Genomic DNA, 288,358 nt, shown 5'->3' with positions numbered 1-288,358 from the left:
TGGGTTGATTGAATAACCCAATTGACTTGGGTCAAAAATGAACTAACAACTTTCTGAGTTATTAAATCCCAAAAATGTTGGGTTACATTAAAATAATAACCCATTAAACAACCCAATTTTTTAGGTTGTTTTGTGGGTTATTCTTTTGACCAAATTTTGGGGGTTAATTGAATAACCTCCCAACATTTTTGAGATATTAAACCCAAAAATGTTGCGTCAAATTGAATTAATAATCGATTAAACAACCCGATTTCTTGGGTTGTTTTTTTGGGTTATTCTTTTGACCCAATTTCTTTGGGTTACTTAATAGCCCAATTAAATTGAGTCAAAAATGAACTTATACAGCTTTCAAAAAGTTGGTTAAAATCAAATTAATACCACAAAGCAACCCGATATTTAGGTTTTACTCAAATTTTTGGGTTAAATGAATAACCCAAAAAGTGTTCTTACACGCACCTTGAACAGTCTTTCAGGGAATATTTCTGTATAACAAAGCCATAAAAATGAAAATAAATTGCTGATATAAAATGGTTGTCCACAGCACTGCTACATAATAAATTGTACAGCAATGTTTGAAGACAGACTTCATTTATGAGTCTGCAACACCCATGGAGAATTCTCAATTTGAAATAGTCTGACCCTCATCAATGATTTGTAACTGCTCTGCAGGCTATCATTTTAACTTCACCCACTACTTTGTTTAGAGGCCTTGCTTTAGCATGCAGTAGCCGGAGGACTCTGACGGCAGGAGTCGTGGGTTACTGAGCAATGCGGGGAATTAATGAGACATCCATTGGTAATGTGATTACAAAGCAGAATAAAACCCAAGAAAGCAGCCAGGTGCACTTTGCCACAACATCACTTTCACTGAGACGAGCAGGAAGTTGCTGCACTTGTAATCCAGCAAAAATTCATGACAACACCAGCGTTGAATCTTTCGATGAAGAAATGACAGTATTGTGATTTTATTTTATGTTTGATTTAATTTCTTACACACTTAAAACTGCTGGGTGAAAAGTAACCCAATGTAACCCAGCGCTGGGTCAAAACGGAACAGATCGAATGTTGGGATTTGACCCATCACAGTGAGTCAAGATTTTCAGCCAACAAAAAGGTAAAAACTACCCATATTGATGAGTTAAAGCTACCAATAAATGAATTACCAGAGTTTCAGTATAGCAGTGGCTAAAAAATTATACTCTTTTTATTACCAACCTTTTCTAAGAACTATTTTTCCTCTGTCAGTTCCCATTAATATTTCTCATAATATAAAAATAAATTTACTTCAACTCCAGTACAAAAAACTTAAATATGGTGGCCAGCTCTAACTCGTCAGGCCACCCAAATCCAATCGACTACCCAAAATAATTAACCCAATTTGGGTAAAAGTAGCCCAATCTGCTCAAAATACACAGTTACCCATTGAGTGGCCTAGCTCTGTGGCATAGTGGTGGCGTGTCCGCCCAGAGACTGCGAGGTCATGGGTTCAATCTCAGGCCAGATCATACCAAAGACTATCAAAATGGGACCCATTTGCCTGCTTGACATTATTATGCAGGCATTAAGGGTTGGAATTGTGGGGGGGGGATGGATAACCAAATGATTCCCGAGCGCAACCCCTGCTGCTCACCACTCCCTCAGGGAATGGGTCAGATGCGGAGAACGGATTTCGTCCCAATTAGGTGGTGTGACAATCAGTGGTACTTTAGAGTGGGTAAGGAAAACAGGCCAGCATTTCATAGTGTGTTTTGTGGCATCAGGCTCGGCTCAAAAACACCAAACTCTCTGCTCGGGGTTTGCTTTGAAAAGTGTCTCAGCGCTAGCTGTGCAGATATTTATAAGTAAACATTTATTTAATCTCAAATGCATTATTGTCATGCAAAATTGTAGAGCATTGAACTGAGTGACATGCTTGTATGACAAATGACTGTGTTGAGACAACGGCCTTGACCTTTACATATTACAACATCAGTTCATTAATAATGCATTTGGTAGCACTTTGCTCAGTGCCATTAGGTTTCACATGGTGAGTGAAAAAAACAACAGCTCATTCTTTTGCCTTTGCTTGCCAGCTTTGCCTGTCAGCCAGACTTTAAGGGCTTGTTTAAAAATGTATGAGCAGTTCTTGGACTGTAAATAATTGCTGATAATGCACCCTGGGTTATTTGAAATGTAAAACCTTCTGTCATACTTTGATTATCTTGTGTTTCCGCCTTGAGAATGGGCCCGGGCACAGCTGTGCAGTGGTAGCCAACTTATTTAGTCAGAATTTTTACTGTTGTTTCTTGATTTAAGAAACCTATACAAAATTGTAATTAATTAAACTGAAAACCAACAATCGGTACTTGCAGTTATCTATCTTGTATTTATAATTACAAAAAAAATGCAGAGCAAGAGCAGGCAAGCCTCAGGGTTTTTCATCACTCCGTGTGCCTGTCCTCATTAGTTTTGTTCTGGCTGCTCCCTTGAACAAGCCAAAAATTGCATAGTTTGTGTCTAACTTTTCATACCGTGTGGCAGTTCAGTAAATAATTTATTCAGCTATAATTTGGATTCCAGTTGCACAAGTCACGTGGTCAGTCTGACTATATTGGACCAAGAGTCTATTTCCTGCCATATATCAATTTTTCATAGCCAGCCATTTGTCCTTTGATGGGTATCATCTCTACACAGGAGACTACATTTTGACATTTCCGGAACAATGAGTGACATCAGGAAAAAGATGGCGCATTATTACTTTGACTGTTGATTGACAAAAAATGCTTGTTTAAAACCTTTTTGTTAAATCCATTCCATCTATTCTGTAATATTTTACCTGGATCAAATTTGACAATTCAAGTCAAGTCATCTTTATTTATAACATTCAGACCAACATGAATAGAGTTCTGCGTCACCTAGTCTGGGATTTGCCTCCCACCCAAATGCAGTTTAGAAAAAGCTTGTGAAAGCGTGTTCCAGATGGTCCTGACTCATGCCCTTTAGAAGCGTCTCTCTTCCCAGTAACGGAGCGAGTCTCTTAGTCCCTTGGCTGAGTCCTGATATCAGTCCAAGCAGCTGCTGTTAATGAGCTACGGTGTTCCCTCCTCTGTCATCCTGGACTCCCTAGTTTGGCATATACCTTGCTTCTATTTCATCTGCCCATGTTTCATGCGATCAGATGATGGGCATTTAGAAGCAGGTTGTCCCAATGAAACATGCAGCATCAGTCCGCCCAACGCACGCTCACGTCACATGCAAGCAAACGAGTCTCTGAACTGCTCTGTTTCATTGTTGCATCACTCATTTGAGGAGCAGCCAAAATGGTCATTGTTTTAGCCTATATGCTCTTGCGGCAGCACAGAGAATGGGGTCACACCAAAAAAGTGACGGGCTTAAATCTTTCAGTTGGACTTCATCCAGATGGTCCATTTGGTGGCAATTTCAATTTAAAATGGTAATTCCCAGTTTAAAATGTCCACATGCACGGTTCCCTGTGAAATAATCAGATTACAGACTCATAGATTAGAATTTGTTCTTACTAGGGATGCTCATATCATTTTTTTTTTCAGACCGATACCAGTATGACTACTCAAATCTTGAGTAGTCACAGATACCGATACCAAGTACTGATAACACTAGACTTTTGAAACATTGAAAAAAAAAAAACAATAACAGACAAGCAATTTCCCCCCCCTAAAATTGCATGAAATTAATATAAACTTTCTATTCTTCTAATATCTCATTCCTGTTCGGAAAAAAACTGCAAAAGGAGGGTCGACAGGGCTGGCCTGAGGTAAGTGGACTTCAGTCCATAACATTTGACTCTGACTATCTTGTCGTACAAATGTAAAAGCAATGATTAAATCATTGGCCCTTCTATTAAATATGGCAATGGCAATTGCAATGGCTGCATACCATGAGTGTCACCAAGTTATAACAATCTAATGCCAAAAGTAGCAAAAATTAACACATGACTAGAAACACAATCACTGTACCGGTAATTAAAGGTACTACATATATCACGGTATTTTAAGCCCTTCCACAGTTAATTATAAACATATAATGATTACATCATACCTTTTACACCATAGTGATGTATTTTTTTTTAGGAAATAGTAGATATTTTGCTGCCTTTTTTAGTAACGTAAGTAAGCAAAACGCCCGGTTCAGTAAATCCCCGCGTGGTTGCTGCGCCCCTCTCATCCGAGCCGGCTGCTGCGCGCACCACCCACAAGCTCTGCAGCGCTACGTTCGAACACTCCTCCGATTGACCACGCAAGACCGGCCAGCCCTTGCAGTGCAACCGCGTCTTCTTTAAATAAGGAAATTGGATGGATGTTCAATTCTTCAATAAAAATGTGAAACAAAACAGCTCCTCGCTGCAAGAAATCGTAGTGGAGGAGGATGAGAGAAGAGGGGGGAAAAAACCCTGAGTGGGACGCAAACCCGGGACCTTCTGCTTACAGGGTGAGCGTTCTAACCATTACATCATTTGTTCAGTAGGTTCTACGGTGTCAGCCACAACCTAGGAATTTAAGACGGCCAATTATCATTGCACTTTGGCATTGCAAATGTGAAGGATAAGTGATTGCTTTGAATTCATTTGATCAGAATGTTTACTGATAACGGCTACTTTTATCACTGTCCTGCGAGCATGGAGGTCTCAGAGCAAGTGGGCGTGTGTTTAGTCCGCATAGGTGGTGCGGGGGTGGGTCCGCACCTGATGACGTCGTAGATTGAGCACCCGCTGGTTTTCTCGGGTTGGGAGGGGCAGGTGCTCAGAGAGCAGAATGACCTAAAATTTCTCATAGAGGGGCGAATTGTGGAAAACACCACTTTGGTGATGTTTTTTGGTGAGGAATTAGCATTTTAACATGGCTAAAAGCTCCAAAAAGCTGATATTTCACGTAACTGACCCTTTAAATTGCATCCTTCAGTACAAAAATAACACATTAAAGAGGCATAACACAGTCACAAGCGTTGGAAACAGAGCATGATAGGAAAGCCTCCCCCTAGGAAGAAGAACATATAATATGGAGCTGTCTTTCTGTGCATGATCCTGTGTCCGTAGGCAAGGCAGATTTGAAGATTCCGAGATTTTCATTGAGAGTGACGAGGATGGACAGGGTCAGGAACGAGCTCATTAGAGGGACAGCACAGACTGGAAAGTTTGAAGACAAAGATGGAGAGGTCATACTGAGATGGTTAAGACATGCAGAGGAGGGACAGTGGGTATATCGGAAGAAGGATGCTGGTAATGGAGATGCCAGGTCTGAGACAAAAAGGAAGTCCAAAGAAGAGATTTATTGGTGTGATGATGAAGGAAGATTTGTTGATAGCAGAGCAGAAAATGCAGAGGACAAGGAGAGACGGAAAAGGATGATTTGCTGTGGAAAATCCGGTTTAAACCCAAAGGGAAATAACATGTTTTTATTTGACTACTCTTATTTTTAATCTCCTTTGTTCTTGTAAGTTCTCATTTTGAAACAGCCTTAAGTGTTTCTTCATTAATAAATTTCCTGGCAGCTTTCATCTTCAGACAGCAGCAGTTTTGTCTTTTCATAATATGAACATTGCTTAATATGAAAAATATTTATGTTTAAGTTAACATGAAGTGTGAAGACAAATTGCTGCATTTCATAAGCAACCAAAGAAGACATTCCGTCCACCCGGTGTGTATTTATATTCCCTTGCCAGAGATTTCTCACTGACATTCCGGGGGTGGCAAGTCAGTGAAGAAACCACGGAAGCAACATCTTTGACTCGCCACCCCCGGCCTGGAAAGCTTTCCATTAAAAAGAAAAATCTATAAATTCACCTCCCAACAACTTGGAATCTGGGGCATCACAAGGGTCGGACGTGACAAAAGTAAACAGCATCTACACTTCATGTTGTACTTTGTGAAAAAAAAATAGAATAACTCTTCTCTCTTCTCTTGTAGAATGTTTGGTGGCTCAACACACATGGAGACACCTTTCCCCAATGAGAAAATTAGATGGATAAATAGATGTTGTTTCAACAAGCAAATACATTTTCACAGACTTAATAAGACCTGAGCAAGACTTGAGGTAAAAACAGAAGCTACAACAGACCCGAATAATTGGTCAATAAATAACTACAGTAGCCACAACTACGGTGGAATCACTGACATTTTTTTGTTGCCATATTAAAAATATGGAGGGCCAAAACTGTCAAAATTAAAAAATAAATAATTGAATAAATAAATGACTAAAAGCAAAAATAAAAACGCATATAATAATATAATTCAAAATTAAATACAATATATATATATATATTTATATATATATATATATATAGAGAGAGAGAGAGAGAGAGAGAGTTGTTGTTTTTTATTTCCATTTATATTTATTTTATTTATTTCATTTTTGAATTATATTTTTTTATATCCGTTTTATTTTCACTTTTGGTCATTTATTTATTTATTAATTAATGTATTTATTTTATATTTTTGGCAGTTTTAGTCCTTCATATAAAAACATGTATTAAAATTGCACCCATAAAACCAGATGATGTAAAAGAAAACACCAAAATTTAATTAAATAACATTTTTAAAATGTCAGCGAAGCCTATGCAGACCTTATTTCCTTGGATCATCTTGTGAATGGAGTCCACCTATGTTGTGATTTGGAAAGCTGCACACTTGTCTAAATCATTGCAGCAGATCATATACTACACAGCCAGTCTTGGGTGTCAATGATGTCACAAACAGGTCAAACAGATCCACGTTGAAAAGCATGGCTATAAAAAGGATTTCTGATTCTTGTCTGTCTTCTGAATTGTTTCTCACAGTGAGTAGGAGGAAATTTAGTGAGTCATTGGAGATATTCATTGCAAAGAAGACAGGCCTGTGAAGTATTGTGCACCTCATGGGTGATTTGGAACGCAAGTGTCTGATAATAGCACATCAAAGCATGTCAAATGGCATCTACAAAATCTTGCACAAACAAAGATAATATATTTTAATCGTTATGCAACATCTCCAACATTAGTATCTCCACCAAGGGTTATGTAATGTTTGAGCTCTTAGTGGTTGGGTATTCGCAGTTAGGATTATTATGCACTACTGCACACTACTACACACAAAGTACATCACTATTTTTCCAGAATGAACAATATCCTACTAGTTCTCAATGTAATGAATATCAATACAAACAAAAATGAAAATGCAACACTTTACTTTCAATGAATCTCTGCAAGTGTTTAGTAAGTTTAGCACTTCTTCCATATGCCTAGAAACACTCACTCTAAGGACACTCATTGGTCGTTGGGGGTTACACTACCTGGTGCTTGCGGACAACGTGTTGGTGACCTGTGAATCAGTAGGGTATTTTGAGAGCATTTTATTAAATTTCGGCTGGAATGTATGGGTCAAATGCGGAGAAAGAATTTCTCCCACACTTAGGTGGGTGGGACAATCAGTGGTACTTTAACTTTATAGCAAAATAATTGCCATTGTTTCACGAGCCTTTTTTTATGTTCTTGCTCTACTTCAAGATACACATGAATTGATTGTTTGTCATCGGAAACACTAAATGACAGACAATGACAAACTCTGTGTAATTGTCAGTTTATGTATATGTATTATGACAGGACTTTTCAACATTTGCCCAGGTTGTACAATATCAGGAAGTTGAAAACGTAACACTTGGTGTCCCACTGGATTATCGGTAATTACATGAAATGAATACCCTAATTAAGGAGATGCTTCTGATAAGTGCGTATTTGCCCTTGGTATAGTTTGTATTACTGGATCCCAAGCACATACTTCACAGATCATGAAACTGAAATCTACCCTTGCTGTTTCCTTTCTATTTCTGGGGGTGGATTTTCACAAGGGAGGCCTATATTGATAATGATGTTCATACTGCAGGGCGTACCATCCTCGGGGATTTGCCCTTACATGAATGGCCGCTTGAGTTATTATCTGTAATGATAATGACTTCTCTGCTTCTTTAGTTGAGGCCAAGGTCCCAGGAATGAGCCCAGCCTTACATATAGTGACTCTTTTATAATTCAAGGTGTTTTTCACAAAATTTAAAATAATGAATCAGTTATAAGTTTAAATGTATTTTTTTTTTTTATAACTATACGTCGCTCCAGAGTGCAAGTCGGACTGGTAAAAAAAAAGAAAGCATTATTATACGTATTTTACAAACACCAAGACCAAAATCTCCGTTCTCAAATTGTGTGTTTGGAAATACATCCGAGCGCTTCACTCCGACCGTTTGGAAACTCAGAGTGTTAATTTGTGTTAATGTGACATTCGGTTTTTCAGAGTTCCCCCAAAAGAAAAGGACAGCTTTTGCAAATGAATGGGCTTCTCTTCAGGTCAAAGTGAATTTTATAAACTTACCCCAGGATTACACCGCAGCGTCCGCTGCGTCTTGTCTCGGGTAATCGCGCGCGATAATGTGGCACTAAAAACAATGAAAAACACACACAAAGTGTGCTCAACAGAGAAACAGAAAGAGAGGTGGACTTTGAACTCACCGTCCACTCCCACAACTTCTACTATGATGTTCCTTGCAGCATCAATTAAATTTTTAGGTTATCCAAATAAAAAGGATGTGCCGTGTCATATATAATCCACCTCCATTATAAATATCTCCTCATTCATCTTCCCTGCGGTGAATTAAGCGTTAAGCATTAAGACGTTTTGCTGACATGATTGCAAAATAGGATCTGGCGGGTATTTTATTCTGAAAAGTAACCGGAATTATTATTATTTTTTAACTGCGCCGGTTTTCCTGTCTCGCTCGATGTGTCCTGTGCTAGTTTGCCATTTGACGGATGCCGACGGATGCGTCGTCCGGCAAAAATTGAAAATAGGTCTATCCGTGCGGCGGGCTCCAGCACGACGCAGCTGGTCCTCAGTCGATCCGCAGCGCACACGCCGGCGGAGCGGAGCAGAGACGCAACGCACACGCATGCAGTGTAATCCCGGGGTTACTTCATGTTGACAGCAGCAAACAATGTAGAACTTTCTGCTTCTAACTATGTTAAAGTTTTCAATTTTAGTGTGAAATGCCATACTTAAAATGTAATCCTGCGTCGTATTGTGGCCAAATGTGCATTCCTGGTCGGTTATCGCTTCTTCGCTGCTGTAAATAGTATTATACAGACTTTTGTTGTGGCTGCATGCTCGCGGCGCTAGCAAAATACAGCACAGGTTAGTTGCCATGACGACTATTTCTTCGTCTTCTAAGACGAAGAAGTTGTGGTTACAAAGTGACACATTATTGTAGTTTTATTTCCAGCGGGTGTGTGTCACTCTGCAGCTTGGTGAAAGCTTGAGTTTATGTCTTGACTGAGCAGACTGAGAAGGGCAAAAAATTGTATTATGTATTGACATTTTTCTTATTGACAAACATATTTATTGTATTCAGAAACAAACCCTGAAATCCCTTTAAAGGCTCTTTAATTATTTGTTGAGTTAAATTAAAAGAAAATCAATCTTCGGTTCTTCACACGCCATTCAAAATATTCCACTTGTTTGAGAAACAAACCTTTACAATTAAATCTCATCCTTTCTTAGCACTGTGACCAACTTCAGTAAATGACTTCTTTTGTTTGTGATTGCACATCTCTGATATACACAATATTTGATGAGATTAGTTTTCTGGTTGATTGGATTTCATTGTATTACTTCTATATTGTGCGTCATCCACAGTATATAAACAATTAACATAATGTCAGCAAATCCACACTTGCTCATGAAAAAAAAAATGCTCTATGGGGCAATTTAATTCAAATGTACCATATTCAGACATTGTACAATGACCACACTTCTCTGTGATTTAGTCCAGCGAAATGATGATTGATTGATTGATTTTCAAGTGGTGCCTTAGTTTCCGAGAAACTAATTTATATACAGTGTGTGCCGTGGTCACATAAAAATGATTATCATCCAGAGTACCGTTTAGAGAATTTATAAAAGTATTTGCTACAATCACATCTTCATCTCACCATGGCCATGATTGATATTCTATAAACCATAGCAACAATGTGGTGCATTACCAAATAATCTCAGAAGGAAATATCTTACAAAATATTCTTCAGGTTAGTGTTTTTGCACCAGAACAACACCTGAGCAAAGCTTTCCCCTTTTTGTGATGGGAAGCTTGAAGAACATCACTTCACTTCTATTTTTCTTTCATGGTCAAGAACTCAATGTTTTGCTTTCCTACTTTTTCCTATTTTTGCGGTCCTGCCATCACAAACGCGACGTTTCTTTTCTTCAACTGAAGGAATATTTTGATTACTATATTAAGTGTAATCTTTGCGTGTCCAAAATAATTGTATTCAAGATCTGATGAAGAAGGTTCCTTGCAAGGATTTATTTAGAAGCTTCTAAAGACACAGTTAGGACACCCACATCTGAATGCGATGTGTACCCCCCAAGTGTGTAACAGTCTACAGAACATCGACTCATTTATACTCAAAAGATAAAAGGTTCCTCCTCCCGGCTCTTGATTGAACAAAGGGCAGACATGTCATCTCCTAGATTGAACAAAGGTGTAATGTTGATGGTAAACAGACATCTTTATACAGTTCCCCTTCTTGATTGGGGGAACAGATGTAATCAAGATCTGACCCCAGACCTTCAGTCCCTAATGACAAGAGACTGACAACATCATGCACATTCCCCCTCCAACAGCATTGAGGGTACGAAGATCAAATAAAGTTCACAAAATCACCATCCCACTGTATTCTTTTAAACACTCATGATTATATCACATTGATATGCCTATAAGTAAATTCAAAAACAGTAAAACATCAAATTGAAAATGTTAAATGTCTTCACAACACACCTGAAGCTCATCAGCAAGCTCTACATGAGCTTGATAACGATCCTGTTCATTAGAACAGGTGCATTGGAGAAGGGAAACAACCAAAACCTGCAGGACAGAGTTTGGACACCACTGGTTTAGATCAACACTCCTTGTTGCGAATCACGTTGAAACGTTTGATTAGTGGAATTGATTGGGTGACAAACATTTGCTGGAGTTACTGTCCACTACTCCATGGCGACATTCCCGTATGCTCTGAGGTAGGATGGCTCGATCCCAAAACACAGCCGTTCTTACGCTTGCATTACTTTTGGTTTTTAATGGTTGCTATGTGCATTTATCATTTGTGAATTTGAGGCGAAGAATCTCGGGTTATTTTGAGATCAAGTTAGCTAGTTCCCCGGTCGCACTCTCGAAAAGCACTAGCGTGTTACTACAACATTGTTGACTCATCACTTATTTTCATACACTTTGGACTACAATTTCAACTTTTGGGCTGCTGGGAAAGGAAAATAGAGACCTTAAGAGGGTATTTGAAAAAATCTCAAAATCTAAACTTTTGACCACTTGATCTATTTTTAGCCAGACACACACATATACCACGATCACATTACGGTAAAATGTATTTTGACCATCTTACAATAACACTTACCCTAATCAAAATGGACAGAACACACTTTGGTAGACTTTGTCTGTTGGAAATCTTTTTGATTTATTCTTGCAATTCTCTGTGGATACTCCTTTGTTATTTCACATTCGACATTGCGTCCACCCATGAACGGCGCACAATGTGTGGCACATGACGTCATATAAATACTATCTATAGACAACTCTGAATTGCTTTCACGTCGAAGACCAGGAAAAGCTATCTTTGTATTTCATGCAATCTGCTATCACCATGTGTTGCTCTCAAGGCAGTGGAGTGAACAAAAATCCCCTAAGGGGCAAAAGAGATAACAGTGATGCAAGGAGTGGACTGTGTGGCTGAACACACAGAGGTCACTGTTGTCTTGTAAGGATCAGTTTTCTGATTATGTAGTACTGCTCCTTTCATGTTAGGGATTTGGAGGTCTTAATCATCTCTGCTTGTGTCCACCTATAACTATTATCAATTAATGATTTGTTACAAAAGAAAAGCAAAAAATAAAAAATAAAATACCAGAATGCAATTATGTACTTTGAACTTGCAATATTGTTTCATTTTTACATTTTGGTCTCGTGTAAAAATAAATCAATAAATTAATTAATTAATTGATAACACAGATATTATCGTGGCTAGTAGGATTTGGCACAATTGTGCACTTACTGGACATAATATTACTTTTAGGATGTTCTACATTCTAAATGAGGCTTTCCCAATCCTGTTCCTCAATGGCATGGAGTCCTGCAGGTTTTAGATGGTTCCGTACTACAACACACCTGATTCCTATAATCAGCTCATCAGCAAGCTCGGCAGAAGCCTGATAACGATCCTGATCTTTAAAATCAGGTGCGTTGGAGGACGGAAACATCTAAAACCTGCAGGACTCCGGCCCTTGAAGACCAGGATTGGGAAAGCCTGTTATAAACTGTCTGCACGTCGTGTCCAGGGTTGGGAGAGTTACTTTTACAGTTTTTCTCCATAGGTTTGGCACATTTCTTGAAACTGAGATGCCATTTTCAAAATACCATGGACAAATCCCTAAACTACCTTACAATTGGTCTCAACTGAATGGCATTTCTCATTGCTTTCATCAAATTGCCAATGTCTTAGAACATGTCTCAATTGCCTCAGTGGATCTGTGCACAGTTAACCTACAGATAGCACAATGTGCCCACATTTAGCACATTTTCCAAATGAATAGGGCTTGCTGATCAAGCTGGATTAGTTGGTTTTCAGTCTAATGGCTGTCCTCTCCAAAACATGTCAGCAGAATTTCAGAGTGTAAGTCATACTATGCTAAATCATCTGTCCAATTGTCAAAATTGATCAAGCATATAATATACAATCCCATATATGAATTTCCTTAAATATTTGATAAATTCATGACGGTAATTGATAGTCAGGTGAAAGTAGAACAAAATCAGTTCTTGCACTTTTTATTGGTTTGTGGCATCTTTGAATGATTATTTTTATGTATAGGAGCCATTTGCACTGCACATCGCATGTTTTGTTTGTTTCTTTCTTTCTTTCTTTCTTTTTATTGTTTAAGAGTGGATTATGCATTTGAGCATTCAAAATTAAAATATTGTGATGAACATTGGTTCAGTTTAAAAATAATAATAAAAAGAGACAGAGAGAATAATGTTTTTGTGTCTATAGCTACCTTGCTGGTTGCTAATATTACAAAGGAACCTGTGATATGCACACTTAACACAATGATGACAATGCTTGGCTCACAGAATCCTATGAACAATGCCTGTGCACTTTTTTAATACCATATACAACAGCGGGAAAACAAATGAATGTCATGAGCACAAGCAGGGGTTCCTTTTATTAAACCAGCATTTAATCCACAGAGTAGCAGAGGTGGCGAGCCCTGTCAGCCTGGAGCACCATTAATAAATACACTGCAACAGTAAATGGATTTGCAACGAACCAATCGTGAGATGAGCTGCTTACATTGGCAATAAACTGCTAGCTCAAGAGTAGTGTAGCTCTTCCTGCTCTTTAACATGTGAATTTGCATGGCAAATAGCCACCGTAGGCTAATCATCCATCACAAACACAGGACTTGTCTTTGTCATAGACATTTTTAGACAGTGCTCCTCACACGCTGTCATGTGGTCAAAGGCCTTTTTGTCCTCTGCTGGATGTCGCTCCCTCCAGCCTGACTGTTCATTTTGTCTCCTGTGGTATTGTCAGTCATCTGACCCCTTGACCTGCAATATTTCCCCCAGACTCATTCTGACAATACTGCACAGCTCGTCAAGACATCATATTTCCAAGACAACTTGTATCCTTACCACCGCGGAAAATAGCTCCTGACACCTGCGATTATTTCAGACCTTTAAATGATGTTTCTTAGTGCACTCACAGAGTGGTGATAGATTAAGCTTTATCTTCACCGCCACATGGCACATCCTTTTTTTCTTTGTAGTGAATTATTTATTTTTTGTTACAACAGCGTCTCCTAGGAGCATTTCATCAATATACCTTAAATTAAGATAGGGGCACCGTGAAAGCATCCTGCAATGTGTAATGGATTTCGACTGCTGTTAGGCTTCAATTTCGCTAGCAAGGGTGCGGTAGCGATTTCATTCTGAAGACTGCTCTTTTATTTTTATAAAACTGAAATACAAAAGCCATTCCCTCTCAACAGAGAACTTGTTCCATATAATTTTCATTGAATTTTATTGTGTTGGTTGTGTTCCACTTGTACTATTATACTTACATAAACTGCAACTAGATAGGGACATTTTAAACAATACAATATGTTTTTATTTGTGATGCCTCCAAAGGGATATATATATATATATCATTGTGAGGACATCCATTGATATTGAATGCATTTTCTAGCCACTTACCCTAACCTCAACCGTCACAATTGATTGCCCAACCCGAACCCTTACCTTAACCCTAAACAAAATCCAATTAAAACCTAAACTCTAAAACCAAGTCTCAAAAAGAGGTCTTGAGTTGTGATGACCGGTATTTTGTTAGATCAGCATACCTCGTCAGCTCAGTCAAATAATTTAAAATATAATAATATTTTATAATTCTAAAATTACTTGGTATCGGCAATACTGGCACCCAGGGATGTCCCGATCACACTTTTTTGGACCCGAGTCTGAGTCACCTCATTTTGAGATTGGCCGATTCAACACCTTTTATATGGCGAATGGACAGTGGTTAAACTAAGTAAAACATTCAAACCCTCTTTTTTTGGCGCATCTATGAGTTACTCAAAGGGCTATTATTAAGCAGTATATACATTTTTCACAAATGCTTTATTTTTGAGAACCTACTGTAGCCGTTTTAAAGCATGCTGCCTAACACAAATTGATGGGCTACTAACCTAATGTTGTTTTACTTTAGGAAGAAAAAAATACAGTATATATGTGCGTGAAACAAGCCAACTTCACAACAAACAAAAGGCTGCTTTTGAAGAACAAGTAAGCAAAATGTATTTATTCTTACCAGAGTAAAGACATTGGGTCTGGATTTGCTCCCTCCGAAGGGCGTCCAGAGTTGCAGGTGCCGCAGCTGGATCTGCGGGGAGGAAACAAATGAAGCGCGCCCGTAGCTGAATCCGCCGGGATGGCACGAAGCACATCCAGCGCCTAATGGCCATGCCGCACGCTAAGCTGTGTGGAAAACTGAAGTCTCACTTTGTGCCACCGCGTCAAAAGTAAAAAAACAAAAACAAAACTCAGATATTTATCTGGGTCCTGAACAGGAGACAACGTCAGATTCCGATTGAGTCAGCAACCACGTGATCAGGCCCGATTTCTGATCACGTGATCGGATCGCTACATCCCTACTGGCACCAGTGTTTACTTGGTATCGATCGATACCAAAATCTCAAGTATTGCACTAATTCACTAATAAATGCACAGAAATTTTCCCACTCTGCGCACAAGAGAGCATATTCTCCCGTTTGCACTTATGTCAATTTTTTATGTGTCTTTCTTGCACACTGTCATGGTGCCGTAGTTCTCCCAGCCAGACTTTTGACACACCCACTTAGTGAAAAATTACAAATATGTACAAAACTACCAACGAGGCGTGATTCTGTAAAGTCTAATCTCCGGATTGTGGACTTTTCATGAGATGTAAATTCCAAAGACATCCTTTGGAAAATATTGCATAAGCCTACTTTAACAATGAAATTAACTTGTGTAGTGGATCCGGTAGTTATAATGATCTTCACGGGTGACGTGTACACGGCTCATGTACAAGCTACTTTTAACAAGCCTGTGTTTATGCATTCACTTTTTAATAAATCTTTTTTTTTTTTTTTTTTTTTTAAATATGAGCAATTTAATCAGAACACCATGTTCATAGCTGAATGCTTAGGTGATGGCTGGTTTTGACCAGATTGAGAGTTGACCAGGTTGTCTGGGTATGTGTAAATGCTCCTCACAAGTGAAGTGAAAAGTGAGCTGCCACTGACCCTTTTTTCACCAAATAGTATGAAATAATGTCAATGTGATTCAATATTTTATGTCTATCCATCCATCTATCCATTTTCTTTACCACTTTTCCTCACAAGGGTCGCGGGGGGTGCTGGAGCCTATCCCAGCTGACTTTGGGTAGTAGGCAGGGTACACCCTGAACTGGATGCCAGCCAATCGCAGGGTACACAGAGACAAATAACCATCCACACTCACAATCATACCTATGGACAATTTGGAGTGTTCAATTAACCTGACATGCATGTTTTTGGAATGCGGGAGGAAACCGGAGTACCCGGAGAAAACCCACGCAAGCACGGGGAGAACATGCAAACTCCACCCAGGAAGGCCAAAGCCCGGACTCGATCTCACATCCTCTGCACTGGGAGGCGGACGTGCTAACCAGTCAGCCACCGTGCTGCCTATTTTACGTCTATATTTATTTAACCATTATAGTTGATTTTTATTATAAATCTTCTTATCATTGCCAAAAAATAAAGTCATCCAATTGTGTTTTGTCCACAATTGATTAATTTATAAAAAAAACAACAACACACAACTGTTTGTAATCATATTTGATATTTTCATTAGTCTTACAACATATTTGCATCAGTCATACACAAATCAAGTCTCACATCTTTTACGCCAGTAATACATGCATGATGTTGCTACATGATTTGATACAGACGTGACATGATCACCTTCCCCAGAGCCGCAGCGACAGGCAGATCAAACTCAATGTTATATTTTCGAGTTTAGCTAATTTGGGTTTTGCATAACAAGAGACAGTAGGAAGACTTGGATGCAGTATTCATTTATTGTGCCAGCGAGAGGAGCTGCATGCATTTATGGCTGTGGATGAGAAGAATATGAGAAGTCTCAATTAAAGTAGAGTTTCAAAGGTCTTTCAGCAAACAAGAAAAAGGCCCCACCAAAATTTTAATGGGCCTGCTACCTGTTAAAAATATGCAACTTGGCATTTGGAAAGATTTTTCTTGCCCTTACTTTGCATAAACACAAAACTATAATCGCTTCCACAGATTTGGAAATGACGGAATGCCCACCCAGCCCTCCAGATTGTAGTAGCAACAATCGTTGTTGTTGTTAAGTGTTACGTAAATGGTAGTTTTTTGTTTGTTTGTTTTTGCAGAAATTTCCTCTCATCTTTCATTTTTATTTTATTATTTTCATTATTATTTATTTATTTATTTTTAAAGATGAGGGTGATGCTTCATAATTTGGTGGATAATGGATGGCCTTTGGAGTACAAGGTCCAAAACAAATGTGGCCACTGTGCTGCTAGCAGACGAAGAGGAGAAGATTCATTTTCAGCATCACTTCACCCGAGATGATCTCATTACTCTGTGTGAGTGGACAATCGCAGCATTGAGCTGAGCATCTACCCTCAGAGGTGTGTCTCTGCTGCTTGCATATTGATTCTAGTTTCTAATATCAGGACAGGACATGCACCAATTTATTCATGGCGTTAACATTGAGTGAAAATGAACATTTGTTTTTTGGCAGTACTGTATTAGAGTGTTGGTGTTTTGAGTTTTTAGTTTGTGGTAGATTTAGGACTATAAGTAATGTGCTGCCTTAAATTTTATAGTCTAAATGTGATAATGCAATACTTTTAATAGCACTTCCCCTTACACTCAGTGGTAAAATAAAAAAATATAATAAAAAAATCAGCACCTTCTTAAAATGGACAGATTTCTATTTCACTGCTATGCGGGTGACAGTTGGATCTATGTAACCTTGCTCTGCAAGATGAATTCTCGCGGTATCTCACAAACTCCAGAGAAAACATTTTATACTAAGCCCGTTGATTTCCACCAGTGGTTCGGACCAATCACCGAGCGAGATTGTGTTTGGGGTGGGATATGCAGCTCTGGCAAAACCAGGAAGCGCTGACACAGTGGGAAACAAATAGGTGGTGTCGTCCAGAGTATACGCGGGTATACGACGTATACCCACTTCTTTTTCAGTCAGTTTTGCGTCTACCCACTGATCTGTACATATTACTGGATCGGCTCTGCAAAAGCCATCTTGTGTCTGGTTTTAATTTGGGAACTGGTTTTAACTTTGGCCACAGTCCCACTAAGTATTGGTAAAAAAAACAAAAACAAAGAAGCAATTGTCTCAATGGTAAATAAATAATTGTGCAATAATTATCAAGATAAATCCTCCTTTTGGATCATGGCACAGGTTGGTTTTCAAAACAAATAATTCAGTTCACTTTAAATAAAAGCAGAACTGAAAAAAATAAATAAACCAAGATGTTTTTTTTTGCATGCATGCTACTTTTTAAATATATTTTTTAATTCCATCTGCCCCCTAATGTGTACCCACAAGGGTACACGTACCCTGATTTGAGAACCACTGATGTAGGGAACCCCCGTAATTATTTTAGTAATTGTATAATTAACCCAGTTTGCAAAGACTGTTATTCCAGACTGCAATATTAGATGAATGAAACTGTAATAAATGCCAGGACCAGAGATAATCTCAATGTCTAAAAAGCCCCTCTTCCCCTTATTTTTATGTCTTAGTAACGTTAACCAAGTTATTGTATACTGTATACAGTAACTTAAAGTAATATAGCCCTATCTAACCTATATGATGTAGTATAATTTGATAGTAGATAACATATTATTCATGTTTACCTCACAATAAAAAAAATAAATTCATTACAAACTTCTCCTAATTCATTCATGATCATTTTGTTATTGTGCGTAATTACAAATGATGGCTTTTCCCTCAAATGTCACCGTTTCTAAAACAGGGTGTTTTTCTAGAAGCGAAAAAAAAAAGTCAGTAAAATTTAGAGTATACCCACTTCTCCAGGGACCACTACACCACTGAAACAAACGAATCTAACATTCTGTTCTTGGAGAAGTACTCACCGTTTCCTTGTTGGATGTCCTCCCCCCAACCCCCTCCCTAAAACGAGATCGAAGACGACATTTTCATCCGTTGACGTGATTGGTCAGACTCAAAACAAAGTGGAACAAGATGCCACATCATCCAATCAGCTCGAAGTATTGTACAGATTGTCCAACTTTCCCAAGCAAATCAGCATGACGCAGTCCCGGATTGATATTGTGGAGAACTCCCTTGAGTGAATCACAATATTAATCTGGCTATTGCCAGGTTAGGATCTATGTCCCGCTAAACGAAAAAGACACTTTCTCCTTAAGACCACTTTTGTCCTGTCCGGAGCAAATCAAACCTTGGATGGAACTGAACTTGCATTTCATTGAAAAGAAAACAGAAGTTATGATGTTATGTTCCAGTTGCCCTACATCCAACCCTGTTGCCACAACCCCCCACCCCCACCCACCTTCCGCCCACTGGCATCTTGTCTAAAGCCAACAGTCTTGAACTTTAAATTTAAAATGAACAATGATTTTAAATTGGAGTGGCCGGATAGCACTTAGAACTGGTATTACATGTCGACTGGATTACTGTAATTTTGGAATCAGCCAGTTCTTCCTCAAGCATCTCCAGTTGGTCCAAAATGCTGCTGCTCACCTCCTAACTAGTTTGTAGGAGGGAGCTCATAACTCAAATTTTGGCCTCCCTTCACTGGCTTCCTGTTCACTTTAGAGTTCATTATAAAATTCCTTTTTTTGTTTCTAAATCTTTAAATGGTCTTTCCCCACCTTATCTCTCTGAGCTCCTCCGCTACCTTGCACCTGCCCGGTTCCTCAGGTCAGCAGACAAGACGCTACTGGAGGTACCGAGGGCTAAGCAGAGGCTCAGAGGGGATTAAGCCTTTTCCGTTGCCGGTCCTTTTCAGTGTTAGGCAAGACCCCTTTGTGTACATTTTTAAAACTCATCTTGAAAATAATTTCTGACTCAGCAGTGTTTTAATGATTATATTCACTGCCTTTATGTTATTGTTTTGACGTTTTACTTCATGTACATCACTTCATATGCAAGCTATGGTTGTTTTTAAAGTGCTGTATAAATAAAGTTGTCTTGAGTTGAGAGTGAGTTTACAGTAGGTGTGGGAATTCTTACAATTGGATTTGATCCATTTTAGTTTTCTCGCTGACTTTTTTTAAATCAGTATATGTATGACCCATTTTTGTTACAATATTGTCAGATCACCAAGTAGCCACAAGGTGTTGAAGATATTATTGTCATGTTTGGGATTTTTTTTCTTGCGTGTCTCCCTTGGTCTTGTTAAGTGTGATCCTGCCCTTCCTTGTGTCAACCAATCAGTGCCCTCAGCCACTTGTGTCTTGCCCCAAGTGTGTCTTGTTGTGTCATTAGCGTGTGTGTATTTAGTCTCCTGTCTGTGTCGGTTCATTGTCATTTTCCTCCCGTCATGCTGCCAGTTTTTGCCTTGTTGTCCTCCCCACATTTTGTTTTCACTTGCCATTTGGAGTTTGCTTTTGTTTTGAATAATTAAATGTCTTTTTGTCCATCACCTCTGCCTTCTTGCCCTGCTTCCCTGCGATTGGGTCCTCCACCAAACTTTACCCCCCCCTGACAATTATCTCATAAAACTCAGTGATATGCCCAATGCCTCAGAACAGACGTCAAATGCCCTTGTCCCCATTGCTCTTGTTTTAGTACTGAACTCCCGTCCAGCTGGTTCGACCATTTTTGACCTGCTCCATTGTGGTGTGGGCTTAGACAATCACCAGACACATTCCCTCCTGAGCTCTCAGCAGCAGCAGACTGTGTGTGTGCGAGCTGTGATAGCAAAAGCAAATGAGCGGGAACCTATCAGAGGCAGACTGACTTTGGGAGCAAGATGTGATTTGTAAAAACTGGCCCAGCATTAGTCACATTCAAATCAGCATCCTACTCAATGTCTCTAGCGCTTTTCCTGATATGGACAGTAGAAGTCAGACAGTATTTCTTTCTATTGTTGTGATCATAATGTCATTGATCTTTATGCATAATGCCACTTGGTGATTACTTACAAAATGTTGTATATTGTATTGTATTCATGTTCACAATCCACATGTATTAAAAGTGTTTAGCTGTGGATGCTGTGTCTATTATTAAATAAATGTGCAACATTGTTATTAATCGATAACTAAACACATCATTTTACTTTCTGTGGTGTCATTTTATATGCAGTACTTAAAAAACGTCCTAATCAAAAGCTGTTTTCACAGATATTTTGCATGTACTGTAAAGCCACTCAGATATATTCATTCTAAAGAGAGCCTACTAAGATTTATGAATGTTAGGAAAGATAAGAATTTCATTAGGTTTTCAAGGACTATAAATGTCAAACTCTCTCTTCTGTGTGTGCTTTCTTTAATGATATTCACATCTTCTTGTTTGAACTGTTAATTCAAAGTATCACAAAAGAGTACCGGTTACTTAGAACACCCAGACCTTCAGTGCCTAGTGCATGGGAATCAATATTGCTGTTGTTTTTATTTTTTTATTATATATATATATATATATATATATATATATATATATATATATATATATATATATGTATATATATATATATATATATATAATTTTTCCCAGATTTATTTTTTATTTTCAGTACTGGACTGATACTATAGTAACATTTGTACTAAATTGTGATTTCTTTTGAAACTTGTGATTTTTTTCTACCAACATTGTTATTTCAAGTCGTTTGCTTGAGGTTGAATAACCTTTTGAAGGACTGCAGGCTAGATAACCTTTCAAAACATTTAAATATTCATGCAATGACCATTAACATTCAGGCACGTTAAATCCCCCCTTCGTTTGCTTACAGAAATTACTGAAAGAAAGAAAGATGTTCAGATTTTTTTCGTACAAAGTTCAAGAAGTAACATCTTTGACATAACCCAGTTTTAGACACTATATCGTGTGGCTATGTAATATATATACTTCAGCGATTCTAAGATCTTTCCATCAATCTGACAGAGGTCATCCACATACAGACAGCTCTTTACAAATAAGCAGTCGAACCTGTGAGAGGTTGTTATCTTACCTGTCATCTTACATTTTGACACTGAAAGGGGTCAAGGGTTACAGTATATCTAGTTTAAACAAGCTGACTCTCAGCAAAGGTCATGAGACTTCAAATGCTACCAAATCTAATTACAGTAGTTCACCATACACATCTGCTGGACAACCGTTTATTTGAAGATGTAAGCAGACATATAACAATACAACAAAAAACAAAAACTGTATTTTCCTAAAAAAAATTGTAACTTTAAATAAATATTATAAACAAATACACAAATAGTTGCAAAGAGTTATTGGATACAGGAATAATGACAAGTTTAATGTATATTGTATTTATATTAATGTGTAAAACAATATCTTCAATCACGACTTAGTTTTTGCACATTTTCAACGATTTTCTTTGAGCAAGTGAAATGCAGGGGGGTGTTAGCTCATTGTTAGCTCATTGTTAGCTCATTGTTAGCTCATTGTTAGCTGTGCGGTCTTTTCCTGCAGGTCATTCCCTCCCTCTATCTTTCGCTCTTCCCCATTTTCTGTCAGTTCATCAGCTGTCCTATCAATGAAAATGAATCAAAGAATAAAAAATACAATAAAAAAAAATGTCGGCATGCTTAAGGTAACTGTCTGAAATGTGCAATACGCACCCCCCCCCACCCCCTCCCCACACACACACACACCCCTCAAATGCTTACAATTCACTTAGATTCACAAAATACCTTTACACCTTTACAGTGTTGATCCAGGTTGTTTTTCCCCTCTTGGCAACTGATCGTCATGTTACTGCGAAGAGAAACCCCACCAGCTTTACGTAATTGAATTGCAAAAGACTGCTTCTCTCTTTGAGGTCACATCAATCTCTGTCCCGATTAGAGGGAATGAAGTTAATCTTATTGTCATTTCAATTGTCTTTTATTGAAAGCCTGCATCAAAAGTGAGCATGCTATATGTTACACTGTCTGCTCGTACTGTCTCCTGCTAAAAAGAAACCCTGAAATCAACAGACTATCAAAGGGTGATTGATGGTCACTGTGTGACTGTAACTCAGATAGCCTACAATTTTGTTCACGTTGCTAATGCATTTAACCATTGAAAGAGATTTTGTTTTTCTGAACTTGTACAGGGTGTCCACAAAGACATATGACATGCGCCGATTCCTATTCGTCGATGAGGGTGGGGGGGGGGGGGGAGCTTGTAAAGCGCTAGGGGGCACCATGGGACAGTAAGTCTAGTGCAGGGGTGTCAAACGTATGGCCCACGAGCCAATCAGGCCTGCAAAGGGGTTTAATCCGGCTCACGAGATGATCATGTAAAGTCGAGTAGTGTCGGACCAATGAATCGGACAGTCAAAATCAAAACATATAAATTCGTAATTTCACAAGCAATCCTCAGATGAGCAATGCGACTTGTACACGAAATTGATGATTATTTTACACACAACCTAAAGTTATGGTTTGCCAAAAAAAGAAAAAAAAGAAAAAAAGAAAATAAAAACAGACCAACATAAATCAAACAAACGTGCTGAATACAATACACATTCAACTACTGGTAGTGGTAACACAAACATATGGATTAAAGCCTATAACTTCATTAACTGCGCCACACAATGCGTTCTGGGAACAAAATATATGCAAAACAGGTAGATATAACGTGCCTGGAACTCAAAGGGGCAAAGCGTTGCCGTGTTCCATTTGCATTCATGTTGTTTTTTTGTAACAATATATTTACAATTGAGCCCCGCTATTTAGGGCTGGCCTGCAAATAGCAAAAATATGTCTGGCCCACTTGTTATAATATATTTTCCTCCATGTGGCCCCTGACCTAATACGAGTTTGACACCCCTGGTCGAGTGTAGAGTGGACTTATGGTATTTTATGCACGTAATTACACATGGAATAAAGTGTTTTACATTGATAATATCCCTGTTTTAATCGGTATTTAATTATGTGGGTCTATTTTTACTGCCAGAAACATGAATAGGCAGTTAGAACAACAGTTGACCTATTTTCTGGACATATCCCAGAATGGTATGCAAAGGCTTATTTCGGCCACATTGTTGTTGTTGTTGTTTTTATTTAAAATGTTCTCTATGGCATGTGTGATTTAGTTTAGATGTTTTTACTTACCATGTCGTTTTTTACACACATGGATCTTGCATTTATTTCCAGTCATTGATAAAAAGCGATCAGAGCAGTCAAATAAAAGATGAATGGCTTGACTCCATACAATCCGCAGTCAGAAGTCATCCCTGTTTTTAGCTATCACCCGTGGCAATTGTTCCATCAATTACATTGACAACACAATAGGCAGGTCCGTGGGAAGTCACGCTACAATCTGGAGGCAGTACGAGGAAAGTGACAACCATTCCTGGAATTGTTGGCAGTGACACACATTCCTTGTGTATGTTTCATGGCAATTATGAGCTAAGAATAACTTGTGGGGGCAAGAACATGGAATACATGGAGAGGTCACCCACAGTCATCAATGAGAAAAGAAGAAACAGTCATATATAGGTAATGATATCCAGCATGTGAAATTTAAAGACATGGCTTAAGACTATACAAACTACTCCCACCAGTGACATCTAATACACAGAAACCATATTCTCAACTGAACTGCAGCGGAAATGCCGCACCTTTACTTATGCACTTTCATGAATAGTGGATGGTAGATATGTTGCAAGACCATTGCCGATGATTTCTGCATGACAATCACAATGGAGTTAGCTTTCTGATAACTCTTAGCTGTCTTGAATCTGAATGATAAATAATATATAGCTGTCAAACACAACAGAACTCATATTGGCATGTTGAATCCATTAGGACACGTGTCTTATAAAGTTATACGGCAAATTGTGTTGTCTTGCATCACCTCTAAAAATCAACCATTTTACACTCTAAAAACAGTTGGGTCAAAAATAACCCAGCTATGGGTAAAAAAATGGACCGATCCTCTACTTGGGTCGATTTGACCCAACTTGGTTCTTTTAGTGTAAAACAACTCGTAAATATTGGTCAGATCCTTTACTTGGGTCAAAAAATGGGGTCATTCTGTATAAAACAACCCAGAAAGTTGGGTGAAATTGACCCATAAAGTGAATGGGTCCATAATTGGGTTACTTATGAGCCAAGTGTATTTTCAAGCTAATTCATGTACAGTATGAATCAAAGTTCATAGCACAATTCCAATTAAGTTGTAACCTTGTGTAACATACCTAAAAACAGAACACAATGATGTGCCAACACTTTTCAACCTTTTCAAACTACTTTTTATGTATTAGTTTATTACTATTAGACACTTTAAATTCATGCGAAATGTCTTCAAGCTGTATGTTTTGCATTCATTTATAGGTTTTGCAAATTTACTCCATAATACATAAAGTGTGGTTTAAAAAAAAAAAAAATATATATATATATATATATATATATATATATATATATATATATCTTTATTATATTATTATATTTTGGTCCCTGTCCCAGGTGAACAAAAACGATGAATTTGAGATTGTCAGGTCTTTTCTGACCCAACAGCGGTGTATGTGTAACCCAAAGTTGTTCATCAAACTCAAACCCAAAAGCCCTGCTATACCAACAGTTGGGTTATAAAATCATCACTTTGTGTTTTGTGCTGTGGGTGGGGAATCTCTTTCCCAACGGGTGGTTTCATCATTTAATCCAGTATTAGCTAGAATTGGCCCAACCTTTGACCCAATAGTGTTATCCCAACAGTTGAATTATAAAATTGACACCAAAAATTTAAACATGTCATCACTCAATGATGACAGTAGATCAGGGGAATATTCATACAATATAATCAAATACAGTAATAATAAGACATGAAACATATTTTAGGATGCATATTAATGTGCTGAACAATATAACAAAGTGTGCAAAGCTTTATGGTAATGGACCATTGGATGGCGTCGTAATGATAATGTCACATTAGAGTAATGTCTGTGTGGGATTGCTTGCAATGCTCAATGCCATGCTTGTCTTGATATTGTTGCTATGCCGTAACACACGAGAGCAGCAACAAATCTAAATTAACTCTCACAAGGCCGCCAGAGTTAATTTCTCATGTCACGTTTAACCAATTATTCAGATCCTAATGAAGCGGAACATTGCTCCCCGGAGTTCACAGGACACCTCCAACCCTTTTTTTTTTCCTGAGCTGGATTTTGCTATTCCAGTCTCAGGGAATCTGATTCTCATTAAAAAAAATGACAAATAATGTACATCAATACTCTTTATACAGGTGAACTCATCTTGAATTCTATGTTTTTGCTGCTATCTGCGTATCAGATTCTATTGGTAAGAGAGGATGTGTGGTGTTGCTGTAACGTAATATGAGGGTGTTATAGTATTAGGGATTATCCTGGGCAGAACGTTTTCCTTCAAGGCATCATTAGCTTGGCCTCGTCTCATTTGGTGTATCCAACACCTGCGACCACCATTTGCAGGGTAGAATAATTATTACCATTGTGTTTTTCTAGGCTACATAAATGAACCATGGGGATCACTAGCAACTACCGGTACTTAAAATTTCTGAACTGTAACTAGGAAAAACTGAAAATGTCCCCATGGATGCCAAGGGGCCACTAAATAATTAAAACAGAGTGGCGCTATGTGAAAGAGGAACAGTACGTTTTGTTTTTTTAACTTGATTGCTACATGAACATTCCGAGGGTTGGTCAGAGACTGTGCACAGGCCAGATGTTCCCGGTGCACCATACCTTGCCCAGGTCTGCCTTGTAGGATTATGGGACATTTCCACTATGCATTATAGGTAGACTTTGTGGCCACACGTAATCAGAGAGTTTGAGCAACATTTTGAATGTGCAAAAGACATTTTGTCTGTGTCTATGGGTAAAATTTAGTTGATGGCTGCCTACATTTGTCAGACAATCTCTGAAGTGGCTCTAATTACACTCAGTCCACTATGCTTGAGCAAACTGATATTGGCAAATATTGCACAAATCAAATACAGTACATAGGTATTAGCATAGATCAGATCTGGGCAAATTCTGACCCGCGGGTATTTTCCAGCCCGCCCAGAGTCTCTGACCGGAACCTCACAATAGACATCAAGTCAAAATTATGGTAAATTCAATTGAAACAGAAACAGTGTATGAAAATACATTTCTTGGAGTAGTTATTGATGAAAAATTATGATAGAAGTCACACAAAGATAATGGCAAAAGGAAAATGTTAAAAATCATAGGGATACTAAAACTAAGGATGTCCTGAATAACAAATCATTATGCACATTATACTGATTATTATTATTACCATATCTGACCTAGAAATCTGGGGAAATATATATAAAATAATTACTCATCCTGTTTTCAAACTACAAAAAAAGAGACATAAGAATTATTAATCGATAAAAATATACATAGCCAACAAATTCACTATTAATTAAATAAAATACAATGACATTTTATGACGTAGTTGAGTTTGAAATAGCACAAATAAGGTTCAAAGTACACAACAATCTACTCTGCCACAGTACTCAGAAGCTGTTTGAAACTAGAGAGAGTCCTTATGACGTAAGGGGTACAAGTGTCTACAAAAAAAACAGAACAAAAATTAAGCAAAGGTGTGTTTCTGTATAAGGTTTTAATTTGTGGAATAATTTCGGAAGTGACCTGAAAAGATGCGAGTCACTTGCTGAGCTTAAAAAAAATATTCAAAGAAATTACATAAATCAGACATGAGCTGGTAAAATTGCATAAATGTTGTAAATGTTCTAGATGTATCAGTATGAGACTGAGTGTAATGAAAATTGTATATGTGAGTATGAGGATATGATTCATAAATATATTATGGTGTATGCTTAAGAATTTCATGTACACATGTTGCTGGCAAATGTACGCACGTCAAAGTACGGTTGTACACATGAGCAGGTTTATACATTTTTGCTTTTATTGAAATATATTAACCTATTGTTGTATCAATAATTAAATAAGTCACAACATAAAAAGAATAAGGGGTAGGGCAAGATAAGTTTTCAACTTCTTCCCACTCCCTTTTGAACATGTAAACCGTGACTAATGATGATTGTATAAGGTTTTTTCTTCTTTTAAATCTTTATTTTTATTCTACTTGTTTATATGTTCAATAAACAAACAAAATAAAATGTAAAATATGTGCGGCTCTTATTTTGAAAGTAGGGTTTGTCTGTTTTTTATGTGGCTGTACAAGTCAAACAGTTAGACTTTTTAGTAACATTTTTTGCCATACAGTGGAACCATGATTTAAATGATCCGGAATCAATGGACAGATTTAACGTACTTAGAAGCAAAGATGATTTCGCCTCTCAAAAGTTAATTTAAGGTCATCACACATTCATTTATTCAGCGCACTTGACACAAAATGATTTGAAGTGGGGGTGGGGGATCCGACATCTCAAAAGAAAAAAACAATTAAGTGCTGTACTTATGCCACTGGACCGTGATTAAAATTAAGCAATGGGCATGGCCTTGCCTTGAAAGCAGCTCTTTCCTGCTTGTCCCTTTAATTACTCATCACTGGACATGTAACATATACATTCCAATGCACCAATTTATCTTGCAAACATTTAAGATGGGATATTAACCTTACTACTTTGAATACTTCTGTTCCTAATTTGTTAAAATTCTCAAGGTCACAAGATGCAGTTGCAGCTTTTAATTACGAAATCTGTGTCAACACAAGCTTTTATTTTTGTAAGATTGAAGTGCTTGCAAGGGCTACAAGAATATTCATTTGCACATTATCTATTACTTTACCTCGGGAATAAGGAGAGCACAAGACAGAACACTTTATTAGACAGAGAAAACATTTAGTCACAGATGGAAGCAGAAGGCAGGAATGTGGCTTGTATTGCAAGGAAGATAAAGTATCTTCAATGGATTTCTAGAACAACCAAATGTTTTGTCTCATAAGGAAAGCCATCAACTAATCCCATTATTGATCAGCCCCACCATATTTGATCGACTCATGACAAGACTCTGGGAAGGAGAGCAAACAAAATGGCTAAAGGTTAAAAAAGTGGAGACCAAATCAATAGTGATGACTGACAAGATAAAGCATAGGTGAACAGTCTCGTGACCTCATAGAATAAATAATGTTGAAGTGAATGAATATACTTCACTCCCCACACATTTGTTTTTATTTTCTTTCCATCATTGTTAGGTAATTGTTTTGTTCCATCTGCATGTTGCTACCAATTACATCATTTAAAAAAACATTTAAAAAATAATCACATTTTCAAATTAAACTCATTAGAATCTATAATTGTAGACAAATAAGTTTATATTGATTATATTGAACCAAAGAAGAGGCCATTCGTTAATTTTAACGGCAAGAAAGATGGCGGTCCACCACAGAAGAAGAAATAGTGTAAAAAAACAAACAAATTATATATAGCAAAAGATGATATTTTGCTTACCGGTACAATAGTCAAAAGGTTAAGAACTGTGACCCTAGTAAACATTTTGACCTGACACATAAATCCAACTAATTCTTTTACAAAAAAGAAAGAAAAAATAATAATTTAGATGATCCAGTAATGATAGCCATGGAAAAGGTCACATTTTCAGGAATACTTATATACTTATAATAGTCTGGAAAAACAAATACACAATAGAGCTGTTGGGTGGTTATTGTGGTTCTTTTACTTTCTTTTCTTTCTTAACTTTCTGTTAAGCCAAATATAAAACAAACAATCCTAGTATCGGCCACTAATTGAGCAAATTTCCTTATATTCCCAACAACTATCCCCGACTCCAGCAGGTTTGATGTAAATTCAGCTCCGGCATACTTATTTGGCCTGCTTTCTTATTGTCCCCAGAGTAAAACAGAAGGGGTTTTGCCAAGGAAATACCCTTCACTTGCTGGCAACTTGATGGGGAGGAGGAGACTCTTTGACCTTGGAAAATGAGGAAGCGGTTGCTATGGGAACTGTTAATCCTCCTGTCACTCAAAGACTGCCTGGCTGGTGAGGCGCCAACTCCTGTCACCTTTCATGGCACACCTGATATGCATATTTTTTCATACGGAGGGCAACTCAAACTAAAATTCTCATTCTCTGCATGGTACTATACGAGATGTTAAAAAAATAGAAGAAGCAATTTGCTGTAATCTAGTTACATTTGTAACTAGATTTAAACTTGCCAACAATGCAACATAGCCCACCACAGACATTTTGAGAGTCCATGGGAGTAATGCCTGCATTTTGTGCAACCTTTATTTTTCTACTGTCAATTATAAAAGAACAGGACAAGGCAGAAAGGAGAGAGGCTATTTTGTCATTTGGCAGATTCGGTTTATATATAATTATTGAACGTAATAACATGTAGGTATTAAAAATTAGATTAGTTCGATTAGTTAGAGCAGAAGCTGTACACACTACACAAGCTCCATGCCCGTCCCAATAGAAGAGAACGTTAGTTTTACCGGCGGATATTTTTGCCGTGGTGAAAGTGGATGGGAAGGATTGTGGTCTTTAAGGAACTGAAACATCTTGCCAACTGCGCGCAAATGTCAGTTGCTAGGCTCATTACAACTTGTGTCACATTTCAATTGAAGCTAGGCTAGCATGCAGTATGCTCTGTGATCATGTCTACAAGATCTATCAAATAAAGGCATTGTTTTTGCTTGAGTTTTCTGCATTCTATGACCTTAGCTTTTGTTTACTGTAAGTGAGACTATGTAAATACAAACGGAGTGACCAACTTACCGAGAGCAGGTGTAGTGGCAAGTCACCTGGCAAAATGGGACACGTAAGACATCAACCAAGGATAACGTAATAATAATAATTTGTTTTATGTAAATTGTGTTGCTGAATTTTTGTTTTGAACGGCAACAAAACTACTTTCACAAAAAAAAAAAAAATATATATATATATATATATATATATATATATATAAAATAAATAAATGGGCAAAGGGGCACTGTGTACCCATAGCACCCCCTCTGCACGTGCCTGTCCTGCAAGACTCTGGCCAATTGTTATCAGACTGCATTCGGGTTTTAATTTCCCGGCCTCTGTCTGTGGATGTGACGTCATGTACGCATTGTGTACGTGAAAAAGGGGGTTTGTAGATTCATTTTTTGTCAACATGTGGCAATAGAAATTCGAAATGGAATTTTCTGCGTTCAGTAGCTTTAAGTAGCGTTAAGTAGCACAAGCCTTATCAACCCGGTGAGGCCTAGTGGTGACATCATTTAAAAAATATATAAATAATAATTTTTGTGGTATACTGACATACATACATACATACAACCTGACACACGTCGTCTGGATATTGCGGCTTCCTGCTCCATTTAACTACAAAGCACGACCTAAAGTGGATAAGCACATTTCAAAATTTTAATTAGGCATTATAAGTATAGTTTTTTTATTTATTTATTCTTATATATATATATTAATATACTATACACGTGATTAGAGAAAAAGGGTATATTTATATATACTCTATATATGGCCTTTTATCTTGGGTATTGTAGTTCTCAGTTGACATTTGCTTACTCTGTGCTGCTGATTTCTTGATATTATTGACAATTTCAGACAGATGTGTCTCCATGCAGTTGATTATTTCTCACAGTAAAACTATCCACCCTTTTTGGAGTCCTTGGAGTGAGTGCTGGAGAGCGCTCCCAAGGGACAATTTTTACGTACATTTGTATTTAATTTTTTAATTATATTTTTTTATATCCGTTTTATTTTCACTTTTATTTTTTATATATTTTTATATTTTTTTATTTAGTCATTTATTTATTTAGAATTTTGGCAGTTTTGAGCCACACTGCCAGGACGAAATGTTATTCAAATGAGGGGGCGGTCCTAAGTGTGTCTTGGGTTAGAGTCTAACCGTTAGACTCAGCCATTGCCACAACTTGCGACTTGAGTTGCTCGACATCAAGTCGAGGTGACAATGGATAAGATAGTCGTCCATTGCTGGAGCTCTCCAATGCAAGCTGGCGAGACTTCCTTGTTTGCCGAGCCGCTCACTTGACCAATGAAAGGTAGTTTGCAACGGCGAAGTCTAACCCAAGGCATGCTTAGGACCGCCCCCTCATTTGAATAACATTTCGACCTGGCAGTATGGAACAAAACTGTCAAAATTCAAAATAAATAAATGACTAAATAAATAACCACAACTTGTAGTAATAATAATAATAATAATGATAATTATATATATATATATATATATATATATATATATATAATATATATATATATATATATATATATATATATAATACACACGGGCAGCACGGTGGCTGACTGGTTAGCACGTCCGCCTCCCAGTGCTGAGGACGTGAGATCGAGTCCGGGCTTCGGCCTTCCTGGGTGGAGTTTGCATGTTCTCCCCGTGCTTGCGTGGGTTTTCACCGGGTACTCCAGTTTCCTCCCACATCCCAAAGACATGCATGGCAGGTTAATTGAACACTCCAAATTGTCCATAGGTGTGATTGTGAGTATGGTTGTTTGTCTCTGTGTGCCCTGTGATTGGCTGGCAACCAGTTCAGGATGTACCCTGCCTACTGCCCGAAGCCAGCTGGGATAGGCTCCAGCACCCCCGCGACCCTTGTGAGGAAAAGCGGTCAAGAAAATGGATGGATGGATATAATACACACACACATCTAACAGTTTGGGCCATGCATGTCAATCGCTCAGTTGTCATAGCAATTCATACAAAAACCCATTAAAAAATTTGTCCTTTATTTATTTTGAATTTTGGCAGTATTTGGTCCTCCATAGTTCAATACTCATCTACAGTACAGCCCAAAGCAAATGTTTTGCAACAGGATGCATTTTACTGCCTAAGTCTACATAAGACTTTAATGCATAACAAGACAGATTAAGTCTCTTTAGATCCCTTTTTATATCCATCTTAGTTAGTGATGCTGTACTCTCGGGTAATTGAGGTATTTCCCTGGATGAATTGCATCTAGCAAAGATTTCAGATGGTACATGCTCTTTGCTAATCTGCGTAATCCAGGGAAAATCTGTAAAACTGTGTACAGCCACCTGTTTGACATTTATTTTTCTAGCTTTCCCTAAGTAGGGTCCTCATTGAGTTACCGTGAATACAGATTCTGGAAGGTTACTTGGGGGGTTTTTCTATTAATTTTGAGATGCAATGTCACTTGCAATGTGTTCCACACTGCCTTGGGAACTGCAGTAATTCTTGATATTTTCCCCCATACCACTTTAAATTAGCTCTTGTCGAATCAATACCTAAAGGTCCACCCACCAGTCGACTTGAGCAAAGGAGAGACCATGAGGGTCAGCAAATACACAGCTCTGCTCACTATCTTACAGGGCAGCTCAATCTATATGATCTCAGTTCAACCACAAAACAGCACTGGATTTGGTCGAATCCTCTTAAGTTTTAACATCACCATACACGAAGAAACCTCGTGAGCAATACACCAAACTAAACATGTTCTACAGTCAATATTTTTGCTGTGATTTCACCAAGTTATCATTGTTTATTATTTGTGGCTATTTGTTGGTCACCATGTTTGAGAATATATGCAGAATTCTACTACTTGAGTTATAGAACAACCAACAAAAACATTTAAATAGATCCCAGTTGTTTTTTTTCTATATCGCTTATTCAAAATAGGGCCACGGGTAAGGTGCGTCTTACTCCAGCTGACATGTCACCACGAGATGGTGTGATTTGTGAGACAAAAGTGGAATTCTGTACTTTCAATCTAGAACCATAAGTCATGCCCCCTGTTATGTATTTTTGAATGTGTATGGCATAGTATCACAATTTACAAAACAGGACAACCAGGCATCAAGCTTGTCCTCACAAGCCTGCAGACGTCAGAGCATTTGCAGGTCACAAATCTAAGAGCTACAGATGTAGACCTATAGTGAGTTTCCTTTTTTGTACCTACAGGCTTCTCTGGCGCCTATGTAAACCATAAAAGCTTTAAATCACCTTTCCTTTGAAGTTTAAATCAGTTCAGTGTCTTAAATAGTGCAAGCTAAGACTACAAATAATAGTCACTCACTTCATAGTTATAGAAAATGCATGAAATGATAAACCCGTGCCACCCCGGCAAAATGCATTGTGAATATCTCCAACTATCCTTGGGTCACCACACAGCCCCATTTACAGTTTGTACTAAGTACTTTATGACTTATAAGACCCGCTCTTTTATATCAACATGAGTGCCTTATGGTGCGTGAAGGACGAGCATGATGTAATAATAACAGGTGCTGTAATGTGCGATGTCAACACTAGATCAACTATATTTTCTTTCCCACACAGGTCTAAATTCAAAAGGTGAGTGTATCCAGACAGCTTCAGAATAAGATGTGGTGTTTCATACTTTGTTTCTTGTGATTTCCGCCATTAAATCGAGCATTCAGCATGCCTCATTTGAGGAATAAGCAAACAAGAGGAAGATTTTCTGTAAACAAAAGGCGGATGATGGGTTCATTCAGGCAAGCTTGCTGATGTCCACAAATCGTTCTCAACTGTTATTCACAGGCACTCAGATGCACATAACTTTGGTTAGCTCATGTTCAGGACAGTCAAATGCCTTATGGATTAGTTGTATGTTTTTGAAAAACATGCATGACCACCATGGTCATCATCTTATACTTAATTAACTTGCTTTATCTGTCAAATATGTGGATTTTGTTTCAGTGAAATACAACCCCACAAAGGCTTAATATTTGTTATGAAAACTATAATTTGGTTAGGTTTCATTTAATACTTATCAATCATACACAGACTGAAACATTTTCTGGACGATGTTCTCCTTTAGCCTGTGTGTTTATTTTTTTAATGTGTATAATTGTTTGAAATAGAGACATCATTTTTAGTTGCTTGATTTGAAGTATTATGAGGAACAAATGAACATGAGCTTTTTTTGTGTATTTGAACTACAGTATCATGGCCTAAAATATTACTAGATAATAAATTATTTGCAAGCAACGACGCTATATCACGGTATAAAATTAGATTATTTGTGCAAGCTATTTATTCAGAATTGCCTTTTCTATCATTGTCTTATCATTATCTTTCTAACATTCTATCAGTTGACGTCATCCTTGCTAGTCTTTAAATAGTGGCTTCTTACCAGAGTAGTTTCTGTTCGCTTGTGCTCATTCAGGCCTGCCCGGCTCATGCACGAGCATCATGGAGGCTGCATTAACACTTAAGTCCAGAGGTGGCTGTCGTGTGTATAAGTCAAAGTCCTTAAGGGAGATTTAAATCCTTATTTTGTTTTGTTAACAACATGTCCTAGTATCAGACTGTACTGTAGGATTTTGTCTCTTTTCAATTATGTTTAACATAGTACAGCACGTGTTTACAGATAAATGAAGTAAAAATATGTGAAAATTGACTTCTAAATGTATTGATTCAAAATTGCCACTGCCAAAAACTTTTCTAGATTATCAGTGACTGTGTTTTCCTTTCCATTTGAGTAAAGTCATAGCAACCGATACATTTTGACAACATTTCATCTCTCAATTTTGACGTTAGCACCCTTGTACCAATTGATGTCTGTTCCTACAAAACTGTGAAGATTATATGTGTTTAATAGACAAGCAGTGGAATTGAATGCATGATGATAGATCTGAAAGCTTGGGGGAACCCTGAATCAGTGTCAATACTTGGTTTTAAAAAGTTAGAAGCAGGTATGGTAGAGCTGCTTTAGAAGATGGTATTAAAAATAACAAGGTGAAATAATGCAACAGCAAGATCGATCTACGATTCATTTTAAATGTAGTTATGCCACAGAGAACACATATCCAGGGCTTTCACGTGCAAAAGGCAGAATATAAAGTTATGTGTAAGAAAATAAACTCCTCGAAATAATAAATTCCATCATGAAAACAGTCATGTAGCTCACATAGTTTGACATATGATGTGGTGGTGAAATGGCAAGCGTGTCAAGAATTTCAGAAACTTACATCACTATCCACCAAAAGCCAGTTTGACTGAAAAAAAAAAGTCTTCTTTGACTTTAAGCTGCTTGTTCTGCTAGTGCCGAATTTGGCTTTAAATATGTAAAGCGACTGGAAGAATCAGAGCTTGACTCACAGTTTGGAGCTAATCCTTTATTCATAGCAATCTCCTGAGAATGGCAGCAATGAGGGAGTTGCGACTTACCTTTGGTGGGCTGAGAGTGTTGCTTTGCTCTGCTCATCAACATGTGACACGTCATAGGGAACAATCCTTTGAAATTGCTTGCGTCAAACTTGCACGGTCATGATCTCGATCATGACACACAAACACAGCCAAATTACATTTTATTAGAAGCGAGTTTAGATTTGAGTGGTTTAACAATATTTTCTTTAATTTTATTTTATTTTTTTTTATTTTTTTTTTCACACTCACATGTAAGCACACACGGACATACACATACTTACCCACATACAAAATATAAATAAATACAAAAATAAAAAAAGAAAGCGCAATGATCATGACATGTCAAATCGGTAAAATTACCGAATGAACAATACTGAGCTCTCCAATACCAAAGGTTTGACAATATTTTCTGGTATTGTTAAGTTCAGCTGTTAGAATGATCAAAAAGTGGCAGTTTGTGAACCAGAGCTCATTCGTAAAGTTGGGATAAAATGGTATGATGGCGAGAATATTTTCTTGGAATAAAAAATACAAAAACATGAGCCAGCTCAAACCATCATGGGACAGCTGACAGACAGCCCGTAGAGTTCTGACACAAGGAAAATGCTCAGCATGAAAGAATACAATTGAAAGCTCAAATTAGAAAGTACTGTTTTGTATTTCTGTGTGATCTTTGTGCGCCATTATTTCCTAGTGCTGCTGCTGGTGATGATGACATTAAAAATAATGATCATAAATCAGAATATTCTGCAGGTGACACTTAAAAGAAGAAAGAAAGCAGATAATTACGTGGTTTAAAAAACAAACAAACAATTACTTACTTTTAAAATAAGTATAGCCACTAGTGTTTTAGTTCAGACCGCAACGGCCATTGACCAAGACAATATCGAGACTAGAGAACATTGATACAGAAACAAGATCAAGGCTTTTGGAGGTCCAGACCGAAACAAGACCGATCTTGATAAAAAAATCCCAAATCCACCATGTCCAACAGACTAAAAATGCATTTGATTCCCAGACGAGACAGAAAACCAGAACAAGCAGTGTAAAAACCAAGACCAATTTCAACAACTACAACACTAGTCGCCACTGTGGCTCGTGGTTAGCCACTCAGTATTTTCATTATCCGTGGCTGCAATTTTGTTGTTGGGTAGTAGGGATTATGCGTAACTGACTCCTGAGTTTGGTTCCAAGCCATTATGTCATCAGTCAGTAGTTATCACAGTACACAGGAAATCTGGTAACCTGTTTTCTAGTTTTTTTATGTGATGCACATAGGTTTTGCTAAAATATGATCCATTCCTACCTTTTAATCTTCACTCCAGAATAGATACATATTTTCTTTTCATATAGTATTGCCATAACATACACTTCAAAACATTGCGTTTTTAGTTTTTGAGCCCAAGTTCTGTCTGTCAGCATGAGATCAGCAGCTATTCAATGCAATGAAATTCCGAGGGCCTGTCAGAGCATTACTGTACAGCGCTGCATCTTGTCATATGTTATTTCAACTGAAATGCTTTACTCAGGGATCTTTTTATTGAAAGGTGTGTAACATTGATTAGCCCTAAAAGCAGTTCGGAAATAATTATTGAGTAATTGCTACTCTTCCACCTCAGTCCTCTTCAATTTGGTTGAGAATTGCATTCTGATTTTTGCATTTTACAAAGCTTTGTAGATCAATGATTTCAAAACTGTCCAAATGAGAAAAGCTAATGTTGACATACTGTATATGGTCTTGGTAAATCTTCATATATTATTTAAATATTCATGAATTATGCTGTGGTTGATTCAAGAAGGAAAAACACAGAATCATAGCCCTAACTAATCTTTGACTGGCAGGAGGGCCCAGTGAGTTGACTTGATTATGATAGATGAAACCTCATGGCTCGAGCATAAAGAAAGCTGACACTGAAAAATAGCCTACTTAAAAGAGTTTAAAAAATATATATATTTTACTGAATGGAACTAGATTAGTTTCGTCTCCCTCGTGAAAAGCTACCAATGCAGCTATAGTATGAGGAGAGAGCAGGAAGAACTGTGATACAATAGTTAAAACATCTATACAGGTATTTTAATTAACCCAAAAGGAAAAATCTCAAGCTAATACTGTATATAGAGGTATAGTGTAGAAAGAGTCAGTGCATTAATATTTTACAAACCACATCTCACAAGGCCATGTTGTTCATAGTTTGCTGGGATATAAACATATTCCTCTCACAGAGGTATTTGTACTACAACCACAACTGAAGCCAACTTTGTGAGTTACACTTGAAAGCTGCTCAGATTTGACTACGTACCTTCAGGCTGTGGGAGGGCAGCCATCTGTGTGAGTACTGAACACTACTGTGGCATCAGTGAGCAATTACTGTACGCAACAAACATTTTTCGGTCTTAAAGACGTCTAATAGACGAAAATGCTTGGTGGGCTAGTATTTAACACAAGAATCTTATAAATTTTTTTATTACACCGTCAATCACAGACCTCCACATAATCATGAAATAAGAACCCTGTGGGGCCCGACAGTAGTATGGATGAGACTGCGTCTATCGCATCCTGTGTCTAGAGGGGAGAGAAATACATTGCATAAATTACATATCTACTATCTAACTTACAACCCATACCATACCAGACCAACACTATGCTGAATTACTGTGTGCTTTCAGTATTCTGGTTGCGTTGCGGACACGAGGTGTGTCTTGCCGCCAATATTCACTGTCGAGGATATTGAAATTCATATTTTTACTCATAGCGTTACCATTGTGAACATTGTGATACTTAACAAATACAGTACCTTGTGTCCTGCCTGTCATGTTGACAGGTGCTGATGTGTGCGCGCCATTGATTACCTGCTGGGAGACAAAATCAAAATCATACTTGCAACATTAGTCACGTTTGATAGACAGTATGCTGTATAGGTGGTTTAGCTAATAACGTGTACTTTGTCCTCCTGCTGCACATGAGTGTTTTGTGGTGACCTAAGGTAGAATTTATCAATAATAACTTTGTATATGTACATATTATATGTAATATTTAGAAAGGCTGGGATTTACATGTGCATTAATGTATCACCAATTTGGCTAAAGGTTTGAAATCAGAGAATATATGAATTCATTATGTACAATATTTCTAAAAAAAAAGTAGCATCTTAAACAGCTGATGTCGAGCCATAATCATTACATACATTTAAAAAAAATTGTAGCAAGCATAAAATAAATAAAAAGCTAACTAACTCCCTAACCGCCTCCCTCTTTAACCTTAACGTCTGTGTCAGAAGGACTTCTCTCAAATTATTTAAAAAAGAAAATAACACCACCATGATTGATGGAAACTTAACAGCAAGCTAAGCTAGCAGATAAGGTATCTATGCAAACGGTCACGGATGAAAACAATTAGATGAAAAAACATTGCAGGACTAAACATTTCGATAACGTGGCCTCGAGCACTCACCTTCTCTGTTTCTTTGAAAAAGTGTTTTTTCGAAGCTATAGACGTCGACTGACAAGAAAGTTTACCCGTCCCCCAATAACTCTTGTTTGCATAGTTGCACTTCTTTTCTTCCAAGTTCCTTCATGCCGACCGGAAGCTTAAGCGCGTTGCTGCCTCCTAGTGGTGGGTAGGTGTAATAGACCTGCTGAAAGTACAGCACGCTCATCATATGGCTGCTTTTATTCATGAATCGTGCAGTCTGGCATTTTGTTTCAAACTGATGATCCTGTTGTGCAGTCATTTATTTACTTATTTTGTCAATACACATTATTCAATATATTCAATTCAATTGTCCGGATTTGGTCTACAGAGAGTTGAATGAAAACTTGATTTAGAAGTCCAAAACAAGTCTAAATATAAACTACACTGTACATTGATCAATGACTGTTTAAAATGTAGTAATCCAACATTTTGCCATAATTTATACAACCTACAGTTAATATTTTAATTTAATATTTACTTGATTAATTGTATCGTCTAATTTCGGTCTAAACTTAGTCGAGACATCTAATGGACGTCTATGGCTCAGTGGGAACGTTTTTGTTTTTTTAAATGAATAAGAATAAATCTGAGTTTCTCTGACAAACCAGCCACACAAACCTACAAAGTAGATGTAGATTTGTTCGCAAAACACATTAACACTTTGCATAGAAACATCTGTTTTACTCAGGAAGACATCAAAGAGACAACATTGCCATTTTGGACTGCAAAGTATGTGCAGGGAAAGATGGACGCCTCAATATTGAGGTTGAAAATTTCTTTGGGTTGTGAGTCAGCCGTTCATTTGCATCTCATAATGAAGGTGAATTCCTCCAAGGATACCAGTGTCCGAATTCTGGTTAGCAAGGACCTCTGGCTTGAAAGAGGCGTGAAAAAAGCATCTATGTCAAACTAGAAAGGTCCTCTCTCGACAGAGGGGGAGGTTTGCACAATCACTTATCATCTGCTGACAACAATGTTATGAACTCTGTCCCTCAAGATGATCTCATTCCTATAAGGAAGAGTGGCCACCCAGAAGCTAATTTGGTTAAAACTATTCATATTGTCTTCTAATTTAAATAAAGTCATTTGATTTTTCTTGTTTTAAGAAAACAAGGATTGCATTTACCTTTTTACAATCAATCGATTGATCATTCAATCAATCAATCAATCAATCAATCAGTTTATTTACAATGCAAAATCACCATGGAACATGATTCCAATACACTTTACAAAGACAATCACACACAATCAAACACTTCATAATAAAATCAGGTTTGAAAAAAATAGCCACAGACTTAACTGTGTACTGTGTAGTGTTGTGTTAACAAAGTAATTATTAAAAAAGGTATGTTATAGGACGGGATTTAAAAATCAAGGTAGCTTCTTTGACACCTAGTAGGAGACTATGGGCATGGTAGGAGAAGGCCCTACAACCAAGGGACTTCTTATTAGCTGAAGGTATGACAAGAATGTGTGAATTTGAAGAGCAAAGGGGGCATGGTGGAATGTATGTGAGTAATTCTGACAGATATGATGGAGCCAGACTATTTTGTGCCTAAAATGTTAGGAGTAGAACCTTAAAATAAGCTCTAGCCCGGATATGCAAGTTTCATTGTGGGGGGCAAGTGCAGAGGACGTGAGATTGAGTCCGGGCTTCAGCCTTTTTGGGTGTAGTTTGCGTGTTCTCCCCGTGCCTGTGTGGGTTTTGTCCGGGTTCTCCGGTTTCCTTCCACATTCCGAAAGACATGCATGGTAGATTAATTGAAGTTTCTAAATTTTCCTTAGGGGTGATTGTGTGTATGGATGTGTGCCCTGCGATTGGCTGGGAACCAGTTCAGGGTGTACCCTGCCTACTTCCCGAAGCCAGATCGGATGGGCTCCAGCACCCCCGCGATAGTTGCAGTGTTGGCTGTCGCCTTCTTCACAAGCTGGCAGCTGTGACGTGTCCTCCTCCAGTAACATCAGCTGATGAAAAAGGACACGTCACACCTGTCAACAATTAGGTAAATTATTCAAAAACTTTTCAACTATTGAAAATTTAAATGTCTTTGAGCAAACTTTCTGGAATTACTAAATGGTAAATGCCCAAATTGTATTTTATGTAGAAGTTCTTAAAGCGAAGAGTTCATAATAAAAAATAGGGATGTTTGATACCACTTTTTTCAGACCGATACAAATACTGATACTCAATTAATTAGTAGTCACTAATGCAACTAGTACATAAAATTACCGCTCCCAAAAATGACATAATTTTAAAGAAGGACCTATAAATCCCAATATAGTATTTTTCCTTAAAATTGCATGAAATTAATGGCAATTTTCTTTTCCTCTAATTTGTAGTTCCTTTTTTTTTTTTTTTTTTTTTTTTTTTTTTTTTTTTCTTGGGAGATCTCAGTATTGATCATTTGAAATGTCATCATCATTGTTCTCCCTTTTTTTTTTTTTTTTTGTATGTGTGTTTGTGCGTGTGTGCGTGCGTGTGTGTGTGCGTGCGTGCGTGCGTGCGAAAAAAAATAAAAATAAATAAGAATTCCCATACCGTTCACCTAAACCGAACACTTCAAAATCCAGCCAGAGTCGTGGGTAATTACTCAATTAATTAGTAGTCACTAATGCAACTAGTACATAAAATTACCGCTCCCAAAAATGACATAATTTTAAAGAAGGACCTATAAATCCCAATATAGTATTTTTCCTTAAAATTGCATGAAATTAATGGCAATTTTCTTTTCCTCTAATTTGTAGTTCCTGATTGTAAAACAACGACTCGAGGGCGGCCAAAACTGGTGTCAGCCACTGTCACGAGTACCAATACCAATATCGGCACAGATACCTGGTATCGGTACTCGCCCATCCCTAATAAAATTGTGTTAGCTGTTTTAATTCAAATCCATTGTTGTAAATTCAGAAAAAAAATGGTCATTGTCCAAATAACAATACATACAGTCAAAACGCTAGAGGTGGGCATTCTGTCAGTACTGGCAGACTGTCTGTCAGTCCACCACGGACAGACACCCGTTTTGCTGACAAATGGCAAGAATCTTGATGAGAAAAATTAACAGACTAAGCACTAACGGAAGTGGGATTTCGTTCGTCAATGTAACCATCACTAACTGGGTCGAGTACTGACGGACCTTGCAATCCGTCACTGATGGACACCCGCTTTGTTGACGAATGACGGATTAATGATTTGCCCACCTGTATCTGTTGTTCCTAAAATAGTGGTGACGGATTGATGACTACAGTTTGGTTCATCTCGAAAAACGACGGACTGACAATGAGTGCCCACGGTGCTGACGATTGATGGACCAGCAACATTTTATAGATTGGTTACTTCTGAAAAGCTTTTCCAGTAAGGCTCAAGTCTCCTGTTCTTCTCCTCATCTTAAAGTAACAGGGTAATAAGGTAATTCCTATGATTTTGTCAAGTTATAATGCCAGAGGACGAACAGATGCTGTGTATACTAGAAAGGCAAATAAGCAACCAAGTGCGAACAGTTGGTGGGGTGAAAATGACACACAGCAAGTTAGTGTTGTGTAAAATGAGGTGCTTCTTGCCGATGCCATTTATCAATGTCATTTATGGTCTTTGCCTGCTTTTAAGGTAATATCCCCAAGGATGAAAGAGGAATGCATAGGCCAAAGTGGTTACTCATATGAATACAGTGTATTCTGTAAACACATGAGCTGTCATCACTTTCATTAAAAATCCAGTATCAAACTTCAATCATTGACGCATGGCCATTCAGTGATTGACCTCTTAATCAAATTAGGCATCACGTTCTTTTCAAGCCTTGCAGCCTCCCTTGCAGAGTGCCTGTCTTTCCTAACTATTGACCTTTTGCATGTGACGTCACAGCCCTCATGGGAACGCCCCCTCCAGGACGCTGGACGGCAAAAGAGCCACTTGCCTGTATTGTAACCATTGAATTTCATACAGCGTCAAGTCCTTTATCTAATCTATTATCTTATAAAATGGTCATATCTTGCCGTGCGGTCGCTTGTACAGACAGAAAAAGGAGTAAACCAAATGTTGCTTTTTTATCACATACCTACTAATCAAGACGAATGACGTCGATTGAAAGCAACAATCAACAGAAAGGACTGGCAGCCCACAAAGTATTCACGGATTTGCAGCGATAATTTTTAGTAGATAAATGTTGTAATTAGTCGATAAGTGTTCATACATTTTACATTTTACTAGTAAACGTACACTCTAACAAAGATTGTAACAGAGGTGTCGAATTGCATGTTTCAAATCACATTAACAAGCCAGATCGTTAGCGTCCACTCCAACTGCACAAACACACAGCTTAGTTTTAAAATGCACCTTCTTCAAAACTATTAAGTGCATTTGACTGTTTAATAATGGGGGAGTTCGTTTTTGTGCTTGGAGTTTTTCACTCTGGAGCCGCAAGTAGTAAAATGTCCACATACAGTATTCAGGTTGCTTTATAAAATGCAAATGAGCTGCCACTGTTTTATATGGTTTATTAGATATTACATCAGAAACGCACAAACAAAAAAACAAGCTCAAGGAATCTTACCATTCTATCCAACTTTTTTTTTTCCTTTTGCATAATCACACAGCAAATTTGATTTGTAACTATTACAGCCTGCTGCACACCCACAACCGGGGAGTCAGCACGCTCATACAGAAAGTGTGAAGAAGAGGCAGGGGGTGATTTTTGCAACGTGGCTCTCCTAGAAAATCTACACGTCAAAACCTTTACATGAAACACCTCTAAGATTGTTGTATATTGAAATTGCTGAGAGCATGTTCTTCTTTGTCCAGCAATTAACATTAATTGTTGTGGTGAGCCGTTGTTGTACTATGCCATTGAGAAAGTCATGCAGGTTGGTGTTTGAATCTCTCAAGGCAATACTTAGTTGGATGGAGGCTTGGTATAGTGCCTGTTTGCATGAAAGAAGAGGCCAGTGAGGTTCATAAATAAAATTGAGAGCAGGCACCTCATTCAACCATGACATGACAGGCATGCTTAATGAGTGGTTCTTAGGAGTAGCTAGGGAAATATCTTGTTTTGAAATGCAGTTTTAAAAATGCAGTCATACATTTTCGATACACACATTTTCATTTGTGAATTTCATTAAAAAAACGCGTTATATCGTAATTTCAGCGGGTTTCGGCATGCAAATAGAGAATGATGTTTAACATTCTGATGTGATATTAACATTAAAGTGCAGCCCGGGGGAATGAAAGCTCTGCCCATTTCCCATCTGCGATAACAGACACTAGGATAATTCATAAAAAGACCTACATGCTTCCTCATCTCCAAGGATACTAGAGGTCAAAGTAGTCACTGCCCTTCAAAACTTTGTCTTACTGCCTTTGTTCCTATGAAATGGTTTGTACATAAATTCCCAACCCTATCAGTACAGTCCTAGTTAAGCAAACATGCTCCGAATATATATGCGGGTGGAAGAACTGTATATGCACGCACAACCTTTACTGAGCCCATTTTATACCCATTTAACATGGAAAAAAAAAATGACGCACGCCGCCAAACAAAATCTCTGAAAAAGTATGCTTGCTGTCTTGTCTAATGATGTGGGTCTGTTCAACTGAACACAAAGCGTTTATGCTCTCAGGAAGCCGAGAGCTATTTTCTTCTATGAATGGGAATAGTTGAATAGGCTATACAGGTTTATTGTACCTTCTGCCGTCTGATGAAAAATAGCATTTTATTGTTCTGCATGTCTGTCACTATACATCACTAGCATAGATACATCATCTCTTGTGGCACCAATGATGATCTCTCACGACACACTAGTGTGCCACATCACTTTGTTGGGAATAACAGTTGTATGTTGTGGTGGCACATACATGGTGGTATCAGATTTGATATGAAAGCTAATTACAGCCAACAGTTGTTGTTTTTTTCCCTCCCTTAGTGGACAAGGCAAATGGCGATTTATTAGGCCTACATATTGTGCGTCTCTTTGGGGAAAAAGATTCCCAAGATATATTACTGCCAGGTGTATTTGTCATCATCAGTTTTATCCAATTGCCAGAGAATATATGTCCGTGTGGCTATTGGTCACAGACCACACTCTTATCCACTCTGCTAAGTCTGCCCAGAAGAAGGCACTTTTCTGGGGTTCTTTCGCTATCTCTTTTCGTTATCTTACTTTTGTGACTCCTAACCTAAATGGCAGGGGCTCCCTTACAGTCAGGCAATCTATTGTTGAAGACATCATGATGGATCCCCTTTGCAATCCTGACAAGCCATCCATTATTAGCCTTCACACCATTTCTCCTGAGAAGAATTTGGACTTTGTGAAGTGACAATTTAATAGCTTAAAGTCTTTTTTTCCCAGGACAAAACACATTTATTTGGGTGCTTGGTGATTATAAACTCAAGAACTATATTGACTTTAAAACCAAGCCAAGTTTTAGGAATATATCGAAAACAAATGTGATGAATTGGACCACTGCATGGCTGATTGTAGATTGGGGTGTGACATGGATGAAGCTGCCCATGGTTAAAGTAATTGAATCTTTTCGCAAGTTGAAGAAGAAAAGTGTGACTACCCTCCACCCAAAAAGCCAATTTTTCAGTCTTGCTAGATGGTGGGGCCACATGATGAATAGCCCCTCTGTTTGAAGGGAAATTTACTTGACCATGCATGTGTTACAAAGGTATCCATTAAAAAAAAAATTAAATACATTCATTGCTAACTGTCTGAATTGTATTTGCCAAACATCTCACATGGTTCTCAGTCATTAAAAATATTTAAATTGGTCCTTGGTTGTAAACTGGATAAAACGCTGTATGTAAAAATTTTTTTTATAATAATCTGTGAATATTGACCTTTTGCACGTGATGTCACAGCCATCATGGGAACGCCCCCTCTGGGAAGCTGGAAGGCAAAATAATCGCTTGCCTGTATTTTAACCATTAAATCTCATACAGCGTAAAGTCGCTAATTGATGATCTTATCGATTATAAAATGGTTATATCTTGCTGTGCGGTTGATTGTACAGACATACAAGGGAGTAAACCAAATATATATAAAATATTGTCCCCCTGTGTGAGCGTAACATCTCGTCCCAGAGAGCCAGCTAGCAACAAGCTTTTAAATCAGCGGTAAGTAAGGAGGAGATACGGCATTAACTACTTAATGATATAGGTGAATTTCGGCAAAGTCGGTGATTTGATTAACTTGGTAAAAACAGCAGGCAACAAAAGATAAGGGAGTGTTTTCAAACTAGCGATTTCCAACTTAAATATCGCGTTCTATGAGTCCCGACTAAATGTGAAACTTCGACTGACAGGTGAACTTCGGTTGAAGTAGTTTCCATGGCCCGACGGGCAATAATAACTTTTAATTTGTAAAATAGCAGTCGCTAAGTCACTAAGTCGCTCCGGATCACGTCCACTTCCATTCAACAATAATTTCCTTCAGTCATGTGATCACGTGATGTCGGTGCAAATGGTCAATACAGCGTCAAACCGCAAGTATGGGGTATCAGTATGTTGCTCAAGGATACTTTGACAAAGTTACTCCGGCCTGGGATCAAACCCACGCTCCCAGGGTTGGGAGATGTCCATTCTACCACTGAGCCATGCTGCCCCAACAACAACAACAACACCAACTGGATGTATCGCTATTGGAATGCCGACAACAAGCTGGAAATTGGAAAGTTTATCCTTCACCGGAAATGAGGGTGTGGTCAAATTAACACTCAAGGTAGTGCTATTCAGATTACACCTAGATTCCGCTCCAATACTTGAGGAAATTTACTCCCACAGAGTATTTTTTTTCATTCTAACAGTGTCAGAATAACACATTTTACACCAGATTTCATAGAAAATTGAAAAATTTTCCCCATTTTTCCCTATTTTTCCCAACCCTGATTGGGCAAGCATGCAGAGCATTAATTGACTATATGGCCCAAGACAAATTCCTAATCTGTATTTTGAAGCATTGCCCTCTCAATTTGGAAATAGATAGATAATACTCTGAATACCGGTGTTCTGTCAGATCAGCATACCTCGTCAAATCAGCATACCCGTATAGCTGCCTCTATGTAATCTCTATCGCTAGCCTCATTGTAAACCCAACCCTAACACCCAAACTGTTCCTAGTGCACATGGCCCGTTCGTACTGCGCATGCACAGAAGTGCGAGGGATGCTACTCCAGCGGGTATGCTATTTTGTCGGGACACCGGCTTTGTAGGAACTTCTAACATTTGAGATTAAGTCTTTTCCATCAATTCTGGTCGTTTGGTTTTCTCCACACTAACCTAATCAAATTTACATCATTAAAGAAAACAAAACTAAAATCGACTACAAACACACGAAAATAACTTTCTGCAGCAATTGATTTATGCTTATTTTGGTCCCCAAGTTCAGTTCAAACACAATCAAAACGTTTCAACCTGCTGATTAAAATGCCACATTTATCACATGAATTCAGTAAAAATGTAATCAATTATCATGACGAATATACAGTATATTCAATAACATATGGCTAAAAAGTGTTTCAGTCCATACCAATTGTTTACAGTTTAGTATTAGTGTAAATTCCAACACTTTCCTAAATCCAGTAATAGTTACCAAAAAAATCCTTCCTGAATCATCAAATTTCTTTATTTAAATTATTTAAAGGCAAATGCAATTGATAATGTCACTAAAAGTACACTAAGACAGTTAACCATCAACATATTTTTTCCTTAGTAACATATAACTGATATTGCATTTGTCATCATGTTAATAAAACAGAATAAAATACTGTAAGGCATTAATTGGAGAGATTAAAAAAAAAGAAAAGTTATTAAGTACCAGAGGGAACAAAAAAAATGTTATATGCTTGGCAACTTTTGTGACCTGAAATTACAATTGCCACCTACACCCTGTTAATGTGACACAACAGTGTGGGTGGTGACAGAACCTAGGAGAAAATTGTATTTGGTGAATCTCCAATTAAGTGTTATTCTATCACCTTCTGAAAATTTTGCCATTGTGTCCCTCGAGGCAGCTCAAACCTTCTGTTCCCCTGGATGAAAATTTTTCTCCTCTTCTTTCTAAATCCACCTCTAGTGCGATGCCTGGCAACCTTGTAGACATCTAGTGAGCACTAGAGGCAGATTGACCAGCACAAAACCATGCTCCCCAGTTGGATCAGAGTTGTACTATGAATTGACATTCCTGACTTTAGGCTTATATTTGTTTTGTTGTTTTGGCACCTCCACAGCAATATTCAAGAATTCATTCTCCACTCTGAAAAATGCATTTTCAGAAAATCAAAGGCCCGGCTGGTTCAATAGGCGTTTGAGAGACGTATTTGAAAAATGCACAAATAAGTGCGAGGACACTGTCGCATATAAAAAAATTGCCCGCACTGGCTGCCTCAACTCTTTGTTTTCTGTTTCCTCCCTTGTTAAACCAATATTGACAATTATAGGGATGAATTATTTACATGAACAGAGTCTTCACGAAGATGAATACACATGATAAATTAATAATAAAATTTTTATTATTGGTCATTTGAGCAACCTGGTATCTCAGAAGTGTGTATAATACTGATAGCCATTTGTGTTAATATAATATATAATTCAAATAGGCGGGTGAGTCCTGCTTTATATGATATCCAAATGACTTCGAATAAAGAATGGTTCATAATAATGAGGTTATAGAATCTGCTTCTAATGAAATGAAGTTGAGAAAGAAATCAATGCAATACTTCTTCTACTTTATTATTATTATTATTATTATTAATAATAATAATAATAATAATGTCACATGTATTTATAAATTTATAATGCATATACCATTATCCTCTTCAAAGTCTTTAGTCCAACATATAAAGCACAGAAATCAATACACTTGAAGAGTGGCTGAAGGGCCTTTATTGTTTGTGGTGGCTGATTTGTGTGTGTAAATTATTAATCAGCAAAAAGTTATGGCCTTTGCTGGGGAGCTCTTTGGAAATGAGTTGCTTTCCCTTATCATGTTTAATCTTTCGGCAGTAATGCAGTTCCTAACATTTTGCTCTTAATTGGCAGCCTATTAGGTAACATTATTCAGTGTAAGACCATTAGCTCTGTATAGGGCTGAAATTCTAAAGAGCCTCTTTCTTCTTTTGACTGTAGAATCACAAAGTCACAGGAGGTGTGTGGACATTCTTAAGTTAAGCAAACCAAATGGAACTGTTTACAAACCACAACTTGTGACAATTCTGCCTTTCTCTTACACTTGGCTATTTGAATATTTTCTAAATGTGGATGTAAAATATTTGAGCTACAACAATTTCAATAATAGGTAGTTCAAGATTTAAAAAAAAACACTGGGAAGAATCAAGGGATTTTTTAAATAAAGAAAAGTTATATGCATTCATGTGTGCTCACAGCCACCTCGAACTTGATCTTGTTAAGCAGCCTCATACAACCATATTACAACATGTCCCCACTGTAAGGACTACCTACCCTCTATGTATCCTTGTTAACATGTCCTCTAGCACACACAAGAGAGCTCTTCAAATGCTGCACCTGGTAAGGCTTGATAAGACGAGAGGTGCCGCATTTGTGAATTGAAGATCAGTACACCACAAGTGAGTGATGGGCTGGCACTACTAAAAACACTACACGTCTCCCTCCCTCTGCTCACCTTATTCTTACTTTAATTACAGCTGAACTTTAAAAGTTTAGCGTCTTAAAGTTTTTGAAATGTGGAGGTCACCAAATCAGACACCCTCAAGGCCTCGGCTGCAACTCGACATTCTGTCCAAACAGGTTATGACGTTAATCAGTGACATAGAGTCCAGACCCTATCAGTAAGGAGTAAATATTGGACACCAACTACCAGCACGGCAACAATAACATGCTGGTCTTGCTGGATGACCGTGGCTCAGTTGGTTGACTGGGTTAATCAGTGATTGAAAGTTTGGCTTTCTAGTGTTAATTTTATCGGCCATTTACAAATTTTGTCTCAGTTAAATCCAGTCTCAATCACGCTTGTTAGTTTTTATTATAGTTAGTCAAGCTCATCCCGTTTTTATTTAGTCCATTTTAGTTGACTATAAACCTGGCATTTTAGTCTTTGTTTTAGTCCGAGAAAACATCAATTTAGTCGTCTAGTTTTAGTCAACCTAAAACTATTTATCATAAAATGTTCTCTCATCTTTTTGATGAAAAACAACACACACAATTACAGTAAATCAAAAAGTAGCTACTATGGCTCCATGTTACAAAATAGTAAATTAGCAAGCATTAGTTAGCAGTCGGATTAACATATTGTTGGAACGTTATAGCTGTTGGATTAATGATACGTTATTACTAAAATTTACTTTTTTTCCCCCTCCTGTCTGCGGTCAGTGTTTGTGCATGTTGCACTCGCTAACTGCAGATTTGAAAGTGGGTGTTTCACTGTGTGTCACATGACAGTGTCACAGGGACAGATTAGCAGAGCCAAGATTTTACAAAATCATACCATTTTCTCGTTTTTGTTCATAAACTAAATTGTCAATAGATTTTAGTCCAGTTTTTATGAAGTAAAGTACATTTTCGTCTCGTCTTCATTAGTTGACGAAAGTGCATACTGATTTTGTCCCAGTTATTGTTTATTTTTATAGGGTTTTAGTCCAGTGAAAAATGTGCATTGACTAAATTTTTTTTGTTTAGTTTTGGTTGACGAAATTAACACCAGTTGTGTCACAAGCTACCGGCAGGCGCAACAGCAAGAAAAGCCATGCTGGTTTGTTGTGTTTTCGTGCTGGTCTTGCTTGTGACCAGCAACACCAAACCTATGCTGTTCTGTGCTGTTTTTTGCTTTTCTACCAGGAGAGACTAACAACATGGTGTGGCAATAGGGAAAAGCAAAGAACAATTACTTGGCATTTTTCGTTTCTCCTGTGTCAAAGTACCCTGCTGTTGATAATTGGCAGCAGGTGCGATTCAGAAAACCCAGCACATCAAAACACTCCATGAAGACTGCAACAGAAAGAAAAGAGACAATGCAGCAAAACACGATTGTGTCAGATTAATTATTCATAAGTAATGAAAGTAATTATTCTGAAAATTGCTCTCTGATTTTTTTCTGTAGTTACGTTTGAATTGCGATGGACAAAAATACATGAAGAATCTCTTCTCGTCTTTACTGCTACAAGCCTCAGGCTCAGTTGGTGCAGTCGAGGGATTTGGAAAATTATTGGTTCAATTCCAAACTCCTCTTGGGATGTCCAAACCCTGAGCATGATATCAAACAGTTTGTGACATCTGACTACTGTTTTGTGGGCAGGTGGATAAAGAAAAATTACATGTACTCTTTCTTTCAGATGCTTTTGGAACCTAAGAAAATCATCCATAGCCGCGTTTCCACCGCAGGAACTTCGGGGTAAGTTTTATGGGGCCAGCCCCGTATGTGCGCGTCTCCACTGCAGTAGCCTTCCCAACCGGGCCACATTTACAGAAACTTACGGGGACGAGCGGAGGTCCTACTCGAGGGTAGGTACTCCGCCGGCCCGATAAACTCCCGATCGAGCTTTCGTGCTGATTGGCAAAAAAATATTTAGGATAAAAAATTATCTTACTTTTATCCACGACAATGATGCATTCTCGGCTTAAGTCTCTTCCACCAAAACAATTCTCTTAATAATCCTTTGCCTATTTTCGTTCCACTCTACTGTTAGCCTTTTCAAAATCTTCATCTAGACGCCGTCTCCTCTCACTCAAACCATCCATCCGTGCCAAGTACATAAAAAAAAGTAGAAAAAAACGGCAACCGCTGCAAGTTTCTCTCTCCTCGTTCTGATTTTTGCGGCGCCGTGCTTGGGTGACAGAAACCATCGCAAGGCGATTATGTGGAGATCGAAACTCGTGATTTGCGAGTTAGTCTTTTCAAATTCTTCCTTCTAAACGCCGCCTCCTCTCACTCAAACCATCTCTCCACGCCAAGTACATAAAACAGCATTAAACATTGTTTTCCGTTCACCTCAATCATTTATCTCCATATAAAATAATAAAAATAATAATAATGCATCAGATTTATATAGGGCTTTTCTAGACACTCAAAGATGCTTTACAATGGAATGGATATATTATTCATGCACTCACACATTCACGGTGGGAAACTACTTTTAGTAGGTAAAGTGTAAGAGCTCCCCTTGTGGATGATGTAGTCGGTCGCGCACGTGACATGTGCAATTGAAGACCGCCTTGCACCCACAACTGTGTGTCCATGTGTGAACTAGCCCCACCACCCCAGTTGTGCCTCGTGGTCAGGGTGGTGTTATTAAGATGACAGTGATTATAATTTGTTCAATGTATTGATTTCTACAATCAATCAAAGGGATTGTCCTACACTGTTATCATTGCATTTATTTGTACAGACGTAAGCGGTGCACCGCATCTATGTGTTCCTGAAGCCTCCATCAAATCCACCGATATCGCGTTACACCACCTGCACCTGTAGCTAGTCTTGGTTCTACCGGGTCTAAAATCTCGTCTAGTTTTTGGCACCAAATTGGAGATGCCAATAAATTGAATATTTGTTTGTAGCCTCAACTAGCTTTAACCTAAAGAATGTGTTTACATCGTAATAAATGAATTACATTATTGGTTTGGGAATTTGCCTTAATTCCACTGAGGCACAGCATGAAGTTGAAATTGCACAGAAATTGTCACGCTACAAATATTTAAGGAATTCTCTTTATGTTGATGTACTGTATTCATATGCATTCAATCAGCTATCTAATGTGTCTGAACGAAGTGTATTTATGATGCCAGTGTGTACAAATAACAGCAAACTATAACAAGTACTTTGCCAAATTAATTTAGTATACACGGGTGTCTGCAAATATGTCCCACCCATAGCCTTTGTCTTTGTTTAAGTGTTGGCCAAAAGGAAAGAAAACAATGCACAGTAATGGTCACAAGAGGGTATGTCACCCTATAAAACAAGTAAGTTGCTAATGACTTTTTCCAGGAACTCATTTTCTGCTTTGTGGCACATCCCATAAAACTAAGTTCTTCTGCTGCAACAGGGGATGGATAGAGATTTAACTGTCTTTTCTGTTTATAGTCTCACAGTGGCCTTTGCATATGCTACAGACTAAAGGGGTCTATGTTGAACTTGGCCCCCCTATATTTCTTTTTCTATTCAACCAGGATTGCTATGCTTATGTATTGTGTATGTATTTCTGTCTCAAATACTGAATGCCCTTGAGGTTAAACATGAATGCTTACTTTAAATCACCAAAGCACTTCACCTCCCTGCTCTCTGTGTGTTGCACTGTTGCATGTTGCTGTCTTGTTATTTTGCCCAAACTCAGCACGGCAGCGGTGAAAATAAAAGTGACAGTAATGCTGAAATGAGCTTTAAAATGCTGAAGCATGGTTCTTCCGCATGCTTGCTCTCTCATAATTTTGATCCAAACCCCAGGAGTTGGCAACATGATGACAGGTGCACTAGATTATTTCCAACCATGTAAGGTTAAGGTTGTGTTAAAAGCAGGTTGTCCAAAGCCATGCTACATTTGCACAAATATACACAAGCTTATTAGACATGCATATCATGAAACAGTCATTCAGTCCATAAAACACTATTCAAGAAAACTTTCTATTTGCCTATATGGAGCCTTTCTTTCAAACTACCCTTACTGATGAATGGCTGCAGAAGCATGACTTAATTATTACTGTACAGGAAATACAGTCCATCCCTTGTAATGATCCACACAGCCATCGATAAAAAGGCTTGATAAACGCAGACTTCCTGAGCCAGGATGGATAAATACAGCCTGAGTAATGAGAGCCGGCTTGGCTGAGATGATGTCTCTGCTCTATATCATATGCTACTCTGTGGTTGTGGGGTTGGGCTGAAGGACAGACTTTAAATCCCCAACATGAGCCATTCCATCTCCAACTGATTTTTGGGTCATAACCGTTGTGTTCTATGACAGAAAATAAACTAAGAGACCATAATGAGAAATCTCATATTCGGAAATTTGGGCAACTCCTGCGCTTTAACAATGTGAAAAAGCAATCACACTAAGCATACTGTCTACTGGGGTGCCATTCATATTGGTCTGAAACATAAATCAAACCATTTGATGTGTTATTTCCATTTGAATTCACCCACAATGCATCCAGCAATTGATTTATCTACTTGGTATTGTTCCTTTTCCTAGCTCTAACTATAGCAAGCTCAATAAATGGGCCATTTAAAACAATTCCACTCATTAAAAAGACAAAATAAAGTCCAGAAACCTAGTTCTGGACAAGGAACGCTGACATGAGCAGAACCAAGATCTACGTCAGAGGTGGGCAATCTCGGTCCTCGAGGGCCGGAGTCCTGCAGGTTTTGTAGGTTTCTCACTTCCAACACAAGCTGATTCCAATCAACAGGATCGTTATCAGGCTTATGCAGAGCTTGCTGATGAGCTGATCATATATCAGCTGTGTTGGAGAAGGGCAACACGCAAAACCTGCAGGACTGCGGCCCTCGATGCCCACCTCTGATCTAAGTGAACACTCACCTTAGACCATCCCATAATAAATAGACAGGCTCGCCCCTCCCTTTTTCACCAGAAAAATGTGTCCATGTAATGGCTCATGTATCCCATGGGATGGACTACATGCTATGATGAGGAATCATAGGGGATGAGAGAGGGACTGTGGAAGGAGATGATATAGAGCAAAGGTCCATAATCATATTTAAACATGTAATGCTGTCACTGCATTTCCATTTCAAGTTCCATGATGATTAGTTGGTTTCCGTCCTGTTATTCATTATAATTCAGGTAGGGCTCTACATTCATGCCCAGTGCTCATCTAGCGCAAAGTGTGGTCTAATTGTGCACATGGGTGGAGTTTCTTTGTTTCGGTATTTTCACAGATGCGCTCAGTTACAAATGGCCGTTTGCGCCAAAATTGCATTACACCACCTGGACCACAATTTTGACCTTCTTCCAGTCTATCTAAAGTTTAGTCTATTTTCAGCTACCAAATTTTCAGGTGTGATGGGGGCATGTCAGAAAGTGCTAAAAACACACATCTTGGCAAAGCACCATCTGCCAAATTCTCAAACACACTAAACGAGACTGAAATTGATTTCATCAAATGTGCAAGTGTACAAAACGAGTGTAAAGCTGGTGTTTTCATCATATGCATATGATTTTCATTTGACAAAAGTACTGTAATTTTTTTATATTTTTAATACAATGTAAAAGTTCAATGCTGTCACCTTATTCTGATAGAGGTGTTTGTATGTCCAATGACCTTAAGGTTGTCATGTGCTTTATGCCCCTAGCAAGGGTCACCCATGGCAAACAGGTCCTAGTTCAGGGACCAGACAAAGCCCGACTCAAAAACCATTTAATATGATCAACAATTGAGAGCCTTAAGTGACCGGGCCTGCAACCATTGAGCCCAGATGGGCATAACCTGAAACAACTAAACAGAGTAAACTTTATCCTCGGAAGAGAGTAAAATATTCACACACAAAAATCAGCAGTTGAAGAACAATCACAGAACCTTCCGGTTGGGAGACAGCCAACCTAACCACTGACCCATGCCACTCCTACTCAATATCAATGTCAATATGTTGCAGGTGTCAGGTGGAATCCTCGTATATCTCCATTTTTGGTCTCCTTTGGTACACTTCAGCAATATTTTAGCTAACAATAAGTCTAGCATAGCTCAAGTGGTAGAGTGGCTGTCTTCCATGTTGAAAGTTGTGGGATCATTCCTTAACCCTTGAGCCTTTTATTTGCTGTTGTTGTTGTTTTTGTTTCAAAGTATTGTAAGTTGTAAATGTTTACTCTGTTTAGAGTGGGACATAATATAGTTTTTTTTTTAAAGTAAAATTTACTCTACAAAATTTAATTTATCAGGCCATCAAAACTACTACAATAGTGAATAGGCTCCTAATTCTGGTTTTATTGTACTTGGAACATAAACATAAAATGATTGTGTGGTAGAAGTAATTCAACACATAATACAGGACAATTTCCAACCCACTACAACAGCCCAACACAATCTGTACAAGTCTGCTTACTAGTAGCTCCTGCTTCATTTGGTTCCTTTTCCTCCACCTCCTCCTTCAATGAGGCCAACACACCTTCCCCCTCCTCCTCCTCCTTCTCCTCCCAGAACGGCACCCAGAGTCACTCAGTCCTTCAATACTTCCTCCACTAGTGGTCTTAACAGCTGATGTTTCTGTTGCTAATGATAAATGTATATATAATCATAATAATGTTAACTATTGCATTCTTAATACACAAAGCAATCGATATAAGAAAAAAACACACACATAAATATCTCTCTCACACACACGACCCCCGCATACATGCTTATGTGAAAGTAATCCAGCTTGAAATAATATGGAAGCATTCCTTAACCGCTAACTGTGATGTAATCAAATAACAGATGTAGGTCTAGAGGATTTTTTGATGGTGAGCAATGCAACAAACAATCAATCAATGATGCTCCATAACGAAATCATTTGCATTAAATGTATGGACTACTTGGACTAATATTGAGCCATATTAAACGTGCTTTCCACCGGGCCTATTTGTCGACGTGCTGCTAGAACCTGCCTCAGCATCTTTGGGCCCCCTTCCTCCACTAAGAAGCTTCGGAATTGTTGCACATTTGGTTGCACTTTCATGAAGCATTTTCATTTTCTTCCATCGTATTTTTTCGGCATCGCACATTTCCTTCTCACCTGCCTTCTTTTTTCCCCAACATTTTTCTCTTTTTTCTCCCCCGCTATATCTTGCTAGAAGCAAGCTCCTTTAACTTAGGGGGCGGGGAGCTGGTGCGGCTCTTGCGCTCCTGATGCGCTCGTGCTCTAGTGTTTGTAGTTAATTGGCTGCTGCAGCGCTGCTTATTATTGGTCACAAAGCGACATTGTAACGAAGCATCAACGGTCAGTCGGGCACGCATTGCTCTGAGTTTGTGTTTGAAGCTGACTTGGGCGAGTCACTCCGCCAGGCGCCAGCCGTGTGTGTTTTCACAAGTGGCGGCCGGTGAGCGCGGCTGCGGGGCCGTTGTGGGTTTTGTTGTGGCTTTCTTGACAGCATCTTGACTAGTCTGCTGTATTTATAAATTAGTGGGCTATAATTCATTAAAAGATTCATATGTGTATTGTAAAACATCCATCCATTTTCTTAACCGCTTGTCCTCACAAGGGTCACGGGGTTGCTGGAGCCTATCCCAGCTGGCTTCGGGCAGTAGGCAGGGTACACCCTGAACTGGTTGCCAGCCAATCGCAGGGCACATAGAGACAAACAACCATTCACACTCACAATCACACCTATGGACAATTTGGAGTGTCCAATCAACCTGCCATGCATGTCTTTGGAATGTGGAAGGAAACCGGAGCACCAGGAGAAAACCCACGCAAGCACAGGGGAGAACATGCAAACTCCACCCAGGAAGGCCGAAGTCCAGACTCGATCTCACGTCCTCTGGACTGGGAGGCGGACGCGCTAACCAGTCAGCCACCGTGCCGCCTATTGTAAAACATGTTGGCCGCAAAAAAAAAAAAATAATAATGATAATAAACGCCGGTCCAAATTGGCCTTGGATGGATCGCATTGGTAAGGATTTTTTCTGAAATCCCCAATGGTCAGTTTGCCCCTCCTCACGCCACTAGTGCCGATCTATGCGTTTTTCCTATTTCGTTTTTGTTTTTTTATTTTTTCGGTGGCTCTGCTCACCAGCCCTGGCTCCGGACCAGCGCCCCCCCCCCCCCCCCCCCCCTGGGAAATCCCCAATACTCCTGTGGGTAAATCCGCCCCTGAGTACAGTTATGTGGTACTACTTCATTTTTTTGCTGCCGTGTTAAAATAAACCCAGACACTAAGAGACAATGGTGCATAGGCTTATACCCGGTACCTAATTGGTTTGTGCCTCACCTTTTTTCCCTCTATATACACACCACCGACAATGCATCCAGAAATTGGTCCATGACCAACTCGCGCCTGCATCCCAGCATCAACAGGGGGAGGCGGCGAGTAGAGGGAGGCGTGTGAGAGGAGGGGAGGGAGTCTGTTCCGCTTGGATGGCAGGCACATTGAGAGGCTGGTCCGGGGAGACTCAACAAAACAGGGCTCTCTCTTCCCCGAGCCCACCGGCCGCCATCGTGCGACCCGCTCCGCTCCCGCACACTAGGAGGGAGGTCGAGCCCTCGGCGCATTGAGCAGTGAGGACAACTGAGACTTCACTTTTCCAGGAGAACACTGGGAGATACTGACGGAGAGGGGAGGCTGCGGGATGGAGACACACAGTAGTGCTGTCGCACAGAGCCGCACAGCCTGTCCAATGTAAGCGCACACGCAGAAGAAAGAGGATCAGCGCACAAGTCACGGATCATTGTGGCGCACGGCAGCGAATACGGATTAAATACATGCTGTTAATTCCCGCGCGAAATTAGCACAAAACAGGTTGGTGAAATATTTTCTTTTGTAGTCATCATAGTCGTGTGTCGTCATCAACTTCATTCAGATAAGCATGGTGTCATTTGAAGTTAAAAAACATATGTTAAATAAGAGAGCCAGAACTCTTCGGGGGAGGTTGCAGATATGATTCCCTTGTCTGAATTTCACTTGCTTCTGATCTGATAGCTATGCCCATCCACTTTATTCAGAAACTATCATGTTAGAAGTTAAGGCTGGGGAAGTAATCTGCGTCCAGTGCAGATGTTTAGTAATCCCTCACTGTAGACCCTCCCTATTATAATCCCTGCAGATTTTCAGATTGTATTCCTGCCGCTGTTGACTACCTTACTGCAACCAGTCTGGTCCAGGATAGAGTGGGATTACACAGGAGTGAATTTGAGCCCTAATATCAATCGTGTGTGTGGTCTATAGTCCAGATGCCATCAATGATCCATCCCTGCAAAGAAGAGGGTTTACCCACCCTCGTTTTTTTTACATTGCTTGTATTCGAACACACAGTTTGGGGGAATAGTTGAAGACAGTTCAGTGTTTCAAAGATAGTCATTCTGGAACCTTAACATTTGTATTTCACAAAGTGTTTCAGACCCAGGAAAACATTTGAACTGAAGTCTAGAAATTCAGTGTAAAATTCTCATTGACATAAAAACAAAAACAATTGAATGAGCTTCATGCAACTAAATCTCCAGTTTTGTGGACGATACATTTGTGAGCCCGCACAGTACACACCAGTAAAGTATTTTGATAATGAGCCTATTGTGTTCATTCAAGGTGATCTGTGGAAGTCATGGCTAACAGATGAACTGCAGTAACAGTGCAATCTGTTGCATACATGCACTCACTGAATTAGAATGGAAACAAATACTATTGTCTTATAAGATTTGGATAACACTACATTTTGAGCATAGCAATAAACATTATAGTGTAAAGTCAGATCATGAAATGGAAGTTGTTGATGATGTTTCCAAAGCTAAACGACATAGGGCTGTGTCTCTAAGCATTTGACTAATGTTTCTTCAATTTAATTGATTGATTGTGAATTTTATTGATTTATTTATTGATTGATTTATTTTTATTTAACTATGTGCTCTGCGATTGGCTAGCAACCAGTCCAGTGTGTACCACACCTTAAAGTCAGCTGGGTTGGGCTCCAGCTCTCCTATACAACCATAACAAGGATAAACAGTATAGAGAAAAGGGAGGTAATGGATGAGTTAATTATATTAGTTTGTAAAGTTAGTTTTTTTTTATTTATGTGAATGGGAGATCTTAGAACATCGATTTTAAAAGTAATTTATATTTTTTACTGATTACTTGGTTTTAAAAGTAAGTTAGATTTCAGAATATATATTTCAGAATATATATATATATATATATATATATATATATATATATAAACAAAACTGATATAGTAGTCTTTCTTGTTTTCACTTAACATAAATACTGTAAATAGGCTACTTATTTTTTCAAAAATAATGATATGTGTAGTCTTTATGGAATTCACTTGACATAAATACTTTGTGTTTGTAAAATATAAGACAGACAGTGCTTTTATTTTGTTAAATTCATGATGCGCATTGTAAAATGATGCAACTTTACTGCAAACGAACCAGAAAAGATTATTGTGTTCTTTTCATATTAAGAGCTATCTAATTTTTAACGTGAAGTAACTTGCAAACTTCTACACATTTAAAATTTGTAAAATACAACTTGACGCCAGTCCTCACAAATATATGAATTATCTATTATTTAATTATCTACTGCTAAATTGTGTTATAGTGACTCCTTTGTACATCATTTTTATTTGTTTAATTTCTTGGATGTGCATTTTAGAGTGACGCCGCTTTACTGCAAGCGAACCAGAAAGAACACATCAATGCGTTACACTTTAACCCTTACGAGCTATTTCTGGAGTTGCTGAAAAAGATATGCCTCACATCTAAAGATCAAGTTGGCTTGGGGTCACTCCAACTGACAAGATGGCTTCCATTCGGCTCTTGGCTCTCACAGGGGTTTGAAAGTGCCTTCTTGGAGAGCTGTAGCAACCTAGCTCGGTCCTAACAGCTAACCTAGTGCGTTCTTTCAAAGCGGGGAACCGATGATAGTGCTAGACAGTCCAAAGGGCTCCTCCACTCGAACATTCGGCCATTGTGTTTTTTAGCTCCAGTGCAGTACACTGCATTTCTATTGCGTGATTTTGACGTGGACGTTTCTGCTGCGTGGCGACTGGAATTCCCTTCAGTAGAGGCTTTCCAAACAAGAGGCGGTTGTTAATCAAGAGTTAAAAAAATAGTGCAGTTAAAGAACTTTAAATTAACGCAATATTAACGCGCTAATTTTGACACCCCTAGTCCAAATATACAATGTGAAAGAGGAGCGTGGGGGAGTTGCAAGTAAAGGGTGTGGTGGGGCTTGTTTCTGTTGTTTCTGTTCACTCACGATTGTCTCTTCTCCAGAGTCGAGTAACAGTGTTGAGCATACCTGATCGGAATGTAATGCCACTTACAGAAACAATAAGCCAATCAAATACAAAATAGCGAAACGAGATTAGCGCCTATCCTTCCTCCATTGTTTATAGCGCTGGCTGAAAACACGAATTGGTGCATATACGGCATCTTTCCCTCAGATGAAAGCGGAAATTAAATATAACTATATAACTTTTACTAAGGAAAATGATAAAAATAAGAGCGCAGAGTACCATATACGACTGAGTGGCGAACGTTTGCATGTGTTTCCAGGGTTGCAGTTCAAGGTGCAAACAGTTGTTAATATATTTTGCAACTGTTTGCAAGCTTTGAACATGTTCAAAATTCCAATTAACTACATAATTAGCTTTCCTACATTACTGGATGGGCCAAATGCGGAGAACGAATTTCGCCCCCACTTAGATGGGTGTGACAATCAGTGGAATTTACCTTTACTTTACCTCTGCAAAGTGATGCTTGACAATAAATACACTATTGCCTTGACTAGACTTTTTAATTGTACAAAAACGAAAACAAAACGTGTTAGCATGAAAATGTTCCATTCACCAACTGCTATGATGTGTTAAGGAATAAAACACCTTCCCTGTGTGAATTACCTCATACTATTTATTTGTTTTGATAAGAAAAAGATTCAAGTCATCTCATTGTTTAAGGACAATTTTCCGCCCATTTCATCTCACTGGCTTTGTAAATGCCCCATTTGAAAACTAATCATATTAGTATAATACCATTGCCTTAAGATGCTTTATCAGGCTTGGTTACAAAGCAGTGTAGTGTTTTTCTAGTCTACACAGATGGACTGAGCTCATATATATATATTTTTTAATACAAACCTTGTTGCACACTGTTATATCCTTGTGAATGGCTTTAATTGAGCGCTTAATAACGAGTCCCACAGCAACCAGCTTCAGAAGTGGGATTCAGGCTTCCGAAACTGCTGCATTATTAATTTGATTAATATAAGGTCTGCTAACATCTTCATTCCACATAGAAACAGAAAAAAAACATCAGAAGACATGTTTCATGGTTGTTTATGATTATGTCCTATACATTACTTATTTATTTTTTTTTCTGTTCATTTTGGATCAGGCACACAGTAAATATTGAGGCAGTTTGACTCCCCCCTTTTAATGCGGTAAAAGCAATAGATAACACGGGGATCTCCACAGGAGTGTTTATTATCTTTGCCTTAATCAAGGTTAAAAGACAAAGAATAGAAATAATTCTTCTTCCTGCAGGGAAATTATTTTTGCCCCAAAATAACTTTGTCAGGCTTAATCAGATACATACTTCAGAAGTCATTAGTTTAGATCTTTTAGTTTTATAGTGCTGAGGTTTTGGAAATGTACAACCATGTGAAATGCAGACTCCATTAAATTTGTAAACCAGTACATAAGATTTAAAGAAACCAAACGTTGGAATGCTACAGGGTTAAATGTAACACGGGACTGTGACTTTAAGATTTGAACCAGGGGCTCTTAAAGAGATTACTAGATTGGTGTCTCCAGTCTTGCCCCTAAATAGAAGACTTGTGGGTTGGTGTGCAGAGGAGTGGGCTGATAGTTGGCTGGCATCTAAAGAAAAAAAATCATATTTTTGATTGATGAGTAGCTTTGGCTGTGGCAGGGTTGTAAGAATACTCGTGGCTCAGTAGATGCACCACTGCAGTCAATTGGAGACTGGGAATACCACTGCATATGAGGAGTAAGTACATAATGAGACTTGGATAGATGAAGCCTCGGCTCTGAAGATGTGAAGCACTGCGACGCTGACTCTGGGGACTAAAACACGGAATCATGTGTTCATCAGTATTGGTAGTAGTATATAGACTCACATTTAGCTACGGAAAACTGGTTGATTTTCCCAGAATGTGTTAATGCCTGACCTAAATGTTTTACTACATGTGAGTCACAAATTAGTCATCTAAGGACAGGCAGGTCACAGGCTCATGAGCAAAGGGTCGCAGTTTTATTGTTTCCCACGTAGGATACACGCAATGGATTCCTATAGATTACACTCGAAAGATTTACATAGTAGTAATTGTAGTCCATTCACTTAATTATGAACAATTTTCTGTGCATTGTAGTGGTGCATACGGATAACAAATGTCACGATCAGATCACGGATTTGGGTCACGGATCGGATCGTTTTTTGGATCAACAAAAAAAAAGAAAAATAGCAGTTTGTCGTCTTTTATTTTGTAAAACGCTTTTTTCCATTAAAAAAAAAACTATTCAAAATGTCTAATATAGCCATTTAGGATTTAGGAACACAACTTTAAGTGCAATATGAGCCAGAAACATTCTTATTTTATACATGGTCCATGTATAAAATAACAGGGTATTAATGTCTTAAAGTTGTGTTCCTAAAATCTAAACGGCTATGTTTGACATTTTGAATCAAATGTTTTTGTTTTTTAATGGGCAAAAGTGTTTTATAAAATAAATAAAGACACATTTCTATTCGTCTTCTTTTTTTGTTTCTAATTAAAAGACCTCAAAGTGGAATTTAAGGCACATTCTATTCTTTAAACATGAAAGTGAATTAAAAAGTAGCCTAGGTCCATAATATTGAAAAAAACGAAAGAAAAAAAAGTAAACAAAGCAAGCCACAGATGTCAAACTGTTGCCAGCCAAGCACTTGTTGGTAATGCTAACAGCTAGCTGCTAGCCACTTACATCTGAGACTTCTGCCATATCATACAATGACGGCGTAATTAATTAGCCGTTTCTTAGCATCTAAAATTAATGATTGAATATGAGTTTGGGATAGCGTTTTTGTGTTATGGTTATCGCAACTTTAATGTCAATCAAAACTACGATAAAGAAATCCTAAATGTCTACAAGGGGAGTCAAGATAGCTAGCCATCAATGTATTATTTGGTGAACTTTATTTTGAATTTAGTCTTAACTTAGGCGGCATGTTACGTTGAGTATGTTTCTAATTTCACCCCAAGTTGCCAAAATGCTCCCATACATGCGATTTACGTGATCCACAAAGGTTTTCAACTTCCTCTCCTGCTTTTATAGTGAATGTGGACTGATCATGTTTCTTTTGTGTAAATGCGCACTTTTTTTCCCCCCACCAATCAATCCGCGGATTGTCCTTGATCCAAACCGTGGGGCTTGATCCGAACCGACCAAGGATCATTGATGATCTGTTGCACCACTACTAGTGTGCTGTGTTATTTATTATACATGTGGTGTTTCGATATATTCAAATGTGTGTTGTAACAGTACTTGAGATCTCAACATGGGGCAAAAAAGTAATCTTTTTTTTTATTATTATTGATGAAATACTGACATATTTTATTATTTCTCTTAGATTTGATGTCATTGAAATGACAGGTTAGTGTTAGCAGGGGGCAGTAGTCTGCATTTAGTCAGCAGAGCTTGGGGCAGGGTCACAAACATTGACTCAACCAGTGTAGTGTTTGTGAAATGAAAGATTTGAAGGATGAAAAGCGGTTTGACAACTCCCGGCAATAAGAAATATGTAACAAGCAACCATTCACACTTATATTCACACCCCAGAGTCTTCAATCAAGCTTATAAGTCTTGGAGCGTAGGAAAAAAAAACGCAGTACATGCAAACTCATACATATTATCTTTGACTGTCAATTTAAAAAAAATGTGGTTTTGCAAACAATTATCTGCAGTGGTGACTGCACACATATTGCTACTGTTTATTTCTATCTATGACACTCAAAGCAAAAATGGCCTTACCACTCACCACATTTTTTTTACACTGCTGTGACAACAGAACAATATTTATTTCCTCTCCCCCACATCACCTACTGTACATGCAAGAACCTTATTTTCTGTATTACTTAAAAAATGATTTATAAGGCTTTCACATGATTCACTTTGAATTGTGATTGATCAACAATCTTTTTCACAGTGTCAGTGCCGCACAAAATATTGTCTTTTTATTTGTATTTAAAGGAAAATTATTCTTGAAAAAAGAACACTCAGTACAATCAAGATTTAAAAAAATAAATAAATAGCACATTTCTTGCCATGGTGAAATGTGGTAATGCTAGGGTCGGATCTGTCTGATGCAGCGCACCAACCTTCACCTTGCTCCACAAACCGCTGGGCCAATGACAAGCCCGGCTTTCAATATGGACTTTCAGCATAATTGTGCTGCTCCGCTCTTCTGCCCTGCCTGTCTTCCAATGTTAATGTGTTACAAACACTCATTATGGGTTGGGCTTTGCCTCCCTGTCTCCCTCGAGTTTGCCCCACCTATCTCCCGCTGTTTTTAATGCACTACATTCATACTCTGTACATGCTTTGGGGGGCTGTGTGGTTTAGGTCAGGGTGTAAGCTACAGGTTAGCACTGTCCTGTAGCCTTACACTTCTCCCATTTTTAATGTACTGCAATACACTATGGGCCGAGCACGATGCAGGAATAGTGCTTTCCAGTGGGGGACGAGATAATTATTGAAATATGGTGGGAGGTGGGTAGTCACTCATGGCAGGACTCCTGGGCACCTTCAGCTGGCCCATTGAAGTGTTGGCTAGCCAACTAATTGGCCCAAAATTGGTTTATCTGCTGATGATTAGAAGATAACAGTTGTTAGTTGATGCTAAACTATACTAGTGCTGCAGTCCTTCTTACTTTGCGTCCTTGACGTAAAAGTGACACGTAGTCCAGCAGCCGGATGCCTTCGTCCATCTTAAGTGCCAAAGTTGGTTGGTATTATGTAAAAGAGCTGTACAATAGTGATGTCATAATAGCTAGGAGAGAGTCCGTGCAAAATCATGAAGATTGTGCACTTTTGGAAAATATTCAAATTTTTGGAACGATGTTAGGTGTGGGCCTAAGGTTTTTAAAAATACCGTATTCCCTCGTTTTTCCGCTGGGGTTAGGTTCCAAAAAATACCCGTAATTAACAAAATCCGTGAAGTAGCTAGGTTTATGTTTTACATTTATTAGAAATGTTTTTTAAACACAGTTTATACACGTTTCTCATCAAGGCATTTACTTTTTCTCACATTTCTCTCTTGGTTAAACATTCTCAATGTTCAAACCTTCATAAATTTTATAAAATAGGTACATTACTGTAAATAAACAAACAAACAAACATGCAAAATTGCGTAAAAAGTGAACGCATTATAGCGAGGAAACACTGTACATGGATACAAGTTGGGGTGGCCCCCTAGTGGCTAGTATGCATCAAATACAAGATGGCACCTGCCAAAAAGAGAGTTATAGCTCAGGTTCCTTTAGTCTTTAACTGTTGTATAAAGTGATGCTCTACTTGACACAAGGATACTATGGCGTATTAGGGCCACGTATAAATATATATTTTTTTAGAGGGTGGGGGCAATAAAAAATATATATATACGTGGCCCTAATACGCCGTCGTAGAAACCAGTTATGATATATTCTTATATAAGTAATATATATATATATATATATATATATATATATATATATATATATATATATATATATAAGTAAATGTAACTCCGGTTCTCGAAGGCCGCTGTCCTGCATAATTTAGAGGATTCTCTCTTCCAACACACCTGATTAAAATGATCAGCAAGCTCCACAGAAACCTGATAACGATCCCGATCATTTTATTCAGGTCTACTGGAGGAGAGATACCTCTAAAACATACAGGATTGTGGCTCTCGAGGATCTTGAGGAGATTCAGATCCATGATCTAGAGTAAGCAATAGGGTTCAAGAAAGATTTTGAATAAATACAGTATATTATGAATTAACCTTTGAATAAATATATAATGTTTGTGTACTGTATGTTAATTGTGTTGTTTCACACAAAAAAAACTATTGATTAATATTGTTAGAAAATAACTTTATACTGCAGCTTATTTCTAAAATTGTGTTTATTTAAGTCTTCACCAATGGTCCTTTTGGTCACCATGTCATTTTTGACACTGTAGTGCTACTGATCTGTCCTACCAACAAAGAAAAGCATACCTTGGAGATCAAAATATGAGTCTAGGGCTCTGAGTAATATATCAATGTGACTTTTTCAAATACATTCATAGGTTATTTTAGATAAACATGGCTGTGATAATAGATTTAACAGTAAAAAAAAAAGTAAAATAAGAACAATATATCAGAATTAAATTTCTAATTAGAAAATGAGATTTATATAATAAAGAAAGGTGAGATACAGTATAACCTTTTCTCTTTATATTGGGGGCCCATTTTGGATTGTATAGGGGGTCACCCCAACTTGTATCCATGGATTTTTGAAAACCTTAGGCCGATACACAACACCCTGCCAAAAATGAACAACTTTTCTAGAAGTGCACAGTTTTCATTAATTCCCTCCTAACTGTCTGTGTATACAGTATGTACATATATTTAAGATTGTTTTGCCATCAGAAGCCAGAATTGATCTGTTAATGGAATTGCAATGTGGTTTTAGCAATGGAAAGATTTGCTATGTTGAATGTGGCGACCTTATGTCTATTTACAATTTAGTTTAACATCAGTTTCCTAGGGGGAAAAAAGCGAGTAGCTGTAACTGAACTGTAAAAGCTTTGGATTGGAAGGTTATGGGGTTGAGTGCGGACAAAAATCAATTGCAACTTGCTGTTGGAGAGATGCTCGTCTTGACTGCTGTTGACCAAACCACTGAATATCACCCAATGGAGCTCAGTTGAAATACTGTTTTGTGCGCCCCACCACTCTGACATCGCTTTTTGCATGCCTGTGTGTGATCTGTTTCTCTGTATGGCATGCAAGAAGCATAAATTAGATTTCCCCTTAAAAATTAGTATAGTATTTGTCTTTTTTTTTTATCTAAAATTTTTTGGGGGGTAATGTCTGCATTAAGTTTCATCCCATTAACATAAAAATGTTAAAGGTGACAAAAATTGATGTAATTGACAGGACAGCAAGGACATGCTAAAAAATTAAATGAACACAGCCTTAACAAAGACCAACGTGCAGGCAATTGGTGCTTCAGTTGCTCTACTAGTACTAACTAGTGTAGGTTGCCTGGCCGATGGAAATGAACGTTGGGAACGTTCATTTTCTACTAGGCCAGCTACAAGTTCTACAAAATCAGCTCACATATTTTAAAATGAAGTAGTTCAGTTCATAGTTCATAATTGATTTTTTTTAGACTAAGTTCACTATTCCAAAAATTAACAAAATCATAGTTCTGTTTTTTTTTCTCCAATATTTCGTGTGAGCTGTTACCCTCTGGCATTTGATCATCGCTTCCACCTGCAAATTGGGTCAATTAGTTATTACATTAAATAATTGATTGATTCATTAAATTGAGGAAACTCGAGGTTAATATTTCAGTTCAAGTCGATCTCGCCTTTCGGAGCACCACATCGGTTTGTAGATAGTTTTACAAAAAATATCATATCAATATCACTTATTTTTTTGAATCCTCACTGACTTTCTCTTAAAATTCTTGAATATTATAGGAGGATACCTTTTTTTTGAGAGAGAGAGAAAGCTCAGTATTGTTCATTTGGTAATCTTACCGATTCAACATGTCGTCATCATTGCTCTCTCTCTCTCTTTTTTTTTTTTTTTTTTTTTGTGCGTGTGTGTGTGCGCGCGTGTGTGCATATGAGCGTGCGTGTGAGTTTGTGCTCATTAATTCAACTGAAACTTATCAAAAATCCCACACCCTTCACCTAAACTGAATACTTCAGAATCCCGATAGTCGTGAAGTTGTCAGGAGACCCGAGGAGTGATCAAAGAAAGGAGAGAAAAGTGAAATCCAGCGCCGACCAGACGACACCTACTACACACAGGGTTACAAACCATAATCTTTCACCAACCGCAGAAGCATATAAATTCCAACAAATTAGAGAGACCTCAAGAGACCAAAAGAAAGACTAAAGAAAGGAAGGATAGATGAAGCAGAGGGAGATCCACAGACATCAGCCTCCACCGATTCAGCGATCAGAGGAAGAAGCAGATTGTGTTTTAGTTTCGGTAGATGCTGGTGTGGTGGATTGTCCCTTTAATAGCCGTTATAAGAGATTTTTCCTGATTGCGTTGAAGTTGGTTTGCAAGAAATGTACCTGATTTGTTATTATATTCAAAGTTGTTGTATTATAAACTCTGTCTTTTTGGATAACATATCGTCTAACTGTATTTTTGTATTTTGTAAGTCAGTCCATATTTGATTATTTGGGTTTATTGCGTACTCATCCATCAGTTGTTTAATTTTATCTTCCAAGTCTTTTTCTAATTGTTGCTCCTGTTTCTTTTTATAAGATGAATATGATATAATTATACCTCAGTTTGGAGAGTCGTTTATTTCCAGAAAGTCTGCCCACTCTTTTCTTATAATTTTGTCAAACTCTGCATCATTTAGCATTGAGATGTTAAAACGCCATGTCGGGGGTGGTTTAAAGGTATAATCAACTTTTAGGGTGAGGAAGACTGCTGCATGGTTGCTAATGATAATAGGATGTATTTTTGTACCAATTTTTTCAGCAATAGAATTATTTGTAAGGAAAAAATTTATTCTTGAAAAAGGCCGGTGCACCGCGGAAAAGAAGGTAAATTCCTTCTTAGTCCGGTTTTTAAGTCTCCAGCTGTCGACTAGGCCAAAATCATCAATATTTTCCCTTATTACTTTAGCGGATTGTAATCACCTTATACATGTTGTATTATTAGAACAATCAATTAATGGATTTAATACTGCGTTAAAGTCTCCTCCAATAATAATAGTAGAATTCGCTGCTAAATCAAACAGCTGAGAGAAAAAAATCATGGAAAAAGGCCGGATCATCATTATTAGGGGCATATAAATTATCAAATGTATATACTTTATTAAATATAGTTACTTGAATAATAATGTATCGGCCCTCTTTGTCTGTTACTGTATTATTTAGAGTAAAGAATAAATTCTTTAAAAAACTCTTTGTCAACTGTTATAAGAGGCAGAGTATACTTGACTGAAATTCCTGTCAATAAATAATTTTTCTTCTGATTTTTGTAGGTGGGTTTCTTGTAGGAGACAAATATCTGCTTTTAATTTTGAGAGATGGTGTAAAATTGTTATTCTTCTTGCCTGTGAACGAGCGCCACACATATTCCAGGAAACCAGAGCTAATTTATGCATACAGACAATATAAACTCAGGCGTGTGTGTATATCTGTATAAGCTGCTTGTGAATATTGACATGTTATAGGATGGAATCAGAGTAGTTAGGTGGTTTATGGGATTTGTGTGAATGGGAGAGGTGACGTGTAAGTAAATATGACAGTGAACAAAATGGGGAGGGAAGTGGATGTAAAGGAAATTGATGGGGGGTTAAACATATAACAATACACCAGTAAATGGTAACCTAAGTGAGATTTTTGTTTAAATATGTTTTAGATATAGTTATGTATTAATATTATGTTTATAATATAGTCTATACATAATAAGTAATATAATGTGTATACATCTAATAATCAAACAAAGTTCAGTTCTACCAATGCCTAATAGAACAGCCAAGGAGGGGAGTTGGGGTTCCGGAATAGTTGGCCATTGATGTATATCTTATCATACCATCGTAGTCCGTTTACCCTCCTGCCAATTCTGTCTCATTATGGCAAACAATACCTTTCGCCGCTCATTAATCTCTCTCGGGAATTAGTCATTCATCATGAAAGGCGTCCTTTTAAGCTCGCTGTCCTTTAAGCTTTCTGTTTAAAATGCTCAAACTTAGCGATAATAGGACGGGCTTGTTGCCTCTACGAGGTTCAAGCCGATGTACACGGTGAAAAGAGATATTATTTACCGTTTCCTGAGGAATTTTGAACGATGTCGTCATTATTATTTTTTTATCTCCGCCTCTGGTTTGTCCGAGGTGTTCTCGGATATGCCTGAGAATATTCAATTATCCCGCATGCTATGGGATTGGACATCCAAAACTTTCTTTTAGCGTTTTATTATCCTTTTTAATCGTCTCCAACTCGGCTGAAACAGCCGCGAGTGAAGAACGTAACTCGGCATTATCTTGTTCGAGGTCACTTACCTGTTGGCCGACAAATTCCAAACTCACCTTTAATTCCTTGATGTCCTTGCGGATGAGGCAGAGGTCATGTAGTTTTTTGTTTATGGAGTCCAGCATACTGACCAAGACGTCCGTAGTAGCTAGATCATCCGTGTCCGTCCATCAGTCATTTTTTCTCTTCTTGGAAGGTTTCTTGTGGAAAGGATCCTCCATCGCGCAGCTGTAAAAGTATCCGTCAATGAAACGTTCAAGGTCCTCCACGCTGGGTGGTATACCAAATTTGCCGTATGAAAAAGAGAAGAGAGAAGCCAAGTTATATGGTGGTTAAATTCGGATTTGGTTTAGCAAAATAGAGCTAGTTCTATTTTAGCAGCAGGGTGCCGCCATGTTGGGTATTCCCGGTCTCGCTGCAGGTCTCGCGATAGTCACAGCATCTCGCGCTCCTCTTAGGAGGATACCTAATGTGTCGAGTCAGTTGGAGAGGGGATGCTGTGCATTCTATCTGTATACATCATTGCGTTTTATTTTAATATTTTTTTCCCACCAATCACCTTTGTATTTTGATGATGCATGGGTCGTGTAACTGGTAGTGGCCGGGGTCGCCAAATAATGCCTTTTTAATAATAACAATAATGCATCAGATTTCTATAGCGCTTTTCTAGACACTCAAAGATGCTTCACATTATACATTATTCATGCACTCACACATTTGCACTCTGGTGGTGGTAGACTACTTTAGTAGCAGCATTTGACCTGCAGCAGACTGACGGAGCCGTGGCTGCCAGTGTGTGCCTACGGCCCCTCCAACCACCACCAAACATTCGCACCATTCATACACCAGTGTGAGTAGCACTGGAAGCAATTCGAGTGTAGTGCCTTGCTCAAAGACACGACACATGACTTGGGAAGAGCGGGGATCAAACAGCCGACCTTCTGGTTACTGGACGACCGTTTCTACCCCTTATACAGCCACAATTAAAGTGGAAGTCAACCCCAAAATTTGCTTCACAATAATATGTTGTATGTATCCCCCCCACCCACCCACTCTAAAAACAGCATTCCGATTAAAATTGAATTTATGGAATATGACTTAAACGAAAATGTTCTATGATCCCTTTGCAACTGTAATGTAATTTTCAGTCGACAGCAAGTGGCAGAATAGGATGGATGAAAATGTGTTGATTTTGCTGCTTAACTCATATTCCACATTCGTAACATTAATCTGAATGCTGTGTTTAGACTAATACGGTCACATACCACATATTCTTGTAAAAAAAAAAAAAATTGGGGTTGACTTCCCCTTTAAAGTGTGTTTAGCTGGATTTTCACTAGAGAAAACCTGGCACTCTTGAATGAAAATGAACTGGAAAAAAAGAACAAACTCACTCATAAAAATGTTCATGTTCATGTTCAAATCAAAAATGCACTACGTTCAATTCACGTTTGCACAAAATATGAACAAGTTCATGAACTTTAGTTCATTGAACTCGATCAGGTATGACACTGGTAAATGGTTTACCCTAACAGGTTGTAATGTGACACATTTGGAGTAGTAGAGTCATTTGGTCAGTTTCAAAATAGCAAGCACTTTTTTCAAACAAAATCATAAATATAGAGGTTATATTTGTTTTGTTTTTGTGATTAACTGTTTGTTTTCAGGATGAGATAAATTTTGCAAGCGATTTTAAAGGCCAAATTGAGGGGCTTGATGCTTGGATTCAGAAATTTAATTTATTTATTTATTTTTGTCAGTACACTTCTGATACCTCTACTGTACAGTGGACTGTACAATAGTGGCCCCAAGTGATTATGGCCTCAACTCAAATAGAGGTCTCATCTTGTTCCATCCATCCATCCATCATTTTTTTACGCTTATCCGATTCGGGCGTGGGTGCAGCAACTTTAGCAGGGAAGCCTAGACTTTCCTCCCACTTGGCCCCTTCATCCACCTTTTCTGAGGGAACCCTGAGATGTTCTCAGGCCAGCCAAATGAAAATAGTCACTCCAGCATGTACTGGGTTGTCCTCCCTGTGGGAACTGCCCAGAACACCTCCCCAGGGAGGCATCCAGGAGGCATCCTCGCCACATGCCCGAGCCACCTCATCTGGCTCCTCTCAATGCGGTGGAACAGGAGCTCTTCTCTGGATAACCGAGCTTCTCCCCATATCTCTAAGGGCCAGACACCCTGCGGGGGAAAGCCATTTTGGCCGCTTGTATTCGTGATCTTGTTCTTTTGGTCACGACCCACATCTTGTGAGCGTAGGTGAGGAATGTAGCTCAAGCGGTAAATCAAGAGCTTCGCCTTTTGGCTCAGCTCCTTTTTCACCACAACAGAATGATGTGTAGCGTCTGCATCACTGCCGATGCAACACCAATCCACCTGTCCATCTCATGCTCCATTCACTCCTTACTCGTGATCATGAAAAAGACCCCAAGATACTTTCATTTTGAGATTTTTAGTCCCACTAGAATTTAATACAATAGATTTGTTTTCCCCTGCAATCGGTAAATCCTGGATTTAGAGAATAGAGTGAGTAGCAGAACACAAAATAATAGTACCAGGTGCCATTATGTTAAGAAATGGGTACAGTTTATCCAGTTTTTAAGAAAGCTGAGTAAAATGGACTAAAGTGGGGTTTGTTTTTTCAGTTCTAGAAAATGGTCTCGTATTGTGCTTCCACTTGCCATGGGGCATTTCAGCTGCAGATCTTTGTAGTGAACTGGTTAAGAGGGGAAAACTCTTTCACACAGGCTTTGCGTAGTACAACTATTGTTGTCTGAAAGAAAAAAACAAAATTTGGTCAAGACAGCACTCATAAAGATACATGGATGAGTTAACAATGTTTTTCCTAAATTCGGTCTCCCATGCTTGCACTCGAAATAGAGGATTGAATGAATGTACCTGCCGCTGAGTTTTAAGGGATGATGAAAAGAAATAAAGTCATCCAACATTACATTTCCAGTTGTTGTTTTTTCTGGACGTTGCCTTTGTGAGCATATAACATTGTCATAGGTTTTGTTTCAATCTCATCATCATCTTCCTAAGCGTTTTACCCTAAACGTTTTGCACTGACTGTATAAAATGAACGGGTTTTGTTCACTTACTAAAGAGTCATTATTTAGCTCGGCCTAGAGCTCACTGCTTTTATCAGACACACTTTAATATGCGTAAAAATGCTCTCGAGGAGTAAGTCACTGCCCTGCACCATTCATGTACCAAAGACTGACTCTGACAAGCCTCTTAATGATGTATGAAGATAAAAGGCATCTTTTGGAGAGGTGGATGGAGGTCTGAGCTGGAAGGTGCAGAATATATAATTAATGATTAATGGCACATTCAAAAAATTCCTGGTACTTTTAGTAAGTGTTTTATGGAGGGTTGTTTTGATCTCACTCTGTGTTTGTGTTTTCTCTGGTGAATGTTATCAGGGGTGGAATAACCATGAAAAAATATGTACCATATATACATCATCTTATTTTAGTTTTTAAGGGCAAAATTCACTTAACATATTCTCTCATACATATATGTTTATGTTAAGAAATTATGCAATAATTTTAAACTTTTGGTTTTTATTTATTTTTATTTCTTATCTTGGAGCAATGTACTCGATAATGTCTTATTCCATATTTTTTATTACAAAAAAACGACACCACAAACAATATGAAAAACTGGCAGATATCCGTTTCAAGAGTTACATATTGATCAAATTTGATAGTTTGCTTTCATATTCCATCCACTCTGTTTTGATAGAAATATAACATTGCTAAATACATTGTACCAACTGAAAATTATTTACATTCATTATGAATGTACAGTATTACTCTTTGTTTAATGTCAATACTTTCTCATTTTCATAGTTTGACTAATGCAATATATCATGTTATCATCTTATGCATAACATTTGTCTATTTTGTCTGTAGATTGAAACTGCTACAAAATTGCAAATTGGATTCCATACATTTGTGACTGGATGTGAGACTACCTTGACCCTTTAAAATTGAAGATGACGTTACTATGGAAACTCCTGGTGCTGCAGTCACTCATGGGGAGCCTTGCAGGTAAAGTATCTTATTAACAACTTTTGATGCATGCTAGTTTTCATGTATTTGGGCCAGTTGATATCATTTAAGATGCTATTGTAAAGATATTTTTGGAGCAAATTGCATAGAGCAATTCAATAAAAAAAAAAAAAAAGAACAACTAGTTACCGCCACCCAATGCAGATTGCTGGTATAGAAAACAGGTGCATAGAATCTCTGAGTTATCTCAATTGTTGTTATTTAAATTCAGTTAAATTACAGCTTCACCCTTGTGTCATGAAGTCACACTGACATTGATAATAACATAATGGACAATTATGTTTTTATCTTTTCCAAATTATATCAAGTTGAATCACATCAACAGGTATAGGTTCCATCACATTGAACCTTTGGAACAAATAATGTGTGAAAAATATGCATTTTGGTTTACTGCAGTGAATGCTGTCAATGGATGCATTTTAAGCTTTGTAATTTCTTAGAAGGGTGAATATTGCAAAAAAAAGAAACTCTTTTTTGCTGATAAACTGTTTAAACTGGTGTCTACTAATGCTGTCTACATGTATTGGTCATTATTTTGACATTTTAGTGTATGTTTGTTGAAAGCTTAAATTTGGGGCAAAAACCATGTGTCTGACTCCATCTTAAGGTTAAACACAATTTGGCTGTTTGTCTCCTCATTGGACGAGAAGTGATTTACTATGTCACTTGGAAAATGAAAGTTCATTTATATAGCCCTCTACAGTTGACTATGCATTCACTTACTGATGACACAGCATCAGGAGCAACTGGGGGTTCAGTATCTTGCTCAAGGATACTTTGAGGCGGTCAAAATGGGATGGGATTGAACCCACAGCCGCTGGGTTGGGAGACAACCACTCTACCACTGATCCACGCCACCACCACTTGCACAGCATAACGTAGTCACTCACTCAGTCTCACACGTCTTAGCAAGTAGTAGCGTTTTGCAAACATCTTTATACCGATTTTCAGGTTAGTAATTTATTAGAATAGCATTTGGTTAGTTTATTTACCATAGCTTGTTGTGGTCTAGGAATTATTTAGAAAATAGTTGTACAGTTGTTTTCACCCTCTCCGCATGCGCAATCTCAACGGTCCAACCCTTTTCAAATATTAGTGAGGGGTAAAGCAAGAGACTGATTTCTTGTTGAGTTACACTTTAAAAGTTAAAATCTTTGTCTTGTCTTCATTGGACGAAAACTGTACTCAGAAGTGCAAACATTCACTGGCCAACCAAATGGTAGTGACATAACCGCTCTTAAAAACGCCTTCATCTTTTGGCCAATCAGATGACAGTGATGTTAAAAGTTGTTCTCATTTTTATATGGGCACACCAAAAGTTCGTTTCAACAATGTGCTAAAAACAATTACTCATGTTATTGTATATTCAGCTTGAGATTTTTGGAGCATCTAGCCATTGCATATTTAATGTACTGACTTTTCTAACAGAAACAGCTTGAAAATGGGTTAATTTCAACCTCAAATATGAGAAACACTAGCACAAACAGCAAAATGGGTGAGTTTAAACTCTAGCCTTACTTAATACCCAGAAAGCAAAATATGTTTAGGACATTCTTTCTAAAAGGCAAAGTTGCTGTCTTCCAGTTGTTGTATTTTTTAATGTGAATAACTTAATTCTTTGAACTGTTTAATTACTGGCCAATTGCATCCAGAAAGAAAAAAACTAACAGGTGAGGTATGGAGTAATACAATTGTTCAAGATGGTGTTTGAGTGTTAAAATAGCTTTGGTCAGTGATTGTGAAAAGGATCCTCGCTGCAACACCATTTGCCATACATCAGAGTCCTATCCAAAGAAGATGAGTGCCAGCCCAGTGAATTACAAATGAGGTGAAACAGAACTATCTATCGTAGCATTTTCAAGGAAGGATGTGCCATTTGTGCAGCCTTTCTTTTCATTCTTGGCACATTGAATCCATTCATGATATATTGATATCTTTCCAAATATTCAGTGAGCTTACAGCAACTCTGAAAAGAGAAAATGTATTTGAATAGAAAGTTTACTGGACTAGTTGATGTGTCTTCTGTATCTTTTCCAGTTTTGGAAAAATTTTCACTTACCTCAGCCTTCACGAGACTTTCACATTCAAAAGAAGAGCAAAATAAGCCTGTTGGAGGCGTGTCCTCATAATATTTAATATCTTCATTTGCGGTTTGAATTAAATTTGTAGTTTAGGAGTTTAGAGTATGACACAACTTTAATAAGGCAAATAGAATAATAAGCAAATTGAAATTAAATATGGATCAATAGGCGAATATCAGTGCAGATACCAGCCTTATTTTAAGATATCTGTACTCGCGACGGTGAGCAATACCAGTATCGGCTGCCCTCTTGTGGCCATCTAACAATCAGGAACCAGAAATTAGAAGAAAATAAAATTGTCATTAATGTCATGCAATTTTAAGGTAAAATGCTATATTGGAATATATGATATAGTTTTTTTCTTTAAAATGATCTATTATCTACTTAGCTTGAATCTCATGTATCAAAAAATAGTACTGGTATCGGTACTTGGAATCAGTATCTGTGACTAAAGAGTTGAGTACTCCTACTGATATCGGTATGAAAGAAAGTGGTATCGAACATCCCTAGTATTAAATCAAAAGACCACTATACTATAACGTGAGAGATGCAAAATAAGTTCACAAACAAAAACTAAGATGACAAAATGTGTCCCAAAAAAAACAATAGGAAGAGTGCAAAGCAAAACTTGAAGAGTTGGACGATGTCACGGCAGAAGACGGAACAGCGGGACTTGAACCATCAGCTGGTTTAAAAGCCAAAGACCTTACAGATGAGCTAAAACATTCACTGTTGCCTTTCATCTGCCAATTCCTATCACCTGATACTGTGAAGTCAGTCTTAGAGGAAAAAAAACAAAACAAAAAACAATCTCAAAACACATATGGAATACATCCTTCTAAAGAGTCAACAAACACCTCCATCACATCCTAGCTAGAATCTCGTGAGTCCTTTTTACAAAACCTTGCACTGGGAAGCCTGGTGGAAAACAAACTGCTCATGGAATATTGTACAATTTTACTTGAATATTCAGACACCTAGTAGTGCATATGTGTGGTAGAGAACAAAAAGGGACGGAGATTGACTCCTTGACTCAATTTTGGTATCTTCCCTAACATTTAATTAGACCAAGATGTCATGGAAATGGCTCTGTGATCTGCAGATTTACACAGTGGCTGGGAGAGCACTAATGATGAGAAAGACATACTGTATAGCTGGGGGGGATTGCTCAGCCGTTTAGCCATGTGTCTCTCCAGCACTGGACACGCTGAGTGAGTCACAGTCTGCCCTTAGCGAGGGCAAAGTGTGCACCCCCGCAAGCCCTCTGTCATCACAAGGAGGAGAAGACCAGTGTAGAGGTCATGGCAGAGAATAAATGTAAACACAATGCATAATATAAAGAAATATTGCAAATACCTGCATGTAAAATTATTTTATTAGGAATCATTCAGTACCCAGATTATGTGTAACCTGCCTTTGGTTTGGTTTTCATATATTATTTGAGAGAAGCTATTAGCATTTTTTTTAAGGTAATCAATGAATTGTTGTTTTAAACTATACATTGGTTAATGTAATGCCACAGATATTTGAGGATGTTAAAGTGTTTTAATGTGGACTCTTTACAGTACAGGACTCATTAGTGGTGGAAAAAGTTTTGAATTTATCTTGGTCTCATAAACAGTACACCTGCCATTTGAACAAGGGTGTGTAGACATTCTATGTCTAGTTGTTTATAATGTGTTGAAGCTATTTTAGCCTGGCTTTTGGGTATTGTATAGCTACAACGTATTACCAGCAGTCTCTCATCAATCAGTATAAGCATTTGGTGTAATTTCGTGTGTTGAAGAATCAGTTTCAGGGCAGACGTTCCTAAACACATCTGTCTGTTTCTTTTTTGTTCCTTGATTGTACTCGAGCATATGCCTCAACCGGTTTTGTGGAAATTTGGTAATATGTTATGTATATCCTTTTAATCCTGCAAACTATGTCGCTAACCAGCAATGTGATTCAAATGACAATCTCAAGTACCCCTACACAGCCTGTTTTTCATGTCACCTTCAGCCAACACAGCTGAGAATTGTTATCAGGCTTCATGCAGAGCTTGCTGATTAGCTGAGCGAAACATGGAAAACAGGCTGGATAGGGGTGCTCGAGGACCGGCGTTGAGAGCCACTGGTTTCGACGGTGACGGCGTTTTGAGGGCTTGAATCCGCCAAAATTTGTATACAAAGTACATGGCCCAACACACAAAACTGCTCAGGTCACATATGCATTTACGTCACATGCATGTGCCAGCACAACAAAAAGTTAACAAACATGTCTGACTACAGTACATCCATCCGTCAGCCCTTCAAGGTGCTCTGCCTGCTAATCCAACAGGAGTCTTTTTTTTAGCCATCATTTTGGTTTTCACAGCGCAGATTATTAACGTAGGACGCAGATCCGAGATGAAGGTAGATATATGCATGTGCATGTACATGGCGGCGTGATAAATATGCGTCACCATAGGGACGCATATTTTCTCTGATAAACGCGAAATGAAAAGTGGAGACAAGACGCCACTTTTGTGTCTTCATTTCAGATTGTCGTCCTATAAACAGCCTCGATATGAATGTAATATTATTTGCTTTTAGTGGGCACCTGCAATCTCCTCCTTATGCAAGAATAACAACGAATTGGGAAAAAGGAGAGAACAGTTCATGCATTCAAAGAGATGGAGGAAACATTTTCCCAGATTCTAAATTTAAAAAAAAATCATTTAAATAATGATGATGATTATCTTGTTATATTGTGGTGAACATATAGTACATAGGCCTTTTGCCTGTCTAGCGCAACAGCAGCGCTCCTGAATTTTTCAAGAAGTGCTATCAAAAAATGATGCGCTCATGATGTGTCTGCATCATCGTGCTCACGACCCATGAAGGGCATTTCGTAGGTTGATGTGCATGTCAGATGGCCTGATATGTCCATGGTCTCTTCTCATGGCTGCGCCCTGATCTCTTCAGGCCATTTTACAGTGACAGGATGAAAATTGACCTCTGTCATTCCACTGGGTGAACAGCCCATAGTGAACCTGCCAGTGTCAGGCCACCTGAGCCATGCTGCCAGTTGGGCAGACCCCAAGGCTCCAAACCCTGCAGGGCATTGGACAACAACACCTCCAAACTGGCCCATCTGTCACATTTCATTAACTCATTCAAAGCCAAAAATGTGTAAAAACGTTTAACACTTTGTCCTTCACTCCCAAAAACGTGTTTACATGTTTATTATAAAAAAAAAATTATACAAGCGCATACAGAAAGCTTTGATGCAGCTTCTGTCATGAAGAGGTGGCTTAAAGCAATGGTAGTTATTTTAAAAAGCTGCAGTTGGCAACAGAGTGTAAGAGATCAGCCATGGCCATGTTGCAACAAGCTCTTTTTGTCAGTGTTTTCACCAGGAATGTGAATATTGACGAAACTTAGCTATATTATAATGCTAAACTCCTGCTGCAAAACAGAAACAGATAGAAATATACTTTTTTCCTGTTGAAAGAAGAGACTCAAATCTTTCTTTTGGTAGGTTCTATGTTTTTATAGCAATAGAACACAATATTCTGTGGGCCTTGCAAAACCAGTCAAAATCCAGTAAAACAACCGTGATCAAAGTGAAAATGGCTGGGAGTGAATGAGTTAAGTACTGAGTGTAAATATGAAGTACAGATCTTGATGAGAACCTAAAACTAGTTTTTAAAACTATTATAAAACTACATATTGATAATTTGACTCTTCAGCGATTAAACTTGGGATAGGTGAGTACCGATACCAGGTATTAGTATCAGGTTAATATTTTAAGGCAGGCTTCCTCACTCTTAGTCCTCGAGGGTCAGAGTCCTACCAGTTTTAGATGTTTCAGCTGATTCTATAGATCAGGATCGTTATCCGGGTTCTGCAGTGCTTGCTTATGAGCTGATTATATGAATCAGCTGTGTTGGAGGACGAACACATATAAAACCTGCAGGACTTCAGCTCTCCCGGACCAGTAGTGAGGAAGCCTGTTTTAAAGCATGTATTATTTAGTGGCATCTAGTGGTGAACTAATAATTCACTCATTTTAAAAACCCATGATTAATTTCAATAAAATGCAAAAAAATATGTTCAGTCACACCAGCGTAATTTTTTTTTCTATATCATTGTAGGTCTAGTAATATCACTGGTTGCACCGCGCCTTACAGGAGGATGACATGTTCAATGCCATCTTCTGCTACGCATACCCAAAGGAGAACTTTGCGAACGCAGTTAGCCTCTGGTGTTAGTTGCAGCTAGTGTCGGGGCCCAATGGGTCGACCGCCTCTTACCTTCCGCAGCTGAGGCCTGCAGGTGGTCATCACTGAGTGATTCGGGCTCCTGCAGCTTGTCTCCCCCTCTGCTTTGCTCTCGCTAGCTTTTATTAGCACTTCCCGCTAGACGCTCCAACTAGTTCTTGCTAGTCACGGTTGTTAGCCGCTCCAGTGAGTCCTTGCAAGTCACTCTTGCTCGCCGTTCATGCTGCTCCTGTCACTGGGTTGCTCATAGTCCAAATAATAATTGGTAGGAATTAGTGGTAAGACGGAAAGTGTGATCTGTCTGTCTGGTGCGCATGCTTCTAAATTGTTACATTCTATTAGTTCACCACTAGATGCCACAAAATATTACACACTGTGCCTTTAAGGTATAGGAGGCAATAATACAGGTGTGAAAACGAAAACAAAAACAGTCCTCCTGTGGCAGTTTGACACAGATGGATCATCGTCTCTGTCAGAAGGAAAGGTCTTTTTTTCACATTAAAAGTACTATATCTATCGGCATTTTAATAGCGTAACTTTGTCAATTAAATTTGTACGTCCATTTCAGCCTGTCTGTTCACAATTATTTGATTCAATTGTGCAGAATCCTCATCTGCGCTGAGCAAAATAATCCATCATTCAAGGACCCCATTACAATGTATTCACAGCGGGCGATCTAGCCGTTGTGTCAATCGATAATCTTCCTAATTCGATCCAAGAATCTTAGACATTTAATTTATGCCTGTTTGACATTTTATTCAAGGAACTTATTACGATTTACTACCAGCGGGCGATCTAGCCGCTGCTTCAATCCATAATCTTACTCTAATTCCATCCAAGAATCTCACGACAACTATTTTATGCCTGGTGTCATTCAGCGCAGCTTCATTTCATTTTAGCGCAATACCCAACAACGTGACGGCATTTCCGTAGATAATGCTTCCGTCACCACGTACGTGTACAGTTCAAACACCGTGGTAAAATCCGAAATCTGGGACTTCGCGTCCAACCAAACGACTTCAAAATTTATCACTATTTTCTTACACAAATTCCATCTTCAATATAATTTTGCAAGACAAATTTACTAGCCGCAGCGTTCTCGAACAGACAGAATTCCTAAAACGTGGATAAAGTGTCCACTTACCGTGATTAATGTGGCCGGGAATTCTATTCGTCCTTGAACGCCCCGCTCGCAAAACGTCGTTCTCCGTCGGGTCACCAATTTGAAGAGGAATAAAATTATTTTGTCCTCTTTGCGTGTTCCAAAACTTGAAGACAGATTTAATGTAAGAAAAAACACCTTTGCAAAAATGATTTTAATCTAACAGAGATCTCTGGACATCGTGACAGGTTCCAAACATCACATAACAGGTGGAATTTCAGAGTGCCAAATGTGCCTCTGCCGCATGTAAAATGGCTTCTTATAGTTAAAACCGACCGCCTCTCTTTCATTTGTAGACAAAACATACTCTCTGGGTACTTTATCATAAGCGATGGCGAAAACAGAGTCAGGGGTGTGGGTTCGAAGCAAATTCTGTTCTCAAGGACCAAATGTGTTTTCCCACAGAGAAGGAACTTCTAGACCAAATAATATGTCCCAGCTTTAGGTCAAATTATACTGAGTTCAACACTACTTGCTTTACACATCTATAAAACCTTTCAACATGGTTAATATAAAGAATTAAGATGTTAATAATGTATAACAATGGTTAATATATGAAAATAAAGAATTTAAATGTTAATAATATCTAACAGTATTACTCAAAAAGTGGTATTGAACATCCCTAATTTAAACACGTATCCCCATCTTATAATTATCTTCCATTAGGGTTGAAATCTGCTTGATGGCAGCATTAGTAAGAGCTCAGGTTTAGTTCCTAAAAATGAAGAGCATGTCTCGACATCTCAAGGTGCACTCACCTGCTCTTCCTCAGGAGAAGCAATTATGTCAGGAAGAGTGGGGGGTAAGAGACGTCCCCAGATGGCCTTCCTGTCGAGACCTGGCTAATTGGCAGTGTTACACATTCAGAGCAGGTTCAAGAGAAAGGCCTCACCTCTTGCTTTTCTACCGGCCCTACATCTTTGTTTGTCTTGTTTTGCTTTGTCAACACTTCCCTTTCATATGCATATCATGCATGTTTTATTCATGGCGGCTTGGAATAAAACCAGCCTTGTTATTGTGCATGTGTACAACTAGCACACAACAAGCTATGTATATGTGAAGTCTGAAATTTAAAACTCGTTTTGTGACACAGCCCCTCTTCTATTCCCCTCCCCTTCTCTGCTGTCTAAGAAATCAACAATTAATAAGAATAACATGCTGTGTGTGCACATTATCCAGGATTGTACATACTGCACTATTCTTGAAAATTGCAAGGTGGATAATGGTAGGATGATGCTAGTTGAGGGAAATTAAAAGCACACATCTGAGGCTGTTTGAGAAAAAAAATGACAGGACAGTTATCTTAAATCATTTTCTTTCCGTTTCCATGCTTAGCATTACATTCAAGATTATAATTTAGCAGTAAGATGACTTTTGTTACATTTTAGTTATGGGTGATGGATGATAAATCTGTCCATCTATTTTCTGCATCCCTTTTTGATGAGTGGTAGGGTACATCCTGTACTAGCCTGGAAACCAGACTAATCGCTGTAACCAGCGGATGAGTCAGGTCACTGTCTGCATCAAACGCATTTCTGAGGTGGGGCAAACCTTACCAAACAGACATGAAAAAGATCTAATCAGCAAAAAGCAGACGTGATGTCATAAAAGTTGGACGTATGTGTGAAAGAGTAGTGTAAATATGAAATGTATAATATTCATATGTAAGTAAGTGAGTAAACAGTAGCGGTGGGAGCATACGGGGTAAATTCAACATGGCTACTCAAAGAGAGACAGTAGTTGTTGCGGTAAAAATGATTCGTGTGAAAAAAAAGAAAGAATTGAAGATTTTGAAGACTGTTACTCACAAAGAATACGTCACAGCAAATAAACTGATTTGATTGCATGGCTCGTTTTGAGCCAGGCTGAGCAGACCAACTTTCTTTCGTTCAAGAAAGTGGGTGTGGCTTTGTCAGGCTAATCTTGGACATCCTGGAGTCACTTGCAAGGCAATAATCAGTTAATTCCATGTTGGATGGAAAAGGAGTGGACACAAATAAACTAGAGGACTATTGCTAATGAGACCTAAATATGACCCAAACTGAAAATACCAGAATCTAGGAAAAAAAACTGACATAACAAATTGGTAATTATCAAGAACCATGTCAAGTGTGTATATCCCTGATGAATAGATAACTATTTGATACATGATTTAGTGATTGAGAGTGATTCAAAATGTGTTATGCCAAATCTGTTACTCTGATGATTCACATGTTGCTTATGCCTTTAAAAATCAAACTCTGCATTTGGCAATTTATTATTATATTATATTATTAGTATGGGATTTTTTTTAATAGGTTTTAGGTGAACTAATGAATACACACACGCTCGCACGCACGCACGCACGCACACACACACAGACACATGCTCACCCACATACATTAAAAAAAAAAAAATTATATATATATATTTAAATAAAAATAAATAAATAAAAAAGGAGAGCAATGATGACATGTCAAATCGAATGAACAATACTGAGCTCTCCATAAAAAAAAAGGAAAAAAAAGTGAACTTACTTTTTGTGTAACTGTTGCATGCCTCAGAAGTACAATGTTGCATTTGGACTACTTATTCAGGTGGGGTCATATGCACTGATAGCTACAGAAAGGAGAGAGAGAGCTATTGTTTCATTATATACCGGGATTACACCTGTGCTGAAGTCTCGTCCTGGTTGTTAAGTGCCAGGTGTGTTGCATCAGAGGTGTTGCATCATATGTGCTCAAACTTGTATACCTGTTAGTCACTTGTCTGGGGAATTTGTGTGAGAGGCAACATAACATGATGATGATCAAAAGTCATGTAATTAGAGGATGATGAAACAAAAAATTAAGATTTATTTCCGTTTGAGCGTGATTCCTCATATAATTATAGTATGTCTCTGCAACCAACCCACAGCTACCCAAAACTTGGCAATACAGTGTGTACACTCCAGAAGGGCTTGAAAAACGAATTTACAGCATGCAGCAGCAGTAGAGTCATTAATTTTTCCCAACTGACAAACAAAGGTCTCATGCCACATAAAAAATAAATAATAATAATAATCTTTGATGTCCTTTAATCGGGAAACTCCTGTAGTTTCTTTTTCTTAAAGTATTTTTGGTCAAAATTGCTTTTCATGAGGCAGTTGGACTCCTCATGAATATTCATATATGTAAATTTGCTTAAATTAGCACCTAAAGTATATTCGACTTGATCACATGGGTAACGATCAAGGAAAAAGTAGCTTGCTACAGACATGGGCGAAAATAAATAGTTGGGTATGTGGGGTGGTTAGGGACATAATTCAGGATGAGCTCTCACGCTTACCACTAAAATGCACTCATTAATTTATTTGTAATTGATTTGATAAATAGATTGACCTTTAACTAATTGTTAAGATTACACTTTACCAGTAGAAATTACCCCTGGTATTTTAACACCTTAATTTGGCTGTGCATAAATCCATAGCCAGGATCTTCCAGAATCATGTCAAAATGAGGGGCTTGCCAAAAACAGAGCACTGAACAAAAAAATTTTAAAAATTGCCCTCACCCGCCCCCACCCCTTCCCCCCCAACTCCACTGCATTTTTAACTCCATATCCAGCCTGACCCAAATTACCCGTTGTTTTTATTTTATTTTTTGCTGCCAGTGAGAGAATTTTTTTTAAATTTTTGCCATTTATAGACAGGTTGTATGCAGGTTGGTTTACAGCTGACCCTGCTCACCCAGGACAAAGTCTATTCGACCCTCCTCCGTCAGGCAGGATGCTGCGGTCCATTCGGACCAGAATCTCTAGCTACTGTACATGCACAACTGCAATTCCTTGGCTATCAGAGTGATGAACACTAAATAAGCTGCTATCACTTTGAACTACCTACTGTATACCTGATGCCTGTTCCACATTGTTGTTGTTGTTTTTCTATTTACATTTCATGTTGCACCGTTGGACTGAAAAACAATGTTGGGAATGCACCTTTCCCTACAATGGCAATGATAATAATAATAATAATAATATTAATAATAATAATAATAAATGTATTCTGATTCTGTTTCAGAGAATGTGTTCGTTCAGGATGTGCCTCAAATGTTAAATGAAGCGCCTTTCATAGTAAATGTACGGTATAGTGCATCAACGTGAATACAGAAGTTAACTGGAATGCATTAAAATGCAATTAAATGCAAGAATGTCCCAAAGCTAGTAAAGCGAAAGATAAATACCTCAAAGGCTTTTTTTCTTCTTCTGTTGCACACGTTTCACCACGTTTGAGAGAGGGAAAAAAACAAGATAAATAGCAATATATCCCCTATGGGGTTAACCTGTTGGGTTGAGCTGACTTTGTTCCCCCTCTGAGGAATATGCAAATGAGCAATGTTTTTACAGTGAGGGGAAAAAAAGAATCAGCCTGTCGCAAGTGTGAGTTGCCCACTGGGAAACCTGGTCTAGGTACCTGTGTGTGCGTGTGTGTGTTTTGGGGGAAGGGGGGTGGCAGGATTTGTGACCTACTTTTTATCACAAGAATTAAATAGGCGAGTACACGGTGAAAGACCCACTTGTGTGATAAGAAGTTTCCTGCAACATCTGTTCAGGCAACTGGAACAAAGTTTTGGTCACCCGTAGAGAAACTTGAGATGTAAAAGATATTTCTTATATACGCATTAGACATCATTTTGAACATTTATGTCATTCTCACTTTATGTATAATAACATGACTGTTTGCTTTTTGGTGGATATTTTTGTCATCCAGTGAGCACTGTCCTGCAGAGTCCGGTCTTCACCAAACAGCCTGGTAGCATTGTGTACCCTGTGGAATCTATGGAGAAGAACAGAGAGGTGGTATTCAGCTGTGAAGCTCAAGCAAGCCCACCTCCAGTTTATCAGTGAGTAGCAGTGGCAGTGGATGTCCCAGGAATTTTTTGGGGTCAATGATCCACCCCCGCACCACACCTTGACTGCTGTGTTAACTCTTTTTAATAAGCATCACACGGCTTTAATTGGTGTTAAAGAAAAGTTTAATTTGTCAAGTCTGAATGGGGCTTATTGGAAGCTAATACGTGATGATGCTAAGGCTTGCATACGCTAAAGCCTTGTGCTGCACGACCCCCATACAACTAGCCATCATATGACAGAAATATTTGGACGACAGTCTATTTTTCAATGCTATTTCCTCAAAAAAACATCACATTCTGTTTGAAATGTAACTTTAGACGGTCATCTTTAATTCAGGAGGTTGCACAGGAGGTTGAAGCTCAGGGCTATCTCAAAATTCAGAGTTTCTTCCCAGGACGGCCTTAATGCTTCTCTGTAGCAATCTTTAATTGATGCTTGTTTTTAGGTCTTGGTCCCATAACAGTTGTCCGCAGTAAGTGCAAAGCATATACTGTATATAATAATCATAACTGATTTGCCCGAGGCAGACATGCGGCATAGTTAATTTAAAGGTTTTTTTAATGCCACTAATATTTTTAAAGCGCGATTAATGACTGTCCTTGACTTAGAAAGCCTGTACTGGGGGAATTCCAGTCTTAACACAGAAGACATGTCCACGTAAAAATAATGCATTGTGGAGACCGGAGTCAATTTGTATTTTACAATCTTAAAAATGTGCAGAATTTCACAAGTTACTTCATACTTACTTCAGCTATTAATATGAAAAGACAAATGCATTGAGCATCAATGTCTTACAAATGTAATTATGCCATCTAGTAGCAGAAAAATGAGCTAAACACAAATCAATATCACACGTTTTTTTTTTACAGTACAGTACATCTTTTTAATTGTAACTAAATTTAATGAATTATTATGAAAAAACTGTATCCATGACTAAAAGATGCAGCCATATTTCACATAGTGATATGAGTTCTTTTTAAAACATCGATGTGTCATTAAAATATTTGAATGATGAATAAATACTAAAATAAAACTTTATTGTTTGACCCTTATCTTTTAAAGATTCTGACAATTGTATGTGTCTTTCGTATTACATTTCCAAACAGCATCAGAAAAATAATTATTAGTCATATTTCTTTTTTTGTGATTGATACAAATTAAGGCATCAGGCTTAACAAAGTGAACAGCCTGCCCAACATTTAAAGCCTCATAAGCCAGATGGTGTTGTATTTATACCACTGTGTACACGGTCTGTTACATGATTGCATAAAGCATGTGCCTTAAAGTGGAGCTGCTGTTGTTGCCTGCTTGCCTGCATAAATCACTGTAAATAGAGTTAACACTGCTTGACATATTCTTAAGATATTGTGATGAGGTTCCAGGACCCAAATAAATGTATCCTTCAATGCTTTGAATTGATCTGGCATCTTATTTAAAAAAAAAAGTGCATAAGTAACCTATGTAAAATAGGCATATAAATAATCAGAAAATAGTGTGGACACAAAAATACACACTTATCAGAGCATGCAGGAGCGCTACTAGGATGTGTCTTTGGTGCTCTTTAGTGGAGTTATCACCGAAGCTCTTAAAAAAAAAAAATAGGAAACAAAGGCACACAAAGTCGTTGTAGATAAAAAGCCTTTATTATAACATGGCCAGTTGATTCAAAAGTTGCCTATGCCTTTCGGCCTTTGCAGGCCTTCATCAGGATGCCTGCAAATATTTGTAAATAATTTTGGGCTGAAGATTTGGGGCAGGGTAGGGTTTGCCCCATTTTCCCCAATGTATTTCAATTGACAACAATTATATGCAAATTTTGTCTGTTTGTGGGCTGGGACAGTCGCAACCCCCTGCGGAGGTTGACTGTACAGTAAATAAATAAATTGTTTAAAGTGGAAGTAAATCGTAAAAATTTCTTGACAATAATATGTTATATGTGACTTCACTTTTCTAAACAAGTTTTACATTCGTAAAATATGAGCTATCAAGCAAAATCCAGACATTTTTATTAGTGTTGTCAAAGTTAAAGCGTTAATTGTTTAATTAATCACAAAAAATTATCGCATTAATCATGAATTAACGCACATTAATTTTGACCATAGATTATCTTTTAGCGTGACAGCGGATGGCTACGTTTAAGGTAGCACAGGTTGTGTTTGAGCAATAAACATAATTTCATGCATTAAAGTAAAGAATTTAATGAATGTTTGCGTATCACATTTTGAATATTTGTTCATGTCAAAATATCAAGATCATTTTTTTCCATTTTCAATTATGCAAGTAATTAACTGATTAGAAAAAGAGGAGGATGAGCATGTGCAGTGGATCAAAAAATGTTGAAGACGTCCTCATAACATCAAATGTCAAAAGAATTAACACATAACCGGTGCTCTTCAAATTTGGCTTTTTTATTAAGCGATTAATCGTGATTAATAAAAATTCTAAGATGTGATTAATCTGATTAAAAAATGTAATCGTTTGACAGCTCTAATTTATATCCATCTCAGGGGGCGGCCATTTTGGCACTTGCTGTCGACTGAAGATGACATCACAGCTGCTCAGGCAATGACCAATCACAGCTCACCTGTTTTCTGAAGCTGAGCTGTAATTGGTTGTTACCTGAGTCCTGAGGAACATTAATGTCATCTTCGGTCGACAGCAAGTGGCAAATTGCTCCCCACCCCCCTGAGATGGATAAAAACAGCGTGATTTTGTTGCTTTTTTTTGAGTAAGCGTTCACATTACCTATTAATTGCGACCTCATTCTGGTCTGCTGTGTGGATGTAATGCGTCCCCAAAGTGACCCGCGTGCGCAGAAGAAGATACAACGTCACTCACAACGCTGTGTTTGCCGAAGTAAATACGTATGGTCCAGCATGTCAGGCAAAAATCCGGATACATATCCGATCTAGGACCACATATGAAAGTGACCCAGGTCACATATGAAAAAATCGGAATTGAACCGTTCAGACTGACATAAAACTAGTCAGATACAGGTCGCATTTAGGCAAAAAATCAGATTGTTTTGCCTGCGGCGTGAACGTATCCGAATTTTTGCAATGCGACCGCAGTCTGACTGGCCAGGTCGCATATATCCGACCTCGGCATCATTAAAAATCCAATATGCGCTCCGCGTCGGGATTGCTAAGGAGACGTACGTGAATCGGCAAAGTTGTTTCAAGTAACAGTTGTGAATTTATATTTGACTTCAATTTAATCCCACTTAAAACATGAAGTCTAAAGATGACATTTGTGGTGGTGACATTGGTCATTTAGCCACGCAGACGGCTAATTTATTACTTGCGGCAATGACGTGACGTCATTGTTAGGGAGGAAAAAAAAAGGAGAGGTCTCTGTGATCTGAGGCGCTCGAACAGGCTTGCCTCATTTTCGCAAAATATTATTTCTACCTCCTCCTACGTCTTCACTCCTCTGTAGATATGAGATGATAAAAATATGAGCCCTGAAAAATATGGCTCTGACACGCTGGACCATACGTATTTACTTCGGCAAACACAGTGTTGTGAGTGACGTCGTATCTCCTCCTAAAAAATCTGATTTCACAAAAAACTCGGACCTGCCGTGTGAACGTCGCCTTAGGGGGGGTTGACTTCCCCTTTAAATAGATATTGCTCCATCTTCTAATTGGATGGGTGATTTTTATTTATTTTATTTTTTTTTAACTTTCTGATCAATTCCAAAATTCTGATTGTGTAAAGCCTGATGATTTTGAGATTTGTTTTCACTGGTCGCCAAATTCCCGTCAGTGACCCTGTTGAAGTTTTTTATATCTTCACACATCTACATGCAATATTCCCTGCAGTACAGTGAAAATAAAAGTATTTAAATCAATCGCAAATGAAAAAAATGTGTTCTCCAAATATACAGTATCAGGTCAATGCTGAGCCGTTGGACATCTGCTCCAATTTATAGTTAACTATACTCTGATAGTAGTTCATGACTGCTGGGATTAACGCATGAAGGGGACAAATTGTTGTGGTTCACACATACAGACAAAAACTGTATTTGACGAATTCACGTGATAATGTTGATGTAACACATTTTTTATTTTATGTTTTTAGATGGAAACTTAATGGCACAGAAATCAGTCCCAAATCCGGATCTCACTACAGCTTATCTGGAGGCAACCTCAGAATCAGTCATCTGAACAAAGAAAACGATGCTGGAACATATCAGTGCCTCGCCTCCAACGCTTTTGGAACCATCGTCAGCCGAGACGCCAGTCTAACATTTGCATGTGAGTCTCAATTGTTACAATGAACAAGAATTACAGCCAACATACTGTACTGGAACTTCATCAATGTGTTTTTAGCATTCCTCTTTAACAGCTCAAAACAAATCTGTTTATGCATGAGCTGTAGCCTTTACCAGCTGACTTTATATGCGTGAGGTGGAGTATACCATGATTTGGTTGCCAGTCCATGACGGGGCACTTATAGAAAAACACAACTATTCACAATTACCACACTGGCAAAACACACAAACAGCAAGTTGATGCTAAACATAGGAGTGGCGGTTGAAATTTGTGTTTGTGTCTGGAACTGCAAGTTATTTAATTTAAAATCCAAGACATGTTTTTTGTTCATGTTTTTATGATGTTCTAAACAATAGCTTTAAACCTTCATTAGGAACCAAACTTTTTTTGTGATTTCCATTATAATCACTGGCATTGGGCCGAAACCTCCTATGTCACAATTGAGAGAAAAAAGCAATTTTTTCCCACAAATCTATACTATTGATCAGTCTACCTTGTTTTTGAAAATTATTCACCAGTGTTGGAACTTCCCTTACAGTTGTTTTCTATTTCGTTTTGAGTTTTTTTTTTTTTTTTTAAATTAGTTAGCTTTAGTTAGGCCTGTGCAAAAATAGCCCAAAAATCCAATCTTGATTTTTTTTTTTTTTTGGTCATTCAGGACGATAAGGATTTTAATCGATTTTAATCTAATAAACACAACAAATGTTTATTTAAAGGTGTCATTTATTCAAAAATAAATCCTGTGAAATATGTTCAGACAACAATAATGTATACTAATTCTAAATCAGTTTTAACATAAACTTAACATGCATAATTAGCAAAATTACAACTCACAATAATATCTGGATTCAACAGAACATAAGAACAACATTTTATAATAACCCAGAAGACAAAATTCGATTTCTTGATTTAGCAATTTTTCAACAATTTGATTTTGAAAATAATTAAATAATTATGATTAATTCAATTTATTGCCCAGCCCTAGTTTTAGTTAGTTAAAATGCTTAATTTTAGTTTAGTTTTAGTCTTAGTTTTCTTTATTGTTTAAATGTGCATTACTTGTGTGCAAGATTTAATAAATACCATGGTAAAATGAAAAAAGTAACACACTTCTTACCTAGCTTTGCATTTCAGTTGAATTAAATGGAAAAGCAGGCAAGGCGAGCCATTGGAGCCAAAAGTCGAACATGCAAAATTGTCAGCTAGGATCGACATCGTCTGAAGGTGCTTTTCTATTGGCTGCTGCTAGATGACATCACTTCTGTTCGACATACTTTCAAACGTCCTTATTCCGGTTAATATCGAAATAAACATACTTAAATCACTTTTTAAAAACAACCCCAAAGGCTCACGTATTAAATGAATTACCAAAGATGAAAACTAAGGACAGTGTCACTATAATCTTGGTGTTGACAATGCCTTGCGCTCTTGAACAACAGCATGCTCTTTTGTGGGTTTTGGAGATACGTGGATTTGGCCCGACGCCAGCGATTTATATAACTTTCCATTTGTATGAGGTATTGGTGTACCATTTTACATAATCAGTGACTAGAATCAATTGACATACTAATCAAGGGCAGCAAGTATTGAGTGGGAGCGCCCATCAGTTATCCTAGCCTCAGGAGGTGGACAGCCACAACCCTTGTGAGTAGCATCATCCATCAAAAGTTTGTGACACAGAAAAGAAGAGGGCAAACAATTTGGAAAGTGGCCAATTCCAAAGAATAACCTTGGAGGCATTGTGCTGCATGTGGACTAACATTGTTTTCTGCTGAAAAATAAGTTTTGCAGAACAATGTGTTTATTCTTTTAAACAATTATGAGATGTTTGTACAGCAATTTCACAGTCTGGGAAGAGCATTTCTTCACTATGGTGAAGTTTGTAGTTAAGCACACATTTGAATATCTTACTGTTCCTAAAGCACACTGGTTTAAGTTCAATAATTTCCTGTTTTGTGCTGTGAAAATACCCTGCGACTTTTACTTTTACCGCCTTTTAAACCAATTAGTCACCAGCAACAAGATTAAAACTGCTCTGATGTCTAATTAAAGGGGATGGCTCACACTGAACTAAATGACTATTTTTAGAAGGCAGAGCATCTTCTTCAAAAAGCACTTTGCTCTCCTGAATACACAAGTCATGCTCAAACTAACTTGTCTGGATTTCATGAGGAGTTTATTACAGTCCAAAACCACACTATAAAAAATAAGCGCATGTTCTCTGACTTCACCAAAAGAGAAAACAGGCTTTGTCATTGTAGAAATGATTCTTTTTTTGTTTTTGCCGAAAATAAAAAAAATATTTAGGGACGTTCAATACAACTATTTTCAGACACATTACGAGTATTCAACTCTTCAGTACTCACCGATGCCAATTCCAAGTGCCAATACAATTAGTACGTTTGATACATAAAAAAAACACAAAAAAAAACAATGACAGATCATTTTAAAGAATGACCTGTATTCTGTATCCCAATAAAACAGATTTCCTCAAATTTGCATAAAATGAATGGCAACTTTCATTACATCCATCCATTATCTGAACTTTATCCTCACAATGGTCACGGGCGTGCTGAGGCCTATCCAAGCTGTCTTCAGGCAGTAGGCAGCCAATCACAGGGCACACGCAAATGAATAATCGCTCACACTCACACCTAGGCACAATTCAGAGTGTTGAATTAACCTACCATACATGTTTTTTGGAATATGAGAGGGAACCGGAGTACCCGTAGAAAACCCACACAGACATGGGGAGAACATGTAAACGGCTCCCAGGAAGGCCGGAGTCTGGATTCGATCTCACAACCTCTGCATTGGTAGGTGGATTTGCTAACCAGTCATTCACCGTGCCGCCCTAATTTGCTCATACGGCATATTTTGTATTGGATAAATAATTAATAATAATAAATAATTTCAAAAAATAAATAAATAAAATGAAACAAATAATCCAGTGGCCAGAAACAGTTACAATCAAAATATGTTGTAGTACAACCATCTGGTGAGAGGAAAACATTCCCTTGAAGGTGTTTTATAAGTATTAAAAAATTAAGAAAAGAAGAAACAACATGCTTATTTCTCAACTGATTTTCATGAAGCTTACTTTCTTGTCAACGCCAAAGCATGTGCTATCAATACAGAAAAGGCATTTTTGATTATTTGGTTTTAGTGACATCCACAAACATGTAATGCGGCAAGATTTTCCTTAAGTGTCATATCTATTCAAATCTACAGGGTGATTCAAAAATAATACGCCAAAATCATCATGCGATATTTAAAAATTTTTAAACAATAGAAATCTCTAGCTTGGACACGTGTTGTACGTACCTTCAAGTTTTTTTCCCCATTTTTTAAAAGTGCTCAATGTGGCCACCATCGTCAGAACGGACAACATCAAGCCAGTATGAGAATTCCTCCCATTCCCTTAATCCTCGCTTATCGGCTCGATGTTATCTGTGCTGCCGGTGGTGGCTACATAGAGCACTTGTAAAACATGGAATAAAAACTTGAAGGTATGTACAACACAGGTACAAGCTAGAGATTTTTTTGAGTTTTTGGTATTTGAAATGTTGCATGATGATTTGGGTGAATTCTTTTAAATCACCTTATGTATTTCAATAGAACAACACGTGTCCAAGCTAAAGTTTTTCACTTTTGAAATATTGCATGATGATTTTGGCGTATTTTGGTTGATAAAATGCATTGCATGGCGCAATATATGTTAATTAATAAAGTTATAAGGACGTGGCAGCCGATACCAGTATCGATCCCCGTTGTGAATACTGATTCGTTGAAATATAACTTGGTATAGGCCCGTTACCAATACCTGGTATCGGTCCTCACTCATCCCTAAAAATATCCGTTATCCATGAAAAACAACATGTGATTTTATTTTTTATTTTTTTCGTGAGCAGCAGATCATAATCTCCTTATTTATGTTATGTTGGTTTTATCCTATACAGTAGCATTCCCGAACAAATGTGCAGTCTCACTATTGTGGACAGACAATAAATAGTTTACCACTTTAATTTATCTATCATTAAAGTTACTAGTAAACAATATGACAATGAAACGTTCTTCCTAAATTACAACACATAATCTGACTTCATTGTACCACATTTGTTCTCACAATAATGATTATCTAGGACTGGATGACAACGAAGATAATTAAAAATAGCTCAATATCTTAAATTATGAGAATTTGAATAGATCAAAACATAAATGACAAAAGGCAACCAAATCAGCAAAGAATGTGCTCACCTTCCTAAGTGGCTGCAAGCGATGAGATGGACCACTTGAATAGAATGTGTATATTTATAGCTGTAAATGATTGCCTCCATTTTTTACCTGACATCATTAATGACCTCAGGGTTTATTAGAGAAGTAAGTATGTCTTCTGTCAAACCAAAGTCAAATTAGAAGGAAAACTAATTTCTAAGCAAAATGTCACAATGTCTAAAAGACAGAAATGGCAAATTTTGATCTTTTAACCAGTCCTGATTTTAAAATGCCAACACAGATTCCAACAAATGCTGTCTGTGAATGCTTTGCAGACCACTTCAGAAGTAAAATCCATGGCATTAGGCCCAGTTTTTTAGTTCATCAGAATATAAGAGTTAATAAATCTGTACAGTCACCTACCTGAGGAAACATTGGAAAGTTTCGCTCTGGTTGTTGGAAGGACACTTGGTCGAGTTTTCTCCCAGGTCAACCCAACAACCTGTCTTTTAGATCCAATTGTCACATCAATTATAAAGATATTTTGTGGATTTTTTTAGGTATAGATTTTAAATACAGTCAATTTCTCTCTTCAGACAGGTGTCTTTCCCGCCGTCTTTAAAATGGTGGTGGTGGTGTAAAGCAATTTAGACCCCAGTATTAGTAAAATACCGTCCTGTATCCCACTTACTGTTTTAAAGTAAAATTTTAGAAAAAAAATGTTTCCATCCAATTCAATTCTTTTTTTAGATACAAATAATAATGTTAATCTGGTTTTAGGATGAACCATAGTACCGAGACTGCCCTTATAAAGATTTTAAATGATATCCGGTGGAATATAGACTTGAAAAAACTTCCAGTCTTGGTGCTACTGGATTTAAGTGTTAGATCACCACATTTTATCAAACAGACTTAGAAACCTGGTGGGCATCTCTGGTCCTGCTTTTAACTGGTTTTGTTCATATCTCACATATTTCTTTGTAAGTATATGGATACATGTTCCTCAGGAACCCATAGTATTAAATGTGGGGTTCCCCAAGGCTCAATTTGAGGCCAATTACTTTTTAATCTTTCCATGCTTGCCCATGGGGATGTCATCAGGAGACACTGTGTCAACTTCCACAGTTACGGTGACGATGCAAAGCTGTACATTGTCATCTTTCCTGATGACATGGTGCCTAATGATACCTTTTTAAATTGTATTTTAGATATTAAGTTATGGATGGCAGATCATTTCCTACAGCTCAACCACGACAAAACAGAGATTTTAGTTATCGGTCCTGAAGGTCAGAGAGAGAAACTTTTACCAGAACTATACGAGATGTTGAACCCTTTCAATGTGTGAAGAACTTGGACGCCATCTTTGACTCTGAGCTTGATTGTATTCCTCATATTTAGAATGTAACCAAGATAGTTTTTTACCATCTTAAGAATATTGCCAGAGTCCGCCCGTTTCTCTCGTAGACCAACACGGAGATGCTCATGCATCCTTTAATTTTGTTGTCGTTAAGATCACTGTAATGCCTTGCTCTCTGGTCTTCCCAGAAAGAATATTTTAAGCTTACAACTACTTCAGAATTCAGCTGCACGTGTGCTGACTGTGACCAGAGGGCGGGAGCACATTACACCAGTTTTAACACTAGCACTACTAGAATTCTAAAACAACTACATCTCCCAGAGCAGTCATTTTGACGGCTTGTGCTCTCGCACTCTCGTAATCGCCTAATATGGTTATTACTCGTTTTGAGTAGCTAATAAAGCCCCTCTCTTGCTTTTCTGCGGAAAACGGATGTATTAATTTTGATTATCAGGCTTGTACCGCCAAAAACGTCATGACTCCATCACATCTAGGAGCATATTCTTTACTAGTATAAGCTTTTTCTCTACCTTGATCTGTGTCGCCACTTCCAGTGGAGCCATACAGGCTCCTCTTAGCCAGGAGTGGGCTGGTCCTATTCGGACTTGCTGTCTGAAACTGCCAAGCGAACCAGCGACCACTCTATGTGATTCGTCAGACTCTCTTTCAGCTTCTCAGATTGCAGCTGTGTAAAGTCTCCTCTGTAGAATAGTTTTTTTTTTTTTCATTCAACATGGTGATAAAGCTTGTATCCAAAGCCAAATCCCTACGCGTTGAATGGTAGTTGCTACGGAAGCCCAGCGGCGCAACCCCGCGGGTCCCAGCAACGCGAAAGATGTACATTGAAATGAATAGAGCCATCAAATTGACTGTCACGGAGGTAAAGTAGTAATGACTAAGGTAATGATCTAAATAGTTGAAAATTTTTAATACAATATAATGCCAGTGCAGTAATGATATAGATACAGAGAGAGGAAAAGTCAAAAGACCAGGAACATTGTTGATCTATGTAAACAGAGTAACAACAAATCCAATTTTGAGAACGGCTGTGGGAGATCTAATGTTAAAATTGCTGCATTATCTGTTTCAGGGTTGATTTTAAGGTGCTTTATTAGTTTTAAATGTCTTAAGGGTCTTGGGCCATCTTATTTATCTGACCTGATTTTGCAATAACAACCCTCGCGGCTCCTGAGGTCCTCTGGCAGTGGCCTTTTAACTGTTTCTAGGGTGAGGACCAAAATACATGGTGAGGCTGCATTTAGCCACTGTGGTCCTCACTTATGGAATAGCCTGCCTGGGCATCAGGTCCACAGAGACTATTGTTATTTATAAGAGGAGGCTCAAGAAGACACACTTTTAAAGTTTGGCATTTAAATTATCTTTTTTTTTTAACCGCTTTTTTTTAGTTAGTTCCCAGTTCCTTTTACCATATTGTATTTTAGCTTTGCTTTTAGCCTTTTATTTTGTTTTCTTCTAACTTTTAACAGTTTTATTTGGTTGTATTTTAATTTTTAGCTCCAGTGTTTCCTCATGGGGGGGCCTCACACTGGGAGAGGTGGCTGGTCTTGACACCGCTCCCTGTCGTCATCGGCCGTCATCTCTCTCAGTGTGGATTAGCTCCTCCTCGGTGTCTTTCCTCACGTGGTTTCTCTGTGCTCTGCTATGTTGATAATGGGTATGTTGTGGGGAGGGTTGGCTTTTCTTTTTATTGTACTTTGGATTTTTTAATTGTTCATCACCTTGACTTGCATTTTAAGGTATGAAAGGTGTCATACAGGGGTGAAATTGGCTAGAATATCTTGCCAGAACTCCCTGACAAAGGTCGCCGCGCAGCCATATTTTTTATTTATTTTTTGGGTGGGAGTCAAACCTCCTCAAACCACCGAAATGCAAAGAAAACGGCGTATGGTAACCAATAACACACAATAAAACACAACAGGTCTTATATATGCATCATACTGCATTACACATACTGTAACCTGTTTGTAACAAGGCATACGTGAGAAACTTATTTTGATTCAAAATTCTATTTTTCCAATGATGTGCAAAATAACAGATAACAAAAACACCGACGTGTGCACATCGACGTGACTTGTCCGATACACAGAGAAGGGAGCAGGTGGACAGAACTCCGTGGAATAAATAAAGAATAGATATCGGTGGAAACGGATTACGCTACACAAGCACTTTATGCTACGTTCACACCAAAATAAGTGGAAGCGTACCGCTTTTGTGCTAAAAGTATTTACCCCTGTACAAAAATTGCATCCCCTGCCAAGGGATATTGTAACTTTTACCACAGAAAAGTGGAGTTTCTTTGAAAAGGTTCCTTGTAAACAGATATTTAAACTTCAAACATCTGGAACACAACAGAAAAACAGTAACATTTAGTTGTCTGAGGTTTTTCTATGTAGGCTATATTTGAGATTTCCTACTGCGTGCGTGGTCCTTGAATGCACCTAAAGTCCACTGCAGCGCGAGTGCTTGCATTTCTTTTGCTTCTCTGTGATAAATACTTTTTTCTTGTTTCAAAAACAAAGCCCACGCATGTTTTCATGTATGTATTGAAAAACATGTGTCCCCGCAGGAGGGGATTACATTTTTTACTGGGTAAGTGACTGTCCATGTTGTCCAGGTGATAACAGACAGGATGTGTGACGTCGTCCATCCCCGAAGCCGATGTGGCACATATTTCAGCCCATCAGGCCGCAAGGCGAAATGCGAAGAAAGTTAAAATTTTTCAACTTTGGTGAATATGCGGATTTTCACCACACCGTGTCTTCCCACGGTTCCAAACGCGTCCTCCACGCTGCCCCACGCACTTTCGCACCCGTCCGCGCTAAATTGTCTATATGCAATCGCGCCGCCTAAACGCTCCCCCCACTTTTGGTGACTTGTTGTGTATGTAATTCTAAAGTTAGTAGATTGTTTTCTTCTTGTATGGCACCCTGGCAGGTTTTTTAAACATGGGGTTTTGACAGTTGCCATCATATTTTCGGGACCGAAGCACCTCTCCGGATCGTTCCGGTCCCGAATCTTTTACCGGAAAGTAGTACCAGTCCGTTCTGCCCATTTTCATCCCTGGTGCTATGTAAATAAAGTTTGATTAATCGATTGATTGATGTGTTCACACAGTATTTTTCTACAAAAATGTGCAGTGTCCACATGCAGTTGTGTATTTCATGGCTATGTTATTCAATAGAACTTTTGATATCGTAGTTGAATACTAAAATATTTAGCTGCAGCCCTACATTCAACTCCCCCATTATTTTGTTGTATTTTTATTATTTAATAAAATCCTTCCTTCAGGTCCCTGGGATGAACCGGCAACAAATTTCTCCTCAAAATTTCAAAGTTGCTCCTCAAATAAAATCATTAATTTGCAAAACTGCCTCTAAAAGGAAAAAAAAGTTATTTCAAGCTTTGTATCATCTCCATGAAGGAGTGCTTTAGCTTTTTGTTCTCTTAAATTACTATAAAGGATGGCATGACACGGTCGTGTATTAGCAGTTGCCCTTTATATTATCCGCTTGAATGTTCTCCTTTCAGTCATGCAGTGGAGTTAATTAAACTAAACCAAGAGTAATAAAGAAGACAGATGACACTGGCCCCATGCATGTACACCAAAGCTCTGCCTACAACTGAAGGCTGCGAAGGTCACAGCCTAACAATTGATGGAACTGTCATGCTCTCATTGTGGAAACCAACCAACACAATCAACAGTGTCTGCATTGACTCTTCACCGGTGCTGCGTTCCAAAAATGGCTGGCTGGAGAAATATTAGTGGCCTTGTCTACAAACGGCCAAACCTCAGAATCTAATCTGAACAGACCATCATTCACTTGTTGTTAATGTCATCATTTATGCTTGTCTGATAATTGGAAAATACGGAAGGCACTTATTGACTTCTTCTTGCTTGAGGAATATTAAGTACAGGGCCTGTCATCCTCGTCAATGCTTGGCATGTAATTTATTGTCAGACATAGGCACTTGTGTCAACACACTACGGGTAATACGGATTGATTGGCAAGGATTGGCATATATTGCAGCAATAGCTAGTGAGATATAGCCATGTCATTTGTTAGAAACCATTCTATTTTACCAACCATTGTCAATACAAACATAGAGCAATATTGAAAATATTGCTCTATGTTTGTATTTACAACACAGAAAAAGAGACCACATTTTTTTTTATTCAGGCAAATTATCCGTAATTTTAGATAACCAACACAACATTTCGCTTCATAACTTCTTACGTTTTGCACAACTGACCCCCTGCTAAGCCGCTTCTCATTCTCATATGCATTCTGTGGTTGACATCTAGTTTTAGTTTACACCGGATGAAACAAGACACATGCAGACCAAAATAAAATATCTGAACCGAACGGTCTAGACACCGAATGTATGTATATAACCCCCCTTTATATGGGGTACTGGGTTTGTTGCCTCACTATTTTACGGATACTTTTTTTAACAATTAATAATGGGCATACTGTATATAATTTGATACCGCTTTTTTCCCCTTCAGACCGAAACCACAGTACGGGGCAAGACCTGCATAGCCTAATATTGCATTTATGTAAAATTGCACAAAATGAATGGAAATGTTCTATTCTCCTTAAGTCTTCTTAATAACAATTTTGTTCAAACTGTCTTCTATTTTAGGTGTAATTCCACCGTCAAGCTGTCATTAGAGTGTGGAATTTCTATATCCATAGTTAGGGCTGTGCAATTAATTGAAATGCAATTACAATTTCAATTATTACATTCCACAATTACAAAAACAGCATAATTGTGAAAAAAAAAAAAAAAAAAAAGATTATTAATACTAATTTTGAGTTGTTTGAATTGATTAAATTCATACATTTTCACATTTTTATTATTTAAAAATAACTAATTTAATAAATTTTGTTTAATTCAAAAACAAATTTGCATAATAGTGTTTCAAATAATTTTATTTGTCTTAATATTTTTTACGTGTAAACATTTTCTCGTTTTTACCCCAAAAATAATCGTGATTTAAAATATTGCCAAAATAATTGTGATTACTATTTTCTACATAATCGAGCAGCCCCATCCATAGTCTATGCCACAATGCATTCCAGTTCCATACATATGTGTGTGTTTTGTTGTTGTTGATCCTTCCTTAATTATGTTTGTTATAGGCTAATTTGTACCCTATCCATCCATCCATTTATTGTTCATTTTAGTATTTGTGATTAGCACGTAATTTTAGATTATTATTTTTTTTTACGTATTTTATTGGCTGTCCTTCACAATGATGTTTAAAGTGTTGTGCCTATGTCTGTTCGTCAGGGCTGGTTGAAGTATAATGCGTTATGCTGGCATTTGCAATGCATCCATGTCATTGTCTAAATTGTGAATCATAATCTGGGACATGATTTGTAATGTCAGACAAGGTTTGTGGTAACTGATACTAATGGGTTCAGACGGGCCATAACTTTTACTTGTTGCAAGGCCATTAATCATTGTTAGCCATTTTCTTACTGGAAAGTAAACAGATTACAAACATATTTTGTAAAAAAAAACAAAAAAACTCATCCTGTCCTTTCTACAGTATATGTAAATTTTAATGTATGCTATTTTAGGTATCCAGTACATGCAGATTTTGCTTTAAATTTTAAATGCAAATTGTTAATTTACTGTAAAAAGCCCCGTGTATCTGAAGGCAGTAGTCAGGCCTTGTTGTATGTTGTATTTTTGTAACTGCATCCCATGGCACAACAATGCTTCCTTTACTCTTTTTTGGGCTGGTGGAAGGCAATTGATAAAGTGGAAAGGAACGAGAGAGTTGTACTTCTACGCACCAGCATAAGTGGAGCTACGTCTGTCTGAATTAATACAGAGCAAATCAGTTGTTTTTCCACACACTTCGCAAATCATAAAGCTTTGATGTTGGCCAAAAAAGACCCAAAATGCTATTTTCTGAGTAGATGCCGCTTGTTCTCGTCCACTTTGTTTGGGGAGGCTTTTATCTAACCTTGTATCAGGCCCTCAGATGAAAGTAAGTGGTGCAGATACTCAAAAAGTGTACTGTTGTTTGGTCTTGAACAGATTGTCTCGACAAGACTAAAAAATGTGCACTGCCTTACGCTTTGTTTGATTGAGATTTGCCTTGTCTTTTCAATGACTGCTCGGGAAAATGGTGAGCAAAAACACCCAATGAACTTTAAATGTAGTGGTGAAAAAACATTTAATTCTGACGGTAGGCAAAACTAATTCCACTGAGCAATTTCAGTAACTACAGCCTATCCATGATCATCATCAGCCACTAAGATTGTGCTCTAAACTGAGTAATCTATTATGAATTGGCTTGTTCATTCAGGGTTTCAACCTCAGCACATGCCATTAAGGAACAGATATGTCCCACCTCCTCAGTCACATACAGAGGGAATGTCTGAATGTAATGTGTTAATAGACTCTTCGTTTTTCATGTATGTGTGTTTGTGTGTCTGTGTGAAAACCATACTGGAAATAAATTTGTAATATTAAGTGGTAGCGACAGGTAGCCTTAAATCTACTTTCTGTATCGCTTAGCTTCTCTATAGTCACAAGGACGCGAGCCTTTGAACTGATTGCCAGCCACCTAACTGCAAAGCACATATAGACAAACAAATATCCACACTCACAATTTATACGGACAGACAATTTGGAATCTTCATTTAAATAAAAAAACAAAAAATTTTGGGGGAATGTGGAGGAAAACCTACGCAAGCACAGGGAGAACATGCACATGCCACACAGAGAGCCTGGTTAATTTAAACCCCCAATGTCAGAACTGAGTGGGACCAACTCGGAACCTGTCCTACGGTAACCACTTATGTTATTTTTCATGTAATCAGTCAAAGTCTCTTGAGATTTGAACGTACTGTATCAGGTTAATGTGCTTGGTCACATGTAACAAGCTGTCCGAAATGCCCAATTTAATGTTTGTGGCTCTCATCATGGGGCAACTCAAGGACAATGCAAATACTGTACAATTGTCAAAAAGTAGAGAAGAATAGTGTTCAATGATGCTTATAGAAGCTATTGAAAACCCCACATTGCCCCAATTTAGTTAGTATCTTTTGTTTGGCCATACCAATTTAACTCATTCACTCCCATTTTCACTGAAGCAACGCCCTTTGCTCCCGGCTGTTTTGCTGGATTTTGTCTGATTTTGCGAGGCCTACAGAATATTCAGTTCTATTGCTTTAAAAACATGGAACCTACAAAATAAAAATTAGAGTATCTTCTTTCATCAGGAAAAAAAAAAAGTATGTTTGTATCTGTTTCTGTTGAAAACAGTGGGGGAAACAGCTTGTTGCAATGTGGCCCTGGCTGATCTCTTATACTCCACTGCCACCTGTTGGCCATTTTATTAAATAACTACCATTTAAACCAGTGGTTCTCAACCCTGGTCATTGAGTACCCCTATTCAGCCTGTTTTCCATGTCTCCTACAAGCAACGTCAACTGTGAAAATAAAGGAATTGCTCATTAATGTTGCAATACTTTTACATTACTTGTGTCTTTTCAGACCTGGAAAACTTCAAAACCCACAGAAGAAGTTCTGTTTCAGTCCGAGAAGGTCAAGGAGTGGTTCTGTTATGCGGCCCACCACCACATTCAGGAGGTAAAAACTTACATTGTTGTGTTCACTTTAAACAATGCACAAAAGAGTAAATGTTCTTAGTGTACACTTGGAATGTTGAGAGTATTAACAGTTAACAGTTAAATAGTTGGAGAGCTATTAATAACAATTGATGTTTATAATGAATATTCCTGATTCAGATGCATCTGCACCAGATTGTTCTCGTCAAAGGGCTTATCAAATATTAGGATTCAATGTGACATTTTTAGGAGCAGTTTGATGAATTTGTTGTGACTCTGGACTTGTCAGTGTCACAAATCTTACTTCTATCTTGAAGTTCTGCCGTCTGTGGTGTCACTTGTCTGTCATCAGATCTGATATGATGCATCCACACATGAACCCGCACATACTACACACAATATATATGGATAATTCTACCAATTTGATACACCCCTCTAAAATGACAAACTTGCTCAAATTACCTTTTGTTATATCTTATTATTAATAAAGAATTATTCTTTGTTAAGACACTGATCAGGATTATTTCTCAAAAGATCAATTACGCAAGATTCAATTACGCAACATTTTCTATAAATTTCTGGAAGTGTTTCCGTTTTACGTATCACTTCTCCAACATTCCCAGGAAATCACAACATCCCATCACTGGTGAACTAATTTTACAACTGGCTAGCAGTTAACTCGTGTCCTTGGGGCGACACGTTGGTGACCCAGGATGTAGTCTCTCTCACTTTGGTATCAACAAATAAGAAAATAATAGGGCTGTGTTTAAAAAAAATTTTGAGCCTGATATAGATTCATAAAAACCATGAATCGGTTATTCCCTTAAATCATAACAAAATAGAATTTTAAAGGCCATTTTTTTGTATCTTACTGTTCAGATGAATTTAAAAGTATTGTCTTACATTTATGAAAAACCTGACTTATTGCCCTCATAAGACAATTCAGAATCTTTTTATTTATATTTGCAATTATTGAATTTGAATTATGAAAATATTTTCATCTCATCCTTGCTCATGTCAATGTCTTTGTAACACTTAAATGATTATAACATTACTTTCATTAATAAACTAAATGATTTAACCAATTATTGCCTCTGCAAAATTGTATTTGGAATTTAATGTTTGTGGAGTTTTTATCATGTCCTTGATATTTATAAAGAACTGATGTTGCATAATTAATCAATATGGGATTGAATTGAAGCAAATTGAATTGAAAAAAAACTTAATCAAACTGAACTCTTGTGACTCAAAATCAAAATGATTGAGGAAATTACAATCGATACCTAGCCCAGGAAAATAATGACCTAATAATGAAATAATAACCAACACCCCCTCCTCCTCTTCATTTTCAAAAATCTCATTACATTTTAATCACATTCTGTGAATGAGTGGCACATTCAAGGAAAACCTCTGCACATCCCTATTCAGGACCATATGCTTTCAGACCTTCCCGTAGTGGTGGGAAGCCCAAGGCTCTAGTGAGTTTCCACCTGCCAGAGGGAGGTCTCAACGGACACATTATGCATGGCAGGCAGCTGTCTTGGCCTCTGGATGGAGCATGTGCCCATCCATGCAGCAAGACATGTTCGGACAGAAGAAAGAGATGGAAAATGGGTGGGGATGTGGAGTGAGTGGGGCCAATTTCAAGGGAATTACTGTGTTTTCCCCGCTTGTAGGAGGAAATCGCATCTGCTGTACTGACTTATGAAGTATGAATGTATGTGGACGTCCCTGTTTTGGATTGTTGCACTTTGTCAGTCTGTTTGTTTTTATACAAATGAAAGCAATATTTTGTACTGCATCGTTGCCTTGTGTGATTGACATGCTAAGAATAGAGTAATCATTAGATTAAAGTGAAGTCCCAATACCACTCAGGGCAGGGGTTCTGCACCTTGTGTGAGGCCTACCACGGTCAATCTGGGCCTGGGGTCTCTGGGATGACACCACAACCTGTGGTCGTGGGCTGTTATCACTCTCAGTGTGGATGAGCTCCCCTTCAGTGCTTTTCCTCACATGGTTTCTCTGTGCCTTGCCATGTCATTTACATAGTTCTGTAAGTTGATCCAACTAAGTTGATTGCCAGCTATTTTAAAGTGATAGTGGTTAAGATTTAGTGTCCTTTAGTGCTGAACTAATATTTAATTCATTTGAAAAAAAATCATTATTTATTTTAATAATATGCAAAAGAAAGTATGTTCTATCACTGTCATGATTTTTTTTGTTGTATATAATCATAGGTCTAGTAATCACTAATTAGCCTATATTACATTTGTTACATGACTCTTTAAAGGAGGTTGATATGCTTCACCGCCATCTTGCTTCAGGACAATTTCGCAAAAGTAGCTAGCCCTGGTTGTGCTTGTAGCTATGACAGCCGCTTACCTTCCACAGTTGGGGTCTGCAGGTGGTTGTTGCTGAGTCCCATGATTTGGGCTCCCGCCGCTTGTCGCCCTCTGCTTTGCTCTTGCAAGCTTTCGCTAACTTCTCCCACTAGCCGCTCTTGCTAGCTGCTAACTCCGGCTCACTCGCTCATGCCCAATGGTAGGCTTTCAAATTGTGGTCTCTCTGACTCACCATAGTGCACGTGCTTCCAAATGCATGCTCTTCGGCTGCATTGTATTATTTAGTGACATCTAGTGGTGAACTTTTACACACTTTAAAGCATTTTGACTGATTTCTCAAGACCCGCAGAATATTGTTTTATATGATTATTTATACCTTGAATCAGTGGTGTAGTCCAGGGTATAAGCGGGTACAGTATACAGAGTATAACCTCCGAGGCGCTCCTAAGGGGATGATCAAATGAATCTCGAATGTGTCTGGTGAATGACGAGAGCACGGCGTGGGGGAGAGTGACTGTCCACATTGCATGTTGTTTCTTTAGGAACGCTACGAGGCTTAACTTGCTTTCTCTATAGGTGTTTTACATTGCTCGGCAGAGAGCCTGCCGCCATTCTACGTCACTATGCACTGAATGCGTTGCGACTTTAAAAAAACAATGGCGGCATACGCCTAAACAAAAGTTTCTACAAAATGCATTAAACTGGAAATTATTTTTGAAAAATGAATCTCATAGTTATGTTAGCAACAACCAAATAAATAATATAAACAGTCGGGGTTCCTTTTAACTCTTTCACTGCCAGACGTTTTCAGAAACGGGTTGTCCCCCACTGCCAGCCGATTTAATATTTGTTTATGGAAACACACATACTACCAAATGAAAGATTGGACTCTCAGCTTTCATCAGAAAAAAAAAGTTTGTTTCTACCTTATTCCGTTCTTCAGTAATCAACAATAGAAAATGGTTACTTTCACCGAAATTCTCTGTTTTGAAACAAAAAACGGAGAAAAAGAGCTTTTTGTGAAACGATGTTATTTCATGCACTCTAGTGAATTGTACACTTCTTTTTGTCCATGAATGATGCCACAAACACCTAAGTAGTGCTTTACTTCTGTAAAACGCTTTCACCAACAATGAAAAAGTGTTTTTTGATTGCAAAATACGTTTATTTCCATTCAACAGTGTAACAATTTGACAAAACAATTTCGCAAACTATTTACAAATGTGTGCAACTGTGGTACTACTTACAATTATGTGGATGCTTCAAATACAGTTTTTCCTTTTGTAACGCTCTCCTGCGTGCAAGGAGACGCCAGGACTCGCACAACAGTTTACTTTCACTTTTGCATTGGTCCGTTTTGCGTGCAAACGTTACACTTTCTTGACGGGCTTTTTTTCCGGGGAATAAAAAGCAAGTAGCAGACTGTACACACTTCCTCCGATGAATATTCATTGGACTCGGGGCACTCTCCGTCGTCCGATCGAACGTCCGCCTGTGCGTGCTCGGCTGTGCTCCGCGTTACGACACCGTCATAGCCGCCGCGTCAGCGGTTCCAATTTCGCCGTCAAGCTCGGATTCACCTTCATCATCATCGATGATGATCATCGTCGTCATCAATGTACTATTTTAGCGTTGGTCGATGCCTTTCGTCTTGTAAGTGTAGAGCTGCTTGCAAACGCTCGCCATTGCCCGTTCCCTCCTCCATCTAGCTCCATCTAACGTCTTCTACTGCCGCGTCAATGCTTCCCAACCACGGAGTCACCACCCTCATCTTCATCATCGATGATGATCATCGTTGTCAACAATGTGCTCTTTCAGCGATGCTTTTGGTCTTTGAAAAAAACGTCTCGGGCGTGAGCTCCTCGCGACCGGCCGCCATTTTTCCTTTGTCTTCCATTCTCATCTCCTGCTCGACGCTCTAGCTCCGCCTCTACTAACGCCCACCCGATCTTGTCAAAAGAGAGTCATCGCTGCCCTCTAGGGGCCAAAAATAGTCTTTAGGCACAACAGACCGGCTGGGAACTTTCACCACAGCTCCGGAAGCCTTGCCCGCACCCGTTTCAAAAAAATAAATAATAATAATTGGATGACGTCTTTATACGTCATTGGCAGTGCTCCGTAGGTTTTTACTTGACGTCTATAAACGTCAATGGCAGTGAAAGAGTTAATGTATTATAAAAACGTAAAATTATTCTTATTTATTATTATTTACTATTATCAAAATTTTGCTATTATCAACAATTCGGGACATTTAGGACATACAGTACATATATCATGGAAATATTTCTACAATGGTCGCACCAGATGATAGTTGGTCGCACCCATTAATATTTTTAACAAGCAACAATTAGCCACGGACTTCCGGGTTTCACACATCAGCGTTGTTTCCGGCCACTGAATGTCGCGTTCCAACACTCGCACCCCCACCCCTGCGCCACCCTACCACGCGCTCCCGCCCATCCACGGAAGCGCGCAGGGCGTCTCAACTCTCTGAAATGCTTCGGACAACTGAGACAGACATACTACACACTCGCACCCGTCAACGGGAACGCGCAACCGAGGGGCACAAAGGCGTAAGCGCAAGAGCTATGACGCGGCCCACACAGGAAACGAAACAACAGCTGATGTGGGAAAACCAGGAAGTCGGAAGTCGGATACCCCCATATCACCACTACTAAAAGGGGCATTCTTTTTTCTTTTCTTTTTTACATAGTTGTGAGGCAGTATAAACCACCTGATAGCTGCTCCTATGGGTTCTTGACTGTCTTGTGGATTATACAAATTCCTGTCTTTAAATGTATTTCAAAAGTCCCAATTTCGTTATTTATTTTTGGTCGCACCGCATGATAATTCATACAATGGGCATCATTGGACAAATTTATTTTTCAATGACCCATATACAATCAGTATTCAAATCAAATTTGCCCATTTTATCGTCCCTAAGGGGATAGAGGTGGATTGTAAAATTCAGATTACATTAAAAGTTGCACTTCTTATTAAGAGCACACCATAAGTACTTGCCCTACCCTCATTACTTATATTTCATTCGTTTGCATTTCCAGTTTTTTTTCCTAAGGATTATTTAGTCTGATTATCAAATGACACATTTTGTAATCTGTCACAATCCCTTTTCAGTCATATTCCCATGCCTGCCTGGATGTAAAAATATCACATCACTGTCACTCCATCCCCTCCACGCTTTTGCAGGCGTTTCTCCAAAACATGTTCACTTTTGACATCATACAGCACAGTTACCATCGTGACAGCCAGCCAGCAACATGACAGCACCATGAAATGGGATATGCTGAATTTCCAGAGAGTGACACTCTGTTGATTAGAGTTCCTAATCATGTATGAAAAGGTCACAGAGGAGTGTGAGTGGAGTGCGCACACATTTCTCAGAAGAGACGTGTGAGTGACAGCCCTCCTAAATCTCCTTTTAAGCTTATTTTAACTTTACACTATACACAGTGGTGCTGTTATTGCATTTAGAACATCTGCATGAGAACACTTGTGGGGTATGACAGGCAAACTGAGTGGGAAAATGTGACGCTTTTCCTTAAATAATCTCTGTTCGTACCAACAACAACAACAAAAAATGCCCGTTTGATTTTGGCTCTAACACTGAATAAACATCTGTATCCACCGTGCTGGGCTTCAATCTTATGTAATTTCCTCGGGCTGTCTGTGCTTCGAGAAAAACACAAATCCTTAAGGGACTGTGGATGTGTCATCCCAGTAGAAATGCACCTGTGCACCTGTTGTGCAAGTTTGAAAATAGCAATAGCAATCTGACAGTTTAGAACATATAAAATAGCTTTTCAAATATACAGTTGTTCTGAGAGGCATTTTTCTTCTATCTGACTTTAAAAACTGATGCATATCCTTTGAATAATAAGCAAAGCTGTTCATCAAGTGGATTAAAGTATATACCAACCAAATACAAAAAAAAGCTGTGAAGTTCTAATGTCATAGGCGAATGAATGTCTAATTCTCTAGTATGCAGTAAGAAAGTAGATAAAGCACTGAAATAATAGAAAGTTATAGCAATCAATGTGAAGAACCGGTGAGGATTCATGTTCCCACGTATGGCCCACTGTACTTACTGCTAAAATAATGATGAATAATGAGATTTTGTCTTTGGTCTTAACCTTAGTACATTATTTTTCTGATGCATGCTTATGACCACAGCAACCACCTCAAAACAAACATGTTAAAAAAAGGAAATGATCTATTACCAACCGCTTTTACAGCCAAGTTGTGCAAATCTACCTCTGGCTCATTTTATTTTAATTAGGGATGAAACAATTCACAAAATTCATCATGGCTCACTCACACATTTTCAGAAAGGGGCTGTTAATAGAGGACTTGATTGTTTAATTTTGCGCTTGATGGGTGGGCAGGCACACCAGAGACCAGAGACTATTTGCAAAGCAATCAAAAACTCAATATTATCCCAATTAAAGTCTGTTATCGATATTAAAAACTAAGAGAAATTGTGTTGGCATCATTACATTATTCTATGAAGTACGATATGATTCCACACTGATAGATAATGTATATAATAATGAATTTCAAACTATATTAAACCAAGCCTAAAAAAAAATTAAAAAAACATCGAGGAGCATATTTGTGAATCAATGGTGTCATTTGAAAAGCAACTTTGTGATTTTGAGCAGTTTATTTGCATTTTAATTGCAGTGACCTGAAACAAAGGTTTAATTAAACAATAGAAATATGACAATATAGTGGAGGAGTTGTAGGGATTTCATCCATGAATATGATACTTTGCTTGTTGTTGTTTTTTTTGCAGAAAAAGCAACATAAAAAGAAAAGATGTTGTTTAAAAGAGTGTAAACAGCACAAGCACTGACTTTCCTCAACTCACTTTCTGATTGGCTACAATACAATCCAACATGTTGAATATCGGATAGGGCTGCACGATAATGCAAAAACATGCAATTTGCAATATCAATGTTACAGTATTGTGATATTTAACATGTACCTAAAGAAATGTCTTTTTTATTATCTACTGAAAGAATTATATTTTTCATGCAACAAAATGAGCAAGCTCATTGTTTTCTTAATTAATTAATTAATTAATTAATTAATCGTACTTAGATAATGTCCAATTATAGGATGGCGATGCACATTTTTGTTTGCATCTGACTGGTCAAATTCTGATAAAATATATTTTTTATTTAAGTAAAAAAAAAAAAAGTAACTTTAGTGAGTCCTTCCGTCACATAGACCGTGTGCCTCTCTCTACTAAATTTAAATGTAACGAGGGGGACTGGGAATCTGCTGTTTCCCCTCCCACAAGGGCGTAAAAACCCTCTTTTCTCTGCGTTTGTCTAGCAAAATACCAAAAGAAAGAAAACTCCTCCCATGCGCACAGTTACGCTGTGCTTTTTAAACATATTATCATGTCTGTAAAAAATTATTTCAATGACAAAACTAGGCAAATGCAAAAGATTGTTGTATATAAAAGGTGTTTCAATCTCAGTGCTGATTCAAACCACTATTGTCTGACCTTCTTCACTTCACTTTGTGCAAATGCAGTTATATTTGTAACGGCCCAATACTTCATATCAATTGGATTTGGGTTTTCAAGATAGAGATCAGCCGGTTATATTTAATGTGGTGGTGTCTGGTTCATACAGTAGCAGTCTGATTTCCCCTCTAGCTGTCACAGTGGATCAGTGGCAACAAAGTGCGTCTGTCTGTGCTTTCGAGGGCCTTAATGGGCAGCAAATGTGACTTTACTTTGACTTACATTGAAGACATAATGCTTCTGACCTCTATTTTACAATGCTCAGAGACCTTTGAGGAACACTCAAGACTGAAATCACTTTCCTTTCTTGGTGAATGTCATCTCTATTTTGGCTGCTACCTGAGGCTTTATAAACACGGTACATGCGCATCCTGCCAAGCCTTGTAAAGGAGACGGTTGACAAGAGGAGACTGGGAGCGCAGAGCAGATATGACAATGTTGTACTTGGTTACACAATGAAGCTTTTAAGCCCTTCTCCAGAGTAAGTGGAGTGTCTTGGCTTCTTTCTTTCTTTATTAATTTGAGGTTTTCCCTTTCACTTCAGAAGTGGGTTAGCTCATTCATTTGATCGATGCTATGTAGCTCATGAAAGCATAAGCCTGTGATGATACATGATGTGCCAGTTTGTACATGCAATGTTTTTTTTCTCATTGTCATTATATTTATGTTGAGGCAGTTGATCGTATTTGAATATTAATCAGCAGAAATATGTATTACCAAGCTATTATTTAACTAGTATCAATTGAATGGAATGACCAAATAAAAGCTCCTCCGCCAAGACATTTGAATAAGCAACATTATGACAAGGAACTTAAAAATGACTCTCTCCTATGTTTTTTTTTAATTAACTCTTTTTAATGGCAAATCATGCACTAGTACATCATACATATTGCATTAGAGTCACTTTATGTTGGCAGAAGGCTGTTTTGCTTTATCTTTTGGTGGCGTTGTCACACATTGTTGAGGATTTGTGGCAGATCTCCTTGGGATATTGCCAGTGGCTTGCTTTACGCTGGGACAGCAGCGGGAGGATTGGCGTAATAGAATCTGCATTGTGTTGAAGTTAATCACATTTGAAGAAAATCTGTTTGTTTGTTTTTTATTTTATTGTGTGATTTTTTTAAATACCGGAGGTGTCAAATCCAGGTCCAGAAAGTAAAAACTGTTTGCTTGCCAGTTGAATAGAAGCACCTGTGGCTGGCTTCTCTTCTGTTGGCACTGTGTGCAGCATAACGGCTAAATGCCACTTCACCATGTTTGCTTTGAACTCTTGGCTCCACTAATTGACCTCAGAGGTATATTCAATTAACATTTCCTTAATGTCTTCAGGATCTAGACAATTTAGTGATTTATAGACCAGTAGCAGAATTTTAACAATCAGTTCTACTGGTGATTGGGAGCTGGTGTAAAGACTGGAGTGATATGGTCTGATCTCTTTGTTTTGGTCAGAATCCGAGCTGCAGCATCCTGAATACCTTTTTTACATGTGCGTTTGATATATATCTATATATATGTATATATATGTAAATATATATATATATATATATATATATATATATATATATATTTTTTTTTTTTTTTTTTTTTTGCCGTTTTGATCAATATGTGCCGTCATTGGTACAGGGAATTGGACAACAGCATACTAGACCCAAATTGTGTGAGGCAAATTTTACTGAGCGATTAGAATGAGGCCCAAAGTTGACAAGTTCAGGCCCTGTACCGAAGAACACTAAAAGAAGGAAGGAAGTTAAAAATACCAGCTATTCACATCGTCCTCCAGCAGTGGCCTTCTTGATGTGTCATTTTTACACTGTAAAGTAAGGTGTGAGTTAAGTTACATCTTGTACAGGGTCTGATTATTCAAGTAAGGCCCCTCTCTTGGAGTTGCTTCACATTATATAAAACAAGTTTTATTCATTGGGACTTTGTGTTGAGGACATAATTCTTTTGACCTCAATTTTCTAATACTCAGAAACCTCTAAGGAGCACTCAAGACTGAATCACTCATTTACTATTCCACTTGTGCTTTGGAATAATATCACCATATATAAATACTACCTGAGTGTCTGAAAACACAAGACATTACAATCTGTCCGGTCTTCTTTGAATCTGCAATGTGACAAATCAGTGTGAGATTCACTGAGTAAGGGGAGAGTTTGATTGCCCACCTTGTTCATGCTCTGAATATTCAGGAGGCCTCTCTTTTGAAGTTGGTCCTTCAAAAGAGAAGCAGGTCTTGTGTAAAGTGAGGTTAGTTTAAGATTGAAGGACTCATCAAAGCTCTTTGGCGACCACACAGGAATCATTCTGAGAGGCATCAATGAGTTTCAATTACATTTCTAAAAGCATTTTATAACATAGGACATACGGTGGATTTAAAATGTCTACACAACACTGTCGTTACCGATGACATTCAAAGCTTCAAGACGCTTTAGTGGCTGTCGTGACCAGTCAAAAGCAACGATTGGGACCATTTGAGTGTCTTCCAGCTTGTGAACCATGCATATATCCAGAAGCTCGAAAAAGCATGAAGTGGAGCTGCCTAAAACCTATTGTGGAGATTTAAAAATAAAAAATAAAACTTGCAAATACATCCCTGCCCTGTGTCCTTTTGTAAAAGTACTCCCATTTATAAAAACAATGCACACGTCCAACATGTCTATTTTGTTTATGAAAAAACTTAAATAAAATTAATAGTCTACTGTAAATAATAGATTGCTCTGTATCATAACTATTTTGACTTTTATTGCTGAAAGGTAAGAGTGTGTAAATGTTTCACTCCCTAGTGAGATATGTCACTTTTATGTCTTTCACCTGCTAACCCCCCCATAAATAAATAAATAAATAAACTCTTGGTAACAGGTACGAACAGTCTCACTAATTACACAGGTAAATGCATGGACAAGAAAACCTGACAAAGGGATAGACACAGACTATTTATGCATGGGTGAATGGGACACAGGTGGGGCCAATTAGCATGATGAGGAGACAAAAGGGCAGGAAGTAAAGTATTTGAAACAAAAGGAAACAATTACTACAAAATAAAAGTAGACATGGAAAACAGGTTGAATTAAAAACTGAGAACTTAACATAAATGACAAGTCATATAACTTGTACAACTCATTTCATAAAGGTATTTTCTATAACACTGCTAATCACCAAACGAACACCATACGACCAGTGAAAAAAGGTGGTGGCAGCATCATGCTGTTTTCTTCAGCTGGAACTGCATGGGGCCGTAACCAAGGCGGAGAGAATCATGAACAACTGCAAACACAAGTCAGTATTAGCACAAATACTTCAGGCTTCTGCTATAAGCTAACTGCTAAAACACCCTGAACTTTATTTGGGGTTAATCACAGGCACTTTAAATGTTAGCAGGTACTGTATGTGCTGACTCCACTTTATTCTGAACACAGCCACAACCCTATTCTAACACTTGTGCAACCACATTGTTGCAATTATTTATTTTTACTAGGGATGGGTGATACCAGGACACATTACACGGTATCGGTACTCGTGATTGTGGATGTTTTTCGGTCAGGAACTAAAAGCTGAAATGGTTATTTTGCATTTATTGACCACTACAGGGGGCTCTGATACGAGAGCACATAATTTTTCAGTTGTACTCAACAATTTGATTAGCTCTGAACTGCAGACATATCTTTGTATATTATATAGTATATTGTATCATCATTGATTACTGCACTGCTATGAGAAGAATGACGAACGGAGAAAGTGAAACAGTAAATGGAAATACAAGGCAGCCTTGCAAATTAAAAGCATGGATTTAAAAAAAAAAAGAAGATATAATTAAACATCACACACTAAACAGCTTGAGGAATTCTTAACATGGAAGATATTACTTAATTACTACTATTGTATTGAATTGAATTATTTGCACTTCACTGTATTCCTTAAAATGAAGTTGTACAACCACATATTTTGATTGGGACTTTTTTTTTTCCTGGCCACTGGATTATTTGTTTGATTTTATTTATCTATTTTTTTTCTTCAAATAAATTTTATTGTGTGCTCTATACAAAATAACCTTAATGAGCAAATAAAATAAATAAATATAAAAATATAAATATAAATATAAAAATATATATAATTGCCATTAATTTCAAGCAATTTTAAGGAAATTTGCTATAATTATGATATATAGGTATTTAAATATATATATATATCTGTCATTGTTTTTGGGGAAAATGTATGTATCATACGTACTAATGGTATCGACACTTGGTATCGGTGAGTACTGAAGATTTGAGTATCTGCATCGGCCTTAAAAAAATGGTATCGAACATCGCTAATTTTTACCTTCCCTCTCAAAAAAATTTGTTTAAATTCTGGTTATACTGTAGGCTAAGGGTTGTAGGTCACATTAATAGTGGAAAAAGTTTAGAAATGATTTATCTTGTCCTCATGTTTTGTATCGCAAAACCCTGGCAATTGAACACAAGTGTGTAGACTTTGTCTACTATACATATCACTTTAATACCATAATCAAGTATATGTTTAATATCAAAGAAACCATTTTGACCTGTATTTAAAAAATACTTCAGCTTTACTATTTTTCCTTTGTACTAAAACTGCAGACAATGCTTCAGTTCATTTTCCCAGCAGCTTTTTTATTTTATTTTATTTTTAAATTTTTAAATTTTTAAATTTTTTAATTGTTTTATTTTTTTTTTATATTTTTTTTTATTATATATATATATATATATATATATATATATATATATATATGCTTTTGTTGATTAAAAAGGTCGTGTTTTTTATATACAGAAAAAGAATAAAAAATGCACTGAATCAAGATTATGTTTGAGATATCGTGTTTGTCTCTTTGTGGTACACTGACGTACATGTTGTGCCATGTATTCATGTGGGAGCAAGGGCAGGTGCAACCTTGGTCCAACACACTGGAGAGAAAAACATCCACACACATCATCATCCTGCCTTCAAATTTCTTTCATTCATCCCAACGGACATCTGCTTCATCATCACTCTTGTGTTCTTCTGCTCATGCACTACAGCCAAACCATAATCCCTAGGCCCAAATGATGAGGATCAGCATCTTACCTGTACAATGGGTGTACCCTTTTGCTGCCTGAGGTGTTGCATCATGCTGCGATAAATGGTCACTCATATGGAAGATGACAAAGGAAAAACGCACCGCATGACTGCTTGTGTAATTGCTATTGCACTAAAAAGTAGTAAGGTTTTCTTAAGCCCTGCAGTGTAAATAGGACAAATAGCTGTCAATTACACAAGTCAAATAAGTGTGTGGCAGCAGATTGCAAGTTATTACTAACGTTTGATGATTCATGACATCGCATTTAAGGGAAAATGACATCTAGATTTTATCCCTGTGAATGCATACATTATTTACTGTATGTTTATCATTATTATCATATTGTTGTCTTCGGGTAACATCAATTGAAAGTCAAACAACAACACAAAGAGAAAGAGACGTTAAATTATACTATGGTTATATTTTCATAAGGATTTGACTCCCCTTTTTTTGCAAATGTGCAGAAAAAGGATATATAACAATAATAATAATAATAATAATAATAATAATAATAACAGTTTCTTAATTTAATCATCTAAAAAAGTATGTCATTAATTGGTATTATTATTTCTGCTGTGTGCCATGTGAAACAGTAATTTAGTGCATTGGAGCTATATTTGTTTCTGATTTGTGTCCCTCTTAAAATATAATCACTGCTGTGCGTCTCATGGAGACCTAATGGTGCAGAAAACTACATTAACTTAATGCATTCAAATGACAAATATTATGCAGTATGTGCAAATCATTCACAAGATGTTGAATATAGAATGACAGTCGGTAAGTGTGCCGGAATCGCAAATCAAAGTCATGTAAATAAGAAAGTCATTAAGTGCAGTTATTGCTGACAAATTCATGTTGATAAATGATCATTATCTATGAGGATTCATTGTTGTTGTTTGCAACCATGCTTTTGTTCATGTTCTTTTACACTGAAGTGCTACAAGTAACGTAAAATTAATATAATTAGGCACTGCCAATGTTTTATTTTTTTACATAAAGCGGAAGAGAAACAAAAATAAAATCTAAGACTGCTTCTATGCCCATAGTTTATTTTTATTTATTTTTTACAAAATAAAATAAAATAAATGAAATAAGAAGCATAATGGGGTTTTTTTCAGACTGAAGCAGCTTGTTGTGCTTGGCTTGTCACCCTGACACAACCTGGATGTCTGAAAAAGACAACCAAACGGTGCCGGGGCTTCATTAATGTCACATAAACCAGGGCGCTTTCATATTTATTATGTGGCATTCCACTCACTGCACGAGAGAAGCAAAGAGATGTAGTTGCCAGGGAGACAGCTATTGGTGAAGATCAGGTGACGTCTGCATTTCACAAAGTTTTTTTTGCAAGTAAATGTAACCTAGTAACAGGTACACATACACAACCTTGAAACAAATAGTAATGTTCAATGCATTATAATACAGTTCAGAATTTTCAAAGAACTGAATGAGTTTGCGTTGTCCGCAGTGTCGACAGCCGGTGGTCCTGTGGAAAGCGCCATCACAAAAATACATAATATCATTTGTAAAATTGCACCTGTTAAAACTAATCATGTAGGGAAACAAAAGGCTCCCTGGAGAAATTATGTGGCTGTCAGACGGTTAAAGCTAAAGTGCCGCCAGGCAGAGAGACAAAGGAGAAAAACGAAAATTAAGTTTCAATATGACATCTATGAAGAAAAACGGAATGAATATAACCAAGCAATTCAACAAGTCAGACAGTCTTTGGTCTCTGAAATCACAAATGAAAATATTCATGATATTAGTTTACAATACACAATATATCACCCTTTAGAAATGTTGTATGAAGAATGCCTCATTCTTAAATAAATCACTGCCATCTACAGTATGTCACGAGATCCAAGAACGAATCTGTCCTGTCCTGTCAGAACTGGACTTGTGCCGTGGCAGACTTTGATTGCTGAGATCTAACAGAACTTGAAGACATATTATTTGGCCAGCTCGGGTCCTCCACCTGCTGCTTCCCTTCCTCTGAACTTTTTTTTTTTTTAAACAGTTTTTAACTACATAGCACCGGAGGTCTTAGATGTCATTATCGGGTCTCTTCAGGCAGGTACATTTCCCACATGCGGCTGTCTTCAAACCACTCTGAAAAGAATCATTTCCATCCAAGTGTCATTGCCAATTAAAGGCCCAGCTCCAACTTACCATTCCTCAGCAAAATAGTCAGCTAAGCAACTCAAACAAAATGCCCTTCTTAGATACCGGTATATATTGGTCTTGTTTTCGCCCTCACCATGCTCTATACATCATTCTTTACAAGAGTGAATGACCTTAAAAACACATGTAGACACAAAAAAAATTCCATTTTTGTATTGCTTGACCTCAGTGTCACTTTTTAGTGCACGATTAATTACCGCCCCTTTCTTTGAAAGCCTGTACTGGGGGAATTCCAGTCGCAACAAAATTTAGCAGTAATCAATTGAATAATAATGCATATATTTGTAGAGACTGGGGTCAAGTTGTATTTTACAATTTTAAAAATGGGCAGAATTTCACAAGTTACTTCATTTCATTTTTATTTTTGTTTCAGGCAATAACAGAACACACAGTCAGTGTCAAGTTCCACAAGGAGAAAAAAACAACAAAGAGAGAGAGAGAGAGAGAGAGAGAGAGAAAGAAAAAAAACAACAACAACAAAAGGATAAAGTCCAATTCTGCCTGAAAGGGAGTGGGAAGAAGAAAATTCATTTAATCCCACCCTCATCTCTCATTAAAAATTCCAAGCTACTCTGCTACTTAACCTTAAGACTCAATAATAGACAAGTACCCAGAGAGCAATAAATATGAAATAACCAGGGAACAAATTTATTGAGAATACAAATGATTTAGCATGGTGGCATTACCATAAGAAACAATAAGTGTTACGATGTTAACAACACAAATACACACATGTGGGAAGTAAACGATACTAGCACTGGTAGGACAGCATACACCAGAAATGGTAATAAATGATATACCAACAATGGTAATAAACAATATACCGATAATGGTAAAGAATTAGCAAGCACATACGGTATTTACACAGACAGAAAGCACTGATGTCATCTTAACACAAACAATTCTCAATGTATTGTGACCAGACCATTTTGTTTAAATAACAGTTTCAATCTACAAATGATTTTGCATTGTTTATGTTGTAAACAAAATTATTCCATAATTTAACACCACATACAGACACACAAAAACAGTACATGAACACACACTCTAATTGTGAAAAACGTTTGTACATTAGCCGGTAATGTTTTGTTAAAGGATTTGTATAAAATTATAGATGCATAGTATTTCACAAGATTGTGAAATTTTAACAACTTAGATTGAATGAACAATTTATGCATGTGCTGTATAGTGACTAATGGATTAATTGTATTCTGGTATGTGTTTCCCCAAACTTCGATACAATATGTGAGGTATGGAAGAACCAAGGTGCAGTAAAAAAATACGAAGTACATACTCATCAAGATACTGCTTTACTTTATTTAAATTTTTTAGGGTTTTAGAGATGTTTTAGGTTACATGTCTGACGTGGAGTTTCCAAGACAATTTACTATAATTTATTACTCCCAAGAATTAATTTTCAATCACACTTTCAAATAGCGCACCATCAATATTTATTTGTATCCAGGATCCATTTTTCGATTTTTCGACAAACAGCTTCGCTTTAGTTTTGCTTATATTTAAGGATAATTTATTTATGTCCATCCATTTTTTTCCACTATGCATAGTTTGTTGTTCATTGTAGTTATTAGCTCATTATAATTATCACTACTATGAAAAAAATATTGGCATCATCAGCAAATGAATAAATGTTAGTACTTGTGATACATTAAAGATATCATTAATATAGAAATTTATTTTTTTAGTTGGGCCCCAACACAGACCCCTGTTGGACCCCAGAAGAAATATTAAGTTTATTAGATGTCAGGGTGTCCATAAAGTCTCTTGACTATTTAAAAAAATTATTAAAAATGCAATTGATTAGATATTTTATTCAGGTTTGTTCTATTGTATTAAGTGTTTAAAAAACACACACAGTGTTTATCATTACTGACCTTAAGCAAAGGATTACTGAGGCCATTGCCACAATTGATGAGGCTATGCTACAGCGAACATGGCAAGAAATCGAGTACCGTCTTGATGTGCTTCGTGCAACTAATGGTGCCCATGTAGAAGTGTATTAAAAGAGGTAAAAAAAAAACCTTTAATAAACGCTGAATACAATAGAACAAATCTAAATAAAATATCTAATCAATTGCATTTTTAATAAATTTTTGAAATGGTAAAGAGACTTTATGGACGCCCTGTATATTCCCCCATTTTGACATATTGGGCCCTATCCTTTAAATAACTTTTTAGCCATTGTCCAGCCACTCCCCGAATTACATATTTTTTTCATAGTTAAAGAAAAATGCACTGAGCTGTCACCAACAGCTTACATATCCAATTATGCCATCTGGTGGCAGAGAAATGACCTCAACACAAATCAATATCACACTTGTTTTTTTACAGTACAGTGCATCTTTTTAATTTGAACTCAGTGTTACAAATTATTATGAAGTTACTGTATCAATTACTAAAAAATGCAGCCATATTTCTATTTGTTTAACATGTTTCCATCTTTATGTTAACAAGAGTATGAAAACTTAAAAAATATTTTACTATACATTTTATTGTACATTTAGAACAGGTATAAAATTTGCGAATAATCGTGAGTTAACTATTGAAGTCATGTGATTAATTACGATTAAATATTTCAATCGCCCGACACCCCTAATTATGAATTATGTTTATATACTGTATTCTGTTATTAGCATTGAATCATCCAGAATATTTCTTTATATTAACAGATCTGGAATTCTCCTGGATTTTCAACGAGTACCCATCGTTTGTGAAGCAGGATACTCGTCGCTTTATCTCGCAGGAGACTGGGAATCTCTACATCGCTAAAGTAGAGCCCTCTGACGTGGGCAACTACACCTGTGTCATTACCCACCCGGTCACAAAGACTCGAGTCCAGGGCCCACTCACCCCACTTGTGCTCCGTAATGATGGTAAGATGCACTTGCTAAAACACTCTGACTCACTTGTACATGCAGGTACACTTTCTGATGTCCTGTTCATTTGATGTGGTTTGGTAAACACATTAAGGATGGTAAAAAAAAAAAAAAAAAAAAAAAAGGATGGTAAATAGGTACGTTAATCACTTTGTTAGATTGTATTAATGGACAAAAGCGGCTCAGTCTTTTCCAATTTTGTGTCACACATAGTGTTTATGCCGCTAGCCCAAACTACCCTTATCAGATGTACATCATCTTTGTAAGACTGTGTACAGATCACCGAGCAGCATCATATAGAAGGGCTTTAAGATGTATGCCCTCTCTTACACCCATGGACATTAAGGTATTAAGTCAAAATTCTTTAGGAATAATGCTAATAAAAAATCTCGTTCAGTGATAGAATATGCGTGTAGTACTGTAGTAATGTTAGTATGAACACTTCCAGTTATTTATGCAGAAACATCCAAATCTAAAGGCTCATTTATCGCTAAAGAAAAAGGAATAAATTGATTGAGGATCTGAAGGGGTCACAAACTTGTGATCAGTTAAAATTAAGTTTCAATTCAACCTTGAGGAATGTCAAGAAATCCTTAACCTTCATTGAATTGTTTTTGTTGAAAGAAAGAAGTGGGAATGCAAATTAACGTAAAAGGTTACAGATATAATAATTTCCTCGCTTGTTTTAGAATGTCCTTTAACATGTGAATTGGACGCATGGGTTGGCCTTATCAAGGCACTCCAGAGAAAAGGTCATTTTCAGCAAGCAATGCTAATTTTCCTTGTCATAAAAAAAAAAAGTCCATTTTTTTTTTTTCACAGTTTAGTGTCATTTTGACATTTTGATGGGTTTATTCACAGATAGCTATTCATATTTCTTATTAAATGTCATGTATATAGTAAGATATTAACATATTACATTGAATATTACAATAACATCAACTAATATTATATTCATTAATTATTATTCTGGTGCCTGAAAGGTGCAACTCCACTGGTTGGAAATTTCAGAAATGATGCCTTCAAAGATGGAATGGTGTGACACTAATACGAAACATTTCCAATTTCAAGTATCTGAAACCAATGGAATTACCTGCATTCCTGCAATTGCCATAAAATGTGAACGGATCCTCATTTAAGTCATAACAATAGACAAACACAGTTAAACTAATACCACAAAAACAATTACAGTTTTCCATGTTTATACTTAACACAGTAACATCACAATGTAAGATGGAAAAATTGTGAACCTTTGGATGAAAGCACCGATTGATCATCTGGCAGAAATAAAGATTTGATAGTCAGGAGGAATTTTAGCCCACTTCTCTTTACAAAACACTAATTTTAGTGTGAATGGCTCGCTTGAGGTTATACCTTAGATTTCTCAGTCCCTTTTCACAAAGCTTTATCCTTTTCATCGCTTTGGTAAAGTTCAATATCAGTCTCTCATCAGACTACAAAAACGTCCCTGTTTTTTTTATTTATTTTTTTTATGTCTACACTCCAAGGGTTGTTGCTGATGTCAACTACCCGATATATTTTTGTTTTTTTGCTTTTGTGCCTTTCTTTACAGCTTTTGAAAGAGGCTAAATATAATATCCTCTTTTGCGTGTTCCAAAAATTTGGAGACAGACTTCTTGTAAGAAAAAACACCTTGCAAAGATGATTTATTAAAACAGAGATCTCCGGACATCGGGACAACCCTGAACATCACGTAGGAGGTGGAATTTTCAGAGTGCCCATTGTGCCCCCTCCCTTGCGGAAGAGGGCTTCTTATAGTATCGAGCTTGGAAAGTGAAACGCCTTTTAAAACACGTTATACAACAGATTTGCAGCTGTGCCGATCTCCAGACAAAATACATTACCCGGGTACTTTTTCTCAAAACAATATCTCACAAACAAGATGAATCAGATTTAGAGTGGCCGTGAGCGATGGCGCAAACAGAGTGTGTGTGTGTTCGAGGCAGATTCTGTTCTCACGAACAGAATGTGTTTTCGCACACTGAGAAGGAATTTTAGATTAAACAAAGTGTATGGCTTAGGTTAAGGTCAAATTATACTGAGTTCAACACTATTTCACCTAATTTACACATCTATAAAACATTTCAACATGGTTAATATATGAAATAAAGAATTAAAATGTTAATAATGTCTAACACTTTCCAAATGTAGTTAATGGCTGTTGTTTCCCTTAGTCTTCCCAGTTGTCTGGTAGTAGTTGGTAGTTTTTGGTGGTGTTTGTTTTTTGTTTGTTAACAGTATAACGTAGTCTTCACAGGCAAATCTCAAATCTGAAAGAGTGCTATTAATTTGTTTTGGTGTCATTTTTTTAATAATTAATTAAATAGATCACACCTTGACAACAATACACACCTGTTCCAGTACATTTGCTGAGGTGAAAAATGAATGGTTATAAATAAAAGATGCTGTCTTCTAAGTTGTGCATCCATTTTTGTATAAATTCATGGAATAACATGTTGATCTCTTCTTCTATCGTTATTGTTTTATGTCAACCCAAATATTTTTACTCTACAGCAAATAAAGTATTTGGTGTCACTGTTTGAATACTTTTTGAGTGGTGTGTATCCACTTAACAGCTTAATGCAAACAATAGTGGCACCATTCCAAATAATGAGGTCATATCCAGGACTATGACCAAATACAGTCTGGTCTTCATCCAGAATCAATGATAAAAGAATAGAATATGCTTTATCACAAATAAATCAATTATATTGGATGATGTGATCTACAGATACATTTATCTTGCAATTCTATTTTCCCTTTCCCTTCCTGTTGCCCTGCGTTTTCATTCATTTTTGTCTGATGCTTTGCTGCAGGCCACACAACAAAAGCCATCCCGATGTTACAGGGACTTGGTTAGTGAGTTCATTTAACTGCTAAAGGTTACGGTATGAGACAATTACCTGCACACTTCTACCTGTCTGCTCGAACGTGGATGATTGTGCTGTGGTTACATTCCACTCTGAGACATCTGTGATAGGGATCTAAATTTGCTTTCATAGTCACTCAGGGAGCCATCCTGATAGCACGTCTCACCAAATCAACAACACAAAACTGGCTTTTTCCTCCATTTCTATGGCTATTTGTGCACAAGGACTTTGAATTACAGCATTCAAAAGGGTGTATTCTTACACGCCTGAATGGAAGTAGCTTAAAATATGGGATCCATATTTGGCTGGGCTATTTTGTAATGAGGCAGACATTCTGAGTCTTGGATTTAAAAGCAGACCACAAGGGTTGAATAGTTACGCAAAGCTTTACTGAACTGAAGGAACCCGTAAATGTGATACACACAAATACTAACTACTAATGGAATGTAAAGCAACAGCCGTTAAGATGCCTTGCAGAGAGGCCTTTGTCTGGCAACAAGTCATTGGGTGGAAACTCCCTCATTAATATTCCATTCAGTTGTAAATAGTAGCTCCCTGTAAAGCAGTGCTTCTCTATTATTTTTGTTTACGCCCCCGCCAAGAAAGTAGAAAATGTTTCACGCCCCCACCCCCTTAATGCTCCGCCGCGACTATAAATAGTATAATTTGTCTATTAAATTGCTGTAACTACACCTGTGAAAGCAGCTTCTGTAATACTGCTTGCACACTCCTGAAATGAAACCAGCACTTTCACCTACTGTAGTAGATGTGCAATTACTTAAAAAAAAAATAAAAAATTGTTTTGGCAAAATCAACCCCATCATTGAGTCATTTTGGGATGGGCAAAAGGACAGCGCTGTTTGTGGTTGGTATTGTCGTAATTCGTAAACCACCTCCTCCGACTCTTAACCTTCACGTAGATGGCCTCTCTCACTCTTTCAAACAGTCTGGCTTCACCATCAAGCGTACGTACATTTTTGTCTTAAAAATAGCGTTCCTTCTGTTTGAGATGCAGGTCTGAGTCTCTCGCTGAGTATCTCATGACCTGAAGAATCAGCACATCTAGGTTGTGCCATGCTTCTGCTCAATGGTTGTTTAGTCACCCCAATATGCAATGTGTACAGTATCTGTGCATTCCTCACTGCACTTGACTGCATATACCAGATTGTTTTTCTGAGTATGGGGTGTCTGATCTTGGGTTATACCAATCTTTGTTACCAGGTTTGAAATATACCGGAATGTTGTGTTAGTTGCAAATCCTCCTGAGTTTCTCAGACAGACCTGAAAATAACGACTAAGAAGATTGTTGCTTTACAAGAACGAACTGTTTTGGTGAAGAAGGAGCTGAGCCGAAAAGCGAAGCTCTCGATTCACAGGTCGACCTACGAACCTACCTTTACCTATGGTAACGACATACAGCTTGTGACTAAAAAAACAAGATCCCAGATACAAGCGGCCAAAATGAGTTTCCGCCGCACGGTTTCTGGGCTCTCCCTTAGAGAAAGAGTGAAAAGCTCGGTCATCGGTCAAGCCACTGCTCCTCCAGAGGAGCCAGCTGAGGTGGTGCGGGCATCTGCTTCAGATGCCTCCTGAACGCCTCCCTGGTGTGGTGTTCTGGGTATGTCCCACTGGCGGAAGACCCAGGACACGTTGGAGAGACTATGTCTCTCGACTGGCCTGGGAACATCTTGGGACCGGAGAGATGAAGTGGCTAGGGAGAGGGAAGTCTGGGCTTCTCTCCTAAAGCTGCTGTCCCTGTAACCTGACACTAGATAAGCGGTAGAAAAGATGGATGGATGGAAGATTGTTGCTTCTGCTTCTCTTTTCCATCTCACTAACCTTGCTCTTTCACCTACTGGAGGGAAAATATGATTTTCACAAATGCAAGGCGAGGCAAGTTTATTTGTTTAGCACATTTCGTACTCAAGGCAACTCAATGTGCTTTACACAAGGAAGGACAACACCTATAAGCATCCAAAAAAAAACATTCAGAGCAAAGCGTAAACAAAAGTAGGTTACAAAATTTACTAAAAGAACATACATTGACAATGTTAAAACATTAGACAGCAAACATAAAAAAATAAATAAATAAAAGGGAAAAAAACATAATTTAAACATGTTTAAAAGACCTTAATCAAAGGTATGTGGGGGGGGGAAAGCTAAGTTTTTAACCAGGATTTAAAAGCATTTACACTCAGTGCTGACTTCACTTCTGTTGGCATCTTATTCCATTTGTGTGCAGCATAACAGCTAAATGCAGCTTCACCATGTTTACTTCGAACTCTGGGTTCCACTAGTTGGCCCAAGTCTGTAGAGCCCAGAGCCCTACTAGGTTTGTATTCAATCAAAGGATCAGATGGGGTAATAACCACAGGTTTTGAGGGCCTCTCTCAAGCGCCGATGCGCTTTTTCTTTGGCCTGTGAGCTGGTTGGCACATTATCAGCTCTATGTTGTGGGGTTCTGATAACCCCTAGTTTGTGCTCCAGTGGGTGGTGTGAATCAAAGAGATAGTTGGTCATTACGCGTATATTTTCTGTAAACACCAACACGGATGTGATGATTTTAAAAATGAAAATGGGGAAACTTCGATGACAATGGATAGATGGATATTTGGATAGCTGGATGGATAGATTAGAGAAAAAGAAAAAGAAGAAGATTTGATCGGGAACATAGACTTTAGTGGCACACACTGGAGATAGATAGATAGATAGATAGATAGATAGATAGATAGATAGATAGATAGATAGATAGATAGATAGATAGATAGATAGATAGATAGATAGATAGATGGATAGATAGATAGATAGATAGATAGATAGATAGATAGATAGATAGATAGATAGATAGATACTTGAAGGCCACATTCTCAACCCTCTCTTTGTCCCAAAAATATTCACATGCACAATAGGAATATTTTTAATCCAGCAGAGCCGCTTCACAGAACATAAATGGGATGCTTTGTAGACACATTGACAGCTCCCATGGGGTTTAATCGGAACATTGTCTGGTTCATAACGGTTACAACTACAACAGATGGATCTCATCTGAATGCAAAAGCTCAAATTGTCCATGAATTGTCAAAGTTGTATCACATCTCTACTGGGGAGTGATATTTTGGTCTCATTTTTCTCATTACTTTCAATTGAAAGAACTTTTTGTGTCAGTGCTGTGAGGAAAGCGGGTTTCTGCTGCTCAGATCACAGTTGGAAGCTGAAGAACATTTCATTGTATAGAAAACACAGGCTGCATATGAAAGAGTTTTCAGAAGCCACCAAAGAGCAAGCACAACTTGTCAGTAGATTATATGATGTGTTTTCTTTTGATACATGTTTCGAGATTAATTTAAAAAATAACTTTAAAAAAGCACAACCAAAATAAATGATGTTGTCCCTGCAGGTGTAATGGGTGAATATGAGCCAAAGATTGAAGTTCAGTTTCCTGAGGTGGTTCATGTCGCCAAAGGATCCACTGTTAAGCTGGAATGCTTTGCACTGGGAAAGTAAGGCAACACTTGCATCAGACTCAGCACTCTTAACACAACATAAAAGGAGATTTATTACTGGAAGTTTATTGCGTGTTTGTATTTGCATGTGTTTCACATCTTAACTGCTATCCTCGTGCATTTCAAGGTTGCAAAGCTGAAAGAAAATACAGGTCACCCGTTTCAGTTAGCGTAGAAGGTTTTGTTGTTATGGTTGTTTTTTTAGTGTAATGGATCCCAGACTGCAGCATAAGATAATATGATTAAAGTGAAAATGTCTGACTTAAACTCACTAGGGTCAGAGGTAATTCCTGCAGTTTTAAATTCAGCAGGGACTGAAATACCTAATAAGCCTTTAATATTTTTGTATGAATGTGATGTTAGTGCGAGCAAAATTGCTAGTAAAGCCTAAAATGTTGTGCTCCTTCCTGCCTTATATTTCAACAACATAATAGACACTACTTTTAAGTATTCTTTTGTTGTTGTTGTTTTTAACCCTACTGAAAACTAAGAAAAGCATATACCATAAAATGTAGTGCACCGAGGTAATTTTCAGTTTGCAATATAGAGATAATGGCACTGAAATGACTTGATAATTAAGAACAGAATAGTGTCGTATTTTGGAAAATCAATTATAGGAAATGTATGCCCAGCATGGTAACTGTATTACATGTAATATTTTTGTAATTGAAGATTTTATTCAACAAATACCAAAAATAAATAAATAAATACAAATTACAATTTTGTGCATGGAATAAGAGACAACAAGGCAGACGCAAATGTATTCCTTTTCTGGATTTTATTACGTTTTAAGATACTTAGTGGTGGAAAATATCTTATTCTATTAGATGTGTGTGCCTTTTGCTCACTTAACGTTCTTCAATCAACACGAGTTGAGTCTGAAATATTGTATTACTTTGAACATTAGATGATTCATGAATGAAAGTCCCTCAATGGGGTTTCCATGAATTATATAAATGAACAATTGCTAGAGCTTGGACATTCAACTAGATGAATAAAAGCTTCTTTTTTTTTTATTACTTTGTTCAATTCATGTCTCTTCTCACCAGCCCAGTTCCGTCGATAAACTGGAGAAAAGCGGATGGCGTACCTTTCCCCAGGAAAGTGGACATAAGAAAAGCAAGTGCTGTTCTGGAAATCCCATACTTTCAACAAGAGGATGCTGGCACGTACGAATGTGTAGCTGAGAATTCCAGGGGAATGAACACTGTAAAAGGAAAGCTTTCTTTTTACGGTAAGTTCTGTGATGATCCCGTGGTGCGTACAAACACAATTAGACTTCTCTCATCCGTCAGAACTGCATTGTCGCTCAGTGGCAGCAACAGTAGACCGTTTGTGTCTCACGTGGCTTACATGAAAAGAGAGGTGCGTTTTAACAGCACATCAAAATGATTAAAGACTGTCAGTCATGATGCCTCTAATATTTTGATCCAGATTAAAAGGAGTTATGTGGATGAAGCTGAGCCCTTGCCGATGACCTTGATGGGGATTTTTGTATTGGGTTCCACCAGATGGCATCATGATTGACATTCTTCCAACTTCACTGAAGATAAAAGCTATGAAATGCACTGTACATAGACCAGTAGCACATATGTCAGGGACATAATCTTCCCCAAAGCGTCTGGAATGACAGGAAGGAGGTCAGTGGATCCACTCCAGTAGTTGAACCCTCTCACCTATTGCGAGTGTCAAAAAACAATGTACATTGTAGAAATATTCTTACCTGAATATTATTTTACAATAGGCACAGGTTGTACACTTCAACAAACCCTGGCTTTTCTGCCTAGCTTTCTTTATTTTCTCCCGCTAGTCCAACTGTGTCAGCTGTCACAAAGAACTTATTTGGGGCATTAAGCAATTTGCCATTGTTTACAACTTTACTGGAAGCGCTCTGTCTTTTTCCCTTTAACAACCCAGGAGCACACAATGATCCACAGCGGCTGGCCATACTGAGCTGCAGGTCCTTTTTCATTTTGATGTGTTTTGTCTCTCTCTGTTTCTCTCCCTCTCACACTGTCTGCAGCCAGGTGATAAAAATCAGTAATCTTATTTTGAGCCTGCTTTGAATTAAGCTTTTGAGACATTTGTCAGCAGTGTAAGCCAATGGGGGGATCGATAAGGTATATCTTGTTCATCCAAGCAAGCTGCAAAAGTGGGAGAGTCTCGTTCGGAGAGGGAAATAAATGCAAGTAGCGCTATATGGTGGATTCCCAGTGATTCATGTTGTCACATAAAAACAGTGGGCAGCATTTGACAACATTTATAAATAAAATAATAAAAACGTAATTAAATTCTCATTACGCTACTTCTTGAGATGGACGTCATGACGGACAAATGGGGGAAAGTAGAACAGGAACAACTACATGGTAGATGGAAAAGAGTCAAAGGTGGCACTGGGCTACAACAGAAAGTGAGAGTCGTCTGCCTGAGCCATTGCGCTGGACGTTGACGAGAGCTAGTTGGCGAGCTGCAGGAGCTAGCTAGCTAGCTAGCTGGCACAAAACAACCTGGCTATCGAGAACTAATTGCTATTAATCATGATGAAAGTAAACCGTTACCTAGTGAATCAGTAACATTTTGGCCACATTGTGGCTATTAATCCTGATGAAAGTAAATCATTACCAAACTAAAAAGACAAATTCTGGAAAGAGAAGTATCAGCCAAAATACACCAATGTACACTACTCCCGTTACGGTTCTGGTAGATACAGTTCTGGTAGAACAATATTTACACTTAAATTCCCAACAAAAATTGGCAACGTCCCCAGCAAATTTTCAAAAATGTGTTGTTTTCCGTGCTGCTGGATGAGGTCTAGAGATTAATTTCCTTAAAAGTAAAATGCAACGTACTTGCACCAACATTGTATAAGCATCATCCCAATACTAATAAACATCAAATGACCTCAACAAACCTTTAGCCTGGGTGCTATAAAAAGACACAAAAAAACACGAGTTGAATATTAATACAGGACTGTGTATATACAGTATTATATAGGGGTGTGAATTGCCTAGTACCTGGCGATTCCATTCGTATTACGATTCATAGGACACGATTCGATTTGATACCGATTAATCCCGATACAAATCTATAAATTGATTATTGCGATTTTTTTTTTTTTACTCAAATTTTGAAAATACTAATCAGTAAACTTGTACATGTACACTGTTAGATTTGTATGAAAATGTATTTATTTATCTGAAAATTCAGGCTTATAACTGAGCCACTGCATTTAACAAACAGGTTGCAGTCTGTTTCATGTCTGAAATAAAATATTAAGGCTTAATGTTCCATTAACATAACATTCTTCCATGCTTAATGTGTGAATCCTAACCCTAAATCAGATGTTTTGTTGAATATTCCCATAAAAAAAGGTTAGGTTAGGTTTAAAAATTGATTCAGCCGAATCCATGTAAGAATTGTGAGCTGTATTATCGCGATATATTGCCGAATCGATTTTTTTCTAACACCCCTAGTGCTATTATATATATTTTGTTTTTATGTGGACTATTACAAGCACCTTTGCTGGGCAGCAGTTCCATTTCTTTTTATCTTCTATATTCCCCCACAATCAAGCATGCTTGATCACAGATACACTGTGTGCTGAAAAAAAAGTGTGTATGTGAATGTGTGTGTGGGTTTGTGTGTGCGTGTGTGCATAGAGTGTGTACAAGTCATTGACTTTCTCTCAGCCTTACCCTGCATCTTTTAAAGACAAATACTGGAAAGTACAAGCCAATTAGAGCTGGGTTTTTACGGCTGCGGAAAAACCTCCAAAAGGTCAGTCCTTGAGAGTGACATTAGGTGAAGTTTGTGAAATGGAAAAGTGCAGTCCGCCATTACTCTTTTCTTGCCACTGGCCTGTGTGATAGGAGCTTGACCTACACACCATGCAGTATGTACAGAGAGCTTTGTGGCACTTGCTTTATCTCGCCACATGACTGCACTTTTTCTTTAATCAGTAACAAGCCACAAGTTGAATGCAAGAGACACGAAAATGCAATTCTCTTCTTGTAATTATACATTAATTTATATTTATGGCAAAAAACGGTCCTATATTTAGATATACACACACACACATAGTTGGCATTACCATGTGATTTCACTGATAAAAGATTATTTACATGAATCACACAAAGATCATCAAATCCATTAAAATTGTTTTAAATTTTTTGTAATTTTAAGTTCATTTTTCTCTAAACATTTCCAGCTCCACCACATCTTATTGAGAAACCTCAAGATGTCCAGAAGCTTATTGATGGCTCCTTGTCGTGGGATTGTAAAGCCACAGGGAAGCCGAAACCCTCCTACAGGTGGATGAAAAATGGAGAGAACGTGGAACCTACAGAGGTGAGCCATGCGGGAATCCGTGCCACTGTGGAATTGAGGATGTCGTTTTGGTTAGATTTGTTATTTTTTACACAGATTTCTTGAGCAGGGCTGTTGGGTAAAGGACATTTCACACTGTACTTGCTCAGTGTGAAAGGGAAATACAGCATGAAAACACGACGGAATCCTGGTGCCAGCATTTATCGCGTTTTGTGGGAAGGTAGATTCAAGGGCTGGGAAGCAGGGCGAGGAGGCAAAGGTGTTCAAAAAGGGTAGTTTAATTAAACGAAAAGACAAACCAGGTACAGGTTTTCCAAAAAAAACATAAAACCAACAAAGTCCAAAACAAGTGCAAACAAATATGGAGAAATAACTGCACATTAACTAAAGACTGTGAACAAAGTTGGCAACTAGGCATGACGAGGACATGAAAGCAGGGAACTAAAAATACATACTAATGAGACAACAAGAGACAACTGAGTAAGATACACATGGCTGAGTGAGCTGTTTGGGTGACATTCCTGCATTCGAGGAAGGTCGGAAGTCGGACTTATTCCATTTACTTTTCCCATTTCCAACCTGAAAGCATTTCTGGCGAAAGTAAACAACCAAAATGGTGGTTAGTGATAAAATGTTTTTTTTATTTTATTTTGACCTCCAGCAAACTTGTTTCGTAATTTTGCTTAATTTATTTTAATTTTTTTTAAATTTTTATTTCATAAGCATTCAATCCAGCTCAGTAGTTTACCATAAATTTCACGCAGGGAGATAGCGGCGTGCTGTCACGTACGTTGTGTTACGTGAAGTTATGTTGAATATTTAAGAATGGAGAAAGATATCTAGTTTTATACTAGAGTAAATTGTGCTTTACCATTCACGCAGTGGCAAGCGGTGACCTTTTAGAGTGGGCATGCTGGAATGACACCCCATTACCACATACACAATGAATGGGCTTGTCGATGTGCGCTGCTAAGTGCAGTGTGAAAAGGCCTTAAAGATCATAAACAGAATTCATGAGATTGGCTCACAGAGCATGGTGTTGCTTGTTCAGGCTCAACGGACTAATTTCTACACATTATGTAATTGTTATTCATTACTACACTTTAATATTAATTATGTAGCCTAGAAAGTAAAAATGACATAAGATTCAAAATCATTTAATTGATCTAATCTTTTACACTCAGTGATAGTTATCTTTGCACAGATACAATGTTACTGTTCAAAAGTTCTAACAGAAATATGAACTCCTATTTAAAAATAAAAAAAAAACCGCCTGATTTAATGCTTATTATATTAAAAATAAATAAATAAATAAACCACCTGAGCACTCGAGTGCAGCATACACCTGATGAATAAACAGCTGCTTCATTATGCAGACTTAGTGAGACCAACACACCAGAGGATATTGATCAGTGCTGGATTGTAATACATGTGGTTGGAATGAACCCAGTTTGGCAACACAAGCACAGTGTGGCCTGTCTAATAAAACGACTTGCAAATCATGGTGAACGCTCAACAACATGTGTAAACAATGCCTGTGACGTTTTCATTAAATCTTAGTGCTATGTGAAAATACTCTGACCTTCGTTATAGTCCCATCCATACATGTTCTTCTTCTGCTTATTGGCAGGGACAATAGACAGAGATGCATACATTTAGCCTCTCGATTGAATCCTGGGTGTTCTGTTTTTTAAAGAACTTTATTTACTTACACATCATTTGCAGACAAATTCATATTCCAGTTATAAAACAAGCTGGGTGTTCCCTGGGGCCTCCTCACTGTGGATCAACTCACCAAAGAGGTGTTGGGAACATATGGTAGCCTTATGCCTTTGCAATCTTATCTGGCTCCTCCCGATGCGGAGGAACAGCGGCTCTACTTTGAGTCCCTCTTGGATGACCGAGCTTCTCAGCATATCTCTAAGGGACAGCCTCAGACACTTTGCAGAGGAAACACATTCTATCCACTTGTATCTGTGAGCTTATTCTTATTACCCACAGTCTGTGGCCATAAGTGAGGTTGCAAACGTAGACCAACCGTTAAATTAAGACCGTTGCCTTTTGGCTCAGCTTTTCTTCACACAACGTACCTATCGATGGTGTAGGGCTGAAACCTCCTATCTCACAATTTATATAAATTTCATGTTTTTTTATCACAAATAGTATACTACTGGTCAGTCCACTTGAGTGGGTTTTAATATGACAAATTATTAACCAATCTATCGTGTTGAGTTGTTATGTTTAAACATTGTTGTACTCTTAAAGATACAGTAATGTGCAATACAATTTATGGCAATTAATCGTTCTGTTTTGCTTGTTTTTACACTCAAAGGCTAGTTTTGCTGCCTATGCTGTCATGTCTGGGTAGAGCTGGCTTTGGTTGAGGGTCCCGATTGGTCCTGAGTGGATGCCTGCCCTTCCGCAGGCTGACCAATCCGGGCCCTCAGCCACTTGTGCCTGGCCCCAGGTGTGACTAATCCCCTAATTTGTGTGGGTGCATTTAATTCCCGGGTGGTGATCAGTCCCTTGTGGGATCATTGCCGATTGTCACGGTCACCCCCGGAGTTTGTTCTGTTGTTTTGATTTTTACAATAAAATACAACAGTCTAACCCGCACTCCTGCCGTGGTTCTCCTGCCTCCCTGCACTTTGGGTCCTCTACTCCACACGCCGACGGACTCAACTCCGCTCCGTGACTACACCGTGACATATGCATATAGAGGCCTCTATGCCGTGTTTGTTTTTAAAACATGCTTTTAAGTAAGGCTGCAACGGTTTCAGATGAATGTGTACGAAATAAATACGATTATAGTCTGAGGAAAAAAACTCACGATTATTCTTATAGACATAAAAAAAAAATCACATCAGCATTCTTTGAAAATGTTTATTTTTTAGCAACAATAAATAACTGAAAAAAAATAGTGGCTCATTATCAGGCTTCTGCAAAGCTTGCTGATGAGCTGATCGTTGGATTCATCTGCGTTGGAGGAGGGAGACATTGAAAAAAGGCTGGATAGGAGCTGGATAGGGGCTCTCGAGGACCGGACTTGAGCACACCTGCCATAATGCATCGTCTGAACAATCGTAGAAGTTGGCCTGATTGCAGCCTTTATTTTTTTGCCTGAAAACACATGTGGTAATGCATCTTCCGCATCTGAATGAGGATATCTCGCTGTAGGCCTAATTGGTCATGCTGGTTCAAAATGATGTGGCCTAATCCTTTCAGGAACAATGGTAGTACCATTTGCGAATGAATTGTGAAAGCTAATTGTGCTTTGTTGCCCACGTGGGACTTCCCTGTCGGGATTATGCAGTAATGCGTTTGAAAAATTTGGTAGTAGTGCCCACTACATTTCTAAAAAATTCTTACAGTTACAAAACAGACATTGAAATTCACTATATTTTCAAATGTATTACAACAAAAGTAGGAACTTTTCACTGCAGCAAAGAAAAAAAATTAAATGAAAAAAGTACAGTATCCCTTTAAGTGCCCCCTCAAAGTAGCCAATAAATGTATTCAGACTGCACAGCTGAATGGATTCATAAGCAAAGGTGTTACATTACTCGAAATGCCACCATTAACCACACTCATGTAATGAGTGGAATAGGGAAAGGTCAATTATATAAGCGATAGAGTGGAAAGGAAGCTCTATTTGCTGTTTATGAGGGATTTTGCTGTCTTTCTCAGTATTAAACAGTAATCTTTCATCAAATGCTTGTTATTAGGATAGACAGAAATTGTTGTGCATCAGTTATATCAATAAATTAGCGTCAGTCACATAAAGCTTTTTGGTAACGTTTTACACCAATCCAACGTCAGTCAAATGTGACTGACGCCTACCGCCCGTGGCGTCGGCACTTCACGCCGGAAAAATGACAGAAGTACACATCGCATCAGATAGACACCAACGCCAATTGTTAAGTACCTGCTGCACATGCATGAGACGTAATCCCCCTTCGTACCATCGGCGACGGTAGTCACTTTTCCTCATTGTTAGAAAAAGGCAACCGGAAAGCTCATACGGGGGCGGGATATAAAAATGTAAACCATGCATAATCACGATGTATTCCCACATGAAGCACACCGTCAGGATCTTTACAGAGTATCGTGTAATATAAAAGTAAATCCTACCTGATTATATCCAGTTGCGTCTCCATATCTTTCCATAATTTGGCTTTCATCACTTGATCGTCATACCCTTTAATGCTAATGTCATACAATGCCAGTCTCTATTGAACCATAGTGATGAATTCATCTTCTGTTTATGTACTTATATCCAAGGTGTGATAATGTGCAAAACATTGCTTACTGTTTATCTGCATTCTTTACTTCCTAGCTAACAGCCAATCAGAATGATGAATCGTCACGACGGTCCAACGCCGATTCGACATGTTGAATCTGCCGAAAACGTCCCCCAAACGCTCCCCAATGGGATCCCCCACGTTACGACGGTGATTTATACATTAATCAAACGGCGCATACTGACACTCGGACACTTTCCAACTTCCGAAGTCGGATTGGTGTATCGAGACCTTTAGAGTCTAACAGTTTAATGTATGCTACGTGCTTATTTTACTGTCACAAGAACAGATACAGGAGACAGATGGTCGACTGCAATGGAAAGTCAAAGCAAACATTCTGATTTAATTGCCGACATGACTGATTGAAAGCCATGACTCAACTCCATGTCCGGATTTGGAATGTGTATGTAAATAATAAGTCTAATACTGTAAAGCAATCTTTTCTCCTCAGTATTTCAGAGTTAAGTTTTTCAAAAACAAACAAAAGAAGCTGGCGCATACAGGCACGCAGCAACAAACTTCACACCATGATTTGTGTGCACTGTTATCTACTTTGCACAGGCACAGTGAGAGGGAAGGGCCAGAGTTTGTGCAAGATCACTTACAATCAAACTAAGCTTGTGACACGCTGTACATTGCACAACAGCAACAAATAGCTGGCCATTTTAAATGACCCCTGAATCAAAAATGAGTTGATCACATTTGAATCATTTGCCCTCAATGATGGATGCTGTCATCAGTGTCACAGTATACAGTGCACAAAAATACACAAGTACACAACAAAATGATTTATTTCAACAGACCAATAAAAATTTCACTTGCAAAGGAAATGCTGCTTGAAAATCAATAAAATGTCATTTTCTCTTAGTCAGTCACCTGATTAAATAACGTCAGTTTATTAAAGTCCACTTTACACACATGAAGGAAAACCAAAGTGTCATGCACCCCCCTTGAAAAGTATTAAACGGTGAGGCAATGTCATGCTTTCCTTTTACCTTTGCTGTTGACTGATGATTTAGGTTTGACATCATTAGATTAATGAGAGACAAAATATCAACATTTGAACTTTTATTTGCCAAGCATTTACATTTGGATCTAATGCCCATCTTGGAATAGAGCTATTGTTGTTGTTTGAGCCCACCCACTTTTCATTGAATCAAAATATTGGAACAGGCTTATTTTAATATCCGGGGTTGTCCTATTACATTGATTATTCAAACAATAGCATTGAATATCTAGCAGAGTCTCAGATTTTGATTTTGCTTGGAAATAATATTTGTATACAAGTTAGCATTGCAACCAACATGAAAACCAGAGAGCTGCCTCTATGTAAAACACAATTGCAAATTTTAGAAAAGAAGAATCACACAAGCCAGGACAACCATTTGTAATGATGTAAGAAGCAAAGCAATAGTATGCGCACATGTGTGCTGTATAGTTATATTGTGTATTTGAGCAGCCTTATTGCTGTGGGCAGGAATAACCTGCAGTAGAATTCCTTCCTGCAGAAGCAGCTTCTGAGGGACTCTACAATGTAATGCAGGAGGTGTGAAGTGTTGTCTATGATGGATGTCAGCTTAGCAATAGTCCTTTTGTACGTGACGTTACAGCCTTCATGGGAAAATGGCAATATAACCATTTGCATCTATTGAAACCGTTGAAACTCGTAAAGCGTATAGTTCCGTATCTAATCGATTATCTTCTAGTCATATTTTGCTGTGCGGTAGCTTGTACTGGTAGATAAAGATGTAAACCATGATAGATGGATCGCAAATTATTCACAGATTTGTAGCGATCATTTTCTACAGGGTTAGTAGATCACTGCTCATATATTTTACTAGCAAACATACACTAACAAAGATTGTAACAGAGGTGTCGAATTACAACATGTTTCAAATCAACATGAGCCAAATAATTACCGTCCACTCCAACTGCACATACACAGACTACGCTTTTAGTTCCACATGAGTTCAATCTAAATATAATAAATAATATTTAAAAAAAAAATAGGTACAGTCTAAAAAGCTTAATGTAAAAAAAAAACTTAACATTGCTTAATATTAGGAAATTATGAGTAATCGCCACCAAAATTTGCCAATCAAAGTTCACGTGATTGGTTGTAGTTTTCTAACATTAAGCCACATATTTTTTATTTTATTTTTTGCATTGAAGGCATTTATTTGTTTTTTGATGGAACCATCTTCCACTACCCTTAAACCAAAATTCTGCACTCTTGCTGTCGTAAACCAGTAAATTGTCTACTAAAATACAGATGGACAAAAAAACAAATATTAGGAAATTACTTTCAGTTTTTGTTAAAGAAATTCTGTTTGCCATTTTGAGTCACAATCGAACCATTTTCACTCCCAAATTAAAAATAGGGCATCCCATCATCATGTGTCATCCAAAGAGATACAAGTTGCCTGCTAACTAATGAACTAGCACATAAAAAACAAACAAATATATTTCCAATTTAATGGGGTTATATAATATTAGCTCTTTTCAAATATATATTTTTTTAAATAATTACGAAAAGGCAGCCATTTTTTTGGGCTAGTTTTTGACTGTTCTTTTAACACTTTTTTTTTTTTTTTTACTTTGTTCATTTTTTTTTTTAAATATATATATACATTAAGCACCTTAGACTGTCCCTAGTTTTTTGGTAAAATCAAGCTACATTAAGCTTTTTTATCGCCATAATGAGCGTAAAAACATACGTCAGTTACAGGATAAACAAGTCGTACCCTGGTGTGAGCGGAGCATCTCGTCCCGGAGACCCAGCCGCAACAAAAAACCTGGTACGTGACCAGGCTTTTTAAGCTTTCAAATTGGCTCCAGTGTAAGGGAATACGGTGTTCACTACATGATATAGGTCGTGCGGCCGGTGTGAATTCCGGCAAAGTTGGCAATTTTATTAAATCAGTGAACACAGCAGGAGATAGAAGGTAAGGTCTGTTTCCAAACTAGCGATCTTCAACTTCTGTAAATATCGTGCTCTTTGAGCCACTTCTACCAACAGGCAAACTTCAGTCGAAATAGTAGATCCCATGACTAGATGTGCAATAATAGCAGCAATAAGTCGCACCGTGTCCTGTCCACTTAAATTCAACATTCATTCACTAAGTTGACCGTCTATCATGGAGCAGTTATGTGATCACGTGACGTAGGTGCAAAAGGTCTATTGTCCTTCTGTCCGCCACCTTTTCGATGGTGCAACTTGTTAACTGTACTGTACACTAACATATCTCACACAGAGCCACTAGTCCTCACATACTGTGGCCTGCCAGTTAGCTAGTCGACGGTCCACATCTGCCTCTTCTCTCAGTTTATTGATGGTCTAATGGTGTTGAAAGCACTGGAAAAGTAAAATAAAAATCAATCTCTCTTATAGTCCTGTCGGGGGACTCCGAGTGAGACAGGAGTCCATGCAAGCAAGAAGGTCCACTCCAACACCAGATCCATTGACAAATTGTAGCACATCTACCAAGGATCTCAGTTTGGCTAAGGAAGATCACTTACCATGGTCTTCATTTGGAGGGAATTCAGGAGGACGGGTCTGGAGTGTCCAGAGGAAGTCCTCCATAGGGTGTGCTAGACAACCTCACTAAGATGGTCTGCACACTCCCGGACCCCGAGTACTTTGGAACTGTTGGGATCTGTTCCCGTGGCTTTCCTGATCTTTGTTGTCCCTCCTAGCCTTCTCTATTGAGAGAGGGAAAGGTAATGAGTGGGGACCAGAAGGTTAATCATGATCTGAAGGTCTTGGAAGGGGGGGGGGGTGTTGGTGGGTTGCTGAGGTGAGAAGAGATGCAGCTGAGGAGAGAATACTTTTCTCAAGAGGTGTGAAGAAGTAGGGCCATGTTGATTGGGATTTAGTGAGAGACAGAGTTAATGAGTTAGAGTTTGTATTAAAAAAACGCTGGTCTTCCAACGGTGTTTTTTCTATCCCCACTCTCTGGTGTTAAAAATGCTCACATGCCTCAATCCAGATCTTCACGGTCTTCTTCTGTGGAGCTTGGTACGTACAGTCCTGCTCATTGTTATTGGCACCCCTTCATTTTTTACAATATCTACAGAAATAAATGGAAATGTACCAAATTTATATCATCAGGACCTTTTAATTAAATGCCCAAAGTAATTCAACAAAGGAACATGTTTTTCAACTAAGATAATGTAATTCCAAAGAAGAAATAGAAAACACAGCATGTGCAGCAATAATGGCACCCCTCTTCGATATTTGGTTGCACACCCTTTGGCAGTGATGACAGCTTCCAAACGTTTCTTGTAGCCATCTCTAAACTTCTTGCACTTCTCCGCTGGTATTTCCAACCACTTTTCCTTTGCAAATTGTTCAAGCTCTTGAATGTTTGCAGGTTTCTTTTCTCAATGGCACATTTCAGCTCCTATCAAAGATTTTCAATCAGATTGAGATCAGGAGTCATTGTTGGCCATTTTAAAACAATATTTTTTTTCCTTTTTAACCATTCCTGTATGCTTTTGGATGTGTACTTTGAGTCTTTGTCTTGCTGGAGAAACCATGACCTTCGACTAAAACCAAGTTGTCACACTTGGTAGGACACGTCCCCCTAGAATGTGTTGATTATTCTCTGATTTCATGATTCCTGTGATACGATCAAGGCCTCCGGTACCACATGCAGCAAAGCAGCCCCACAGAACTATAGATCCTCCAACATGCTTGACTGTAGAGAGGGTGTTATTTTCATTGGAAGCTTCATTGTGCTGTTTGTAAGCAAACTGTTGGCGTGCATTGCAGAAAAGCTCTATTTTCTTTTCTTTCGTCCACAGAACATTTTCCCAAAATAATTGTGGTTTGTCCAGGTACTCCTTGGCAAAGCTTAGCCATTCTTTTTCATGTCTGTCTCAGGAATGGTCTTCGCCAATGAAGCCCTATTTTTGGTTCAGTGTGCGGCGTATGGCACTTCTTGAAACCATGATCCCAGACTGTTCCAGGTTGGCTTTCAGGTCTTTGGATGTTTAACGTGGTGTTTTTTCCACCATTCGTACCAACCATCGAAGACTTCTGTCATCAATTTCTCTCTTCCCCCAATGTCCATGGAGGTTCTTGACAGTTCCATGCTCGTCAAACTTCTTAACAAGTTCACTACGCATTGCTGAAACAGGGCTACCAAAATCTATGGAGATGGCTCTATACCATTTGGATGTCTTGTGTTTGTGAATAATCGCACTGCTGATGTCCTCAGACAGCTCCTTTGTTTTCATAATTTCATAAAAAGTTTCATAAAGCTTTTTAAAACCTCAAAGTCATCATTCATTAGTTAAATGATGTCAATTGGGCACAGACAATTTTGAACAAAAAAATTCTAATTTGTGAGTTACCAAAGGTGAGTCACATTGTGTTTCCATACTGATCTACAGGGAAGGGTGTCAATACCAGTGACAGAGCACATTTTAAGTTTTCTTTTTTTTCCGCCTATTGTTTATTGTTTTAATTTGTTTTTTAATCATTTGGTCTTTCAGATGAAATACAAGTTCTCTATAAAATAAAATAAATTACTTTTTTTTCAGAAGATATTCCACAATATGTACTTTACCTTCATGGGTGCCAATAATGGTGAGCAAGACTGTATATTGGTCATAGACGGAAAAAGTTGTGATCAGAGCATTCAAGATGGGGGTAGTGCACCTACTGAGAACAAATCGCCCCACTTGTGTGTGACAATCAGTGGTACTCTCTTATATGCATCTCTAACATTAGCATACAGTACATGAGCTCCAATATTGCATAGTCTCCTGTGTGGCAATCTGCATATTGTGTGAAGTTGGGGAGGGTAGCAGAGAGAAAGGAATGTTTGAAGTCCCCGAATATGAGGATGAGGTCCTCTGGGTGTGGATGCATTCACACGCAGTAAGAGCGTCAACAGGGGAAGGAATGTATTCGGTACACCATCACAACAATGACGTGAAAACTCCCGAGGTATATAGTAAGGTCGGCCGTTGAATGCTAGATGCTCAATGTCCATACTGCAGAGCTGCTCTTTAACAGTGAAGCCCCAGGGTTACATCTGTTGTATAAAAAAAAACAACAACAAAAACACTCCCATCCCCTCGTCTTTCTTTTTGCTGCTCCGACAGTTTGCGGTCTGCACACATATATATCCATAAGACCCTTCACAGTCATCATAGTGTCCTGTGTGTCCTTGTTCAACCATGTCTCAATGAAACATATGATATTGCAAGGAGAACACAAAGGCTAGACTCAAATTTGCCAAGAATTACAGAAACATACCTAAAAAAATTCTGATTGGTAATTTTATGGTCTGATAAGATGAATATTAACATTTACTAATCTTATGGAAATGATATGTTATTAGCCCAAGCATACATGCTCATCTGTGAAAACGCAGTGAAGATAATACCATAAAGTTGCATTGCTTCCTCAGGTCTGCTTATTAATCTTCATTGATGTGACAGCATTGATGAAATTATTGCATGCAAAATATTTGCAACAAATATTAAAGGGACTGTGTATAGAATTTTTCGATGTCAATTTATTTTTAAAAAGCAATATTAATTTCAATAATATGAAAAAAAAAGTGAAATCACATAAATGTACATTTTTGTATTTAATCGTAGGTCTAGTATTAGCTAATTAGATTACATAGGTCGCCTTACAGTAGACTGACATGTTTAGCCACCATCTTTCTGCTGCGGATACCCGAAGGAGAAGAACTTTGTGAGAGTAGTAATTGGTGGTAGGCTTGCAAGGTGTGGTCTCTATCTGAGGTACCGTAGTGCGCGTGCTTCAAAATGCATGGACTTTGAACTTAGGTTGCTGCATTCTATTCGTTCACCACTAGATGGGACTAAATTCTACACACTGTCGCTTTAAGTCTTATCCATTTCACTTATTCTACTGGTTTGGTTACAAATAGTGCTATCATCTTAGTTGTGTATCAAATCCACATATACCACAATAGCCGCATATAAAGTGTTTGTTTTGTGTTTTATTCATTTTTTCCTTTCGGACACATTATTACAGGTTACATCGACCACATCACATAATTTGCAACATTGACATAAAAGAAGGGCTGACGGGTAGAAGCCATAGCAGTGTGACTGTTGATCTAAACTCAACTCAGCGCTTAAAAGTCTAACTCAAATATTGATAGCAAAAAATAAAAATAAATAATAATTAGTTTCACTGTTCTAATATGTTTTGGAGGGTAGTATAAATATAAACTAAAATATTCAATGAATCCACTGAGTGTTGTTTGTAAACAACCTTACCATTTGTTTTTGAGTACTGATAAATGAATAGCATGCACACACAGCTTCCGAGAAATAAAACTCAGCTTTTTCCAACACTTTATTACTCTTTGGTCCTTCAGTGAGTCACAATGATTTTTATTTTATCCTTCCCAGTCATCTCTTTTTGAAATTGTAGTCTGATGTTTCACTGAGTGGAAAAGTCTTGACAGCTGACAAAAAAAAGCCCAAGTCAGAAAAGATAAAAAAAATACATGTTGGGACCACATGTCAGAAAACCAATTTTTACAATGCAGTACAGTGGAGCCAAGCTATTCATGGGGTTTAGAGACAGGGCTTCCCCGCAAATAGTGAAAATCAGTGAATAATTGACACCCATTCAAAAACATAAAAAAAAGTAAAAAATTTGACTAAGCGTGGATATATCACCAATAAGCGTTTTCCATGAAAAAAAAATACCAGTATATTGACCCAAAAAACAACAACACACAAAATCATCAACCAGTAGTATGCAGGGGTCCACCGTACACCAATTTTCAGAATGAAGTCCACCCTTAAATATATCCTCATCTCCCTCCTCCTGAAGGGAAAACAGGCCCTGTGGTGCAGCCACTGATATAAATAGGGCATGGTTTTATTTCACTCTCATAAACATGCAGATTGATTAGGATCATTTTCTGCTAGCCTGCCTCCATCCACCCAAGCCTTCCCCTCCATTAGTGATGAAATCCTAGATTTATTGCCACGTCTGTTATTTTCAGACCATAATTCACTGGTCCTGCGGCTGTTTTTATGTAGATGAGCTGTGGAAACTTGGTGTATTAATGGCATGTGTCTGTGTCCATAGGAGCGCATACAGGTGAGCAATGGGGCGTTGTTAATCAGTCGCTTGACCCTGTCGGACACGGGAATGTACCAGTGTGTTGCCGGGAATAAGTATGGCGAGGTCTACTCCAATGCCGAACTCCGAGTTATAGGTAAGATTGTGTAATTGCGTCTTTGTGTGTGTGAGATGTGTGTGCATGAATTAATTCCAGTTTGCACCATCCTCTTCATTTGGACCATTTTACTAGATGACCTTTGCCCCTTCAGTTATTGGCCACTAAAAGGAAATGGTGTTTTACTGACAGTGATGTACAATATGTACTTTAGTTTCTCTGTTTACAAGCGCAGCTCATCCACCCTGTGAGGCTTGTCACTCTCCTCTTTGCCCCTGTGTTAGCTTTCATTTGTTGACAATCTTCCAACACACTTGTTATGTTCAGACGGGAGGCTAATCTGATGTTTGGGATCAAATTTTGAAGCTCTACTGTCCGCACTCATGTCATTTGCAAGTGGCCAGATCTAATTTGATGCTTCCACACATCAGTGAGCTGTACTGACTTGTCTTCTTTGGTTGCCACAGTAATTACGTATCCGAATCAAGTTGCAGGGCTTATCTCTTTTGTCACTTTGCGAGTGTCATGTGGAAGCAATTGGACTTTAGGGGTACTATTATCTACTATAACCATCGGTAAAACGAGTTCTTGAGTAACTCAAGTATCCTGATTCCAAAAAAATGGAAGAAATCAATTATTTCTGCTTCGAGTAGCTATTAGTGTGTACCTTCGAGAAGACAGTCCGTAACCTTAGCTTACCAAAGAATACATCAACATTAACACCTTGGTATGCTTTTATTCTGAACTTGTAGTAAACAACGTGGTGTGGCTGTCTTCACTCATCTTCCCGACTGTAGTGAGGGTTAATTTATATTGCCGTCACAAACTGTCGCCACCATCAACACAACGTCATCCTGAAATCATGTTGCTAATTAAGGACGCTAGAAAAACTCTAATAAGTTACGCTGTCATTGACATACGGTGCCTGTTGCCAGCGTTAGCGTCTAGTGGCTAGCTAAGCAAATGCCCCATATCTTGCTGGCGAGAGCTGTCAGATTATTTTTCAAAGGCGGTTTAATAGGTGAAAATGATTCTGCACATTTTTGCTGACAGCCTGACACTGTCGCAGGCCACACTGATCATTTATTTTTAACAAACCAAGCTCACTCAAATGTGCTGCTTTAGCCAGCAAATTCACTTTCCACATTGTGGTTCTGACATCACTTTTTCCTATACTCACTAATGTTTTAGAGAAGAAAATACAGTTTGCTGCTACAGTGTACATGTACAGTTTAAATTTAATAATAGTAATAAGATGTATGTGGGGTTATTCTAGACACTCAAAGATGCTTCGCAATCGATACATTATTCATGCAATCACACATTCACACTCTGGTGGTTTTAAACTATATATATATATATATATATATACTGTATATATGAATAATGGATAATTTGCTAAAATGTTCAGTAGGATATCCAAATACCAAAATTGTCTATGCCTGATACAATAGTGGTTCCATTGAGATGCAGTTAAAGCACTATGTAGCATGCAATGAGAGATTTGACAACATCCACAAAGCAGCAACAAATAGAGGTAAGAGTCGCGGTGCTTAGTTTTCTTCTCCTGCCTTCGCTCCTCTGTCTCCATGATGTCAGGTGGAAGAGATGCTGAGTTGACATTCCAGTGAAGATTAAATCACATTTCATGTGACTTTTGCTTCAAACTTCATCAAGGCAATAGATTCAATATGGATGACAAAAGTCAGATCTGGGGCTGCCAATCTGAACATGGCCATTCGCCATTCTGACAACGTGGGTAATTGGAGTCAGAGTGCAGTGGTGTAGGTGAAGGCAAAATGTCAAGGACTGGTGTCATACTCCGCAAAACCTTTCAACTTACCATATTTAAAAGGTGACACCCACCCACCCCCAATCAGAGGTCCTGCTTTTGAATCTCACACCAACCCCTCGTTTGTGATTGTTATTCAATCTAAATCTTCTAGATAACTTATTAATATATTTTTTTAAATGTTTATCAAAACCATTCAAAATGAGAGGGATTGTGCTTGCTGAGCTCGGTGAATGATAACTGACTGTTAAAAAGAGGTATGTTGCTCTATTGGTTTCCAAATTGGAACATGTGCACTTCTTCTATTTGGCACCAAAGTATTTTATGTCCATTGTAACAGTTTTTCCCCCCACCGTTGTGTAGTCTTAAACCTTAAGAAATAAGTTAACCTTGGCAGGAATATTTTATATTTGTTACTTCACTGCAGTCTCATGGCCAAGACACACTGTAACATGCTTTACTATTTGTTATCTGGCCTGGAAATAGATTTGGAAAAAGAAGAACATATGTCATCTGTCACAGGCAGGAAAAAAAATCCAAACAACACTGAAGCTAAAAAAGAACAAGTGCAAACTCTGTAATTAAAATCGAGCTAAAAATATTTGTGAGTATGTGGTGAATTTTGAAGAAGGCGGACATGTAATTGACTATGTTTTATACTAAATAACAAATCTACCCCTCCTGTCTCAGCTGTTGCTCCAGATTTCTCTCATAACCAATTGAGGAGCCAGACGTTGGTCAAGGTTGGAGGAGATATGCTCATGGAGTGCAAACCCAAGATGTCTCCGTGGGGTGTGATCTCTTGGAGGAAGGGCAGTGAAGCGCTAGAAGAAAGTCAAAGGTAACTGCTAAACTTCCTTCCCTGAAAAGGTTACTAGAATTCCGCTTCTAAGTAATTTTACTTGTTGCTCAAAGCAAAAATATACTACATGATAATGTACCACACAATCCATTCCATGAAATAACGATCTGGCTTATTTGTGGATTTTTCCCAAATGAAATGCATTTATTTTCACAAGCTCCATTTTGAAGTGTAAATTGTTCACGTTTTTTAACACTAGTACAACAAGAATTCTAAAACAACTAGATCTCCCAGCGCAGTCATTTTGACGGCTTGTGCTCTCGCACTCTCGTAATCGCCTAATATGGTTATTACTCGCTGTTTTGAGTAGCTGATAAAGCCCCTCCCTTGCTTTTCTGTGGGAAACGGGTGTATTAATTTTGATTATCAGGCTTGCACCGCCAAAAACGTCATGACTGCTTCACATTTAGGAGGCTATGCTTTACTAGTCTATAAGGTTATACTCTTCCTTGAGCTGCGCCGCCACTTCCAGTGGAGCCGTACAGGCAACGCGAAAGATCTACATTGAAATGAATAGAGCCGTCAAATTGACTGTCATGGAGGTAAAGTAGTAATAACTTCTAAATATATATTATTTTTTTTATAAAATAAAATGCCAGTGTAGTAAGGATATACATACAGAGAGAGAAAAAGTCAAAAGATTAGGAACATCATTGATCTATGTAAACAGAGTAACAACACATCCAATTTTGAGAACAGCCAAAATGACGGCTCTGGGAGATCTAGTGTTAATCAAATCCATGCACATTGGAACAGTTGAATCATTATTCGAAGATATTCTACTGGAGCTCAAACTGTCATTATGCTGGAATGTGTCGTGATGCCAACAGTGCACCATTCAAGTTGAAAGCGAAATTGACCCAAACCCTAAAATGTTACCCAGATTTTTTGGGGTGCGGCTATCATACCCGTTTGGACTTAATTTTACAATAAATCAAGACATGACTGACACCTGACAGGACATCTGGGACATGACATTTTCATTGGTTGTCATGTTGAACATTCTGTATTCACTCACTGTGCCTACTGTCACTGTCTGATGAAAAATGCATGTGTCAGGTTGAATTTTTATTTGGGCACAAAGATATACTTCTACTACAACATATTCCATATACCTTTTTTTCTTTTCACATTTATGGTTGTTTGTTGCACATTTACATTCAATGCCTTCATATTCCAGATCCGTGACAAGGGCATAAAGTATGTATATTGCAACAATGGCTCTAAAAGCAAACAGGGGTTTGTGCTATGGCACTTTAAAATCAACACTATCGTCATTTAATGGCCAATTTAGCCACTGGATTTTGAGTGCCGACACTTGGTTTGTGAAACGCATCCCACTATTAGGCGCACCTCAATATTGGGCGCACCGTCAATTTTTGAGAACATTTAAGACTTTTAAGTGCGCCTATAGTCGTGAAAATAAGGTAGTTCTGTAAAGTCTTATTTCTGAAATGCAGGAATAACAATTTTCCAGACCTCAAATATTTTGTTGAATTGCCCATCTTTTTTTTTTTTTTATTATTGTTATTTTAGCGCAGTTTGTTGCCTTGATATTTTGAATTCACCCAACTGTGGTAGTCATAGAAAGGCGGCTGATGAGCACAACAGCATCAATCCACTAGTTTGTGTTCTGCTTTACTCCTGTTACAAAAATACAGCCTGAAATTACACACTAGGGTGCCATCAGCCTTATTGTTTTTTTAGTATTGAAAAGCAACCTGGTAAATGGGGAGGATTTATGTGGCACATTTCTACCTTTAAGGCACTCGCGTCATTCACACAATGAAGATGGTGTACAGTTCACTGAAGGAAAGTCAACAGGCCATTCACACACAGATCACGCAGACTCACAAGCAACTACTATCCAAATAGCGAGACAGTCACTCCACCACCTGAACCATAACTCCCCCAATGGAATCATTTGGGATCCTTGAATGTGCCTGACAAAAGACTTTCCAGCTTCTTGCTCTACAGTCATAAAAGGAACAATCCCACACAACTGGAAATGTGTCACAGCATTCTTTTATATTGCAAAATAAATGAACATGGACGACAAAGGGTGCTTAAGAGCCACATTAGATTTTTTTTAAATACAGTATATCACAGAGAATTTGTAAATGGTTATAATAATAATTTGTGGTATTTTTAATCTTATCATTTATTCTGTAATTGATTTAGTCATAATCATAGCTGTAACAATTACTATTTTTATTATTATTTATGCTTGTATTAACACAATTCAACACAACTTTACATTATTGGTTACAGTTCATTCACCGCATCGCTTCAAGCCAATGACGCATTGCTTATATCTGTCAGCACGGCATGCTACTGCTAGCGAGTATTAGCAAACAAGCCTCTCTGTCGCGACCTGAGGAGGGATGAAAACGGGAATATTATATTATACTGTAGATATATAATATAATATTTTATATATATATATATATATATATATATATATATATATATATATATATATATATATATATATCTATATACACACGCACATTTATATATAAATACACACACACACACATACATATATATATATATATATATATATATATATATATATTATCTGCTCCAAAACGTAACTATATTGCCCTCGAGTCGCATAAAACAAATTTGAATTGCCCCCTATGCTCGCTCAAAGCAATGCCGTCAGCCGCTCGAATCGTAAGCGTAATCCTACTAAATCGAACCGAATCGCTCCATTTTAAAATCGAACCGTCCTTGTATCGGATTGCACCCAATATATAAAGATGTGTATCGAATTGCCTTGATTGGAGAGATTTACACCCCTAATATTTACTAATCTATTATGAATAAAACGGAGTAAGCGGTTAGGAAAATGGATGGATGGATGGATGGATGGGTTGGGATCAGCAACAGGTGGAATTTCATTTATCAACACGACAGAATCTGTATTGTACAAGCTTTTATAGGTCAAACAAACCCCTCCAAAAATTAAAATTATCTCAAACCGCAAAACTTGATGTGCCACAAAAAAGTAAAAAAAATGTTTGAATCAGTGTCAAAAATGTTTACGTTTAAAGTCTTTTCTTTCTTTCTTTTTTACAAATTAAAATTTTGAGAGCAGTCTAATCGAAATTAATAGATTATTTCAAAAGAACAATCAGTAGTCAATCAGTCCTAGATATATTTTATTGACAAATTATTTGACATACAGAAAATAATGTACATGTAAATGTATTATTTTACTATTATACAACTTTTTTATTTGTAATTTTCAAGTATTGGAATGAATTTTAAAAAAAAACATAGCATAGCTGTATGTGGCCCACATTTGGCAAATCAAAGCCAGTTTACCATCCATTTTCTGTACCACTTATCCTTTCTATGGTAAAAGGTGTGCTGGAGTCTATCCCAGCTAGGCGAGAGATGCGTACACACTTGTAATAATCGCCAGCCAGTCATAAAAAAATGAAATATTACATCACTTGCATACCGTTCCAAACATAATTTACACAAATAAGCATTTAATCTATTTTCCCTCATCCTTTGTTCATCTGGATTTATATGGGTGTTTGAAATTGTATGGGGATTTTAGGAATAAGGGGGACTGCGGCTTAAATGTGCCTTAAAGAGTATTTCACTGAGGATAATGATAAAAATATGTCATTAGTTTTACCGAAGGGAATTTTTTTTTTTACACACTGTTATAGCAAATATAATACCAGAAGTCTTAAAATACACACATCAGCGTATGAGATCCTCATGGGCATGCACAAGGGAGAGCAGTCAAATGGCAAATGGTCTGGCACCTCTCCAGCAACCACTCCCAATTTTCATGGCAAACTTCAATCAGCCACCATCTGGTCCTTGCGTTTGTGTATCTGGTACACACTCACATCTACATTAAACATATATAAATATAAAAAAATATATAAATTATATTTACAGTTGCGCTTGAAGAGTATGTCGACATGAGTAGAGATGCGCATGTGAATTTTGGTGAGGATTCATAACATTTTTGTGTCATTATGTAAGCGACGTTTAGCTTTTGTATATTTACAGTTGTGCTCATAAGTTTACATACCCTAAGCAAGGCAAGGGTATGCAAACGTTCAAGCACAACTGTATTCTTAACAAAGGATGATGCAAACAACACAACATACAGTTTTTTTTTTAGGGGGATCCCATGACAAAGGACTTGCCTGCGGAAAAATGACTGTTTAAGGATGCCATAAAACTGCTGAACAAGAAACAAAAGAGCTCACTTTGTGTGTTTTTTTCCCTCATAAAACCAACTCACTCAAAATTGTAATATTATTGAGGCACTATGTTTCTATCATTCCAAATTCACCAAAAAAATATTTGGTTGACTCATGTTGTAGTAGGCCTATAGGGCAGTATAAGACCTAGTGTAAGTGCAACTAAGCCATGTCTGCCATTTAGTGGTGAATGGTCAAATTACACCTTAAAACTACAGTTGATTAGAGGGGGGGGGACTTCCGATTCTTAGATGCATCGCGATTCAGACATGGACGAGTTTGAATCGAGCCACAAACGTCCACATTCCGATGATTAAAATATGTTAGTAAAAGTATAAAGAAGGTTCAAAATATTGCGGAACACAGAAAAGCTGTACCGCCATCTCCCGGACACTTTGGGAAGCACACACGTCGGCGCACCCGGACGAAAACAAACATGGATGATGCCAACCTCGCCGTTAGATCCAAAATGTTGTTTTTAATTTCAATTCAAAATAAAGCTTGAGAAAGAATACGTTGATGCCATGCCAAGCCTGTGGGCTGCATGGTGGCGTGACCGGCTGACGGCAAGCTTGACTTGCCTTCTACACATATCGGCTTGCCCTATCGTAGTTTTTCATTGCCATTATTATTATTATTATTATTATTATTGCCAGCATCAACACGTCACCATCCCGAAATCATATCAATTGATAATTTAGGGCGCGAAGAAAGATCTAATTTATTACGCCGTCATTGGGTGATTGGTCTTCGGTGTTAGCGGCTAGTCGCTAGCTGCTAGCAGTGAGTGCACAGCTGTCTGCTTTTAAAGTACCGGTAGTCCGACAACTGTGGCTTTGTTGTCTTTCTTTGCCTCTTTTTCAATGATGTGAACATAAGCTAGTTTGTCATTCACTCTCCATGTAGAAGGAGTATGTGCCTTAAATTGCAGTTTGAGGTATTTTTCTTTGTTTAAACAAAAAGGAAACAAAGAAAGAAAAGATAATTAGAATCATTTTCATCTTCATTTTCTTTAAAAACTTTTTGGGCTTGTGTTCGCACATTCTAAATGGACATATTTGACTATTTGAGTTGAATCTTGTTATTCAATGGGAACAAGTGTTTTATGAAATAAAAGGAAGAGAAAATTATATTTATCTTTTTTTATTGCTGATCCCAAAAATGATCTGATCCGTGATTCAAATCCGTGATCTGACCGAACTGTGAGACTTTTTTTTTATCCATTGCACCAAGTGATCAATACTTAGTGAGATGAAAAGAATTAAGTAGTGTAAAAAACGGCATCATAAATAAAAAATGGATCAATAATCGTTTCATAATCGAATTGTAGCCCCTGAATCGTAACCGTAATCGAATTGTGAGGTGTCCAAAGATTCCCTCCCCTACAGTTGATGTATATTGGAGTTTGGCAAATTCGCATTTTTGTAGATATATATATATATATTTTTTTAGATAGATTGTATGGGGGCTTCTTATTTACCCCAGTGTTTCATAGAAAACGTGTATTTTTTTTTGGGGGGGGGGATTAAGATTGGCTTTGTATTTATTTATTTTTGTATTTAAAAAAAAAAAAAGATTGACTTTGTAAAAGAAAAAAAAAACACCCCAAAATTACCGGGACACTCCGTGTGGCTGTATGTGGCCCAAGAGCCACGAGCTGTCCATCCGTGCTTTACACGATAATACTTTAAAATAATATAAAAATGCAGTCAGCCTGTGGAGATTGTAATGCAGTCCTCAGATGTGTGAGAGCATTTGCAGAGCAGCTAAGTGAAAAAGCAGCATGAGGCCTCAGTTGTGGTTAATGGGCTTTTGCTGGCCAAAGTGGCCATCTGCTAACTCGATTCAAAGTGCTAATCAAGTACTTTCCACCTTCATGGAGATGACAAAGGCCAGGGAGATCAAATTATTCAAAGTCCTGATATAATTCCAAGTTTTGCCAATAACATTCAGCAATCATAAGGTTCGAGATCTGCTATGCCCTTGCTTGGTCCCGCTGCATGCGGGGGTCGCCCAATTGCTGTCAGCACGCATGCACGACTCCACTCGGACAGCGGTCGTATGTGAGCACGGTGTCTTGCCAGGATTTGCATACATACAAAGCTGTGTTGTTGCTTGTCAAACAAAGTGATAAAGAATTTGCACAGTGGTTTTACCTGCGATGCCCTTCACTCACCTGCGACAACATGATTGCACGTTTCAACCTCACTGCATTTCAACTCGGATATTAACATTTCGCTGTAAGGTGACACCGCTCATGTAGTGATGAATAAAGTATTTAGTTTTTATTCTCTCTGCCCTTTTTCTTAGTATTATTTTGATAAATATTCAGGGGTGTGTAAACATATGAGCACAACTGTACTTCTCAGTTATTACCTATATCGTTGAATGAAAAACAAAAATGGTGATAAATATGTTGTTAGTAAAAGAACGTGCTTCAGATTTAGCTCATTTTGTTGATCCCTTCAAGGGCTATTCGCTCAGTCGCAAATCGTCCAAGAAACAATTGACATCGCAATTGATACCACTTGGATAACGTTAGTATGTGTACACGTAGATGCTTGAAAAATGGATGGCTTGATAGAGTTTATTTTTCACCGCTACGTTTTGGAAGGTTTTGAAGTAGCCTTGGGAACAACGGTGTTGTTCTTCTCAGAGTTAACAAGGTTCTAAATAAATAGAGACAAATACTCTGCAGAAGATCTTTCAGATGGATTTTTTTTTGTTGTTCACTGTTGCTCTTTAGATGTTGAGAAGTATACGTTTTCTTTTAAATTAAATGTGCCTCTTGGAAAAATGTGTTTTTAAAATGAAAAGACGGGCTTCTTTTTTTTTGATGACAATGCCTCTCTATGCAAACCAGTAGTTTGTTTTCTCTCCTCTAAAGCAGTTTTCCTATCTTTATTGAAATATTTTTACAATTGAAAAATCTCAGAGCACACTAGTGTCACAAATTAGATGAATGTCACAAAAAAAGTGGATACTAGGTCAATGCTATCTCATGGAAAAGCGTTTTTAATTATTCTGTCTGTCACGGCATGTCTGTGACGTTGATGAACAAAGAAACTGTAGTGAATAATCGTTTTCGGACCAAAGAATCATCATTCTTTTTTTTAAAAACATGAATGCAATTTTAGATGGCTTTATTTATTTGTTTATTTTATTTTATTTTATTTTTTCTGGAGAGCTCAGTATTGTCCATTTGGTAATTTTACCGATTTGACATGTCATCATCATTGCTCTCTCTCTTTTTTTTTTTTTTTTTTTTTAAATCTGATCATCTCTAACAGCACACTAATGTGCAAACTACATACTGCATATTGTGCTTTATGCAAGCCAATCAATTATGTTGTTTAGCATTCCTTATGCAAATGGATACCCACAATAATTAAGTCCTAGATATTTGTGAAGCCCAATAAAATCAGATCATTGTCCCAAACTACTTCAAACATTATACAGTACATTTTTTATAAGACGAATGTTCATTCCCATAAGATTTGCACACATGGAGATTGTCTACATGTTTGTATATGAGCAGATATTTTGGGTTTGCACCTGCATAGAAAGGTGCTAACCCATATGAGGTGGTAGTGAACCCCTTTTGTCGAAGATTAATTGCCTTAATTGCGTTAGCGCTCCACAGTGTTTCTGGCAGCAAGGGAACCAGTGTCACCAGTTGGGTAATCCATCTTCACAGCAGCAGCCTCCCCTTTTTCGCTGCTGTGGAGCAATGGGGGGGATGTCTTATCTAGCCCAGACAAACCTACAGGGACACAGTTTAGATGACATCAGCTGGAATAAAGCAGCTGAGAGTGCAAAGCAGGCTATGGTTTGTAATTGGGCCATGTCAGCCGCAAAGAGCAGCTCGCCGGAGAAAAAAAAATAGAACTAAAAAAGTAACACGCATTTCAAATATGTCACAAGCAAGAAGGGCTCGTGTTGGTTAGTCGCCTCACAACAAAAGCACTCCATCAACGGGCTCTCATGAGGCGCTACAGGCTGTGCTGCAGTCACACCTTCTTGTAAAGATCTTCCCTGGTTTGCTATATCAGCATTGGCAGCCATGCAAATATTTGCATGTGACCAGTCAAGCCTCTGTAGGAAGATGTTAAATGTTTGGATCTGGCTAGCGTAACTCCTAGCATATTTCACTGGGTTTTGATTTTGTGTGTTAAACTTTCTACAATGGCACCTATAGATTGAGCATGTTCAAAGTTTCTGGATCTTATTTTCACAGACATACGACAGCATATCAGGGCCACGTGGAAATATTTTTTTCAGAGGGAGGAGGGGTAATATTCCGAGAATAAAACCTCGCAAATTTGCCACTTAACAAAGTGGCAAATTTGCCACTTTATAAAGTTTTTTTCAGAATATTGCCCCACCCTCCCAAAAAAAAAATTCAAAAAATAAATAAATAATAATAATAAAAAAATAAGTATATATATATATATTTGTATGTGGCTGTAATACGCCGTCATATAGACAGGCACGTCATCATTTTTGTGCCGCGGCAAATCTAGTTTAGCGTGTTTGTGAATTTGGTAGAGCACGATATGCCCCTCAAGGAATTTAATCACGCGCATTCGGCGCGTCTGGCAATTTGATGACAAAAACTAGACTTGATTTTAGATTCGCTAAAAGCATGTCTAAGTGGTAGCACAGGTGGTGTAAGGGGATTTGGGTGGATTTGATCACTTTACAGGTAGACGGATTGTGAGCTCCGTGGGCGTCTGTGCTGTATTTTATTTGATTCATAAATATGACATCTGCATGGGACAATCCCTTGAAATCATTGTTCAGCAGAAACTCACAAATTATCATTATCATATTAAAAATATTTTAATAGCACCCCCTGCAAGTTGACTCAGGACTCGCTGCTTAAATGGTAAATGAATAGCCAACAAGAATTTTGGGTGCAAGTCTGAGCTGTACAAATCGCTAAAATGATGATAAATCATAAATAATCATAAATAACCAGCTAAAATATTCTCCAATCAAAATAGCCCATAGCTCTCTTCCCTTTACATTTTCACTTTACTTCACTTTACATACAGTTACATTCCCCCTGTTGCACATGTTTGAAGCGTAGCTGTTAGCAGATGAGAGAGGAGAGCAAAAGACTGAAGCCTCCTTTGACCAGCATGAGATCATAGATGTCGCAATCACAGTGTGCATGAAGTAACAACACGTCTGCTCCAAGCTGAGTTTGATAGTAAACAAGCTACTGCAGTTTTCTAACAACCAACAGCTCGTCCGTAGGCGAGCGACACACAGACAGAAAGATTGGTACAATTCTCCAGGTCCAATTACCGGTAGTCATTTCTCTCATTTCACTTTACTTTTCATCTCTGACCCTCATTCCTCTCCATATCTCTTCCTGGACACAGTCACCTCCACATTGTGGAGTGAAGCTCCGCATGGTACTCGCACACAGTCCAACTGCCCTGAAATTCCCAATGAAAGCAAAAATGTGGCTGACTGCAAAAATGGCTGGCCGTGAAGGCACAAAACCGCAAGTGCCCCGCAGCCGTACCACAGCCACAGTCTGAAACTGCCAGCATTCTCCACTCTCATTCGCAGCAGTAACGTGAAGGTGCAATATAACAATTGCTGATACTCTCCTCCAATGAATGTCATAGCCAAAATACCAAAAATATTCCACAGCAGGTCCACATGACCTACAATGAATATGAAATAAAATGGCTAGAAACACACCGAAGTGTGGATATATGCGTATGTGGAGTTATCGTTTGCGAATGGTAAATAACGTACTTGCAAATACGTTTAAAGGTGCATTAAATGTTAAAACTTCACATTTTATCCGCATGCGCATACTCAGTGGCATTGTGGGAAACGGAAACCATGTACTTGCAGAAATAAATATTCATTAAAAAAAACTTGCTTAATTTTGGATTATATAAGACATGTGCCCAAAACAAAGCTTTTTTTTTTTGTTTTTAGTAAAGTCAATACTCAACGGCATTATGGGAAAAAATGCTAAGTTTTAGCATTTAACCTACAAGTACGTTGGAATTTACTTTACTTTGTAACTATGTTCAAACCTAATTGCAAATATATTTATAAACATATATTTGCAAATACGTTTGGATGTATTTGCTAGTCAAAACATTTTTAGCCTACTTCTTATTGGCAGTTTCACACTTCTGTAGAAAAGTACACATAAAGAGAAAAGAGTTTCTTATCTATTGCTGCATGCCACTATAACTTAAGGTTTAGCACTTATCATTTATAGTTCACTTAACAGGATCATTTTTGTCTTACAAGTTAATTACTGTAAATTGTAATGTATTATCTGCTTGTTACCGCCACCTACATTTTAGGTGTAGCAGCTACTTTTATTGTGTCATCAGCCTAATTTACATACGTAAATAATCAGCACACTTTGGCCGCTGTCGTCATTTTTGCCACTGTCTGTGTTCAAGTAATGTTTACTTTGTTTCAATTAATATATTCAAATGTGTAATTTTAAGTTGCTCACTAAGGTGAGAGGATACTAGAGCATACCGACAGGATGTCGATGAATTGATTAGCCTGTGGAGAGAGTAACATTTCCTATTGCTGGATTTGGCAGATTTCACCCATATTCATGACCCAGAGGTTCACCATCCCTCTCGCACGTTGTACATCCATCCCCTACCCTGGCAGCAGAAATAGCCAGGATGGTCACGTAAAAGAGGAAATGTCTTGTAGAGTGATCAGCATTTATGAGCCCATCTGTTCTTCGAGGCACTCTCCACAAAGAATCAGTGCCAGGAGAGCAGCAAACTTTGCACTCATTGATTTACAGCATATTTATTGTACCCTCTATCCTGGTTTGATTTATCTGATTTGAAGAACATCTAAAGGAGAAATTATGCATTTCTTTTCACACTTTAAACATTTCCCAGGTGTCTTCATTTAAAAGACCTCTGAAATGATTTGGTCAAAATACATGACCAATATGTATTTATTTATTTTGGGGAGGGTTGGTCTTTTTCATGTAAATAAACCACTTCTCACTCCAGCCTAGTGGTAATTTTATCCACCATTTTTAAATTTTGCCTCAATTTTAATTCAGTTTCAATCACGCTAGTTCGTTTTTATTATAGTTAGTTAGTCAACCGCATCACGTTTTTATTTAGACCATTTTTAGTGGACTATAAATCTAGCATTTTAGTCTTTATTTTAGTCGAGAAAACATAATTTAATTTGTCTGGTTTTAGTCAACAAAAACTGTCAGCGTTTTATTGAGGTTTTAGTCAGGACAATCATTTTACCCCTGTATATTTTTTGGTCAGCAGATAATGTTGAACATTTCGGATTTAAAACTATTTCACATGAAATTTTCTCTCATCTTTTTGATTAAAAAACAACTTGACACACAATTACAGTATATCAACAAGTGTCTGTCATGGCTCTATGCTATGAGCTAGTAAGTTAGCCAGCATTAGTTAGCAGTCGACTTAACATTGTTGGAATGCTATAGCCGTTGGATTAATGTTACGTTATAACTATAATTTATTATTTTATTTTTACCTTTCACCGTGAATCCACCTCCTGTCTGTCATGTATTTGTGCATGTTGCACTTACTAGCCTCACATTTGAAAGGGTGTGTGTGACAGACACAGTGACAGATTAGCAGAGATGAGATTTTTAAAAATCATATAATTTTCTTCTCATTTTTGCTCATGAACTAAAATGTCCATAGATTTTAGTCCAGTTTTTATTTAGTGAAGGTAATTTTCGTCTCGTCTTCATTAGTCCACGAAAATGCATACTGACGTTGTTGTTTATTAGTAAGGGTTTTAGTCTAGTTTAGTCTAGTTTTAGTCCGGTGAAAAATGTGTGTTGATGAAATTATTTTTGTTTAGTTTTTATTGACGAAATTAACACTACTACAGCCCCTGTGCTAAAAGGCCAATGTAGCTTGTGCAGTATAATATATGCAAGTTTTGTTACCATGGCAACCAAGATGTTACTATCTTTTATCTAGTTTATCTCAATTTAAAAAATTAACCCAAATAAAAACAAAGCAAAAGTGTGTGTAAGTATATACTGTATATACAGTATATATATATATATATATATATATATATATATATATATATAATTATATTTCCATACCTTTAGTTTTGACTATTTTTCTTACCTTTAATTTTGACTTTGACAGTATCGTGCTTCCATTTATAGTAATCCTCACTTGAAAATGACAGATCTTTGCCCATACAGTTGTCAATTCATGGGCGAAGAAACTTGGCTTGGGGGTGATATTTTGTAAATTAGCTGCACTCTTACTCCATAATTCAGTAAAATTCAGAACGTTAGACTTCAAAATTTTTCATCCAAAATTTCATCCAAGCAATGAAAAGTCAATTTTCAACAGCAACAAATGTCCTCTTGGATATCAAACATGCAAAATTTGAATTGACTGACATGGAACTGATCATCACTGAAACAACTGTATTCATATGTGATGAATAAAATGCAGGAGGGGATGCAGCCCATTGCGAACTCCGAGGTACTACAAAGTGTCCCCTCATTCTTACCCTGCATGCTGTTAACATTGTTTATTATGCTTAAATCTTGCTAAACACTTTTTTCTTCTCATCAAATCTGTAATTGCATCATCTGGAGTCTAATAAAACATCTGCTGGTGAAGTGGAGTCCTGCCTCTCTCTCAGTGGAGCTTTGCAGTGAGGGAGAGCACACTGAAAGCATATGTGTCCACAAGGACTTATTCATTACTTTGCTTGGAGAAAAGCTTTACAACCGCCAACGGCTGTTGTGAACCGCTGACTGTTGCTTTTTATTTTACCTTTGGCAACAATTCTCCACCTTGGCTGGAGCCATATGGCTCAGAAAGTCCCCTGAGTGAAAATGGGAGCAAACTGAGGATTAGAGAAGCTGGCAGCTACACACGCCTTCATTCATGGGTGCCCGCAAGCATACACATCAATGTAGCAGATGAAATGTTTTATTTAATAAATTGTGTATCAGAGTTGCTCAGTAGGCCCCCAAAAAACAAAAGAACTATTGGTCCCATTATAGCCACAGCAAGTCCACCGTAACGTTTCTGACTTTGCATTCTGATGCAATTGTCTGTATTCTCCTGCTTTCATCACTATTTTACTGGGAGACAAAATGTCAGTATTGCTATGTACGTGACACCAATACATGAGCATCTCAGCAGAGTTTGAATCATGATGTTTTTCACAAAATCATTAAATCACCTGATATTTACTAATGAGTAGCAGGGATGTAACAATATCCCAAAATCATGATACGATAAATATCACGGTATGAACCTCACGATACGATAATTATCACGATATTGAGGGGAGGTTGGCCAAACAAAAAAAGCTCACAATATTCTAAATAAATAAATAAATTAATTAAATTAAATTGAACAAAAGCTCATATTGGGGGGGGGGAAAGCACAATATTGTGTTTGTGTACATAATAATAGCAGTGACGGAGAAGTAGGCTTGGCCATGTCGTCATGTGCTCCTATTGGCTCAGCATCATGCATCATTGTCTATGTAGTTCACAATGTTGTGTTTGGCTGAAGTGGGCCAAAAGTAATGTTTAGTTTTTTTTTAAGGCATTGTTGAAAAATATTTGCTGGTAAGACTGATTTAGAGGAGTGATAAAGTGGCCTAAGCATTCCTAATTAAAATTAAATTGCACTAATAAACCAACCACCAGAGGGTGCTAGAACTGCACAAATGGAATCTAACCTCACATTTTTAATGGACGTGCTGCTTTTATTATCGTGACATGACGACAGCAATATTGTGGCGCTTTTAATATCGCAACATCACAATATTGCCGCTGTCGTCCATCCCTAATGAGTAGTTTACAACCTGGTCAACCCAACCTAAAAAAAGAAGTCCTTTCAAAGAAGCACAGAAGCATAGCGCTTACTCTCTGATTTGCCTAATTGGTGAGCTTTATATGCTCATTAAATAAGATGATTACTTTCAGCGCCAGTAATCATTGGGGAGTGCTTGAGGAGCAAAAGAATAATAAAATAACCACAAAAATAGATTACAATAGAACTACATATCTGATCCCCACTGCACCTTGTAGAGGGACCAATAAAGAACTCATTTGTTTACAAAACTGGGTAAAGATGCAGATCTAGTAATTCATTTAAAAGTGCCGCAGTGATCCACAAAAAAAAAGCAAGCCAAGAGCTTGTGACAGTTGGCACCCACTTAGAGTACAATGTCTAATTAACTCTGGTGATGGAGTAGAACCGTTTTAATTATTCATCTCCCAAGAAATTTTGTACAATCTGTTGCTTCCAACTCTGTGGGCAGCGCTTCTGGACTCTTCCAGCAATATCTTTCAAAGTTTCATGCATCAATTTCCTACATAAAGAGCACATTGTTGAGAGTGGGAGTACGACAAAGCATGCGGTTAGCACATCTGCCTCAAAAAGGTTACTTTCGAAGCTCGTATTAGTATATCATCAGTATGTATTTTCTGTGTTTTCTCCTTGTACCCACACACACCAAAATGATGATTAGACTGCATGATTATTGCACAGGTGTGCCTTAGGCTGACCACAATAAACAGCCACTCTGAAATGTGCAGTTTTATCAAACAGCACGATGCCACAGATGTCGCAAGTTCTGAGGGAGTGTGTAATTGGCATGCTGACTGCAAGAATGTCAACCAGAGCTGTTGTTCGTGAATTGAATGTTCATTTATCCACCTTAAGCCATCTCCAAAGGCGTTTCACACAATTTGGCAGTCCGTCCAACCGGCCTCACAGCCTCACACCTTCACATTAGTGTTAATTTCGTCAATGAAAACTAAACAAAAATAATTTCGTCAACGCACATTTTTCACCAGACTAAGACTAGACTAGACTAAAACCCTCATTAATAAACAATAACTAGGACTAAATCAGAATGCATTTTCGTCGACTAAAGAAGACGAGATGAAAATGTACTTCATTTCACAACTGAACTAAAATGTATGGCCATTTTAGTTCATGAACAAAAATGAGAGGAAAATTATATGATTTTGTAAAATCTTGTCTCTACTAATCTGTCACTGTGAGACTGTCATGTGACAAAGTGGCACGCCCCCTTTCAAATCTGTAGCTAGTAAGTGCAACATGACAACAACAACAGACAGGGGGTGGATTCAAGGTGAAAGGTTTAAAAAAAATAAAAAATAAGTAAATTATAGTCATAATGTAATGTGACATTAATCCAACGGCAATAACGTTCCAATAATAATGTTAATCCGACCGCTTACTAATACTGGCTAACATACTATCTTGTAGCATGGAGCCATTGTAGTCACTTGTTGATATACTGTAATAGTGTGTGAAGTTGTTTTTCATCAAAAAGATGAGACAAAATTTTATGTAAAATAGTTTTAGATCCGAAATTTTCAGTTTTTGTTGACTAAAACTTAATAAATTAATTAAATTGTTTTCTTGGACTAAAATAAAGACTAAAATGCTAGATTTATAGTCGACCAAAAATAGACTAAATAAAAATAAGATGAGGTTGACTATGATAAAAACCAACAAGCGTGATTGAAACTAGACGAAAACTGAGACTAAATCAAATGATCAAATTAACACTACTCCACATCCAACATATTCACCTCCAAGGACCGTCTGAGACCAGCCACCAGGACAGCTGCTGCAACAATCGGTTTGCATAACGAAAGAATTTCTGCACAAACTGTCTCAGGGAAAGATCACCTGCTTGCTCATCGTCTTCATCGGAGTCTCGACTACAGTTTGTTGGCGTAACTGATTTGGTGAATGGTACTTCATTTATATAGTGCTTTTCCACCTTACAACCACTTACGACCACTCTACCACTGAGCTACACCGCCCTGGCACATTTGGCGTCTGGCACATTTGAGAGGTGTTCATGGATGATATCCTGATCAAGTCTATGCAAATGAGGTGTGTTGCACTGCATGAGGCAAATGGTGGTCACCAGATACTGACTGGTTTTCTGACACACCAGAACCACATAATAAAGCAAAACTGCACATTTCAGATTTTTTATTGTGGTCAGCCTAAAACACACCTGTGCAATAATCATGCTGTCTAATCAGTATCTTGATATGCCACACTTGTGAGGTGGGATGGATTATCTCGACAAAGGAGAAATGCTCACTAAAACAGATTTGCGAACAATATTTGAGGGAAATGACCTTTTTTGTATGTAGAAAAAAAAATTAATTTTTTATTTTTGAGTCCAACTCACAAAAAATATATGCGTTGTTTTTTTCAGTGTACATTATTAACTCATTCACTCCCAGCCGTTTTGACTGAAGCAACCCCCTTCGCTCCCGGCTGTTTTACTGGATTTTGACCAATTTTGCAAGGCCCACAGAATATTGTGTTCTGTTGATATAAAAACATGGAACCTGCCAAAATAAATATTCTGTCAGTCTCTCTTCTTTCATCAGGAAAAAATGTATATTTCTATGTTTTCGTTTTATAGCTATAACTAAGTTTCATCATTATTCACAAACCTGTTTAAAACAATGGGGAAAAGAGACTTTTTGCAACATGGCCATGGTTGATCTCTTATACTCTTCTGCCATCTGCTGGCTGTTTTTGTAATAACTACCATTGTTTTAAGCATTCTCTTCAGTTCAGAGGCTGCATCAAAACTTCCTGTATGCTCTAGCATAAAAAAACATAAAACAAACAAACATATAATTACGTTTTTGTGACCATGGCAATATTTAATATAGAACGTTTTAATATATTTCTGGGAGCAAATTAGTTAAGTGCCATTTTAATTGATTATGTGCTGCACTTTTTTTTGGGGGGGGGTTGTCAATTTGGGAAGTTCTAAAAACATATTGGAGTCTTGTGCTGACTGACTAAACTCTAATCTCGCACCTGCGCTAAAATAAGTTGTGAGATGTTTGCCGATATAAGGTCAGTCTCTGTCCCTTGTGCCGCTCACTAGGATTGTTTTTATCTGAGAGACTTTGCCCGATATCATTTTTCAAAGTGAGAATCCACCGGCGCAGCAAGAGTAATCCATCTTGGTACCGCTGACAATTTCCTGCGGAACACGTGCATGCTCTTTATTCCTCAAGGAATACCTCAGCACATAAGAGATTAATATCTGTGTAGCTGGAGAGCAATTTGTGATTAAAAGAATCCTGCGGAATAACATCCACAAACCCTTTGTGGCTCAGGCCGATAAACTCTCCGTCCTTGCAAGGCAATTACCAGTGCAATCTCATAATGTTCCATTGAAGGGAATTAGGACATTCTCAATGAGCCTGTGTCATTAAGATACCTTGCTATCAAATGCAAAGTTCGACACAACATTTTGTCCTTGGTGGCTTGTTTACACTTAGATTCTAAACTACAGATTAACATGATGAATATTGAGGCTTAAAATCTTTTTAGGCACAGTATCCACTTCCCAAAATGAAGCTATTAGTTAAGGCCTAATGAATTGTTTTAGGATGTTTGGGACCTGTGTTCTGAAATGCAGAAATATCAGCATTTCATAAAGATTATTGCTTTCAGTCCAACATTACTCTCCCCTGGGATTATTCTAATAAAGCATTAGTATTGCCTCAAATGTCGTCGTGCTGTGGTGTGCAGTGGTCCAAAACACAGCTCAAGGCACAATCATAAAACCACCGTACTTAGAAAAACAAAAGAAGCAGCTCACACAAGAAAATTAACGGAACAATAATGTGACCAAGGTTATTTGGGTTAACAAAATAACAAACTAAAATTCAAAAAACATTTTCGTTAACGAAATAAAATAAAAACGAAAATACTGTTTAAAAAACAAAAACTAACTATAATTAGAGTGAAAATGTCCTTCATTTTAGTCTTTGGTAATTAATTTTTTTTTTTTTTTTGCGATTTTAAGTATATTTATTTCGATATTAACCAGAATAAGGACATTTGAAAGTGTGTCACTCAGAAGTGACGTAATCTAGCAGCAGCCAATTGAAAAGCACTTTCAGATGACGTCGTTCCTAGCCGACAATTTTGCATATGCCCGCTTTATTATTTAACTCAGCTGAAATGCGACGCTAGGTAAGAAATTTGCTATTTTTTTCCATTTTGCCATGGTGTTTATTAAATATTGCACACAAGTGATACACAAAAAATAAAATACTGAAATTAAAACTAAACCAAAGCAAAGCAGTTATTTAAGAAAGAATTAAAACTAATCAAAAAGTAACAGAACCACTGTGAAAATGAATTTTAAAAAAAAACTCAAAATGAAATAAAAACTAACTAAAATGAAAATTTCCAAAACTGTAATATTCCTGGATGTGAGAAGACTGAATTCAAAATTAGTAACTAAATACATGCTGAGATTGGTTGCCAATGAGTCGAGGATGGAATCGGCTCCAGCACAGCCAAGAACTTTGAGGGTAAATGGAAAAGACTCAGGCCCCATCCAGACGGAAAGAAAGCCGGCTTCGTTCCTCAAATCTCGTACACACAGAAGCATTTCAAGACTTGCGTGTGTCCAAAAGAAGACGCTGAGGAAGTTTAACGGCTGTAATGTATGTGCCAAGTCTGGAGTGGCGCTGTAGCGCAGCCACAGGGAGTTAACGGAAAGCGTAGAAGAAGAATCAGCGAAGAAGACCAACACTTTTTTTTCGAACTTTATTGCAATCTACAGAACAAACATGGCTTTGTATGTATCAAAACAACATGAAAAAGACGAACACAGGAGAAGTGACAATGGCGGGTGTTTCAAGTACAACACCGCTTGTTGAACGTGGGAATAAAGAAGTCAAATATTTTGCTGCAAAGGCATAAGGAAGCTAAGGAGGCTGCCAAAAACGACTACAACACGGCTATCCGCCATTGTTGTTGACAGACTGACTGCGAGAATTGGCGCATACGTCATCGAGCTGCGACAATGCGCTGTCATCAAGCTGCGACCATTACGTCATCACTGGAGGAATATCCTGCATATGGTGTCCAGACGGAGGTGTACAAGGCATGTTTTCAAATCTTTCCACTCTGGCCCGGTTTCAAAAGTAATCGGTTTCAAGCTCCGAAACCGTGCCATCGTGTGGACGAACGGCGGTAAGAAACTTGTGAGGATACATTGAAACTGGCTTTGATGTGGACGAGGCCTCAGTCAAATCCCAAAGTCAAGACACAGCTGGTTAATATAAGGGCAGGCAAGGATGTAATTGACTGAAATTGAAGGAGCAGCCAGGGTTTAAGAGACCATCTGACACCACTGACAGTAACAAGGATAGAACCAACAAATGTGATAAACACAGTATTAGTAAATATATCAGCGAGCCGTCCGTTAAATAAGATAACGCAACCTAGTGAACAGTGTTGTTGTCTTAGAAGAGGACTGTTTATGAATAGGGAACAAATGCATTTATTGATTGCACTTTAGCCACCGCTAATGTGGCTAATGGGGAGTTGTGTGTGCGAGTGGTTGTGGGGTGGCGGGGCGCTTACCCCCTTTGCTATTTCTTTGCTTTATTCACAATGGGGCACATTGTTGAGCATTGATTGAAATCTTCAAACGATGTTGGTCAATTGGTCCTTTTGTAAATGGTACAATGGTTGTTTTATTCTTCATTAAACTGTAATCGAGCGGCTGTACACTACTTGATCCGTGCTCTTTGCGTCAGTTTTACTTGGCAAATTTCATACTCTAGCTGCATAAAGTCACCAAAAAGGTTAAGGAAAATACGTGTTCTAAATTGAAATCCATTATAAAAAGTAAATCAAGAATTAGTTACTGAGCATTAAAATATTGAGAGTTTATTATTCCTCCATAGTAATCCACTGCTAAATTTCTGCAAATTTACTCTTGTGAAGAGTTTCTTTATATTACATTATTTACATTTTGGTTAAAATCAAAAGACGAATATGAGACTAGAAATCAACATTTTGCCCCCTCCCCTGCCCCAGGTATTTGGATCAATGACAACTTAGAATAGATGAAAGTGAACCAAATAACCTTTTCCTTGTAAATGCTTTCTAGTCAATTAATACATCCTCTTAAGTTGCTTGTTTGGGGGGGGGCTTACTCCCTTGAGTGTTTTTTTAAGCAGGCATGCTCTTAGTGGGATTAAAATGGTCAGACTAAAATCTTAGAAAGAGAATGAATTGACTTGGATACGTGAGAATTTCCACAAGCACTTCTAAAATCTTCTGAATTTATTTCAATTTGGTTGCATCGTCCTAATATTGTTAAATTGTGACTTTGACTTCAAACCTTTACGCCGATCAGGTTATTTTTTTGGACATCAAATGGATATCCTTTTATAGAAAAATAGGTGCATGCTTTATAGAGGTCATCAATTAGAATTAATTGTGATTCTGTACCTGTAATGGTTGGCTACTGGCCAAGGAAGGGACCAGATGACACAAGTGAGAAAGATTAGACAAATATAGAGGAAACTGAAAACAATGAGGACAAACGGTCCTGACGAAAGCACTACACTAAATAATGAACTGAGCCACAGCGGATAATAAAACGCGAGCTTAAGTACTCCTCGAACCCATGACAAGACATGAAGTCGAAAGCTTCCCTTCGCCGGAGCCACACCCAAATAGCGGCCACTGCTGATTGCCGACAGGTGCAGTAGACTGATTGCATGCAACTGTGGTTCTGAGACTACGCCCATTAATTAACCCTAGAAACACATCTTAGGGCAAAGGAAAAGAATGTCACCAACAAGCAACAGAACATAAGAGTAACATAAGCACGATGGTGAGAAAATGATGATTTTGTTAATGCGCTGAACTTATGCGCAAAGAACATTTCCTAATGAATGAGGCCTATTGGTTGGCCCTGTTGGCACCCTCTTTTTTATTTGACGTTACCATGACTTTAAATTGATGTCTAGCTTTACATGTCAGTGATGAACTAATGTCCATCAGAGTGCCTTGTGGTAATGCTCTGATCGTTCATTGCAGCTAATGACCCATGTGACAGGGTAAGAGTCATCGGTACATTTCTGTGTATAGCAAAAATCAATATCAATTACACCTGCATTGAAGAATTGTCTCAAGTAGAGGTCCATATGTCTCTCTCTCTTTAAAAAAACAAAACAAAAAACAGCGTCAGCCAATCTCTTTGTTCACTGAAAGTGCAATAACAGCAAAATATCTAATTGACCTTCAACCTTGATGTTGACAATTTCACAATGCAGCAGAATGAGCATTTGTTGTATATAATCCTGCTTGAACCACACGAGCAGGAGGCTTTGGCATGTCGTGTTAAGCTGAGCAGGCATCAGCATCTCCGGACTGTGCTGCACAGCTTGACTTGATTTATGGCTCTTGAAGGGCTCTTTCTCAACAACAGTACACACAATGGAACCCAAAGGAGGGGACCGCCTTTCAATTTATCTCAAAAAGAGGATATGGTGACCTTATGTCTTTCAGGGTCACGCACCTCCAGCATTGTCAAACCCCCCAACCCCCGAGGTTTTGATACAATAAATGTCCATGTTAAAAATGTTGCATATAAGCTTGGTAAGTTTACAACACATTACAGCCATATTATCCTGGCACCATTATAACCACTAAAAACATGAGAGAACAACCCCAAAAAAATTCCATGTTGTTCTTATGTGGGAAAAGAGTCAAAATCAGCAAAAAAATGTAAAAAAAATTCCCAGCAGACAAAAAGCGGGTCTGAAGGAGCTACACACTGTCAGTGACTGATCAGTCCTCTTTCATGAATGACTACAGAAATAAGTGAACAATTACTATTGATATGCTGAAATTAGAGGATTTGGACCAAAAAAATGGCTCCAAACAATTACTTGTCGATCAATCGGTTAATTTTGACAGCTCTAGTCAATTTCTGCTTCTGCAATGTGCACTTCCACCACCTGTTTTTATTAAGAATGAGGGGAGCCACTAGGATTGGCTGGGAGTCAGCTGCAAAAATTGTATGTATCCTAGTCAAGCAAAATGCCAAAAGAAAGAAAACTGAGCTGGACTGCACTTTGTGCTATCTTGCTCTGGGCACAAAAATAGGGCAACTCCTCTTATCTCTGAAGCAAAAAGAATGATAAATTTTTCCCTCAGTACATTTCCCATACATAAAAAATGAGCGTTACATTTAGTTAACTGATATTTAGGAAGAAAGAATAGCTGATGTTCGCTGAGCCTAATTATTTGGCGAATTCACCTACAAGCTTAGCTTGTGACCATCTATCTTCCTGTGGTGTCATGGCTGAGTTATTTCACTGATAGAATCTTAACCTCTATATTCACAAGCGCGGGTTATTTACCCTGTTAATTAAGCAGGCGCACACACAGGCCTGCACCTTGCGGGCACACTGCCAGTCAGCCATGGCATCTCAAAGTCAATAAGTATTCATGCTCAGAACTCTCAAAAGTGTGATTATGCCTATTGTTTGCATGTTGAATCATTTGAGTCTGCGTCTGTTCTTTGACAGTGTTGGTAGGTTGGAGTGTTTCTGCGGAAAGTGAGCAAACATTATTCCACTTTTTGAACAGGAGGCTTCAGAAAGCTCCAACCCGTATTTTGTTCAAAGCTGTCAACACACAATAGTCATGCCTTTTTGGGAATCGTTATTGGAACTGTGGCAAGTTCCACATCAAAGATACAATATGTCGAGTGAGCCATCAAATGAAAGGTTTTAAGTGTATTTTTGATGGCGAAGAAAGACGCCTGCATCTGTTAGCAACAACTCAAAGAGAATTTAAGGAAATAACAAAAACAGGCTCTCTTTTTTTGAGCTCTTACCTGTGATTTCCACTTCACAGTGGCCATGACGGCAGCTCTGTGACTGATGTTGTGTGTCTCTTTCATCTTGCCACATCGTAAGGAGAATCAGCACCGCACAGCCACTGTCCTCCCAGGCTTGATCTACCCCAAAATACGCACCTGTGTTTTTCACTCACCATGTCACCCTCTTCAAAATAATCAATCTGATAGGACCTGTATTCCCGTGTTCATGAAAACAATTTGAGACCGGGAGGAAAGGAATTGCATTTGTGTTCATCTCACCTGTGAATTATTGATACCTGCCCCTTTGCTGGCATCCCCAAGATGGAAATGCGAAACGTCTCCTCAAATAATGCTCACATTGACCAGACATGTGTCTGAACCAGAGAAGAGAAGTGAGAATGAAATGTAGGTGAGCCTCAATATTTTATTCACCCCTGGAATGTTGCGACTCAACTATACTTTATTTAACATCATAAGGTTAGTAAAGCTTTCCGATGTAGAATGCTGAAAAAGAAATTCAATGCAGTGCAAAACAAAGAATGTGCTTGAGATATTGAGATTGAACTCCCTGAATGATCGTTTTCCTTGCATTCAGCTCAACTAGGGTGGCATGGCTATGTGGTACAGTGGTCGTCTCTCAAGTCAAAGGTCATGGGGTAGGGCAGTCGTGATGATGAGCTCGATAAGTCTGCCAGGCGCGATAATTCTCAGCCATGTACGTGCGTGTTTGTTTACATACATCATCAACATTGGTGCCGCAAGAGGTTTTAACTAACAATAAAGTTTGCTAACCTGTGGACAGCCAGCGAGACATTTATGTTTCTCGTACGTCCTTGCTTGAAAGTGAGGGACAAAATGTTCCCTGTTTTCGTGATGATTAGGCTACTTCAGTAGGACGACCACTTGAAACTATATTCTCGCTGGAGCGTTCCTGGGCATTGCCGAAGGACCGCGGAGCACAGCCGAGAATGCTGGAGCCTCCTCGGGCATAAAATCTGGCATTTGCCGGCCCTCTATCTCCGGGACGCAAGGCCGCGGAGCGACCAACCATACACCGTTGGAAAGGTCTCATCGAGACGAATCCGGGGATGCCCATATGCTTGGGTTTGGGAGATACGGTTGCCCAAAGACCTCCAGGACACCAAGGATTTTTAAAAATGTACCCCGCCGGCGATGGTTCCCAACCCGGGTAAAAATCCGGCGTTTGCCGGCCCTCTATATCCAGGACGCAAGGCCGCGGAGCGACCGACCATACACCGTTGGAGAGGTCTCATCGAGACGAATCCGGGGATGCTTGTATGCTTGGGTTTGGGAGATACGGCTGCCCAAAGACCTCCAGGACACCAAGGATTTTAAAAAATTTACCCTGCCGGCGATGGTTCCCATCCCGGGTAAAAATCCGGCGTTTGACGGCCCTCTTCTAAACCACTGACTGTTTACCAGAGAACACGCCAAGTAACCCAAATATGCGCATTGCGTGTTGTCAATGCTGCTTTACTGGCAGCTTTTTTGCCATTCAAAATGCGCACGTACAGAAACAACCCGCGGCAGGGGATACAAAACTCCTCGGGGGAGCAAAATTTCTTATCGTGACAGGAGTAGTTGTGGGTTTGATGACCATGTCAAATTGTACTCGAGCAAGATACTGAAGCCTAATTTACTTGAGTTGGGTAAATGGTCGTTTATCAATTTATGAGTTTCTAGTAGCCCACTTCCAATTTGTATGCCTTTTACATCATTCTACCTGGACAAAAAGCATATTAAATCATGTTAAGACTAACCTAATTTTCTCATAAAGCTACATTAACTAGAATTTATATTGTTTAGCTTGTATTTATTTATTTAGTTAGTTAGTTATTTATAGCAAAAACTGTCATTTATTAATACACATAACGTAATACTCACACCCACTTGTACTCTGTGAAAGGTCAACCTTTCATCTACAAACAATGAAGGTGTTTCTGAAAAAGCATTCATAGCCTGTCAAAGTACGGAGTCTGACTTCATGAGAGCTAGAGACTTCACGGCCATTTTCGACAGGGCGAAGGTGGCAAGTTTATTAGAACCTGTCATCTTGACCCATTTGGTCGCGATGCATCCTTTAATGATCCTTAATTGTTTCAACATGTGCTGTCCCTGTGATGTACTCTTTCCTGATTCTATCCATCCTGGTCACTCCCAAAGAGAACCTCAGCAACTTTATCTCCAGCTCTGCCTCATGTCTTTTCCTCAGTGGCACTGTCTCCAGACCAAACAACATCTCTGGTCTCACCACAGTTTTATAAACCTTTCTTTTCATTTGAGCTGAAACTCTTCTATCACACCTGACACTTTTCTCCACCCGTGCCAGCCTGCCTGCACATGCTTCTTCACTTCTTTTCCACACTCTCCATTGCTCTGGACTTTTGACCCTAAATACTTAAACTCCTCCACCTTCTTGGTCTCTTCTCCCCGTAACCTCACTCTTCCACTTGGGACCTTCCCATTCACACACAGATACTCCGTCTTGCTACGGCTAACCTTCATTCCCCTCCTTTCCAGGGCAAACCTCCACGCCTCTAGCTTCTCCTCCACCCGTTCCCTGCTCTCACTAGAGATCACATCATCAGCAAACATCATAGTCCATGGAGATTCCTGTCTAACCTCGTCTGTCATCATGTCCATTACCATAGCAAACAAAAAGGGGCTCAGAGCTGATCCCTGATGTAGTCCCACTTCCACTTTGAACTCCTCCGTCACACCTACAGCACACCTCACCGCTGTCTTATAGTCCTCATAGATGTCCTGCACCACTTGAACATACTTCTCTGCCACTCCAGACTTCCTCATACAAAACCAGTTTCTCACTGGGTACCCTGTGATAAGCTTTCTCCAGATCTACAAAGAGACAATGCAGCTCCTTCTGACCTTCTCTTTACTTCTCTATCAACATCCTCAAAGCAAATACTGCATCTGCGGTAGTCTTTTTTTCTGGCATGAAACCATACTGCTGCTCACAAATGTTCACCTCTGCGCTCAGTTTAGCTTCAACTACTCTTTCCCATGGCTTCATTGTGTGGCTCCTCAGCTTTATTCCTCTGTAGTTGCCGCAGCTCTGCACGTCTCCCATGTTCTTAAAAATGGGCACAAGCACACTTCTACTATTTTGAAGAAACTAGAATATAAAATTTGTTTTCAGTTATTTCACCTTTTTTTAAGTACATAACGCCACATGTGTTCATTCATAGTTTTGATGCCTTCAGTGAGAATCTACAATGTAAATAGCCATGTAAATTAAGAAAATGCATTGCATGAGGTGTGTCCAAACGTTTGGCCTGTACTGTATATGAAATATAAAACATTTGTTATATATTTGTATTGGTGCTGTACTGAAACAATAACTTTCTTTAACACACCATTTGTATATTTTGACCACAGGGTTTCCATTCTGGATAATGGGAATCTTCGCATATGGAACGTAAGCAAATCAGATGCTGGACCCTACACATGCATGGCGAGGAACCAGTTTGGCGTGGCTAGCAGCACAGGAAGCCTTGCAGTTAAAGGTCATTTCTATTTCCAGTTCCTATTTATCAGAACAAGAGTATGTGGATTTTGTGAACCCTGTACATTCGTGCTTTTAGATAATCATTTTTGAGATATGATCCATCGTTTGTGCAATTTTTTTTTACTTCTACTTGTAAGCAAAACGTGTGATTTGGACTAAGATCACTTCAAGCCACAGAGATTTGGCAGATAGTAAACAATTCTACAGGACAGAGGCTTTCGGCTGTTTATTGTCACTCCCAGTTCAACTTTTTTGTCAAACTAAAAACAAGACAAAGCAAACTACACATTGTTGTTGTACAACGTTCCCAGCTCCCAACGACATTCTGAGCTGGTACACACAGTGCTAAAAATACACTTTTGAATAAAAAGGGAGGACACACAATTGTACTACTGGCACTATATGTAAATGCCAGTGTCTTCAGGCGCTTTTGCAGCTATGTTGAGTGTAGGGTTGTGAATTACGTAGTACCTGGCGATTCGATTCGTATCACGATTCGTAGGTCACGATTCGATACCGATTAATCCCGATGCAAAGCTATAATTAGATTATTGCGATTTTTTTTAAAACTCAAATTTAGAAAATACTAATCAGTAAACTTGTACATGAACACTGTAAGATTTGTATGAAAATGTATTTATTTATCTGAAAATTCTGACTTATAACTGAGCCACCGCATTTAACAAACTGGTTGCAGTAAAATAAAATATGAATATAAAATATTAAGGTTTAATATTCCATTAATATAGCATTCTTCCATGCTTAATGTGTGAATCCTAACCCTAAGTAAGACGTTTTGTTGAATATTCCCATAAAAAATGGATGTTTAAAAATCGATTCGGCCGCATATCAAATCGATTCGAGAATTGTGCGCTGTAATATCGCGATATATTGCCGAATCGATTATTCTCTAACACCCCTATTTGAGTGGGATTTTTTTTTAAAGCATCTGTTCCCTACGCTGAAGTTAAAAAAAAAAAATCACTAAAAAACAAAATTCTCCTTTTTAATAGGTTATTCTTGTGCAAATATACCAAGTCCTGAAGAGCCGTGCTGTCGTTCCAAGTGAGGCACCTCGTCACGTATGTCTGCAGAGGTGTTGAAATTACTCGCCACTCTCTCTCACTGCCTCTGAGGATACTCTGTGTAGAAAAAGACCTCATGTTGTTAGATCATCTGCAATGGGGATTGCTTTCCTGCTCTGGTGCTGTGACTTATTATACTTCATTAAAAATTAATGGGAACTGGGTATAAAGTGCTGCACATTGAGGGCCTCTCGTCTGTGCACACTGCAAAATTTTCTTTTCTGTTTCCACTGGGTATTCATTCTGGTGTTATCACCTTCAGTTTGTAGGGGACTTGCTGACATATTTAGTGAACTATAGCCTTACTATGACCCGCTTTAGCTAAAGTTGCTAAGATGATTGCTTCTGCTTCAAGCGTCCTTGTCAGTCTTATTTTTCAGATTTATTGAATTATTGAATTATGCTGGCCTCAGGGAATTCTTTTTCTGTTTGTATTCAAAATCGTTAGCTGTTTAAACACACAGGCACACGAGCACACATCTTCGCGGTGCTATCTTTGTGGGGCCATCTAATTGACATAATGCCTTTCCCTAATCCTTTCCCAAACCTCAACCATCAAAAATGATGGCCTACCCCCATTCCTTACACTACCTCAACCATTACCCAATTCAACCCAACCGTTCTCTGGCCCATTTCTCCCAACCGTGCTAAACTGGGGATCCGAACAATACTCAGCCACAGATCGATTGCGCTAACACTACAGGACTTTAGCAGCAAGCGAGCTTGGGCACAGTAAAATGGCCCTAGTGTGAGTTTAATGTTAAGTAAAAACACTTTTCTATGATTGTGTACATAATATCCTTGCAATGCTATTTGTATGAAATTCATGTTGTATATAGGATGCTTCAATGTAAAATACGAATTAATTTTGTATCATGAATTTCCTTGAATCACATGGAATTTCAATTCTAGTCCCTGCAATTCAAATTGGAACTCCTTCCTGTTTGCCACCCCGATTCCAATTCAAGAAATGAGTTGGAATTTAGGGGTCTTTCTCAATTCAACTTAGAATTTTGCTAGCCCAGGTTCAGAATACTATAAGTCCAAATGAGTAGAGTTCATTTTGTAAAGTCAATTGCTTCCACTTTGCGACAGATAAATCACCATACGGTTGGCAAATGAAAATGTGTGAATTAAATATTTTAAATGATCTAAACTATAGCTATACAAGTGATAAGTAACAGTTGTTTTTACTCACTATGGGAGGGGGAAAAAACCTCCCTGCTCTACTGTATCATTTTCATCTGTCTCATAGCAATAGCTGTAAAGTATTTTACACAGCATATTCCTATTTCATTAGTTGTTTGTTACATTCCAGTTTATAAATTAAAGAAAGATCAACAGTCATGTTCAAACCAATCTTGTATGATAAATACAGAATATTTTTTATCCAAGAATCCACCTCCCATCATTTAATTTGGTGAACATTCTGGTCCAACACTGTCATGTGTAGATGACTTCAATCAAGATGTGCTTCTTTATTCTCTTTTGAATTATAAAACACAGATTTCATACATTATGTATGCTTGAAAGTCAGCAGCAGTCAAGAACGTGGTAGAGAGCTTTGAGTGCGCATTGCTGCTGATTATGGCAACACCTCACTCTTGCCCCCGTTGTGAGCTCTCCTACAAAAATGAAACCTGTGAAGGATTTAAGAAAAAGCTAGAATTGGGCCAGAGACTGTGGTGCCATTTTTTGAAAGGAATCATAATGAAATCATTTTCTCTTTATCTCTGTTGATCACCTAATCTTTGTCATTTTACACAAACCACAGTACGAGTGTGACTGCCTCCACCCTCGGGCAGTCATGAGGCAGGTTGAAACCCGCTGCTCACTGCACGTCCAGGTTGTTGTCGGCTTGTGTGATTTTTCCAATGCAGCTGCAAGCTACGGCACCTCGTAATGTCTTCTCAGCATAAATAGACACTGCAGTTATGGACTTTGCGTTATCAGAGTCGGGCTTTATTTGACACCCATTTCGCTCCTTTTCCATTACTTTCTCTACAAGCAGTTTTCTGCAGCTGATGTACAAATATTCCCCAATATGATTTTATGCCTTTCTGTCACATTTGATATTGTCTAATAAACGTGACAGGGTAATTTACATGCATTATTTGAATGAGAATTGGAAACCTATTTAGTGAGGGACAAATATGTGTTGGGAGCAGCTATTATGGGAGATGACAGTATTATATTCCAATTGACTTTGGTAATATGAATGCAGAAAAATACCTGTCAGGAAGCATTCTGAATATGAGTCACCTAGAAAACAGCTAAGGAGGAGCAGTCACATTAAATGAGCCTTGTTAATGTCCACATTATGCCAACACTTGGGGGGAATTAACAGATTAATTGCATTTGATTAGACATGCGCTGGCTGAATTTAGATTTCACCAAGCCTGCGACATTGCCAATTAGTACATAGTACAGTTAGTAAATATGTGTGACAACAGGCAGTCAGAGTCTACCTTTTCCTGATCCACTTTTATTGGTGGAAAATGGTGCAGACATGATTTGTTTCTTTCACAGTTTATATTTTGTTTTATCTGTAAAACACAAAAATATAGCATTTATTCCAACATGGTATTTGGCTCGTCTTCACTTTTAGAATGTGAGCATCTCCTTTAGAGCCTCTTTTAAGGCAGTGAATGCTTTCCTCGGATTTAAATTGCAACATAATGCACCCAGCCCATAACCCCCCCCCCCCCCTCGCACACACACCCCCTTGTTTAAGGGTGTCAGATGATTACGATTTTTAATCGTAATAAATGACTTCAAAACTTAACTCACGATTAATCACTAATTTTATATCTGTTCTAAAGGTACAATCAAGTTTTCATACTCTTGTTAACATAAAAGTGGAAAAAAATGTTAAACTTTTGGTACTGCATCTTTTAGTTGTTGATACAGTAATTTCATTATTCCTAAAATTTAGTTAAGATTAAAAAGATGTACTGTACTGTAAAAAAACGAATGCGATTTTAATTTGTGTTGAGGTCAACTATCTGCCACTCAGTGCGTTTTCTTTTCATATTAAGAGCTATCTAATCTGGTACTAATATACCGATCAATAAATATAACTGATCAGCTTTATTGTTTTTGTTTTGCCAATATTCACTCAAAATTTGTGGTTTGCAATAGGGGAAAATTTCAGTTACACAACTGGCTGGGTCTCCATTGTCATATTTTGTGCTTTATAATGTGCCACTCATTTTCAATGGGTGACAGGTTTGGACTGCTGGCAAGACAGTAATACTCAAGCTCTTTAACGCTGAAGCCCCGCTGTTGTAACATGTCCAAAATCTAGCATGGCATTGTCTTGCTGAAAAAAACACACCATACACCCGAGTTGTCACTCCGAGACTCTCACTACTAGTGTCAAGGAAATTTTGCCTCAAGGCATGTTCTTCTTAAAAATAAAATATAATGTCAATAACAAACACAGATTATATTGTAGAATTATCTGCAAGATGGCAGGACGTCGATTAAAAGGGAAAATAACCTTTAGTCGTAACTTGAAAATGGGAAATGAAAGTGAGATACAAGTGAAGTACGCTTGCAACGATGATTTGTGGACATTCATCTCTTTGCATTTAAGAGCGCAGTCTGGGAAGTAAAGATAAAGACCTCTTTATTTCTACTCCTTTTTAGTATTGTTGCTTATGTATGAAAGTTTAGAATTTACCGAGACACAACAACTGACGTTTTAGTGAAGTTAGCAAGTTTGATTTATTTAGGTAAATAACAATATGATACATTTTGTGGCATGTTTGAATATTGAAGAACTGCCGTAATCCACATACAAGGGTTACTCAAATGTCTCGAATTAACCCAGCTGTGGGTTTGGTGTCTTTTCAGTTCTTGAGGTTTAACAAGGCATTATATGTGACAGAAATCAATCAGTGTGCCTAAAATCCCTCTGTGTGGCCATGTAAGCAACCTTGCGTTCCATATAGTCTGTCAAAAATGGTGACAGAGGAGAGTAATAAGGGAACCCTTTCTCCTCATCTGTCAAAGTGAATCCCTTGAGCTACTTCGAGAGATCAGGCTACGCAAACTGCGATGAGAGCAGTTCATATGAGAGAAGAGGCAGATACAACAATCCCACTGGAGAGATAAAAAGCAAATAAAGCTTTATAGCATGTTACCGAGGTGCGTAAGTAGAGGAGTAGAATATTGCTGAATAATTGTGTCCCTGAAGATTCTTCTTGAGGGTTTTGTTTTGTTTCTATGCTATTGCTTTATTTATGTTTGTCTGCGAGTTGGATTTAAAAAAAAAAAAAAAAAGTTACAATATACAAATATGACGGCATATTAGGGCCACATATATATTTTTGTTCAGAGGGGCGGAGGTAATATTCTGAGAAAAAACGTACAAATTTGAATTTATGTAGTGGCAAATTTGCCAGAAAAAAAAACTAGAAGCTATAGTCGAATGTGAGGATTTGTTCGTGGTTAATGGGACACTGTTAGATGAAAAGGCAAGATGGAGACAGATTAATTCTTAATTTAAATTTTACTCGGCATACACTCAGCTAGAGCGACAAACACTTTCTGATCCCCAATCAGCTGACAAACACTAACCAATCAGAAGCTAGCATACATGAAGTAAATGCAAGTGAATGACAGAGGGCAGCAGAATCGACGCATCAACTTAGCTACCATAATGTATGAATGTATAAATAATAATTCTGGAAACATAAATGTACACATAAATATACATTTTAGCAAATTAAGGCTTGATCTTCAGGGTATGGACCTTCGCAAAGCAAGGCGTCGCTGGCATTACCCAACGCTTCAAAGTGCGAATGCTTGCATATGCTTCATCTCTGCTAAAGCAATTACTCCTTATTTATTTTCTTGCAAATCTGACGCTTTATATAGTCGAGTTTTTTTCTCAGAATATTGCCCCCACCCTCTAAACTATATATATATATATAAATACATTTGTTGGCCGACATTGGAAAAATTGACCCACTAAATGTCATGCTAAGTACAGTATATGTGCTGCATTTGTCTGTAGATTTTAAAAGGCCAACACATTGACCGCATTGGATTCAGGGTTGATGAAGGCTATGCAATGCCTGGACTTTCTAATCTATATTTTCCGAAGGATCGTTTGACAAGTTTAGCTGAGTTTTGTGCGCAGATTGAGTAGCAATTAAAAATAATCACAGCACACACCAGAGGGGTGAGGTTGTTGTTCACTTGATGAATAAAGCATCTCTCTCTCATCTGGCCTCTCTCATGTCCTTCACCTTCCTCATGTGCCACATGTGCCCAAGTGCATACAGGGGACACTTGCCTTCCTCCCTGGTGATGCCTGCATGAGCACTGCAGGTTTCACAAGAGAACAGCAACTGCTCAAAGAGGTGTTCACTTGTGTTTACTGTTTTTCTTGTGCTGCGCTTTGGGAATATCTGGAGTTCCAGGCTAAAGGCTGAGTTGACAGTGACTCACTGTGACTACTCAGAATGCAGGAGAGACACGTCTCCAAATCCCAGTTGTCCTAAACTCAGGCTAAAACCAATACCAGCTATTGTAGCTTTGCAAGCTACTTCATGTGCTATGTGCTTAGTCCCTTGTAGCTCTCAATATTAACTGCCTGACATTTTCATGTAGATGATGAGAAGCATGGCTTTTGGTAAAAGCAGCTTCTGTTCCTGTTCCTGTAAATAATGGCCACGGCCTTTAAAAGCAGGGTCTTTGATGTAACTGTTATATTGTTATTATTTATTCCAGAGCCCACTATCATCACCACTCTACCTGCAAACTTGGACGTTACTGTGGGGGAGAGTGTGGTCCTGCCTTGTCAAGTGAGCCACGATTCCTCACTGGAACTCAAGTTCACCTGGTTCTTCAATGAGCAGCTCATCCACTTCGGTAGCCATGGGGGATTTTTTGAGAAAGTGGGCGGCGTAAGTCAAGCTATGATGTTTTATAATGAATATGTCAAATGTGAGGATAAGCGGCTCAAATAATGGATGGATGATTATATAGCCGAGACCAGAGATGGACAACTTAAAGGCTGCAAGGGGGCACATAGGACCACACATGTCTCACCAGATGGCAAAAATACTATTTTAGATATAACAAAATACATCAATATATGCACATTGCCTGCCCTAAATATATTTCATTTTTCATAATACATTTCTCAATACATGCATAAAAGATCCACTAACAAATTAAACACATACAGTGACTTTTTTTTCCAGTGCAACGGGCTCCCTTTTTGAATTGTGATTCAAGGATGACAGTTGTTAAAATTATTGAGGTACTAAAATTTTCCCACACATCGGTTTTAAATGAAGCTGGTTGGTCTTCAATCTCCTCTCTTTCGTCTGAAGTTGCCATGATGCCGTTTTTTTCATTTGTTCATTCGTGTTTTTGTTAAGTGCTGGTTCATTTAGGTGCATTGCCGCCACCTAGTTTGGACTGCAGATACTGCAATGAAGTTGTGTATTTGTCGCATGTCTGAACCGTGACGTCTGAATCGAGACAGTTCAGGATGAATTCAAAAACCCTTACACCCCGACTTTACACATTACATAAAGATGCAGATCAACTTAACTTTGCAATCCATTTAGTTGTACGGACAGTTTACACTTCCCCACATAGTGTAATCCTCTTGAAAATAATATAGTATTTGTAGAAACCCTAGGAAAACTGTACATGATGAGGACAAAAAGAAGTACAACAGTGTTAAAGTTACAACATGACTGTAAGATGTTATTGAATCGTTTTTGATACAGATCTAACCAAATGGTTTTCTAATAAGAACTACTATCATGCATGTAATTAAATGCAACACATCACAATCAACTAGATAAAATTGATGCAATGCACTAATCCAGTGTAAGCATGTAGTTATGTTTATTATGTGCTACCTTTAACATAACCGTCCTCTGTCAAGCTAAAATATCATCTGTGGTCAAAATTAATACCGTGATTAATCTGCGTTAATACATGATTAATGCAATAATTTTTTGTGATTAATCAATGAGTTAGTAGGTGTCATTGAGGGCCAAATTACGGTTTTCATTGTTTTATTCGTGGTGACAGATTTAGCATCTTAGATTGCTAATATGGTGTTTGTATGCCAAATGCCAGCGATATAGAGTGCAGTTGGCTGTATTTACAAGAGTTGGTAGTCAATATATGGGACATTTGAGGTCCTGAAAGGGACAGACCAATTTAGCGCAAAATACGGGGCGTCCCGGCTAACGCGGGACAGTTGGCAATCCTATTCTTCCCCAATCTTTCAGTACAGTAATTGTTTGTCAAGGAAACAGGAGTGTAGGTTCACTTCCCTAAATTGCAGTGTACCAGCTTTATAAAACACAGTAATTTTGCTTCTGACCTCTCCAAAACATTTTATCGAATGAAAGTGAGAACACTGAAATGAGGATTCATAGGTTTTTTTTTCAATATTATTCCGTGGCCTCTTTTGGCATAGTCATAACAAATTCAGCCGCAGTGCAGAGGGAATGTTTGTATCAAGTGTATTATTTATGGCCAGAAAATTGCTTCCTGTAGTTTATTTAAAAAAATAAAATCGAACGAAATTTACATAACTATCCTCCATCCAGACTCAAGAACACGTGTTGTATTTCAGAGGGAGTATTTGCGGAACACATTGCACACATGTGGTGTACTGTTTTATTTTCGAAAGTCTAACCTTATTTTAAAATCTGTTGGAATATGGAACAGAAGCGAAACCAGGAGTGGAACCGATCAATTCGCTCTTATGATTCAGCTATTGTAGTTTAAAATAAATCCATAGTGCAGGCTTGTGGTGCTGAGAGTTTGCAGTACACATCCAGTACACAGATAAAACCACTTCGCTGAATTGTTACTGTCATTGTGCCACAGCTTTCCACTGTGTCCAATTTATTACCAGGCCAGCTCTGCTTCACTGTGTGATATTGAAAAGGTGCGAATTGCTCCCTTAAAGACCTAACTGCTTCTTGTAACCGAGCCAGACCTATATGAGGATCAGGCACAAGCTGTTTGTGCTTGTAGGCTTTCTGTAATTAAAGTCATGGGACATACATTGTGTGTCCTTGCAGAAGATGTTGGAGGAAAAGGTTTAGAGTGGAATTACAAATGTATTTCTCAAGTCAAACATGGAAATGAGGTTTGCGCTCCAATGTGGCTGGATTGTAGAATTTTCAGCATAATAAGGAGATTGACCATGTGTGCATCTGTGTCTGATTTTTATTTGCATGGCAGCAGCATTCGGCAGGAGACATTATGATTCGAAACATCCAGCTGAGGCATGCTGGGAAATACACTTGTGCCGTGCATACAAAGGTGGACAGTGTTTCTGTTGCTGTTGACTTGGTTGTCAGAGGTAAGCAAAACTTCACACATCTTCTCTAATTCAGAGCGGCGTATTAGGGCCACGTACAAATCTATATATTTTTTAGAGCGTAAGGGCAATATTTGCCACTTTATAAAATCTCTAATTTGCGACAAATTTGCAACTGTTTCCACTTTATAAAGTCGCAAAATTGCCACTTTTTAAAGTGGCAAATTTGCGTATTTATTAAGTGGCAGATTTGCGAGAAAAAAAATTAGAAACTTACGAGAAATACACATAGTGTACAACTCGGATGTTTGTGCCAATACTTTTCGGTCGAGTTTTCAAATAAGGAGATAGTAATTGCTTTGGCAGAGATTAACCATGTCCTTATAAGCATTCACTCTTTGAAGCGTTGGGTACTGCCAGCGACAAAGACGCCTCGCTTTGCGAAGGTCCACACCCTGAGGATCAAGCATTTAAGTTAATTTGTTAAAATGTATATTTACTTGTATGGTTATATGTTTCCGGAATTCTTATTTACACATTCATACATTTTGGTATTTTATTTTTGTACAAGTAGCTAAGTTGATGTGTCGAATCTGCTGCTCTCCGTCATTGACTTGCATTTACCTAAAGTACGCTAGCTTCTGATTGGTTGGTGTTAGTCAGCTGATAGGGGCCCAGAAGTGTTGTCGCTCTAGCTGCCGTGTATGAGTAAAGTTTAAATTAACAATAAATCCGTCTCCATCCTTCCTTTTCATTTTATAAACTGTCCCATTAACCACCAACAAATCCTCACATTAGACTATAGCTATAGCTATTTGTCGTAGGGGTTTTTTTCACACAAATTTGCCACTTTATAAAGTGGCAGTTTTTTTCTCTGAATATTAACCCCCCCCCCCCAAAAAAAAATATTTATACTAATACGCCGTCATACTAATTTGACTATTTCAAAGGCTTTTGTGTAAGAATTAATTATTGATCTACAGTTGAAGAACGTGGATGAGTGGAAGACACGTAGGCTATGCATGCTGGGCCAGCTTATGCCTCACAAATGAAATGAAAAATAGGGTGAAAAGAAATACCAAATAGCGAATTATCTCTTCTAGGGGTACCAATTTTCCCCGTCTAATTAGACAGAATGGCTCCCAACGGTTTCAGAGCACATTGACTTCTCTGCATTGGCCGTAGGTGCTAAAACCCAATGTGAGTCTAACCGTCATCTCTGTCTCGTCCTAATTTACATTCCTTCTCCCTCTTTCTATCTATCTTCTCCCCTGTTGCTCTCGCTTGGTTTTGGCATCTCCCAGGTCCCCCAGGCTCCCCTACCAGCATCCAAGTAGAAGAAATCACAGATACCACAGTCACTCTATCCTGGAGGCCTGGTGCTGATAATCACAGTCCAATTAACGCATACACCATCCAGGCCAGGACACCATTTTCCCTCGGGTGGCAGGCTGTCTCCACAGGTAAGCTCTCTCCAACCAGCCGTGGCCTCTCCCAATCTCACTGAGGGGGCTGCTCTTTATTCTGCCTCTCCGCTGAGAATATAGGAGATGTCATTTTTACCCCATGTCCAAATGGGGCTCTATTGTAGCGTGACCACTGGCCACCATTTTATCAGACGCCTGGGAATCCTGAAATATGAATCTCATCCTGATGATAACGGCAGTGCAGATTCTGTCATGTGATGTTATAAATGATAGCGCTGAAGGATCGTGTTTTCCACTTCATATCCTCTTTAACAGCAACCCTTAGTACCCATGCCTGGCTGCAATAATGCAGTCTACTGTACAGCACTGTGTACCTCGCTCCACTAATTCACCCAAAAAGGAAGGCTCAACCGTCAACCTCATTAATTAGTCTATGTCACTGTTTTCTTACTTGTTGTAATATGCAATGTGAAGTATCGCAGTCCACCTGGTCACTGTTGGCTACATGCTGTGGAGCTCCTCCTCACCTGTCAGCATACAGCACAGTTTAAAGCTCATGTTAAACGTTTATACATTTACACGATTTTTTTTTTAATACTGAAGGCAGTGTTTGTTTTCTTGCAGTTCCTGAAGTGGTGGGAGGCCACCTTCTGACAGCTACTGTAATCGACCTGAGCCCTTGGGTGGACTATGAGTTTCGAGTCCTGGCGAGCAACACCATTGGGACTGGCGAACCCAGCAAGCCTTCCAAACAAGCCAAGACAAAGGGGACATGTATGTAGGAAACTGCTCTCTCTGCTGCTTCTTTGTTTTTTTCTTTGTTCTCCTCAAACATTTGCTTATGTTTGGTTATCTGCTCTTTAAGCGATTGAATGAATAAATTAAGATCACATATTCCCCATTAGTCCTATCAAAATAATTAGAAAGTAGTATTGTGTTGTAATGTATATATCACACATACCGAACCTCCAAAATATGACCCAAAAAGAGGTCAGTGCTTGTGTACTGCTTCATAAGTATCTTTCAAGCAGCTGCCTCCAGCCTAAAAGCCAGACTACTGATGATAAGACCAGGTTGTACCCTTCCGCTCACTCTAATGGAATAGTGTCAAAATCACCAAGCACCCTCAATAGGGTAAATGTATAGAAAATGGATGGATGGTCTAACACTGGAACTCCAAAAATTAGAACCATTACAGATAAAGGTTGGTGTTATGACGCAAGTTGGCTTGGTTCCATCTTCTGCTTTACCAAGTGTTTGTTTGTTTATATGGGGGTCTCAAACTCAATTCATGTGGGGGCTGTGGAGATAAAATCTGGTTGTGTCTGGACTGCATTTACAAAAAAGGGGTTCAAATATTCAAGAAAAGTACAGCTAATTCAGTCTTTACAATCTTTATTGATAACAGTTCGGAACATTAACGGTTCTTCAGAATGGGAACAAAATTGGTGACCCAATTTTCTTTCTTCTCCTTGGTAATTTGCATAAACTAGTATGCCTGATTTGTTGGGCCCCACACCTTCCTCTATGCATTGTCGGGGTGCCCCTATGCTGGAATTGGCATTTCTCGTCACCATTTCCTTTACTAAACCAGGAATGTCCCATTGAGATTAAAATCATTGTAAACAAAGGGCGTCCTGGCCAAGAGGTGTTAGAAGTTACAGTTCCAAAAAATATAAAACAACACAATTTAAACCACCCAAAATGACAATTGGATAAAATATTTACAAGTTAAGAAAGCTGTCTGTAATACTCTGTCTGGATTTAAAGTCATTCAGAGATAAATTCCGTTAATTTACAGCCCTTTTGCAATAGGTTCCGTGTGGAAAGGGCAGAGAAGGAAAAAGCCTTTTATTTTTCAAAACTAAGTGCAGGCAAATGGAACTGTTAGCAACAAAGTAAGAATTAACACTCTGTATAATGAAGTGACAAATGTAAAAGGGCAGTAGTCCAAGAATGACCTTGTAGATAAAAGTGTACCAGTTAGCCAACCTCCTGGTAGCTAAAAGAGGCCATCCCACTCGAGAGTACAATTCTCAATGATGGGTCAAGGCCATAAACCTCACAGAAGCATGGTACACAGAGTCAATCTTTGTCAGAGATTGAGCTGAAATCATTCATATCGGCGGGGCCTTAAAATAATTGTCCATGCCATTTTTTTCAGATTTTTCAGGAAACAAACAAATTTAAACTTTTGCATCATGAGGAGATGATTTAGGCAAAAAAAAAAAAAAAGCCCAAAAATGACTTTGGCGAAGAGTGTGACGATATGTAACACGTCTCCATTATCAAAAATGGATTATGGGTTAGTGACAAGCCGAAAACCCCAGTTTCAATTTAAATTGCTTTGCAACATTCCCAATATGGGTTTGGAAAGTGCGAGCATCATCAAGCAAGATATTCAGATATTTGTACAGATTAACCACCACAATTTCATTTCCTTCAAGAGTGGGAAATGTGTGGAGTACTTACAGACACTTCCTGGAGTTTGACAACAACACTAGTTTAATTTTGTTAGCAGTAAGTTTTAGCTGCAGAAGTGTGTGTGGCACAACATCAAAGGCTTTCCACAGTGATACTGCAACATTAGCAGATGATGAGCCAAAACAGTAAATGATTGTGTCATCGGCATAAAAGTGCATACTAACATCAGGAACATTCAGTCCCAAATCATTTATATATACAGGGGCATATTCTCCCGTGTGCTTAAATTAAAAAAAAAAAAAAAGCACCCCCCTTCATGCTTTTTGGCCTACACAGATTCTCCCATCAACTTAAGTGTGTCAATTACGCTCCTTCATAAAATGTTTAAACGAGGGCGTCCCATGTCAAATCTAGCGATGCACGTATTCTTCCAGAAACTGAAGCATCTTTCCTCTTGCACGCTCAGGAGACTGTACTAAAGACTAGCGCCACTTGAAGGTGGAACATCATATCGCACGCTTTGATTCAATTAACTGCTTCCATGCTGGCCTTGTCACGCCGAGTGGCCTCTGGCTCTTGCTGGTGGCTTAGAATTTGTCTAAAAGTAAAACTTGAACAACAGCAGACTCACTCGCCTTTCAGCTAATGGAACAGCTTCAAATAGGCATTCAGTCATGAGCACAGTACTCTTATTAAATTGTATTTAAATAGCGAATTAAAAAAATATGTTTTTCCAAAGAAGCCCGTTATAGGAGCCACGCACGTCATTGGGAATGATCAGTATAAGTTCCGGATCCATACGCAAGTCAGCTTCACATTTGAAGTGGGAAATATATTCCAAATGGATCTCAGGTCTCTGGAAAACTCCACAATCCAGGACTTGCAGGCATCCTCACAATTTGATGTGTCACATCGCTTTGGTGGCTGCACGAGTTTTCACCAGAAAGGCGTTTCAGAAGCCTAGATGGGAGAATTGCAGCGCATTTCAAGTGTGTTTCAAGAAAGGCGCAAAAGAAATTGACTTAAGTGAGAACGGGAGAATATGCCCCAAAATGAATAGGAGAGGTCTTAATATAGAACCCTGTGGAACCCCCTAGTGGGTGCTCACAATTTCAGAACACAAATTAGTATAAATGCATTGGGTCCTGTCGCTCAAGTAATTTATTACCAAGAAACGACATAACCTGACAGACAAAAACTGACAAACTTGTTTAAAAACTTTTGCTCCACAGTATCAAATCCTTAAAAAATCAATAAAAAATGCAGCACAGTACTGCTTTTTATCCAGAGCAATATATATATATATATTGTTGATCTCTTTTGTAGCAGCAGTGATAGTGTTGCACTTTTTCCTAAAGCCTGATTGCAGTTTTGAAAGAAGCTCACTTGAGGATAGAAATGTTTGAAGTTGATCACACACAAAAAGAGACGCACAAATTTTTGACAAGACAAATTTGATATTGACCTGTGTTGGCTCACCTCGGAAAATAACAAATGCTGACTTCCAAACTGAATGAATTTCTTTTTTAATTGATAGATTAAAAAGAGTCTGTGTAATAAAGTGAAAACCAATTTTAAAAGGTTAGGTTCTATCAAATCCAGGCCAGGATGTTTTTATGTGATTCATAGCTTTCATAGCCTTATGAACTTGCTGCACAGTAAACGGTACAAATGAGCACTAACATTTTTCATGGCAGATTTTGAAAGAAACATGAATGGGACGAGGTAACAGAATATATTTCCCCTATTATTTTCCCTCCACTTTGTGTCGCTTCAGAATTACGTTCTGCCAAAAGCTGCCATGAGTCTGAACTATGGTAGCCCATAAGTAATTTAAAAAACAACAACAACAAAAACGAAATGCCCATGGCAACAACACAGCAATAAATTTGTGGGCAAAACTAACATTAAACTTTGATGTCAAATTGGGGGCCACCAAATATCATCCTGCGCTTTGCAGAAGTTTGAGACCCCTGGTGTACTGTATATGGTAAGCTAAAGATGAAAAGCATAATGGCAATGATAAACTAAAAAGAGGGACTAAATGTCAAAAAACACTTTTTATTCATTTTACCATGTTAACAACAGTTATGTCATACATGAAATTTAATCGCACAAAAGTGTTATTTTAAAGTATCACCTTATCAGGATCGGTGTTTCAAAGGTCCAAATTATGGGAATGGATTTTTTCAATTTGTATTTATTATACAGGAAATGAAGTGCAAACAAATTGAAGATTGATCAACCTCAAGAACAGATTTTGTTGCAGTTTCAGGGATTAACTGTAAAATCATAGACCATGGCCACAGGTTTAAGAAATATATAACTCATTCACCCCAGCCATTTCCCTGACTGATTTTGCAAGGTCCACCGAATATTCTGTTCTATTGCAATAAAAACATGGAACCTACCAAAAGAAAGATTAGTCTCTTATTTCATCAGGAGAAGTATATTTCTATCTGTTTCCGTTTTGCAGCAATTAGCTTTAGAATATAGCTAAGTTTCATCATTATTCACAAACCTGTTTAAAACAGTGGGGGGAAGAGCACTGGTTGATTTCTTACACTCTGCTGCCATCTGCTGGCCATTTTTTGTAATAGCTACCATTGCTTTAAGTGACCTCTTCATGTCAGAAGCTGTATCAAAGCCTAGCATTAAAAAAAAAAACATGAAAAACGTATAAATACATTTTTGGGAGTGCAGGACAAAGTATTAAAAAACATATTTTATACGTTTTGGAGTTTGAATGAGTCAATATGCTCTTTCTTATGTCTAACACATCTATTTAGTCACACTGAGTTTCCATTTCAGTTTCCCTTTTCACATTAAAGTTTTCTCCATTTCAGTTTCCAGCATCACGTGAGTAAGCCAATTGCTCTGTTTTTCTCCAGCTCCGAAGGTCACACCAGCTAGTGTGAGCGGTGGCGGTGGAAGTCGTTCAGAATTAGTGATCACATGGGAGGTGAGCAAACCAGCCGGGTCCTGTCAGCCAATGGTGTGGTATGCCAGATGTAATATATTCAGTCACGATGTGCGTTTTATAATGCTGAGCAATGACTTGCTGTCTGTGTACACAGGAAATTTTGTAGAGTAAATTTTACTTGGGGAAAAAAAAAGACTATTCGGTCCCAGTCTAAACAGATTAAACTTCACACTTGGAAGAGAGTAAAATATATATTTATTTTATTTTTTTAATCACCCAAGGGTTGAGGGCTGTTCAGACTGGGACCGAATATACAGATATTCGTTTTTAAAGTGAAATTTACTCTGTGTATAGAAGAAATTGTTTAAGATAATTAAATTCATTTTGAAAAGACAAAAAAAAAATCAAATTCACTCTTTTTATCCTGTTTCCCCAAATTGTATCCTTCCGCTCTGTCTAACATGCAAGTACCTTCAAATCCTGTAATAATTCAGGCAGTTCAATGAATGAAGTCCCTTGCTGTGAAGCTCCTCTGAATCTTTGCTAACATTTCATTACACACAAGTTTAATTTTAGACATCTGCTCAAACAAAGCTTCTCTTTTGAAAATAGCTCCTGACATTCAACACCAAAAGGGCAAAAATATGCTTTGCCTTCAAGTTAACACATCTAAGCTAAATCAAAAGAAAAGGAAAACTTCAAGTAATCGGTTGTTGTCTCCATTCACTAGTGGTAGCCTGCCGTGACTGCAATTACTGTGGCCCACCACATACCGCATTTTTCTTTCTTTCTTTTCTAATATGTATTGTATATATTCAGCACATGGTAGAGTAATTCACTTCCTTTATATGAATAAACTTGTGTCAAAAGTGCTTGTAGCACCGTCTTTAAAGAAATTTCTTTAGTCTGTCTGACTCCTTGTTCCTTTTCTTTGATCAGAGGCACAGCACAGTAATTAACTCCTTGTGTCATTCAAACAGCTTTGTAGGCATGCCGGACATGCCATTTTTTAATTGGCATCACCGTGTGGAAATTTGGGGATTTTTTTTTTCTTTTTTGTCAACGTAATGAACCACAAAGACTATTTGTTGTTCAAGCCAATGCAAATGTCTTCAAAACATCACGCTGTAAGGCAAACTACTTTGCATGTTTGTTTTTAGACAAAAAATATATATATCTTACAGTAGGCATTAACTTAACCCTATAAAACCTAAATCATGAAATATATGACAGAAAATTGTATAATATTATACTAATGAAATAGAGGGCTCAAAATGTCTTGTATTTAAGATGATACATTTGGCTTTATAGGGTTAAAGCCACCACTAAATGTTTTTTTCTCATTAAATGTCAAAAGGAAAAAAATTGACAAAAAAATTGGGAGTATGTAAATGCGCTTACCGGCCATGCATTTGGTAACTCGGCCTCTAGTGGGGACATAACCCACCTCTTAGCACTACCTTTCACACGTCATACTTATAGAAAGTAATGATGGAAAAATGAAGCTTAATGAAGCAGTTGTGATAGAAGATTATTTTTAACCCCTCTATATGGCACTCTTGGTTTAAAGCTACATTAGCCTTTATCTTTGAACCAAGAGCACCATCAAGAGGAGTCACAAAATATCTTCGTTTTCCCATAAAGTTTCATTTTCCCATCACTTATAAAAAGCATCAATACTATACAAAAAAGCACTTTAATGTCACACAACTGTGCCACTATACAGCACGTGGAGCAGTTCACAGTCAATATTTTTCGATGATTATGAAATATCTTAATTCATTCACTATCAGCCATTTTCACTGAAGCAACCCCCTTCGCTCCCAGCTGTTTTACTAGATATTGACTGATTGTGCAAGGCTCACAGAATATTGTGTTTTATTGCTATAAAAACATGGAACCTACCAAAAGAAAGATAAGAGTCTCATCTTTCATCAGGAAAAAAGTGTATTTCTATCTGTTTCCATTTTGCAGCAATTAGCATTAGAATATAGTGAAGTTTCATCATTATTCACAAATCTGTTTAAAGCAGTGGGGAAAGAGCTTGTTTGCAACATGGCCCTGGCTGATCTCTTATACTCTGCTGCCACCTGCTGGCCATTTTTTGTAATAACTACCATTGTTTTACGTGACCTCTTCAGGTCAGAGGCTGCATCAAAGCCTTCTTTATGCTCTAGCATAAAAATCAATAAAAATCAATAAAAATAAACATATAAATACATTTTTGGAATCATGGCAATATTTAAAATATAACATTTTTATACGTTGGAAGCAAATGAGTTAATTAATGTGTGCATATGTTGGCTATATACTAGGGGTGTCAAACTCATATTAGCTCAGGTGCTGCATGGAGGAAAATATATTACCAAGTGGCCCGGATCAGTAAAATAATGGTATATAACTTAAAGACAATTGCCGTCAAATATACGCAGATGTTTGCTATTTGTGGGCAGCCCTAAATTAAAAAGCTCAACTGCAATAATATTGTTCCAAAAAATAACACAAACGCGGCAACACTTTGCCTTTATGTGTTCTGGACATGTTAAATCTACCTGTTTTGCATATAAAGTATATTGCTCCCACAATGCATTGCGTGGCGCAGTCAATTATGTTATAAAGACGTTAATCCTTGTCATATGTATTTGTCTTACCAGTACTTGAATTTGTGTCATATTTAACACGTTTATGTCGGTCTATGATTTAAAAAAAAGTTTTTAAACAAACCGTAATTTTAAGTTGTGTGTAAAATAATGACATTCAGGACGTTTCCGTGTACAAGATGCATTGCTCCTCTGAGGACTAATTGTAGAATTACAAATTTTAATGTTTTGATTGTGGTCGGGCGATTAATTGGTTTTACTCTACAAAATCGTCTCGCGGGCCGGATTAAACCTTTTTGTTGGGCTGTATGTTTGACACCTCTGCTATATACAATTTGCCATGGCCAACCAATCAGAGGACAGAAAAGTGTTGTATTATTGAGGGCCAGCTTCTTGCCCCATAGATATCAGGCTGGACCTGCGATGACAAATTTGAAAAGGTTGGGGTTTTTTGTTTTTTTGTTTTAAACAAACAGTCCAGTTGATTATATAGTATAAACTACATCTGTAAAAATACTTAAATTTAGATTTAATGTTGTCAGACTTGAACAACATTTTAACTTTAGACCTCCATAATGTATAACTGATTCCTGTAAATTGGTAAAGCTTTTGTGAAATGTTAAGTATTTAAAAAATGTTAACGAAGGTGCCACATTTGGTCTTAGCTGTTTCTTGAAATTCTAACTATTGTTTCTCTTGGTATGGTATGTGTGTGCTTTTGTTGTAGCCTGTTCCAGAAGAGCTCCAGAACGGACCGGGGTTTGGCTATGTTGTTGCTTTTCGACCCCACGGTGCCACAGGGTGGATGCAGGCTGCTGTGCCCTCCGCAGAGACATCCAAATATGTCTTCAAAAATGAAAGCATCCAGCCCTTTTCACCTTTCCACGTGAAAGTCGGCGTGTACAACAACGAGGGAGAAGGTCCATTCGGACTCGTCACCACTATCTACTCTGCAGAGGAAGGTGAGAATTCTGCCTTCCGTCCTACTTGTAATGTTTTGCTGACTCAGCTGTGTAGTGCTTAATGTATCTGGTCAGAATAGTGGCTTTAGTTCAGAGGAAATGCATGTTTATGGTGTTCGGAAGAAAAAAACAGAAACACTTTTAATGTTCCCACTTGGAGTGATCATCAAAACTGAGAGCTACTTCTGAAGCCTTTATAAATCTTTTAAAACTTCAGAACCCGGACGAGCCCCCACGAGGGTCCGTGCCAAGAGCCTCTCAGCGTCCCAGATTGAAGTTTCATGGAAAGCTCTTCCCTGGAATGCCAGTAAGAAAAGAGTGCTGGGCTACGAGGTAAACAACAATGATATCCTGTATATCGTTTACTCGATGTCTACTTTCAGTGCTCGCAACTCAGTGTGTGTGTGTGTGTGTGTGTGTGTGTGTGTGTGTGTGTGTGTGTGTGTGTGTGCAGGTGTGGGGACGGTTGAATTGTGTTCTCTTTTATTATTGATGAATGTCTTAGGCTAATGTACAATACCTTGGGCAAAGAAGATAATTGCTTGCTGCATGCATAATGGCCCAAGATAGTCCCAAGGCTTTTTCAAATGCTGTAACTTAGGGTTGCTCGATTATGGAGAAGAAAAAAAATAATCACAATTATTCAAATGATTATTTATTTTTGGATTTTATTTAGCATTTAAAAATATTAAGCCCAATAAAAAAAAACATAGAAAACTATAATTATCTAAGTTACGTTTAGACCAAATAGAATTTATAATAATATTTATTTATTTATTTAGACAAAAACTTGAAGTTGGAGCGCAGCTTGTGCACTGTGCAGTAGGACGATCATTTATTTTTTAGGGGTAAAAAACAAGAAAATGTTCTCACATTTAAAAATATTAAGGCAAAAAAATAAATAAAAATTGAAACACTTTAATTATGTAAGTTCCTTTTGGACCAAAAATAATTTATAATAATATCTATTTATAATAATATATTTATGCATTTATGCCGTCAAAAACTTGAAGTTGGAGTGCAGCTTGTGCACTGTGCAGTAGGATGATTTTTTTGGTACAAAACAAGAAAATGTTTAAACGTGAAAAAATAATGAAAAACTTTAAGGCAAATACAATTCTTTAGAAACACTATAATTATGCAAGTTCCTTTTTGATGAAACAAAATGTATTAAATTGGTTATTTTTTAATTTAAAAAAAAACTCAAAATTTTTATCAATTATCTTTTTTATGATTATACTGATTTAGTAATTGTGAAGTGTAATAATTGAAACAGTAATTGAATTTCGATTAATTGTACAGCCCTATTGTAACCTATAACAATTTCTGCACTTCCACAATGCCAACAACAGTTTCACACACTGCCTTTCCGCTCAGATAGCCATTGCCATTTTAATTGCGATCATCTGCAATCCTGGACGTGAACAAAGGGGCTACTTTCTCCCACTTGAGTGCACAAAGTGGCAGCAATAACAATTGTTGACCACTAAAAGTCAACAAAGGAGCGGGCGAGGTCTGAGCAAAGCATTCTTGCAAGGAAAGCCAAATTATATCTGAGACGTGAAGCATGTCTGCTGTTTCTGCCCTGACAACCACAGTGACAAAGAAAACCTGTTATCAGTATTTGTTGGCATGGAATTGTTGAATATTTTTGCTCCTTTCATTTGTTTTCGCCTTTTTTCCCCCCCACATCACTCAGCTTAAGCTATCATACTTGTCCTTTTGACACATGTGGATGACATTGAGCATAGAAACTAACACTGCGTCTTCCATCCAGTTGATTTCACATCATCTTATTTTCCTGACAGGATGTCACCAAATCCTTTGAAAGTGTCTGTGTTTGAGTCCATCTCTTGTTCTGCCTTGTTGATTTTCAGCTGAGGTATTGGAGTCGAAGGGAAAAGGAGGACATGGGCAGTGTGCACAGAACTGTGGGAAACCAGACATCAACGATTATTCACGGTTTAAAAGGCAGCACCACATATTACATCTCGGTGAGAGCATATAACACTGCGGGAAGTGGACCGCCCAGCACCACTATCAACATTACCACCAAAAAGCCACGTACGTAGCAAGTCTACTTTCTGCTTTCAACGGATTTACACCTTTACAGTAATAGTGGAAAAATGAAGCTTCATGAAACACTTGTGATATTTTTTTACTCCTCTAGATGGAACTGTTGGTATAAAGATGCAGTGGAGATTTAATCCATTTACATTGCACAAGCTTTCATATTTTAACCATACGGAAGATAATTGGGGGGGGGTGGGGGATAGGGGGGAGGTCTTGGCAGGATTCTCACTTTATTCCCGAATTCCGACTTTAAAATCAGAATTCTGACTTTAATCACAGAATTCTAATTCTGACTTTCTAGTGAGGATTCTCACTTCATTCTCAGAATTTTGACTTGAAAGCCAGCATTCTCACTTTAACTCATTTGCTCCCAAAAACGTATAAATACATTCTATTTTAAATGCTTTAATTATCCCAAAGACGTATTTATACATTTTTTATGTTTTTTATGCGAGAGCATACAGAAGGCTTTGATGCAGCCTCTCAATTGCAGAGAACAATTGAAAAAATGGTAGTTGTTACAAAAACGGCAAGCAAGTGGCGGGAAAGCAAAAGAGGTCAACCAGGGCCATGTTGAAAACAATTATAAAGAGATTTGTGAATAATGATGAAACTTAGCTATATTCCAATGCTAATTTCTGCAAAACGAAAACAGATAGAAATGTACTTTTTTCCTGACAAAAGAAGAGACTCTAATCTTTCGTTTGGTAGGTTCCATGTTTTTATAGCAATGGAACACAATATTCTGTGGGCCTTGCGAAATCGGTATGAATGCAGTAAAACAGCTGGGAGTGAAGTGGGGTTGCTTCAGTGAAAATGGCTGGGAGTGAAGAAATTTAAGTCAGAATTTTTAGATTAAAGTCAGAATTTTGAATAAAGTCAGAATCCTGCCAACTTTTTTTTCTCTCTCTTCACTGGCCCTAATCCTCTTCCGTAAAAGCAAGAGTTCCATATAGAGGAGTAAAAAAATATATATATCACAAGTGCTTCATGAAGCTACATTTTCCCATTTTTGGGTTGTTTTTTTTCCCCAGCACCAAGCCAGCCTCCCGGTAAAGTGATGTGGAACACATCCAACTCCAAGATCATATTAAACTGGGAGCAGGTTAGAGCCCTGGCGAATGAGTCGGAGGTCACAGGTTATAAAGTAAGTGTCCTGTTATTTTTTTCCTCTCTATCTGTGGGTAATCTTTGTTTCTATACTTGTTTGAACTAATAGCCCGGCTTAACTGTGTTAGGTGCTCTACAAAAAGAACCAACACAGTCATCCCAATGTCATGGAGACAAACACCACCTCAGTGGAGCTCTCCCTGCCCACTGATGAGGATTATATTATCCAGATAAAACCATTTGGCGAGGGAGGGGAAGGCAGCAGTAGCCGGCAGATCACCATCCCAAGGGTACCAGGTCAGTGGAGAGCTAGTTAGTGTCCTCTGTGCTCAGCTGCATTATCCGCTTCCCTGCTGACTGCCTGAACAGGAGAGATTAGTGATCATCATCTGGAAGAGCACAGAGAGCAGGGAAATAAAGTGCTACAGGAGACCTTAGTGTTATTTAAACACCGTAAGGAACAGCAAATTATTGTACCACAAATTATAGTGCAGCATCCAAAGTCAAATGTGTTCTATTCCAAAACAAGATGACCTTCAGTTTGTTCGTAGTCCCACTGGGAAAATCGAATAGAAAATAAACATGTCAAGCATCAAACAGTCAGCATTAAAAAAAAAAATCCTAATCATTTCTTGGGCAATTTTAAACCAACATTTTAATTCACAACAAAATATATTATTATTATTATTATTATTATTATTATTATCATCATCATCATCCTCATCATTGTTATTTTTATTATTATTATTATTATCATCATCATCGTCATCATCATCATCGTTATCATTATTATTATTATTATTATTATCATTATTATTATTATCATCATCATTGTCATCAATATTATTATTATTATTATTATTATTACCGTCATCATCATTGTCATCATTAATATTATTATTGCTATCATTACTATTATTATTATATTATCATTTTCATTGCCATCATCATTATTATCATCATTGTCATCATTATTATTGTTATTATTATCATTGTTGTTGTTGTTGCTTTATTAACCTGTTTTCAAGTATGATTAGGGTAAAACAAACTGGTGCAAGTGTAAACCATATCATCCCAAGCCTGATGTAGAGCAGGGTTATTATAGTTCACGAAAACTAACGAAATAGCTCAAACTAAAAAAAATGTAAAGAAATAAAGTTTTGATTGATATATGAGCTTTCGTGGTTGCTACACGTCCGTACAGATGTGGGGAGGCCAAACAGTGATTAATGACCGCCCCTTACTTGGAACGCTTATACTGGGGGAATTCTAGTCGCAACGCAGCAGACCAAGTCCACATCAAAATTTTGCAGTAATCAATTTAATAATAATGCATATATTTGTGGAGACTGGATTGAAGTTGTATTGTACAAATTGAAAAATGTGCAAAATTTCACAAGTTACTTCATGTTAAAGATTAGATAGCTCTTAATATGAAAAAAAATCTTACAAATGCAATTATGCCATCTAGTGGCAGAAAAATGACCTCAACACACATCAATATCACACTCGTTTTTTACAGTACAGTACATCTTTTTAATTTTAACTCAATTTTAAAAATTATTATGACATTACCGTGTATGATTAAAAGATGCAGCCATATTTCTATTAGTTTAACATTTTTCCCACTTTTATGTTAAAAAGAGTTTGAAAACTTAAAAATATATATTTTTAAACAAATATAAAATTTGCTATTAATCATAAGTTAACTATTGACGTCATGCAATCAATTAAAATTTAAAATTTTAATCACCTAAAAACACCTACTTCACAGTATTTATGACTTCTGTAGTAGCATGTTGTCCACGGGGTGCCAGTTGCCCATCCCCGGTTTGCTGAAAATTATGTCTCGCCCACATCAATACAGAGCCAATGCTGAGTCGTATTTGCTTGAATTACATCATTTTGATTGATACATTTATCTACTTTTTTGCATGAATTATATGTTTATATATATACCTTTCATATTTTTCACCACCCCATCCACCACACGTCTACATTGAAAGAAAAGTCAATGAGCGTGCTTTTGCACAATCCGTCCACATAAAAACAAAATAACGCTAATTAAAACATAAGAGAGTAAGTCTAGACAGTTCTTTTACTAGATGAAAAAAAAATCTCAGTATTCTTGCCAGTCTTTACGCTCTCATTACTTTTTCAGGTCCCAATGCAGTCGGCTCGGCATCCAAGGTCTCCACTCTATCAGCCCTCAGTACAATAGCGCTGTCTTTCACTGCACGGACATCTTTATGACGAACAGCTCCCGGCAGACCTTGCATCTGAAGTGAAGACAGTCTACAGCGGAACACAGACAGACCTCTTCGGTGTAACTAGACCCATTCGTTTTGATTTAGAGGCTGAAGGAATACACCGGTGAAAATACAAATACAAAACAGGCCACTGGGACATTTGGGAAGTTTTTTTCCTTGCAGCACCTTGGCTACAAGAGGAAGATGTACAGATGTCATGACGATGTTGTTACCAAAGCAGATTTCATAAGAAGAGGAGAAACAAAATGTTGTGTGTGCATCTTTTTGTATGACATTACAAGCTTTACTTTTTTTTTTTCCTGCAGTCGAGACATATTGGGGTGAGGATTAACAATATGCCAGGTTTAAAATTTCTCAATAGGTAGTGAAGAATGAAAGTTGACAGCATACCATTACAATAGGCCTATTAGCATTTTATACAAAACAGTACATACATTGAGTGTGTCCACACTGGCACTTTCATAACAATTCATCAAATCAAGTTACACACAAGATGACAATTGCTTTAATTTAAGAAGCAGACCTTTGTTGTAGACCTTTGGAAGACACTTTCATAGCAAATCTGTTTTGGACAAGAATACAAAAAAAAAATCCTATGAACAAGCTGGAAGTAAAGGGTTAGCATAGAAATATTTTAAAACTAGTCCTCTTTGGTAATTGAACACATTTTCAAGTCAAATAACTATGGAAGCCTTGACTTGCCAATGTGGACTAAACTGTTTTGACTGCAGGGCTATGTCATTTAAACATACATTAGATGTTTCTGGGGTTGGTGAAAGATTCTGGTTTTGTAACTCTGTGGATGGTAGGTGGTGTCTGGTTCGGTGCTGGGTTTCACTTTGTTTCATCTTTCTTTCCTTTGATCCTTCCTCTGGTCTCCTGACAACTTCACGACTCTGGCGGGTCTCTGAAGTATCTGGTTAAGGTGAAGGGTATGGGATTTCAAAATAAATAAATTCATTAATTAAAAAGTAATTTGTACATATTGATAAAGTTATTCAAATGTATTGGTAAAGTTGTTCAAAGATATTGGTAAAACGTAGGCTAAATGCTAAAAACAAAAAAATCCCATAATGCTAAGGGTTGTTGACTTGTGCATGCCCAAATGTGGTTTAACCCAGTGGTGTTATGGGAACAAATGCTACTAGTACTGATACAAAGTATTGGTATCGGACTGATACCCGGCCTTATTTCAATGTATCAGTACTCATGGCGGGGACTGATACCAGTATCGGCCGCCATGTTCTGGCCGATTTACAGGTGACCAGAATAGAAAATTGCTGCTCATTTCATGTATTTAACTCATTAACTCACAGCCATTTTCACTGAAGCAACCCCCTTCAATCGGCTGTTTTACTGGATTTTGACTGCTTTTGCAAGGCCCACAGAATATTGTGTTCTATTGCTATAAAAACATGGAAAGATTAGAGTCTCTTCTTTTATCGGGAAAAAAAGTACTTGTATCTGTTTCCGTTTTGCAGCAATTAGCGTTAGAATATAGCTGAGTTTCATCATTATTCACAAACCTGTTGAAAACACTGGAGGAAAGAGCTTGTTGCAACATGGCCCAGGCTGATCTCTTATACTCTGCTGCCACCTGCTGGCAGTTTTTTTGTAATAACTACCACTGCTTTAAGCGACCTCTTCAGGTCAGAGGCTGCATCAAAGCCGTCTATATGCTCTGGCATATATATAAAAAAAAAAAGGATAAATACGTATAAAAATGTATTTAAGAAGAAAATGCTATTGGGATACATGTTATTTTAAATTACCTTGCTTTTTTTAATTGAAATTTTATGGATCAAAAGTACTAGTGGCATCAGTACTTGGTGTCAGTTTTGGTAGCTACTCAAGAGTTGAGTACTCCCAAAAAAAAAGTAATATCAAACATCCCTAGTTTTTAGCCTACATTTTACCAGTACGTTCGAACGACTTTATGAATACATTTGAACGACTTTGCAGTATGTTTAAGCAACTTCCTCAAGACATCCAAACAACTTTGTAGAACATTCAGACGACAGCCCAGTCCAACGTGTTTACTCCACACTGGCAGGTCCACATTTGCGTAAAGAAAATGATCTTTGTGGCAGTTGCCAGCAGCAGCTCTGTCTCTCCTGGGGTCTTATTCTCCTTCACCGGTGGCTGTTCTATGCTCCCGTTTATTTGGGTTAGCCCTGTGTGACGAGCTATTCTTTGCCTTCTGTGTGCCTCATCATTACTTCAAAATCCTCAGGTCCTTCAAGAGCCTTAACTTATCATAATGTAATGTATCGAGGACAGTAGAATCGTAGAGCTATGACGCAGCCGTAGTGATGTTTACATGCTGCTGTGTTGACAGGCGTTGGCGGTGCGAGATTGATAGTTGAGTTCAGTTGAGGGATTTTGGCAATATGAGGCCTCGTGCGTTTTTATAGTTGTGTGTTTTCGAGACAATGCTAAATGACAATGCTGCTGATCTTTCCTTTCCCCCCCACTCATAGTCTCCTGATGCTACGTGGGACAGCTGTGCCGGGGTGCTATACAGCCTGTATGTAGCTCTTAGCAAAGTGTAACTGTAAGCTATTGGGTCTTGCGCAGAATCATGCATCAGTCCATATGTAATATACTGTTTTGTACACTTCAAATTATTTATATGAGGAAAAAAAATCTTTCTAAAAAAGATGCCGTTCTTGGTTTTTATGTATAGTTCTGTTTCATACTGTTGCTAACTGTTGCTCAGCATGACTGTGCATACTCAATTCCTCTCGCTCCTGACAAAGTGACTTAAATTCCGGATCATGCAGCATTCACACGGTTCATGCACGGTAGAGTTTTGTGTACGTTGTACGTGTACCCTGATGTCTGAGCAACCATTGGCGCCAAGTCCATGCTTCTGTCTAAGTCAGCCTCTCAGACATGTCCCGCCTGCTCTACATGAGGGCTTCCTCTCTTGCTTTGTTGTTTATACTGTGTTAATAAAACAAGATTGATTTATATAACAACACCGGATTCCCTTGGTTCTTTCTACAATGAGTATCCAAATGATTGTTGATACACACCTGTTGATAGGCACACATTTTAATTTTCATGCAGATGCACGATGAAGGCGCGGTCTCTAACTTTACATCATCCACTGTTGGAGATCTTCTTGCAGTTCCCCATACATCACTGGTGTCGAAAAATACAGCCCGGGGGCCATTTGTGGCCTGCCGTCCATATTTTGGCGGCCCAGGGCATATATTAAAAATTAGATTTGACACGGTCCGCAAAGCTAGTAGAAGAAGAAAAAAAGAGTTGCCACTACTAATACATTGGTTTATATACTGTAGTGCTTTTATAACAATGTACAAATACATTATTTATTAGTGATGGACAAATGAAGCTAAATGAAACTTGCACTTGCCATTATATTTAAATCAAGATCACCATCTACAGGAATCAAAATATATTGCAAGTATATTGCCCATAACTTGCTCAGCATATATGAGTACACCCCCTTTGAAAAATGTTTAATATTTAATTTATTATCTCAATGAACACAAGAACAATTTACAAAATGTTGACAAAATGTTTTCTGTAGAATATGTACTTAACTGACGACATGAAAGTAAGGTTAACAATAGAATGCAAATATTATAAAATCTTCAGTTTAATCAAATTAACTAAATAATAAAAAATATTATTATTATTATTAAAAAAATAAATAAATAAAAAAATAATAAAAAATTATGCAACTCACAGCAAAAATGTCTATATCTAGTATTTTCTATGACCCCCATGCCTGTTATGGAGAGCAACATGTCTGCTAGGCCTGGAATTAACAAGTTTTCAGTCTTTTTCTCAGGATCTACGTTTTTAATTGTGCAAATATGTTCTTCAATAAATTTAAGAAAACTACTTTTTGTGTGTGTACTAATTAACAAATCTTGTTTGCAATCAACGGCCCACATTTGTGGGAGTATTTTGTAGTATAGTATCCCATGAAGAATCTTGATTCTGAAAGGAAACTACACATTTATGCTGAACACTGTAGCTTCCTTTTCCCATCACGACAATTTTTAACTGAAATAACACATTTACTCTTTAAACACTGTAGTGCTATAAAATTGAATTTTACTGTAGAAGAAGAAAAAATGTTTCTAATTGGCCCTTGTTTCCTTCAAATTTTCACTATGTAGCCCTCAAACCAAAACGTTTGGACACATTTTATAGCCGATAAATGTACTTCGCATGTGTCGATCTCTTGCATGGACTTTGTTTGTTAAGCTTCCGCCATGTCGACAGCATGTTTCTCCTGCGCTGAATTTAAATAGACTGAGGAGAGGCGCTTCATATGGTCAAGTTAAGTGTGTTCACTCCCACAATGGTACAAACACCACTTTCAGCAGCACTTTTCTATGAAAATGTCACAAGAAAGTTAAATCAGCCATAATAGTCATTTTCAGAAATGAGTAATAAGAAAATATTTAATTTGTTGTGCAATTTCACACGTTGGGTGGGCAGAAAGAGAAAGGGGGAAATAACACACGCAAAGTCTATTTATAGCAGAGGTGTCAAAACTTTTTGGCTTGAGGTCTACATACAGTTGAGGACAAAATTATTTCATAAAGTCATATGGGGTCAATGTAGGGTTAATTGTTAACCTATAAAGTTGCCTTTTTAAATAAAGTCTGCCACAACATTGAAATCTTCAGTTCTTACTCATGTTAAGTATTCATAATATGCACTAGGTGGCGCCTTAAACACACACAGAAGAGGTTTTTATTTATTTATTTATTTATTCTTTTCACACGCTGGAGAGTTTGAATCAGCCTCTCCATTGCATTTACTCAATTAAGCCACAAGGAGGCTTATAAAGGCTTATGTACACACCATCAGTACATACGTAATGTAAAAGGATGTTTTAAATATGTCCCAAAATAAGCAGAGGCTTTGTTAAAAACTTGTTTGCCCGTGCTATATTTTGACAATTACACAAAATATTGCGTTTTAAGCACCTCTGTGTTTACCAAATTAAAACTGACTGGAAAGGCTGAGTTTAACCATAAAATACAATAATAATCCAAATGGCCTCCTAATTAAATCTCTTACTGGTCAAGATACAATTATTATTATTATTATTATCCATCCATCCATTTTCGTAACTGCTTGTACTCACAATTGTCGCTGGAGACTTATTATTATTATTATTATTATTATTACTAACAATAAAAGTGACCCATTTCAAATTGTAACCCTCCATTTTCCACACACACAACTACTACAACACTACTCCATGTACCATTACATGAAGTCATATGGGGTCAATTTAGGGTTATTTCTTAACCTATAAAGCGTTTTTGTTTTTTGCCACAACATTGGAATCTTCAGTTCTTACTCATGTTAAGTATTCATAATTTGCACCAGGTGGCACTTTAAGCATACACGTAAGAGTTTGAATCAGCCTCACCACTGCATTTACTCAATTAGGCCACAAGATGGCAATGTAACACCCTACAAAAGTCATACAGTGCTCCTGTATTGTACGTAGATTGCTGGTCGGGCTGCAACACTTGACATAAATTTTCAGTACAGGTTAATAGCCGTAAAATTTAGACACAGACACACATACAGGCGTGCGCACACACAATTTCCCACGTACTTTCCCCCTTATTGTAATTGTGAAAGTAATCGCTTGTGTGAGAATCAGAAACATACTTTGAACCATACTGAGACATTTATTTAAGCATGTATGTTTTTCATTGTAGACCGAAAGCAAATACAGCACATACACACCACCATGCACTAGAGGAATGTATTACAAAAGCATTGGTGAATTGAAGGTGACGTTAGCTTGATGCCTCGAACTCAGCAACGTTTATTTCCATAATCTGTACTAATGCTGGTTTCTACTTTAATTTTACCATAATAATTTTTTTGCATCTTGCTCAGGACTATAATGTTTCCAATTTTGCAAGATGTAATGTATTGTCACATCCTTTCCAGACAGTTCTGCACTTTTAAGGCATTGTGAACTCAGTAGTTCCGCATTTGCCTTGATCACCAGCACATATAAATTGGGCCTCTGGCTCTTGTGAGTACGACTCCAAATATAAGGCACCCATAAATGTGACATTCCAAGTGCGCTGTTGTCTTTTCATTTCAAGATCATCTCTCATCCCTTCACAGCCTGGTGCATTAAAGCCTATATCAAGCATGACATAGTTTACAGGATAACACTCAGAAATATGAATATTTATAAATAGATAAGTAACATGAGTTTCTTTCAGAACAGTATGTGTATAGGCTCTCATCAGTAGTATGTCCATTACTGAAGCAAAGACATTATTTTGCCAACAGTTTACAGTTCAAGTGCTGCATTTACTAGATACAGCTTGGTATATCTATTGTTTCCACACATACTAAATTATATTCTGCACGTCTTGGGACAGTATGTGGACACTGAAAAATGGTGGAAAAAGTCAAAAGCTATGGCCGGTCTGTTTGGACTATCAGTGACTGTGTGCTATAGCGTTTTATACATTTCCGTATGCATGACAGTTCACAGTTTTCTCCCTTTAGAAGACAGACGATAAGAAAAAATGGCTGCTTATTGCAAATCTCACAAGCAGTATACTGCTGCGCTTACCAGGAGCACAAGATTAATAGTGACAGCAAAAACAGCTAACATGGCTCAGACTCTATCTGTGGAATTCATGTGGATGATAGCAATGCATAGTACAGTATCAAAGCTAATCAGAGGTGGCAAATCCAGGTCCAGAAAGTTAAAACCCTGCCACGGTTTTGCTTTAGCCCCAGGTGCTAGCTAGCGAGCTCCCTAGCTAGCTCCCCAGGTGCTCGGGTACCTGCTAGGGAGCTAGCTAGCTAGCTACCTAGCACAAGGGGCTAAAGCCAAACTGTGGCAGGGTTTTAACCTTTAGGGCCTAGATTTGCCACATCTAAAGGTAATCCAAGATATGATATTTAACATGAGTTTGCAAAACTGGGGGCCATTAAGTACAACTCAAACTCCTTTGCTTTAGTTTTAGGATAAAAAAAAACAAACAACAACAACAACCTGAAAACCTGTGAAAAGCTGATGGAAATTTGATTTTTTTTTTTTAAATGCAAAAATGAATCAGTGCAATCCTTTCAAGAGTTATGCAAAGTTGTCGAACTATCCATCCATTTAACATAGCATTTATTAAATTCTGTGTCTTGTGAGAGTGATAAAGTTGGAACTACACCCTGGATTGGTCACAAATCAATCATAGGGAAACTGTGAATGGGGCATTGAGTTGGATCGTTTCCACACCAGATGCATGAGTCTGCTATGTGAACCACACTACCACCGATTACCGTATCTGCCACAATATCTAGGACAGTGTTCCCAAACCTTTAGTGAGCCAAGGCACATATTTTACATTAGAAAAATATCATGGCACACAACCAAACAAATGTCTCAAACAGTATTTTACTTAAATAATGACACAGGCAAAAATAACGACTGTACTTTCTTCCATTTAGTGGAGGAGCATTTAAGTATTCTGCCTGTCTCTGTATGTCACTGACATAGATAAATGAGCAAAAATACATTGTTTGTAGTTAATAACAACAAAGTGAAATTGGATAATTTCCTGCGGCACACCTGATGATTTCTCACGACCTACTTACAGTATGTGCCACAGCACAATGGTTGGGGATCACTGTTCGAGGATATAGTATCAGTGTCATGTTCACAGGCCTTTGTGTTACCCTCAAGTTGCGATTGTGAAAGAACTATACAATGGACATAAAAAGTCTACACACCCCTGTTCGGGTGTCTAGTTTTTGTGATGTTCTGAGATGTGAGGTAATCTAATGAAATAATGTACTTGCTAAATTGTGCACAGCATCATCCTTTGAACTTTTTGGCCATATTTCCAAAAGGTTTGTCACTAAAAGAACACCGAACTTAGTGATGAATTGTGTGTGGTGCTAGATAATGTGGAAGGAAGTATGGAAAGTTCAAAACAGCAGTAAAGTGTGGAACAGTTGAGATGTATCAGAGGCAATTTGAATGGTGGCAGGTGTGTGCTGCTGACACACATTTAACATCAATTTGAATGTGATTTTTTTTTCTGAACAGCCACATTTCAGTTATGAGGGTGTGAATACATGTGCAACTACATTATTTCACTTTTTACTTCCCTTCTAAAAACAAATTATGTTATACAGGTATAGGTTAGTGTTAATTTTATCAGCCATTTAAAATTTAGTCTCAGTTTTAGTCCAATTTCAATCACGCTTGTTAATCATAGTTAGTCAACTTCATCCCATTTTTATTAAGTCAATTTTTAGTCGACTACAAATTTAGTCTTTATTTTAGTCCACGAAAATATAATTTTAGTTTAGTTTTAGTCAACAAAAACTGTCAACGTTTTAGTCCAGTTTTAGTCAGGACAATCATTATATCCTTGTATTTCTTTTATCAGCAGATTATGTTGAACATTTCAGATCTAAAACTATTTCAAATACTTCACACACAATTACAATATATCAACAAGTGTCTACCATGGCTCCTTGCTATGAGCTAGTAAGTTAGCAAGCATTAGTTAGCGGTCAGATTAACATTATTGTTGGAACATTAAACCCGTTGGATTAATGTTACTTTAAACCTATAATAATTATTTTATTTTATTTTACATTTCACTGTGAATTCACCTCCTGTCTGTCATGTGTTTGTGCATGTTGCATTCGCTAGCTGCCGATTTGAAAGGGGGCGTGTCACTGTGTGTCACATGACGGTGTCACAGTGACACAAGATTTTACAAAATCATGTAATTTTTGTATGTTTTTTGTTCATGAACTAAAATGTTCTTATATTTTAGTCCAGTTTTTTATTTGTGGAGTACATCTTCGTCTCGTCTTTTTTAGTCGACGAAAATGCGTACTGATTTTGTCCCAGTTATTGTTTATTAATGAGGGTTTTGGTCCAGTCTAGTTTTAGTCCGGTGACAAATGTGTGTTGATGAAATTATTTTTATCTAGTTTCCGTTGATGAAATTAACACTAGTATAGGTCAGATTAATGGTTTTAAAATTCTTGAAATAATTTGTTACATCCTCACAAAAACAGGGGTGTGTAGACTTTTTTTTTTTTTTTTTAAATATATATATATCCACTGTTAGATACCGTCCGACTGAATAAGAGATCATTTTCAATTCGGCAAAGTATACATGTTTACAACCAAAGACTGAAAATGCCCACAATCACAAGAATAACATTTATGCCGTATTGAATCATGTAAACCAAAGAAAGAATTTACTTTGCGAGTAGAATAAAAAACATTTCTGAAACATACATTTATAATAAATTGGCTCTAAAAAAAATCCCACACCCAAAGCAGACCATTTAAAAGAAATTATTATTGGAAATGGCAAATGAACAATGGTTTCATATCTTGGTTGCAAAGCCCATTCCCATATGAATGTCTCTTCTTCTGAGTCCACCAACATCCGAATGTCTCCACCTTCCATTGGCCCAAAGATCCCTGGAGATTTACCCACAAGTTGACGTGATGTCTTCAATGCTCAGTGGACAGATGAATTTTGTTTAACACAAGGACATTCATATATTTATATTATTTTTTTCCAAATCCCCTCTGCTGTTTTTGCATTTGAATCATGCGAGATATAATAATCTGATAATATACTGTACATATTTACTTATCTAGCATCACGGGGCATAAGTTTGAGTCTCTATAGATAAAAATGTAAAAAGATTGTAAGACAGCTGTTAACCCACAGGTGACACCAGGATTGTGCCCCTTCTTTCTTCCAAAAAACATTTGATGCAAGTACTGCATGATAATGGTGCAAGGCATATGTTTGTAGTTAGAGAAGGAAATGATTGAAAAATTAATGTAGCAGAGGCGTGTGCAGTGAAACATAAATACAATACCCTAAGCCTAAACAAGGAAACCCAAAATGATTGAGTCCTCCTCAAGCAGGTGATCCTTCCTGACTAATTAGGGCTGCGTCAGGAACGGGAGTCCGAGTGAGGTCAGAGGCCGGGTCACAGCAGGTTTGTCTCAAGGGACAGGGGAGGTCGTCTACTGCTTCACAGTCTGTTCTGAACCCAGAGGACGAGACCGTCCTTTGACCAGGTTGACGGCATGCCGCGCCAGGGGCGGATCCTCTCATGTCATCCGCCTCAGGAGCCACTTTGGCCAATCAGGATTGTAACTACACGACATTGCGTTGACAAGATCAATAACTGGCTTTTGAACACATGTATTTGCTTTTCCTTTACCTTCTGCTGTAGCTCCTCAGTGGGAGACTCCGTTTCCCTTATGACCACGGCTTTTGTCACAAGCATGTCGGGGTGCTGCTGCTTGGCCTCCTGTATTGCCATCGCAAGGGCCTGAACACAAGTCAGGTCAAAGTACGAGTCAGGAAGTTGATTGTCCAGCGAACTCTCAAGAGTGTTGTGCAGTTACGATTCCTCACCTGATGTTGGTCAACATCATCATCTCCTGTGATGATAATCCGTTTCTCAATTCTGGTCTCTGAGTAACCTCCTTTGACCGTCTGCATGCAGCAGGCAGACACAAAGAGGTGATTGTTTGAAAGCATGCTAAGGCGGTTGTTTGTAGGTGTTTGTGTAAAAAATAGGGATAAACCGATTATCGGCCTGGACAAAATTTAGCATTCTGACAAATATTGGCATCGGCCATTTTTACAAATCTGAAAGCCAATAAAGCTGTTATGTTTCTGAGCGGTGAATGTTTGCAAACTTAGTGAATTTTGTGTTTTCTTTAGGGTTCGTAAAATGTTGCAAAAGGTAGCAAAGATGGTCACAAATGAAACATTTTGAGAAATAAATTTTTTTTGAACATGTTCTGACAAATGTTCACAGTTTGTGAACATCTTTTGAAAATATTTGACGAACTGTGACGAGAACCCAAAATTTGCTATGTTCGCAAGCACAGAGATTTTAGAGCTATTTAAAACTGGGTTCACTTCATGGAAATGTATGTGTATATATATATATATATATATATATATATATATATATATATATATATATATATATATATATATATATATATATATATATATATATATATATATAAGAGATGCTGCTTTTTGCTTTTGTTAAAATAAAATAAAAAAAGTGAAAGTTTAACATTTCAGTTATGTTAAAAATTTGAAAAACTATTTACTATAGAAAAGTAATTACTTTTTTGTTTGAATTTTAAAACAAAGCTGTCTATTTGCTGTATTTTAAATGTTAAAAAACATGTTAAAAAATTTAAAGTTGCTTTAACAAACATGCTTATTTTATTTTTTATTTTGATGCTATTATTTTTTCACTGCAAAAGAATATTGGCTCCAAATATCGGTCCTCTGCCTCATTGCCTACTAATAATCAGTATCAGTCCTGAAACCCCCCGATAATTAGTAGGGATGTTTAAATCCACATTTTTACAGACCGATACCAGTGCGCTGGACTCTTCAGTACTCTTCACTGATACCGATACCAAGTATGGATACCACTAGCACTTTTGATACATAATACCCCCCCCCCCCCCCCAATGATGGCTCATTTGAAAAAAGACCTATAAATTCCCAAATTATTATTTTTCCCTTAAATTACATGAAATTAATGACATTGTTCTATTCTTCTAATTTTGAGCTCCTGATAGTAAAAGGGCCACAAAAGAGGGGCCGATAACGGTATTGGTCGCCGCCTCAACTACCGATACTTTGAAATACGGCCTGGTACGTAATGTAAAATTCTGTAAATAGCACGCATCCATGAATAACACACACCCCAAAATCACACATTAAAAGCTGTTTTTCTCTCTGTATTTGTGTAAAATACAGATTCCAAGCAATAAAGTGTAAATGTTTTTAAATTAGGGTTAGAAACGTATACTTAAGCCTCACGGGATTTTACTGTATATTTTTTCTTTTTTTTGTTGTTGTTTTGGTAATTTTTTGTACATGGTTGATTTTTCTGGATTACCTTGGTAACTTGCGTTGTTGTTGCAGTGGTGACACTTTCTGCAGTGATGTTCAGTGGCGATACAATGGACTCGTTACCTTTAGCGCAGGCTTTTACCTGTACAGCACATTTATAAGCGAAAAGGCATTTGAAAATGCACGACCACTCAGCATTCTCAGAGTCAAAGTAAAGTTATAATAGTGCTGATCAATTACAGGACTCGCACACAAATCACCCTTACATTCATATTTAAAGCTCAAATATTTCTCCACAAAAATATGTGTAATATGTGACCTCACTAGTCTAAACATGACATTCGAATTAATATTACATTTGTGGAATATGAATTATGAGGCAAAATCCATATGTTTTTATGCATCTCAGGGGCGGCCATTTTGCCACTTGCTGTCGACTAAAGATGACATCAATGTTGATCAGGGTACGGGCAACAACCAATCACAGCTCACTTGTTTTCTGGAGCTGAGGTGTGATTGATTGTTACCTGAGACCTGAGCAACATCGGTGTCATCTTTAGTCGACAGCAAGTGACAAAATGGCCGCCCCTTGAGATGGATAAAAACGGCTGGATTTGGGTGCTCATTTTCCACTAACACAACCAGAATACCATATTTAGACTAGTGGGGCTGCATAGAACATATTATTGTGCCAAAAATTGGGGTTGATCCTAAAAATACACAGTCCATTCACTGATTATTTTCTTATCAAATGCTTACCGGTGATCCATTTTCTTTAAGGCTGACAGGAGTATCTCGGGTAAAGGAGAGTCTCTGTAGGAAGTATACAAGTCATCTTCAGACCTATTACTATTTTAATATGGACACATTTCTCAAATAATTCATAGTGGTGCATGTAATTAGTTTTCTTGGTCAAAGGTTGCTGCATGGGGAGGTTAAATTTGTATGGTCTCCTCCCACACAGCTTTGACGTCTTGTCTCCCTCTGCTGGCACAACTATGCCAATACAAGACATGTGTGACATGTCCACGTATGACGTCATCCTGCATGAATACTCAAAACGCCAAATGAAATAGCTGAGCTCAGATGGGGCTTTACCTGTGGCGAGACAGTCGTGATGGTCGCTTGAACTTCTGACCCGTTTGTTTGAGACTCTGTCTTGGAGTTGGCCCTCTTTAGCTTCTGGGCTGTAGCCACAGCACTGGGCTCTCTTCTTGCCACTGGGGGCTGAGGAAAAACAAGACATTCTGATCAAACGACCAATCAAGTTGTGCTTCTAATTAGCTTCAGCTGTTTATTTGGTTCTTTAAAGCAGGCTTTTTCTTGCAACCAAATGGAAATGTAGCAGGAAGGGAACCAAACGGATGACATAAAAAATAAAATAGTTTTAATAACAATGGGTCAATAAATCAACATAACAGAAAAAGAAGTGCGGCCGAGCGGGATGAATCCACGAGGTGATGCTGATGAAGATGGAACACAATCATCCGTCTACCTCATGATACATCTCCTCCTCGGGAAGTTTCTCCTCTATGGGAGATCTGTCCATTTGGCCCATTAGACGCGCAGAGTAGAACCTTGACGTTTCCTCAAAGTCCTCCCGTCCCACCTCGGGCTGCCGCTCCTTCTCTCCCGAATACGCTATCCCTTTCGAGACGTCCTCCATGCAGGAGTGGAGGTCTGTTATGACAGTGAAGTCCACCTCCGCCTCAAGGCTGGATGTGGAGCTGACGGTCATACTGGAGCACTTGCGCTCAATGCCTAGATGGGCCTCCCTCATTGAGGCCACAGTGTCCTGCTCCTGCTCCTCCTCTGGGACTACAATCGTCTGCGGCCTCCTGTCACTGAGCTCCTTCTGGAGGGGTACAGATACATAGTCGCCACTCCGAGGTTACTGCACGTACTGTAACTACAGACTGATGGTGGTGATGGAATGTGATGGGCTTGAACGCATGCTTGGCTTCACACGGATCAGACACTGGGATGGTGAATGTGGTTGGAAGGAAGCCCCGAAATGTTCACAAATTAATGTTTAAAAATTCAGCTTAATTGGAGAAACCATATCCGCCACTGTAAATACCAGATGCTGTAGGAAGTATTGTTTGTTGCTAATTTTAAAATCAGGTCCTAATTATGATGTACATTCATCAACAAATACTAAAAAGCATTTGCCAAAAATGAAGCTTCATGAAGCACTTGCGATATTTTTTTTTATTCCTCTAGATAAGTGTCCAAAGTATGGCCCGGGGGCCATTTGCGGCCTGTCATACATATTTTGGCAGCCCGTAGCATATACTAAAAATAATTTTTGACATGGCCACATGCTATTTTTAAAAAAAATTCTAGCTATGCAAAGACACACCAATTTACAGCTAAAATAGTAACTGAATTTCTGTGGAGATCAAGATAATTCAATTTCAGAAACGGAAATTGTTTCATCCGCATCACATTAATGGTTCTTTAAGTGCGGTCATTTTACTACAGATTGTTCTTGTGGTTCAGAGTGATTAACTTGAGGAGGCGGGACTTTCGACTTCCGGGTTTTCACCCATCAGCTTTTGTTTCCGTTTTCGGTTTGCGACGCGTGGGCCGCGTCCCAGTACTTGCGCTTCCACCTTTGCGCGTTCCCGTCGACGGGTGCGAGGCTGCGAGTGTGTCGTGTCTCAGTGTCCGAAGCATTTCAGATAGCCGAGACGCCCTCCCGCCGATGATCGGGAGCGCGCGGTTGGGGGGCGCAGGGGTGGGGGTGCGAGTGTTGGAACGCGGCCAGCAGTGGCCGGAAACGGCGCTGATGTGTAAAGCCCGGAAGTTGGAAGTCCGTGGCATCTACCCCATTGGGGCACACAGGGATCACCACAAAACATAAACAAATAAATCCTGAACTATTTGCCTTATGACCTTTAACAGTAGCAGTTTTTCAAAAATAACTACATGAGATCAACAATGTATAATTGCTTCATTGATTTTATCATGTTTAATAAATAGGTTTTAAAAAAAAAAAAGATTACATTTCCACTACATCTTTAAACCAACAGTGCCATCTAGAGGAGTAAAAAATTATAGCAAGTGCTTCATGAAGCTTCATTTGTCCATTGCTAATGACAAGCATTAAAATGTGTATTTTTTAAATACATGTTGTACACTTCCAACAGTACAATCTCTTTTTTGAATCCACACATCCATCAAAATCGAGATAGTGAGAAGGAATGCATTTAAGAAATTTTAGCCTTAGAAAAGGAGCTGCAGTTTCTTGGTTCATGTAAGTGAAGAGGGCGAGGTGAGAGGTGCAACACGTGAGAATGAGTTTGAATACAAATGAATAACCTTGGCATCAATAAACGCCTCATCATAAGCAAAGGGAGCAGAGACGGGCTCCTGCAGGTGGAAGCAGAAGAAAAAGCACATTAGGACAAGCTGAAGTGCAATCCGGCCCCTAAAAAAACACATTTGATCATTCAGTGACTGGACCTTAAATAAGAACGTTTTCTAGGGAATAAACAAAACACAAAAAAAATTGACTTGGGTAAAAAAAGATAATAATTGAGATTTTCATAGTTACGACAGCAAGAAGGTGCATGAGCTTGAAAAAGTAAAGAAAACATAATTTAGTTTAACTTCAAATGAATCATATATCTGTGGGTGATGAGAAAATTAAGCTTTATGAAGCGCTTGCAATATTTTTTAACTCATCTAAATGGTACACCCATTAAGTGCCTGGCAAAACATGCCTCTGAAACCTATGGGTGACTTTTCAGTCACCCCCGAAAACCTGAAGTTTTCTTGAAAATTCAACAATATAACAGATTGATATCTCAGCTCCTGAAGCAGATAGATACATAATTCCCAAATCATTTGAGAGCTTACACCTGTGGCGTTCACACAAACCTAAGTTTATTATTAGAAACCTTCAATATTTATTTTTCAAAAATCAACAAACAAATGTCGCATCTGCGGGTGTATAACTCCAAATATGTTTACCTTCAACACTGGAGAGCAGTTGTAATAACCTCGAGGGTTCGGGGTTATAATTGGTCGTCCATTCCGTTACAAGCCGTCTAAATTTTCGACATCCTCATTGTCTACTAACATATTTATTAACAGTCCCGGCTTTATTGGTAGAAGCGCGGTCGCGGTCACGCGTTCCCGGCCTTAATGGTTAAAAGATAAAGGCTAGTGCAATAGAAATTGATTAAATTTCCTTTGCATTTTTAAACCAAGAGGAATCAAAAAATATAACGTGCTTCATCACTACCTCTGTCAAGTTGAAAAAATAAATAAAATAAGAATTTAATGGGACAGAAGAAAAGTGGAAAAGATCCAATATCAAGATAAACCCTTTTCAGGAATTGATTTACAGGTGGTAGCAAAAGACATTTCCATCTCATCTTTTTGTGTTGATTTATGGCTAACTCAGCACGTTTGCAGTGTTTTGCAAGTTTTTATTGCGTCTCCCAGGACAATATCAAGGGGGGGGGGGAGAGAGATACAGGAGCCAGGCCAGAAGATCATTTGAAGTGGAGGGGGCCATAGGAGACCAACAACCCAGAAGCAGGGCCGCTCACTGCTCCTTTGATCAAGGAGGAACATTGGGAGTGAATAACGCACAAATAATGTGTACAATGCGCATTCAACATCCTACAGCATGAATTATTTGGTGGCGAGTCAGTGATGGTGTGGGGAGGCATAGCCTTGGAGGGCCATACAGATCTCTATATGGGAGCCAAATGATAACGGACCAAAGATAAGTACCAGGACAGAATTCTCAGACCCAATAGCATCAGAATGCTATTTGTCCCAGTGAACCACTATGCAGGTCCTGGGCCACGGATCACTGCATGCATCATGCATGCTGAAATCTGTCAGCAGTTGATGAATAAATTGATGTTATCGACTCCCCTGCCTGTGCTCCACACCCTCATTGTGTGTCAATGCACCACTGAGTGTCCAGTGACTAATCCAAAATCCAAGAACTATGCAAAGACATTGTGAGAGTGCATGCATGCTCCTGAACCCCGTTATGGGTTGTTATCAGTTGGATCAGTCTGTATCTCCGTTTTCTACTTTGATTTTCAGTATGACTCTGTATATAGTCTTGAACTGGGGAATGACTTGTATTTACATTGTTTGTGTGTCCAAACTATGGTCCGGGGCCATTTGCGTTCCACTGTCCATTTTCTAGTGGCCCTCAGCCACTAGGATACAGTGCTGTGGGCCACCCCAAAAATCATGAAAAATCACAAACTGTTTGCCAATCACCTGTGACATGTGTTAAAAAAAAACATGACAGTAACTGTAATACAAGCACTTGACTGATTGTGTTTAATAGTCAGGAAAATTTCATCAAGGTGTCAAACCAGATCGGACACACAACATCATTTTATGAGACCCACAAAGGCAAATGATGCGCGTCAACTTCATGTTTATTGCTAAAAATGCTAATTGTCTTTCCACAACAATAAGGAGATGCATCGTCTTACTCAAACTACAAAAAAATGCATCCTTATGTACTTGTTGGAAATAAAAAAGGATGGACAAGGAAGGCAAGCAAAAAACGTAAAGAGCACAGCACGAGAAATGGATTCCAAAATCCATCCATCCGTTTTCTTAACTGCTTAGTCCTCACAAGGGTGAAAAAAAAATCTGTGAGTGATTAGGTCAACATGACAAGCGAACTACTTTTTATTTTCCTGATCCTGACTTGGTTGATGTTTGCCCATGAGGTTGTTTGCACACAGAGGGAGCCAATGCAACACACGCTTAATTCTATATATGATCAGAGTTGGACTCAGATGAAAAAGGTGGGAAATGATGAAAGGTGTCAGGTCTATTCACTTCGCTAACTTTTCATTACAATGCCAAATGTGCTCATGCTCCTAATGATACCGCCAGTGGAATGAAAGCACCAAATGGGAATGGCACTGTGTGTGCGTGTCTGACGGCTCACTGCCTGCTGGGCTTTCACCAACAGAGGAATCTGTATGCTATCATCTTTTTATCCCGTTAAGGTTTCAGTGAATAACAGATAAATACTTTTCTGAAGAATCAAACCTTTTTTTTTTTTTGTAATTCTGTTGATCTCTTTTAATGTAGATGTTCAATGAAGCAAAATACTGCTTTCAGATATAATTTAGGAAGATTGTTCTTGGTAAATAGCATCTTTGTTTCATCTCTTGAGATAAATGTATTTTTTAATTTGTGGGACCATACACATATATCATGCAACATGCAAAATAATAATGTTGCGTGCCAACTTGGCGATGCAGTGCAAATTAGAAAAAATTATCAGAGCAATAAAACATGAGCTTTAATTTTCTGCTTCAGTGGAACCTCTAACGATGAACAGCTGTAAGGTTGAACAACGGAGGCACATTCCTGCCAGTAAAAATAAATAAATAGATTTTTGTCTTATTTATTGATTTACTCATGTGTTTATTTATTCTTTACCGTGTGAAGCCTATTTCCACCAGTGGGGAGGGAGATTTTTTATTTCTTTTTTAAGCCGTCAGAAGCCCTTTCCGTCAGTGGGGAGAAAAAATGTTTTTATTTATTTATTTTATTTTATGTGAGAAGACCATTTCCCCCTGAACACAAACTGGGTGATAAGGAAAAAAAAGTTTTCGATTTGAGTGCGACATGGACTTATTGTGTTTCAAACGTTGCTTGCCTTGCGCATAAAGGAGGTTTGACAGTTTTGGTTGTTTTCTGGCAGAAAAGTACGGAAGTGTGGAACTGCCAATGTGGAGTAAATATTTTTGACTGGCAAGTACATTTAAACATATTTACATACGGTGAACGTATTTACAAGTACATTAGAACGTAGTTGCAAAACAAAATTGAACATACTTTCAAATGCGTGCGAATGTACTTGCCAATACGTTTGAATGTATTAGCAAATAGGTTTGAACGGACTTGTAGCTAAATGCTAAAAACTATTGGCATTTTTTTGGCATTATGGGAAAAAATGCTGAATAAGAACCATGCAATGCAAACGTGTTTATTACACATAAACAATGGTTACGTAATTTTCAAATGTATAGAAATAATGTAAACAAATGCTAGAAAAAAATTGTGGCATTATGGAAAAAAGTGCAAAATTTTTAGCATTTAGCCTAGGTTTGAACGTATTTGAAAGTACATTTGAACGTATTTGAAAGTACGTTCAAACGTATTTGTGAGTCATTTTTTTTTCATTTCACATTGGCAGTTCCACGCTTCCATAGAAAAGGTCTTCCCAAAAAAATAGAAACATATATCTACTGGCGGACTTTTTTCTTCTCCCACTGACGGAAATGGGTTTATTTATTTATTATGAACACACTGAAATTTGACTGATTAACGTTTAAAAATTCATAAAAAATCCTTGGTTGAATCGTCATCAGGTCATGTCAGAACTCAACATATCTGGCAAGACTTTGGCTTTATGAGCATCAACGGAATCAACTACGCAAGTATGACAAGCTATTCCGTTTGTTGTCTTTTTTGAGATGCAACAGACCAGTGCCAGCATGATAGAAGCAGAAAAGGCACTTGTTGTGAGGTTCCACTGTAGTTGTTAGTTTCGCTGAGTTGAGGACCGAAAAACATCCTTTTAATGATTTCCGACTACATTCTCCACAATTCACAGGTGAGCACAACAGTTTTGCCAGGCAGGGTGCAGTGAATGATAGTGTGATACTTATAAGGGGGAAATGCAGCACTTAGTACAGAATGTGCCATCAAGATGAAGGAAGCATCGGCTCGACTGTTCTTCACATTGAGTCAAGATGGATGACAGTCGAGTGCACTGAAAATGAAAGGAAAAAATGTCGTGCAAATCTAAAGAAGCTCATGCGATGTTTTACTTCCACTGACTGAAAAGCAGATGGCAAGCAGGGTTACCGAGTGTCTCTTCTTGACTGCTTCCTGGCTCGTATCTCTGACGGCATTCCTGCTGTTGCGCAGTATCAGTCCCGATTCCCGGGCCTTCTTGCTTTTGATGGGTGGGGCTGGAGGAATCAGTTTAGGAAGAGGCGTGTTCTTTGACGCAAACATCGGACTTTCGGAAGACCCTCGGCTGGGATGATAACCGTCATCGGGATGCTCTTGTTTGGAGATTTTCTCCAAATTTGTTTCAAATGCTGGATGGAGGCTAGAGACGTCAGTCCAAGTGAGATCCGAGGATCCCTCTGGAGAGCCGACCGACCAGCGGTATTCTCTTCTTAAAACGCGTGTTTGCTCCTCCTGCCCTGCCTTGTCCCTGTCATCCTTACATGCTATGCTCTTTGATCGCTCTGGCTTTAGAGGAACAATCCTGGTGATTTCGGACTGATGGCCGCCTGACAGTCGGTGGAGTGACGTCCTCTGGCGTCTGTCTCCCATTAGACTTTCAAGATCCTCTCCTCCGGAACTACTTATCTTCCTCTCATGCGTCCTGACCTGTCGCAGTTTAACCTCTGCTAGCTCTTTATTGTCGATAAAACCCTTTCCTCTTATTTTGATAGCACACTCCTCTTTTACGCTTGCTGTAGAAGTTTCATGGTCTATCTTCCCAGGTCCGTTTATTTCTGACGGCCCAACTGTTTCTGAATCTTCGGGGTAAGAATCCTTAAATTCTCCTGCCACTTTGTCCTCCGGTGTGCTGTCTTCATAAGCCCTGAAAGGCTGATTCTTTTCTGTTTCTTTATCACCTTTTGCCAACGCCACCAACGCTGCTTGACAATTATTTCCAGGTTCAGATTTTTTTTCCGTATTGTTGTCTAAGTCTAAGCCCTCGTTTTCTTCTTCTGAAGAATCACTTCCTCCTTTCCCGTAGACGAGCTCTGGAGGCATTCCCAGGTTTAAGCTCTGGGGCCGCCTCTTTTTTCTCTGCACTGAAGTTACGTGTTCCTTCATCTGAAGTGATGTATCTTGACACAAGTCAACATTTTCTGATAATTTAATCTGAAAACGACCTTTGTTCGTGGGCCGCTGCTCATAGCACGCAGCTGCCTCTCTGGATGATTTTGTTGATGGAAATTCATCAATATGAGTTTTCATTTCTTTTCTGTCAGACTCTCTTACGTCAATATGCATCATCTTGGCAACGTTTATCTCTTTTTCCTGCTTGTTTTTGTCCCAAGAGCAGTCAGATGTGGGAGACTTGTTATTTTCTTTCATTTTCCAGTCATGGTCTTCATAATAATTTTCTGGGTGTTCAATCAATACCCAATCCTCAGAGCCCTACGTTGGTATAGATTAAACAAAGTTAGACAAGCCAGGTATGACTACAGATAATACAATGAGTGATGGAAGTTTTGCTCAAAATGTTTCCGGATTGATAAGATGATTGATTTTACTCATATGATGGAGTTAATTTCACCAAACTGCAAATGATATGAAGGATATCACTAATAATAGACAAATGAAGCTTCATGAAACACTTCTTGGTTTAAAGATGAAGTGGAAATTTAATCAATTCACATTGCACTAGGTTTTATATTTAAACCAAGCACACCATCTAGAGGAGTAAAAAAAAAATATATTGCAAGTGCTTCATGAAGCTTCATTTTCCCATCACTAGCCGTATCACATCATCACATGAAGAAAAATTGAGAAACATTCAACCTCAGGTGAAGTCGTGAGATTCTTCTGGATGAACCCCTCAACAGACTGGCTGTTAATGGGGTCTTTTCCTACAGCTCGGCCCCCCAACTGGCCGGCACGAGGAAGGATGAAAGGAAGAAAGAATAGCCATTAGTTCTCTGACTGAGTGAAAAGACACAAGAAACCTGGCTCGTGAATGAAAAACATTATGAGAACATCAAGTGCTAATTATTGTCGTGAAATCAAAAACAACTTTGATGTGTGATTCTTTCTTTGACAACTTCCAAAACAACAAACCAAAATCATTTGCAATGCAAATGACCAACTACTCAATGCCACTACCTCAGACACAAGAGTTCCATTAAATCTTTTTGACCCCCAAGCTTTTATCAGCTCGACTCGGTCACAGGGAACATTACCTGTCTCTCTAAAGAAAAATAACAAGACACAAAATAGATGACATTTTCTGCTCCAAAAAATCTTTGATGTTCCACAAGCTTGATAAATTGTCTGTCCGCAAGCTACAATTTTTCTGGAGCCCAACCAACAAGGGCTTCTTCATCAGGGGGAGAAAGTGATAACGATTACAAGGTCACATGACTACTGACAGGGAAAATATTATTTACGGCATCAAAGTGGTGGGGCACAATGTAATTACAAATCCCCGCTAGTGCTGTTGTTGTTATTTTTCTCATCAACCAGACTCTTGCTCCACCCCTCACAAATATCTGCTTGGAGGATCGTTGCGCTTGCGAATGGGAAGGAGTTTGGGCGTGATCTGGCTATGATTGACAGTAGCAGTGAAAACTACGATCTAAATCATTTCTATACTACGACAGGCTGTGCTAAATGAACTAACCAAATGCTATGCTTTTTTTTTCTCTGGGCGCCCTGCTGCTAGAACAGAACTAGCTCTATTATGCTAAACTAATCTGAATTTAACCATCATATATCTTGTCTTTTCTCTTCTCTCTTTCATCCGGCAGATTTGAAATACCACCCAGCGTGGAGGACCTTGAACGCTTCAACGGATATTTTTCAGCTGCGCGATGGAGGATCCTTCCGCCGAGAAAACTTCGAAGAAACCTTCGAAAAAGAGGAAAAATGACTCAGCGACGGACACGGACGACCTAGCCACTACGGACGTTTCGGTCAGTTTGCTGGACTCCATAAATAAAAAACTTGAGGTCCTCTCCCTAATCAGCGAGGACGTCAAAGAATTAAGGGTAAGTTTGGAATTCGTCAGCCAACAGGTAAGTGACCTCCAACGTGATAATGCCGAGTTACGCTCTTCTCTCGTGACTGTTTCAGCCGAGTTGGAAACCATTAAAAAGGAGAATAAAACGCTAAAAGAAACTGTTCTGGATGTCCAATCCCGTAGCATGCGGGAGAATTTAATATTCTCAGTTATATCCCAGCCAAATGCTATGCTAATAAATCACTAACCTGAAAATCGATATAAAGATGTGCGCAAACGCTACAATTCCAAACCAACTCGCTAATGAGGCGTGTAAGGAGGCGTGTACGAGACAATGGGTAGCAGAGCAACTACGTCAGTTTAATGGAAGTGATGTCGGTAGTCTCTGCTCGTCGTCCTATGAGAGGACAAACAGCCAAATTATGTTTATCCCAGTGTTTAACCTGAAGATGGCGCCACGCAGGCTAAAATGTCAAAATATGACCAGGACATGTAGACAGTTTATCAGCCCCCCAAAAAATTGCTCTTTAAAGTATATCCAACATCTACAAAAATAATCAAATGCTCCAGGAAAAAAATAAATAAATAAAAGAAGAAAAAAAAATCTAATGCAAAAAGTCCTCTAAACAATACTGCTCTGTCTGTGATACTTGCAAATGGACAACATTAAAATGCAACTTTTCAAGTCAATAATCCACACAGCGGATCCAACTGAAAAAAAAAATAAATAGCAAACTTCTGCTTTTACTTTGAATCAGGAATTAGAAATTAAAAGAGTAGAAAATTGCCATTAATGTCATGCAATTTTAAGGGAAAGTGCATAATTAGGTCTTTCTTTAGGCAAGGCAAGTTTATTTCTATAGCACATTTCATATACAAAGCAGCTCAATGTGCTTTACACAAGGAAAGACAACATCTATAAGCATCAACAAACAGCAGTTAACAATTCAGAAGCAAAGCAGAGAAGTAGCTTACAAAATGTACTAAAACATACATTGATCATGTTGAAACATTAGACAGCAAACTTTAAAAACATTTAGAGTAAAGAGGTATTCTCTTTAAAATGATCTGTCATTGATTTTTTCTGTATCGGCATCGGTGACTACTCATGTGGTCAGTTCTGTTATCGATCTAAAAAAAAGTGGTATTGAGCATCCCTAGAAAAAAAATAATAGTTTTATCTAAAAACGAGTGTTATTGCATAAGATGCAATTGATACTGTATGTAATGTAGTTGAACCTGATGTCGTCTCCAAAGTGTACATCAAACGAGTAACCCTTCACAAGCAATAGCTCACAATTCCCAAGACATCAGTGAGTACAATGTCACTTCCTCGTGTGTTATTGCTGAATAGTTGTTTACTGTGTTTGGCTTCGTTTAAATCTTTAAACAACACCAAATTAACTCAAATAATTGGTGAATAAACTAATAGAATTTTTTTTTTTTATATAAAAAATAATCAATAAAATAATCAATAAAATAATCAATGGAATAATCGATTCTAAATGTTCTCTAGTGACAGCCCTATATACAACACAGTCAAACTTGCTTCTGCATCAACATGAATCATAAGAGTTAGGAGTTCAGTATCTCACTCAAGGATCAAATGAGCTCAGCACAGATGGAATACTTAAAAAACTACTTTACCGTAAAGTTAAATTACAATGAAACGGCAAATGTATGTGTGTTTCCATAAAAAAAGGATTATAGACAAAGGAGATCACCTCTTATGTGAAAAGTTTGGAAAAGTCCATATACTAACATATCTCGCCACAGAAAATGTTTGTTAAGGCAACCCAGTGAATGCAAGTTTGAATTATTTAAAAGCAATGAAAGAGAAAAAGTTGAAAGACGGTTTCTCATGGGACAAAAATATAGGCTTCCTTTGGTGACTGGAATATGAATACACTTCGGAATGGACCAAAGTTCACTTAAATTGCAACATATAGTGTAGTTATCGACTTGATGTTAGAAATGTTAAAGCTCCAACTCACAGCTTTTTTGTCTGGTGTGCTGGGTGGCGATGACGATGACAGACGCTTCTCACGGCTCATCAGCTTGCTGTTGGGTTCCCTTAGGGCTCGCTTGAGCTCATTGATGCTGGCCTGGTGCTTCAGCAAGACATCATGTGACTTATCCAGAAACTGGAGGGCCATGTGTGAAAGGAGAAAGGGAGTCAAGCATACATTAGAAAGTTGTCCTCAACTCATCGCACGAGTTCATGAACAGGTAAAATCGAGAGAGACTCTTCTCGTGAGAATTATGCAGAATGTCAGACGAAGGATAATGCAGAATACATTATTTTTAAGATGACTACTGCTTCTAATACTTAGTGGTGAAACTGATCGCAAAAGTCTCCGTTCGGATCGGATCACGGATTTGAGTCACGGATTGGATCGTTTTTTTCGGATCAGCAAAAAGAAAAGATAATTAATACTTTGTCTTCATTTATTTTGTAAAACACTTTTTCGCATTAAATAAAAAATAATAATAATTCAAAATGACTAATATAGCCCTTTAGAATTTATAGGAACACAATTTTAAGTTCAATATATACAGTGTACTCTTATTTTCTGCTGGGGTTAGGTTCCCAAAAATGGTACAATGAAAACAGCAGAGGCCCCAGAGTTGAACCCTGTGGAGCACCATACGTTCCGTTATACATGTGAATTCATATTACAAAGATCTGTCCGACCACTTTCTTTTTTTGCTCGAAATAGTTAATATGAAGAGATTAAAATACTAAAGAAATCACACGACGTACCATCACAACAGCCACAAGTCGACTACTGAGCGCACCAAATTCCCTGCTGCACTGATTGGCCGAGAAATGTAGCATGATTACCTGCAGCCAATGATGGCCAAGCGGGGCGTATCTTCACAAATCATATGAGTCGGGTGTGTGTCTACTGTTTTGAACTCCACCAAACCCTGAGACTCAACAAACCCCTGAGCTTCGATCGAACCCAGGTTAACTATTCCCAGGTCTCTTGATAAAAGTGATTTGACATTATTGATTAAAATACACAAAGACCAAATTATTACACCATTTTTTACCATCCTAGTTGAAATCTCGTAATTTGTTTTTGTTGTTGTCTGTTTTTTTTTAAGGAAGCTTTTAAGAAAGGACTCCAAATCTTGATTTTTTTGGTAGATTTCTGTTTGATATCTATGCTGAGTTTTGATTTTTAGTCTTAACTTCTTTTTTTTACTCTGATTTTAATTGACTGTTTTTAATTTACTATTGCTTTTATTGTTGTTTTATTGTTGACATTTATTTGTAATGTAAAGTGCATTACAAATCAAATATATTATTATAATCATAAGTCTAGTTCACCTCATACTGAGGGGCTAATTAGAAGCCTTTGTTCAAAATACAACTTGAAAATGATCTAGCCAGAAGCTGATCACGAGAATAATGTCGAACACAAAAGGTGAAGATGCTAGTGAGGGAGACACTATATCACTCATCATTGAGCTCGTGACAGATGGTGGGTGTTTGTGAAACTGGACGACGTGCTTAAGACTACATGATGCAGAAGCAGTGCAGACGCATGGAAAGCAAAAGGGAAAAGTTGACGAAATGAACCTGTACATCCTGTTTGTGCTGGGGGGTGGCCTCCTCATCCGACTGACACTGCTCATTTGGAGAAGGACAATGTGCAAGGGATAGCGGTGATAGTGGATCGAAGGAAAGAGTGCAGGACCAGGGAATGTGGAATGAACACCAAATAGACAGACAGACACAGACAGACAGAAAGGAAAGCAAAATTAAGACACACTTCCATGCCAAATGCAACCCAGAGGACATGTAAATATTAGGGATAGACCAATTAATGACTGGGCCGATTATCGGTGCCGATATTCAGCATTTTACCAAATATCGGCATCTGCTTTTTGGTAAAAATCTGATGGCCGATAATAGATCATTATAAAACTGTTAACTTCAGGGAACTATGTTGATGATGACCCTGGGAGCACTCCTATTATTGTCTAAGATTTAGAAACTAAACAAAAACGTTTAAAATTTGTTCAATAAGCATATGCTTAAAAATAGTCCAGAAAAGGAGATTGTATTTTTACTAATTTGACTGCCAATATTTTCCTTTTAAATGAAAATCGGCCTTCTTGACTAACAATAATCGGTATCGGCCTTGTAATAAAGATATTGGTCTATCTCTAGTAAATCTATGCAAAATCAATTAATCAAATTTTCAAATGAGTGTGATGTATCAATACAAGAAGGTCAACAGGGCGGCTTAGATTTTGGATTCAAATCTCGGCTCAGGCTCATTTCTACCTTTGCATATGTTTGTTGTTGTTATTGTTGTTGTTTTCCTCATGATTCCTCCCAGAGTCCAAAAAGTTCAAGACTTGAAATTGTCCATTGGTGTGGATGTTACAGGAAATGGCTATTGGTCTATATGTGCCCTGCGCTTGGCAGGTAAAAAGTCCAAGGTGTGCCTCGGCACTCGCCACCAACAACCAGAACGAGGACAAGCAGGGGCGTGTAGAGGGTGGGGAGACAATGCGGCGGCTACCCCCGGACCTCTAAATTAGGGGGCATTCAATCAATGTGTGAACAAAGATAAAGATTTTGACATTTTTGATCTTATAAATCTTTTTTTTGTGTGTGTATGTGAGTCCAAAACAGATTAGTAGCTACTTTAATCTCATGAGTCATTTCAGTCGGTCTATTACTGTTTTTTTCTTCTTAACCAGCCATTTTCACTGAAGCAACCCCCTTCGCTCCTGGCTGTTTTACTGGATTTTGACTGATTTTGCAAGGCCCACAGAATATTGTGTTCTATCTTTCTATCTGTTTCCATTTTGCAGCAATTAGCATTAGAATATAGCTAAGTTCCATCATTATTCGCAAATACATTTAGAATTTTGAGTAATTGAGGGTTTTTTTTCAACATGGTCCTGGTTCATTTACTATGCTCTGCTGCCACCTGTTGGCCATTTGTGTAATAACTACCATTTCTTCAACCGATCTTTGCAGTTGACAGGCTGTATTAAAGCTTTCTGTATGGTCCAGCATTTAATAAAAACAACATTAAAAAAACTATAAATATGTCTTTGGGACACTTAACACATTTTAAATTGAACATATTTATACGTTTTGGGGAGCAAATGAGTTACTGGCATATTTGCATGGCCGTGGCTTGTGGAAACATGCTAATAGCTAATTGCTAGATTACAAGGGGTTAAAGGTGTACATAACACCAAATCAATTTATTAGTATTTTTTTTGGGTTGATAAACTGTATCAAAAAATAGAAACGTGTGTCTACTAATGCTGTCTACTTGTCCTGGTCCTTACTTTGACATTTTAGTGCATGTTGTTGAAAGCTTGAATTTGGGGCAAAGACGGTCCATGTGGTGCCATCTTCAGTTTAAACACTGGGATAAACACAATTTGACAGTTTGTCCTCTCATTAGACAAGCATGGACTACCGACATCACTTCAGTGAAACTGACATAGTCGCTCTGTCACCCACCGGCTCAGTCTCGTACACGCCTCGTTAAATTTAAATGCCTCCTTAGGGTGTTGGAATAGTTGCGTTTGGCAAACATCTTTAGCTCGATTTTCAGGTGACTGATTTATTAGCATAGCATTTGCTCAGTTTATTTAGCATAGTTTGTCGTAGTATAGAACTTAAAGATCGTAGATTTCACTGCTGCTGTCAATCACAGCCAGACCACACCCAAACATCTTCCCATTTGCAACCCAACGGTCCTCTAGGCAACGCCCCCTTTGAGCGCCATTTTCAACTATTAGTGAGGGGTAGAGCAAGAGTCTGGTTCGGCGGTGAGTTCCACTTTAAGCTGAACACTGCCTTGTCTTAGAGAAAGGACAACAAGATAGTTTGACGGGTTACAAGCAGGCAGACAGAGATGAAATGAGCAGGTCATGTACCTCCTGTTTACTGTCAACTGGTGAATCGACCTCCTCCTTTTGGTCAGCAAGAGGAAAATAGGAAAGGTCATTATAGAAACAGAAAGCCATGAGTTTGAATTGTTCGCCATAATGAGAACACTGTCAAGTGGGACATATGAGCACTGCAGTCAAGAGAGAAGTCAAAGGAAAGGATATTGTTAGATCCAGCAAAGCCAGCATTGCGTTGTGTTTTTTTGACTAAACCTCATGTGGTGCCTGTTAATGTGATGATAACTGACTAAAGGAATTCTGGCCCACCACAATTTCTTTCTTCTTGCTTGGTGAGACATTTCCATCCTGGTCTCTGTCCATGTCCTGGCCCTCCTCCTGGTCCAGATCCTCCTCGTCTTGTTCCAAACTGGGCTCCAGCTCAGTTTCCTGCTCATCCACGGAGGGGCTGTGGAGACGACGCTGTTCGCTAACGCTGTGATGGAAGAGGCCATCATGATTCTCACACATGGCTGACACCGGTCGGGAAAACTCTGGTGGTGATAACGAGAGTTGTATTAGCTCAGCAAGATAGCAAACCTTGCCGTACATTGGAGGAGCATCTTACCTCCGTCTAAACTTCTGGAGAGCAAGTGCCTCTTGCTAGTGGAGCGTTCAAAATGAGGAGCGGGTCGGTCTATGAGAGCGCTGGCCTGTCTGGTTTGAGCCTGCGTTCTTCCACTGTATCGAAACTTTGAGCCCATCACCAAGAAGCCCTTGGGAGGAGGCTCTGGAGAAACCAACCTAGGAAAGCAGAATCTTTATTCAGATATTTTTAGCACATCAAGTTCAAAAAGCAGCCTGACAAAATGGATGCTGGAGCTGGGAGCAAGTTGTTTCCCCCCAGATTTCAAAGAAAACAGCATCCATCCATCCATTATCTGAACCGCTTATCCTCCAGGTTTGTTTCAGTTCCTAGTAGGAGTGTGCCAAAAAATCGATTCTCATAAGAATCGCGATTCTCATTTAGTATGATTCAGAATCAATTTTAAATGTCCCAAAATCTATTTTATTTAAATTGTTTTATACTGTCTCCCTTTTGTTTGTGTGCCTTTATTGGGAGCGCTGTTCATGTTGTACCTGATTTGGTCACTTAGGGGCAGTGTGGTTCCACCCGGTCTGATACACTATTAAGTTGTAGCCACATTAGAGAGTAGAAGGAAAAAGTCACGATAAAGTTATTCCAATAAAAGTAGTTTTTTCGCAGCGTGGCGCCGTTCTTTTGAGTGATAAAAGGGCCACGAGTAGCGCACTAATTTGCATTAGCGAGTCAGAATGGAGTAGATCATTACAATTCCTTGCACATCTATAGATTGAAGAAAAAAATCATTGTCAATCAAGTCATTTTGAATCAAAAATTGTTCTTAATCGAAAATTGATTTTTCTGAATCGAATCGCACACCCAAAAATCTGAAACGAATCGTGAGATAATCAAAGATTCCCACCCCTAGTTCCTAGGCCAGGCCATTAATATTTTCCTACAGCATATTCATTGAATCCTCTGTGGCTTTGTTGAGCAGTGATTTTTATAATGTTACACCTTTCAGTCAGGCTTTCCATCTTTATATGTACTGTATATCTCATCTCATTTTCCAATCAGGACCAGTCAGGATAAAAGCATATCGATTCTTACCGGAAGAAGGTGTGATGCTCAATGCAGACTTTCCACAACCTTTTGGCAGCTCTGTGGTTAGGTAGCTTGAAACCAATAGTGCTTTCAAACTGCTCATACTGGAAGGAGTGGACAAAAAGTATAACATGAGTGGCAATTGGGCAAATGAGAAGGTTCTTTAAGTTATATATATTTTGTTAGCGCTCTCATTTTCATTGATAGTGAAATCAGTAACAATCTTTGCTTTTGGGTTCAATCAACTGCTGTCACTGCATCTAATCATTTTGTTACATCTGCATATATATATATATATATATATATATATATATCACGTTTAGGAATGGGGAAAGAGGTTTTCACGGCTGCAGCTGCAGCAGCTCTCTTGAAGGGACTCTTTATTTGGCCCAATCACAGGCTCACTGTGTGGCTGTCACTTAACTGTGCCTGGTGCATACAACCCAACACGGTGATTTTCAGGATGAGGATAACCCTTAACATGGTCTGGCAAGGCCAGAATGTATACCAGGTAGATGAGTGATTCAAATATTACTGTATTGGGAATTATGTATCTGCATATGTTTTGATCCATTGACTGTGATCGATCCATCTATCTACCTATCTAGTAGTAATACTAAAAGATTCATATAATTAGCTCATCAGCAAGCACCACAGAAGCCAGATAACAATCCTGAGCTTCAGAATCAGGTGTGTTGAAACATTTAAAACCTGCAGGACTCTGGCCCTCGATGACCAGGATTGGGGAAGCCTGCAATAGATGCATTGTACTATAATTACACTGCAATCTGGTCATGTTGTTTTGGCATCTGTTGAGAATAGAAAAATTGAAGTAGGGCGGGTTGCCTTTTCCAAATGTTTGTGCACTTGTAGTGGCAAAAGGGACCAAATACTAAAACTCCCAAACCAATAGATTACTTATGTGGTATTTAAGATCTCCTTGTCGTTATCTGTAAACAGCTTGCATGCAAAATATGTACCATATAGTACAGAGTACCTGTAAGTTACGATGACACTTTCCCAAATATTCATCTGAAGCAAATACCGTACACGTATCTTTTATTATGTAACATGCACTAGTTTACACTGGCCAACATTTTTTTTTTCACCCAAGTGCCAAATATACTGTATATATATTTTTATGTTTTTGGGGTTATATTGGGCTACTGAGTTCAAAAATAAAATCAGTTTCTTTGAATTGGCTCCAGTTTTTAAGATATTGATATTTTCTACAATTAATTGAATGATAATTAACATGTTTTGATGGTTTACGAAAGGTTTGGATCATTACTAAAATTAGGGTTTGTGCTTTCATGTCCCCTGTTTGTCTTATTATCTACTGCTAATCTTGCCTAATTTTATGAATTTTTGCTTCATTTTCACATAAAACATGATTTGCATATAGAAGGCTCTCTGTGACAATGATTTCCATCTTTCATGATATTGCATAAAAAAATGAAAGAATACTCTATTGACATGTTTGAATAGACAGATTTAGCCTCATCAAATCTGAAAGAGAATGTCATAACTTTTTCAAAACAATAATCTAGAATACCTCAAAAGCGAGAGCCAATTTGAGAAAAAAAACAATGTCATTTTTGGGATTCAATGGCATCAAAATACTATAAAACCGTTTAAACTTGGCACCAAATATGTGTGTTGACCGTGTTATTTTTCGCAAGGATGCGTACCTCTCCAGGTCTTATCTTAATATAAAAGTTGCTCCTCTTATAGGAGATCTTCAGGATCTTTGGCCAAGCGAAGCGGTTGATCCTCAGCCTGTCGCGGTAAACCAGCAGGCCATTGGCGCAGACACCCAACATGATTTCGATCCCTTCAGAATCCTGCAGGGGAAATGAGTCAGCAAACAAACAGAAATGAGTAAAGAGTGTCTGAAAAAGTATGTTTTTAAAAATCCATGCAGCCAACCTTGGCGTGGTGCAGGTCCACCCCATACATGGACAATTTCTTTGCATTCTCCAAAAAGTTAATTTCAGCCTCCGCTGGAGTCATACCCCTGTGGGTAGAAAAATCTGTAACCAACATCAATAGGCATGTTCACAGTCTTCAATTATAAAGCCCTTATCTTGCACATTGAGAGCAGAACTACTCGGTAAGGTCATTTAGTTTTAAAACTAAACTTGTTTTGAATATGCTAGCACTCAATGACTACACACAATGTCTTGGGTTGGACTCCGTCGTTGCAAGACCGACCCACTCACTCAAGGCGGTTTGCAACAGGGGAGTCCAACCCCAGACACACTTAGGACCGCCCCCTCATTTGAATAACATTTCGACCTGACAGAGCGTCTGCTGCATGAAATAAATAAATGTGAGAGCAGAGCGTTTTTATTTGTTGATTGACATATTTATTATTTTGGGATTTATTTAGACATTTATTTTTATATTTATTTTTTGATATATACATATATATATATATATATATATATATATATATATATATATGTATATATATATATTAGTGATGTAAAAGTTAAAGCATTAATTGATTAATTAATCACATAAAATGATCGCATTAATCATGAATTAACGCAGATTAATCGCACTATTAATTTTGACCATAGATTAGCCTTTAGCGTGACAGCGGATGGCTACGTTTAAGGTAGCACACGTTGTGTTTGAGCAATAAACATAATTTCATGCATTAAAGTAAAGCATTTAATTAATAAATAAAATATCGGGGTCATTTTTTTCCATTTTAAATCATGCAAGTAAATTAGCTGATTAGAAAAAGAGAAGGATGAGCATGTGCAGTGGATCAAAAGATGTTGAAGATGTCCACATAACATGTCAAAAGAATAAACACATAACCGGTGCTCTTCAAATTTGGCGGGGGAAAAAATGTAGATAAAAAAGCGATTTGTTATTAAACGATTAATCGTGATTAATCAAAATTCTAAAATGTGATTAATCTGATTAAAAAAATTAATTGTTTGACAGCTCTAATATATATATATATATATATATATATATTTATATAGTTGTTCATTACATTTATTATTATTATTATTATATTTTTTGCATCCGTTTTTATTTTCACTTTTATTAATTTGTTTATTTATTTAGTCATTTATCTATTTGTAATTTGGGCAGTTTTGGTCCTCCATAAATTCATACTAATGACATTTCTAAAATAAGATGACAAGACAATGTGATGAAATATGTATTGTAGCAAACAGAACACTAATGAATTTAAAAGAAATACAATATAAATTATTAAGAGTTTGATAGACTGAAATGATATTTATACAACAGCGGTGCCGGGTTGTACTTGTAGTTTCGATGGAGCTCCATGACTCTCTCCTCCAGCTCACGAGTCTGATTGGGAGCGAAACAGAAATCGCTGACATAGTCCGACATGTGCTCGTCATGATCATAGTCGCCGAGCTCAGCTTGGACCGAATAGGAGCCCAGGAGGGCGTGGGTGACAAACGAGCACGGCAGCCGACCTGACAGCATGTCATCCCTCAGCTGCAGACACAGGTAGTATCTGTCAGACGAGAAAAAAGGGGCGGAGAGGAAAGGCTTTGGCAGTCAAACATGGCAGAGGAAAGGCAAGCTCCAACGTGCATTCAGCGCAGTAAATCCTCGCCTGTTAGTAGCATTCCAGTTCTAATCCTTAAAAAGGGATGAGGGATTTGGTTTGCTTTAACGCGTGGGGAAATGTACCTTGAAAATGGTTACAGTACTTCTATAGAAACACACATATTTAGCAAACATTCAAAATTGCAAACTGTGAATCCTTGAATTAACATACTGAACACGCTACCTGGTAATGTCCTCAGTGAGCTGGGAGGGGTCTGGAGGGTAGAACTTGACAGTGAAAGCAAAGTGCCATGGGCTGTCTGCAGAGAGAAGGAGAGCTGAAAAATCATTACCGTCATGTCTGTCCTTTTTATTTCTTTTTTTTTTTGGGGGGGGGGGGGGGGAGCTCAGTATTGTTCATTCGGTAATTTTACCGATTTGACATGTCAAAAAAAGAAAAGAAAAAAGAGAGAGCAATGTCCTTTTTATTTCTGAAAGAACTAAATAATGTATATTCTCGTGACACTTCATCTCCACTTGCTTGAAACAATTAGATCACATTCAAGAGCTGAAATTTAACTCCGACCAAGCAAAGAAGACTACTTAGTTTATAGAGTGAAGATCTTTTCCAAGGTTGAACATTATTATTTTTTTAAATATAGGGTAAAATACCGTGAATAACACAAACCCATTTATGATACGCCTCCTGTTCACCAAAAATCACCTTAACTCATTCATTCCCGGCTATTTTCAGTGAAGCAACCCCCTTCGCTCAAGGCTGTTTATTTTGTTCTATTGCTATTAAAACATGGAACCTACCAAAAGAAAGATTAGAGTCTCTTCTTTTATCAGGAAAAGAGTATATTTGTATCTGTTTCAGTTTTGCAGAAAGTAGCATTAGAATATAGCTACGTTTCATCATTGTTAACAAACCTTTTGAAAACACTAGGGAAAAGAGATTGTTGCAACATGGCCCTGGTTGATCTCTTATACTCTGCTGCCACCTACTGGCCGTTTTTGTAATAACTACCATTGCTTTAGGTGACCTCTTCAGGTCAAAAGCTGCATCAAAGCCTTCTGTATGCTCTAGCGTAAAATAAGATAAATAAATAATAATAAATAAAATAAATAAATACGTTTTTGGGACCATGGCAATATTTAAAATCGAACATGTTTATACGTTTTTGGGAGCAAATGAGTTAAAAAGCTTATCCTCTCTCTCTCTCTCTCACTGGTATCTTTTATTCAGTGAATATGGATGAATAAAGATTCAAAACATACCAATAAAGTGTAAATGCTTTTATATTCAGGCGAAAAACAATGATTGAAGATGACTTTCTTTCAAAGTATTTGTAAAATCCGTTTTTGCACTGAACTGTAAGATACTTTAAAAATCTCTTTAGCGCTCTTTAAATATGTTGGCCGAATAAAGCTTGTAATTGAATGGTGACATGCAGAAGTTAATTAATGATAATACTTCTACGACTTTTTTTGATCAGTCTACATCTGTCAACACTTAACCCACTGTCCATTCTTCTGCTTTGTGGCCTCAAATAAGGCAAATAAACTCCAGGCAATGAATTATGCTAATTTATATTGATTTCCTCTGTAACAGAATTTATTTAGTACCCACTGGCATTGGAAAATAAATGAGAAGGACATATTAAGCCTTTCCAAATAGGGTGGGAACAAATGAGTATTTTTTTATGAGCAAATGATCATCATCTTAAACTCACACAAACTAAGCAACCTTTCAAAAACTGTGGTTGTGGACAAACACAATGACAATACACAAGTAGCCTGATAATTACGGTACGTAAATGTCCAATGACAACACTCAACAAAATAATCTAAATTCTTTAAAAGGCTACTCTTGCCAGCAATCTTATTGGACATAAATAGAAATTAAATGAAAAGGTTTTGAACCAGATTTTTATTTTTTATTTTTAAGTCTGATTTCAGACTCCTTTGATTTCATCATCTCAAATGTACAGTAATTATCTTGTAATTTTCTTTGTCCACCATGAAACTAAAATAATTATCATTGTGTTTTATGCCAAATAATGTACAGTATTAAAATGTGAGAGATAATTGGTGACCAAATTTAAACTTAATTCCACTGGTAAATAATTAATTTGACTGTTTTTGTTTTTTTATTCAACCTAAGTTGAATATGCTTAATAATAATAATAATAATAATAATAATAATACCTTTTATTTATAGGCGCCTATCTGGACACTCAAGGTCACTTTACAACAACATTTAAAAACATACAAATACAATGTTAAGAACAATATGAAATGAAATAGAAAAATAAATAAATAAATAAAATAACAGTAAATAAAAATAAAAATAAAATTTTAATACCACTGGTAAATAATTAATTTGACTGTTTTAGTTTTTGAATTCAATGTTGAATGTGCTTAAAACCTTTTGATCAAAAGATTAAATCTTGAGACTGGTGAGTGTAAATTAGATGAAATCATGATGTTTAATTTTGCATCAATTTGTGAAATGCAAAGAGTGTATCATCCTGACTTCCTGGCTAAGATACTCACTGCGCATCTGTTTCTTGATCTCCTTGGAGGGGTCCAACCAGTTCTGGAAGACAGAAGGCAGGATTCATGCAGGGCGGGCAGCAAAGATGGCAATTGCGAACACTGGTGACACATTTTACTTTAATTGCCATTGGTATCCCTAATGAAAGCCTCTCCATATGTTGAAATAAAGAATGCAAGTCCGCCACAGCTGAGCAGTTACGATTTAATGAAAGCATCTGTTTCTTCATTGTACTGCAAATTGAGCGATCTTTAGCCTGCTGCTCTTATCCTGTTTGATAATGCCCTGATCTAAATTGCAGTGGCACCAATTTATTTTTTGGCCACCAGAAGAGCTCATCAGCCAATTGACCAAAAGTAACCCTGCTGCAACATGCATACAGAAAATGAAAGAGCAGTGAAATATTCTCTATGGAATATTTGTTTTCGCAAAAACTAATTTCAATGAAAAATGAAATGAAAAAACACAACACGATTATTTGCACATCCTTTTCAAAATGTATTCAGTTGAATACACTACAAAGACTAGAAAAAGTGTGTATAAGCAGTGATGACTCGTGTGTGGGTTTCTTTCCCTTAAATATTCTATCATTATTAGATTTGATGTTTGAAACGCTTCACTTTACTTGCATCTAAAAGTTAATTGGGTGCTTTGGGATTTCTTTATACGGATGCTGACTCTAGCAAGTCAAAAAGTTAAATTTAATATTTCCAGATCTTTATTTATCTGGTCATGTAAAATTACTCTTTATACTACAGAAGTGTTCCTTTAATATGAGAGAATTAGAGAAAAACACAGTCAACTACATTTGAATAAATAAAGCCAAAATATTTTCTATGTAGGTGTTTATTGGGGGTGTGCCCCCCCCCCCCAAAAAAAAATCAATTCTCATAAGAATCACGATTATCATTTAGTACGATTCAGAATAAATTTTAAATGTCCCAAAATCGATTTTGCCCTTGTTTGTGTGTGCCTTTATTGGGAGCGCTGTTCATGTTGGACATGTTTTGGCCACTTAGGGGAAGTGTGGTTCCGTGCTTTCTGATACACAGTTAAGTTGTCTCCACATTAGAGAGTAGAAGGAAAAAGTCACGATCAAGTTATGCCAAGTTTTTGCAGCGTAGGAAGAGCATATGCCGGTGAGTAATGTAAACATGCTTTCCTGAAGCATTTTGTATAAATAGACGTTCTTTTGAGTGATAAAACTGCCGCGAGTAGAGCGCTAATTGGCGTTAGCGAGTCAGACTGGAGTAGATCATGATGATTCTTTGCACATCTATAATTGAAGCAGAAATCCTTGTCAATCAAATCAATTTGAATAAAAAATTGTCCAGAATGGAAAATTGATTCTCAATCGAATCGCAGACCCAAAAATCGGAATTGAATCGAATCGTGAGACAGTCAAATATTTCCACCCCTAGTGTTCATATGTGCTGACCATAGACCATAATAACAGATTATTTGGACATATTAAAAGTTCCATTTGATGTTTTTCTTTTAATTACTTTGATCTCATTCACTGTCATTGACGGCTAAAGACGTCAAATGAAAACCTAGAAAAAAATTTTTATTGTACATTTAGAACAGATATAAAATTTGTGATTAATCGTGAGTTAACTAGTGAAGTCATGGGATTAATTATGAAAAATTCAAAATTTGTAATAATCTTTTTTAAAAGTAATTTTGATTAAAAAATATATATATTATAATAATCTTTTTTAAAAAAAAAAATTAAGAAAAGATTATAAAAAATTAGGGGCGTCAGCAATTACATTTTTTAATCATAATTAACAGCAAAAGTTAATAAAAAAGTTTTAAAAACTAATAGAAATTGTTTAAATGAATTTTTGACCTCTATAGCCGTCAATGGCAGTGAATGAGTTAAACACATACAACTCTTCTTGTCTCTATGGAAAATATCATGCACCATCATCAACTATCCACTATGTAACAAGTCACGACAATTGAGCTGTCAAGATGTCTCCATGTTGATGATAATGATGGCGGAAGTACTCCAGATATAAGCGAGACTTAGTCTTGTCATCTTTTCTGCCATCAAAAGGAAGGCCTGTCCTCTGTGGCCTGTTGTGCAATCGCATACCTGCCTTACAGGAGGCTAACGTCTGTCAAACCCGCTAACCTATAGTCAACATAGACATCAAGGCCCCCTCAGCTCACTGCAATGACAATTATGTAATTATATGTTTCAAATAATAAAAACTCACCTGTAAGTCTTGGTTTCATCCGTCTAAATTCACTCAACAGTAATATCCTTGGACTACTCTGTTTCCAATAAATATTTATTTAGCAAAATTGAATATGCATCTTTAATGTTCAATGCAGCATTTTCATCTCTAAACCAGCTGCACACATTTTCAGAAACTGCATAGATTGTGACAAAGCATTTCCATTTTCCATTCATCTCTAAGTGATGAATTGCGCACAGTGGAGAGCGTTAACTCAGCCAACAAGTGAGAGGAATACTGATTGCCTTGTTGATGTTTATGCATTCAAATCACCTACTACAGTATTGTGGTGAGCGATCCGCTGACCTTTTGGGTGTCTGTGTCTACAAAGGTCAAGCCAAAATAGTCCTTCTCCAGCAAGTTGAGGTGCTCACACACCATGTCTATCAGCGTCTGTCCTTTTGAGTGCTTCTGCAATGACAAATGCACGGCAAGTTTAAAATGTCAGAACAAACAAAACAGATGTCGTCCAATATCTTAGCATGGACAGCAATGTTTCTGAATGGGTAACGTTTTGTTTACTAATATGATGAAAACAATATTTTTTTTATAAAAACAGCTCCATCATCTGATTTTGTGTCTCAATCAGTGCATTTGGAATTTGGGTGAGAGGCGGGGTACTCTCGAGGCTGGTCGTCAGCCAATCATAGGGTACATACCATACTTCACTTTACTTGATCTTAGAAGCACACATTTGCAATTTCTGGAGAAATTGTGTTTGAAGGCTGAATGAAATAAAACTGAAGAATGTGGAATGATGTGGAATTATTTGGAATGACTTTGAATGATGTGGAATTATTTGGAATGACTTTGAATGATGTGGAATGATATAGAAAAACATGGAATGATATACAATGACCTGGAATGGGTTGATTATGTTGAAGTTGAAACGGTGTGAATGGGTGTATAAATGCGGAAGCAGGACGGGAATATGTCAATATTTTGGGATTTGGTGCTTTAGAAAATTTGGTGAATGGGAATGGCAATTGAGATGGCTTGAATGATCTGAATATGTTGAAATTTGAATGGTTTGAATCAGTCAAGTAATGTTGAGGGAGGAGTGAATAATGTAGAATATTTATTTTATGGTAAGGTTTTTTTTGTTTGTTTTGCTGTTTGTTTTTTAGGGTGAAGATCTGGGAATTTTTGGTATGTGCACAATTGTGGCATGTTGAAAAATGTTTTCAAGGTAAACTAAATGAGCTGAATTATTTAACTTTTAAATGGTAATGACGTAAATATGGAATATTAAATGCACCATTGGGAATGAATAGGGAATTTACTGTAGCTATTTTAAAAGTGAAAATCGTGAATTTTTGGTCAGTTGGAAATTTTGTCATGTTGAAAATGGGAATGATGTAAACGTGTCATGTTCAATGTACCATTGTCAATGAACGTTTAACAACACTTGGAGGAATACTGGCCTCATTGAGAACGAATGGTAAAAAAAAAAGGGGGGGGGAGCTTGGGGGGTTGAATTTTGGAAAACCTGTGAATATTTGTAATGAGAAAAAAATACTAGCCCACATGATTAGATTATTTTTATTTTCATATATGTTGAAATTGGTATCATGTGAATCAGATGAACTATGTGTAAGGAGTTTCATGTTAACCACTGCAATAAAAAAACAAAAAAAAACAATCAAGAGTATGGGGGAATCATGGTGTTGCCATGGAAACATATGTACTGTAAATGTGAAGCAGTGATTCTTAACAATTCCCTGCTAGCACTTGAATTGATACACCAATGGCATTTTAAAGGTCAAAGAACGGTAGAGCGACGCTTGGTAATTCTGCTCTTTTTATGTATACTTTTGGTCACGTAAAGCAAATTTTAGAACTATGCAGAGGGGTGTACTATGACTGCACATGTTTCTAAATGTGAAGTACACTAAGTATGGGGCCAGGCTAACAATATTCATTTGCGTTTTTCCTCAGCAGGACACTCTTGTTCTTCTACACCAACCTTATCCAACCATGATTTTATTGACCAGAGACTATTACTGGAACAACTAAAGGCTTTCCTTCAATGTTCAAAATCAATAATTGTCCAAGCATGTTGTTTAGCTGAAGAATTAAGGTTGGGAGAACTAGAGGTATAGCAAGCGGTCGGTGCGCAACAGGAAGACTCCCTTCCAAAAGGGCTGGACCCAGACATATTTTGACCTGATTTAAACAAACATGCCATTTAACCAGCTCAACTAGCAGCCGCTAAATTGCAGCGGCACTCATTTGATCAGACTGTGTGTGCTGTTTGCAAAAGGAAAGGTGTGTTGTCAGCGCGCTGAAATGACTCAGATGCACAGATAGGACAAGTTAAAAGGAGTTTTGTCATAGCTAGATTGCTAGATGGCTAGCTAGATGGCTAGCTACAGTAGCTAGCAAGAGATAGATAGATAGATAGATAGATAGATAGATAGATAGATAGATAGATAGATAGATAGATAGATAGATAGATAGATAGATGGATGGATGGATGGATGGATGGATGGATGGATGGATGGATGGATGGATGGATGGATGGATGGATGGATGGATGGATGGATAGATAGATAGATAGATAGATAGATAGATAGATAGATAGATAGATAGATAGATAGATAGATAAATAATGCATGAATGTGGAACATCCTCCAATTAAAGTACTACTTAAGGCAGGAGTGTGTACTCTCACATTTCTTAGCAGTAGCTAGAGGTTTTCCTTTATGCACCTTTGTGAAGACAGGAAAATATTAAGAGCACTCAAGACGTAAAAGCATTCATAAGAATAATGCAAACTATTTTTTGCAGTATTGCCAGCAATTAAAGGTATTGCTGAAATGTTTTCAGTGTGTTAAAGAAAATGGTGGTGAATGTGCCGCATTGCTGATGCGTTTTACACACCCAAAAGCCAAAATTACCGTTTTTATGCACTTGAGAAGGCTTGTGAAAATAAAGGGCTTCATCCATTTTAATAATCAGTAGGCCTACAGGTCTTGCAATCCATAATCCATGACCTTGCTTGTATTTCAGACAATAATTCCATTGCTGTGTCATTGATCTAAATAGTGTAACTTCATAGAATCATGACATAAAGTATAACCTGTTATTTTACTAGAAATGTTTACAAGTGCAACTCATTAACAGTGGGAAACTAAAATTCTTTTGGATATAGTTTTTTGGTGTATTCATAGAAGCGCCTGTTGTGCATGGCTTTATATTCCTTTCCCAGCAGGTGATGTGTCATTTCACACTGCTGGAATAAAAAAAAACTGATGCATGTGTGGAAACACTTTCAATCTGCAAAGATGTGATGTTTCAGTATGTGTTAACGCAAAACGTAAAACTATCTCGCGTCCTATGAGCTCTCTGCATGTCCTTATCTCTTTTATTTCCTCATCCAACCAGTGATGTCTTCAACAATAATTTGCCCACAAAGACCAAGAAAAAGAAGACTAAGGAATCAATTTCAGCGTTTGAACAAATGTTGCTAAGACTAATTATTAAATGTGTTACCAAATTATTTGTGGTGTAACGCATACCTCAATGTCTCCTTTGTAGTCTGACAAATCCAGCAGTGCTACTTTAAACTGTGTGGTTTTATGTCTCTTGGAGCCTATCTGCGGTGATTTCAGGTTTTTGTTTGGGGATGTCTTTTCTGGTGTGTCGTCGTTCTCTTTCTGTTCATCCAGAGGCTTAGAATTCTGCTCCTTTAACCACATAAAAGTACAGAAAGCATTAGTCTCACAACAGTATTATAATCTATATTGAATTAATAGTATTATCATTATTGTCTAAAAATTAAAATGTCAAGGCGGGGAAAAAAAGCATGGACGTATAATGAGAAGTTCGATGTTGACAAACATGAAGATTTATTTTTGTTTATTTTTCTAAAATGTGAATATAAAAAATCTACAAAGCAAAAAGACTTGTAAGCATTATTTTATCATTACATAGTGACTTCAGAGGTCATTAGGGGAATGCATTTATAAATCTAAATGGTAATCCCACTTGTTTTGCCATCTTGCCATCTAAGATTGGCTCCTGCATGTCAGCTACTGCCCCCTGCTGCCTGGGAGGACTTGGGAGGACTCACTCAGCCCACACCTTGACCACTTCAGCAAAGACAGAAATCTGAGAGGAAACAAACAAACATTGTCAAAAATGATGAAAATGGCAAAATTGATACATAATGAATACTAGCAACTTCGTTTTTTTGTTTACAAGAATGATCACCAAACACAATCATAGAGAAGAATAGTTTTATTGATTAATAGCTGTTAAATTGAATAAATAATAATCCTAGTTTTATGTACATAAATTAGTGAAGGGCAAGTACTGATACCAGGTATCAGTATTGGGCCGATACCTGGCCTTATTTTAAGGTATTGGTACTCGTGATCAGTTGCCCTCTTGTGGCCATTTTATGATCAGGAACTAGAAATTAGACATTAGAAGAATAAAAAAATACATTAAGGAAAAATACTATACTGAGATGCAGAGGTCTTTCTTTAAAAGTATCTGTCATTGTTTTTTTTCAGGAGATTTTATGTCTCAAAATACTAGTGGTATCAGTTATTGTTATCGTATCGGTGACTACTCAAGAGTCTAGTATTAGTGGTGTGTGATACTGCAAATTTTGGTATTGATCCGATACCAAGTAAATGCAGAGCCAGTATGGTATATATATATTTTTTTCATTAAGGTAGCTGTATCATCGAATTGCTTATTCACAATCAATTTTCAACCTTTAACTGTTTTTATGTTGTTTCATTTTTAAACTTAAATTTTTGAAGGACAAAATTAGGACAAAGTTTATTGATATAGAAAATACTTTTACAATAATATCAATGCCCCCCCCCCCCTCCCCCCAGAAACATTACAACCATAATAAAATAAAATAAAATTAACTTTCTAAATATGATTAGGGGAAAATAAATTTAAACAAATACTTTATCATATACTGTTCAGAAACTACAAATACGATAGGATACGATAGGATACGATAGGATACGATACGATACAATATACTTTTATTTTCCCCCTGGGGAACTTTTTCCTGGACTCCGTCCATATAATACCAATACAAAAAATAACAAAAAATTCTGCCTTCATTGTACTTCTTTTTCAACCTACATAAACAAGATGTTAAAGATTATCATGCAACAACAGTTATAAAACATAAAACAACATACAAAACAAATCCTTGCACAAGTAACATACTGTATATGTTCAGGCAATCTACTACAAAGATGAGATGCTAAGTCACGTGACGGCACAAGATCGAAACATGGGAGAGGAGGAAGAGCAGGAGCAAATCTGCCTGTGCCTGCTGTGACATGCCTATTATCTATTTGACCAAACTGATATCATAGTGCCATTATCGATCCGTTATTGATACTGACTTGGTATCGATAATAATGATATTTGAAACGATCCACCCACCACTATTGAGTATTCATACTGTTATCAGTCAGAAAAAAAATGCTATAGAACATCCTTATGTAATAACGAAATGGCTTAAAAATCTCATCAAAGGGTAAACACTAACAGAGCCCATTATGGAGCTGTTTTCTCAGAAAGTGTGATTAATTACTGCATGAACAGAAATTGATGTCGCAAAACGAGGCAATAGAGTTACCCAAGTGAGTTAATTCCCTTGAAACAGACTGATGGCCACAATCGACCCAGGCAGTGAGAGGAAGATAACTGCAGAACAATGCACAATTAGAAAATGGATGGACAGAATGCAGAGGCCTTTTATATGCTCTGTGTCAAGAAATGTAAACGAATATTGTTATGGCTCAACTAGTTAATTAGCTAGTCAGCTGTTTAACTAATGTTAGCAAATAATGTGCAGTAAAATTATTTTTCTGGTGCTCAATGGGACTGGAAAAAACGGCATCACTATTTTTCTGTCAAAACAGATGCACATTCCCAATCAACACTTCTTTTCTTTTTCTTTGTGCGTGCCCTGAGTGATAAGTGGGTTGGGAAAACCAGTTCCAGAAAGTAAAAACCCTGACACGGTTTTGTTTTAGCCACAAGTGCTTCTTTTCAACAGGTGGAGACGAGCTCGTTTACCTGCCAGTTGAGTAGAAGCATTTGTGGTTAAAGCCATTCTGTGGCAGAGTTTTGACTTTTCTGGACGTGGATTTCCCAACCCTGGTGATAAGTACGCTTCATTTTGTTGTACCATTTTGCATCAATCCTACTAATAGGGGGCCCCATTTGGAGATTTCGGAATAACGTGTCTGAGTCCAGTTGTGTTGCTGACATGGAACAACATCAACCATCTTTCGGGTGGCCCTACCAGTGATGCCAGTAATGCATTACTTAGTAACTCTATTATTTATGAAAATGAGATCAGGCTTTCCAGTTCTGCCTCCAGTTTAATTAAGGAGTGTGCATTAGTCTATGAAGGCAGATAGTGAGGGCATCAGGGAGGGAGTATGCATGTATGCATGCCTGTGGAAGAGTACTGGCTCAGCTCAGAGGATTCGTTGCCATGGTAACAGCACAGCACAGCACAGTTTTTTTCCCCCTCCTCACACCTGATCGTCTCGCTCCTCAGTGGAGAGACAGACAAACTCAGGAGGGAAAATGAAGGACTAAATATGAGGCGATGAGAACAATTGAGTTGCATGCACAATGGATTTTTTAAGAAATATTAAAAAGAGATTCAAGCACTGCATAACAGCTGAGGAAAGATACTGTAGGTTGAGGAAACATACCATGTAACGTGTTAGCTGCTATTATTTCCTCTTTATTTGCTCTGATGCATGTCATGTACTGTAAAAAGAGCAATATGGCCAATGTACATGCCAACCGAACGGGGAGCTTTGCAATCATGTTTTTGTCTTCAAGTATACTTCATAGCTCATATTTGATTTTAATTTCATCACACTTAAAAGAGCATATAGAGTGGAAATGCGGCAATATTCTGCCACTCAAGCAGACGGTTCATTTATGACACGTCAAAGATGTTACATTATTTACATTATATTATTATAACATTACATTATTTCATACCACTTAATTCATTCATTATTTAATTCCACGTCAACCCAACTCTCTGTACGGTAATTTACTTGTGTGTGGGAGGTACTTGAGTGTATAGTTGTAGGACCATTTAATTCTCTGGTGATTGTTTGTGACATATTTTGCTTTAGTGCATGCATACATTCAATTAAAAGGAGAAATAGATTCACTAAAGAGATTTCGCAACTGAAGATGATCTCTATGTTTGGATTACAAACATTCACCGGTATGACATTCGCCTCTGCTATAAGGTAAGCTAACTGTCGACAGAGCCATGAGTGCAACTGCTGATCGATTTTGTTCTGGAGGATCACTTCATGGTGTATTTTTGACTGTTATTGGTTGCTATGTCCATTTACATAAATCATTTGTGAAGTAAAGTTTGAGGAAAGGGATGTTGGGTGCATTTTGGAGCAGACTTCCAAGACGTGCTAGCTCAAGCAACTCGGCTAAAAACACACACTCTAATTACATTGCCTACTAACTACTTATTTTCATAAACTTCTACTAAACTTTTGTGCTGCTGGGAAATGAAAAGAGAGACCTTAAGGAGGTTATTTTAGGCAGAAATCTCAAAATTGACACATGTATATATATATATATATATATATATATATATATACAACTTACCAGTCAACGTTAAACATTTCTTGACAATAATATGTTATATGTGACCTCACTAATATAAACATGACATCTGATTAATATTACATTTGTGGAATATGAGTTATGAAGCAAAATCCAGCCAATTTTATCCCTCTCAGGGTGCGTCCATCTTGCCACTTGCTGTCGGCTGAAGATAACTTCAAAGTTGCTCAGGGATCGGGCAACGACCAATCACAGCTCACCTGTTTTTTTTAAGCTGAGCTGTGATTGGTTGTTACCTGAGCAACATTGATGTAATCTGTATAATAATGTAGTATAAACACATTAAATATTTAAATAATTATTGAAACTTCCTGAAAATTACAGTCAGTTAAAGGGCCACCACACCTCGACTCAAGGGCCACTGTTGATAAAGGCTTAATGTCAGACGCTGTTATGTAAGGTTGCAATGCAAATCAAGGCTTGCCTCCGTCACCACTTATTGTATTTGCTGTTGCGTCTCGCAGTGCGGTTTGCTAGAGAACAAACCCTGGCACACGCAAAAAAAAAAGAAAAGAAAAGAGTTCATTAAGCCCCCACTAGCCAATGCATGCGATTGTTACACTATAAAGCATTTACCATCCTCCCAACTCAAGTAAATCACTAGCTTTACTTTATTACCAATGCCTTGACCATTGCTTTAATTCTTTTAATTTCTACTCAGCGTTGTCCACCCCTTTCAAAGATTCCCGAACCCCTTCAAACGTGACTGCATGAAGTAGAGCCCACGCAACTCATATGAGCTATCTGAACCCTGGAGGGGAAGACATGCCGAGTCACTTCCTGCTTTTTCAGTTCTTTTTCCTTCCTCTCATGGTGTACTCACTCCTTACATAAATAGTGCATATCGACACAAGGTTCAAAAAGAACATTTCAGATCACTGCATCATGCAACACATGGCAATTTTAACTAAGCTATTGAAAAAGATTATGGGAGCAAAGGCCTATACTGGCGTTTTTGGGGGGACAGAATCGAATACAAGAGTCTTCCAAGTTGGAAGACATTTGTTTGCCTTGTATATTAAAATAAGTCTTTCTTTTATGCACCATTCCCAAACTAACAGTACAAACCAATTAGGAAATGCAATTTAGTCTTTGTTGCCTTTCATCACAGCTATTCACTGTGAGCAATAAGTTGGCAACATCAGTGTAATCGTCACTAACCGGGCCAAGTACCAACGGAACCCTTAATCTGCCACTGATGGAAGCAATGTTGTTTTTTTTTTTCTTTTAAAGAGAGCTCAGTATTGTTCATTCGATTTGACATCATCATTGCTCTCCTTTTCAAAAAAAAAAAAAAGTAAAAAAATGTTTTTTTTCTCTTTTTTAAATTTTTTTTGAAAAATATATATACATATATATATATATATATATACACACACACACATATATATATATATATATATATATATATATATATATATTTATTTATTTATTTTGAATGTTGGTGAGTATGTGTATGTGCGTGTGTGTGTGCGTGTGTGCGTGCGTGTGTGTATTCATCAGTTCACCTAAAGCCTATTAAAAAAAATCCCATACTAATAATATAATATAATAATAAATTGCCAAATGCAGAAACATCAATGTAACACGTATGTATCACGATGTAGTGGCTCTCGCTAATAGACAGAATTAAGTAACCAGAATTAGGTTAAAAAATTCTATATACGTAGACCATGTTTCTATAAATTTTGATATTTGGTTTTTATTTGAGGCAGATATTTTTTCCATTAAAATGTGATTTATGAGGAGGTTAGACCATTGGTCGATATTCAGAGTTTGTTTATTTTTCCAGTTAACAAGAATTTCCAGTTAACAAGAAGTTTTTTTAGCGATAGTAAGGGCTACAAGTGTAGATTGAAATTGTTTATGTGGTAAGTCAATTGTTGTTAGGTCACCTAGCAAACACAAATTTGGAGATTAAGGTCTACAGTCCAAAATAGCGGAAAGTTTTTCTAAGACTTTAGTCCAGAAATACATAACCGGAGTACATAACCATAAAGCATGAATATAAGTGTCTGTAGTGTTTTGTAAACATTGGAGACAAATGTCGGAGTCTGAGAGTCCCATTTTCTTCATCGTCTTTGTTGCCTTTCATCACAGCTATTCACTCTGAGCATTTAGTTGGCAACATCAGTGTAATCGTCACTAACCGGGTCAAGTACCAACGGACCCCTTAATCCGCCACTGATGGAAGCAATGTTTGATGATGAATGACAGACTGACAGACGGTCCGTCGGTACTGACGGAATGCCCACCTTTGTCGGTCTTAAAATAGTGGTGAAAAAGTAAATTTGACTCTATTTAGAGTGGGACCAAATGGACTCAGTTTTAGAGTCGGCTAATATTTACATTTGGAAGAGAGTAAAATAAATTGGGGGGAAAAAATAAAAGTGACTCAAGAGATGACAAATGAACGCACGACTTTTAGCTTGGGAGACTGCCACACTACCACCTGAGCTATGCACCTCCTACTGTTTACTTATCTCCAATAGTGTTTGACCATATTTTGGTCTCTTGTAGTTACGAAGATTCCAGCAGACATGCACAGCAGGAGGTGCATGGCTCAGGGAATCGATCGGCTGTTTCCCAAGCTGAAGTCATGAGTTTGTTCCTCAACCCTTGAGTGACTTTTATCTATTTATTTTCCAGTTTCTTTATTTTTGTCTCTACCAAGTGTGACTATTACTTGAAAACAGTCTATTTGGTCCCACTCTAAATATAATCAAATTTACTCTACGTACATAATTTACTGTGTGGTGAAAAAAAATGACAGACTGATTATTACACTTTGGTCGAGCTTAAATAAAAAAAGACAAATGACAGACCAGCAAAATTTTGTAAATTGCCCACCCCCGCTAATTGACAGGTGTAATTCAGTGAAGAATTGTGCAGACATGCCTAATAATCATGGTGGCAAAATCCAACAGCCCAGCAGTATAGGGTATAGCAGTGGCTCAATTGTATGCTGTCAGACCACAATCTCAAAACAGGCCAATTTCAGAAAGACTAGAAATAATGGCTGTACAGTGTACTATGACTCCTCATGCAAATGTGAATTATGGAAATTCAATTCTCACAGAACGAGAAGAGGTTTTAGTAGTGGCCCCCATGTCCTTCCAAAGAGAAGTAATATACTCCAGTGGGAAGCAGGTACTTTACTGAGCAGTAAAATCTAAACATCTCAAGCGGCTGTAAATAGCTCTGACACTCCCTGAAAAGCAGCAATGCTTCTGTCTGATGTGTGACAGCCCTTCTGAGCTATGGCACAATAGATCCCGTAAATCACTGGGAGTTTGTGATAAGGACAAATAGTGCTGGGCTGTACGGAAAAAAACTTCTATCACAATATAGGCTATTTCATAACACAATAACGATATACGACGATATATTTTCAGATTTTTCTATCAACAAAATTATACAACACACTATGATTGATCATTTTCTCATTTTATTTTGAAGTGACATTAAAAAGATCTGTATCAAAAGAGAAATGCATCCGGTAGTGCTGCTATATAAAAATTATCAAATGTTCACAAAAGAGGCAAAGTAACCACTGACATGTTTTTTTTTTTTTACAAACGTATTTATGAATCTAAATAGGGGATACAAAAATGTTTCAGACAGATATTGTTTAAAAATTAAAAATGACATCTACTGTAATGTCGTTTTGAAAACATTTATTGTACAGATTTCAAAACTCAAGACTGCAGTGTGAAAACAAATAATATTTCGTGATATGAAAGGTATTTTTTTAGTATGAACATCCATTTTCTGAATCACTTATCAAGCCTGTACTTCCTGTTTAGCTAAGTGTGTATTAGGAATGCACGGTTAACCGGTACTAATTTGGTATCGGGGTACTGCGTCATTTAAAACTGTACTATACTGCATTTTGTATGGTACCGGTACTTGCAGAGCCGCCGCTCGCCAAGTGACCTTGCCGAGTCTCTTAACTAGTCCGAGGAGTTAGCAAATAGCAAACAAGTAGCAGTGTATCATCACAGAGAGACAGTGTGTGTGTGCGTGGGTGCGTGAGTGAGTGTGTGTGTGTGTGTGTGTGTGTAGGGGGGAGAAAACAAGTAGCAGCGTGGTTTGACCCACGCGTGCACAGCAAGAGACGAAGGAGCCCATGAAGCAGGAATTAGCATATTGCAAATAAAAGTGTATTTGACTCACAAGTGCGGAGGAAGACAAAAAGAAGGAGACCATGAAACGAATGACGGCTGAAGAAAATGCGCAAGGCGAAGCAACGGTCTGTAGATGATGTTATACAACCTGCCAGGCGAAAGGCGGAAACACCTCCAACATCACAAAACAATTAAAAGACAAGCACCCTGATCTGCATAATGAGCTCAAAGATCGACAGGTAGGCCTTCCGTACATGCCCCCTTACGCACTGTAGTTATGAATGACGTCATTTACAACTGGCTCTATGGGAAGCGTAACGGCAATGCTTAAAGGAGCGGCTACTACGAGTTGCCTTTCATAAAATCTCACAGGACACACAACCCCAAAACACTACGAAGCTTTGGTTGGTGATTAGCTCAGTAGGAGAGCAACGTCCGTGACCCGACTAATACATTTAAGCTAGTCTTCAATGCAGGTGACGCTCCCCCCGGTGATTCTCGTTCTCTCGTTCTCTCGTTCTCTCGTTCTCTCGTTCTCTCGTTCTCTCTCTCTCTCTCTCGTTCTCTCTCTCTCTCTCTCTCTTTTAGCTCATTCATATAAAGTCTTGCGTGCACCTGCCTCTCACAGAGAAAAAGTCGGCTGGAGGTTCTCATGCTAGGTCGTGTACCAGAAAGGATTACCCAGATCCAACAGTAGAATCAGTATCTTTCATTACACACTTCAAGAAGACATTGTGTGACCTTTTTCCATGCTCCGCTTGAGAAAACATACTTTAGGAGTGACATTTGCATTACCAGACACAAGAGGGGCTAAACCTGAGGGAGCAAAGTGCATGTCTGATAAGGAGAATAGAAACCAGAATGTACAGTAAGCAAATGTGGAGACACCTGTAGAGTGGCTGAATAGAATTACGACAATCAATACACGTGTGTATTGCATGTAACACAAAACACACTTACCGGTGACAACAATTACACAATCTAACGAGATCCAATGAAGGTTACAAAACTAATTCTGCCTTTACAAAGACAATGGTCCTTAGAGGACTAATCGATTATCAGAATAATCGTTTGTGGCAGAAGAACGTCTTCACCAACTCTCGGCTATTGGATGTGTTCGTTTTGCGACTTAATTTACTAGATGTAACGTATAATACTACGATGGAGCCTTGCAGCCAACATTATTATTTCCCTTCACACTACAACGAATCTGAGAAGAAATATAATTTCCTGTGTAAAGACCTGTGATTACAAGTCAAAGACTATTTGAAAGGAGACAAGGTGCTTACAATATATGACTACATGAATGACACAAATTCTTAACCTACCCAAAAAAGCAATTCAGGACAGCTTCAATGAAAGGATGGCCACTCGTTTCAAAAACACTTAAGCAAAGTGATTACTATTCGTCGTTCATTGACGGGGTGAGCAATAAAACGCTGGGGAAAAGCCTGGCTTAAGTTAAGTTCTTCTTCATATCATAGTTTCTTCTGTTTGGGAATATTTGAACAGAGATTCGTAGAAAAGCAATTGTGTGTTCCATATTAGATAAGATAGCTGTGTGTGTCACTCTGTTAATTCATTCATGTCTTTCAAAAGACTCTTTTGATGACAAATTTTGCAGCAGCATTCTGGATTCTTCATTCAACTTTTACATGCATTTGTTTTTCTTTTGGCTCTCATGTCGTGTATGAATATTTTATCAAGCCTCTAACATTTTTTTCTTCAGTTGTGGTATGACAAGCCACTATTTAAATGTCATTTGATGTTTTTTTTTGTAGCTATGTATTGTATTATACAGTATAGCTATTTATTAATGAAGTGAGGCCACCAAAAAATAAAATAAACACATAGCGGGAACTAGAAAGCTGTTATCCATTGCAAAATTATTATTAAAATTAAAGTGAACAGAGACCCAATTGGAGCAAATTTTATTTGCATATTGAATATCTTTGAATATTTTATTTCTGACCAACGAAAATAGCGAAAATATGAACACTGCAAGGTTTAACCGTTATTGATCCAAGGCACATATTTTACAATAAAAAAATATATATATATCCCAATGTCACAAAAAGGATACATATTCAAATGATCATGATGTCAACTCACAAGTTTATATACTCAGTGTAAAATGGACTTGCTTAATTCAAAAGACACAGAGATCTTACATATTATTTGACTGATAAATCGAGTTAAATCGTATAATTTCGCTATCATTGCACACTAAAGTGCTACCCCGTAGTGGTTGTGAACCACTGCGATAGCGTATTTAAAACAAATTTGGACATGAAAACTGCTCGCTAAGAAGATCCAACAGAGATTCAAACCTGGATCTCCTGACTGTGAAGCAGATTGGCTAAAGACGATTTCACTGTACAATAATGTAGCATGACAAAAGCACATTGGCACAATGTTTAGATTTGAATTGTCAAAGCAGGAATGGTATGGATGTTTTTGCCCTATTTACAAACTTAAGTATACAACAGAGGGCTTTTCTAACATTTGACAAATTAGTGTGGCGCCGCTTATGGCTAAGGAGGAAGAGCTGGTTGTCCAGTAACCGGCAGGTTTGCTGTTCGATTCCTGCTCTCTTCAAGTCATGTGTCATGTGTCATGGCCTTTGGGCAAAGACACTTCACACACATTGCCTCCGGTGCAACTCACACTGGTGCATGAATGGTGCGAATGTGTGGTGGTGGTCGGAGGGGCCGTAGGCGCACACTGGCAGCCTCGCTTCCGTCAGCTTAACTACTTAAGTAATTTACCGCCACCAGAGCGTGAATGTAATATATCCTTTGTAAAGCGTCTTTGAGTGTCGAGAAAAGCACTATATAAATCTGATATATTATTATGATTACTAGTTCTAAAATAATATATTGTAGCTGCTATGTGAAAAACACTAATGTCCATTTTTTTCTTAATTTTTTACACTTTAAATTTTGAATGCAGACATCCCCCAAAAAATCATAAAAAAATGTTTTTTTTTAAAAAAGGAAAAAAATGGACATAAGTGTTTTTCACATAGCAGTGATGGATATAAATGTGATTTCATAATTTAATCAGGGGATTACTAAAGTAACTACCTGATATTACCATTGAGGTGGGTGAGTAACATTACTAGCCGGGTTCAGGCTAGTTTAATTTGAGAAGACGATCAGTGCTCTCATCTCAAAATCCAGTCAATTTATATTTCTTATACAAACTATCTAAGAAAAAAAATCTGTATGAGCTAATGAATATAAATGTCAACAACCTTCATGAATAATAAATATTATGGTAGTAGACATGCGTAACTAACTGCACTTTGAAATGCTATGACCTTATTGGCCTTGAGTTCATTAGAAAGAGTAATACATTCAGAGAGAATCATCTTGCCACGACTGTCCTTGTCTGTCTTATGACGGACGCTCAACTGCCCTCTGACCTCGTAGCCGTCACCACAAATGTCACATTTCTATTTCCGTTGGCCCTTAGTAGTCATATCAAACAATAGGTCATAAATTATCCAGAAAATTGTGGGCGACATTTCCTCTCTCGTATAGCCCAATGTTACAATAACACTCCTTTGCTGATTTTATATCCAGGCACTGTGAAAGACCAGTTGACAAAACACAGGGAGTCATTTTGTAATTGCCAAACAGCAAGAATGCAATATATTTAAAATGTGCTAAAACACAGCAACAAAAATGTTTTGTTAAATGTAAGCATGTGCTGATTGAAGTGTTGGACAGTTTACCATGGTTTTAAAAAGTCAAGGTGTAGATAACCACTAAACCTGTCGTTCACCTGTAATGAGCTCTTCTAAGCAGAGCACAATATGATTGGCTGTAGAGTTTTCTCCTTCTTGGCGAGCAGTTACGCATGGAGGAAGAGGAAGGCGGACGGGGTAGGTTTGACAAAAGAGATAGTTACAATTAAATGGATGTCTTTAAATTGCTCTTTAAAATAAAATGGGTAAAGGTGCCAGCGAGTACTAGTTAGCCCCAAGGACAGCAGGAGTAGCCTGTTGTAAAATTAGCTCAACAGCGATGGGACACTACGACTGGCTAAGAAGAAGTAAAACAGAATGCCAGAATCTCAATTTGTTATATGTATTTGTTTATTTATTTATGTATTCATTTATATAAAGTTAAAAAGTGACCACTAGATGTCGTTATGTATTAGATGGCAGCTGGAACGCGTGCATTTCGAAGCACACAAACGAGCATTTCTGCCAGGGACGGCGACTTGGCATTTAGCGAGAACCCCGGCAAGCGACACCAGAAGATCTGGATTAAGCCGGAGCGGCCAACAAGAGCGGCTAGCGGGAAAAGTTAGCTTTTAAAAAAAGTTAGTAAAAGCTTGCAAGAGCAAAGCAGAAGGTGACAAGCGGCGGGAGCCCGAATCACGGAACTCAGCGATGACCACCTGCAGGCTGTGGAAGGTAAGCGGCGGTCAACTAATTGAGTCCATCACTAGCTACAAGCAACACCACAGCTAACTACGGTCGCAAAATAGTCCTTTGAGTATCTGTAGCAGGAAGATCTGTGATTGGCTGGCAACCAGTTCAGGGTGTACCCCGCCTCCTGCCCGAAGCCAGCTGGGATAGGCTCCAGCACCCCCGCGACCCTTGTGAGGAAAAGCGGCCAAGAAAATGGATGGATGGATGGATAGCAGGAAGATAGCAGTGAAACATGTCGTCCTCCTGTAAGGACCGGCGCCACCAATATAATATAATTAGTGATTACTTGACTTACGATTATATATATTTTTTTAATGTAGGCTACGTTGATGTGACAGAATATAATTTTTTGCATATTGAGCTCAATAGGGGCGACACGGTGGATGACTGGTTAGCACGTCCGCCTCCCAGTGCAGAGGATGTGGGATCGAATCCGGGCTTCGGCCTTCCTGGGTGGAGTTTGCATGTTCTCCTCGTGCTTGTTCTCCGGTTACACCGGTTTCCTCCCACATTCCAAAGACATGCATGGCAGGTTAATTGAGCTCTCCAAATTGTCCGTAGGTGTGATTGTGAGTGTGGATGGTTGTTGGTCTCTGTGTGCCCTGTGATTGGCTGACAACCAGTTCAGGGTGTACCCCGCCTACTGCCCGAAACCAGCTGAGATAGGCTCCAGCGACCTTTGTGAGGACAAGTGGTTAAGAAAATGGATGGATGAACTCAATAGCGGGGTTTTAAAATGAATGAATTATTAGTTCACCACTAGATGGCGCTAAAGATTACACAGTGTCTCACTCTTGAATCACCGTTAAAAAGGAGCACTGTTGATGATAATTGCCATCAATGTTTTTTAATTACAAAGGGTGGAGAAAAGTCTGCACACACACACAGACACACACACACACTAACTATGGTCAGCAGATGGCTGCACTGTATCTCTTGGATGAGAACACTGCGCATCAAAACAATGCAAACCCATGAGAACATGGTGAATCGGAAATGCATTGTTTCAAGCACAACACGATTGGTCGAAGTGTTTGTCATGTTAAATATACTACAAAGAGTGTCAATAATAGAGAGTGAAAGGACGACAGACATGATTTAAATTTAAAAATAGAAGCAATGACGTAATGTACGTGTATAGACACTAAGGGTGTTCGAAAAAATCGATTCGGCAATATATCGCAATATTACAGCGCGCAATTCTTGAAACGATTCAATATGCGGCCAAAATGATTCTAAACATTTTTTTATGGGAATATTCAACAAAACGTTAGGGTTAGGATTTAAACATTAAGCATGGAAGAATGTAATATTAATGTAACATTAAGTCTTAATATTTTATTTCAGTGCTGTTCAAACATGAAACAGATTGCAACCTGAATTTTCAGATAAATAAATACATTTTCATACAAATCTTACAGTGTACATGTACAAGTTTACTGATTAGAATTTTCTAAATTTGAGTAAAAAAATTAAAATCGCAATAATCAATTTATAGATTTGCATCGGGATTAATCGGTATCGAATCGAATCGTGACCTATGTATCGTGATACGAATCGAATCGCCAGGCAATTCACACCCCTAATATACACGCACACACATGCATGGCACACATGCACACACACATATGACTAAATACTAGTACTACTTAATAAATAGTGTGTACATAGTAAAGTTGTGCACATGGTAAAGTTTGTCAAATGTAAAATTCTTACACTGGTGTGATTGTTTTAAAAAAATACATTATTTTGTCATAATTTCTATGGGTATTTTATAGAAGAAAACAACTAATCAAATGTTTGAGGCATTACTAAAGCAAAAATTTGCATAAGAGTCACTGTTGCCATAAAATATATATTTTCACCCCAAAAAATGTTTTTCAACATTTTTGGGGAGTTCAAAATAGGTGATTTGGAGGAAACCAACCCATGTTGTACTGAGGATTACAAAAAAAAATCTGAATCTATTTTGGTGAATGTTCTTATATTAATAACACTTTATATATTAATACTTAGAAATAGAAATCAAAGTAGCCTTCCTAAATAATGTACAATTCGATTTAGAAATCGGAGGCGAGCAAACTGAAGCTTTGTTGTTTCAAGCTGTTTAAAAAAAATTAAAAAGAAGCCTTGCACATTCTCCTCATATGTCCGTATAGTAGCACTCCCTGCTAGAAGAAAACATTCTGCTACTGTTCTGCTAGCAGAAGACACTTAGCCGAAGAGTTACATTGTTGCATTGCTATGCTTGTTACACACCGGTCTTAATCTTGTTCAAGGTCCAAGGAGAGCCCCGGAGCGGACACAGCAAGTATGTTGCCGACGGTCTGTTGCTTTTCCATGCCAGCATGTGTGGCTATATAAGGCTCCTCCACATGCATGCAAAATACCACAGGGCTACGATGATGTGAGGACATGTCACCAACTGGACTGAGCCACAAGCAAACCATGACTTCCCCAAAAACGTGGAGCGCTATTCCAACAGCGCCTTCAGCATCACCCTGAGTCATTATCGTGGCCCGATTGGAGCTTGCTGCCTGCCACCCATGAGAGAGGGTGGGCACATGGCCACACCATATGCCTCGCAACATTAACAGGGCACACCATGCAAGAGACCGGAGCAGCTGTGAGGAGGTTTTTCTGTTAGGGTGCTGAAAGGACCCCTCACCGGACCTCACAAACAAGCAAAAGCAAACCTGCTTTACATGAAACGCAAATGATATCAAATACAGATCAAGACAAATAGTCTTGAAGGAGATTTGTTATCTCATTTGTCCTCTACCTTTTGCAATATGAAATAATAATCGGTTGAAGATGCAGATCATGTAAGCAAGGCAACGCATGCAAAACATCTCAGCTGGCTCTGCACTGCAGCAGCAGTAATCACAGTGGAACTCTCTGTAATTATAAAATTGGAGGCCCAGGCTAGCTCTAAAAGACTAATTAGGATATCAAGATCTTAAATATATTGAGTGTATTCATCATTCAGATTCAGGGGGTGTAGAGAAAATGCTGTGGTGACACAAAATATATATTTTATAAAATTGTTCCCAAATATATTGCTTCACAGTCTCTGGCAAAAGAAAAAGTGTTGCAAAGGAAGGGCAACCACAAGTGCATCATTCATTTTTTAATTAATTTATTTTTTATTTTTTTTATGGAGAGTTCAGTATTGTTCATTCGATTTGACATGTCATCATTGCTCTCCTTTTTTATTTTTTATTAAAAAAAAATGTTTTTATTCATTTCAAAAAAAAAAAAAAAAATATATATATATATATATATTTTTTTTTTTGTATGTGGGTGAGAATGTGTATGTGCGTGTGTGTGTGCGTGCGTGCGAGCGTGTGTGTATTCATCAGTTCACCTAAAACCTATTAAAAAAAATCCCATACTAATAATATAATATAATAATAAATTGCCAAATGCAGAAACATGTGCATCATTCATTACATTAAGATACACCCTTTCTTGCTTTGCAACTAAGAACAATGAAATGACTGAAATCACATTAATAAAGCTAGTTAGCTTTATTCATGTAATTTCATTCATTTCATTGATTATATATATATATATATATATATATACTGTATATATATATATATATATATTGGGGGGTGTTAGAAAAAATCGATTCGGCAATATATCGCGATGTTACAGCACGCAATTCTCAAATCGATTCAATAAGCGGCCGAATCATCAAACATCAAATTTTTATGGAAATATTCAACAAAACGTCTTACTAAGGGTTAGGATTCACACATTAAGCATGGAAGAATGTTATATTAATGGAACATTAAGCCTTAATATTTTTATTTCAGTGCTGTTCAAACATGAAACAGACTGCAACCTGTTTGTTAAATGCAGTGGCTCGGTTATAAGCCTGAATTTTCAGATTTAAAAAAATACATTTTCATACAAATCTTACAGTGTACATGTACAAGTTGACTGATTGTTATTTTCTAAATTTGAGTTTTAAAAAAATCGCAATAATCAATTTATAGTTTTGTATCGGGATTAATCGGCATCGAATCGTGACATGAATCGTGATACGAATCGAGTCGCCAGGTACTACGCAATTCACACCTCTAATATATATATTTCTCTGAGACCTCCCTCAATGGGATAATGACAAATGTTGCCTTTATCAGTAAACAGTCCGTCCAAATGAATTCAAAGCAATCAATTTTCCTTCACATTTGCAAAGCCAAAGTGCAATGAAATGACAATTGGCCGTCTTAAAATCCCAGAAAAGATTCTGGCTGATACTTATGTAAACTACAAGTAAAACTTTTCCACTACTGAACATATCTGAATGAATAGTGTAGTGGTTAGTGCGCTTCCCCTGTAAGCAGCAAGTTGCCGGTTCGTGACCTGTTCTGGTGCGGGAGGGTTTTCTCCTGCTTTCCTTTCTCCTCCACCAATTCTTGCGGCAAGGAGCCGTTTTGTTTCAAATGTTTATTGAAGAATTGACGGCTTATGTTTCGTGGCCATTCCGAAGTTTTCAAAGGCAGAACCCCAACAGCACACTGCAGCCAGCTCGCCAGGGCAAGCACACGGAGAGATAGGCGGGGTTTTACTGAACTGGGCCTTTTACTTCCGCATTAGAAATCTAACCAGCAAAAAACATTAAAAATGACATCGCGATGGTGTCAAAGGTCAGATTTAATCATTATATGCCTACGTGGGACTGTGGAAGGGCTTAAAATACCGCCGTGTAATCCCTTTAACTCTTTGACTGCCAGACGTTTTCAGAAACGGGATGTCGCCAGTGCAAGCCGATTTAAGCTTTTTGACTGATCTTTCAAGGTCCACAGAAAATGTTGTGTTTGGACTATGGAAACACACATACTACCAAATAAAAGATTGAACTCTCATCTTTCATCAGAAAAAAAAGTTATTTTCTACCTTATTCCGTTCTTCAGTAATCAACAATAGAAAATGGTTAGTTTCACCGAAATTCTCTGTTTTGAAACAAAAAGCGGAGAAAAAGAGCTTTTTGTGAAACGATGTTATTTCATGCACTCTAGTGAATTCTACACTTCTTTTTGTCCATGAATGATGCCACAAACACCTAAATAGTGCTTTACTTCTGTAATACACCACCAACAACAATGAATAGGTGTTTTTAGTTTGCAAAATACGTTTATTTCCATTCAACAGTGTAACAATTTGACAAAACAATTTCGCAAACTATTTACAAATGTGTGCAACTGTGGTACTATTTACAATTATGTGGATGTTTCAAATACAGTTTTTCTTTTTGTAACGCTCTCCTGCGTGCAAGGAGAGGGAGCAGGATTTGCACAACAGATTACTTTCACTTTTCATTGTCCGTTTCGCGTGCAGACGGCCTTTTTTTCCGGGGAATAGCAAGTAGCAGATTGTACCCACTCCGATGAATATGCATTGGACTCGGGGCACTCTTCGTCATCCGATTGAACGTCCCCCTGAGCATGCTCGGTTGTGCTCCGCGTTTTCCGGTGTTGGCATCGCTCGCCCGTGAACCTTTTATGACGTCGTCATAGCCGCCGCGTCAACGCTTCCAACTTCGCCGTCAACCTCGGAGTCACCATCATCATCATCGATGATGATCATCGTCGTCATCAATGTGCTCTTTAAAGCGTTGGTCGATGCTTTTCGTCTTTGAAAAAAACGGCTCGACCGTGAGCTGCTTGCAAACCGGTCGCCATTATGGCTTCTGCAGCCACTGTCCCCTCAACACTCTAGCCCCACCTCACGTCTTCTGCTGACGCCTACCCAATCTTGTCAAAAGAGAGTCATTGCTGCCATCTAGGGGCCAAAAATAGTCACACAGCTGGGGAAGGCTTTCCTCCACCCGTTTCAAAAAATAAATAAATAAATAAATTGGATGACGTCATTGGCGGCCCTCCGTAGGTTTTTACTTGACGTCTTTTAACGTCAGTGGCAGTGAAAGAGTTAAGATTCTATTTTTTAAGAATGTGTTGCAAGTCGCATTGGGGGAGAAAATAAGCTCATTCAAACGTATGTGTTTCTTTCTCCAACTTCCACATGGCATACACTAATAGAGATGGGACACAAGTGCAAGCCCAATAGGAGAAACATTTCCCTGTAGAGGTAATGGCAAGTTCCTCCAGAATTCATGAGACACGCCACAGAATTCATGAGACACGCAGGAAAACATCGCTTGTCCACAATGGAAAGTAACACTCATCACAGACTTGGAATTGCACGACCATATTGCTGCAAATTACACACACACACACACACACACACACACACACACTAACCACTACCCTGTGTTTCTATCCAGTCTCTTCTGTCCACCCACTTCCGTGACTGTGTGTGTGCTCGGTCAAATGGCTTCACATCTTTCCTTGTGTAATATGTCATTTGCAACAAGTCCAAGTCAGAAGTGAAAAAACAAATGAAGAGCACCAAGCCTGTCACACTTTGCAGGCAAACACAATTTTGTATATGCTCATGGAACTGGTTTTGGATTCATCTGGTGTTGAATCAACAGAGGTCAAATGTCATGTATTACTTGACTGCAAGCTGCGGTGGCAAAAAAAGACACCAAGTGTTGTCGTGTTCTAACGTTAGCATCCCGCAATGTTTGTAGGAGTAAGATAAGATCCACTGATTGTCACACCCACCTAAGTGGGGGCGAAATTCGTTCTCCGCATTTGACCCATCCCCTGAGGGAGCGGTGAGCAGCAGCCGCGCTCGGGAATCATATGGTGATCTAACCTCCCAATTCCAACCCTTAATGCTGAGTGTCAAGCAGAGCGGCAATGGGTCCCATTTTTATAGTCTTTGGTATGACCCGGCCGGGGATTGAACCCACGACCACCCAGTCTCAGGGCGGACAGTCTACCACTAGGCCACTGTGCTGGAGTGTTGCAGCAATATTTTTCTTATGAGAATTTCACAACCTTGGCTGACATGAAGCATACAAAAAAAAATATAAAAATGTTTTATCCTTATCCAGCCTTGTAAGGGGAATTTCCAAGATGTACAAAACATACAGGTAGATACCTCAATCCTCTGACCACATATGACCCGAATTTCTTTACATCTGTGTGTGGAAGCATTCCAAGTATACGTCAATAATACTTTCCTACAACTGTGTAAAAAAAAAAATAATAAATCTCTGCTGAGACGCACTTGACTTGGGCTCATTGAACACAAATCACTTTCACAACTGACCTGAAGGTGAGTGCTAGCTGGAGGCTTTCGCAAAATCAGCCTTGGCTTAAATGTGAGCTATTGGTCATCTTCGAGCCCTTCAGGAATCGGCAAACGGGAAGCCTTACGTCAAATGCAATGTTGGATATACCTGCCCTGAGCCACATGAGGAATCGGTATGTTCACCTTAAAAAAAAAAAATCTGTTCTGAACAACAGGTGCTGTAAAACCGGAGTAGTCGGTCAGTATGGAAAAATGAGATACAAGTTATGTTGTAATGATAGACCGGCATTGTTTTTTCAAGGCCAATATCGATTATTAGTAGTCGAGATAACCGATATTTCAAGCCGATATTAATTTGCAGTAAAAGAGAAAATATTAGCGTATTATTTAATTTTTATCTTTTCTTTTTATGACAGGTTGGTTTAAAAAATTATTGGAAAAATTTAAAACTAAGTAAATAAATAGTTCGCTAAAGTTTTCTACTGTAAATAAAGTTTTCCAAAATGTCAACATAATTCCTTAATTTTATTATTATTATTTTTTTAATTTTTAAAAATAAAAAGTCTGGGAGTTGACAGTGTCAACATAATTTTTTATTAAATGGAATATTTTTTTTAATAAATAAATTGGGCATGTTGACCAATATTGACATCGGCCTTTTTACGAATCTGACCCAGCCAATAACCGGTCTATCCCTATTATGTTGTTAACTTGTGTAAATAACTGCGCCGCTCTGTGCTCTCGTGATTGCCCAACAAAGATAAATAATGAATGTTGTTTTTTTTTAATCCTAACATGCATGTTTTTGGTACGTGGGAGGAAGCCAAATTAACCGGAGGAAAGCGCGTCTCGAACCTACAAACTCTACACAGGGGAGTGAGCCTAAGCCAAGATTCAAACTTCTCTCAACGAAGTGGCGTATTTAGCAACCACAATTCCATCCTGCCGAGTTGTGATGTTTTCAAGTCAAATCCCACTGGTGCGCAGGGATTTTTTTTGTTGTTGCATGTATTCACCCATATGACAAATTCTTCCATTTGCTGCAAGGACTTGAGAAAAGCAGGTCATTTGTTGCCATGATTCCCCTTGATACAATCTTGAATTATGCAGGCCTCTGCTTCGGTAACTTCCGTGTCCTCATTATGACACGAACAATCAAATTGTGCTGCTTCAGCTCTTTTTAGTTACAGTACATGGTGCTGGTAAACTAAAATGTTGAAAACACCAATAAATGAAAAGTCTAAATTTGATTTAAATGATTATCCGCGTCTATTCTCATAAGAAACCAATTTATATGAAGTTAATGAATCTTTGGGGCTGATTTAATCAGATCCCAAATAGTGCACCGGTGGCAACAGCTGCAAAAATGGTGGCAATCGCCTTATATAAGAGCTTTTGCTCTTTGAGTTGCTCTGTTGGTTTTCACCTTAGAAAATTTAGAACAGCACACAAACACAAAAGGAAAAATGTCATTGTGCATATTATTTGGGGAAGTCCGCAACACCATAAAAAACAGTAACTCAGTTTCTCAGGCACAGTTATTATTATTATTATTATTATTGTTATTAACATGTAATAATTGCTCAGTAGGGCTGTGCAATTAATTGAAATTAAATTACAATTTCAATTATTACACTCACTTACAAAATAAGCATAATCGTAAAAAGAGATTCTTAATTTTAATTTTTAAATTGTTTAAAAATTGTTTATAATATATATAATATTCGCACCTTTTTTTAATTTTAAAATAACTTATTTAATCAATTTTGTTTCATCCAAAAGGAACTTGTATAATTATAGTGTTTCAAAATTGTTTATTTGTCTCAATATTATTTTATTTGTTTTTTTTTTACGTCTAAACATTTTCTTGCTTTGTACCAAAAAATCACCTACAATAATCGTGATTTCAATTATTGCCAAAATAATCGGGATTATTCCAATTATCACAGTGCACTGAAATGAGGCAGATGCTCGGAAATGCAGTGTTGAAAGACGTTTTGCCACAAGTGACATGGCATAAACTCCTTCTTGTGACTGGTTCCAAGTCTGCATTTAGCATCCAGAAGCTCCATAATTGCATTAATGAAGAGCGAAACCGAAGAATTTTGTTGACATTGAAAAAATGTGTAATGTGTAATGACTGTACAGAATTATACTCTGCAATAATTATTATACAAAACAACAAGCGCCCCACGGCCGAACCATTGCAATCAAGCAGCGACTGCTGAATAGTGCCGACATTCTCCTTAACAAAACTGCTGGAAAGCATCAAGCGCCAATCTTCTCATATCAAAAACACAATTACTGCACAATATTCGATATCTTTCCTCACAGTTCAGAAAGCAGCTTGTTCTATATTTCACAAGGGGACATTTATGACATCTGTTAAAATGAGAAAAACACCCAACAGTTTAGTTTACAGAGTGCGTAGCGTTATCTAGTGAAGCTGACTTGAATGCTGCCCAACTCAGTCTTTCACACAAACGCAAGGCAACTGCTAACTGAGAGTGGGCTTGAAATATTCAAAGGCAAACTACAAGATGAGATAACAAAACAGAAACCCATGTCAAGTCTCTTCTTCTCTTCCATGGCATACAATAGCTGGCCAATTTTAGTAATTAATTAGTAATTTCCGTCTGTGGCACATAAACATTTACTTGTAGAGACAAACCAATTCAATGCTGCGTGGGCTCATCAGCATTCTTATAGTTCAACAGTGAGGCTGGCTAAGACAAACGCAACAACCCAAATGTTTCTTCTTTTAACAAGGTTATTTTTCTATCATTTTCCAACACTCTGACGATGCAATATAATATATAGTCTGTAAATTAGGCTTTGACCAGCATGGTCATTTATAGAAATCAGGATTAGTTACCACAGTGCTGATGAGCAATACAGGATAATTCGGCACACTAATTCTGAAGAATAATGACACAACATAAAAATGCAATAGAACCAAGGAGAGGCCCTTATTTACTTGCATTTTACAATGTAAGATGGAGGAGAAGTAGCATGAAGGACACGTCATTGATCAGGTCTGAACGACTTTCTGAACGACTTTCGTTGGCCAGTCTAAGCGACAGCTTGACGGATGTGCTGTTCGCAGGAGAAAACCTAACATGCACACAGAACAAAGCTCAGATCAAATGGCGTGGCAACGATTTGGGCTCGGGGAGAGCTGCTGGTTTATTAACAACAACAAGAAAATGTTCAGTTTATAATTTTGGAAGAGCTGACAGAGAGAATTGTAGCTCTGATTCTTTGAACCTAAAATCTGTGGCCATTGATCATTTGGGACAGAGCTACACAGAAAAGATAAATTAATAAATTAGATTTAACCTATTATATTTAGATTAATCTATTCTGCAGACTATTTTATTTTGAATAATGAACTCTTTCCAACACTTGTCTGCGAGTTTTTTGGGCAACGCTGGAGAAAAATTAATCTTTATGACAAAGCCGCTCTGTTTACTTCATACCTTATGTGCTGACTGGCTTCAGGTGTCATTTTTATCTCCCATTAGGCCCAGATGGGACAGTTGTGCAGAGCTCAAGGCTCCCACTTATTCTGCATTATTGTGAGATAAATAGAGTGAAGTGCATAAAACACACTTTACTGTGCTTTGTTGTGAGGGGGATATGGCACAATCCCAAATACCAGATTTCTATTCAGAAATCCTAGACAGCGATAACGGTCAAGTGCAGAGTTAACCAACGTTAAACTCTTAACTCTTTGACTGCCAAAAACGTTTAATAACGTTTAGTAAAATCCAAATGAGGGCCGCCAAAAACGTTAAAAGATGTTAACTATGTTTTTTTGGGTGGAGGAAAGCCTTGGCCACCTGTGCTGAAAGTATCAAGCAGATCGAGTTAGTATAATGACTATTTTTGGGCACTAGATGGCAGCGATGACTCTCTTTGGACAAGATTGGGTAGGCGTCAGTAGAAGACGTGAGGCGGAGCTAGAGTGTTGAGGGGAAAATGGCTGAGGAAGCGAAAATGGCGACAGGCTGCAAGCAGCTCACGCTTGAGCATTTTTTTCAAAGACGAAAAGCATCGACCAATGCTAAAGAACACATTGATGACGACGATGATGATGATGGTGACTCCGAGGTTGACGCCGAAGTTGGAACCCTTGACACGGCGGCTATGATCACGTCGTAAAGCCTCACCGGCTAGCAATGCTAACGCCGGAAAACGCGGTGCACAACCGAGCACTTCTGCACAGGCGGACGTTCAATCGGACGATGAAGAGTACCCCGAGTCCAATGCATATTCATCGGAGGAGTGGGTACAGTCTGATCACGGAGAAGACACTGGTTCTGGACTACGATGCCACCATGAATGGAGTGGATAAGATGGATCAGAACACACAAAAAGGTGTCAAATTCACTAGAGTGCATGAAATAATATGGTTTCACAAAAAGCTTGATTTCTCCGTATTTTGGTCCAAAGCAGAGCATTTCGGTGAAACTAACCATTTTCTATTGATTACTGAAAAACGGAATAAGGTAGAAACAAACTTTTTTTTTCTGATGAAAGATGAGAGTTCAATCTTTCATTTGGTAGTATGTGTGTGTTCCATAGTACAAACACAAAATTTTCTGTGGACCTTGAAAGATCAGTCAAAATGCTTAAATCAGCTGGCACCCACAGCATCCCTGTTCTGAAAACGGCTGGCAGTCAAAGAGTTAAGCACAGCTGTGCGCTTCCGTTAATCATCATTTTCCATTGATGACGGGTGCCCCCTTTCGGTGAGTGCACAATGACGCGAAGCCTGGAAAAATACACGGACAGAGCACCAACTGAAACACGAATTTTTGCGTCACAAAGTATTCGCCGAAAAATGCGGAAACACTTGGCAAAAGGTGAGCATTTCGCTGACAGGAAGTGACGATTAAATGAAATCCCTCAGTTCTTTAAACTCTTTAAAAGGAACCCCAACTGTAATGGCAAGTTTGCTCCATATGGTTTATTTGGTTGTTGCTAACAGAGCTATGAGATACATTTTTCAAAAATCATTTCCATTTTGTAGAAATTTTATTTGTACGTACGCCGCCATTATTATTTACATCGCAACGCATTCAAGGTATCAGAGAGGATTCTGCAGCGAACGCGTAGCCCAACAGCTGTTTGTGGTTTTCTCAATAGTGCGCATGCGTAAACCCCCCCTGCTATTTACACAGGAAACGTAGAGTCAATAAACAAACTTTACATTATGTCATTATACAACTTTACATGTTTAACAATAACAAGTTCTTACTCAAAAAGTAAACTGAAGTTAACTGTCCAGCAGAAACTTAGCGACCAAAGCATCCGTCTTCAGACCTCTCTGCTGCTTTAGCGCACGCCATCGCTGAAAAGACTCACCCAAAATGACTTTTGTTTGGCTTCGCTCTTTCAGTCCTTGTCTCCTCCAATCAGCAACCTCAAAAACAATCTTTCCTTTACGGCGCGGTGGTCCTGTATCCTTCTCTGCCATTGTTGGTTTGAACGCAGGCGCGAGGAGTTAGCTACAGTAGAAAGAAGCTACGTACGCTGTTGCCGCGCTGGTCTACGCAAGCTACGTACTCGGCCAGGAGCCAATCAATAACGAAGCACCTTTGTTATTGATTGGCTAGAATCTAAAATTCCCCGTCACATCCACAGTTAATGATTATTATTTTTTTGTTAATTATAAGGTGATAAAGTGATTTTTAAGTGAATTAGACTACTTAATTTGTAGTAAAATCTTCGCTAATCAGACAACCCAATTTGAAGTAAAATCCTCTCTAATACATTTCAGTGTGTAGTGAAGTAGAATGGCCGCTGGCTCTCTGCCGAGCAATGTGAAACGGGTATGAAGAAAGTGACGTAATCCTCCGCAGCGTTCCTAAAGGGACGATCAAAACTCTTAAATGTGTCTAGTGAATGACGAAAGCATGGCGTGGGGAGGCTTACCTTGGTTTATACATTGTATTCACATGACGTCACCGACCGCCACCTAGCGACCCAGCATGCCTTTAGTGGGGCAAACAGCCAGCGAGACAACGGAGGCAAATGCTGAGGAGCGCTCGTGTTGCTTACTACAAGTTACTTTGATTGATTCATTTGTTCATTCATTCCGGATTTTCAAGAACCGTTTCACAATGGTACAAAAATAGGGCAAACAAAGATGTGAAACGAAGCTTCTAGATAGTATTCACACGATGCCATCTGTCCGACATTGTACTGTATGCCATGGAATGTCAAACGGGAACGGACAAAGAGGTGTCCGGAATTGCAAAGGTACATCAAAAGGATTTCCAACCGACAAAGTCTACCAAAGTGTGTCTGACCATTTTGATTAAGGTAACTGTCATTGTAAGATGGTAAAAATGCTTTTACCATAATGTGATTGTGATATATGTAAGCTGCTAGCCGTGGCTAGCTCTGGCAAAAAATAGATCTGGTGGTCAACATTTCGGTTTTGAGATCTCTCCAAATACCCTCCTTCAGGTCTCTTATTTTCCTTTCCCAGCAGCCCAAAAGTAACGAAAATAAGTGATGAATCAACAATGTTGTTGTTTTTGTTGTAACATGCTAGCGCAGCTAGCGTAGCTAGCAGGGAACTAGCTACTTGGTTTAAAAATAACCAGAGATTCTTCACCTCAAATTCACAATCAATAAATGCGCATAGCAACCAATAAAACCCGAAAGTACAGAAGACGCAAGAATGTCCATGTTTTGTGAGGCACCCTACCTCTGCCATGTAGTCCTGCTCGGGCACTATCGGCAAATGTTTGTAATACAATCGATTCCACTAATCAAGCGTTTCAACGTGTACTGCTGCAAAGAGTGTTGAGCTAAATCTTCTGCATACGTCTTGCTTACATAAAAAAAGTAACGTTAGAGGAAGCTGGGGGTGACATTCATCAATAACAAAAGAACATTCGGTGTAAAAACAATACAAACAGAACTGAGTCCGTTGGTTGGGATTGGGAAGTCGCCCCAACATGAGGGGCGGGCTCGCAATCCCGTGACGTCAGTGTATACTATGTATATGCGCTTTTTCACATTGATGGCAGAGAGTTAAAAAAAACAAAGTTAAAAAAAATTGACCATGCACTGCCTCGTAATTCGACAAACTCAAATGTTAAGCTACCTCTGTACTGGATTTGTACTTCAGGGCAGCAGTGACTTTGTCCAAAACTTACCTTTGGACAATAAATACAGAAATTCCAACTATGGTTGGTGAGATGCCAGTCTGCTTCCTGAACACTGTTAAGGTGCCTTGATTGTTGCTAGCATCTGAAATGCTTTGTTTACTGCGGTGTATTTGTTTTGTAAACTTGATTAAACACTACTGACAAGACTTTTAACGAATTAATGAATTCATTACTGGTTGACATTATCTTAACAAATATTAATAATGACACAAAAGACATCCTGAAAAATCCGTCATTGATCTCGGCTTCTCCTTCTGACATCTGCTGGGCTCCTGTTTTGATAGCTAAACAGAATAGACGGCTATTACGCTGTCAACCTCTTTAATCAGTGTTCCCTCTCAGTCAGCTCCATCACATCAATACGACAATTGCGGGTGGTGAAGGTTGAAGGAGGCTGAGGTGAAAAAATTCAAACAAAGAGTATGAAGCTAAAAGCCAAAAGCAGAGACGAATACTGAAAGGCAAAAAGTGTCAAAATGAAAATTCAATGTTGCTTCTAAAGGTACTATGGATTTTAGATGCTTTAACAAGACCCTATTTTATCTTGCAGTATTCCCACTCGTAAAGGGAATTTCAGCTCTTTTTAGAAGTACAACAAAAGAAATTGTTATATTTTCTGGCTCACTCACTCACTCATTCACTCACTCTCTCTCTCTCGCTCTCTCTCTTGCTCTCTCGCTCTCAAGACAATTAAAAATCCTGTCACACTTTAGCTACTCGTGCGTTTATTAGTCACCGGGGCGTGAAGCCAAACTAAATGTTTCAAATTTGCTACGCAGGATTGTCAAAAGTGGATAATAGCCATTTTGTATTCAGAAGGAGAAGGGTCCCTTGTATGTGACACAGCTAGATGACTGGCCAGACAAACAGGCGACACTAGCTGTTGCCATGGTTGTGATTACAGCCGAAGGCAGCAGGCGGCAGGTGGTTGTCAGGATGTGCGTTATCATCTCTGCTAAGCACACAATAACAGATGACATGCTTGGACAGATTTTCGTCTTCCTCGTATTTTGTAGTTTACATCCTTCCCACTGTATTTTTTTTTTTTTTGTATTTACGGTTACTTAAAACAAATTGTCCAGTTAGAGCTGAGATCAATGATTGACAACAACACAGTGACTCATCTTTCAGATATTTCACACGTTTACTCATTAATCAAGCACACTTACTTCCAACAACGAAAAATTATACAACCCCTACATCACAAAACGTGCCGCATTATATAAGGTCTCATTAAACAAACGTTACCTGTACAACACTTGTCATAGTATCTGCAGACTTCTTCATTAAATGTGGATGTGACGAGGGTGGCGATATGACGCAAACCTGCGCCACACATTTACAATTGAAGTGTGACTTGCAATTGGAAAATGATGCCAAGGTGACTGATCGCAGATATTTTTAGTAGGAATACAATGCACACTTTTAGAAATGTGGCCCCAGTTATGGCAGCAAAATAACACATTAAACTCACAACCAAAGGATAGAATTCAGCAGGCATGAACACAGTGTTGTTACTCTGTTGTGTAACTTGGAAAAGTGCAACACTCTGAATGTAAATGCTAAAGGTCAAAACAGCAAAGCTGTTAGATCATAATTGTCTGAAGGTATAACTTTTAGGTCAAGTCAAAGATTTGTCCAACCATAATAGCAAAAGCAACACGGTTGTTACTCAAGGAACATAATTTTTTTGTCACTTTTTTACTCGCCACTGCCACCTCTGGCCTAAAGTAGAACTGTGTAACTGTGCTTGAAGGCGGCTTCTTCTTGTATGGTTGTTTGTTTTTTTCATTTTATATCCCCAATGTCTCATACGCCCGTTAACACAACACTACACGTCCGTGGGGACGAGCATGTCGTCACTCCGAACACTCCACGCTGAAGAAAAGATACAAGCTGTTAAAAAGTCAGGGGTCTTTGTACTCATCTGGTGGAGCATGCATGATGTAGAAAAAGCATTAACATTAACATTTTAAACTCCACAGTACACCTTTAAATAAACAGGACATATTCTAAAGTAGCACTGACAAGAAACATTGAGGGCTCTATTTTCATACCCAGTGCAAGTTGAGTGCAAAGCGCGGTGTAAATGTGCGCATGGGTGCAATTTTCTGTCTTTTGGTATTTTCGCAGGCATGCACATTTAGAAACAAGCGTTTGCGCCGTTGTAGGCGTGAGCACAGCCGACTTGCTTTCCCGGCCAAAGGAAAGACGTACGGTACATGGTGAAAGCAGAACAGAAGCAGAATCGTCATTTGGTCTCGAAAATCATGACAAAAAAATACAGCTGTAGGTCATCAACCAATTACAGTAGTTTGTGTTTTCTGCAGGGATAGCCTATTTAGTACTGACTAAACTTGCAAAGCTTATGTCTGTTTGCCTTTCAGGCTCACCCTTAAACAAATTAACTTTAGGGCACACTCACTTGAAGAAATTTGTACTGTGCTTGGGTATGCTTGACACCTAAAGTGCTGTTCATTTGACAAGCGTGAGTGCTCCCTGCGTTGCTCAAGCATGACCCTGGCCACAGCGCGCTTGAAGGAGGTGGGCTTTTGCTCAAGCATGATTACTCCTTAAAACCGCTATCATTTATCAAGAGATATTGTGATTTTGACAAATGTTTGCAATTAACCAGCACAATTTTAGCGGATTCACAACTCTCTTATTTTTACCTCACCATCACTGCTGTAAATGTATGTACACATTACCAGACCAATTGCAACGACTGTAATGCCTCTCACCTGACATGTCTACCAATATTCACCATTTAAAGGTGCATTGCTGACTGCGGAGTTTAAAATGTTAAAGATTTTTCTACATCATACACAATTGCCCAAATGAGGACAAAGAGCCCTGACACATTAACTGCAACTGCACCGCTTAGCTTGTATCTTCCCTTCAGTGTGGAGTGTTCGGACATCTAGTGTTGCGCTAAGATAGCTTATGACAGAATTTGAATGAAAACTGGAAAACAAACAAACAAGAAGAGGCCAGCTTCGAGCACAGCCCAAACTCCAGCTCAGACTTAAAAAAAAAAAAAAGAAGAAAACGAAGAGTTTATTTGAGCGCCAGTACTTGCATGCGCACCATGCCTGAGCTTGACAGAGGCTACACTTACACTTTAAGCCAGATGTGGCATTCGTGAGCAAAAAGTGGCAAACTCCGCAATGGATCTTTAAGATACAGCAATAGAGGAGCACATCATTTTTGCACTAATATCACGCAAACAATGTTTTTATTCAACTCGTGTAAACATTCACAGTACAAAGGGTATGTAAAAAAGTATGTATTGTGGACTTTTGGATTTAAAAACTTCAAACCCAGATCCTTTTGCATGTGTCACATGCCAAGTTCAAATTAAATTTGAGCAAATGGGTCCTTCAAATTTATATATGATATACTGTGTGAAAGTGTTGTTGTTTTTTTGTTAACTATAATGTCTTCCCAGACACGAGAAGACAAGAACCACAGCTTTGGAGACTGAAACCCACTCTTCCTTAACACAAAGACAGCAAAGCATACATCCAGTCCCCCACCCTACAATGTTTGTATAGAGCCATTCGTCCCAATATAAAGATTAGAACTGAAAGCTGCAGCAGCTTTTGCTGTCAGATATTTGCTACGATAGTGAAGACGCTGCATGGGCAGACACAACACAGCACGTGCTGTTAGTCAAATGTTATCTGAAAAGAACAGCATAAGAGATAAGCCATGGGAAACATTTTTGTAGTTGAACTTAAAAGTTGGAATCATATTGGGAATTGATTAAATCATGATTTATCAAATATATTGCCATTATGTATGCCAATTGCCAACCTTCTTACAAAAATGAAAAATGATGCAGTGATATGAAGATGCTATGACGGACAATTGAATTACAAATCCTATAATGCAACACAACAGGTGTCTTACCAAACGTTAGGGTAGGCTACTTTGAAGGCATTCCGTAGCTCTAGCTCAAATGCTGTGTATCTTTGCTAGCACATTATTATGCTTGTTTCTTATTCACACAAACCAGGAACAGCGTGTAGCATGTAAACTTTTTACTCTCTTTAAGGACAACTCCCATACTTATTCGTCGACCAGCAACACTATCTACACTTTCTGCGTTATGCATTATCTCAGTATTTACCAACACAGCAGATATCTGTGCGTAATACCACCCTCAAACCGAGTTTCTCCGCCCACAACTTGACAGATACGCTAGGCAAAGTGCCGACTCAAACGACAGCCGGGCAACATTGACTATGTTTACATGCAGAAACCCGAATATTGCCAATATTCAATAATATTGAAAGGCCATGTAAACACGCGCAATAACCAGAATATTCGGGTTTAAAAAACGAAACAAATAAAACCTCTTCGTTATCCTTTCATAACCCGAATTCTGGTTCATATTAACGCATTCGGAATACCTCAATTGACCGAGGCATTGCTTTTCGTTGTCCGCATGCTCACTACTTCTTTGTCTTCTTTTCCTCTTCTTCACTTATTTGTATTTGCCAGGAATCTTGGTCTACGTAGTCAATGACTTGTATGCGCGCACTTGAATACATTGATTTCTCCGTGGCGTTTTCACGTTATATTGTGTCTCTATGGTGAAAATGCCAACGTTTGTGCGTTAACTATTGATGTGAGACGGACGCGACACCACTCGTAATGCTTAAACAATGTTTATATACAGTTTGCAGTGTTCAACAATACACGTCATGTGTAGGAACATTAGATGACACACAAAGTTCCGCTTTATCCAAACGAAGTAAGTCCGTGCTTATGGCGTGTAGCAACAAGAACCACACTTCTGGAGCGAAGAGGAAACGGACTACTTTATTTAGCGTAGTGAGTAACATAAATATAATGTATTTTATTGACCGTTGAAAGATAGAAGCGGAAATGACATCTATTTCTGCCATGATGTCATCTGTGCTTAGCCCAGTGGCTCTGCCCCTGTACAACGGGTTATTCCAAACGCCATGTATACGGGGGCAACTCTATCAACTTGCGCATGTAAACGTGTTATTCCGATTGTTCCACAAACCCGAATTCTGACCAAATATTGCCTGCATGTAAACGTAGTCATTGTTTGAAACAATATGACAATGCCAACGGTACGTAGCACTGCACTGAGTTTCAGCATTAGCTTCTAGTGGTACATTTTCATTCTCTTAAAGATGGCACTTATGTCTGCCATGTCAAATGGATCAGAATTTTACATTTCTAAACTAATTAGAAAATAACAACATTCTAGATCCATTCTCACTATTGGAGTGCAATGGGTTTACCGTACCAAAAGTGAGTAGAGTTTTGAGATATGCTACAAACAAACAAACATACATATCTATATAAACAATTCACTTTTTCATGATTTATGTTTGGTTGTGGGAGTAAGCTCAATTCAATTCTAAACAGTGAGCCATGATGTTAGAAAATGAAAGAGACAACAGCTGAAGCAGTTTTAATACTACCTGGCATTTAAAAAAAAAAAAAAGGTCGTCTTATGCAAGCATTTATTTTTCCATCCAATTGTTGTTTGCCGTGTCTAGACGTACCAACACCCAAGAGGAACTCCCATCCTCGTTTCTATTATTATCAGGTGTGAACCTTAAAAGTAAACCTGCAGTTTGATCATATTCAATGTTTGTATTTCCGTTACCTGCGAATGTCTATTTCAAATGGAATACGGCAAGTCATTCTGCATTTGACTGAATACCATAATGTAACAACATCACAAAACTTCTATCTCAGGAGTTCCATTCACTGAAATTAAACAGAAACTGTGAATGCCTAGAAGATAGGATAAATTCATCCATTATGCATAGCGCTTAGTCTTTGCAGGTATTGAGTGAGTGCACTACAGACAAAAGGTCAATCACACACATGACACATAGAGAAAGACAGCCATTTATACTCACGCTGAGAGAAATAGATACTTTTGATACTTTGAGGAACCTAACATGTTTTTGGGCTGAAACCAGGATACCCAGAAAGAATGTAGACAATAACATATATAATTCCCACAAAGAACAGAGCACCAGGCAGACAGACAGACCATCCATCCAATTATCGCTCTATCCATTTTCTCTTCTATTTACCCTGTTCTGGGTCATAGGTAAGCTGGATCTCATGCCCCTAGCGTGCTAGCTGATCCAAGGTTAGCTGCATTAAAAGTCACCTATGTGAGGATGCATCACAAGCCCTCGTCTCACTGAGATAGTACGTGTATCAAAACAAATGTTCTCATGGATCACGTGTAAACAAAAATGCAATGGTTATATTGAATTATTGAACATGAATAAGAACATTAAACAACACAGAAACATGTTCATGCACAATGGGGATGTGTGGACTTGAATCCATAGAGATATGCCGCAGGCAAGTTCAGTTTCCTGCTTAAGGCCAGTTCTTGTGAAGATTCAACAATTGGCACATCTCTAGCAACCAGTCACACTTTTCATACTTTATCCTGCTGCAAAACTGGCCAATCCAAGCAAAATCCCTACATCTAACTCAGATTTCTCTTCATGTAGATGATGTTTAAAAAAAACACACAATAATACCTTGTTATCCATGTGTAAAAATGTCACTAAGTAACAAAGAAGATGTGCATAGTAATCCGCATGGACGTGCACAGACAAGACTGCAAAACACAATGCGTGTACAGAAAATGTAGCATAATACCTGCAAGTGTTATCCAACCTGTCTGACAAGTTGAGAAGCATGACAGGCCAAACGTGACTGGGAGTCACCTGCTGCTGTGTATCTCATCATCTGCAGCAAACAAGACGCCATGAGCTTTTACAAATGTTTTGTTTTGGGGGAAATAAGTATTGAGCAAAATCGGAGAAGCTACTTAAAACCTGCTGCAGTGAGCACTGAGATCTATGGCCGTATACAATAAGTGGCAAAGAAACATCAGTATTGCTCCATTATGTCATAAATCACAGAACCACAAAAACAGTATACATTTCAGCCCAGTTATATTCATGGGGTCATTGTCGTCCAAAGTCACATCAGCAAGTGTAAACCCAGTTCAAAAAACTATTTGCCATGCTCTTATGCCATGCTTTTCCCTACCGATGGACAAATGAAGCTTCATGAAGCACTTGTGATATTTCTGACTCTTGGTTTAAAGATGCAATAGAAATGTAATTAATTTCAGTTGCACTAGCCTTTATTTTTAAACCAAGAGCACATCCAGAGGAGTAGAAAAATATATATCATAAAGTGCTTCATGAAGCTTCAGGAAGTTTCATATTCCCATCACTACAAACTGCATGCTTTGCAATGTGACTAATATTCTCTGAATGTCTAATTTTATGAGCTTATTCATTATCAGCACATTTTCCTCATTTCACCACCTTTTAGAGATATTGTTGGACATCCGGAAGTTGTTGTGTGTGTATGGCACAGACGTCTGAGCGGTATGGGAATATTTGGCCTGCTAATCAGCATTAAATTCAACAGTTTAGCAGTCAGTCAATAAAGCCCAGTTAGGAAGTGTGCCTTGCTGTTGGCCTCTCACGTCATCCTAGCAACAAACAAAAGTGAGTTTGCAAAATTAGACACCGGACCTGAAGGACAAACTAGCTTAGAGCGCTAGCTAGGACAAGGCTAGTACAACACAATGGGGATGGATTTAAAATGGGACCCAAGAGAAATAAACATCCTAGGTTCTACCATTTGCCAGGGTCCGGCACGGGATCCTGGAGGTTAAAGTACGGTAAGTTAGTTTCTACGATAAAGGAAAACCTTTCCGTGGATTCATACGCTCCGTCAATATGCCGGTGTAGGCTACACTCCGATTCGTTTGAAAGGCTGTGTGTAATGACGATAAAGCACTATACTATACGCTATGAATGCTCTAAATTTACCATTTAACATTTTAATAAAATGTGGAGTTTTCTTTATTTTGTTATTTAATTATTTAGTTATTTTCTAGTAAGAGCGCAAAATGTGACTTGATTCGAATGTCATTCCTTGCCATAAACACGGATGGCGAGTGGAGATTTTGGGTGTGAGTCCAAGCTCTAACGGGAAGAAAATGGAAACGCCACTAAAGAACCTCAGATTCAAATCCCCAACCCTAGATCTGCGAAGCAGATGTGCTAACGGTTAGCATCGAACAAGTGGTTAGCAGCTAACCACTTGTTCGATGAACTGCTATATTGCAAACATGCTTTTAACAATGTTAGCTTAATAAACCATGACCAAATCTAAACATATTAATTTAGGACACACCACCTTGAAGCTTAATGAAAAACATTACAATACTGTACTAAAAATGCAAACAAGCCTTTTTACACCAACACACATTAAATACATCCGCTTTGCCACATGAACCAACTCTGTTGGACGTCGCCTTTTGAGTACATTTGCTGCACCGCTAACAGCTAAGAACATGATACATGATACTAAGAGCCTGATACTCCTGTTGTTCATAGACAGCACTCAAAAAGAGTCTGGAAAACGACTGTAGGCATACAACAAAAAGGAGAATTGGGCGGCAGAACCTGCTGACTCACCATAATCAGAATAGCTGAGCACTGCTGTTGCTTGGGCTTAAGTTTCCTACCACCCCCCTCTGAAAAACTCATGCTGTACAGATATATCAGTCAGAGGTACAGTAAGAAAGCCAAAAAGATCTTTTCTTTCTGAACATCCAGTGAACTGACTAAAGCTCTGACCAGGTAGGAAAATCAGCATGAGCACTGAGGAGGGAGGGCGTGGGGGTTATACAGTCATTGTCAGTCCCAGCGCTATTAAATTTCTAATTCAGTCAATTACATGGCAATATAGACTCACCAGACACTTCATTAGGTATAGGTAATCCTTCATAATATAATTACATACAATATTGGAGCTGAGTTAAAATAATATGTTTTAAAAATGCATTTGAAAAGAGAATGGAACAAAGTAGAGCACAGCGTCACAGACCTTTGCCTGGATGAAACAATCTAAATTTGTATCAACACCAGAATTCCCAAAACACGACATTATCACAAGCTACAAACATAATATCAAAAGCCATCTGATGAAGCAAAATAAACCTGGAACGTGCTACTAAAATGTGTTTTATTAAAAACTATAAAATCCTGACGGTACAATCTTAAAGGTGTGTTCACTCAGTTGATTAGCGAAAATAGGGGGTAAAAACTTTTGGTGTCAAATTACAGTAAGTAAGAGCATGTCCATATGAACGCAACAAGCAACAGTGAGCGTATGTAATTCAGTTGATGGCCGCTAAAACTTTTGCCCACTCAAACCCTCCCTGTGCAGTGTCGAGTGTGTGGGTGGCCATACAGCCTTCTTCTGATGAATGACTATAAGTTTATCAAGCTGAATCGTTAAATCCAGAAGCTCGCACTTGACAACCAGTGTAGCAACGCCTCTAGGTGAGTCCTCTAAATGCATGCTACTGTCACCTGTTATGCAAATGTTCAACTGCCTCAAATAGGAATGGCAGCGGTGGGAGGATTACAGAGAATTTTTACCCCCTGGGATTCCCCTAAAGCGGTTGGTACAGTATCATTATTTTTCCCCCTCAAGGAGTAAAGATCAAATTATGCGAGGTGCAGAATATTTGATGCAGAAGATACATTTTAACTGAGATTTGGCTATAGGAAGTGAGCATAGACCCTACTTTCGAATGAAACAACTTAACTTTGTTATCCACAAAAAAAGCAACCTACTTGCACTCTCAGCTGCACAAGCAAGGATAACACTCAAAGCAAGTGTTAAGTGCAGTGGTTCTTCACCTTGATGGAGGTACCGAACCCCACTTTTTAATGCGCAGTCACCAATCTCTTCATTACTGAAAAATACAATGTGATGTATTTCACATAGGTACATAGGTATAGGGTATACTGATGAACAAAATGAACAGGGAGAGTAGCCTTTTCATCCAATCTGGCTCCATTCACCTTGAATTCATAAAGTGTTGTATTCCCCATCTCCAAGCGTCTTCAGGAAGTGTGCCTTTACTTTTGCCAGGCAGCTAGTTAATTGTGCTGGATTAGAATTGTTCAATTTTGCATTGCAAATCATGCAGTTAGGATGCTGACTCGCATCATTCAACTCAACACTATATTTAAAAAGCACTTTTGATTGTTTTCTTAAGAAGGGACCCTGGGGGAGAAGATACAATGAAAACAGTCGAGGACCCAGAATTGAACCCTGTGGAACACCATATGTTCAGTTATATATGTGAATTTATATTGCACATATTCATCCGACCACCTTCTTCTTTTCTTTTTCTTTTTTTTTTACAAGAAATATCATCATGAATAAATATTATCGGGTATGTGTCTTGAATGCTACTGATCCCCTGAGAGCCTGGCTGGCAACAGTAGATCGACAGCTGTTACTTTGCTTGCTTTGCTTATTTTTCAATATTTGAGACCAAGGCTACTTTGTAGTTCACTCTCCATGTTTAAAGGAATGGAATGTGCATTAAATTGCACATTGAGGTCTTTTCCATTATTAAAAAAAAAAAAGATAATAATACTTTGTCCTCATTTCTTTAATAAAACACATCTGCCCATCAAATAAAAATAATAATTAAAAAAACATTGTTAAATATGGGTGTTGAGATTTTAGGAACACAGAGATACTGCTGACCCTGGGAAATCTCTGCACCCTCTGTTTTTGTTTAAAATTAAAACTAAGATAAGTTCAAATTTGATACTTCAGATATTTTGTAATTTTGGAATACTTTATTTCCTGTAGAAAATAATTGTTAAGTTTTTAACTTTTGAAAACATGCTACTGCAGATTAGATTTTTAAAACAAAGATGTCTATTGACGAAGATTTTTTTTTAAACTCCAATATTTTACGAACCCTAAAAGTTACTTAGTAAAATTATAGTAAAATTTTGTTTGTATTTTTTCAAAATTTTGATGCCAATATTGTCCCTTTTAGTGAAAATGAATATCAGCTCCAAGTATCGGTTATTGGCGTCCTTGACTACTTATAATCGGTATCGTACCGGCCTTAAAAAAACATATCGGTCTATCTCTAGTATGACAAGTGCATGCAAGAACATTAGAAAACAAAGTACATGCAAAAAAGAAACCTAATATACAGTACGTCATAATTTCAATATCAAATTAAGTGTTTTGTGTATTCAAATGCATGCACAAACTAGGCTTGCACCATAATACAGTGAAAAATCAATAATGAATTATTAGTTCGATTCATGTTGATCCTTCCTGCTGCGTTCATTCGCAGAGCACATTGAGATGCTGAAGAGCATCGAGAAAAGATGCTGGTGCTAGCTTTCTTGGCTGTTAGAGGCATGAGTGAAATGCACACTGACGGGGCAAAGCTGATGCAGCAGACAGTCGTGTATGTGTGTGTCTGCTGTGTGTTGCTGTCTGAAAACAATGCAATTGGGCAATGAAATTAATCATGTAACGAACATACTGAGTGGAGCAGAGACCTGCGCTGACGCAGAACGTTTGTGGGCTCCGTATCAATGGTAGGTTTTACTAATAATGTAGTGCGGGGTTGTACCAACATTGGGGCAATACTAATCTGTAGCTGGCGCTATTTACCAGAAAATGTAGAAATCCACCTTACTAAGAGTCTGGAGAAGAAGAATCTCCTGAGTCCAATCAAGATGACATGTTTTTGGCAATGGCATGTTGGTTTCCCAGTGAAACGTGAGTGACTGTTTAAAATAACTTATACAGTATGTTCAGATAGATTGTTTTGGACAGACATCAATAAATTAACGCTGTTTTGCACAAGCTAAATATAAATGCATGAGCAGAATGACGAACTGAGATGTGAAACAGGAAACAGAACTACGGAGCGGCCTTCCAAATTAAAAGCATAGATTTCAAAATAAGAAATTTAAACTTCACACACAAAACAACTTGAAGAATACTTAACACTTAGTATGTATATGCCCTAACGTTTTTAGTCTAGAATTGGGGGATTTAATAAAATTAATAACATTATGTGGCTGTAAATAAAGAGGAAAAAAAATTAATAGGATGTGTGGAAAACAAAATAAGGGTACAAAATATGATTTGTTCCTTAAATGAATTAAACTAAACAAGTGTGTGCATTAAAATTTCATTCATGTTCATGGACTTTGAATGTTTTTTTCCCCATTGTTAATAAAAATATCCTGCATGCTTGATATGTATTATGATATATTTCAACATTTAGAGACTCTGATTTTAATAAATTTACCCTCCACCCCCCACCCCCACTTATAAAAGTCTTGTCAGTGTTGACAACTACTCAATAATCAAAATAATTATTTTAGTAATCGTGTAATTGTTTAGAGACATTTTTTCACTTATTTTATTTTTTCACTTATTTTATTTTTTCACTTATTTTACATGAAAGCAAACTGATTATATTTTGCATTGAATTAAAACAAGACATTTGCAAACATAGGTTGATACATGGCAGAGATGGATAATGAAAGAGACGACCATTATCCGACCAGACACCTGACACCAGGGGCCATGGTCCATTTTCGTGCAGGTGGCTGGTCGCCCCAATCAATAAATATCAATCGGCACATGTCTCCGACCGTTGTGCGCACTCCCTTCCCACGGCGACAAACGACAAATAATAATGGCTGGATGTTGGTCAAAGAAACCTTGCCAAAGTTGGGAAGTATGTACACATGCTCATGTAAACCTCTAAGAAGCTAAGTATGGAGAGTTATGTTGGGGGAGGAGTCCATAACAACAACAACAACAACAACAAAAACAAGCATTGGACGTCACCCATAAAACAAGCCTGAGCATGTAGGCAAACACAGCAAATGCAATTTCTCCCCACCACGCTGCTTGCATGTCCCAACAGTGCGTGAGTGTGTGTGTTCATGTGGGTGTGTGTAATTACAAGTGGGTGTGTTTGACAGGCTTCGGCACACACTGAAACAGCTGAGCGGAGAACACGCACACAACTTGGTCATGACAACGCACAGGCAAGAGCGAAGAGAGCAGAGTGGACCCTGCAAGATTCCAACAGCCCGCATGATGATGTCAACACAAATCGGGGCCGAGTGGGCTCACAAAGACCTTCCAAATGTTGCCGCTGAATAAGCACCATCATTCCCACGATGGCATTCCTCCTCCAGTAGAGGTCGGTAAACAAGCAAAGCCAAAGTCCACACACGTTATTGGGCGATTTTACAAAAGCACTGGAGCCTCTTTTTTTTCCGGCACTGCAATAGCACAAGCGCAGCATAACATCACAATTGTTGATTTAAATGCGTCAATGAGAATAAATCATTTCGGAGATCCATCTAACATAAGCAAGACGGATTTTATGACGACATATGCACGTAATGGGGAGGGAAAACATAATTCAACATACCTTGTTTAAACGACATTCAGGAGGAGAGTGGGGTGATTGTCGCACACGGCTTAAGTCACTCCTCAGCGTTTATTTCCTCCGCGGTGACGAAAAAAAAAAGAAAGGGAGCTTGCGTACGTGCGTGCGTGTTTAGCCGGTGAATAGCCTAATGACAGAGAGCGGAGGAGGAGAGAAAAAGAGGGAGGGACGCTGTCAGATGGAGAGGCAGGAGGGAAAACGACGCATGCATTTAATTTTTGAGTTTGGAGCGGAATTTATTAAACATTATTTTTTTCAAGAAATGTACGTCAAGCTATCCAACCCGCAAGTATACTCACATTTCGACCAAGGTGCAAACAATCCATGACATGTGTGTCAAATGCAATAGTTGAGCACCGTTAAATGGCTATTCCGATGTTTCAAGTTCGCATCTTGTTTTTAAATGAAATATCTTAAAAGGTCCACCTTCCATCAGAGGGCTGCTGTCATTTCGCGCAATGTCGTCAGAACACTTCCCCTTGATTGCATCACCAAGTCAAACATCACAAGCTTCGCCTTCGCGTGATTGGATTTAGCTGCACAAAAGCCACTGCAACCGCAGTCATCTTTTTCAAGAGCACATATTATGTGCAGGTACCCGTTGCAGGTGATTTGCAGGATGTTGGCCATGCCCTGGTGGAGCTTTCGGCTGTTCGACAACAAAAGAGAAGAGGAATTATTATTAGTAGTATTACTATTATTATTACTATTATTATTATTATTATTATTATTATTATTATTATTATTATTATTATTATTATTATTATTATTATTATACATCACTATAAATTTCTTTATGTTGATAATTATTGCAAAATTATTTATTTACCCTTATGTAAAAAAATTAATTAAAAAAAACTCAACTTTCCTGATGCAAGTAGCCTCACCTTGTGAGACGTTAGGTCAAATGTCCTGAAGAGTGGTGAACGGGTATAACCATCATCACTGCGATCATATTCTTAATGTCTGGTTAAGGATTGGACTGCTTTCTTCTTGTCATTGGACCAAGGAGCTAATAAATCAATATATCCATCAGTCAACAACTACAATTGGCTCCCTCTCCCTCCACCTCCTCCAGACATGCAATCAAAATTATTGTACAAACAAAATACAGACGAAAGGTCATGCAATTAGAAAATTCTTAGTTAATTGCCACCAACAAATGTGATTCTATTGTAAATACCAGTTGTTCGAATCAATCAACATTTGCCAGAAATACAAATAGATGCATAATCATCTCAAGATTTATTCCAGTCAGAGAGACAAATAAAAAGATGGGGAAAAATAAATTATGAAAGTAATTTCATAATGTTGAAAATCTCTTGCTACATTTGGCTAGATATTTTATTTATTACATATTAAAGTGGAAGTCAGCACAGACATTTTTTTTGCAATAATTTGTTCTAAGTGGCCCCACTATCAAAATAAATACACTATTCGGATTAATATTGCATTTGTGAAATATGAATAAGGCAGAAAAATACTGTTTTTGTCCCTCTCAGGGGGCGGCCATTTTGCCACTCGCTGTCAACTGAAAATGACATTATTTTTGTAGCATTCGAGGATGGTCGGAAGTCGTATTTATCCCAGTTGGTTTTTCACAGTTCCAACCTGAAAGGTTTGAGGCGAAAGTAAAAAAAAAACTGCAATGGCGGATAGTGGTCCCCAGCAAACTTACCTTCTCGCAATTTTGATTCATTTATTGTTTTTATCTTATTTCATAAGCATTCCATACAGTTGAGTAGTTCACCGTATAATTTCATGCAGGGAGATTGCAGCATACTGTCATGTACGCTGTGTTACGCAAAGTTAATGTTGACTATTTATGAATGAAGAAAGCTATCTAGTTTTATACTCGAGTAAATTGTGTTTTACCATTCACGGTCTGCATTTCCAAAGGGGCCGCCATTGTAGAGTGACGTCACATTTTAGTCAGTCGGTGAAGTCAGGATACTTTTTTTTCCGACTTTGCAAGTTCAAGTGGGCGTTCCCGTACACACTTCCTGGTTGGAAGTCCGACTTCCCACTTTCCTCGAACGCAGCATTAGTTGCTCAGTGCTCAGGTAATGACCAATCACAGCTCATCTTTCAAACGTCACATGGCCAAACTCACAAAACAGGTGAGCCGTGTATTGTCATTTCCAGTTGACAGCAAGTGGCAAAATGTCCGTCCCTTTAGATAGACAAAAACGGGTAGATTTAGGTACTTAATTCATATTTCACAAACGCAACATTCATCAGAATGCTGTGTTTAGCTTACTGGGGCCACATACAATATATTTAAGATTATTTTTGGGGGGGTTGACTTCCCCTCTTTTGGTGTTCCTAAAACAAAAACAATCTCAGTGTTGGCATTCAGCTATGATTCAGTCAAAATGCTCACAATGATCTTACTGATGTGATAAGGTTTTGTGTGGACTGGAATGAATAACTGAGACCAGCTACTGATTCCCAGTGCCTTTGAAAGGACATCAGCAGCATCCTGTCCCTTCCCCGTCTGACGCTTTCACCCTGTTGTCCTTGCCTGCTATCTGCTGACCCGTACAGGGCTATTTCCTTCTTTCCATTTGTTCCACCATCACATGAACTTTCCTCTAGTGGTGGAATGCATTGTGGCTACAACATGGTGTCTTATCGCCCTTTATTTATAAAAATATTTTTTTTTAAAAAAAAGCAGCTTCCTAACAACGACAAAGTTTGTTATTTTGTAAATATGCAATGATGTAATACAGTATTTAAAAAAGGTGACATGATGTCGCCATGATTGCCTTTTAACTCTTTCACAGCCATCGACGGTTATAGACGTCAAAAATTCATTTGAACTATTTCTATTAGTTTAACAATGTTCCCACTTTTGTTAACAAGAGTATGAATACCTAAAACTTTTTTTATTGTATTAGAACAGATATAAAAATTTGTGATTAATCGTGAGTTAACTAGTGCAGTCATGCGACTAATTACGATTATAATTGTAATCGCCTAATCTTTTCTTTAAAAAAAAAAAAAGATTACCAAAAAAAATGTTTTAAAGAAAAGATTATTAAAAAATTAGGGGCATCAGGCGATTAAAATTTGTAATCCTAATGAATCGCATGACTTCACTAGTTAACTCACAATTAATCACAAATTTTATATCTGTTCTAAATGTACAAAAAAAATCTAGGTTTTCATACTCTTGTTAACAAAAATGTAAAAAAAATAATAATAATAATTCAAACTAATAGAAATAGTTCAAATTAATTTCTGACATCTATTGTTGTCAATGGCAGTGAATGAGTTACGATACCCAAGATGAATGACCATGTGTAAAAACAGTTTGTTTTTTTTGTACTTCAAAATAAAGTCCAAATTTCAGTCTCCAAAACAAGAAAAAAAATCTAACTTGAGTAAATTGTTTCTGCTGCCTATACAGTTCAGGATTTACATATTATCAGAGGTCAGTCAGTGGCAAAGCAGACTGTCATGTTCCGCCATGCATGTTAGTTCTGATGAATCCAGAAGGCAAAGCATCTCCCTCACAGCTGCACAGGAAACACGCCGTGACATCCTGAACCAGGTGACCCCTTTCTTGGCACTCATCTGTCCAAAACATAAACAGCCTGTTGCCACGGACCTTGGCAATATCAGCCCTCTTAAGACGACAGCGACGCCACCACCATCAACGTCAACTTTGTCACAAGCTACAGGTGATTACTGGGGTGGAAAGTCATGACAATTGGCATTGAGATCATTGCCACCTCGTTGCTTTCAATGGCAAGGGTTCATGTGAAAGGATAAAACAATGATGTCCTCCGTCAAAGTTCAATGATTTCCTCCGTCAAAGTTCAATGATTTCCTCCGTCAAAGTTAAATGATTTATTGATTATTCTGGTCCCAGAAATGACAACAGGTGAGTCTGTAGTGACCCCTAGTGGTGGGGTGGTTGAAGCACCCATTTTAATGCACGGTGTAGCCATTTTGAACAGACACACGTCGGGTTAGTTCCATCTCCATCTGAACTTAGAACACATCTCCGACTCGGCAAGGAATAAGAATCATACAAGCATTTATCGTTTATACTTGAGTTCATGCAGAAACGTTAAAATTAGTTTTCGCGTGCGATTGGCATTACAGACAAATAACAGTTACAGCATAATTTATTTTGATTTGTTAAGCCATTATTTTAGTTGAGAATTTTTGAATGGATTTTTAGTGTTACACACACTAAAGCTGAGTCGCTGACACAATTTAAATGAATCGTGGTGTTGAAGTTATGCGTACCATCACCATCATCATCATTTATCAGACAAATGCAGATGCCGTATGCTTTAAAAAAAAAAAAATACTTTATTCAATAATTTGATTCACAATAAAAAATCAGGTACATCGAACAAGTACCTTTCAACACATGAATATCAAACAAAAACGCTAGGGGGATAACTAAACATACATTTCAAATAAAATTATACAAATATAGTTACTGTATACTCAACACAAGTACAAATAGTTATCATTGCTTTTTTTCATAAAATATCTAATTGACGCAATAATAAAGCCTGAGTTTGTTCATGAAAAACACACACACACACACACACACAAAGATGGCTTAAATACAGCAATACAATACAGCAACTAAATACAGCAAAAACTTTGAGTCCACAACGTTTGGTTTAGGTTTGAGAGCCAATATTAAATTATTACGGCTTTAATTCCCATAAATTTACATTTATGTATGTGAAATTTTGGCAAAAGAAAATTAAACAAAAACATATTTGCTTTGTTTTTTCCATTTTTTTTTTCAACAAAACCAAAAATAACATTCTTCCAAAATGAAAAATCTTTTTTTTTCTATTTCAACAAAACAAAAAATGACATTCCTTCAAAAATAAAAAGTAAAAAATCTTTATCAATATAAGTTATTCCAGTCACTTGTTGACATCGCCAAAATAAATGAACCATAGTCTCCAGAGAGTCACAGCAGAGGCTACAGCATACATCAATGTTTTTCTTCAACATTTTTAAAATATAAGCTTTAGTAGGG

The 288,358-nt window shown here is 38.0% G+C and overlaps 2 protein-coding genes and 1 long non-coding RNA gene across 12 annotated transcripts; 1 reads left to right on the top strand and 2 right to left on the bottom strand.

Annotated features, from left to right (window-relative positions):
* Positions 1 to 38,519: 38,519 nt before the first annotated feature.
* LOC144056218 (uncharacterized) lies at positions 38,520 to 39,487 on the bottom strand. Its single transcript, XR_013295018.1, has 3 exons — positions 39,389 to 39,487; positions 38,733 to 38,790; positions 38,520 to 38,653 (listed from the first exon to the last, which is right to left on the bottom strand). It is a non-coding gene; the product is annotated as an uncharacterized LOC144056218 (long non-coding RNA).
* Positions 39,488 to 58,447: 18,960 nt separating this feature from the next.
* On the top strand, positions 58,448 to 203,767 carry LOC144056455 (contactin-4-like). Of its 2 annotated transcripts, none has more exons than XM_077573294.1 (23): positions 58,448 to 58,817; positions 75,198 to 75,335; positions 87,569 to 87,701; positions 91,794 to 91,969; positions 105,099 to 105,194; positions 123,014 to 123,217; positions 129,509 to 129,611; positions 130,664 to 130,848; positions 133,822 to 133,961; positions 146,337 to 146,466; positions 148,910 to 149,060; positions 175,469 to 175,596; positions 182,426 to 182,601; positions 184,922 to 185,039; positions 186,302 to 186,460; positions 187,049 to 187,198; positions 191,740 to 191,810; positions 195,099 to 195,333; positions 195,551 to 195,666; positions 197,211 to 197,397; positions 198,441 to 198,553; positions 198,645 to 198,813; positions 200,678 to 203,767. In XM_077573294.1, exons 2-23 carry the CDS (start codon positions 75,281 to 75,283, stop codon positions 200,767 to 200,769), a joined length of 3,087 nt encoding a protein of 1,028 aa, XP_077429420.1. In that variant the 5' UTR covers positions 58,448 to 58,817; positions 75,198 to 75,280; the 3' UTR covers positions 200,770 to 203,767. The 2 variants fall into 2 exon arrangements, with proteins under 2 accessions (XP_077429420.1, XP_077429418.1); XM_077573292.1 differs by having other exon boundaries at positions 184,919 to 185,039.
* Positions 203,768 to 206,462: 2,695 nt separating this feature from the next.
* On the bottom strand, positions 206,463 to 283,799 carry LOC144056015 (band 4.1-like protein 1). Of its 9 annotated transcripts, none has more exons than XM_077572349.1 (26): positions 283,638 to 283,799; positions 283,321 to 283,465; positions 243,370 to 243,492; positions 242,901 to 243,068; positions 239,686 to 239,790; positions 237,133 to 237,175; positions 234,818 to 234,893; positions 234,320 to 234,538; positions 232,957 to 233,044; positions 232,719 to 232,871; positions 231,034 to 231,131; positions 229,969 to 230,144; positions 229,671 to 229,894; positions 229,392 to 229,427; positions 227,059 to 227,106; positions 225,464 to 225,613; positions 222,293 to 222,379; positions 220,589 to 221,908; positions 216,035 to 216,085; positions 214,206 to 214,565; positions 213,809 to 213,937; positions 213,470 to 213,523; positions 212,757 to 212,852; positions 211,235 to 211,315; positions 211,038 to 211,148; positions 206,463 to 210,970 (listed from the first exon to the last, which is right to left on the bottom strand). In XM_077572349.1, exons 3-26 carry the CDS (start codon positions 243,406 to 243,408, stop codon positions 210,959 to 210,961), a joined length of 3,924 nt encoding a protein of 1,307 aa, XP_077428475.1. In that variant the 5' UTR covers positions 243,409 to 243,492; positions 283,321 to 283,465; positions 283,638 to 283,799; the 3' UTR covers positions 206,463 to 210,958. The 9 variants fall into 9 exon arrangements, with proteins under 9 accessions (XP_077428475.1, XP_077428476.1, XP_077428479.1 ...); XM_077572350.1 differs by having other exon boundaries at positions 283,321 to 283,509; positions 283,638 to 283,788; XM_077572353.1 differs by lacking the exon at positions 216,035 to 216,085.
* Positions 283,800 to 288,358: the final 4,559 nt, after the last annotated feature.

Source organism: Vanacampus margaritifer, chromosome 8 (genome assembly GCF_051991255.1).
Source record: "Vanacampus margaritifer isolate UIUO_Vmar chromosome 8, RoL_Vmar_1.0, whole genome shotgun sequence".
NCBI classification, from domain to species: Eukaryota; Metazoa; Chordata; class Actinopteri; order Syngnathiformes; family Syngnathidae; genus Vanacampus; species Vanacampus margaritifer.
The sequence above is the reverse complement of the archived record's forward strand: the minus strand, read 5'-3'. Positions and strand labels throughout refer to the sequence as shown.

Coding starts and splice junctions, on each gene's coding strand:
- LOC144056015 (XM_077572349.1), bottom strand. CDS start 243,408: ATGCAGGAGCCAATCTTAGATGGCAAGATGGCAAAACAA. Junction 234,894..237,132: donor GATCAAGAAACAGATGCGCA/GTGAGTATCTTA, acceptor TTCTCTCTGCAG/ACAGCCCATGGCACTTTGCT. Junction 216,086..220,588: donor CAGTCAAGAAGAGACACTCG/GTAACCCTGCTT, acceptor TTCCACCTGCAG/GAGCCCGTCTCTGCTCCCTT.
- LOC144056455 (XM_077573292.1), top strand. CDS start 75,281: ATGACGTTACTATGGAAACTCCTGGTGCTGCAGTCACTCATGGGGAGC. Junction 133,962..146,336: donor AGAACGTGGAACCTACAGAG/GTGAGCCATGCG, acceptor CTGTGTCCATAG/GAGCGCATACAGGTGAGCAA. Junction 195,334..195,550: donor TATCTACTCTGCAGAGGAAG/GTGAGAATTCTG, acceptor TTAAAACTTCAG/AACCCGGACGAGCCCCCACG.